This window comes from Camarhynchus parvulus, chromosome 12 (genome assembly GCF_901933205.1).
Source record: "Camarhynchus parvulus chromosome 12, STF_HiC, whole genome shotgun sequence".
Lineage (NCBI taxonomy): Eukaryota > Metazoa > Chordata > Aves > Passeriformes > Thraupidae > Camarhynchus > Camarhynchus parvulus.
In genome coordinates this window covers 10,586,328-10,874,685 of record NC_044582.1, presented here as the reverse complement: position 1 = coordinate 10,874,685, position 288,358 = coordinate 10,586,328, and the positions used below count along the sequence as shown (strand labels likewise).

The 288,358-nt window shown below is 44.1% G+C and overlaps 2 protein-coding genes across 2 annotated transcripts; one reads left to right on the top strand and one right to left on the bottom strand.

Moving 5' to 3' along the window:
- Positions 1 to 109,367: 109,367 nt before the first annotated feature.
- On the top strand, positions 109,368 to 189,734 carry GRIP2 (glutamate receptor interacting protein 2). The gene is made up of 24 exons (XM_030956920.1): positions 109,368 to 109,963; positions 131,232 to 131,312; positions 134,486 to 134,621; positions 135,394 to 135,539; positions 138,333 to 138,419; positions 138,687 to 138,762; positions 139,447 to 139,592; positions 144,727 to 144,874; positions 146,863 to 147,032; positions 150,702 to 150,827; positions 151,475 to 151,627; positions 151,846 to 152,032; positions 157,655 to 157,800; positions 158,426 to 158,506; positions 167,107 to 167,173; positions 167,940 to 168,085; positions 168,376 to 168,520; positions 172,767 to 172,906; positions 175,174 to 175,350; positions 178,102 to 178,255; positions 181,152 to 181,272; positions 184,711 to 184,947; positions 186,618 to 186,764; positions 189,235 to 189,734. The coding sequence occupies exons 1-24, from the start codon at positions 109,924 to 109,926 to the stop codon at positions 189,430 to 189,432; spliced, it is 3,255 nt and encodes a 1,084-aa protein (XP_030812780.1). The 5' UTR covers positions 109,368 to 109,923; the 3' UTR covers positions 189,433 to 189,734.
- A 3,710-nt stretch (positions 189,735 to 193,444) lies between these two features.
- On the bottom strand, positions 193,445 to 251,365 carry SLC6A6 (solute carrier family 6 member 6). The gene is given in 17 exon segments (XM_030956564.1): positions 193,445 to 200,524; positions 202,149 to 202,319; positions 203,016 to 203,116; positions 204,018 to 204,120; positions 205,137 to 205,274; positions 207,942 to 208,054; positions 212,696 to 212,820; positions 212,935 to 213,038; positions 214,968 to 215,102; positions 218,713 to 218,845; positions 224,692 to 224,926; positions 226,791 to 226,925; positions 227,524 to 227,674; positions 227,676 to 227,764; positions 244,273 to 244,338; positions 246,843 to 246,878; positions 251,263 to 251,365. Coding segments are annotated over 15 exon segments (1,929 nt in total). The 5' UTR covers positions 244,328 to 244,338; positions 246,843 to 246,878; positions 251,263 to 251,365; the 3' UTR covers positions 193,445 to 200,383.
- Positions 251,366 to 288,358: the final 36,993 nt, after the last annotated feature.

Below are 288,358 nucleotides of genomic sequence, written 5' to 3'. Positions count from 1 at the left end.
GCATCTTGTTTCAGTAACAAAGGGTCAAATGTGAGAGAGATTCTTGATCTGGGATAGCAAAGGAATAATTCTAGTGGTGTCAGGTGTCTCCAGGTGTCATAGGCTCTGACTTTATCTTTTCAGCAGTGACCAGGTGATCAGAGTGATGGGCTGTTCTCCTGCTGGGAATTCACAAGGCTTGAGGACTTGGGTGTGTTTGTCCACACCATAACCAGGGACACCAGGGAGCTCAAAGGGTTAGTAAGGTAGAGAATACTCCTCTTTGTGAAAGGGACAAAAGTTGTCCCCTGCCTGATTGAGACTGACTGCAGGAAACACCAAGAGCATTTTCCCCCTCCACTTTACAGATTTAATGAATTGGAAACCATCTGGATTTAAGATAGCATGCCTGGAATCAGAATAAATACCTTGTTTTTCTGGACTATTAGGATATTTACTAGCTTTTGGCCAAAATCTCTGCTGATATGACTTCACCAAATTTAGTGAAGCTTGGATCAAGGTCTCCAATGACATATTTTTCATCCCGTTCATTAAGCAGCAAGCAGTTGGATGAGATAGGACACAGAAAGCACAAAGCACTTGCTGAGAATGTAATATACTTCATTAGTCATCTGGGTTTGCAAAAGAGCAGGGAGAGAATTGTACCCACACCATCAAAGTCCTGTCAGCCCTTGGTGGGTGTCTCACTGTGTGTCTCCAGTCCCTGTGTGAGCAGCGCTGTGGGAGGGCTGGGGTGCAGCTGTATTGATCACTGGCTGGGATGATGTGCAGCTTTTCAGCTGAACTGAAATGCCATAAGAGGAAAAACTTCTGACGGAGCAAGGACTAAGGGAATAAAAGATAAAAAGATATGAGAAAGCATATTCACCCCCACAGAAATCCTATTGATGCCATGTTGCTCCCAGGCATTGCTGGTGGGAAAGAGGGAGCAGCTTTGAGGGCTTCTGTGGAGCAGCAGCCACAGCAACGAGCAGTCAATATGGGACCTCAAGGAAATGTTCATGGTGCTTTTGAAAATGAAGTTTTGTTAATTTTATTTTATTTTTGGTAATGCAGTTCCCAGGAAGTCCCAGCTTTCTTTGGGAGGGGCTGTCAGTGAATCTAGCATGAGCTAAACGTGTACTTGGGGCTTGCAGCGATCTGTAGTAAGTGTGCAGGAAAGGGGAGATATCTCATGTGCCTGTCAGTCAAAGTGGTGTGCCAGTCTGTCCAAACCTTCAGCAGGAGCATCTCTGACTGTGTGACTGTGGGAGGAGAGGGACAGGATGGGTGCAGGAGGAAGACAGCAGCTCTGTAGAAATGTGGAACACAGGATGTGGATTACGCCCACAGTGTTTGATATGGAGGAGCAAGGATTGCTGCCTGTGTGTGACATTGTGTGGGAGAGATTAAAGGCACCCTAGGCAAGCAAAAAAAGGGTATGAAGCAGGAGAAGAAAAGGGGATTATGTTGGAAGGGGTGTGTGATACAGGAGGAAGGAGGAGTCTTCCTCTGGGCGAAACACAGGTAGTGTAAGATGAGAGGACTTGGATGGTGTGGATAGTAGGTGCGTTGTGGAAGAGGGACAAGGGCTGAAGGATCTGCAGCATGAACCTGGGGTCACTCCTAAACCTCAAACTTCTCCTGGAGATTCCTATATTTCCAGCTCTGGGAAGCAAGTGGTATGAGGCTTACCAGAACAGTGGTCAGCTCCAAAGACTGGAGTGGTGCAGGATGCTTCAGAGCCAGGGGGAATTGTAGGGCTTCCTTACTCTTCAGGAACTGGTTGTTAGAGGCTTTCTGCTTTTGGGTGGGTTTCTGGGTTCCCCAAGCACCACTTGTTATCAGCTCCCTGGAAAGCCTCCTGCCACTCTAAAGGAATCTCTAGTCTCTTCATGGCTGAAGCACCCAGAGGTTTCAGACTAAGTCTTCATGGTGCCAAGTGCTACATTAAAATGTTATAAGGGATATTTTTTGCCCTGAGGAGTCTTTTTCTTTTTCTACTGTGCATGGAAAAGACAAAACAACGTGTGGTATGAACCAGCCCCCAGAAACAGGGATTGTTGGGCTGCTGGGTGCATCCTCTCATGGATATGAACATCAGCATGTTTGGTACAAGGGAAGGCCCTGGAGATGAACCTGGTGGGATTGAGAGCTGGCTGGAGTGCTGTACTGCAGGTGTTTAAGTGCAAAGGTATGGAGAAGACCATCTGCTGAGCATCTAAGGCTGATGCTTCAGTTATATTTGCACGTAGGATGCCTGCATTGTTTACTTATGTTTAAAATCCAACCATAAATTTTACTTTCAGTGGCTGTTACACATTTCCTGCTCCAGGAGCAGACTTTCCAAAGCCCATAAGAAATATTCAGTTACAATTATGTCTGATTTAAAGGGAAAAGATCTGTAGCTTTGTAGCCTTAATAATTTGCTCAAACAGCTGTAGATTAATGAAAGTGTTGCTCAAGGCATGTTTCCAGAAATAGCGTGTAGCTTGGCCTGCTCCAGTCACTTTGGGTTAGGAAATGTGTTTCTGTTTTTAATGCTGGAAGTGCACACAGGAGGTGATCTATCACAGCTCTCTAGACTCATGGTTTAGCTGGTCAGGTGGTGTCTGGAAGAGCTTGAAGAGCTATTTCTTTATGGAGCTGCAGAGGTCTTTAGAATCACCTCGTAAGTGGTTTTGCCTATCGTAGAGGGAAGGTCAGCCTCCTGTGACTGACCACCAACAGCTCTGCAGTCAGAGCAGTGAGAGCCTGATGTGACTTTTCTGTCCCAGGAGGCAAAGCAGATAAATCTGTCGCTGAAACACCGAGGTGAAAGAATCTACAAAACATTCCAGTCTGTGGTGTTGGACACTATTGAGCTTCACAGATTGAGTCACCAGGAAAATTATGTTCTCCAGAAAAATGCTCTTTTAACTGTATGTTTTTTTTTTCCTAATTTTATTGAGGACAGAATGCCTAGGGACAAGAGGCTATTTGATAAGAAAACTGCAGTCATCAAGTGGAAGCAGTTCTTATTCCCACACAGAGCCACAGGGACCTTGCTCCTTAATGTCCAGTGCGCTTTCCACAGAGAGAGGTGCAGTCCCTTAAGGTCCAGTCAGGGGGCAAATGTGAAAGCAGAGTTAGAGTCTTCTCATGGAGTGTAGTTTGAGGTCATGTGATACCCTGTTGATTGTTGAAGATGTTTGAAGTACCTGTTTTGGCATGCTTCCACATTGTCTGTTGGGATTGTTCCTGGCTCTCAAGAGAAGCATCCAGTAACTGGTATGAGCTGAGCTTTGCTAGGAGGGAAGGGACCACACTGGCCCTTGCTCTGATTGTGTGTTATGGACTCTAATGTGTCCTGTAAGGTCCAGGAGTGCCTGGATGGTACAAGAATAGAGTTAAATGTTATTTGCTCCCTTGTGAAGATCTGATGGCTTGCTGACTTGTGCCCTGCAGTGGGACTGGCAAACTCTTCCTGCAGTTATTGCTGCTCAGGATTCCTGTGGTGGAGGGCTGAAGATCCCTTCCTCCTGAGGCTAAGAGGACACCACACTGCTCCCACTGCAGTGAGCACACATCCACTGTTCTGTGTAAGAAGCAATAAACCTGCTAATCTGCTCAAATGCTGCTGCCCTGTAATAACGCACACTTTTCTTCTGAGACACTCACTTTATTGGGATTTTTCCATTGATGTCTGGCGTGATTTATCTGTTGCAAACATGACTGCAAATAAAAGCAGCACTCATTGAGCTGATCCAATTTGACCTGACAGGGACAAAATGACTGGAGCTGGATCGTAATTCTCGTCCAAAAGAGAATGACAGTGGTAGATCAGGGAGATATGGATTGGTTGGTATTTTACACAGAAGTGGTCCACTTCTTTTTTGCACTGCTTTCATGAGCCTGAATGCAAAGCTTTTTGCTTGTGGGTGGTAGATATCTTTTTGGAGGAGGGAGGTGAATTGCATTATTTTGGTGGGGGAAAAAATGGTACTGCTTGAAAATTTTTGGCCAGTCTTAAAAATGTTGCTAGGCTGGATCTGGGTGGGGAACATGCAGGGAGACTGCACTCAGTACTCTTCAGCAAAGCAAAAATCTTTAGGCTTGCAAATAATCATTTTTTTGAATTAGATGGTAAGAAAAAGGCTGTGCAAAATCCAAACCAGCTGTGTGAAATCCTGAAATGATCCTAAATGATCCTATAACCACTGTATGACCTGGAAGGGTAGGGAGGGGATTTTGGAGTGCTTCTAGACATAGCTGATTGTATAAAATAGGAGAGGATGTTGGATGTCCTTCCCATTCTTAAGGCAGTGGTAATTTGCCTGCGCCAGGGACAGGAAACAGTAACAAAGAATTACTGCTAGGAGAACATCCTCTCAAAGAAGTCGACCTGAGGAGCAGCAGCAGTGTCTAACGCATTTGGTGTGAATTTGGAAGCACTGGGGTTTGCCAAGTGAGTGCTGGCTGTTTCTCCACGTGAGGAGTTATTACTGCACAGGTCTCCAGGGAGAGGAGAGAGGTGCGGATGGCAAAGAGCTTGTGGACTTTGATAACATTGCACAGCTCTGGGTTTGCTGGTCTCTTAATGAGATTTAATTGTGGGCTGCTTGCTTGCCACTAGATGCCAGCCTTACTCTGTGCACCAGGGCCTTGCTTATCATTAATAGGGGGCAGGGAAATGACCCCCTTGCAGGACATGTCCTGCCTGTCTTGCTTCCAAATGCCTTCTTGCAAGGCAGGGAGCTGAGCACAGATATGATGGTGCAGATTAGCTTCCTTAATGGAGAAGATAGTACTTGAACCTTGGACACACTTCAAATGTGAGGACAAATCAAAAAGCAAAATCAAGAATCTGCATGTCTTCCAAGAAGGAAGACTCTTCAAACATGTCATCACAGAAAAGTCACATAATCCGTTGCATTCCTTGACTGCTTTTCTTCTGTTTTTCTTGTCTTTGGTTTCAGTCTGTCTTTTTGCAGATGCAACAATCCAATTGCATGGGGTTATTTTTGGGGCAGAGCATCCTACCACCTTCCTTCTGCAGGCTTGTGGGGTCTGCATGATGTGTATGTGCTGGGAAGGAAAAACGCAAATTGCCCAGTTGACGTGACGTTGCCTTCCAGTGGTTAGCGTGGTGTAGTATATAAAATGATAGAGATCAGCAGGGCAAATTTAATGACTTGAAAGCTTTCACACTGCCACTGAAATAGTATAAAATCTGCATATATGTGTTTTATGTCAGGGCTGACTTTGAGGGTCTGAAAGGAATGCAAGCTGGAGGAGGTAACATGTGAAAGTAGTCAGGGAGATTTTAATGTTGGATACACATGACCTATTACAGCTTTTCTCAAGCAGCCTTTTGGAGAAAGACCCTTACAGAGGTTTTGAGTCCTTGGTCAACTGTTCAATTGTATTTGTAGCATGCTCTGCCTCAATGTGTTTGCTTTCATGTGATCCTGAGAATCTTGAGCCCAGCTTGCCTGAAGACATCCTCTTGGGCTGCTCCTCTGGCTCTGCCCAGGCAGAGCAGGGTTGTACTCTAGGCTGTCCTTTGTCTAATGCATTGTCTGTCTTGGAACCTTTGGCTAGAGATGCTAAAGGGAACAAAGGTACACACCAAGGTGTTTCAGTGTCCAGGATGTTTTGCTGTCAGGATGATGTTAAAGAAGTTGAGTTGTGAGATCATTATTGATGAGGATCTTCTCAAAGTTTGAGCCCCTGAGCTTATATCTTATATCATTGGATTCTCTTTCCCTCCTTCTCCTGTCATTAAATTTTTCTCTATTATGCAGTTCACCTTGGAAGGAGATCAGGGATGTATTCATTGGAGCACATGGAGGGAGGTGGATGGGCAGCCACTGGGTCAGCTCATGGGACAGGATCCTGGAGGTAACAAGCACAAGCCCATGGCTGTGCCTCACTGCAGGCTGCTTCAGGCAAGACATGCAGGGAAGAGATGCAGGATTATATAGTTCCTTTGTACAGTACATTGCAGGTGCACAGAAAAGATGTGATCTCCTGGTTTGTACAGCTGCTGGATAACCCCTGTGAAACAGCTAATTCCTGGATATAAGCGCTTTACCATCTCTCTTTTGATTAGGGTGCTAATACACATTAATGTTTTACTACTTTCCACCTATCAGCTGAAGGAGTCATGTCCTTTACTAGTGCTTAGTTAGCTGGCTTATATGGGCAAAACATATAAATAATAATAAAGAGGGGGAAAAGTGGTAATACATGGAGTGGAACTCATTAATTACTATTTATTAGTCATTAGGGAGTGAACAAAATGTTAATTGAAGTATGTGAGCTTGACTAGCCATGAATGTTTTCAGATGACTGTAAGAGAATCACTGCTTTTCAAAACACTGTAAGAGCATTCTGAATTCTATTAAATGTGTTTTGTGCCCCTGGTCTTTGCTGAAGGTTTTCAAGCTGTGCTATTGCATGATGATATCTGATTGTAATTTTCAGCAGAACTTCTAGCTCTAGAAAATTATTGGAGACTCATCCTTATGTTTGAAGAATTGCTTTGGTTTGTATTTCTTTTCACTAGCTAGTACATGCCTGTGTGCACAAAGTAAAAGGGCAACTCTGTTCAGCTGAGTCTTGTGATCTTTCTGGGCCACATTCTGCTTTCACTGCCAGCTCTCCATATTTGCAAACACACCTTATATTTACTGACAGAGCTGAGGTTGGGTTCTGTCCCCAGGTATCTCTGTGTGTGGTCACCTTCATGTGTGTGCACATGCTCGTGTGCAAAAGTCTCTCTCCCTTATGAACCGTTGATGTAGAGGGCACGTTTTGTTGCTTATTCACAGTGTGTTACCCATCCTTGTTCTGTTTGAGACAATTGCACAGAAACACTGCACAAAACGCGCTGCTCTGCTTTGTTCTTTGCTTTTTCCTCTTCTGTGTATTTTTTTTTCTCTTTCCTCCCTTCTGCTATTTGGATGCTGAATTGGGGTTTATCCTTGCCTGTGAGGGTGACTTTTCAGGCCCAGCTATGTGGCAGTGGCTCTCGGGGTGCCCTCCCCACGTGCAGGGACACAAGGGGAGGCGCCGCCGGCCTCGATGCCCAACTGCTCTGATGCTTCCTGACAGCTGCATCCAGCAGGGGAGGCCTGAGCAGGAGCCTGTCTCACTCTTGTGCTTTTATTTCTGGCTCTGTTGTGAAAAATAAAGCTTTCCAGCACATTAAATATCCTTTCGAGAAACGGGAACAGAAAGCGCCATCTCCCAGCTGCGTGTCTGGTTGTAGTGGCCAAGCCTTGGGTGAGCCTTTGCCCCACAGCAGCTCTCAGCACAAGGCAGTCGCTTGTAGGTGCCTTTACCAAAGCTTGAGTGTTGTGGGAAAGGGTTAGCAGAGGCTTTTCAGCTCTTTGTGCTGGTCATGCAGCAACTTCAGACTGTCTCCTTGTTCCCTTTGAGCTGAAGGCTTGTGGCTACTTGTCCCGGTTCTGCACAGTGGTCCTGGATTTTAAAGACCTGGATTTGCAACTGAGCATGGGGGCGCTCAGTGCTGCTGCTGGGGAACCAAAGGTGGCACTTACTGCAGAGCAACAGAGGCAGATCCTGGGGACTTGCTCTCTTGCCTCATGGAGGCATAAGGAATTGGATGAAGAACGTGGCTAGGTCAAAGGAGAAAAGCCCCAAATGCATGAGCTCTTCTGTTTTGCATCCTGCTTTAGCCCCTAACATATTTTGATGGACAGGCCCATACTCCTCCCTGTGAAGTGTATGGGTATTGTACAAACTGCAGCTTGGACACTGACTGGACTGTTTTTCAGTGTTTTGGATAATTGGTAGCAAGAGTGATCCTTTCAAGGACTAGGACCCCTGGACACATTATCAACATTTCATGTGGTTGTGTTCCACTCATGCTCCTCCCCTTCAGCAGAGACACAGGAGAATGCAGTTACACCTACAGGAGGTGCAGGTTACACCATGTCCAGTGATGCTCCAAGCCCCACTGGCTGCAGAGCACCCACAGTGATAAACAGGAGTGCTAGCAGAATTTCTGAGCAAGGACAGCCCTTCTTGGAGGAATATCTCCATCAGCTCAGAAGCTTGCGGCTGGACTTTGGTTGTTCCTTCTGTTTGTTTGTTTGTTTTAATATTAGCTTGTTAATTATCCTAAAAAAGAGATCCGTGTGTTCTTCTAAAAATAACAAATCCTTACATGCTTTTGTGCCTGAATAATCTCAATTTGGTGACCCACAAACCAGAGGCAGAAGCATAAAAGAAATAATTTTCTTTTTCTCTTAGGAAGCAGATGGCTCAGTTCAACTTCTGTGACGCTCCCTAAATGAAATTGTGTTGTAGATGTTAAGCAAGAAATGAATTTTAGGAGTTTGGGAGAACTCTGGAAGGGTGAAGGGACCAAAACCACAAATTGTGTGTCTCAACAAGGGACAGGAGAGAAGATGTGGGAGGAGAAAGGGAGGAAATAATTATAGTGCAGAATTTATTCCAAGCTTTTCCTTCTGTTTTTTCCTCTGCAAAGAAATAGCAACATTCACATATTTATTCAGTGGTTACATTTAATAGCAACCCTTTTTCAGTCTGTAGTTCTTGGCCTGAAGCTGTTAATTGAACAATTCCTTCAAGCTGTTTGCAATTCATGTTGTGGCAACTCACTGTGTACATCAGCTGGCGATGCTGTGCTTTCCCCATATGTGACCACAGCAGCGTGAGCTTGGAGCAGTGTATTTGCACATATTGTTTGCAGATGGATGGCTGGAAATGTGTAGCCTGCAAATATTTGAGTGTCTGAGGATAAAATTTGCTTTTGCCTCAGTGTTCACACCTGTAAAGCAAGCATCAGAGCTGGTACTGTGGGAAAAAACAAAGTTTGAAGAAAGGGCAGGGAGGAAGAGGAAGATGGTTCAGATAAGGAACTGGGAAAATCCAGTGCTGAGAGCATTGCTGTACTTGAAGACAAGAGGGGAAAGGTGAGGATTTTGTTGAGGAAATAAGGGTGTGTAGGAAGAGGAGAATGGACTTGAGGCTGATCAGCAGTTGCTGAGGGCTGATCTGGCAGATGGAAGTGGCTGAGCCTGCTGAGTAGTTCGAGGATCTGGATATGATGGGGAGGTGTGGAGTTCCTGCACTCCTCTGGCTGGCTGGGATATCACTCCCTGCTCACACTGGGGGTGTCTTTGCTCCTATCTGTCGTGGGTGAGAAGAGTGCATGAGATCAGAAAAACCATGGGAAGTTGTGGCAACCCTTAATGGTGGTGACTGCATTGCTTTTAGTCATGTGCATCATATTTTAGCAGAGTACAAAATTGCATTCTGGAGCAGATGAGTGCGGTGGGAGCAGCTTGGTTTTAGCCGCTCCAGTAGCACAGAGCTGGAAAGCAGAAGATGGAAGGAAAAGGCTGGAAAGGCCTTAAGGACTGATAACATTTTAAAATTTATAAAGCTGTTAAGTTGGCTCTCTGGAACTTATATCCACTCATTGGTGATGATTTCTATCCTATTTATAAGGATGCTTTCAAACTAACTGGGATGTTTGTTCTACTGTGTGGTGAAAGCAGAGACTGTCACTCATTTCTTGAGCATCCTTGGACAGGTCTTCTCCCATGCCTTATTTTCTCATGATGGATACAAATGTTGACTCTACTTTTAGGATGTGTTTTGGCATCATCTACCATAAATCTACAAGGCACTTGTGAAAATAATAGAAATGGTCCTGTCTCTACGGGCCTCTGGAGGGAAGAGGGTATATGGAGTAGGAAATGTCAATGCAGGAGCATTTTTAGTCAAAGAAAAAGATACAAGGAATAGTAGAACAAAAAGATGAAGAGTAAAAGTAAATAAGAATGCAGTTTCATTTCCCCCTCTCTAAACAAATCACTTTGTGTATGTACATATATATATATATGTTTATATATATTTTTTTCCCAGATCCAATTAATATAACAAAGTCTAATGCATTAACATAAAGGTGCAAAGGTTTGTGAAGCTGTGGAAGTAATTGCTTGGACTCTTGCAGTGGAGCTTTAGGATAGCTGGATGATATTGTTTTCTGCCTCTGTCATTGTCTCCTTGTTCCTCTGCATCACCTAACACAAAACATCATCCCTGCAGGCTTTGGAAACTGTGGCAAATTGTCATCTCGCCATTACTGGCTTTTCCTTTAACAGACAGTTTGTATTTCCATAGCCTGCAGCTGCCATCACAGAGTTTGCAAAGAAAGGAAGGTGTGTTCTATTTGTTTCTCAAATTCGAGATCATTTTATACCCTTTTCTCCAAGAGGGGCTGCATTTGCCTCCACGACAGAAGAAAGAGCTTGCTAAGAGCTTTGTCACTGTGCTTACATTGCTGCAGGCTGGTGTCAGTGTTGTGCTTTATGAATTTCCCCCTTTCTCTCCCCCACTAAGGGCGGTCCTTCCAGCTCTCTTGGCTGTGCAGCCTCTGAAGTAGCCCAGCAGCAGCACAGAATTCAACTCTTCTTGTCTGTCCTCCTAAGTCCATATTTTTAAAAGTAGCAAAAGCAAAATATCATTATCATCCCCTTTTTGCAAGGAGGAGGTGAGTTGAGGAAGGGAGTTGAATGTGACAACAGTTTCCATGATGCAGAGATGTCATGCTCTTGAGAAGCTGAGGTGGTGTGTCCTCTGAGCCCAGGACATGCTGTGTAGCAGCCTGGTTGCTCATTGATGGTGTTGGATTTTAACAGTGGAGTAACCAGCCCCAGTGGTGAGGACCTTTCCATCTATTTGTCCCTTCCGTGAGTGTCCCATCCTCCTCACAGAGGAGCAAAAGATGGCTTTGCTCCAACAGCCAGTGTGTTCTTAAGATAGGTAAAGTATGTGAGCTCTAATCTGTTGGTATTTTTAGCTCTGCCAGGAGGATTTGGACATTTCAGTTCACTATTACTGATTTTTTTGTGTGTGTGACATTCAACCCACAGCTGTGGAACATCTCTGGCTGCTGACCTCTCTGAACAGCCCTGCAGTGCCACGTGGCGGAGCTGTCCTTGCATGGATGATTGGGTTTAAGACTTGGCAGCTAGGGAGGAAAAGTGGAGTGGAAAACCGATCCTGATGAGCAGTGAAGGATTAGCTAGGGAGATTGTACTCTGTAAATTTGCATTTCTTTTCCTAGATAGTCACAGGAAATACAGAGAAAGACTGACAAAGCACAAACATCAACAAGAAAACCAATAGTCTTAAGCTAGTTTTGAACTTCAAAGAAACATCCAGCTAGTTTAAGGCAAAATTACAGGCCTTGTTATCCAAGCTCATTGGTGCCATGGGGCTGGTGTCTTGGAGCTGTGGGGGAGTAGGTTGGCTTCTTTTTACTCTGTATATTAAAGCCAAAGCCAGCATGGTTCTGATTTTTTTCTTTTTTAAAACACGATGTTTGGTAATGTTGCATGAAGCAGAAAGGAAGTTATTTGATTTCCCTTTCCCCCTCCACCCCAATAACCAGTCTTAGCTATTTTGCATGCTGTCATTTCAGGAAAAATCATGCTGAGACTTTAAATGGAGCAAATAGGATGAGAGAATCATTAGGAAGGGAAAAAAAGCAAGAAATTCTGTAGCTGTTGGTGTTTGGTTTTAGAGTTGTACAGGGGTGGGATGGCTTATCAGGTGTGGTCAGTATTGGATGGGAAACACTGCAGGAACTGGAGGTGGCAACTGTAGTGATGCAGTGTGAGTTCCAGTCTCAACAAGGTGGGACTGAGCTGTTCAGTGCAGGAGCAAGGGCTTTTCTGCTCTGAAAATCTGAGGGAGACACCCACAGTCTAAAGACCACTTGCTGGCTCTCCTCTATCTCCCAGTGCTTCCTGAACTGGTGAAGGGGGTGCTGAGATATCAAACCAATCTTGAGAGCTCTGTTATTATCTAGGAGAAAAGTAGCTCCTGAGCAGCAAGCATCCAAGCTCAGAGTGGTTCAAGGCTCAAATCCACATCCTCTGATCAAGCAAGCAGCTGGCAAAGCTCACTCAGACTGACGTGTCTAGAAACTGGGGGCCTAGAAGCAGTGCTGGGATATCAGTTTAATGCTTGATATATGGGACATCATGACTAGCAATGCTTTGCAGTCTTACCCACAGCCTTCGTGCTGCTGGTCCTTGACCAAACCAATGGTGCTTTCAGGAACACAGTGTGGTTGGCAGTATGTGAGAACCCACCAACCCAAGTAAGTCAAATTTTTGTTTGTTATTACATCATCAGTCACTGAAATGAACACAGCTTCTCTCCCAGACACTCTTTACAATGTGTGGCCATTAAAAACTTCTGAGAGGTATTCAGAGCTTGTTTGCTTAGTGTTTCATGGAGGTCATACCTGAAATGTCATCATTTTGTGTTTTCATAGTTAGGAAACTTTTTTAATTTAGAAGGACATAGGCAGCAGAGATAGCAGTTCATTCTTATAACAGCTTGTTAACTTGGTTTAATTCACTATCACTTGATATGGCAAAGCACATTTTGGCAGCTGAAAGGCCTAACCTATTGGATACAGCAGTTCCCACTCCTTGCCTGCATCGATTGCCCTTTCACACCGTCACTGGGAACGGGGAGTAGGGTGGTAATGCCATGTGAAATGTCAAGCACACATGTGCTCAGTTAGTTTATACAAGCAAAGGGCACCTTTGCTTAGAAGCTACACTGGCTGCAAAATCCATAATGATGTAACAGCGAGGCTGTGGCATAACCTGCCCTGGGAGAGAAGTTCAGGGCTGCTGCTTCAGCTGGCATTTCCTTTACAGAGCAGGTTTCTAGGAGTGTCTGGACTTCCAGCCTCTTGTGATAATGACTTTGCATCACCATGGGGCACCTGACCCTACATGCAATTTCTGGGACAGGTGACACAGAGACATGGGCTGCCAGCACAGCATGGTCCATTGGGAAATCATCCCTTTTCCCCAAGGGCCTCTGTGTGGAGGACAGCAGCTGGGAATCGACCATGTTTCTAGTTGAAATGGAAATAATTATCCTCTAGTTTTGTAGTGATGTCTAGCCCAAGGACAGCCCTGCACAGTCCCACTAAAGTCAGTGATGGTCGTTGTCTTGAGGCTTTGGAAGCTCTTTTGAGTTTCCATGTTTAACCCTGTTTTTCATTCTGTAATGCTAGACTAGCTGTAACCAAATCTAGTCACCATAAAGGGAGACCATAAAACTTCATAAACTTTAAAATATGCTTAATAATGACTTAAAATAAATTTTAAAAGCTCATAATTTTATTGAGGAGCAGTGGGCCTTGTGAGGCACCAGTAGTGAGATGCAGAGCCTTGCCTTTATGTGTTGCCAGACTGAGTTCAGTCAGACTGTATGTAAAGCATGTCTCAAGTAATAGTTCATCTTCTCTCATTCCCATCTGAAGCCACAATAAATCCTCTGTTGATGTCCCAGTTGTTCTGACAATAATAGGATGCTGCTGACAGCCAGGGGAGTGATCAAGAAGAATAAGAAGCAGGGGATGGGCCTGGACTGCTTCTGTAATTGTGACATTACAGAATTTGCTTAGGAACTCCTAAGGACTAACCCATAGGTGAAGCAGTTGTGGTGCATCAGGGAATGGGCATAGCAATGTGTAGGGGTCCTTGGTGACCAAAACTGGTGGGAGAATATGGTTTCTCTGGAAATGATAGATGAACACCTGTGTGTAGGTTTAGATCTATGTTTCCTACACCACACTGAGGATTTATGCATTTTTTCATGGTGCTAGAACTCCACAGGAGCCTATGCATTCAACATAAGCCCGAATCCAGTCTCCACCAAAGGTCTGACCCATTTTTACCAATAGTCAGTGCTGTTGACACTTTTGTCTTCTTATAATTTTGCTTGAAAGTAGAAATAATTTCAGGAAAGAGTGAGAATAACTCTCATTTAATCTTTTCCCTGTTTTAACATTCCAGCTGTGTTGAGCTCAGTTGAGGACTGCACACTCTGTGTTAGGAGTGGGCTGTGGTTTCTGAACTGGCTGTTTCCTTGGGAATGAATGTGAAAGGAGACTTCTTAAGGAGAGTACACTCCTTTTCATTGGGTAAAAACACTGCAGAGCAACTCTTTCCTGGACTTTTCTGATACCTGCCCCTCAATTTCTGAAGTAGAGCACTTAGGGGAGAGCAAAGCAAAACTGGAAGATAAAGAACTGTTTCTGAACATTTTGGCTAGACATGGTCTGTTCTCAGCCTGAAAGTGGGCAAATGTCATCTTCTCCAGCACAAACTGAAGGGCACTGGTTGAAGTTACTACTTTTATTACAGTGAAGTTTTAATAAAGTTCTTGGATTTGATAGCTGGCTTTTTATTTTGTGTTTTAATTTGTGAAATAAACCTGTGACTGCTTTTCCCTTTTGGACACTCCTAATTCTTTTGTAGCTCCTTCTTCCAGCCCAAGTGAGATTCCATCTTCTCCAGAAAAGCCAGCATGCACAGTTTGAGCTAAAATAGCCAGAGAAGGGCTTATGACAAAAAAAGAGCAATCCTGTATTGCTCCACTGGAGGGAAGTGTTTGCCTCAGTGTCAGAAGTATCAGTGTAATTTTTGTCCTTAAATCTAGTTCTATTTTTGTCCTTCAAGAGCATATGATGGGAAACAGCAGCAAAAAAAGCAGGCAATACCCTTGTCTGTAGACTATTTCAGCAAATCCTGTGCCCCAGCTTTCAATTCAAAATAGATGCTGCAGTCTTCTAAGACCTCCTCTGTTTGAGATATTTAAGCTTCCAGGGGAGGGAAAAAAAAAGTCAAAATAACAGCTTTTGGGATGTATTGCTTTTCAGAGATTACTGAATTACTGTCATTATCTCTATTGATGCAGACCTTTGACATTTGACTGTCTGACATTTTCTTCCAACAATAGTGAAAACAATGGTAAGGGACAATCTTGGTTCATATTTGTGATGTCTCTCTGCCTACCAGTGAAGTCCTGTTACCAAATGTTTAGCTGATACTAATATTTCTATTATTTAAAAGCTTAAATTAGAAGAGTGGGGGGAGGAGGGAAAGGAAAAAGTAGCCCATGAAAGAGTGTATCGGCTGGGTGACAAATGACAGTGTGGCTCAACAATCATGATGCTGCTGACTGGTTTTGTGAAGCCTCTCAGAAATGAAACCACACAAGTTCTCTCAGGTAAGTGCGACTTGATGAATTCTGCTCCACCTTCCCTTTGTAGGCAGGACTGTGCTCTGAGCAAAATTAACATCACCTGACACTATAAAAACATTTCCAGGAGGCTCCAGTGCCAGCACAGCTGTGTGCACTGGTGAAACATGAAATTTTCCACCAGGAGGTGTTTGATTTCTGAGGGGTAGTGTAGGATCAAGCTGGGTCCTGGCTCTGTTAGTGCGTCCTGCAGTATCAGGAGCCAAGAGGACACTAGTGGTCACTGTTACATTAAATGAGCAGCAACTGTATAAAATGTAATAAAAAGATAGGTCTGTTAGAGGCATTTCTTAGTTGGTATTTGAGAGATTTTGGTTTAATTCTATCCTTTATCACAAGTTCCCTTAGACCCTGGACAAATCACCAAGAGAAACATCAGCCCCATCTGAGATTTTGCTCCCAGAGTTGGTTCCTGGCTGGGGCTGCATCTCTGGGGACATGCAACCCACATGAAAGCAAGATGTGTGAACTTGTAGGTCTGAAACCAGATCTTAACATCTGTGCTTCGTTACCTTTTTTTGACATAAGGATGGCAGCTAACAGCATTCCCTTGGGAATGCTGTGAGGATAAATTAAAGATAGAGTAGATAAAGGTGCTGCTGCAGAGAATAAAGAATTAATAGGGAAGAACTAGAAGAATGACAGGAAACCAGTTTTATAGTTAAGGTAGAAGTTAAAAATATGGACACATATTAATGCAGACATTTGCTTGTAGATTATTTCTTCGTTCCAGTGTGAGCGGACAGACCAGCCTGCTTTTCCTCAAACTGCAGAATTATCTCCTCCAGTCACTGCACATGAGTGACTCAGTGGTAATTTCTGATTCTGAGGCAGGAAAGTTCTGGAGACACTTTTAGCCCTGAGTGAACAGCAGCAGTGTGCAGGGCTGGTGTGGTGAGTGGGGCTGGGAGCAGTAGCTGCCCAAACAGGTCTGAGCTCTCATCTCTTGTGTTCAAGCTCCTGCAACCATTTCTTCCTAATGCCTTCCCTTTCATCATTTTAAAATCCTAATCAAAAGCAAGAAGGACATAAATGCAGCCAATCTGTTTAAATAGCCCTCCCTTCCCACCTAGGCCATGCACAGCTCCTTAATTTTAATGGGTGCCCTTTGCACAGAGGAAACTCTGAAGGATCGTGGTAGTTTTCTGCTCTTGGCACTGCCTGCTAAAGGACTGCCACTCTCTCCTGTGCTGTGGCATGAAGTTATGCCTCAGCCTTCTGTCTAAAATGAGACTGAAGGTGCTGCTCTTTGGTGGGTGGCTGGTGGTTTAAGTTAAGGTGCCATGAAGTTCTTGCATTGTTATAAGTATTGAATCTGGGCAAATTTTTTGTAATCCTTACAAAGTGCAGGTGCCCTTTTGGTTTCTTTTGTCATTTTCTATGTAAGTGCAATAATTTAGATAAATCCGGACTTTTTACAGAGGGCAAGCTGTTAAAAAGTCTGGCTGAGATGCTTGTCAGGGTAAGAGGCTTTTCCTCCAAACAGTGTGTGACTAAAAGGCACTGTGCCTGCCTCAGGCATCAGTGAGCTTTTTAAGGTGCTGGAAGAAGGTGCAGCTTGACTTTTTCTGGTTATCCTGACTATGTCCCACATGGAATAGAGAGTCCAGAAACTGTTCAGTGCATTTACTATGTGCTTGATGCCTGTGTGTGTGCCTTGCTATTGGTGCTGGAAGTGCTTGGAGAAGGTTGTTCTGAGGCTTTTGGCAACTGAGGAGCTCTGAGTAGTGAAAAGTCCTGGGCAAGCTTCTCTGTGGGAGACTTGATTGTCTTTGTGTTGGCTACCACAGAGTATTGCAATGTGAGTACCATGCTTGTTCAGCCAGTGGGCGTGAGGCTATTTGTCCTTTCTGAACAGTGATGTTTTTAATGTAGGGCTGATCAAATATATACTCCAGAGGAAATCTTGCTTTAGTTGTCATTCTCCAGGTGCAGCAAGGATAAAATTCTGCTCTGTGCTGAGTTCTGTGAGCCTGAGTGAACCTCCCACATGATTTCAACACCCTGATGGTCCCAGATCTTTGGATACTGGGAGTAAACTTCAGGAGTGATGTAAGTGTGCCTGAGCAGCACTTCAGCTCCCAGAAGGTTCACAGATGTTCCCTGTGCCCTGGGAACAAGACATTTTGTGTGCTCTGCTCTTTGCAAGGGGATAATTTTTCTCACATTTGTCTCATGAAGTGGGAAGGCTTTCATCTTTCCAGCAGTGATTCAAATAAAGCTTGAGTCACTGTCAGAGAAGTCTTTACTATCTGATAGCTTCTCTGTAATCTGGGAAGAATAATTTGGTGAGTGTTGGTTTAGTCCCTACTGGGACAGATGTCTGCGTCACGAAAAATCGATTTGCCATTTGAATAGAGAGGTTAAATGGACTGTGAAGACTGCTCTCCTGTCAGTTCTAGAGGCAATGATGTCTTGTGATTTCAGCATATCAAATATAAGGCACCTTGATAGGACAGGGAAAAGACTGTATTGCCAGGGCACAATCTGCAGCTACTTTGTGGCTAAAATGCTCTTTTCTTGGCTTAGAATAACCAGAGTATGCAAAGAATACATGGGTACATTTGTGTGAATGCAAATGAGCCTGTGTGCAGGCATAGGCACATGAAAGGGTGCACAGTGCATATGAGGAGAAGAGAAAGAAGAGTGAGTCAGATCCAAATGTTGACAGATGACAAGAAAATTCCCATTTAGCTGAAACATCCGAAGAACCTCCGGGAAACCGACAGCTTGACTCTCAGCCTCGAAGTGTTCATTGGTGACCTGGTATAATATCATAATGCAGACCTGTCTCCATCTTTATCCCACTTTTTTACATGCTTTTGTTTGCCTGCCTTATTTTCATGCCCACATCACAGTTCAAATCATTTTAGCAAGATGGCTATGCTTAATCTGACTCCCTGTGCCATGTGTATCTTGTTGATTACAGACCCTCTTAAGATGCCATTATGAGTGACTCTTTGCATGCCCTACTGTCAGCAGCTTTTCCCTTCCTTAAGCCTTTTGAATGTCTTTGCTCAGGAGATTATAAGCCTTTCAATAAATACAGGGTGATTACTGAATTAGTGTACATTTTTGCTCTGGGATTGCCAGTCAGAGCTTGGAAAGCAACAGCAACTGGAGGTACCTGTGGATCTTTGCTAATGTCTGACTGAAACCAGAAAAGTCATGCAAATATGTCTTTCCATGCAAATTGTCAGGAACTGATATTAAGGAAAGCTTCGTCTTGTTTGAGGTCTGCTCTTATGCTCCAGGTACTTGGGAACCGGTGAAGTGACATGACACCTCTGTGTGCTTCCTGCTTTCTGTGCAAGCCAGGCTGGGGTGTGATGGGAGGACACAGAGCAGGAGAGAGCAGGCTGGCAGGTGACAGGCAAATCATTCATTAAGGTGTGTTCATTTCTGTATCTCTTGTCAGGAGCTCAGATCTTGCAAAGATCTTGCAAAAGCCTGAAGCGGGAGAAATCAGGATCTTGCAAAAGCCTGAAGTGGGAGAAATCAGGATCAGCAGAGATGTACACAGTTAAAAAAGGACCTGGTGGAAATGACCCCTTTGAACACCCTGAGGTGTGTGGTGTGACGCTGCTGTCTTCCAGCAGCAACAAAAGAAGAGCAGATGAGACACCTGAGCGGTCATTTATCCTACCCATTCTAGATCATGCTGAACAAATCTGATTTCTCCCTGCCTCAGTTTCTTGTTTCAGTATAGTGACATGAGAGGACACATTCTAAACAGCTCCCTGTCTGACTTGCACTCTAGCAGGAGTGACAGGATGATTTGAAAGACTGTACTGACATTTTAAAATAAGTCCTGTGCTGGGATGCTTGAGCAGCTCATGGAGGTGCTGTGTTTAGCTCCAAAGCCTGCTCTTGGTCCCACTTCTTCTTGCAGGCTACTATTAGAGGACATCCCTTGCTGAGATCTAATATGGCATGTTTTGGATGACTTTTAGAATGTTGATGTGGGTTAGGCAGCAAGTCCTTTGGAGTCTTCCTGCAGCCTGGGTTCCTTGATGAGTTGTCAGCTTTTGAGAAATCTCCCAGGAGCACTGGGAGAGAGAAGCAGCCAGCAGGAAACAGCAAAGCAAGTGCTCGGTGTATCTGAGTAGCTGCTCTCGGTTTGTACTTGGCAGAGTACTCACAGGTAACAGTGATGGCACAGGAGTTGTGGGTTGGGAATGACCTTTTTTCCCCTGCTGGAAATAAAACATGTGATTGCCTCCCTCTGCCACACACTGTTTTGAAAACGAGTCTGGTTTGATTCAAGTCAACCTTTGGAAAACCAGTCTTGGTTTCCGGTTGCAGAGGGGAGATGTTTATGGACTCAGACTGGCTCTCTGCACCCTGAAAATGGTTGTCAAGGGTCAGGCAGTGGCAAGCATGACCCAGCTTGACCCTGGGGCTGTGTGCATGGACTGGGGTTTGTCTGTATGATACAGGAGCACATCCTGGAGGGCTGCTAGGGGACCCAGAGACTCATTATCTCTGCAGACCAAAATTCCAGTGGTGCCCTGAAGGACACACATTCTCATCTGTCCTGGTCCAAGCATTCTGTGTATAAGGCAGGCAGTAGCAGATTGGGTTAAATCCCAGAGGAGATGCCAAAGATTAATAATCCAGGAACTACCTAGATGCATGAAACTGTTGGAGGCAGTAAAACTGGAGATGGAGGTATCAGTGTGTGCTCTTTCATGCCAGTGATCCTGATATGGACAAGTCTTAAGGACTTTTTGACTACTGCCATGAAGTCAGTAGCTTTCTGCTTGGAGCCCATATACAGTGAAATATTGCTTGGGGAATGACTGACTTTTATGCCTTAGGCACTGATCTGATAAATACAACTGGTGCAACAAGAAGTGCACTGTTCTGATAGCTATTAGCTTTTTGGGAAAGAGAATATCAGGATTTTTTTTTTAGCGAGGAAATCCTTAGTTTTTAGAAAGTCATTGTGTCTAATAATGCTTTTTGAAAATTAGAATGGAAATTATGTATTTAAAAATATATTCCACATCTACCCTATTAATTTGGCAGAAAATTGTGAAAGCCTTGGGGACTATTAGAGCTTTCAGTCCATGTCAGAGGAAGCACAAACTCCTGAAGCTTTCATTTTAGTGGGTAATGAGGAAAAGCTATATCTGAGTGCTCCCACTTTCAGCAATTTCTTATTTCTCCCTAGCCAAGTTTTGGCATCATATCACTCTCCTCTGGTAGGTTTTGATGGTGGTAAATAATGTATTCCCACCAATTATGAATTTGACTTATTTTTTTCCCCTTCTTCCTTTGCTGGCTGGCTTTTGGGATAATCATAGGGAAAATAGGCCAGACAGTAGGACAGCTGAGTGGATGGAGGGTGTCAGCATGGTGTGCTTTCTGCAGCAGGGACTAATGATATGTTCCAGATCCCACAGGAGACACTAGCTGGTTTTTGGAAGTGGCAATTATCAGACATTTGACAAAAAAAAAAATCTTTTAGCTGTGTTATATGTGTAAGTGAAATGTGATTGCAGTTGTCCAGGCATGCTCTGAGTATTGCAATGATTTTTTTAAATGTAGCAAATAGTTTCTATAATTTAATTTCAAGTGATTTTTCTTTTCTTTTACTATTCTTTGTCTTATACCACTTTGTTTCTCTGTTAAATTATCCATCTACCTCTCTTGGGTGCATATTAATGGCAGATGAACAGGTCTGACAAATGGATGTCCAAAGCCACAGAGAAGAGCTGAGATGAGCAGATCAGCATTTGCCTGCACGTCTGCAGTGGCTGCAGCCATAACTATATTCCAATGTTCTCTTGTTTTTAGATAAATATATATGGGGGACAGAGTAAAAACTCTGTCCTTATGCAAACTGCTTTAGGGCAGTGTGTCCCCTGAAGTCCCTGACTGCTCTAGGAATGAGAGGGGTTGAATCTTCCATGTGGCTGTGGGAGGTGGTTGTGCTTCTCTGCAGAATCCCTCAGAAGGATTTTACCCTGGTGCCATAGGTTGGCTCCCATATCTGCAGGAGGCTGGTTCAGGGTCAATCACTAGCAATCAAGTGTCTTCTCATTTGCTTTATGTTTTTCTTACACCAGAGGAGACTCCTTACAAGCCATATATACCCTACTTGGTTCCTCCTTCCTGCATCTGCCCCAGCCCCTTTGTTCTTGGTTTCCTTAGACCGTCTCCAGACTTCCTCCAAGCCTGCTTTAACTTCATTGATGGAAGTTTCTCCTGTAGTTAAAGGGAAAAGCAGCACACCTTTGCAGAGCAAAGAGCAACCCTACCGAGGTAGTAAAAGAGCATGTTTGAGGAAACTCCTATTGCTAGCTCTTTTTCAAGATGCTCTAATAAAACAGTGTAGCTTAAGGGTACCCGAGAAGCAAAGCTCAGTAGCATCAAAGTTGGTGTGAGCACAGAGCTGGAATGAGATTGAATGCATGGCTCAGCCATAGTGATTTATTTTTGCAATTATTGTTTAAGGTCAATATTGCAACAAAATAAACTGCAGCATAACTAAGCTAGACGTGGAGGAACCTGGGAGGCAGAATTTATAGTCTAGCTCTGCACTGCTACGCTTTGAGGAGATTTTAAAGAGAGCTGTGTGTGCTTAGCACCTGGGAAAAATCAAAAGCCATCTGTTAAGTGTTTGTGGGACCAGATTTTTCCTTCTGTCCAAGCAACTCAAAGTTGGACTAGGTGCCTGGAAAAATGGACTCTGTTCAGAAGCTAACCACAGATCAACTCAAGGACAACTCTGTTTCACTAACAGAGTTACAGTGGAACAGAGCTGCTGTTTTTTCTGTGTGTTTGTTATCTTTGTTTAAAAGAGCCCCAGTAACTAGCTGGGTTTAGGGACCTGATTTGGCATCTCTCACCGTCTTTATGTTGTGTCATTTTGTTTTGTTAGTTCAGTGGTAAGTGCAATAAGTTCATAGTTTTAGGCCCTGCGCTCCCTGCTTGGCCTTTGAGTTTTGGGAAACTTCAGTAAATGGGCTGAGGTTTTGGTAGTTGTTGCTTGCAGGCAACAAGGCAAAAATTGTAGAACATTGACTAGGAGAATTGCAAATAATACATTTCGGTGTTGAAGGGAATAGGACAACATTGATTTTTGTTTTCTTATTGCCAACAGACTGATTACAGTAGTTTTGCTTCTGTCCTCTGGTGGCATCTGTCTCCTGGGCATAACAGCAGCACAACTTTCTATCTGTGGCTGTTGTATGTGGCATTTGTCAGGGGAACAGCAACTTCTGCCCTGCAAATTACAAAGAGGCAGAGCCCAGCACTGGGATGCTCGAGGGGCATTGTGCCTCTTTAACACATGAGCCATTGCATCCTGGCACAGCAAATCTGTTTGTTCATGTGTTTGTAGGTTGCTCTCTGAGTTCTTTGTCTACCTGTAAGTTCTCAGTGTAATTTATTCCAAAGTGTTCCCATTTCAGTGTGTGGTTTGCAAAGTCAGCGCACAGTGAACGTGTTTCAATCTTTGCAGGCAATTAAAGAGGTGAAAGTAGGTTGAGTTCATGGAAGGACAGGAGGAGCAGCCGACTGCCTGACTTGAAAGGCTGCTTATTTTTTCAATGCTGCTGATTTCTGGATAATGACCGATGCTTATACTTCAAGGTGAGATGGAGCAGGAGAAAAGAGATTATTAGCTGTGTGAGGAGGTCAGCATGCTTCTGCAAGGAATTTGAGGCCAAGGCATTCAGGTTCACCTGTCTGAAATGAAAGATCTGGAAAACAAAGGAGAAAATCTGAGCTGAACTGGCAGCAAAATTTACACATAGCCTAATGAATGCTTTTGCACTGTGGTAGTTGAATTCTCTTTTTTTCCTTTAAAACGTGAAGGTAATTGCTTTTACAGTTCTTTGTGCTGTCCAACAAGCTGAAATGCTTTAAAGACAGTGCTGAAGAAACTTGTAAGTGTCACCAGGCAGAAATTGAAGGAGATTTAAGAGCAAACAGTGTGTGAAGCTCAGCAGAGCAATAAGCAGTTAAGGTTGTTTCTTCTCCAGGGCTGCTGGACTGCTTGGGAAATGCCTTTGGGGATGAAGAATCTGAGTACTACAAGATCCAGATTTTACATCCATAATGAGTAAGGATTAAATGAAAGGCTTCTAATGTTTTATTCTGTTCTGTGTTTACTAAGCAAGATTTCATTTGTAAAGGTGCAGTTTTATAAATGTTCCCTGGTGAGATTGGTTTGGTATGGTCATGGCAGGCACTGTCTCCAGCCAGGAAAGGGTGCTCGCTACAGTTTGAAGGGAGCTTTTCTCCATATACTCTTTGATGTTTTTTCTTAGTAATGGATAGGATGTCTTTATTAACTAGATGATGATGATGTCTGTCTTAGTATGCATTTTTCACGGTGGAACAGAGCTGCTGTAAGCACATACAGAGTGAAATTTTCCAGTCAAATTTTGAAGTTGCCTCCTGTTCATGGCTGCATAATCTTTCAGACACATCAGGTGTGGTTTGGAGAAGGCAAATGGGTGGCTGTGGACAATCCCCCATGTCCATAGTCAACAGACCAAGAAGGAGTTGCTTAAAATAGCAGATGGGGAGGCTAGGAGAGAGACTTAGGGTGAGGAAAACCACCAAACTTTATCATTAGAGGTAGCTGGTTTCCTTTACCCCTGTGGTAGCCAAGGTAGGTTGTATCTAGCAAGGGAGGCAAAGGACAGATCCTTGTTTCTGTGTTCCTCACTGAGTTAGTGTTCCCACATCCACAGCAGATTCACTCCTAAAAGTGCCCCACATGGCCTGAGGTTAGGAGAGGGAGGAGAATAATTGTGCCAGTTTCCAACATCAATTATTCTGTGACTCAGCATGCACAAGGCCAAGCAGCTGTCCCTACCAACTTCTGAGGGGTCCCTTTTCACCTAGAGACTACAAAGGGCTAATTAAAATTGTGCCCTCCAAGACTTGGGTTTAATGAACTGTCTAGTGACAGGGAAGGATAAACAAATTTAAAAATCCTAACAACTTCAATAGGAGGACAATTGAATCAATTTTCCAATAGTTTTAAGATGCATGCAGGTCGTAATGGCAAGAGTTAGGATCCTATTCTTCTGGGCTGACGTGTGGAGGTGCCTTTGAGCATTTCCCCTGGCTGTTCCTGCCTCAAATGGAGGAGCAGAGTTCTGGGATGAGGCTGGGCTTTTCCCCCACTACTTTAGTCTCTCTGACAGCAATTCTAGTAAAGATACATTCAAAATACCATCAGCAGCACTGGGAGCCCAAGTGCTCTCATTTCCATCCTGTTTTCACAGTTACCTGTGCACAGTTTAGATGGTCCAACCCCAGATCTGGGATTCTGTTTCACTGAGGTCTTGACTTGCCTTCCCTTGCATTCTTTCAGCAGTAAGAATGAAAGAAAATACTTTGGCCCAGAAGTACCCTTGTTCTGCTCCTGTTCTTAGTGTCAAAAATGAAGATGACCCCCAACTGTTCTGGAGTCAGAAGAAAGTAAAGTGGTGCTTCTGGGGATTTTTGGTTTTGATTGAGATGCCCAGATTTTCCTTTGGCAGGCAAAGTTCCCTGTGACTGCTCTCCCTTCCTGCCCTTTCATTCTTTCCCTGTGCAATAACTAAAAACACCCAGGTGTAAATTCCCCTTCTGCCACCATCTCTTTCAACAGTCTTGCTGAGCCTGGGGCAAACTTGCATTGCATCTGGTTTTACGTGGAAACTAGGGCAGTTTCAAGGAGCAATGCAGTATTGCCTGGGACACCGCCTCCTCCTACCCGGACTGTAGTGAGAGTCTGGCTTCTATCAGCGAAGACTTTGTTTTGTGAAACGTGGAGGGTCATCTACTTAGACAATATATAATGATCAAGGACAAGGTCAAACTGTTTTATGGGAGATGAGGCTCTGGCCTCACGCCTTCTGGAAAGAGGGAAATGTGGAGCAGCGCCACACAGACCAAAGGGAACTGTGGGCATGGTGCCACCTGCTTTGTACTAAGTCTGGGCTACTTTGCCCCCAAAGAACTTCCTTTGCACTATAAATTACATTCTGTCTCTGTGCTGTGGTTGCTTGGAAGGATGTGAGTTAAACTTTAATGAGTTTCTGTCCAAGAGGAATTGTGAAAATAAATGCAATTCCACCTCCTTGCTCTCTTCCCCATGCTCTGGCTCTCTCCACCCCCCTCACGTCAGAGCAATCACATAATCATATGGTGCTGAATAAACAAAAGGGCCTGATGTCTGAATGTGGTGCAAATGGAGCAGTAATGGCAAATGACACAGTTTTAAATTTCTTTGATAAACAAATGTGCTCAGGGAGTTGGTTTAGCTCACCAAAGGGACATGGTGGCACTCTTGTTCCTTTCTGCAGTGGCAGTAGTGAGGATGCTGAAGGACCAAAGTAGTGGGATTGGAGGGGTTTAGCTGGCTGTGCAGCTCATATACCAGTCAGATTTTTGTGCTACCATTGCTCTCTGGCTTCCTTGGGATTGTGTTTGCCACGGGCTTCTTTCCAGCTGTGCAAAGTCTCTCTCAGCTGCCTTTAATTTCCAGGATGCTTCTTTAATGTTCATTGCCAGAAGGATAAAGAGGAGCCTGGGAAGCAGCAGCTGTCATGTGAGAGCTGTAGTAGATCAGATAGAAGAGTATTTATTTCATAATTCTCTTTGCAACTTTTTCACAATTTCATGGTCCTGGATAGGGTAGCAGGAAAGCTGAAGTGTACCTGTCAGTCACAGCATTAGCTGAAGGGCAATCAGGAGCAACAGAGGAGGTAAAAAAGAAGATAAATAAACCACTGGGTTTTTTTATGCCTTTTCCCTTATTCCTGCCATTATTCCAGAAAACACAGTCAATGGCTGGCCAAGGAATGAACCTAATTCCCGGTTCTCTGGGCAAGTTTTTGCAGCTTGGAGATGGTGTCTGTGTTCTCGGCTGCTGCTTTTACCCTGTTGTAGAGAAACTATAACTATTCTTTATTTGCTTTACTTCTGGCAACCAACCCTGTAATATTCAAACCCTTGTTTGGGAAAGCTGACCCTGGATGTTATGGAAAATCCTGGGATTTGGGGTCCTAGGGAAGCTAAGTGCACTTGGGTATTGTAGGTTTTTATGTTGCCGCCTCTAGGTTCCTGTAAGCTCACAGTGTGAAATGGGGGCTTAGAGGTAGAAACCTGCTGGTTATTATATTTGGATCAAGTGTGGAGGGACCTTAGATCTGGGTGAGACAACTCCTTAATTTTGCCCTTAACTTTTCACCTTGAAAAGTAACTAATGAAGCAGCTTTCCTTCTCCTGCTCTGTTGGTTTGTGCACATTTAAAATTCTTCAGGAGGCAAAGGAGCTTGGGAGGCTAAATCTAATTTTTCTTTTTTTTTTTTTTGTGACAAGCAAGTGGGACTGGGTAATGGCTAAATCTTTGTGTGTTGATTGAACAATAAAGAAATAGAGAATTTGTTTAACTACATAAAGTTATGAACCCTGTAGCGCCCTACTGTAAAATGGCTCTGAATTGCACGGGTGGCTCCATGCATTGCATAGCTGTGGGGAACCCATACATTATGCTGTCAGGATGAGTGATACCCTGTTTTGGTAGGAACAACAGGAGTCATTCATTACTTCTAGAGCTCCTTTCAGGCTGACAAGGTGGTAGCCTGCATTCCCAATAGCATATTTTAAAACTGAAAGCACCCTCCTTTGTGTGCTCTGGAGAGGTTGGACACTTGAAGAGCTTCTTGCTGCTGAAGTGGTGCTGTAAGTGTCCATGGGATGAGCATCTCACTGGCTCTCCTGCAAATTACTGCAGGATATGGAGACAAAATGGATGGTTTGAAGGGTTATTGCTGTGTTTGCAACCTCACCTCAAATCCTGATTTAAAGGCAATATTTGCAAAAGTGATTTACAAACCTATGTGGCACAGGGACCAAAGTTATTTTACAGCTTTTGGCACATTTCATCATCTGGCTATAAATGAAACTGTACTCGAGGGTCTCGCTAGAAATTATAGAAGGGGAAACTACTTTTGAGCATGTGGGTTAGCAGATGCTTTGTAAAAAATGCTGTGTTGGAGGAATTGGGTCTTTGGCCCATTGAACTGAGGATCCAGAAACCAGTGGTGGCTCTGAGGGCCCTCCTGCCCTGCAGACCTGCAAGCAGGACAGAACTGTCTGTGCAAGTATGGGGTGCTGCTCCAAGTTGTGGAACTGTGGAACTGTTTCACAGGCAGTGATGGTGTGGTGTGCTCAAAAGTGAGAAATCCTCTCATCTTCAGCCAGAGCCAATCAGCCCCTTGTGTGCAAGAACAGCAAAGTAATAAATCAGGAATTGGATCCTATCAATATTCTGGAGATGCAGTTACTGAAATCCCTCAGTAGCTTTTCCTGGCTCAGGTAGTGGTAGTGTGGATGCAGAAATCTTTAAACCCATCTTTGTATGTTCACCCTTACCTGGAACAACAATCCTTTTGGACCATGTGGTCCTGAATTAGAGGCATGTGGTGTGTCTCAGTGTCTTTCCTCTGCCCTTGCTGATGTTCTGCACTGACTTTTGTCTCTCTGATATTTCCTGTTTATTGTTACCTTTAAAACTTTGAAAAATTTTTAGTATTATGTTTCTTGGATCTGTTCAGCTGTGCAAAATTGAGTTGTTTGTGACTCCTCTTTCACCTTTCATTGTCTAGTACTGAATTAATTATCTTTAGCTATATTTGCTGTCCCTAATGCCTAAAAATATGCGTTTAGATGTTAAATCATTTTTCTTTATAAGTACATTTAATGTCCTTCATACGAGTTATGATTCCTTAGCCTTTAAGCCACAGTGAGTTTGTTTTCAGAGCCTTTTTGTTGGTAATTGTGAAGTTTACAAGTGTGGCTTTTTCAAAAATGAAAACTGAGATTCTCACATTCGCCTTCAGAAACTGCAGATTTAAAAGAAATTCTAAATGTTGAGACTCACAGTAAAATCATAAGGCTTGTCTGCTCGGGGAATACCCTCAGATTTTTAATTTGACAGGTTAAATGACAACAGTCTTCTGAGTGGTGCATTTCATCCAACAGGAATTAATTTTAAGAGGCTTCTGGTGAATTTTTTCCCAAAATTGAGCACTCAGACTTGCAGAATATAAGCTCTCACATGGGAAAAGTGTGTCCAGTCAGCAACAGAGAGAGAAACAAATCCAAGCTGGGAAGCAACCTGTGAATTCACTCAGAGCTGGTCTGCACACTCTGAATATTAAGAAGTTCCTTGCAATAATTTTTACTTCTGGGGATGACTGTTGTTCCATCTTAGTCACTGACAGAATCCCTTTGGGCATCACTGGAGCACAGATGTCAAACCTTGTCTGCTGCCTCTGGATTTCTTATGTAAGAGTGTTGAGGCTCTGCAGTCAGGAGCTGCTTTCCTTGGCATTGAACAGAGATCAGAATCAGACCCATTGTCAGAGGCTTTGTAAAATTAGTTTGGGTTTTGTCCCCCTACATAACTAGTTTCAACCACAAGATGTCAATGAGGAGAACCTAAATACGGGGGCTTTGTTGGTAGCTTCCCCTCTGCTTGTTTATTTTCAATGGCTGATCTTAGGTGGTTTGTCAACATCTGCTGCCTTCAGCACATGTGCCATCATGTTTGTCACACTGTCATGGGCTACCAGAGGTGGCAATGGCTGTGCTAAGGACAGGCCAGCAGCCCTGGTCTGTTTGAACTGAGCAGTCAGTGTGTGATCAAACTGTTGTGGTTTAAGCAAGGAGCTCTTCATCACCTCTGGGAGATTTGTGTGCTTTTGGGATCTGTCTCGTCTACCAAGCAGTTTCTGTGCTGCAGAACGTGGCTGCAGTGGCCCTGATCTCATATCTGGGCCTTTGGATCTCCAGAATGAGAATTTCATTTCTGATAAGTCATAATTTTGTCAGTTCTTGGCTTAAGAAGCTTTTATAAAACTCTTGTTCTTAATCCTCAGAGCAGTCCTCTCCTTTCTATGAAAGTTGGTTATAGAGAAAAGAAATCTCATTTTGTTGTGTTCCTGAACATTAACCCCACTGCCTGAAGTGCTGAACCATGCTGTGCACCAGCCTGTTGGGTCATTCCTAAGGACATGGAAGTATAAAATTGCCCCTCAGGCTTCTTTTTGCTTTTCATAATTTCTGTGAGAAATCTCTTTGCAGGTGGGCAGAGATGGAGGCCTTTTCTAGGTTTTGGATGTAGTGAAAGAAAAGCTCATTTACTGCAGTGAGACACCCAGGAAGAGTTAAGTGAGATGCTAATGAACACATTCTGAACTGTGCTACAAATGTGCCTGTGTGTGTATCAGAACTGGGGAAGTCAGAGCTACTGCCTTCCAGATTTTTGTGGGTGTGGAAAATAACGGAATGGAAATATTTTTCTTTCTTCAATCTTGTTGAAATTCAAAGTGACCAGAAACCTGAACTGTATAGGAGATATGGGATCTGGAAATTTGAAAGTGCAATCTCCTCAGTTCTCCAAAGAAACTCTGAATCAAAAGGCCAATTTTCTCCCATCTCTAGTATTTACAAAAGAGAAAAAATTATCAGTGATAATTACTTCTTTTTATCATCAGAGTAAGAGACATTGCATAGGAGAGAAAACCCAAACTGATAGGTCAGGGATGATAGGATGGAATTGCTCTAAAAATTGTCATAAGTTGGGGTAGGATTTCGGTTTTTTCCCCATGTCAACTTCATGGTGTGACTTAAATTCAGCTGAAGAGCAGAGGAAGAAATTAGAAAACTGATATTGAAGTGTGGGTGAGATAAAGACATAAAGAAAATGTCTCTAAAGCATAATGCAGCACATGTGCTACAATCTAAGGTTTCTTGCATGTGCTGCCTGAACAGGAGAGACCTCTGAATTTGAGCTGAATCTGGCAGAGAATGTTGCAAACATGAGAAACCTGTGCAGGCCAGCCCCTGTTAGAGCTGCACACCTGGCCAGGCTTGGGGATCAGCACAAGTGCCCAGATTAATTACAGAGGGGGAAAATGACCCACAGCAAGCCAATTTTTTCTTTCTAATGGGGCGCATTTAACACTTATAGCAAGCTATTACAATCAGAATCAGGTTGTATTATCATCTGCTGCTTCAAATTGCATGCAAATCTGCTCAAAGCCTACCTCTTCCCAGTGGGACGGAAAGAGAGCTTTTCCCCCTATTTTGCTAATGCTGCCATCTCAGTGTCTCACTCCATGACATTTAACATCTTTGCCAAATTTAATTTGTGCAAAATCAGCTGCTTAGTCGTGCTGAGGGCAGTCCTGCTGATTTTAGCAGTATGTGGATAGCATGGTGACTGACACTGGAAGAAGCAACCCCAGGGCTCCTGTGAGAGTCTTGCCAGTCCTGCATTACTCCGCTGCACTGGGCCTGTGGAGCAGCCCTTGCTGTGTGGCCAGAAAGGTTCAATTTGCTCTTGGCAGTTAAGAATATTTAACTGGTCAACTGAGGAGGCTGCAGCTGTATTTTTATGGCCTGGAAAGCTCCAGGGTTTTGGTATTTGGTGGAGAAGGGTGGGTGGTTGGCTGGGTGTAATTGTTTTTGTCATATTTGCTGCTGCTGAGGAATGCAAAGAGCAGGTGTGAGTGGGAGGGGGGGGGAACCTGTGGCTGACCTGAAGTTTTGTACTCAGTTTGCAATACTGACTTTTTTGTGGATGATTCAGTCACCTGCTCATGCAAACTGACCAAAAAGTTGGCAATAAAACACTCCCTGCTCTCTTGTCCTCTACCAGCCATGCCCAGCCTGGCTGTTGACCATGTCTGTTATTCATGGTTGGAAAAATCAGAGCATTTGTCATGAGTGTGTGAGAGAGAGGTGGAGATTGAGAGAGATTTTCTGATTTAGATTTTAGATGAGTTATATTAGCCAGTATCTTAGCCTGCAGCAGATGTGCAAGAAAAGTCCTTTTTTTATCCTTAGTGATGGCTGAGTTTCAAACTTTGTTTTACCAAAGGCAGAAAAGCTTCCAGATTCTTGGTACACCTCAAAGTATTATCTGAGTCTGTTTGGTTTGCTTATCAACACAGTTTTGCCATGGCTTAGTTACAGGTTATATAATATAAATATTCCTACTATGGTAAAATACTGGCTATTGAAAAGCTCTTGAATCTAGCAGAGAGATGCATAACAGGAATTAATGGCTGAAAGATGGAGCCAGATGAATCTACAGCAGTAGAGTGGAGTGATGAATGTTTTAAGGAGTAATTTTAGATAATCATTGAGATTAAGGAGGTAAAGAATAGGGGAGAGTTAACATTTCTCGATACCTTCAGATCATGATTGAATGCCTTTCTGGAAGATATTTTTCAGGAAATTATGCACTGCTGAGCTCAGTAAAAAGAAAACTGGGCCAAAGATAATGGTCTGTGTTAGAAGAGAGATATCATTGGTTATCAAATGGTGTCTCCTGGCTTCAGATGTTATGAACTGAAGCAGATGATGACTTGGTAAGTGGTGCATTTTCTTTAAAGTTTCCAGGATTTCTGTATGGACTGAAAGTACAGAGATAATACTGAAGAGTGAGTAATTTTTATCACATTAAAGAACCCCATCAATCTGAGCCTGGATGAAACATTTGTGTCTCACTTCAAATATAAATTATATCATAATTTATGACTACTTTGGAGGACATTTTTTGAGATCACTTATTTTATAAAGACTTTATTTTGCAATTAAAAAGAATATTTTAATGGTTTGTAGCTTTGCTAGGAAATCCTCTAATAGGAAAATCTTATACAGGTAGAAGGTGTCACAAAAGGGAGATCTGATATGGCAAAAAAACCCAACTCATCTCACCTGTCACAACATGTAGTGTGTGTCCCTGGAGATGTTTCAGTGAAAAGCTGCAGTGAAAGGAGAAACAAGAAAGTATTGGATGTTTGACTACTACTTGAATTTTATACTTGCACGGAAACAATGTTGGTTTTTTTTCCTCTGCCATCACTATTTAGGAAAGGGCTTTTATTTCACCATTGCACTGGAGGAGAGCTGCAAATATTCCTTCCTTGTGCTGACCCCCATTGTAACATCACCAGGAGGTGAACCCTTTTGTAGGCTGGTTGAGAGTCTCTTGCCACATCTGCTCCAAGGATGCCACTTCCAAACTGTTTCATATGCAATTTTAAAGTGGACCATTTAAGCGTCTCTCTTCTGAGACCCATCACATTGAACTCCTGTATGTTTTTCACTGAGATGCTTCCTTGAGGAGATTGCCTGTCAAACTATCAAACCTCTGCAGAGCTCCTGGCTTTGCTTGCTGCAGCAATCCCTTCTGCCAATTCTTAGGACGCGCATGGATCTGAACACTGTCAGGAAGAACAGTGATTCACGTTAGTGCAAAATGCTTCTGACAGAGCAGCAGGTGTTGCTCAGTGTAATCTTCCTCATGGAAGCCAAAGAGAGCTTGGTGCCTGAAGAAAGTGAGGAGAGATTTGCTGGTGGATTCCTATCCCAGACATCTATGCAAATACAGCTCTCACAACATTGCAGGGCAGATGTTAACTGAGGTGAATACATGAATATGGGCTGGGGTAGAGTGACTGGAACTGAAGGCAGAGATGGAGAGAACTAGTTTCCATCTTGATTTGTTCAGTTTTCATCTTTTTTTTTTCTCGTGGTGCAATGTGTGGTTGCTGCATAAGAAGGAATGATGAGCTCAGGTGGACCTTGGATCTGATCTGCCATGTATTGACCATAACAGTTTCTGTTGATGACTTAGTGGCACAGTAGCACTGAAACTCCTCATCCTTTAGGAGCAAATAATCAGTTTTCTGTTCCCAGTGTGTGGGGTGTTGCCTGGCTGTCACAGTTTACCTTGTTGCTGCTAGTTAAGCCTGTATATTAGTGGATTTTGTCTTATGAGACTTGGCACTGGGATACTGCAGTGATGGAAATAGTACAAGTCCTTTAGGCAGGTGTAGCAGTTCACCTGGAAAATGATTATACTGAATAGCACGAGAAATTTTCTGTCTGAGAAAAGAAATGTGGGGTTCTGAAGCCAACACATCCCTTGTGGGTGTGCAGGCACAGGGGCCAACACCTTGCTGTGTCCCTTCTCTGTGCTGTGCTTTACTCTGAAGTAGGAGCCATGTGATCAAGAGCCACCTTCCCACCAATTATTTATACACAGAGCAGTGCAGCAGCCTCTGAGTGAGGTATTTATACCATGGGATCCTTGTGCTTATAAATAACTGCAGCACTGCAAGCATTGCCTGCTTGACTGTAACCACACTATTTATATAAATCTGACAATGTAACTACAGCTATGGAAGACGATTTAAATACAGCTGGTGAAGTAAGTACACCCTTAGGAAGATATAACTAACTACACAGATAATATTAGCAGGTAACTATACCCACAGGAAAGCATAAACATGCAAATAACAGCCACAATGTAAGTGTAATTTAAAAGTCAGAGGGTCTCAATATTGATGTAATAGCAGTTGGGTAACTTTACTCAGAGGAGAGGAAAATAACTGTGTGAAAAACAGCTGCAGTCCATGCAGTGATGGGAGAGGAGGGCTTGGAGAGTTACAGCTGTGATATCCAACTCCCAGTATCAGGTCATCAGCATGGGGCCAGAGCAGGTTTCAAAGTGAAACTTTGAGTGTGGGCAATTAACTGTGGAGGGGGTCTGTTCCTGGGAAGTGGCACACTGGGAGGGGGGTGTTGTGTTCTAGCCCAGGATGATGATGGATGGAGGAGTGCAGTGGATTTGGCTTCTGCTCACTTCCCCAGAATTCAATTCAGTTTATTTCAGAACATGATTTTAAGCTGAAACCAGGTGTTCTGAAAGAGAAAAGGTTTCCAAACATATGAAATAGTAATGGGCCCATACAGCTGCAGAGCAGCAACATCATGTTGTGTGTGCTGTGTACAGGATTGGTAAAGGAATTTGTGCTGGAAACAGGGGACAGGAGAACAGAGATTCTAAAGCAGCAATTTGTGCAGAGACGAACAGCAAACATAAAGAGAAACTTTAAAGTAATATCTCAATTTGATATATTTTCTTTTTTTGCAGCCTGATCTAATTGACCTTTTAAATAGAGATGATTTTTGTTTGTCTCTCTTATAAGAAAATAAAAAGTGAAATAAATATAATTGCCGATTATTCTGTTTGTATACAGCTATTCAGCAACAAACTTGACTGAAGACACAGCAGAAGCAATCCACTTTCCCTGCCATGTTAGATTGAGACTGTGGTCTCTGAGCTGTGTTTAGATAGAAATTGGATCAAGTAAAATAAAATGATTGCTGTCTCCCCTCAACCTTCACATGGGCTTCATATATTTCTTAAGATGTATGCTTGACAATAGAAGTTGAATGCCTTAGTTTTAAAATACAATCAATTTAAAGCTTCCACACAGTACTGATCAGTTAAGTTATTGTGTTAAATCAATAAACTGGGTTTTGGAGTGGGTTTTTTTGAGTTAATTTTTTCATTAGTTTTGTGGAAGATGTTGATTGTCAAAACTTGAAATTAAATACTTGTGAGGCTGTGTTGAGGATGAGCACTGGAACACCACCAAGTCCAGGGCATGGCGTCTCTGGGTTTGGCAAATCACCTGGTAGATTTCTGAGAAGCTTCTCTGATCACTTCTGATTTTTAGAAACAGGGAGCAAAATATATTCTTTGATCTCTCTTTGGAAATGTGGTATAAATATGTAATGATTAGCTTGGTTTTCCTTTGTCCTTCGTGCAATGACAGCTGTCTGAATGCTATGACAGCCCTGTAGGAATTGGTGCTTGGAACAGACAGGTGGTTGTCAAAGGGAGCATGGTATCTTAGGAATGACTCACTGGAAATCTGAGTTACCTCCATTTTAGAGGTAAGCTGAAATGTCTGACTGTTTTACCTTAATGTTCCAAGGATATCCTTCACTCTGCAAGCAAGATGATCAGTAAACCCTTGGGCTCAGTATTAAATTCCTACAGGGTGCAGGGATACAGGCACAAAGTGCAAACTCCAAATGAGATAAGAAATAAGATTTTCTGCCTGCAGCTTCCCACTTATGGGACTAAGGACATGCACTATGCCCTGCAGGAAACTTCTCAGGGAGGGTGTATCATTAGCAATGCATATTCCCTTCTTTAAAGCTCAGCCTGGGAGCCTTTCCTGATTTGAAATGTCTGGAAAGCAATGGGGCAGTGATGCTGGTGGGTTGGGTAGGGCAGCAAGAAGCCCTACAGACAGAAGGATGGGTCAACAAGAAGGGGAGGGGGAGGGAAGTGATGCTGAGCATGGGGAGATGTCAGCTGCATTATTCACCAGTTTCCTTCAGGCCAGCTTCAGGACTCACATTCTGTTCTGCTGCATTCAGAAATCACCATGGTGAGTGCTCTGTGTAATCTCCCAGATGATTTAACAACACCAGTGGATAGATTTAGCAGATGGTATCAGACATGAGCAGCAATGTCAGACAGGCCCCCATAATCACTACTTATGTTGGTTGAAACCAAGGTTTCTGGAGTGGCATGAAGTGCTTGTATTGGTTGCAAGTTCTGGTTGGGTCTAGTCCTAATCAGAGTCCTAAGCAGGTCAGTAACTGCAGAAATGAGGAGGACTTGAGGACAAGTCTGTGGCAAGAGCTAACACAGAACAGGTAAGGGGTCCTCTTACTCAGTCAGTGATAAGAGCATCTTAATCATAAAATAGTTTGGGTTGGAAGGACATTAAAGAGCATCTAGTTCCAAGTTTTCTACCATGGGCAGGGGTGCCATTCACTAGGCTGGCCTGCTCAAAGTCCCATCCAGCCTGGCCTTGAACCTTCTGGGGTAGGGTATTTTAGCCTTGGCCCCACAGCAGTGAAGTGCTTTACTCTTGCTGGGATCCTACCAAATTTTGTTTTCCCTTTGAATCCCAAGGAGGTAACACAGGAGTATTTAGCTCCCAGAGGAGCTGCCACTGCAGATGTGGTGTGTTTGGTTTATTCTAGTTTTTTTGGATCCAACTGACAAGATCTGTCACAATTTGTTGTCTTTATTGCACTTCTTCATAGCGATTAAGGAATTCAATATGCTTTATTTAGCTAATGACCAGAAATTGTGCATTATAAGGTTTCAGACCCAAAATTCCATCATATGATACTTCTTTAAAGCAGAAGTCAGCTGCTTTGTGTCAGCCTAACTTACAAAGAAATGCAATAAAATTTAATGGCAATGGGGATTCTTCATTAAATGCATTTGTCTTTTCCTTTAGAATTTCAGCATTGCAAATTTTATTTGACTCTGACTTCTGTTTCATAACCATTCTTGCTTAAGGCCATTATAAAAAATTGCATCTCAACCCATACATGCTTTATGGTGGTAGTGGTCCAAATTCTACCAATGGAGGTGGTTCACAGCGAGCTTGTAGAATTCCTTTCCACAGACTACTATAAATGCAGGAAGTTTGTACAGACCTTCACTGACCTTTCCTTTTAGCTGGGAGAAGCGCCTGGTGGAGCACTTGGTCAAGTTGGTCAAGTTCAGGCTGAGAAGAACACAGACAAGAACATAGTTTTAAACTTGGGAGATTTCTTGGGAGAGCAGGAGTCATATACGCCTGCTCTCTCCCTGGTCTTCGCTTGATATCCTCTTGTGCCCACTGCTGAAGGCAGCAAAGTTCAGTTAATCTCGGTGTTGGACAGTTGCTGATTTATTCAACAGAAGATTAAGCTGTTGTTTGGATGTCAAGTCCTTTTTAGTTTGTTGTTGTTCTTAGGAGGAAATGTGAAAAAGGCAGAATTTGTGCCAGTCAATAGTAGTTTTCATCAGCATCTTACGCAGAACACCCTACACTAAGTCTGTCAGAAAAAAAGGCAGATGTATTGAACTATTTTCATCCAATATTGTCTTTTCTTTCTGTTACAAAGTTTTATTCCTGTTGTTTTCCAGATGGCCCAAATACCACACTACTTAGCATAGCAACCTCTTTTTAGCTGAGGTTTTTCTAGCATTAATACCCCTGTGTTTCTTTCACTGAAAATTCTATTGTTGCTATACAAAATTGCTCAAAAATTATCATATGATCCAGAGGTTGTCTTTCGTGAAGGCACACTGGATTGCTAAGGATATATCTGTACAAGGATGGCAAATCTGCATGAAAAATTGGCAATGTTGTACACATAAATTTAACTGAATACAGTAATCACAGTTTCAAGAGATTTGTAGCTGAATTACTGCCTTTTCAGTCTAGGTTACCAGCTTATTCACAGGAAAAGGTCCTCACAATAATGTGGCTGTTGAGCATTTTTTATGAAGTGTCATGGTTGTCTCCATTTGTTCCTGTATGGATAAATCTGTATGTGATAACTGGACATACTGGACAGAGGCAAAGGACTGAGAGCAAGTGGAATTTTGGTGCTGAAGATCAGCCTTGGCTATGGCAGGTGAGGCACCAAGGGTTTGTCTTGCTGCTGCCACTGCCACGTGTGCCACAGTATAAAGTTTATCTCTCCATGTTGCCAGCCCAGCAGAGCTACTGCATGCTGAAGTGTAGTTCAGTGTTAAAAAGAGCAGTCAAGGGAGGGTGGCTCTCTGTGTAACTTAGTATGCTCTGGATGAAAGGAAAATATGCTCTGCACTTTGAGAAGGGCTGGGGAAGCTCAGCACTACTTAGAAAGAGCAAAGCTTCACAAAGGATAAGAGGTGGGATTTAACTCAGTGGTTGATCTCCTTTTTCAGTACTTCTGTGGCTTTTCAAATTCTTTGTCAGGTGAGAGGCAGAATGGTAGCTTGAAAGCCAGGAGAGGTGTCCTGCCTGGGCCCCTCTGCAGCAGGACCTCACTGGTATGAAGATGCCCATTGTCACTTGTCACCTCAGCCCTCGAGTGTCAAAGCCCTTGTCCTTCCCTTGCTGGTGCTCAGTGTTTGTGTTCTGAGCTGTGACTCTAAAGCCAAGGTGGGTTCTGCTGCTATCACAGTATTTTTGAGCTGCTTGGGAGGACAGTTCTTCAACCCAGTTTTCCTTCTAATCTTCATTTTTGCATGAAGATAAAAAGTGTTTTCAAGGATTCCCTTGAGGACCAATTTAGAGTTCAGTTTTGATTGAATTAGTTGGATGTATGTAAATAGAATCACGCATTTAACAGAAACCCAGATGAAAGACACTTTCAGGAGGGCTTGGGGCAGATGCTGTCAGTTTAGCCTGCAGTAAGCACCTCAGAGCAAATCCTGTGCTTCTCCCTTTTATCGTGATTTATTCCTTTCTCCTTCACATCTCAGCCACTGGTGAATGCTGTTGTTCCAAGATGCATATTTGTTTTGGGCACTTGTGCCTCAAGTCTACCTTGGGTCTGTGCCTGGCCCCTTTTACATAGTTGTGGGCCACAGAAAAAATACTTTTGTGCTGTTCTAGAAGCTCTTGTGTTTGAAAAACTGGAGTCATAAATATGGATGGCACAATTTGTTGGCATGAGCAAGGAGGGTGGTAAAGATTAAGGAAAACTGCTTTAATTAGCTGTCTCTGTGTTGGGGGGCAGGCATCCCATGTGTCGGCAGTGAGAGAGGGGATGTGGGATGCTTCATTACCTCCCTGCTGTGAGCAGGGATAAGGAACAGCCACCTGCAAAGCCAACAGCAGGGACAGGAGGTGCAGTGAAGGGAACAGGGTTGTGAGTACAGCTGGGGGCTTGAATGGCTGCAAAGCACTGCATGTCCATCCCACAAACTGGGGGTGCAGGGACTGGCAGCCAATTTACACCTTGGCAAAGTAAGCCTGGACTACAGGGCTCTGCTCCAGATGTGTTTTCTGTGAATGCTGAGGAGGGAGACTTCCAAAGGCTCGCCTTTATTCCTCATGACAAGAACCTGAAATGCAATCTTGGCTGGTAGTTTTTCTTCCCCTGGGTGCCTTGTGAGGTCATAACATGACTATATCACTGTTTTTGCACCACAAAACACCTTTTTATCCTCCTGTGGGAAGCCTGATCTCTGCAAGTACCTGCTGGGCTGCGGCTGGGAGGCACTGCTTGCTGCTGATGCGGCAGGGTTGGATCAACCTGCCAAAATGAGAGTGCAGACTCATAAGCTATGGGGCAAGGGGCAGAACTTGTGTTTTCCTAGGTGCTTTGGAAGTGACCAACATGCTTCCTTTCCATGCTAAGCTGGGGGTTTCGTTTCTGTTTCTTTGGGGTTGCAAAGCTCAGTGCTAGACTGGAAAATGTTGGGCTTTACATGGCAAAGAGGACTGCATGCTTTAAGATGTATGTAATCGGTTGTGGGACCAATTCTTTGCTTTCAACCATCTCATAGCACAGAAACATCCCCAGCAATAGTAAGGCTTCTGGAGCCTTGGATGCAGAATAATCTCTTCAGTGCTGCCCTCACTTGCAGCCATGCTGTTTAGTCAGGGCCTAATCCAGTTCAGATGAGGCTGTACTGCTTCTGTGGCATGTCTGTCTGGCATGTGGTGCTATGCAGCCAGATACCCTGCATCGTTGTTAAAAGCAAAGTAAATAAGGCAGTGCCCATGTCCTCCCTCCCAGCCCTGAGCCTGCCTGTCTCTCTCCCTGAATGTGGGCTCTTGAGAGTTACTTAGCCAAAAGCTAAATCACTTGATGTCATACATATTAACTGGAAACAAAGCAAGTCTCAGCAGACACCTGAGCAGATGCCAAATGTCAAATTTGATGGAAAATGCTTAATTACTTCTCCCAAGTCTACTTGTTTTTTCCTCCTCCCATGTTTTCTGAAAATTCCTCTTTTGCGGTGTGAAATGTCTTCCCTGATTCAGCCCTTGGTTCAGCTCTTCAGAACTGAGATTCTTGTTCTTACAAGAAGCTGGGAAACTCAGATGGGGAGCTTCGAAGAGGTGGGAAACTACAGCATCTACAGGACCTGAGAGCTACATGGCAGGGCTCAAGCAGCCTCTAGCATAACGTTATTACAAAAATGTCAATTGTGAAAAGAAGAGATTGATGTGAACTTACACTTGTTCTCTTTGAAGGATAGTTTCCTTAATTCTTCCCATGTTCTCTCCTGCACCTGAGCAGCCTTTGCCATCTTCAAGCGGTCCTTGTCCATGCTGGTGTCTAAACTCACACTGGGTCTTAAATTCCCTCTTCCGTCGAGCTCTGGTGTTTGGAACATCTTCAGTTTCATCCAGAAGCAAACCCAGAGCAATTCACTTTGATGTGTGAAGTCTGAATTAATGAAACGACTGAATTAATGTTTTGTGCCTCTTGGGGAAGAGAGCAAGGGGGGGAGTGTGTTGGCCTATATTTCATCAGAGGGAAAAACTTGTTTAGTTGTATGCACAGAACCAAGATATCTTAGACTGTATGGTCTCTGTGTTGATCAAGTGCAGGTTCTCCAAACCTGTTCCATTTCCCATGCAGCCATTTCTTGCAGATCCTTTGTAGAGCTGTGGGCCAAAACAAGGGCATAGTGAAACTTTCTTTTATTTCTTTTATTGAAAATTGAAATTGAACTTTGAAGAAAAAAACCCCATCTTTTCTGGCTGTTTGTGGCAGCACCTTGTTGGAGACCAGAAACACACTCATTTCTGAGGTGGAAGTTCAATTTAATAATAGTTGTGAAGCACTTGGATGCTGCAGTGATTTACTGCTATGGAGGAAGCATGACATTGGGATCCTGGATTTAGAGCAGCCTTTGATTGGGGTGAGGTGAATTGGGCTCTGAGAGGCCCCTGGATCTGTAGATTCATTGGATTGTGGAAGGACTGTTGCCTTTTGGTCATCGCCATTAAACCACTGAATGGAAAGAAGATGAGACTCTGGGTTAAAAATAGTACATATCCTCTAATTAAAAACATGCCCTTTCATATTTATGTACTCAGAGGCTGAATTAAAGTAATAAAACCCCTTAAATGTGCATTTCATAAGGCTTTCATCATGCAGTTTATTGTTTTAATATTCTTGCACCTGGTTCTGTTTCGTGTGGTTTTTATGAGCAATCTGTCTGGAGTGGCCAGGGCAGGCAGCGACAGTGTTTGCACATGGCCTTCTGAGCACAGGGAGGTGGGAGCTGGCAGCCTGCAGCTGCCTGGGGCCAGCCTGTCTGCCAGCAGATCAGGTTCCCTGTGCCCTGCACGGTGATGCCTCGCTAAATTATGCTCTGAGGTCTTAACATGATGCCTGATGCGTCCCAGGAGCTGCTCAACATCTTGCAGGATGAGCTCCCAACTGCAAATGGGATCTTATGCCTTCCCCATGGAAAATTGCTCTAAGAGAGTGAGCATTTTTCTGCAGTAACATTGATTATTTTTCTGTGGTGCTTGCTCACAGCAATAACGTGGTGTTGTAGATCCTGCTCATTGTTCTGGCAGGGGATTTAAAAGAAAATTATTTTTCTTCTAACAAGATGCTCTTGAGAATTGATCCTGAATCAAAGTTAAAGGAACAGGGCATAACTGAGAGGCAGTTAGTAGCAAGTTTTGTTCATCTGCAAAATTTCCTGGGTTCTGCTTGGTCCTTTTTATTAGCTTAATTTATCTGGGTAGAAACCCACTAAGATTACAATCTCAGTTTCCAGGATGATTTGTCCTAGTCTCCTGGCTTTGAAAAATGGTCTCCAAACCATCTCGGGGTGACACTCTGGCTGTTCTTTTTTGCTGCTTGCAATCTGTCCTGTTGCTATGGGATGCTGTAAATGGTTTGTTTGTTTGCTTCTTTTCCTACACAGCTCCTGTAAATCTTTTCTTCCTTTCTCAGGGTGTGAGTTATGACTCCTAGGAGGTTAGTGAAAATCAGCCTGAAAGGGATGGGAAGTATCAATTTGCTGTAAGTCGTTTATTTATAAAGGCTGGGAGAAACATTCATGGAAATCACAGCTCTGGGCCACTTGATGAGTGCCCCCCTTGCTTGTGGTGCGGATTACATTGCTCTCCCCTGGCATGGGATGGCTCCCTGCAAAGGGAGAAACAGAGGTACATTGCCACCCCAAGTGCAGACCCCTTCCCTTCATATCCACCATGGAAAAAAGGCTTGGCAAATCTTTGACATCAGTGCTGGCACTGCTGCTTTCCCCTTGCATAAAAATAAGCCTCCTGCAGAGCTCAGCTAAGTGGCAATCCTAAATTGTGAAATATTTTCCAGTAGTCCACAGCACTGGCAAACCTGCCTGTGGGTGATATCTTGTCACGTATTCCCACATGCAGGGTGGACCTGCAAGGTACGGCTTGGCTGGACAAGGAGTTTAAAGGGAGATATTTACCATTTCTAAAAATTTTGTTTAGGTTTTGCAGTGAGAAAGCCTTTAGAAGAGCAGGAGGCTGGGTCTGACTGTGCTGATGTCAGTCTGGATTTAGCTGTCTTAAAGGGAATGAGGTTAGTCTAGACTGACACTGGCATAAAAGGAGAGGGCAGAATTAGGCTTATGATATCTAAAAAAGTCTTAGGTCCTGATTCTTCAAAGGACTTTAGTATGGCAGAATTCTTCCTAAAGCCCATATGTTAGCATTTTGCTGACAGGGGACGTTTATTTTTATTCAGAAATATCAGAAAGGACGAAGAGGAACACTTTAGAAATGGTTTTCTTCTGACTAGAAGTATAATTGGCTCTAAATTTTGGGATAAGCAGGAGAAAACATGTTTTAGGCTGAGAATTTCTTGTTTGTGAAGTAATGTATTTTACTGTGGAAAGCAGCTTCTAATGCAAATACTGTGTCAGTTTCAATGACAACAGTGGTATAATTATTTTTGATAATGAAGGAGCATATTATTATTTTGAACCAAGAAGGCTATAAATTGGTCATCCTGTAGGATTTTTTTTTACTGGCTATAACTTATTTCTGTATTTTGTTGTAATTGTGACATAATCACAATATTGAGATAATACAAGCACTTGGCTGCCCTTTATGCATCCAAATACCCCAGAGATGTAATTATCTCATGGCTACTACATTTTTTGACAAGTCTGATAGCTTAAATATTGCAGACCCTGAACATTGATATACACAGAAAACATTAAATATTCATTTGCTGATACATGTATTTATAAAAATCCCATTTCTCCATTGAGTGAGAGGTGGTTTTCAGGTCACCCAATTCAATAACTATGAGCATATTTGAGGACTCAGGAATTCTTGCTTATTTGAAGCTCTGTAGTTTTCTTTTTTTTTTTTTTTTTTTTTGGCAAAATAAATGCAGTAACTCCTTTGCTAGGAAAAGGAATACATTTATTCCACAGTTTGTTCTGCTAATAATCCCTGTGTACTGCATGCGCAATTGTGCCTTGGTCTGGCTGCAGGAGGGGAGTGAAGCTTCCATTTCATCTCCTCTGTCTCCCTGATCATGGTGAACTATACTTCATTTTTTCAAATTGTTACAAGCTGCTTGACTTTTCTGCAGGATGGGCAAATCCATCTCTTTTCCCACCAAAAGTGTTTTTCATGTGTTTGGAAGCAGTGGATGCCAAAGCAGCCCCTTTTGTTGAACCTGGGTCTGGCCAGCCAACTGCCTGGGAAGCCTCAGATTTTGAAAGAAAAAATGATCAGGGCTAGTAGCAAATGTTAGAAGATACCTCAGCTTTTAAAGAGCAAAACAATTTGTTCCTTGCTGTATCAGCAGAGTTGTTCACTTCACCTTCTGGGGAGTGGCACTTATTTGTGGCTGTGTAGCCCCTGTTTGCGTGACCTGTGGTGTCCATACTGTACATGCGTGAATGCTGTGCATGCCCTGGGGTCACTTTGCAGTCTATATCTGTGTTGCATTGGCTGCTGGAAATGCCAGGTTTGCTCCTTTCAAGCTGCTTAGGAAGAGTAAGAAGGTGGGGATCTTTCCAATGAGTTTTAAGCAGTGCATTAGTGTCACCTCTGATAGCAGTAAATGACCCAGGAAATCAGCTGGGAGCTCTCACCAGTGATTACAGTGCAGACAGGGGTATCTGTGCCTCAGGGGCTTTTCTGCTGGTGTGCCCCACTGAAGTGATGGATAAATCCAGGGCTGCACCTTCCTCAGTGACCAGCTAAATCTTCCCCTTATAATTGCCTGAAACACGACTTGTGTTAAGTTGGATAAGCTGAGCAGTTGTGCTGCTGTTTGTGTTTATCCAAAAGTCACAAGCAGTGAGGGGTCCTCTGCTTGAGTCCAGTGTGAGGCAAAGAAGCAGGATCCAACATGTGTGGGCTTTTTTGAAGGAAAAAGAAAAGAGGAAAAGCACCATGAACCCCAGGTGGTCAACCCAAATGGTTTGCTGCCTTTTCTCTTGCACTGACTAATAATCTATTACAAGAAAAATAGATTACCTGCTGATGAACACACTCAGGTGGTACATGAAGGGAAGATGTTCTCTGGATCCAAGTAGCCAAACTGCTTCTAGCTGGGGCTGTGTCTTCTGTAACAGGTAGGTGCAGAAGCAACCTTTGTAGAAGTGAGGAGCCTCCTGTGCTACTCTTACTGAAGAAAAAAATAACAAACGCCTGCATTTCCAGACATGCCATGGCTTCAGGTTGGGGTAGTTCTGATGTGGACAGAGAATTGTGTGGGTTTGCAGTACCAGTTGTGGAGATGCTTTTGGAATTTGCTGTCCTGTTTCATTCCTTCTGCAGAGCCTAGCTGTCATCCTGCTCTTATGTTATGTTAAAAAAACCCCAAAACCAACAAAACCAAAATGCCTTTCTTGTGTGGTTTTGATCTGTTCAGCTCTGAGGAAACCTTTCTGGTATTACTCACCTCAGGTATATAGCTACTTAGCTACTTAGCTGTGGTTTGAAGGGGAGTATCACTTTTATGCTTTATGTACTTGAAAGGAAGTTAAATAAATAGCTCCTTTACTCCTTTTAGTTTGTCTTGGACTCTTCACCCCTAAGAAATTGTGAAGCCAAGTGGAATAAGAAAAAGGCTGCATAGCAAGCAGTTTGCCCATGAAATGCATTTGTTTTTAATTGCCTCATTAAGTCAGGTTATGATGGATTATATGACCTTATCCAATGCAGTCTGACATAATGGGATGCTGTCAGAAGTTCTGGAATAACAGAGTGATATTCACTTGACTGGGGTTTTCTTTCTTGTGTTTTTAGCCGTGTTGATTGCTCGCAGTGGTTATACACATCAAGAATGTCTTGGCATGAGTAAAGGCAAGGTCATTAATGCTTTTTGTCATGATTACTTGATAAGCTTGTTGTTCCACCGGGAATTAATGCCTTGCTGGTAGCACAGGAAGGAGGCGTGGGGCTGTCATGCTGTGCTGCAATGGGGAGGGTGTTGGGCTCCCAGATTCCTCATGGTGCCTCCCAGGGCTCTGTCCATCAGCTGTGATCAGGGGTTGCAGCCAGGGACAGCACTGCCATCCCCAGCAACTCACAGAGCAATTTTCAGCTGAGGTATTTTAAATTATTTGGCTGGTGTTTAATAAACATGGCTTGAGGAGGCCCCTCTGTGTTGCACATCTGTTTTGGAGAAGGGCACAGCAAATGGAGGTGTTGTGTCCAAGGCAAAGAAAGGTGGCTTGGCAGCAGGAGCTGGCTTTGCTCCCTCCATGAGGGAACAGGAGCCCTCTCATTTCCTGGCATGTGTTGGTGGCTTGTGTAACAGAGAGGTACAAGAACATCCTCCTCTTCCCATGATAGATGAAGTTTGTAGATTTCAAACTGTTTACATAAGACTTTTAGCCACCAAAAAAATAGAAGAAACAATTCCCACTCTCAGGTAAATCATTATGCTGCATTTGTTTTCTGAACCCTCTAATAATAATATAAAAAAGCCATTTTGAATGCTATTCCTTTTGCATTTTCAATTTCTCCCTTGGAATCTCTCATCTGTTAAATTAGTTTTTGGATTCACCCCAAACTTATGAATATTTCTTTGTCCCTCTTCACTTATCTGTCTCTACTCCCCCATTCTCTTCCAAAATAATTTCCAGTGGATGAATTTTTTGGAAACAGTATTTCCATGCGTAGGTCTTATTCACCCAGCACATTTTTCTTTACATAACACTGGTGTTTTTTACATCCTGGGTGGTTCTATTTAATTGCCAGGAGCTGGAGTGTTGACTTGGATGAAGCCCCACAGTGTGTAAGTGCTCTAAAAGCATTGATTAGGATGGCAGGTTTTGACAGCTGAGTCAGCCAGAAACCTTGAAATACACCATTTGGGATTGTTGGTTGGTGATAATGAGTCTCAACTGCCATGGACTTCTATTCTTTTTATCCAAAAGTTTAGAGCTTTCTCTTTCATTAGGACAAGGGCATTCTTCAGATTCCCTTGAAACAGATGAAGCACCTCCTGTTTCCTGCAGTGGTCATTGCTATGTGTAGTTTTGATGAAAATAAGTGAGATTTGGGGTTTTTTTTTGGAGATACTGCATTTATTTGCTTATTTACATTAAAGTTCACTGAAAAAATGATTTCCATAATCATTCTTGAGGTTTGTGGGACAAAAATGAATTCTCAATCAGAATACATCTAATCTTAAAAGTTTTCCTAGGAAGTTGAAATTTTAGTGTATTCCTTATGAAAACATTGAAATATATTTCCAGGAGAGTAGACTGCTGTCTGGCATTTCTGTGGGAACTGAACTTGGCATTATTCTTATCAGCTTCATTTGAGTTCCACAGGGGGAGGTGGTAGGAGAGTGAGAGAACTCACATCAAGTCAAATTTGCAGTTACTGGAGCTTGCAGCCTCTGCAGCTCCATGGATCCCTGTGCTTCCAGCCAGGAATGAACTTGCAAGTGTCAGACAGGGCTGAGCAGGCTGCTTGGCCATTGTGGTGTGTGTTTGTAGCACCTGAAGAGAAAACACAGCTGCACGCCCTTCTTGTTTGGCCTCCAGCCATTTGGTCCAGACACCTTGCAAAGTCTGATATTCATCCATCCCTCCTCTCTTTTCCATGTTGAACTTTTCCCGACAGACCCTTTACCTAGTTGGTTTCTGAACATTATCTATGTTGCGGCTCCTGGGGAAACACAGCAGAGCCAGGCAGTAGCAAGACTTCCCTGCATGTTCATGAAAATGGAGCTGTTTCTATCAAAGTTCTCTTATAGCCTGACAGTCCTTTGGAAAAGCGCTCATTTAAAGAGAAATCTCCTTTATTTCTGCTCCTCCTCTCTCTACTCATCCATTTCCTCATTCCTGTTCCCATTCCCAAGCTTGTCTTTGTCTTTTCATTTACTTCTAACCTGAAGTTCTGGTATCAAGTGCTATTTTTGGGCTGCCAGCTCCTTGCAAGCAGCCAGATTTGGCAGGTTTTGGAAAAATGCAAGCAACTTCTCTGGGGCAACAGAGGAAGCCACAGAGCTGAAGGGTAGTCCTGATAGAATCCAGGGAGTTTTTACTGTCATGAAGTTCTTTAGTGAGAGCTCTTGTTTGTTTGGAGCTGCTGTGCAGTGATTATTTTTCAATAAGAGCTTCAAATTCACCTGAGTGGTATCTTAGTGATTACAGAACTGAGCCTAAATGTCTGGGGAGAATATGCTAAACTTTGCTGCTGGTGACAGGCTTTAGTAATACCTTCTTCCACAAGCCTGTGGATTTAGATGTCTGCCTCATTTGGGCTTCTTGCAAATTACACCCCAAGGAGCTTAGGGGACTGAAATAATCTGTACTGACAGAATGTGGTATGGAAATGTCCTTCCTTAACTATTTTGCTGCATGACTTCAGTGTGGAAACAAAGGAAGAATGATGGTAGAGAGCAAGTGGAAATCACACTGATGTTTAGGCTTGATCTAGGTTAGGCACTGGAGAAAGAAATAAATGGAAGAGGGAACTTGGGTCCAGAAGTGTCATTCCTTTTGTTTATTAACTGTCTAAGGTGCTGGTGAGGGAACTCAGCATCTTGTGCCAGAAGTACCGCTGTGAATAGCTTTGCTTGGCAGTGCCATCTTTTCAGAGCATTTTGTTTCAATTCCCTCAGAACCTCGGTGGGAGAGCAGAGTCTCTGAACAGCTGTAATGAGCCCATGACTTCTCATCACTGGCATCTCCTGAGGACATTAAGATGGTGGTGAGATTTGGGAGGAGCAGTGAGCTGGCTGCTTCTCACTGGCTATGGCAGCTTCAAGGGTCAGCAGATCCTGCAATTTACAGGGAGCAATGAGCCAGCCAGGATGCTTTGGCACTTGAGCTGAGATCCTGGGTGGAAGCTAAGGGAAGGGGAGGAAGGCAGTGAGAAACTTGGGAACAGCTTTTTTCTTGCAGCTCTCATCAAGGCTGATCCCTGGCCATAGGAGCCCTTCATTTGAAAGAGAGAATGACATTGTTTTTCCTCCTAAATAAGCTCAGATCCTTGTATTATAGCCCTGTCTACTGGGTCATCTGATTGCTTGGATGTATTTGAGTTTTCAGAGCAACTCGATGGTGCATGTGCTCGTAGCCCTGTTTTTAGCTGGGTGCTTGAGGCCAAAGTCCTGCTGATTTCAAGGGGTTGGCTGGGCACCATGTGATGTGGCACATCATCTTGTACAGTCCTGAAGCAATGCCATTCACCTCTCCTAGTGGTGAATCATGGATCCCCTACCAAGAAAAGGAAGGGTGTTTTGGGGCCAGTTGGCAGCTCTGAGGTCCCTCCATGATCTAGCCAGAGGTCCTTGCAGCCTCAGCTATCTTCTGTTTGCAGCAGGCTGCCTGTGCCTCCTTTTCTTGATTGCAGCAAGACAGCCAGGGCTATTTCAACTGCAATGATTGCAAGTTAGGCTTTGGGAAGCTGATTATTCACAGTCATACCTGACTCTGCTTTCTGATCTGGAAAATAATACCAACATTTGTCAATGTGAATCCCTTGTGAGCCACTGAGCTCAGAGCCCCTCAGTGAGGTGTGGTGGTGTCTGTTTGTCTGCAGAACAGGAGGAGGTAGGAGGGCAAACTGCGCCCACCTCATCCCACTGAAACCTCTTGCACTGTCAGTACATCTTTGGTCTGCTGCAGAGTAAATATCTTCCTAGTTCTTCTGAGCTGCTGAATCCTGCTCCTCCATTGGAACTACCCACTGAAGACAGGCCATATTTCACCAGGGTTTGGACCAAGTCCCACATCTCATAATCAAACTCCTTGTCAGTTAATGCCTCTTTCTGCATGACACCCTTGGGCTGATTTCAGACTGGCAGGGCAGCTTCCAGTTTCATTCCACCAATGTTTCTCCAGCCATCCTGTCTTAAAAGCCGTGTGTGTAACTAGTCTCTGCTTGCTCTTTCTAAGTTATCTCTCTCAGTGCTCTTTTTTCTTTCTAGTCTTTTACTTATGAGCCTCAGGGTTTCATGTAAAAGCAGAAGTTTGGACTAATGTGTGTTTTTCTGCCTCTGTGAGATCATCCTCCACTTAGAAACCATGGTTCCAGGGTCAGTCCCTTTAGACTGACATACTACTGAGCCACTGTGATACTTTTTTCTCCTGAAAAACTCCACTTTTCCCTGAGCTTACTTGCTTTGTCAGCTGTCTGCCAAGCCCACATTTGGCATAGGATCAGAGTTGTCACCTTTCCAGATTTCTTTGCTAAACCAAAATAAAATTTCAGAGGAGCTATAACATGGGAGTGCTGAAGGAACCAATTGTGCAGCATTCAAACTTCCACAAAACAGAGTTTTCCTGTAACAGTTCTATATTGTTCTCTCCACTTACCCTTCCAGTAGAGAAGTGTCTACTACATGTTCCTGGGCTTGGCTGCAGCCAATGTTTGGGTGTCTGTGAGTGCCAGGGATTACATATCAGTCCCCAAATGTCACCAAATGTGCTGCCCCACTTTTCCAGGGCTGTGGCTTTCACACTACCTAGTGATGCTTACTATTTAATCAGTGCTATTATGATCACACAGCAACCTTTGGAAGCCAGAAGGGCATTAGAGGTGCTGGAATATCTTGTGAACAGCTATCAAACAAGTGAGAGAAATGAAATTAAGGTAATTGCAGAAAAGGACCTGGAAAAGAAAATGTGTGAGTCAGATAAACTCATATTTTACTCAGGCATTTTTAATAATTTCCCATGATTAATGGCCACAGTCTGTTCCTAGTTCCCAGTATTGTTGTTGTTACAGTGAAAATACTATGGCCACTGTCAAGCACTCAAATTTGTTTATGTGGTTGGTGTGGATTTTGTTGTCTCTACAGCAATTACAGCTCTTTATTCTTTTACAGGTAATTTTGGACAGCTAGTGTTTTCTGGCCCTAGAAAAAATAAACAAAAAGCCAAATATGCACCTGATGCTTTTAAAATTGTGAAGATTTTAAAAACCATCTGAGCCTTTTTTCTTTGACGGTTTTAATTCTGAGACCACATTCCCTTGAAATAAGCATTAGCTTAGTATGGGTGGTTGGAAGCAGCTGGGTAAATCCTTAATTGCTCTGCCAGGCCTGTGCTCTTTCATTTCTTGAAGATTTTGAAATCCTCAACTTTAATTTCTGTAGCTGCAGTTAAGCTGGTAAGATGCTGCACACAGGTGGCAAAACTCCAACACTATCCTCTTGCTCTTTTGCCTTGATTTATTGTCATGTTTATTATTTTGTAATAAAGCCAAAAGCCCAAAATAATTCACTTGAGATGCAGCAGTTGTAAGACACTAAGCTGTTGTCTTCTAAAAAGCTTCTCATGGTCTTTGAAATAGCTGGAAAATAGTGAAGGGAAGGGAATGAAATATCAGGGCATCAGCAGAAACTTGCAGAGGGGGTCAGTGCCACTGATTGGTGTTAAAGCAGGTGAAGACTTCCTGACATAAAGCCTACCAGCAGTGCTGCATGGTGTGATTAATAACTGCAGCATGCTGGGCTGTCTCCAGCCTCACAGAAACTCAGAGTTATGCAGCAAGTGAAACAGAATGCGGTAGGGAAGGATCAGGTAAGGGCTCACCTGTGAAATTGTAGTTAAGGCAGGATGCAGCTCCTTGTTTGGAGGTGTTTGCTAAGGGGGGAACAAGGGCATGGTGCGTCTGTGGTGTCTCTGTGCTGCAGCAGACCCCTGTGCTCCTGTGATTCCCTGGAACAATGTTGCAGCAGGTGGGGATGGCTTTGAGAACCAGTGCCAAGCACCAGCTCTGGAGAGCAATGCCTTCAGTTTTGCCTGAGGGTTGCCTACCAAAGCAGGCCACAGGTTGGGTCTACTGAAATCTGTCAGATCTGTCAGCTGTGGCTTGGGTGCCCTGGCATAGGCAAACAGGGCTGTGCTTTTGCATCCCTTGCTTCTTGGGGTCTTCCTGCTGAAAACTTCTCTCCCTTTAGTGTTTGTGGCAGATGCACCATATGCATGCTTTATAAAAATTCCAGGCAGTAGTATTGGCTTCCTCCTGTTTGAAATCTCTTGGCATGTCCCAGTGCTGAGAAATATGAATAGTGCTGCTGTTTAGGAAGCAGGCTCTTCCTTCTTCCACAGGGCACAGAATGGCTCTGCAGTCAGGGTGGGATTAGACAGGAACAGAAGAGGAGGATGGCCCAGGATGAAGGGCAGCAGGAGGCTGTTCTCAGTCATGTTGGGAAGCGGCAGCTGCCGTGTGCTGCTGACTCACATAATGACCCTTGTGCTAATGCTGTTCCCTATCATTTAACACAAAAATAAAACTGCTAAATTGAGACCTATCTGAAACATGCGTGGTTTGCTTTGGAAGACATTTAATAGCAGCTATACTTTGACAGTAGGACTGTGATTGGAAAAGGAGGGACAAGTAAATAGTTTACATTAGCTTAGCAATATTATTGTTATTGTTGAACCTTCCTAAATTCTACCCAAATCGTGGCTCAAATCAAACAGCTTCAGATAATTTGTGAGAAGCAATAGGTGAAACTAAGTGGGAGTAGGACATGAAAAGAGTGCGTGATTACCTGAATGGAAACCAAAGTGTTCCCAGTACTCTCAGTAGTTAGTGAGATGCTTTGAAGGTTTTTTCACCTCTTAAATCCTTAGTGCTTTGAGGCAGCGATTTTGGCCTTCAAATGACTACAGCAACTTGCTGCCCTGACAGTGGAATAAATTTTGAAAGCAGTGTGAGTGCAATCTACAGGATTAACAGCCAGGCCATAAAGCAGAAATCTTTACAAAACAGAGAGATCTTGTGATTACTTAATAATGAAAAAGTAGCCTGCAAGACCTGGGGGGTTCATGGTGGCTTGTTGCCTTTTATACTGACAGGTGGGAAAATACAGAATGGGCTGAGTGCCTTCCCCCTGCAGTCACAGGGGACATGCAGGTTTTCTCTCTGGTCCCTGAGAGCCCATATCAGTCAAATCTTTTGCATTGCTCCATGCTGTCTTGCTTTCCTGCTGCTCACTGTATTGCTGCAGCTCTGTAAAATATTAATGAGATGAGAAGGATTTTGCCCTCAGATGACCCTCCATAGCATTGCTTGCTGGACTGACAGTCTGGGCTATAGTACAGTCCCAATCCCTGTGTTTTGCTTTTATAGAAGTGGTAGTGGTGACTCAGTATGGATGACAACTAGAATTGGTTATGTCAGTTCTAACTAATGACACTGAAGACCAATAAAGTAACTCAGGTTGTTTTTGTATTATTAGTGTTGTTATTAATTATGGAGACATGACAGCAGCATTAGTGCTAGTATTAACCATCAAAATAAAACAGAATTGTACCCATAAATCTCACTGATTAGGAGTACATGAAGGATTACAGCCATTCTCCAAAGGAAAAGAGAGGAAAAGGAGTGAGTCTGGAGTAGGAGTGAGATGGAGGTGGAAGAAAATTTAGGGAGGGATAGCAATATGCTGGAGATTGTTCAAAGAACAAAGGGGACTTGGGCTAAAGTCTGCAGCTGCCTGGGTGGACAAGGCTGGATTTTCCTGCACGTTAGCAGGAAATATGGACCCCGTTGCCCTTGAGCCTGGCTGTCTGTCTAGTGCTTCCCACTTCCCTTTGGGACTCTGCTACTGGCTTGACATCCAATCTGGAAATGACTGCAAAGTGTTTCTCCACTGTGTGAGGCTGGGCGCATCTCCCAGGAAGTTTGTGGGAGCCTTAATGCCTGGGAAGAGCAGGCAGATCTCAAATGGTGGAGACCAATGCAAACTGGGACAAACTCTTGCCAGGAGCAGGCTCTGATTTGGATGCTGCCTGTGCACAGGAGGAAAGGAAAGCAGGAACATCCCTGCAGCCCTGGAGGGGAGGCAGGGAGATCCCTGCTCAGCAGAAGAGCTGCCTTTGCTCCTGCATAGTGAGCTAAGTCTGACAGTGGTGAAGTGCTGAGAGGAGGCAGTGCAAATTACCTTCTGCCCTGGAGAAAGGTGGCAGGAGGAGAGTTATGCCTCAGAGCGATGCATTGGAACAGCACAATTTCCTGGGGTGGTGCAATTTGCACAATGCTGCTTTTCTGGAGACATGACTCATTAAAATATGGGCTTTAATGAGCTGAAAGCATCTGCCACATCTTGCACTTGGGGTCTGCTCTGTGGCATTGCTGATGTGGCCATGTCTGGGTGCTGAGAGTTCAGGCCTCCAAGGGTTACCCAAGGCGGGCAGTGGCTGTGGCTGGTGACCATGCTCTGCCTTGTGCTGGCCTTTGCAGGGTGTGGGCTGCATCTTGCTCAGTGGTGAGAGTGATGGCTTTATTTATAATGCCTTAAATGAAGTGCATGGTAATTTAATTTGTACATCCATTAATACTATCTACTGCAGGGTTTGTACTTAATTATATCACTCTAAATGGAGTTTTAAGTATATTAACAGGCTCTCAGTCCTGCTGGCAGGCACAACCATGTCCAATCCCTGCACATGGTTGCTTGGAGAAGGTCTGTTCCATTCCCCTAACCCCACTGGACTGGTTGGGGAGGATTCTTCCAGACTGGGTGTCACTGCCCCAAAATCATCATTCCTCCCACAAGTGGCCAGGAGGCAATCATGATATTTCTTTGGCATCAGTATGGGAGATAGGATGGTATTGACTCTCTCTGCAGAGCAGAGACAAAGGGGAAATTTTGGGCCAGGAACTGCCTTGGTTCCCAAAATTTTCCAAGGTAAGCTCTTCCTTCAGCCAAATAACTTTGTAGGTTGGCTGAGGATTGACCTGACTATAGGGAACTGATAATCTACTTCTGCTATTGTTTATTTTGGGTATAAATGGGTTAATAAACATCTGTCTTGGGTCATGTCTTGTGGTCTGGTTTAAATCTGAGAAGCCAGTAGTAAAGGTGTGTGTTTGTCACATAATCATAGAATGGTTTGGGTTGGAAGGGACCTGAGAGATCATCTAGTCCTGACCCACCCTGGCAGGGCAGGGATGCCACCTGCTCTATTAGGTTGTTTAGGGCCTCACTCATCCTGCCACCCATGTGATTCCCAGGCAGTCGTTCCCAAGCACACTGGGTTGTTTTCCACTTAGCCTCCTGACTCTCAAAACTGTCATTTACAAACAAAAATGAGTCTTTCAAATGGAATGCTCTTACTGCTCATCTATGCCTTTGCAGTGCAAGGGACTCTGAACTCTCTCTCCTTGGAGATTGCCGTGGACAGGAGATCATGTCAGAGTTTCCCACACAGGGCTCTTGCCTTCTTCTCAGTGGTTTGGTGGTGTCTGAGAGCAGCTATGGCCCTTGGTGGACACTATAGGCTGCATGTTATTGTCCATTAAAGGCTTCACAAAAATTACCAGAGGGTCATGTAGAAACATTTAAAGATTCTAAATTATTTGAAAACTTTAGAGAGTCTAAGCTTTAGAAACAGGAACAGAAGCTATTTTCGGGGATGTATTCATTGGTTCTGCTAAAAATGTCTTGACTAGCTACTTCACCTTGCATTGCCTCAGTGTCTGCAGGAAACTGGAAAAATTACTTGTCTTTGTCCAAAGATGCTGCTGAGAAAGTAAGTGCTGAAAGGTGACCAATTGTGTGAGCACAGGAAAGTCAAGGTTTTTTCCTCCAAGCTTGCAGAGTTATTTAGCATTTCTCATAGATGCAGATATTATTTGCTGTCTGTGTTAGCTATTTCTAGTCTTTGAAAAGAAGCCAGAATTCTTTAAGAGTCACTGCTTTTTCTGAGCTGATGCTGGCTCTTTTGCCTGAGGAGTATTTGAAATCTGCCAGAATGCATGTATTGTCAAAAACAGAAATTGAAAACCCTATCCAGGATCTGCTGCCCCTGTGAGTTATGTGCTTTCCCAAGTCATCAGAGAGAAGAAATGCCTACTCTTGTTGTCTGTGAGAGCTGAGGATGGACAGAGGCAAAAGAAATCCCTCTCCCTCCTCCCCCCTCTCCCATCACCACCCAAAACACTCTCTTTGGGTGGAAAGAAGCTTTTGAAACACACACACACATACACACTAGCGCTTTCCCAGTGACCTGCCTGCCTCTAGCTGTCCTTCCTTCCTTGGGAGCTGGAGCTGCTGAGACACCGGAGTTGGGGAGATCCCGTCCCCTCTCTGCAGCCTTGAGACCAAATGAATAAAGTGAACAAGGTTTTGAAGATCCTCAAGAAGTCATCGAGGAGAAGGAAGAGATGGAGAGAGGAGCTGAGGGTAGAGGAGGAAGGGGAGAGCCGGGAACTCTGTGACCCAGGTGGTTTGTGCCACCTGCACCTCTGTACAGCTGGTAAGGAAACAGGAACATTCCTGCTCACCTTGGGACAATGTGCCTGTTTGAGATCCATTGCTTGTGTGTGACAGGAGAGCTTCCTACAGCCAGACGCTGCTGTTCTGCTCTTTGTGAAAAATATTGGTGGGAGAAGTGGTAAAGGCAGGGAACTGAAACTCCTGGGTTTCCTTTTATAAACCTTCCCTTGCTTGTGTGGGTGGCATTTTGCACATTTGTGAAGTGGGGAGAGAAGGGAATATATTCTTTCTGGAAGAATGGTGCTCCTGGAAACGCAGGGAGAATGTGTAGCTCATTCAGAATTTTGTTTGATATATGTGGTCGCATTTTGAGATATTTAAGGCAGAATGTTTATTCTGTATATTTATGCAACTGAAAAGCAATGAGAAATGGATGAATTTAGGTTGCTGTTTTTCTGAGGGATGTTTTTGTCCACTAAAGTTGGTCTGGACCCAGGTCTATTATATCCACCCTTGTCTTCCAAGCAAACAATGCTGTGGCTGTAACATCATTGGAAATGAGTCTGTGTTTAGTCTGTCTATAAAACAGCAAAACAAAAGATGCCAAGAATGCGAAAAAGGGGCATGTAGAGCATTCACTGACATGTCCCCAGCACCTTTGAACTTTCTGCTGGGGGCTGTGACCCAGAAGATGAAAATGTGTTGGTCTGTGCACTTGACCATCAGGCTCAGGTTCCTTCCCTTTGCATTGCCAGTGTCCAAGGGATACGAAGCCCTTATGAAACCACACTTACTAGGAGGCCACACTCAGGTTCAATGTAGGTCAATGCTCTTGCTGCTGTCACAGTTGGTAGTTTGTCTGCAGTAGTATTGTTGTAGCTTTTGTACGTTTTACAGACTCACTCTTTTTCTTTCTCATGCACCTAATTCTGTTAGGCTGCTTTTGTGACCCTGTCCTGGAGCATCTGATGGCCCTGCTCTTGCAGGACCTTGAGTGGCATCATTTACAGCTCAAGACCTGGGGCACATAGATGTTACTGGTCTTGCCCAGGGTTACACAGACTGGGGCAGGGGTGGGCACTGCCCTCTGAGCTTGAGACATGAGAAAGTGTCAGGGTGAGAAACACTACTGACTGTCCTGCTCTTGGCTTCAGCTTCCAATTGTCCAAGCTTTCACTTCTCTTACCTCCTTAGGTAGTTCAAGAGTCTGATTGTTTTTTCTGATCATTTTTCCAGTGAATATAGTCAAATAATTTTGCTTAAAATTTTTGTTATGTTTCTTACCTTATCTTTAGTAAGAAACAGCTCAACAGATAAGAAAGGAAATTAAAACCTGAACGTATGCAGGTATCAGAACGTGAGGAGGCAGCAGAAAACATTAACCAGTTTTGACAGTCTATTTCTATTGGTGACCCTGTGTGTATTTTACTTCACCTTTTAATAGGAAGTTGTCACTGAGAAGGTTCACCCCCAGCCCTGAGTTCTCATGCTGGGAATGTGGCCCCATCATGGCTGAGTTTTATATTCAGTCCACTTCCTTCTTACCATCTCATCTAGTGAGCCCCAAGGTGTTGACCTGAGAGATGGATTGCTTTGGTTATTTTTTATTTATTTGGTATCTCTTTTGATAAAAAGAATTACACAGACCTTTTGAACCTGTAGTTAATGCCAAGCTGTGTGGGCAGTAGTAGTCAGATAGCCTGAGTCCATCTCAGCTGGGTGTACACTGTGGACTCTCTAAGCCATGGATTCAGGCTGCTTAGCAGGGAAAGGAGAAGAACTGGGGCTTCTTGATCCAGAACATCACAAATGTTCACAAAAGTCACGTGATGAATTCTCTGGAGAGTCTGTTCCTCTTTGCTGATTGTAAGGGAAGTAAAACTGAAGGCTAAGATTTCACTTGTGGGCTGACATATATGGCTTGTAGGGGTTTTGGGACATGAATGTGTGACTGTCTAAGAACCTTTTGGCTTTATTGCCTGGAAATGCTTTAGGTGAAGAGTCCCCTCTTTCACAGTCTCTGCTACTCTGCAACAATTTGTAAGCCTGAGGCTTTTAAAAATCTCAACTGATGGCTTTTTTTTTTTCCTAAATGCAAGATGGGTAGTGGGTTAATGCATTTCTGCCATCCAGGCAACAGCGATAGAGATGGATTGACAGAAAAAAAGAGTAGAGCATCAGTTAAGGCAAATGGGGAGAAAAATACTGCATTCCTGCATTTGGGTTCTATGCTGGCAGTTATTCCAGCCAGTTATATCTCCACAATAAAATGTAAATGAATGCAATCATTTCTTTTGGAGCCTGGAGGCCTAGTGGTATGAAAAGATAAGCGAGCATTTCCCATTGTTTATTTGGTGGGGGTGGTTCTTTGTCTGCTACTGGCTCTCTGATACCTTGGCAGCATCTAAATGTTGCCTTTATTATTAAAAACACATATATGGGAGTCTAATATCTGAAACGGATTAGAGTGGTGTTTACAGAAGCGTCGGCCAGCCCCCACTCCCTGCAGGCTCTCAGCATTTGTGTTCCTTCTGCAGAAGCAGTGCACAGGAGTGGGAATGCCAGCAGCTGGCTGAGGACTGGGAAAAGCAGAGGCACAAGGCAGGGAGTGATGGGTCTGTAACGTGTGTGGCTGTCACTGGTCAGAGGGACGAGCAGGAGGGACTGGGAGTCTCCACTGAGCTGCTTCTCTGAGATTGAGGAGGGGGAACAGAGGCAGGGTGGAGAACAATAGGACATGACAGTGGTATTGGGTTAATCTCTGATCCTCTTTAGGCATATTTAATTGGCCTGTCAGTTTTTCACATATCATGCATTTTCATAAGGATTTTTCTTGCTTCTTCTTGTTTTATCTTCTCGTAGCTCCTTGGATTTCCCTGTGGACAGTCTCTCTGGATTTCTTTGTTTTGTGTCCCCCCCTTTCCCATTGCAAAGCAGCACTGAGTTGCCTGGCTTTGTGGTGTCTAAGCAGAAAGAGATTCAGCAAAGGAGCTGTTTGGGAAAGCCTCGTGTTATTCTCAAGAGAGAAATTTGGTAAGGGAGGGGTGATTGTCAGTGACCTAAACATGTGTGCCATCTATCACAGCTCTTTCTGCACTGTTCTAAGGCTCTGAATATAAACCTACATCCCAATCATATGTAATGTTAAGGGGAACTAATATTTTTTCTTCTCTGGTCCCTCTGAAAGCTAAGATACATTTATTCTTCTGATTTTTCACCCAGTATTGGCTATCTTAAAAATACAGAGCTGCTGAACTTCTGGGTTATATAAATTAATTCAGAGGGATGTTGCTCAGCCTTTCAGATCATCTCTGTTATACTCCTACCCTTTCATTCCTAAGTGATGCCAGACCTAGTTGCTTGATCCTCCCACAAGAAATCCCCCAGGCACATGATTAAAACCAAGCCATCCTTGTAAAGTCACTGGCCAAGCTTGCCAGAATCGCTGGTGTATTTCTTGTGGCTTTGAAGTTCACAAGTACTGGGGTTTGGAGGGACATGAGGACCCACAGAGGGGCAGCCCTGGCAGGCAAAGGAGATCAGAAGCTGCAGTGATGTCTGATGGGCTGCTCTCAGTGCTGGTCTTGTCCTGCCTGATCCATGGGAAGACAAACATCTTCAGAGAGGTGCCTTCCAGAGTGATTCTCCTTCAGAGGGGGGCTGCACCAACAAAAGAGTCCAAGACTGCATGGCCAGGCTGTCCAAAGGGTTTGTGTGCTTTGGGAAATCACGGGGCAAAACTCATGAGAAGGGTATCCCAGGCCCTCAGCAGGGGAGGAGATGGGAAGAGCTGCAGGTGATGGTGGAGTCCAGGAATGGGTATCTCCTACTTTGGAAGAGACCCTGTACCATAAAATCCTGTGTTCCATCAGCAGGGTGGTTTTCACAAGGCTTTTATGAATTTTGTGATGACAGCTTGGTTTGTGGCAATTTATTGTCCTGCAGGGCTGTCTTCTCTGTTTATATCTGGTGGGGCTTATTGTACAGCAGTAAATCATTGCAAAGCTGATAGTTTAGTTTCTAGCCATAAATTCAAATGCTGGAAAAAGAGATTTGTGTATTCCTATGCCTCTGTTCTTCAAATGTGGCTGTTCATAGAGCTCTATGCGCCCCTAGATATGAGAATGATCTTTGGTAAAAGCAGTGGTAACTTAAATAGTGTGAGGAACCTCTAAATAAATTTTTATATAGGATTGCAAGAGGTGAAGTGATTTGGACAAGAATCTACACCAGGGAAGGTAGAGAAACAGGAAAGAGATCCTTTTGGCAGAGCATTGGCACAAGGCTGGGTCTGTGTGTGCTGCACTATTTGGTCAAGGTTGTGGTCTGGGGATGGTGCTGGGGCACTGGATGCAGCAGTCAAGCAGCTGAGGCTAAACCTCAAGCTGAGGTTAAACCTCTGGAGGCCCTGGCACAGCACTGAGAGCTGGCAGCAAGTGCCCTGCTAGTGAGGGCAGCATTGTTGCTGGTAGAATAGAGAAAACCTGGAGTGGGAATTAATGTGTGGCTCTGAAGAAGTCAGGGTTAATAGCATTGAGGCTGGGATGTTTGTAGATAAAGGCAAAGGATCCCAAGGAAGCCACATGCTGAAGATCCTAATAATCCTCCCTCCTCCAGTGCCCTGCAGTGGTGAGTGAACTGTAAATGAAGCAGTTATTAGCAGCTCTGCTCATATCACAAGATATAAACTGGTCTGTTGAGCAAGAAAGAGTTGCCCTTTTTTAACCTTTCAAAGTGATTTCCCTTGTGGGGACCAGCAGAAGGAGAAAGCTGTGCTTCCTGACTGGAGTCAGGTGCCCTTTCAAAGCCCCAGCAGCCCTGATCTCCCTCTTTGCTAAGGGCCTTGTGGAGCTGCATTATTTATGGCTCCTCCTGGGCACCCCACTGCAGTGCCCATGGAAAGGGAATTGCTGGCTTTCACTAGAGATTCAGAGGTGACTAAAAGCTCACAAATGGTTATGGTCTCTCTTAACTTCCAGCAAAGACAATTGTACAGAGAAAGCTTTTGATCAAACAGATTCAGTCCGTTGTAGCCAAACATAAATTTTGCTGAGAAAATATTCTGTTTCAACATTTTCAGCAATTAAACCCTTCTACATTTGGACTGTTTGGTGCTAGAAATTAATTAGTTGATAATATTCTCTTTAGAATGAAGACAAATGTTTTTATGTCTTTGCTGAAGGCTCATATTTGCAAAAAGAAAAAGTATATGAGTTCCTTAAATCTCTTTAATCTTGGTCTGATAAATATACTTTCTTACTGTTAAGTGTTCTTTGAATTTCTGTGTGCCTCTTTCTCACATTTCATATAATGGTAAGCACTACAGAGGGGGTAAATAAGAGCTGCAGGTTTCAGCTTTCAGAGGACTGGAGTGATCAGATTCAATCCAGTCCCTCCATCTTGGGATCAGCTGTAATAAACACCAAGGAAATGAGTGAAAATGTTTGATGAGACAGACCTTTTTCTTCTTCAAGAGCAAGTACATGAATGCTCAAATGATTAGACGTGGCATCCACATCTTGCTTGCTTATAAAGTAGTTGCAGAAGCTGTGTAGTTCAGTCCTTTTTGCAGCCAGATCTTGACTTTGTCTGTGGCTGAGACAAGCACAGGTGAGCCTGGAGGCCAACAGCTGGAATTTCTAGGGAAGCAGAGAAACATACTGAATTAGCTTCTCAAAATACTCTGCAGCACTTGCTTTGGCAGGTTTTCTGCAGTTGAAAAATAAAAATAAATAGGCAAAGCCAGGCAGCAGAAGAGTTTTAGAAAAATCCAGACACCATCTTTCCTCTGATTCATCTGAAATCCCACCTGTAGCATGTATCAACATTGACTTTGGAGCAAAGTGTTTTCATCTCATTCACCTGATGATGGGACCAACCCATTAATAAGGAAATGCAAATAGAGAGTGAGAGTTTCAGTCTCCCTGACTATAAAATGCAGGTTTGACATTGCTTTTAGGCAGCAACATAAAATATAAGGCATAGACTGAATCACAGCCTTTGTGAAGGGCTGAGTTTGGCAGTGCTGATTAGTGAAATCAATTTGGCAATTCTGGGATGAGGGAAATGTAGGCTATTGGAGTAGGAAAATGCTTCAGAAATGGAGATAATAAATTAAGCCTGAAGACAGTAGATGTGGGAGATGGAGTTCCTAAAGTCTCCCTTGGGTGACAAAAATAAATATTTCACTTAGTAGGAAGTATGAAATTGCTGGTAAGTGCCTTTCAAAATATCAGCTGTTGACCAGATTCAATCCATTATTAATTATGCCATCACGGTGATAATTGTTACAATTTAGACACTTCCCAATCAAATCTCTGGTTAATTAACAGTGTAGTCAGTTCTTGGAAAAGTGAGCATTGGGTCACCTCTGTGATGGTGCAGCTCTGGGTCTGAAAACCACAGGGGCTGGTAAATCTACACCTACTATCAAATGGGGTAAGAAATTCAAGCCTGGTGTGAACAGAAAAATGCTTAAATGAGGAAAAATTAATGATGAATTTTCAGATGGATATATGGATTCTCAGGGCTGGACTCAGTTACCTACCCTGCTGCTGGCTTCCAGTCTAGTGTCTAGGCCACTGATGGGCAAATTTTCTGCCAGAGTAAATGGGTACAACTGTTTTGCAGATGAAATAATAATGTCAGTTATGTGTGGCAGTGGATTTGGTAATGAGATTTGATGGTGGACAAGGATAATTCAGCTTGATATCCTGTGAAAACACGGGCCAAATCCTTCAGCCATGTATCCCTGGCAACTTGGACAAGACCAAGGCAAACCTGGTTGGTTTACTGGCAGGCAGACATCTGGTTTTGATTTAAGGAAACCAGAATACAGATAATGTACTGTTGCCTTCATTAATTTGTTCTTGTGACTAAAATACTTTTATTGGTATTATTTTGGAAAAGGCATCTGTATATAGTTTAAAATAGAGATAATTGTACTTCTCTTGGCCCATTCTTTGCCTCTTTTACTTAAACCCTACTCAGTGTGATATGGGAATATCTGTACACTGTAGGTGACATGAACCCTCAGATGAGGTTTCTATAAGCAAACATAGTATTGGTGCAGTGTGTTTAATGAGAATAATAAAATTCAATTTCATGAGTCCTTAAGACCTCTTGAACATTCTGCTATTGATTAAAATTGTTTAACTTGAAGCTTCCAATATTTTGCTTAAAAAACAAAGTTTTTTTTTACTGGGTGCTAAATGTTAGTAACAGCAAGTCTACCAGCACAAACATGCTATTTTAAAAGGTACATTTACATCCTAGCATGAGCAGTACTGATTCTGTTCAGTTATTCACATTTTCCCTGTATAAAATGTGTAAAATGAGGCTGTTTTAATTTGAAAGCTAAGCTGCAGGTTGCAGTGACCGCAGCTTTCCTACCATCCTTTCTGGGGCTGATGGTGCTCTGTAAGCGACAGATTTGTGTGTTATCTTTAACTGTGCTCACAGTAAAGGACTGCAGCTGGCACTTAAACTAGGGCACAAGAACCTGCTTAAAAGGGAGATGTCTTTTGGCTTTCAGCTTTCTAACTAGTCTGGGCTGTTCCTGGCTAATTGCTTCATTAGCACAGCCACAATGTAAAACAGAGTGAGAAGACTGTTGGGAGTACATCCATGAAGGCAGAGCATGACCCCTGTCTAGGCAGGCATCTGCAGCCAGCGTTTGCAGGAGCCTTTCATTCTCCCAAGTCAATTGGCAGCTGGAGCGAGTGGCAGCACAGCACACGCAGATAAGACTATTTTAATTTCTTGCTTCAGGAGACTCAGCTGCCTCCTTGGAAAGACTGATGTCTTGTCCATGGATTCACAGACTGAGCAAACTGTGCCATTTAATTATTAAAGGATAGCTCCAGCATTTCCTAGCAAAATAAACTGTGGTCTTAGGCTGAATCCTGGCAAAAGTGTTTCACCTGCAGGACCACTCTTAGTGTGGGCAATAGGCAGTACCACTTTGGTCACTACTCTTTGGGATAATACAGCTCTGCTAGCCCCATTTCCAAATATCAGCTGATAAAATAGTCATAGTAGGAAGAGATGTCTACAAGTAATACTGATAGGCCTTAAGTTGTAATCTCAAGAAAGGAACATAGAGGTGAATGCTTAAAGTAGTCATCTTCTTAGCTCTGGGACATAATTCAAATGCCATTCACCCATTTGAATTGCAGAAAAGTGCCCAAAAAATCAAACGTGTTCAGTCTTCCTGCTCTTATGGGGTGTGACTTATGGAGGAGAAAAATGGGAAGACGTTGTCAGCACATATGGTGGTTACACATGGCTGCATTCCTGGTCTCAGCAAATGCAATAGTGAGAACTAGGAATTTCTCCAAAGAGCCTCTGCTAGTTTCTTGCAGCTGGTGCTACAGAGGGTTGAGGGTCTGGGAGAAGTTCTAATTCAGGAGAAATAATTGCATGTAGCTGTAAACTAAACATGACATTTCTCATGAAGTGTCCTTTTGGTGAGTTTGTAAGAAATCGCACAAGATGTTAAGAGTATGTGTCAGAAAAGGTGCCCCTGGATGCAGAAAATAAGAACTTCCAAAGTATCAAGGGTGAGGGTTAATGACTGAAGCATGTTTGCCTTTTTGCTGAACACAGTCTGTGGCAGACTGTCACCTGCACAAGTTATTGTCAGGGTAATTAAACGTTACAGTGCCACATGACACATCCCAACCCACATTTTACTCTGTTGGAAGCTGTGGCATTGCACAGGGAAAGCTGTAGCCATGCTAATTAGGATCAGGCAAGGTACTTGTAAAGCATAATTTAGACCATTTCCTTTTGGGAATTGTCTACTAATGAGCGTCGTTCCAATGAAATGATTCATTGTTCACACTGTCACAGGATCATTTATTAAGGGTAATCAGTTAAAGCAGCACAGGTGTCAATGTGGGTAGAACATCTTCTTCCAAACGTCTGTTATTGACAGCCTCAATAAACGAGGAAAAACCACTTCAGTGTGGCTTTGTTGAGCTGCCAGTTTGACCCCCCAGCCTGAACTAACAGCATTTCTTAGCAGCATATTTGATTTAACACACTCCAAGAGACAATAAACTTGGAGCCTGAGGGAGGAGGGAGCCCCTTCTGGCTACTCTGGTGCTGCTCTGCTTTCCACAGCGGATATGGGGGTTTCTGTGGGAATTCATATGCCAGGAAGAGAGGCTTCATTGCCAACAGAGAGCAGCCAATGAGTCTGTGGGATTCCTGAATTTTATAGATCAGCTCATCCTGCCTTTGGTTCAAGGCTTACTGTATTGGATTTGTTGTTTCAGCATTGATCCTGCTTGCTTATCTAAGGCAGACTTTTTGTCTCCAAATGCTTTAATGCCACAGTTGGTCAATGTTATTTTCTTCTGTGGCTCTCAAAGAGTTCTCAGGCTTTTGGGGGAGGATCTGTTGTCTGTTAATTGCAATAGATTATCATAATATTCACTATGGCATGAATGTTTCTGAGCGATACCTTCAGATTGCTGTTGGCCCATCTGTTTGACATAGTTTTGCAGGACAGTAATCCCACATAATCTATATGCCCATATATACTCATACACTATTTACAGAGAAAAACTGTCTGTGGTGAATTTTGTTTATTGTGCTTTCTTTCTGTATGGAAGCTGTACGCTGATTGGCCACTTTAATGTAGTCTGATCTATAGAGATGATAAAAACACCGTTAGTCCAGTATGTGGAAATACCTGGTTTTATTTTTTGCAGACAATGTGCAAATACAGAAAGAAAAGAAGAAAAGGCTGCCTTTCCTTATAAATCTGCATTTTTCTCCCCAGAGCCTGTTTTATGGGTCTGCCCATTGACTGTACTGATAGTCATTGAAGCACATAAAAAGTAATGTGGGAACATCCTTTAAACTAGTGAAGAGAAGATGAAAATAATCAGAACAAATTCACAAAGGCAGTATTATCAGTATTTGTATCATTAATACATTCAGCCATAACTGCACCTGTTAGTAAGGAAATACTGCCTTCTAAAATGCATTTTAGTACAGTGTGTAATTTTCAGGACATGTATTAGACACACAGGATTTTGCTTTATTATTCCCAAGGAAGAAAACAAACTATATGGCAACTTCAAGGGAAAAATGAACTAATTTAATGTGAGCTCTACTTGGAATAGTTTCTGCTCCTTTAATTTTGTTCTTATACATATTTTTAAATGCTTATTTGAATAGAAGGCTGTTTCTTTTCCTTGCCACTTCTCCACTGGTTGCTGTTATAGAAAAAGTGTCTTCATTGTCAAACAGATAAATGTAGCAGTATATGCATATATTCTGAATACTGTATATTCATTAATCACAATGTGTTTTCCTTTTTTCTGAAACTTTGTGTATATTTTCATTATCCTCTTGCATTATTTGCAATGGATTCTATGGCTTGGCAGAGCCACCTCAAATACTACACATGATAAATGGTAATAGATTTCCCATTATACAAATGCTTTTTTATCCTCTTAGTTTAATTGCTGCATTTCTCACTACTTCTGTTGTGCACCCTTGATGACCAGTGTCCCCACAGTAATTTCCTGAGCTGAAATGAGGATTAGATTTATATATGGGAGAGCAGAAAACACATTTGTTTTAGTATTGAAGAGAAACAGATGTGCTTTGTTTTCAACTGGAATTTCCTCTAAGGTAAAACCAATTGTTTTGGGACATTCAGGCAATTCCCCTTGGCTAAAGAAGTTCTCTGAGACTCTTGGAGGAGGGTAAATTGGATCTTAATATTCAGGTTTAAATCAGAATATGCTTGCATTCTAGTGATGAACCCAGAGAGAGAATGAAATGGCATGGTTCCTCTAGTCTTATTTGTAGACTGGTACTTCAGCATCATGAAAGCAAAGAAGCTGTGGTGCAAAATGGTATTTTGATTGGAAAAAGAGTGTAAGACCCTCTGCTACAGCTCCAGTGAAATTAATTGGAGATGTCTGTGCTCAGTAGAGGGGAGAGAAGAAAAAGCAGCCTGAACAGAGCCTGCAACTGTGCGTGGGGAGCTGGGAGTCAGCTCTCAGGCTGTCTCAGAAATTGAACATTTGGGGTCTAATCGGCCCCCAAGTGCTCAGGCTTTTAATCTTCTGTACAAGGCTTTAAATACATAATTTACATCTAAATTTATCTGTATTTAATACACACGTACACACTTGTCAGTGTTTTCAACTCTATATAATTTTAAAGAAAATAAGATGGAGACAAGAAGAAAATCTGTTGTGTTGTTTCATCAAGATTGACCTTGTAAGTACTGAGGGTTTATTGAGTTTTGAGGGTCTGTAATGGGAATTCCTGAATTTGGAATTTGGTGTTAGCTCTCTGGGATTGTCATTTGTGTGTGCTGCTGACACTTCTACACATTCACAGCAGCTCTTCATAGCCCCTTCCCGGCTGCAAAGCTTTCTGGGTCAGTCTGGGTTGTTTTCCTTTAGTTCCAAACTTATACCTCTGAGTCTGAATTTGCAAAACTGTTCATGTGTCCTTCTAGCCTGAAAAGTGGGAAGGTAACCCTGGTGACTAAGTGCAAAAACTCAGCGGCAGAGCATTGCTGAGATCAGGCACTGGAGGTGAATTATTCTGTGTCATGTCTCTAAGGAGACTCCTGGAAAGCCACAGTGTGTTGTTTCCACAGAGCAATGGCTGCAGGCAGCAAATTGCAATCTCCAAAGTCATCAGTGGGATCAGCAGAAATGTTGGCTAGAGATAAACTCCCAGATGTCCATCTATTGAGGGCAGGCTTTACCCCTCAGGTATTGATTTAGTTATGAAGCTTTCTTGTACAGATCCAGAGTTTCCCTATGGGTTCCTGGAAGGCACCTCTGAATTCCCCTGGGACCATGGTAAAGAAACAATTGAGAGCCACTGCTGCTGTAGTCTGAGTTCCCATAGAGAGAGGGAAGAATATTTTGCTTATTCAGCTGCTGGGAGAGGCTCAACTCAGCGGAAAAGGTCAACTAAAGTGCTACTCCCAGTGTGATTTGGTCTAAATTCAGATGAAAGGGACTGGTAACGTATTGGTTGGGCACAATCCTCAGCAGGTGTTGTTCTCCCAGAAGAGTGTGGGGGTCAGGAGGGTTGGGCAAGGAAGGGAGTGAGACTCTTGTGCCATCATGAACTGTCTCTAAAGTCCTTCCACAAAAAAATTGTGTGAAGTTTGTTTGGGAAATTGATGTTCAGCATGTAGTTTGTGGGATGGTGGCTTTCCTCTTAGGTCTGTGTGATATTCTCAGTGGTTTCTACAGACACAAAAAGCTCTTTTGCAGACAAGTTTCGTTAGCAGGACTTGCCCTGCTGGGGCTGTTACCAGAACAGTCCCATTGTATTTGTGCTGGTGCTGGGTTTCTGGTGAACTGCTCCCATAAAATTGAGGGCTTTTATCTCCTTTCTCTGGTAATCTCTGGATTAGTTTTTTGGTGAAGTGCAAGCAGGCACTCGTGTGTGCTAAGGAATAATCTTGCTTTGCAAATTAATATGTTAATGTAGTGCCAGATTCCCAGCCTTTAACAGTGGGAGACCAGTGATAGGTTTAAAACATCAATGTGTGATTTTATTCATCTGCACGAGATAACAAAACAGCCCTGCACTGAAAGCACCGAAAAGGGTCTGTGCCCCCTCTAGCTCAGTCCCTGCCGTTCTCCCCACAAACCCCTTCCCTCTACTCCCTGTGCCACTGCCTAGAGCCCAGCTCTATTTCCCAGTCCTCAGACATTAATTTGGAGCCGGCAGCCCCTGGCAGAGGCAGGCAGGGGTGCGGAGGGAGCAGCGGCTCAGAGCCATGTGAGCGCAGCGCTGGCGGCTGCAGAAGATGCTCGCTGTCTCGCTCAAGTGCCGGCTCGGGGTGGTGAGACGGAGGAGCAAAGGTATGGTCAGAGCAGAGCAGCTCGCTGCTGCCTGAGAGCGACTCGGAGGGCACTCACTTGAGCATTTGCTTTTCCTTAGCTGGGCTAGAGGAAAAAAAGCTACTTGGTCTGTGATTGATTTTTACCCTCTGTGCATTGGCAGGCGGGAGCAGGATTATTTTAATTTCTTGCATGTCCTATATTTTTCAGATGTGGGATTTTTTTTTCCGTTGACTCTCTGGATTTTTTCTCTATTCATCTACCATGGTTATTACTGCAGTAAAGTAGATTTAGGTGTGCCTCAGAGTCTCACAAAGTTTCCCTCCTCCCGTGTGGGAGCTGTTACTTTGCAGGGAAAAGCACTTGAGTGTTGGACTCCACCAGACTGTTAGGAAGTCATGGTGCCTGTCCCTCCCTACACTACTTCCAGAAGGGGAGTGGGTTGAAAGGATGAGAAACCTAGCAGGATAATGGGGAGAAAATCAACTTTGAAAAGGTTTGAGGAACAGTAATATTTTATTTCAGAGCAAGTTAATCTGACATGGGGCAGTTTCTGTACTCACCATCCTGCAGTGTCGGATGCGATCAGAAGTGAAGAAGTTCTGTGGTGCTGGACTGTGATCCCCAGACCCTCGTCCCCAGCTGAGCTGTGTGGGTGTTTGGAGGTCTCTGCTCTCCTGGCTCCCGGGTGCGCTGCGGCCAGGGCTCACTCTCACTGCTGTTGCCTTTGATTTTGGGAGGTTTGCATTTTAATGGAGCCTGAAGCAGATCTCACTGCTTGGAGCTTGACTCCCCTGTGCGAGCCCTTCCAGCCAGCGGCACTCCTGCAGCAGATCAAAGCCCTTTGCTGTTAAGGAAGATAACCTGCATTTTTATGGGCACCTCTAAAGCAAAACAGCTTTTAGGGGCTCAGTGTAACTTGGATGCTATCGATTCCAAATGAATGCATAAACTCAGCTTTTAGTCTCACTTAAGGGGAGAGACACTTACATGCTGATGCAAGGGTTTCTGTGCTGACACACAGAAACTGTCAGGACTGGGAGGTAGAAAACTTTGGTAGCAAAGAGAAAGGCCTGAACACAATGCAGAAGTTTCTGATGTGGACTGGACCTTAAGTCTAGGGTGCAATTCCTGTGTGTGACTTGCCTAGTAAGTAAAAAAGTATTTACTCAGATTGAGGTTGCAGTTCTATGGGATGGATGTGAATAGGGAGCAGGAGCCTGAGGGCTTCTTCACTTGACATGGGTTACTGGGGTGCAAAGAGAGCAGGTGGGTTGTGATTGCCCCACTGTGCTCTTTCCTCCTGTGTGTGCACAGGCTGTGAGATGCTCTCTTGCACTCTTTGCTGCACACAGGGTCATGCTCACCCCGGGGTTACAGTCCTGTCGTGGCACCCTCAGAACTGAACTTATTTCAGATGTATAAATTTATATTTGGCATCACTTGCCTTTGACAGTTTATCCTCATGCTTTGTTTCTTTACCTCCATAGTTTGGAGGCTCCATGGACTTCTCTGCACTGGAAGAAGTTTCATGTTTGCAATAAAACATGTTGGCACAGGCAGGATTTCCACCTTCTAGAGCAATGCCTGGAAGTGCTTGAATCAAACACAGCCCTGGGGTCCCTTTTTAATTGGCAGATGCCAGGAGAAGGTATGGTGGTGCCTTATTAGTTTTTACAGTTCTTTTTCCCTGGCATGCTTTTTTGCTACATATCCTTAAGGAATTGGCAGTAGTGTTGGAACATGATGTGTTTTTCTTCTACAATTTTCCAGGAAAGTAAGGAACACAGGGCAGAATAAGAGCATTTGTGCCTGCAAATCACTGAATATACAGTCTGAGATTGTAATGAAGGTTAAAAAACAGTTATCCCTGTACTACCTGATAAAGTTTTAGTGGCTTTAGTTGAAATATTTAAAATTGACTTAGATCACCTGCTTTTCTTAGTGACAGATTTAAATGAGAGAATTGCTAATCCAATGCTAAATTGTACTGCTTTGATCAAGGATTAAATTGAGCTGGAAGTGGCTTTTGGGACTTGAGCTTTGAAATGAACAACCAGAGAGAGACGTTGTTACTAGTCTTCGGCATTTTGGGGCAGATGATGTTTAAGGAACATACCCAAAAGAGTGATCAAAAATAAATATTGCCTGGGCACTTTGGTACTGGAATGAGCCCATCATGACTGAGCAGCAACCAAGGACAGGAGCTGCTATGAATTATATTAGTGAGTAATGAAACTCTGCTACATTTCACATGTTGCATCCTAGGAGGTAGTCAGGCCGTTATTTGGCACTAAAAATTCCCACCAGCTTTTGAGGAGAGACAGCAAGAAATGGCAAAGGGGATGTCTGAAAGAGAGTGGCAAATATCCCAGCCCAGGTATCTGTCTGTCGTCTGGTCCAGGCATTTATGTGACCCAGTGTCCCAAAACTGTGCTCTGCCTGGCTCTACAGGTGGATGCTTGCTGAGGGGATACTCCTCTGATAAATTGATTTTAATTAATTATAAGGTTAGGTGCTCAAACCTCAGCTATGGTGGCTGCTGTTAGTTTTGTGTAGTCTTAGCTTTAAACATTCCCATAGAAATAAGAATTGATCTCCCTGTACTAACTGCTACTCCCTGCTTCCAAACAGACCCCTTCCCTCAAATTTCTGCCTTCAATATTTTCTTTTCCATCGCTCAAACTTTGCCTGCTCCTCGCCAGCTAATCCCCTCACTTGCGGGAGAAATTCTTGCTGTCAGTCCTCTTGGATTCCTGCTTTCCTTCTCTTGCTGAGCCCTTGAGCTTTTCCTGGCATGAGGAACATTCACAGTTAATCCACCAGGCATTTATCAGGTTGGCTGGGGCTGGCAGCACTTCCCTGCCCACAGCTCTCAGCTGTCTTTGGCCAACATCAGCTCATACAGTGCAGGGCTCCTCAGTCCTCTTCAAGGACTCCTGATCCTCTGCAGAAGGTGCTGCTGAAGACCCCAAGGAATGCACAGTCACCTGTCCAATACAATAATTAAACTTTCCTCAGTATTAGTGTGTTTTTCAATTGGAAAAGTGAAATGATTTCTGTCTGGTCATGCCTGTCATTCAGCTGAGCTCAAAAGGGACTGTTTGGGGAGGGTTGGTTAGTGGTTGCCTGCCCTGCTAGCCCCCAGTTGCTGCAGCAAATCAACTGTATTTTATAAATAAGTAAAGAGAAACAGTGAAGAGCCTAAATAATTAACCAGATACATGTGTTGGAGTGAAAAGTAGCAAATGAGGCAGTTCGAAGGCGTCCTCACTGCTTCCCCTGCTTTCCAAAGCCTGCAGCCCGAGGGGAGGGGGGTGCTCTGTGAGACCTGCTGAGACCAGCAGCTGCCTGAACAAACAGTAGCACACACCACAGGGTCTGGACCCCACTGCCATGGCAGAAGAAAAGCTTGGTTACTTGGTTTGAGACATTCAAGCTTCAAACACGTTTATTTTTGTCCAGTCTAGTTTCTCCTATTGTGTGGTGTGAATGATGTAATGAAAGCAATTTTGCTGTTCCTTTGTCAAAAACTGTCATCTAGAACATGCCAGGTATCACATCCTGTAAAAGAAAATACATGTTCTGCTTTCCATTTACATACCTCGGTGTTTTTCAGCCTTTTAAGCTTCACTAAATCATGTTTCCTACATTCTTTTTTGGACTAGATGCTTCCTCTTGCATTTTGTTCTTCCTCTCTTGTGTTGTCTGGGAACTGAGAAAATAAATAAGCAAAGAAAAAACACCCTGGAGCCCCCAGGAATAAAATAGAATGATATGTTCAGAAAAACTGTCATATAGAGTGAAATTTCCAATTAAAAAAAGTTTTAGAACAGCAGCTTTTACAGTGAGACCCAGATTTTCAATGATAACACATTTGGGCATGTAGGCATTCTTGTCCCTTAGATGGAAGTTACTGCATCCTGTTTGGTGTAGGAAGATGTTTGGTTTTACTTCCATGTTTTTATTGAGAACAATGTCATGGGAATCAATCCCAAGAGCTGGGAACATGCTCTTGTGCCACTTCACCTTGTTTGCTGTACAGCAGTATCACATTGTAAAGAATCCTGGCTGTGTTTCATAGCAGGGAGTGTTGCTGCAATTGTGTTTCTGTCACAAAAAGATTTGCTCACTGCAGGAGGACAAGAAAAGTTTTGGGTCTCTACTTGGCAAGGGAAAAAAAGAGCAAACAGGTAAGCTGCTTCCATGCTGTGGTGTGATGCCAAGTCCAGAGCACCACACAGCGACGTGAGAGACTGAAAAGTCCAGTGGAGCTTCTACTCCTGGATGAGAGAAACCATTGTAATTTCTGTATTTATCTTCCAGGCCCAGGGAAGCCAGTAAAACAAAGCAGATGGGCAACCAACACACAGAGAAACCAGGCTCATCCCCAAAATGAAGCTGTGGCGCAGAGGTTGAGCCCATGGTGAGGCCAAGTGCAATGTTTTGGCCTTTGCTTGGCTACCTTTTCCTTAGGATGATCACAGCCTGCTAGCATTTATCCTCACCTGCCTGTTTCAAAGCAGAAGGCATCTTGGAGGTGCTGCTGTGAATATTTATGGGGGGGTCCTTGCTGCAGCCATGAAAGCCAGGCAGTGGTGAATGCAGGGAACTCCCTCACCCAAACCACTGAGCTGGCAGTGGCTGAGATTCCTTTCCTGTCAGCGTGGCTATGCTTCAGCCCTTTCCCTGTCTCATCAATAACTCATGATTGGGCATGTTTTATTTATATCCCCAAATGAAGCTCATTTTTCAGCTGGATGCTCTAGCATCCCAGGTGACTGTCACCAGCTCTGAGCACTGTGTGGTTCCTTCAGCCCTAGCTCATCCCTCATCTTCCTCCAGGCTCCAGGAGGCAAGAGGATATTGATCTCTTAGGGGGGTAATTGAATGAAAAAAGCCCCCAGCAGCCCAGAGGCAGATGATAAATCCTTGCAGGGAAGCCAGTGTGCAAATCAGTGTGTCCGAGGGGGCATTAACCCTTCCTGCTGGAAAGGTACAGCATGTATGGGCATCCTGTGTGCAAATCCTGCCCAGATCCCACCTGTTGGAACAGGAATGAAAGACAACTCTGCCTTGCTGTGGGTATATTACACAAGAGCAGTTGAACTGGCCCTTTGCTGTGCTGCATGGGGAGACCCAGGCTCTTTCTGGAGTGGTTTGGAAAATCTGGGCCTTGATTTTCACCCTGCAAAAATCGTAAGGGGTGAAATCCTTGTGCTCCTTGTGTGTATCTATGCATTCTTTCTGTTTTGCATGTAAAATTATGTGGGGGTTTTGGGGGTGTTATTAAAGCTAAACACAGAGGCTCGGGACTCTATCCCATATCTTCCCTTTATATTAAATGGTGATTAACCATTTGTTGTGCAGGTGGTTTTACTGGGCATTTGTTTTCTCTGTGACAACTACTCCAGCTGTCTCCCTTGAGAAAAGTCCAGGATGGCAAGAGCAGGTGCCTATTATTGATCAGGGCTTGTTTTTGTGGATGACTTTGCCCGCTGGCTGCAGGACATCACCCATCACCCTCTGTCCCATGTATCCCCTGGCACAAGGACATGCCACAGTGACACAGGGCAGCCCCTGAGGCTGGGAAGTGCTGCTGATTTGCATCTCTAGCTTGCAAGCTCAGACAGGCATTTTTGGAGAACAAAGAATAATTTCTTTAACCCAGATGACATTTAATCTGCTTTGTCATAGAGAGGAAAACCAGGCCTTGAGTTTGGAAAGCTGTAGAAGATCCACCAGGTCACTACTGGCCTATCTGCAGAGTGTGTGAGTGAAGGAAATGCAAATGCACGTGGTACTGAGATTTGATAGTTGGCATTGAACTGTTTTATAAACAAAACCCAGTTCACTGAAATTATAAGATGTAGTGAGTTCAGAGTCAACAGAAACGAGATTTAAAAATATTGTTTCAGAATTACTATCTTGCTGCTTATAAGGTGTGTCTGAAGTTTCTTTTTTTGCACTGTGTATGTGTCACCAGAGAGGGTTTGGATGTTAAAACCATGGATCTAAAGGAAGTTTGTTTTCCCTGTTTGTCACTTCCTCTTGACTCCATTCCTTACATACACCTGTGGGATATTTTTGTCACAGTCTTCTAAGTCAGTGAATAATACAAAGCGGCTTGGCAGGCAGCGTTTAAAACAGGTGAGGAAATGCCTTGATTTCCTATTCCCCTGCACCTTTTCTCCACAGCATTTCTTCCCTTTTACAACTTTCTTTCTTTCTTCCCTCGTGTACAGGCATCTGACTTTGCATACTCACAGGGGAGTGCCAAATCACAATTCTTCATTTGTTTTGGAGCTGACAGGGAATCTGCAGTGGGTCTGTCTGGAGGCCAATCTGCTCCAGTGCCTCAGGGCCATGTCAAGGAGATTGTATTAGCTTCTCTGTTCTCTCAGTGTGGCAGTACTTTCCTTTTAATTGTAAAAATCCACCTAAATTTGACAGAATTGAAAGTCTGAAATCACCCCATGGACCCCCTCAGTAAATTCTGTGTATTGCTTTCCCTCCTCCTCAAAGTCTTAAAATTCAAGCTCCTACCAGGCTGATCTGTGCCTCCAGTGTGACATCAGGAACAAGCCAAAATTATAATCCCGTATCCGTAAAAATGAATCTTTTTCTTTAACCTCATTCTTCTATAATCACCTACAAAAATATATTCTTTAAAAGTGCTAGAAAAGCAGGAACTGAAGTTATCTACAGACTGATGTTACTAATATGGGATATTTTATATATTTGCTGGCAGATTTAGGTTTAGGGTTTTTCCTGGTTTAGGGCAAATTTGGGAAGAAACTTCCAAAAGGGTTCCTCTAGAAAGCAGATTCAAGCAGCTTTTTCCTCAGCTGTTTTGGGAAAGGATTTCCTTGCGGAAAAGTGGATAAAGCTGCTTATTTAACAAACAGTATTCTTATTTAACAAGTATTCACGAGCACAAAAAAATGAATAGTATTAAACAATAAAACCTCTCGCTGTTCTGAAGAGATGGCAAATTCAGTAAATTCTTTGTGTGGGGTGTTGCTTGGCTTACTCAGTCTCTTGTCAGTCCCTCCTGCTCTGGAGATTCTGCATCCCAGGCCCTGGTGGGCCACAGGTGTGAGCCCCCAGCATTCTTCTGGGTTTTCAGTCCAGAGCAGGTTTGAACAGTTCCAAGAAAAAGAAAATCCACAGTCCAGGGAAATTCTCTGCCTCAATTAGCTAAAAACTATCTAAAAAGGAAAGGAGAGTTCTGTTCTGCTGTCTGTGCTGCAGACAACAGTCTGAGAAACACAGAGAGAGAAAGCTGAAGCTCTTTTCTCTATGTTTTTGAATACAGCTGCCTCAGGCATTCCACTGATTCTACTTCTTCCCCCCCCCGATCTGGTTTTAAAGGTGCAAAACTTATTTCTGGGCTAAACAGATGAGTGAGGACACAATTCAGCATCATAAAGTCATCCCAGGACAGCTTTCTATCCTGTCTCAATGTAAATACCTGGTAAGGAAGTAGGTTTTTATTTCATACTTTGAAGGAATTACTTTGAATGGTAATGGACAAAATGAAATCAATTTATTAACTAGCAAAATATTTTAACAATGCATTCCAGAAGAGTAAGAGGACAAAAATAATGTGATGTGAAGTTTCAGCATTCTGGTTCTGGTGGAGTCCTGAGATGATAACAAGGCCACATATTGGCAAGGTAAAAGGTATGTATTTTAATTTTGTGTATTTGTAGTCTGTCCAAAGAAGATGTTTCTATGAGTTACAGATACAAACAAACTAAACAACACTGGCTTTTGCTGTAGGCTGAAATTACAGTAATTTTTCAATTACTTTCAACAAATCTGGTGGCCACCAGCTGTTCTCCTAATGCAACTGTTAGCTAATAACAAGAAGTGCTTCCCCAGCTTTCTAGTCCCTCCTGGATATGCTGTGCTGGCTCATTTAGCTCAGTTAAAAGGAGTGATCTGTCTCATTGCAGAATGTCTTGGGAGGGGGTCTGAACAGGATTCCTCTATTCAATTTTTGCTCTGTTGCATGAGCTACTTACACCTCACTGTACTAAGGGCAAAGAAAACAGCACTCTGTGCCTCCTCCTAGGGTATAAGTCCTTGGAAAAAAAAAATCCATTGCTTTCTTTTAATATGGGTCTATAAAAGCTTTTCTCTAAATGTGCTGTGTTGTGCCTTTGAGGCTCACTGGGTCTGACATGCTGGAGTTAGGGTTGTGTCCTTGCCCAGGCTGGCAGCCTAGTGCTGAACTCTTCTCCTCTTCTTGGTTTCACTCAGCTCCTGAGGGTTATTGTAACCTAGTTTTTTTGTGAGCGATTTCCTTTCCTCTCTGTTCCAATTGCTCTTTTTGCTTTCCAGAGTACAGCCAGATTAATCATACAAAGCCATGGAAATCAGCAGTGTGTAATTCAGGGCTTGATAACTGACTGTGGGGAGGGCACAAGGGAAGGGTTGTGCTCTTTACAAAATTGCCACATGATATATCAATCCTCAAGACTTACGTCTGTTTCCTTTTCTACAATATATTTCAGGAAACACAAACCAAAAGGAAACTAAGTGCCTTTTAAAATAAATGGTCTGTCTTTGCAACCTATACGCCCCTTCTCATCTGAGGGCATTGGAGTGTAGCAGAACAGTCATGACATAATGTTTTCTCCTCATACACACTCTTTTTTCCACTGAGAAAACAGGCCTGAACAGAAAATGAATGCTTTGGGCATTTGTCCAGAATCCTGCAGTGGGCTGTTCATACTGTTGCTGTGTCTGTGCTGCTTGGAGAGATCATCATGCCTTGCACTGGGGCCAAATGCCAATTAGAGAGTAAAAGTGATTACAAACCAACAGTTGCTGAGGTATTTTTGTGTGAACATAATTTTCACCAAGGTACCTCAGATGAAATATGAAGTTAGCAGAGGCTCAGTGCTGTCTATGAGAAGATACAGCCTTTTCTCAGCTGGCATGTAACCAAGAAGAAATATCAGCCTTTTTCACTTCAAGGCTTTGCACATTACTCTTGGGGTTTTCCCCCCTCCCCTCTCTGCTTGCTTATATTTTGTTTTGCTTAAAATACGTTTGCATATCTTTAAAAGTTTTGGGAAATTATGAATTTAACTGATACCTCTAGCAGTGAGGAGGGCAGAGTCTTTCCTCCTAATTCCTTCCCAGTCTATTGCAACCATTTAAGTGGTCTAAGAAATGAAGGTAATTAAGAGTTTTTTAATCAAAATGGAGAGTCAGAACTCAGAGATGCATGAGATCTGCAGAGTTTTGATGTACCTGCCATTCGAAACTCCTTTGAGAGTCCAGGATAAGCTTTGTAACAACAGTCTGAATAAAAAGAAAGAGACGTTTTAGTGAGACATAGCTAATGACTGGGCAGTCAGGATATTCATGTGAGCAGAGAGATCCCAGCTCAGATCCCTCATGAGCCTGATTTAGATCTGCAGTTGGAATTGACATCTCAGGTTATTTTAGGTTATCACCTGTGGCATGTACAGCTTCTGCATCATCACAGAAACAATGAACAAAGTTCGTTTTGCGAGACAAAAAAATACTTCTCCACTTGGATTCACTGCCAGTGCAACCAGAAAAGCACAGATATATGAATTCAATAACAGAGGTCTCTCGTCCTGAAATAATTCTTCCTCTGCCTTTAAGTGAGGGCTCCAAGGGTAAGCATTGTGTTTTCCAATATCTGTTCAGTAATCCTGCTAGAAAAGAAAATAATGTCCAGTTGGTTTACTTTACCAGCTGCTCTTGCCATATATTAACAATACCTGTGGTCTTACATCCCAGAGGTATTGGCAAGGTCTTTCTTTGACAAAATCATCCTTGATTGGTAAAGCAGGAAGAAATAACTCCTTTTGTTTCTATGATATGTAGCTGAATGGTCACAAAGATGAGATGTTTTCAGAAAGCAAGGAATTGAAGTAGTAATAATATGCTGTCTGTGTTGCACCTGTAAAGCAAGCATTGCTTCCCTGAGCAGTTCATTTCTTATGCATTTTCTTTCTTTGAATCTATTGTCATGTTTTCTGATGAACTCCCTTTCTGCCCTGGAAAGAGCTGTTGCTTACAGTTTTGTCTTCAAGCAATGAGCGTAATAATAGATAATTAAAATGACTCAAGAAATTCAGGCACTAGAGTACCCACATTTATACATTCCTTTCTGAGAAGAAAACAGGAAGAAATATGGGGAGGGGATAAAACAGACTGATTTGAACAACAAAAAGCAATTCTAGCATCTCTCACAGGGAAATTAAGATGATTCTGGTGTTTCTGATATATTTTTATTGAAAAATGGTCAAGAACTGAGCTCTTGTTGAGCAGGTTTGGGCTTTGTCTGTCTGTCTGTCTGGCCTAAGGTGTTACCATTTGGCACAGTGGAGCAGGCTGATTTCAGGTTGCCAGCAGCACAGGAGATATGCTGATGGTTAAAGCCTCACTGGCAGGTGCACCCTGATTATGGGAACCTCAGGGGGTGAAGTAAACCCTGCACAAGCCCTGACCCTTCAGCATATCCATATTACTTGGATAATTATTTGGATATTGGTTAATATAAATTAACTGCATGTTGGGCTCATGCTCCCAGTCCATGGGGACACACCCAATGAGAAAACAAGAGCTGGGTCCTGTTCCTGCTCCTAGGCATCAGGTGAAGTTCAGTGCAAGGGCAGGAGGATGTCATCAGCCTTTAAATGCCATCAAAGCTGAAGGTCTCCAGAGCCAGACTTGTGTCACAGAAAGAGGTTTGCTCATACATGTCCTACTCATACATGGGTCAGAGCTTGGATATCCTCTGTGTTCATTCCTTGGGGACCCATTTCAGGCCTGTGCTGCCTCCCCACCACTGCCACAGGGAATGGGATTTAGAGCTGCAATGCCTGGAGGGAGCAATGGGTTGTTGTGCTGGGACCAGTGGCACAACCTCCATTGCTCCCTTCACCCATGGTCTTTTTCTCAACCCTCCATGGTTGGTGTTTCCAGCACTGGCTTGCCAGAACTCTGCCACACCCAGAGTATTTTCCCCCAAACCCTTTATCTGCTACTTTTAATGCAGCTTGGGGTAACATGATATTTTCTTTTCCCAACAGTTGCACTGCTTTTTTTTTCCTCCTGCACATAAGCATCAAATGCTGTTTGCTGAATATTTCTCTTGTTCTTATTTGGGCTGAAGGTTTCTGTTACCACTGGCCCTTAGGGGACCAATTTAGCTGCACTGAACCAGTTTTGGTGTTCAATTCCTTCTTTTCAAAGAGCTGCATTTACACATCAGTTGAACCCTTCGTATGCTGGCATCTTCCACACTTCCAGCTCAATGAATGTTTAAAAACGATATTCCTATCCCCACACACAGATATGCCTCTGCCTGCGAAATGCTGGGGGGACATGAAAGTCCTGCCGAGAAGTGGGGGAGATTTTGATGTAAATGACGTCCCACAAGGGACACAACCTCATTCCAGCTGAGTGAGGTTTTATGCACAGAAATGCAAAATATTCAGACCATGTATCATTAAAGTGTTGCAGGAAACCCTCCCCAAGCCAGTGAGTGCCTCAGTAAATTCTGAACTGCTGACCAAGTCTCAGTTCTCTGCCCCCACCTGTGCTATGAGATTGGCCTTTATAATTGCAAATGTGTCCTGCAGCATCCTGATGTTTGTGGGGCTCTTGTCCCTGGAAATTTTGACCCTGCTGGTGTCTTATGGGCATACCTTCATGGGCAAGCCTACAAAATTCACTCTGTTCTCTTCCAGTCCTAGTAAGAGATGCAGGAAGAGGAAGTGATTCCAGAGTCTGTTGTGTTTTTCAGATAAAATACAGAGGATTAGAGTTCTTTTGGTGCCCACAGGTTTGCATTTGGATATTGGAAATGCACCAGTTGTGCATATTGTTTTAGATTATGAATTTCCTTCATGTAATCAGAGTTGTGATGTTGATATCATGGTGGAAGAGAGAAGGCTTTGTGTTTTATTGTAGGGAATTTTCAGAAGCATCATTCTATCATCAGCACATGGGTCTTTTCATGAGGCTGGGTGCCCTGCAATCACACAGAAGCTGTAGAAAAGCCAACCACACTGTCTTACTTGAATTGTCTTCCAATGCTCAACTGCCTAAGAATCAGCCTATTCAGATTTTACAGGATAAAGATATTAGAATGAGAACAAGCTCCTGCAGAGGATCCCTGAAGGTGGTGTGTGCATGTGTGCTACACTGAGTGTGTGAACACCCCTAAATTCTATATATTCCTTCTGGGGCATGAAACAGGATCCTTATTTCCTGTCAGATTGTAGCATCTGAGTGATTGATTGCAGAACCCTGCCTATTGCCTGCCTATCAGTTTAACTTCTCAAAGCCCTTTTGGAAGCTATGGTGCTGGTTAAGCAGAATATATAATTATTTGGAGTTCATTTTGCTGTAGCTGTTGGCACAATGGAATCCATATGGTCTTTCACTCTACTTGGCACAACCCTTTCTCACTGTAGGATGGAGAAAGCCTGATGCAAGGAACTGTGATGCAAGTGTTAGTACTTAAGATCTCCATCATAAGCTGCAGTAATAGAGATATGTGCTGGGTCTGGTGTGATGGGCTGGGAAGGAAAGTGATTTAATGCTGGTATTGTCTAAATTGTGTTTTAGTAGTTGTGTCCTAGTATTAGTGGTATATGATACCCTGTAGCCTGTACAGGGATATTTTGTGTGCAGGGTAATACACAATTTCAATGATTCTATAACAATGATTCTATTCTCACTCTGGCTGACTGTGACAGAGCATCCAAGAGAGGCATGTCCGCGTATTTCCCTTCCTGTCTTGTGTTATCCCTGACAGCTCCTGGATGCTGCTGCTCAGTTCTGCACTGTCAGACTCTGCTATTTAGGAATGGCACTGAAGCAGCATTATGTTTACTTTTCCTATTCAAAATGCATATCCTCCCTTTCCTTAAAGCTACAGAGAGAGTGGGGTGGCACATGCAGAAGGCCTCTGCAATGATCACCCAAAGCCAGGGACACTCTTCTCTCTCAGGACTCCCCCTGCAAAACATGCTCCAAACTGGCTCCTTTGGTAGAAAAGGTGTCAAGATGATCCCCAGCAGAAGCCCAAGGGGGATATTGGGATGCATTTATTTATTTATTGTGGCATATCCTCTCAGCTTTGGTAGTGAAGTTATTAAAATGAGGCTTGTCAGCACACTGAAGAGGATTGGGGGGCCTTTGCATCTTCCATGCGGTTTGATCCTGTGCGGCTCGTTAACACTCAGTTGCTTTTGTGATTAATTATTTAGTCTTCTCCCTTGGTACTGGGGTATAATAGCACAACCCCCCTTTCTGCTGAGATTCACAGTTCTTTGCTTTTCCCTTCAAGCCTCTCTCACCACCTCGAAGCTCAGAGCAAGCCTGTCCAGGCTGCAGCACTTAAAGAGCCCAGCAGCTCCAGAGCTGCTGCTGGTCCTGTGGCTCTGCTGGGAAAGGACAGGGGCTCAGTCCCAGCTTCTGCACTGCCCAAGTCGGGAGCAGTGGGACAGCTGCCCCTGAGTGCTCTGTCCCTCCGAGGATGACCTCTTACTTCAGTGGGTACTTGTGTGAGGGGAGACATCAGACCAGGCTGGCATTGACTCCGTGTGCAGCCAGACACAAGAATTGCAAATTGGAGGTGAACTTGTCAGCAGGGAGACTTTATTTGGGGAGTCAGCCTCAGCAGCCTTCTTCCCTTTCTCTTTTGGATGCCTTTTGAACAGCTTTCAGTTCAAGTTTTTGTAATCACCCAAGCGTTGCTTCTTCAGCCTTTTGTTTTTGGGGGTGTTACTCATTGCCTTGATTTGCTGTCTCTGGTCATTTGTGCAAGGAAATTTGTCAGGTCTCTGCACGTGGCAGGAGCTTGTGCCCATTGCGGGGCAGGTGTGGGGTGACCCTGAGTGTGCTGGTCTGTGATCACACACTGGATGTGTGTGGACTAGCATAGGGTGAATTTGGGTCCAGTGGGGGCTGTGATTGTTACTGGTGTTGTGTTTCAAAATGGGTGAGCTGAGAGCTTGCAGCTCCTGAACCTGTTCTCTAGGCATCGAGGCCATGGATCATGTGCAACTGGTGGCCAGTGCAGGGCTAGAGGAACCCCCATTGCTGGAAAGCACCTTCTTCCTTCCCCAGCTGTCCTTGGCTGTGCTTCCTGTGTGAAGCTGCTGGAAAAGGCAAAGCCTGGGGTCTGAATAATTACCAAGGAATTAGCTGTGTTTTCTTTATGCCACAGTCTCTCCCCTTCCTCTGATGTTTGCATCCTTTTCCTTTCATCTCGTGCCTCTGTGGCAAGTGCCTTGCACAGCCATGGGATGCGTGGGAGGCTCAGCCCAGGGGCAGGCAGGCACATCCAGTGCAGCAAGGGCTGGATCCTCTCCCCACCCTGCAGATGTGCCAGATGTAACTCAGAGGGTGTGAGTCTGTCCTTTGCCCTGCTGCAAACTCCCTGTCTGCTGCTAGATGAGCACTCTTCCCTCAGAGCCATAAAACAGCAAAGTGCCAGCTCCCCTCCCCACCAAAGATGTTGGAAAAGCCTAGGAAGCTGATCAAGCATTAGTCTTGGTTTCTTTATGCTTTATTAGGGCCCATAAATTAAATGGAAACTCACAATAATGTGGAAGAGAGCCAGGGAGAGCAATTATTTGTCGGAAAGACAACATGACTAACGGCTTTGCTACGTGTTAATTGAAAACGTTGGAAATTTTAGCAATGTAACACCTGAAGGCAGCTGGTACATGAGCGTGTAGAGCAGACTACAACAGGCTGCATCACTCACTCCTGTTTAGGGAGACCAGTAGTAACCAAAAGTTGTGGATCAAAGAGCATCTTTAAGACTTGCAGCCAGATGATGGAGCCACAAAGCCCCAGACCTCTGATATCCCCATCTCTGTTTTAAAAGCTGACGCTCCTGTTTGCAGACCAATTTACTGTCTCTAAGTGTCTGTGCTGCAGTTTCCCCATAGGTTATAATTTTGGAATTTGTCATCCCTTACAGGTCCTTTGGGCATATTTCACTTGACCTCCCAAGTCTGTACTTTGCTGTAGATCTGTGCCAATCCCTCCTGGGGCTGCCTGTGCAGAACTGTGGGTGCTCCTGTCCCCTGCCCACGTGCCCTCAGCACTTTCCCATGCAGATCCAAGACCTCAGACACCTCCCAGTGCTGTGTCAGGGTGAGATCCTGCAGCAGTGGATCCCTGTGGGCCCTGGCTCCCACCACAGCATGATGGGGACTGTCACTGCATTGGGCAGTGTCACCAAGGCCCTCCCTGTCCCTGGGGGCACATCCAGCTTCTGGGAAAGACATTTCCAATGGGAGAATCCTTGTGTGTGCCTCCACTTCCAGTGTCCATTAATAGCACATTAGTAGCCTGCTGGGTCAGAGATTCTGAGGGTAACACATAAGCTGGAAAGAATCCAGAGCAGAGGCTGGACTGGCTGCCCTGGCAATTAGGTCATAGTAAAATTAAAAGTCAAGCCCTAAATGTGCATTTCTTTTTCAAACTTAAGCAGCTCTCACAATTACACTGGGTCACACTATAAGAGTAAGTGCACCAGGTATAGTTTTTTCACAGCAAATCAGCATTTCAAGATCCCAGTATCATAACCATTGAGCCATATTGATAATATTATTTATTAATAATTACCATTTCAGGGTCTGGGACTTCATATATAGGCTTCAATTTATTCCACTACTTAGTCTACTTAGTGTTCATGGATCAATTCATGTTACAGGGAAACTAATATACATAATAACTTGTGGGATTCAGGCAGTCTATAGGAATATGTTTACTTTCTTTCAAGAAAGTTTTCAAGAAATTAGCAAAATAGAAGCTAGTTCTGTAGTAAAAGAGTAGATAAAGAGAGTTAAAATATGTATTATATACAACATCTTGGTAAAGTGTCACAAAATCCTCAAATAACTGAAGTGATTTTATTTATATTATGTTGTTTTTTTGATGTGCTTGATTATATTCTGCGGTGCCGTAAGCACCTTGACTTCATAAATAAAACAATTATGTGGAATCTTCATAATATGAAAATTAATGCTTAAATGCTCAGAGACATAAATATTCCAGCAGTTTTTCTAAGGCTAGTGATAAGGGTTCATAAACATGTTAATTTTTCCACTCTTAAATATTTCAGGTCAATGGAGTACAAGAGGAGATGTTAACAAAACCTGTGCTCTTTTCATAAGAGACTGGAGTGTTTGGAGGGCAGCTGCTCTTCTGCAGCACTCCAATAACATCTCCAGATACCGCAGCAGCAATAAAGCATGACAGGATTGTATAATAACTCAATTTATCACATTTTTAGTAACATGAAGAGGGTATGTTACAGCAGCCATCTAACCCATGTGTCCTTTGAGAGCCTTGGGCAATTTGGGACAGTTACTGCAGAGGGCCACCATTTATTGTTTTGGTCTCTGAACTCACCAGAGTCCCTTGGGGGTGGTGCATGGAGTGTTTTCTTCTTGGAAGGGACTGGGAGCAGGACATGCACTTGTGCCTGTCCCACCTGCCTGCCAGGAGGGGCTTTGGGAAGGGGTAAAGCCAGTTTGATGCAAGGACATTTTAAACCTGCCCAGCCCAGTTTCCCTCCTGAGCTGACCTGGAGCCCTTACCTGCATCATTTATGTGTTTCCCCCCTAGCTCTGGGACGTGGGGGATGGGGCAGATGGAAAACCCTGGACTGGGAGTGCCTTTGTGCTGAGTTTATAGTGGGAGCCTGTCTGGCTATTGGTGCCCTCTCCAGCCTGGGCTCAGCTCTCCTGGGAGCTGGTGTGGTTCTGCTTTGTGTGCATGGAAGGAGCCACACATTACCACAGTGTATCCCCCAGGAGGGGAACTGCTCCAAAGTCCTCAGTGGCCAAAGAGTCATCACAGGATAATGCTGCAGGCAGTCTCTGAATGGACAGCCCCTTGCTGATTAGCACAGTGTAGGAAAACTGTGGGTTCTCTTCCCCCTTGTGTAGATTTGCACATCTAATGATCACTTGGGTAGCAGACATGTAAAATTGGGTTGGATGGAAAGATTTCCAAAAAGATGCTACTTGACCCCTGCTACCCACACATTCCAGAGCTTCCCAGTAGCCAGGAGGTGTCCCAGAAGAAGATAATTAGGCTTGTGCTATTTCAACTTCCTCTGATCCCTGAGAAAGAGTTAATTACAGTATTTTCCCTCTTGCTCAAAGGTGGCTGGGTATTATTATCAGAGCTGTAATTATTCATGCTAATTGCTTATTTGGAGAGGGAGAGAGCATGAGAGAGAGAAGCCCCAGACTCCCCCTCAGTGATTAGCAGAGCAGACCAGGTGCACTTTGCGCAGGCTGGTCCGAGGTGGTGCTGGGGCTGGAGGGAGGTTGGGGATGCTGGAGTGGCTGTGAGCGAGCTGTGGAACAGCCCTGGTCCTGCTCATGCTGCCACCTCCTCCGGGACTGAGGAAAAAGAGCATGCACTTCTTGCAGACCTTCCTCTGGTGGAGGGCACTCCGAGGTAACTGTACTGCTAAATGGACTCTTCATTTGTTTTGTGGCTTAATTAACCTTTCATAATTTGTTTTGTTTTGTTTAAAATCTCAGGGTGGGTTGTGAGATGCATGTCTGGGGTCTGTGATTAAGCTCATCTGCAGATCTTGCAGCTGATATTTCAATAACTGAAGACAACTTCCACGATCCCCTGACTGCCTCTGCATTCCTGGGTTTCGGATGGGATGGGGAAAAAGAGATGGCATGTCTGTCCCCTTCCCCAGTTATGGGCTTTTAATTACAAGGCTGATTGCCTTTGGAGGCTTATTCCTGTAACCAGATCTGGGGCTTGCTTGTTAAAAGCAGTGGGTTTAAGCCTTATTTGTTGGTGACTAAGGGTATCAGAAACGAGATGGTCTTGATTAGATGCTTTGAAGGCAGCAGTATAGTAAAATTTAGCATGCTGCAGAAGCTGGGACGTTGTGGGAGAACAGAGTGGGAAGCTGTCTCCTTGGGCACACCTGGAGCAGTTTGGAGATAGTGTGTGCTGTGGGCATGGTGGCACGCTGGCTTCTTCTGAAGTGACCAAGTGTTTGGTGAGGTGGGTGCTTGTTGGGAGAACTTGAGTCATCCCTGAGAAGTAATTATTTTATTTGGCTTTATTTTTTTCCTGGAACAGCAGGACTTTGTGTTCTGCTTGACTAGGGTTGCAGACTGCTCCTGGTATCTAATCTCTGCATGAGTCAGTGCAGTGGTGAGCAGTGCTGTGGCAGTGGGCTGTTTGCTGTTGCTCTTTCTGTTTTCTTTTAAGTCTTTGATTCCTGCTGTTCTTAAGGCTGAGGAAAACAACCTTAAGAATTGCACTTATAGGTGACGTAAACTATGCAGGTTTTAACAAAATAACTGGAAGTAGTTGCCCCTGCCAAATACCTTAGGATGTTCCTCTATCCTTCTATAAAGGTGTCTGTGCTGTCCTCCTTATGGACAGCAGCCATGTGCTGTGCTAAAAGCCAAACCCACTGCTCTGCTTTCTAGAGAGCTAAAATTATGATTCATATGCTTTAACTTCCTAACTGGCCATAATTATGTTTTAATGTACTGAATAAGCTTTTCATCTGGATGTTTTACTACTGACTTAAATTTTGCAGACTTTCCATGTTCCCATCCTCTTCCTGACAGAAGAATTGGCTGGGGACAGAGCACTGCTGCAGCAGGGACTGCAGTCATCCCCATCCTCTGGGGTGGGAGACAGGGACAGGGATAGGGAGACATTTCCTTGTGAGTATCAGAGAAGTTTGGATTGACAAAGAGATCAGAGGCTTGGGTCACTGTTCTAACAGGTATTGTGCTGCTGAGTCTCAGCTTAAGGTTTATTTGTAGTTTTTTAAGCCTTTTGCATGTTGCTTATTGAGAAAACAGTTCACCTTCAAGAAGCCACAGAATCCAAATATGGAGCAGTGATATACAATAGAAATTGCATTTAGAAACCCAGTTCATCTAAATCTCGATCCCCTAAAGACAGCAAACATTTTACTTTGAAAATTTGTAGGAGTCTTTTTAATTCATGCGGTGTCTGGCCAAATTAAGAGTCTTTTTAATTCATGCGGTGTCTGGCCAAAGTGCCATTTAAAAATTTTTTTTGTTCTCCTCATATTTTCTAACAATTATAACTTCATCCTTTGGTTTTTGTTCCCAAGCTCTGTGTATGAGCACGTTATCCAGCTAATTACTACATACTGCTTTCTGTTATCCAGCTAATTACAACTTACCCTTTCCTATGGACTTTAGATTTCCCAAACACCTCCTAAATAACACTGTTGTAGAAGATCAATGTACCTTTGTGTGCTTTCCATAGCAAACCTCCCATGCCCTGCCAGCAGCTCTTGCTGCCTCTGTGTCTGTGGTTTACTCCTTGTGGTGGAGTTGCAGGGCTGTGAGTGAATTGACTGTCTGGTACCTGTGTCACTCAATAGTTCAACTCCATGTACAAATCGCTGGGCAGGTCAGAAATCTTCAGGGTTTTAGAGCTGATCTTTGCATTACAAGGGGTTGAAGTGTGTTGTGTTGCTGCCATCCAGGAGAGGGATGCTCCAGAGGAATGTGCTCTGGAGAATACCAAAGCCCATGGGAGACTGTGATCTCCCTAATGAGGGAAACACACCCCTCCATGGAGCACCTACACATGGCCACAGTGTGTGCCTGGCTCTCACTGAGGTCCCTGATTGTGGGCCTCTGCAGAAACAGAATTTGCTTTGAAAATCTCTCCAGTTCTTATATTTTTCAACTCTGAGTTCTTGCTCCATCTATGCCTGGTATATCTGGGAGGGGGGGAAATGTAGGGGGGAGCCCTTACACAACTGGGTGTGATTAGTGAATATCACAGAAAAAGACAACAAAGCACAGTAAACATCTTTGTGTTAGCTATCAGAACACAGGAGCTGACAAAAGGTATTTGGGCAATGACAAAATGCTCTTCTCAGAGAATACCTACACTTTTCTATGGCCACCCATAGCAGAACTCTGGGCCAAGCCCCAACAGTGTGGGACTGTGCAGCCTCAGAGCGGTTTTTCTACAGGTTAGCCCTGGGAAACATCCTAGCTGCTCCAAAGTGTAAATTTCTGCTCCAAAGTGTAGTTCCTGTAGCAGGTGATTTCCTTGGGGTTGGGTTTTTTCCTCACTTTCTGAAACAACATTGTGAAAGGCAAGTGCTGATAGGTTTTTTTTTCTTTTTCCTAGAGGTATTGCTATTTCCTTTCTTTTCTCTCATAGCACTCATGAAGGCATCCCTCATTATCCTCATCCCTGACAGAACTTTCAAACCCTTGCTCAAATCCTTCCTTGTCATTTTGTCTGACATGCAGTGGTGACATAATGTGACAGGGACATATGTAACAAGTTTCTGTGGAGAGACATATGTAGGAATATATATATGTGTATAAATATTTTGGTAGTACTTAAATGTATTACCAGTTTTTCCCACACTCCTTTGCTGGTGCACAGCTGATGGTGGGGATTTAGTGTGTTATCCCCAAGCTCCCAGGCAGACACATTGCAGCTTTCTGCTATAGTCCACTTTCGTGCTCAACCAGAGCTGAAAGGTCTTTTATAAAGTACCACTGTTCACTTTCCAACATATCCCAAGTAAATATTCTTGATAGTATTATCTTGACAATAAATAACCTGTGCTGCTCCTGCTTTGTGCTGTGTTGTTCCCTCCCCCTCTGTGGCACTGTGCAGTTCCCACTCCAGCGTTTCCTACTGAAGTCTGTAAAGCTTTGCTGTTGTGGCTGCATGAGGGCCTTTTGTATGTCCATGACCACAAAATGAATGAGTGCTGACCTTGTAGGGATCTGATTGAGCTGTCCTGGGTCCATAACTCAGTGGAAATAACAGTGTGTAATCTTACTCCTTACATTATCAATACCATAGTGCAAAAAGCCCATGTGAGCTGTCTTAACCCACTCCCCATCACCTTCTAGTTGGCTGCTCTGTGTCTTCAAAAACTCCTGGCTTCAGGGGCTGACATATATTTAATTTTTTTTCTTTCTTTACTCTTTGTGAGACTTAATTCAAGTTAGCACATGAATTTTGTGTCTTGCTGAGTTTACATGAGGGGAACAGCAAAGGCAAATGTCAAAAGAGGATCTCATTTCTGTCAAAATGCTGGGAAAGGAGAAGATAAATGGTATCCTGTGCTTCTCATGCACTTGACTGTATTATCAGCAAGTTACTATGATGGCCAAGTCAGGCCCTCCTGGCTTCAATACCTGACTTTTGAATCCCAAATAGCCTGTTGTAAATGGGTTGAAATCTGTTTTGAAGCCTAATTCCCCCTGACATCTGGTGTTTTTGTTTGGTTTTGGGGTGGTGTTTGTTTTTGTTGTTTGGGCTTTTTTAATAATTTATTTTTAAACTGTCTAGTAGTTATTTACTATGGTAGGTTGGCTTATACAGGCAACAAAGCAAGAAAAATAAATCAACTGTGCATTGCAGCAGCACCTTCTTTCTTACAGGAAGAAAAGGAACCCTGTATATATGTGTGTGTAAGAACAAAAATATTAACCTGCATCCCTGTCTGTCCCCGTTGTCCTCCTGCAGCTCTCTGTTAGCCATTTTAAAAGGAGCTGTGAGTCCAAGTGCAGGGACATGCTGCTCTCTCGTGGAGCTCCACGCATTGCAGGCAAGGCTGGAGCACAGCACTGCTCTTCCTTGCAGCCTTAGGCTCAGCCCTGCTGTAGCAGCCTCTGAAACCACTGATGCTTCTTTTTGGAAGGGAAAAGGAGATTTTACAGGTGATGAGATGAATGGCTTTCCTGTCTTTATTTTCCAGCCAGCCCCTGCCTTGGGATGGAAGATGCAGGAATACATTGTGGAGCTGGCTTGGCTTTGGGGGGCAGTAAGGAAGGATGAGGACATGATGGTAGGTTTCTCCAGCCTTTTGGAGGGATTAGTCCTGCTGAAGAGCCTGTATACATACCCAGAATTTTAGAGGCTTGTGTGCATGTCCAGCGTGTTCCCAGAGGCAGAGTGCTGGGCACTGCCAAACACAGGGCTAAATCCCTCTGGCAAAAAGCAGAGCGCACCTGAGGTTTGGGATGTTCCCACAGAGGAGCAGGAATTGCCCTGCGTGCCTCCTGCTCCGTTGAGGACTCTGCTAAATCCTACCGTCATCCAGCAGCTTCTGTCTCTTGGAAAATTTGGTAAACAAATGATAAATCTAACGTGTGTGTCCGAACAATGTGGTTTTCTGGAGAAGAGCCCTCTCCCCTGCTGATGTTGGGGCGGGGGGAGAGCTTGGCAGCCTGGCTGTAATCGCAAGAGGGCAGAGCTGGCTCATGGCTCGAGAGATCCTCCAGCTCACGGCCCAGCAGGGACAGCGGGGCTGGCCTTGCCCTTGGCACCGATGGCAGCCGGAGCAGCCTGGGCTGTCGGCACAAATGTGACTCCATCTCTCCGAATGTGCCCTTCAGTGTCACCTGGGGGGATATATAGATGAGACAGGAATATCTCTTGTGACTCTTGCTTTGGAAGGTCAGCGGTACCTGTGCTACACTTGTGGGTGGTCTCTCTATGACGTTAATAAAAGCTTCATATTAATATTGATGTTAGAATTGAAAACATAAATTGATTGCTAATTAGCTGCACTGTGGCTTGAGCAGTGCTGGTAATAATCCATGAGGACAGCTTCAGTAGCTTTGCCTGCTCTGAACTCTGCAAATAGCATAAATGAAGATCACAGGTCCTGTTTGCAGTTAAAATAGTAGAGATGCCATTGCTAATGAACACGTTTTCTGAGCAGACACTTAGCAGGCCAATAATAGTGGCACATTCTGAGCCTATCTTTTGTGACATTGCCTGGAAGGAGCTGGAATGATCATGGTGGGAGACTGCCTCCTGGTCACCTGTTGGTGGTTGCTCTTTGCACTTTCAGGTAATGCAGAAATGCAGAGTTTAAGGCTTTTAAAGAAATTCTAAATTTAGAGTGATGGGAGGAGAAAGTCTTGTAGCATCTCTTTCAGTTCCAATAGAAAATAATGACTTGGATAAGTTCAGCCACTCCCTCTGGGATCCTGCCTAGAGACTGAAGTGTAACACAGTGCAGGTACTTTTTGGAAGTCCTTCTTGCTGAGATTGAGCCTCTTGTCTCTCTCTGAGCTGCTCTGGCTCCCTGTAGAGTAACCTGGGATGGGAGAGACTTTTGTTCTAACTTCATCTGATCAAGAGCAGAACTAAAACATGAGTGCCCACACAGAAGACACTGAGATCCCTGATCCTAGACTGGAGACAAAGTCTGTGCTGAATATCTGCACTGCAAACACAGCCTGGATGCTGACGAAAGTTCATCAGAGCCATGAAGTAATTTGAAAGTGAAAATTTGAAATAGCCCAAGACTGTCATGTCTCTGAGCATATTGTCTGTCTGAAGAAAACCCACAGGTCATCCTTCCCCACCTGCACTGCCATCACTCTCAGTCCATGACTGCAGCTGTCTGTCCTGTGGATTGGCATCCAGGCTCCCAAGTGCTTCTTAAGAAGGGTCTGTGGAGGTAAGAGATGCCACCCAACTTGTCTGCTCCCCTCAGCCTCAGGATGAGGGGATTTGTAGACTGTCCCCAGCACAAAGGAAAAAGTGCTGCTCACTTCAGCTGGTTTTCACCCTGCCACAGGGAAAGGTGTGGTCAGCCAGAGTCCCAGGGCTGTGGTGGGAGGTAGTCCCTGCTTCCCGCACTGAGAGTCCAATTAGATCAAAGTTCCAAAAGGCAGCTGAAGCACAGCAGAAACATCTTGTCCTTGGGAGATTAGTGGCTGAGTCATGCTGCCTTTGCTCTTCTGTAGCTTGGGAGCTTCTCTTCCTCAAGGGATTTTTCAGTTTTCTTTTAACTTGGAGGATTTTTGGAGCTTCATGGCAGAGAAACAACTGGCAGGGCTGGATTGCTTTACTTCAGCTTTCCTCCCAGCTGCAAGGTGCAATCCAAAACCATTTCCTTGTCAATAGCTTTTCCTCTTGGCTGTTTTAGTCTCCATGCCAAGGAAACGCAGCTTTCTCAGTTCCTCGTTTCAGCACTAACTTAGGTTGGCACTGGTTGTTTTCTACTATTGGGCTTAGTAGGGTTGGACATTTTCCTTCACTTTTTCCCCTTTCTTCTTTCCTTTTTTTTTTCTTTTTTAATTCTTCCTAACTGGACAATCTTTGAACATGGGGAACTGTTTGGAAGCAATGTTATCCTTCAGAAATCTAGCTGAACTGTAGTGCACTTCCTGCACAGGTACTTGCTGCACTGGGGAGGGTTTTTGATTTGTGCTGTGCTTGATGTTCTGGATAAGGAGTTATCAGCAGGAAATCTTTAATGGCTGTTATTTAGGCTGGTTTGTGTCAAAATAGAAATCCATGGCACAACTCAACTGAATGGTTTGAAGTGTGGCGATCAATACAAATGTGACCTGTGCAATTTTTAGGTAAGACTCCACACAATCTTCGCTCAAGTTTTCTGAGTTTCATTGATGCCATGAAGTCCAGCAGTGAAGTTATGATGAATGAACAACTCTACATTCTCTGTAATTTCTACTGGGGTATGGGAATAGTGTGGCATTTTTGGCCCTTTCCTCCAATTCTTTCCTGGAAAGAAAAATTGGAGTTGTAAAACTGAAGGCAGAGCCATGCCATCACCCAAGCCATGCTGGCAATCTCTTCTGTGATTGGGGAGCAGCTCCCATGTGCAGCTCTGTCAGGGTTCAGAGTCAGCTCTGCCATCCATCCCTCTGTGAGTCTGCACTAAGCAGGTGCAATAGTGGTGTCTGGATTACAGATTCTCCTCTAATGAGGTGGCAGTAGGTGGTGCATGCCATTAACCTTCCAGGCTGCTCTAATTACTCAGTTTCTGATCAGACACAGCTTGTATTAATATGTGATGGCTGAACTCAGTAGAGTGTTGCTGGAGCATCTTAGGCTCTACAGACTCCTGAGCAGACTCCTCTTTTTGCTTGCCTCATTCCCCTGCTCCATGCACAAGGAAAGTAAGCTTGAAGCTCAGACTTGGAAGAAGGGTTGGGGAGGGAATAGGGACAGAAAACTAAAACTAATATTAAAGAAAAAGCACACTGCAAAAACCTCTCAAGTTTTTGTGTGTGTTTCCACTTAGTAATGGTCTATATTTTTCTTCGTATTTTTCTTTCTATATTTTTCTTCTTTGCCTCTTAATTTTTGCCTCATTGGTCTTGGGAGTTGCTTTCAATGGAACTTTCCAAATTTGCATCCCCACCACTCACTTATTTTGTTCAAACACTTCTTTAATCCTCTTTTGTCCCTACCTGAGCCCAGCATTTTCACAAGGAAAAAAAAAGCTTCTTTCAGTGGTTGATTGTGTTTGCTCTCCAGCTTGCTGGCTGGGTGAGTTAACTCCTTGGGCATGTAGTCCATAGAGCGGTGGTGTCTAGGGGCAGAAAAAGAGTGCTTGGGTTGGGAGGATGTGTCCCCATAGCTCCTGGAGCAGAGCCAAATCCTGGGGCCAAGGGTGATGGGGTGCACCTGTCTGAACAAGAAAAGCTCCCCTCTAGAGCAGGTAGGTGTCTATGGTGATATAGGAGGCACCAGTGGTGGGGCTGGCAGCTGTGGCCTCCAAACTGGAGCAGCATGAGGAGAATCCCAAAACCTGAGCACTGGGCTGGCTCTTCAGGGTGCTGTGCAGAAACAAAGAGAAGTGGCCCTGACTTCTCCCATTGATCCAAATGTCAGCGCAAAGCCTGAGGAGAGATTTCCCAAATACCACAGATGAGTTGACAGGAGGACACAGAAGGAAAAGGACTTTCCAAAGTGAAACAGACACAGTGGGAGACATTGAATTAGCAAGGGAGCTGGTGGTAAACATTGTCCTCATCTTGACGGGAATGCATGTGGAACATAAACGTTGGTACGTTTGACTTAACATGACTGAAGAGCCTCATCTAAGATGCAGAGTAATGAATCTGATGTTACTTAGATCTGAACTTGTCCCTAGGCAATGACATTTGCCTCAGTGAAGACTCATCTTGTACTGTATGTTCATTATAACTGAATTCTGTTTAAGGATGCTCATTGTATAGCATCTCATAAAATAAAATCAATTATGCTTCAGCCATCTTATCTCTGCTAAGTGTAAAATGGGAATTGATTGTGCCTCTGAGAAGAAAACTCCTTGTAACACTTCTCATCTGTGTCTAAATGTGTTCCTAGTAGGCCAGAACCATTTAGAAACAGCTGCAGCAAGTGTTGGATGCTGGGGCTGGATGGCAGCTGGTGCTGCCTTGTCCTGTCCTCAGAGAAAGTATAGGAAGAGCTCTATGCTGCCTTAATGCAGTATCCTTTTTGCAAATGTATTTGAACAACAGCCTGGAGAGCAGGACAAAATGCAATACCTGATCAAATCATTCTCTTGGGGTGTCAGATTAGTTGCAGGTGCAATGGCAAAGCAGTCTTGTTTAACACATTTTCCTCTTCTGTACCAGTGGATCCAAATGGATGAAAAAGATCAGGAGTGCTGGGCCACAGCATGTGGGAGGAAAGCCTGAGTCATGGGTGGTTATTAAATGACAGCAGAATTGAAATGCCACAAAAGCCTCAACCATGCACCCTTGTAGGCTGCTAATTGTTGATGATTTGCAAAGTCCTGGCTGAACTTCTAAGAGTGCTCTATTTCCCTAAAGGAAAAGAGGAATAAACCAGCCTTTTTTGTAGCCTCTCAGCTGAGCTATGAGAACATGTATGACAGAGAAGGCATGGCCTCCCTTGTGCTGCTGGTTGAGATGGGGTGGCATCACTGCCCTGGGCCTCCAAAAAGCTTTTTCCCCACCTCTCCTGTGGCACCAAGTGGAGCTCACCTGAGTGGCCTGAAGTTCTCTTGGCATCCTGGTGATGGTGGTAGTGTCCTGTGCCTCTGCAGGTGAAAGGACTAAGGTGCAAAGGGCAGCTGCCCCCTTTTATTCTGGGGGAAATGAGTCCAGAGAGTGATGCTGGGGAGGGTGGGAGTGTGGGGCAAAGGACTGCTGGATGCAGAACTGCTCCTGATAGTGCTGAGAACCCTTTTCTTTCCCAAAAGGTAAGGGTGCCCTTCTAGTATATAAAGCTCCAGGCTGTATTTCCTGATTGAGAACCATCTTCCATCCTGTGGTTCCCTTATTCATCAGGTCTCTTGCTTGCACTTGGGTTGGTTTTAATTCTCTCCAGGCTGTGCTGGAAACTTCCTGGTCAAGGCTGAGGAACATCAAGTTTGACTGGAATGAGGTATTTTCACCAGGTAACAACTGTTGTTTGAGGATTTAGCTGGAAAAAATTCTCAACCTGTTTAATTTTCCTACAAACCTGGTGTTGTGAATCTAGTGGGACTCACAGCTCTGTGAATCACTCCCTGGCCTGGCACTGGTGGCCTCAGGGACCCGATGGAGAAGAGCCAAGTTGTGGAGGTGGCATGTGGAGCACTGCAGCATGCTGTCACCAGGTTGCCCTGACAAAAATAGCTGTGCATGCCTCAGGTTGAGGCTCTGTGTGATGAGGATGTATGAATTAGGAGCTTACTGCTCACTTTGAAGTCAGTAGGAGAAGGACCAACTTGATCCTCCCTGCTGACAGACCCAAGAGATTACTACTCTTCTTTTGTCCCTAAACCCAGTGCTGACTAATTCTGAAAAAAGACATGTTGGAGCTGTAGCTCAATGCCTGGGGAGATGTTGGAGGTATTAGCAGGTCACTGGTTAAACCTATGTAAAACTCTCCAGGGCTTAGTTTGGGGTCAGAGCCTTGTCCCCAGATGTAAGCCCTGCTTATTGCATGGCAGGGCTCAGACACAAATACCTGCTCCCTTCCTCCCCAGTTCCTTGGGGCTCACAGCACTGCTGGCTCCTTCCTTGCTTCTGTATTGACTTGGTCATCCCTGTGAAAACACAATACTTCCCTAAATTTAGCTTCACAAAGACTGTGGACGTTGTCTCTTCTCCCCCCTTCCTCGGTTTCAAAAACCATCTTAAAAACTGCACAGCAATTTAAATGGCAGCTTGATGGGAATCCATGGCAAATGACTCTGCAATTAGTAAATCTCTCCTATTGTGACAGCTCTACTATTAAATTGCCATAAATGCCAGGCTATTAATCTGCTGTCTGCTCAATCCCCATGCTTCCCCTTCCTTGCCTGTCCTTTTCACCATTTAATTTTTTTATAAGTTTTAACTGCCTTCTAGCAAGTGTTTTCAGGGAGGGGATGTGAGATTGCAGTGGGAGGAAGGCTTTGTGGCACTGTCCTTCAGGAGCTCTTCACCTGTAAGAAAGGTGAGAGAAAACACTGAATGGTCACCTCTCAATTGCTTTGAAACTTTAGCTAGTTCAAAACTGAAGTGAAACTCCTAACTTGCAGAAGTCCAAGGAAGGTAAAAGCATAGGGAGAGAAGCTGTGACAGCAGCTGGGCAGCAATATTGTCTTGGGAAAAGCCATAGCTCTCCTAATGGCACACTGAACTTTGCAGCTGCCATTTTCTCCATCCTGTGACACAGATGAGCATGACATTTCTGAGCCCATAAATCTGCTCTGTCACCCCAGGACTTGGGGACAGGGGACAGGCAATGTGCTGGGGCAGAAGCCTGCAGGGCTGCAAACATCAGTGACAGCAGAGCCTCAGATTTCACCCCAGACAGGGTTTCCATGGTGGTGATATGTTGTGTGAGGGCAGCACACTCCTGTGCACTCATCCCTCTGAAAAAGCAGAGGATGCCAATCCAGGGACAGAGGGAGCAATAACATGCTGAGGAGTGGCTGCTGCAGTGTGGGACTGGAGTAACAGGAAGGTTTTGCATTTATTCTGAGCATTGAGATCAGCCTGTTGAGGTGACACTTCTGTCCTGGGGTTTCTGCTAGGCATGGCAGCTGTGTCGTCTGCAGTGGTGTGAGGATGAGCTCATTGCAGGGAGGTGTCTGTGGGCTGGCAAAAAACACACAGGAAGGTCCCCACCAGCCTTAAATCTGTGACCTCATGGCACAGAGCTGCTTTTCAGTGTGTTCCTGGTCTCAGTGCAGAGGTTTGCCCACCCTGCAGCTCCCCATGTACCATGGTGGCCCACAGAGGAAAGAGCTGATGATGGTTCTGTCCTCTGCTGCCTGGCAGCTTTACAGAAAATCTGGATGTGTACTTAGAAAATGTGCATGTATAGCTGTCCTGTTCTTCTCCAAATGAAATGACACTGCCCAGTAACCAACCAATATATTTGCACTGGCTGTTTTGAGAAGAGTGTATCTTGCAGTACTGTCTGGACTAGGTCTTTTTAAAAGCTGGAAAATTTGGGATTCTATGGCCTTTCAACAGCTGGAGTATAAAGAAAGCACCTACCCAGGGATAGGCCTTAGAAGAGGTAACAGAAAAGTGAGCCATCAACACAAAATCTGAGACTTAAAAACTGTCAGGGGGATGAAACAAAGGGAAAAATTCTTCTGTTGGGGAATTGCATCTTACTTTTTCAGGCTTTTTCCTTGGCCTCAATGACTTAAACACAGCTGTGATGGCGTAAATCAGCCGCGCCATTTAAACACCTAAATTTTCTTTGTGTCCTGTTGCTATAGAAACTTTCCCAAAGCCTGGGTACCAGCACAGCCACTTTGCTGTTTTGGGAACACCGGATGCCTCTAAGCTGAGGGCATCCAGTCCAGGAGATCTCCTGTGGATTTAGGCCCATTCTGGAAAGGACTTTTTTTGGCTGCTGCATTTGGGCTGCTGAGGTACTAAAGAAAATGAAGATCTGCATCCACTTAGTGCCAGCTTTATTCCCTGGTGACAGGAGATGGGTTTCCGCCGAGCACGCTGCCCTCTGTTAACTGCGGGTATTTGGGAGATTCTTAAATCCAGTATTATATCCCTAATTATGCAGAAATCCTTCAATCTGGTGTGTTTCATCTGGAATTATGTTCGACCGTCAAATCCTGCCAAATTCCTTCTTAGAGTGAGGGAGGCTGGTGTACTTGGGCTGCTCTCTGCAGAGAGGAGAATCCCGGCCATGAGGCCATAACCCCCAGCCCTGGGCAGGATCAGCAGGTGTGGGTGCTGCTGGAGTGGCTCTGCCAATGTCCCTTTTCACTGGGGACAGCAGGTACACCCAGCTTCCCTCACCCATGTGGTCCCAGGGTAAACATTTATGTTGTTGGAAACTTCCCAAGTAAGAGGAGTATTTTTATTTGTCCATGGAGTTCTTTCATGGCAGTGTTTCCAGAGAGGTTCCTTCTAACCCAAGTGATTCCATGAAGAAGGGAAAGAAGTGGCTTGGAGAGAGGATTGATGTGGGAGCTGCAGTAATGACCTGTGAAGAACATTTGCACCTTCCTCCTCCAATACCCTTCTCCTCTGGCTAAATCACCAGGAGTGAGTCATTCTGGGGATAGCTACAGCTGCATGATGCTTTGTATATTTAATAATGTATTTAATGTAGCTGCAATTCAGATCACAAATACCCTTTGTAATGGTACAACTACTGCCTATAAAACATCCTGATGGGCTTGAGGCAATGCTATCTCTAAAGGAATCCAGTTTTTAATTACTTTGAACACAACATAAAATGTAAGTAATTGTTAGTCAGCTATGCCTGGGCATCATCTACTTGCAATGGTCTCCACTCTCCAGTGTGTGGTTACTGCAGGGGTGCACCTGAAATCTTGCAAGGAAGCTTTAATGTCCCCATTGTGACCTGCCCCTCAGGTGTTGCTTGTTGGTTCAGAGCCTCTGTAGGCTTCACTGCTCTGTCTGATTGTTTTGATCAAGACCTGTTTGATCCTGTTTTCTGTCCCCTGACATATGTGCATCAATTCTCAGCTATAAAGAAAGCAATCCCATGTTTTTCACTCAAATCTCCACATCCTACTAAGCCTTGTGCTACTTTTCAGAAATGAATTACTAATTATTGAGTAAATGGGGTTTATAGCACAGTATATTTTGGAGAATAAATATTCTTAAGCGATCACTCTGTAAATAATTGGAGAGAATATTTCTATTACAAAAAGCTTTATCTAGGAAGCTCTTCTGGAATGCTAGTTCAGTTCTGTACTAGGTCTGTAACTGCATGTCAGGGATGTCAGATAATGTGAAGGTGGGTGATCACAAAACTACAAAACTAGGTCTTCACAGCGCTTCTTACTGCTTTCAGAAAATAATTTTCTCTGTTCTTTTTTGTTTTCCTTTGAAAAGAAGAAGACAGGTAAAACATCTTTTTGCTAAATATATAGCTTTAAAACTTGGTTTTCTTGGTCATAATTTATCCAGTGCTGATTCTGGCTTGGATTCTGTGTGTTCATCTTTGTGGAGTAATAAGGTTTTCAGTATTGTTCCCAGTGGCTCTTGCACAGAAATGCACTCTTGGAGTAGGAGGTCTAGCTCTAGAGAGTCAGCTTCTGCAGGATTTTTGTGCCTTTGAGTACCAGAAACAACACCTAGGAAAGCAATAATGAACAAATATCTAACTTTTAATGCCTTCTTGCACAAGTACCTACCACATTTCAGCATGTGAACAGCTGCTGGTGTAGCAGAGAGTGTGCACTTGCTGCCTCTTCTCATGCGTAATCTAAAGGTACAAATGATAAAGTATCTTTCCCATAAACTGGGTCACTGGGTTAAGAGAGTTTTGAAAATATCCCCTTCTAACCCATGCCTCTAGTATCTCAGCATCCATCTAGATTTTTATATGGTCATATGCTCATGATATGTGTGTCTGTCATCTGCTTGCTCTGAGGATTTTCTCCCTTAGTTGAGGAAATACTTTGCAAGATTGAGATCACTGCTGAATGCAGGATGATGCTGTGACTGGCAACATTTCATCTTCATTTGAACACTAAATATTCCAATTCACCAGCTAATGAAAGGCTTGAATTAGGATAGCAACATCGTGACTGTTCCAGGAAGGGTTTGAAAAGGCAATATTGAGCTGTACTTCACACAAATTCAGTTTTTAAAAACTAGCTGAGCTTTTGAAATTTCTGAGTATGGTACCCATTCCCTAGACTCTTGTGTCTTCTGCTTCCATGGGTTTGACTGAGACACTCTTGTATGGGTAGTGTTTGCACTGCTTCCTTCCTGGGTTTGAGTATGTTCTTTTTGATAGTGATTCAGCAGAAAATTCTAGGTTTTAGGGAGAGAAGGAATAGGGGAAGCAGTTACTGAACTGTATTTGCTGTTCTGTCAAAAGAGATGAATCTTCTCTCTAGTTTACAGATTGCTCAAGTTAGGAAATTGATCCAAGGGACTTGAGACGACCTGTTCTCTAGGCAAACATGTCCTTCTCCTTGGCCATTCTAGGGGAAACCCTGGAGATGCTGTTAGACAGCTCATACAGGTGGGGCTGGATCCCTTCCCTGGTGCCTTCCTGAACAGCACTGCTGAGACATTATGACACAAAACATAATGCTTAAAACATTCAAACCCTAAATGCTTCCTCCTTCTCCCCATACCTTCTGGGCCAAGTGCTCTGTTGCTTTTGTGATCTCCGGTCTGGGCAGGGTGGGCTGGCACTGTTACTGCTGGTAACAGTGGCCTTCCCTGGTCTGATCATGGGAACAGGAAAAGTTGCTTTGCTAACAGGGGTTACCCTTTGGGACTGGTAATCAGGATCCTGCAAGGAGGTGCCAGACACTGGTTTTCTGAGCAGCAGGAGTGCAGATTTCAGGTGAAGAAGGAACTTGGTCTTCCTTGCCCTGCAGCAGCAAGAGCTGAATGGCCATGACTTCATTTTGTTAATTTAAGATGTCTTTGAATGTACCTTTTCTCTCCTTCCTCTCTTTCTGAGAAATAGGTTTCACTCTGCCTTTGCTATTAGGGATCCTCCTCTACTTTAAGTACATCTCTCCCAGAGTTCACAGGATCAAGCCAACCCCTTTTCCTCATGTAATACAAATCCCATCTGGTCTAGGTAGTCAAGATTCCCAGCTAGCTTTGTGGGCAGTCTGTGAGAGCAATAGGTCGTAGCTGTCACGGTGGTTAGCAGAATTAATTTCTCTCTTTTTAAATGGAAGGCAGTTGTTCTCCCACCTGGCTCCTTTAAATCTTCTCCCAGCCTAGAGCTTAGCAGCCAGGTCCCAGCCACCTTGAGGTTTGTTCTGACTTTTGTGGCATAATGACTTTTCTGCCCGTGTCCAAATGACCCTGACTACCAGTTACAAAAGCAACATGGTAAATTCATCTGTTAGCTACTCTCTCTCCTGCAAGATTTACTTCCATCAGGGATTTTTACAGCCCAATGCTGTGTCTTTCGTGATGGGGATGTGTGGTGGAGGAAATTTATTGTTCCCTTCCTAATAGATAGCTGTAATTTCATTTCAGAACAAGCACTTTATGTGCACGAAAGAGGTTCCATTATGCCACCACACAGCATTGGGAGCATCTGTGGCAGTGGGGTATTTGGATTAGAGAGAGTAAAGGCTGCACATCTGCTGCCCTCCACCCCTATTCACAAAACAAAGTGTTAATCCTAAAGAAAAGAGAGCAATTAGCTTGTAAACCCTTCCTGAACCCACTGGAAGATTAGCCATTTTCAATTAAAGCTTTTCAGCTGGAAAGATAATGGGCTAAAATTTCCAGCTTTAAAAAAATACTATTATTGACCATGTGGCTTTATTTCTGCCAATTTGTGTCCTTTATAATTAGCTACCCTGGGATAATTAGCAGTGCCTCACACCATACCCTGATCCCCACTCTCTCCCCTTACAACGCAAACGGGAAGCTGACTTTGTGTTGGTCTCTTGGCCTGCTGCAGCTGCCATGGATCCACTGGTGTTGTCTGGACCCACGCTGGGGATGAGCCTAAGCAGTGTTTTATAGGTGGAGCACATGAGTGAGAGGATAAACCTTTGCAGGCTGCTGGGAGCGTGCTGGAACTGCTCCCGGGGAGACCGGGTGGGAGCAGGGAGGCTGCTCCCATCCTGCAAACCTGCACTAACAAGCAATTTGCAGTCCCTCAGGGAGCTCCGCATGTTCTAAAGCCAAAATACTTCATAAATCACCGGTCTCAGCACTTGGGGGTTACCCGGAGCTGTGTGTGGCTCTGCCTTGCCCCAGCTTGGGAGGTAAAACTTGACAAGCTGGAGCGGCAGCCGGGAACACCTCGCCCGGCACACGCGGCTGCACCAGCCCGGTCCAAGCGCGGCTGCGAGATCCAGCACCCCTGAGCGAGCTTCATCACCCCTGAGCAAGCTCCAGCATCCCCGAGAGAGCTCCAGCACCTCTAAGCACCGCATTCCCCGGGGTGGCTGGGGAGACCCGGGAGCCCACCTGAGGCAGCGGGGCAGCCTGACCTACTTCCACCCCGCGCTGGGAAGCTGCTGCCTGTGGCCTGGCAGTGCCTTTGGGGTCATGGCTGTCCTGCTTTCTGTGATCGGTCCCCCTGTGCTCCTGCTGCCACCGTGGAGTTGTGGGTGGCACTGCTGCTGCCCGCCGTGGGCCGTGCTGCCTGCCGTGGGCACTGCCGGGGGCTGCGGCCGACACCGGCCCGCAGCCTCGTCCAGCGCTGTGTGCCCGCTCAGCTGGGCACCCCTTCTGTGCTGCCTTGTGGCCATGCTGCCATGAGGTAATGTCGCCTGCTTTGGTGGCTTTGGTCTCTACATGTGACTGACGCACAGCCGTGTGCTGCTGGTAGCGGCTGTGCTGAGGAGGCAGGCTGGCCTTTCAGGGGACTGCCTGGCCGTGCAGCCTGAGGTGCCTCACATGGGGCACCTCCTCAGCCAAGGACTTCTGAATGAGGTGAGCTCACTGAGATATCTGAATGCAAAACCATCCAGAGCTCTGACTCCTGGGTGCAACGTGGGCTGTGCGTTTTCTGAGTCACCAAAATTATTGGTATTGCTTCTAGTTCTTGGCTGTCTCCCATATAGACCTTGGCCAGGTCTCACCTAGCTTTGCCTTGTCTCTTCTAGAAGAGTTGCACAGCATAGATGCTGCATAGTAGCATGCTAGAGCATATATAAAAGCCATTAAAGCTTTTTTTGGTGAAGGAATACGTCTTGGTGCTCTTGGGATTTCACTGGCCTTATCATGCTGCTGATACTAATATTGTCTTTTACAGTCAGCGCTTTTCCTGCTATTTCTTTGTTGAAACACATATGAAAATGTGCCTTGGAAAATATTTTATATCTGAGCTAGTTAATACAGCACCTTGGAGAGAAGGTGTCTGATGCAACAGAGTACAAATGAAGGCTCATTAAGCAGGAATTCAGTGATTCTACTGAATGCCCCAGCAATTAAATTTCATCTTGTTTCATATGCAGGTCAGGAGAGTTAGGAAAGAGAATAGAGGCAGCAGAGCAATGTGGCTCTGTACTATGCAAATTAGTGTTAACATGGCATTTCATTTATTGTTAATGCATTGTTACACTGCTACTCATTGAAAAGAAACTGTGTGACAACGGGTAAGACTGATGACCCACTTGCTTATTTTTCCATCTGTATTGGCAGCATTGCCTCTGCAGAGACCAGTGCCAAGATGAATCCTTTAAGGGGAAGATGCAGAGGTTTTTCTTCCCACAGGCAGGAGTGGAGTTGGATGCTGACTAAGACTTGTCCTACAGGTTGCAGCATTGCCTCTTTCTCTGTCTTTTTCTCTGTCTTTTTCTCATGTCTATGGCATGGCCACATCCCTACTACTGGAAGGGTCCTCTGTTTGGGCTCAAGCACTGCATCCTTTTAGATCAAGAAGAAGTCGTCTTCAGTCCCTACTACTGCAAAGGCCTGAGCTCTTTTGGCATGTAACACAGTAAGGGGTTTGGGGATGCTGATGTGCTTTGCAGCCTCATCCACATGCTCACACCTCTGCTCCCTGCCATCCTTTGGGCTGATTGAGCTCTAAGGTTGTGTCCTATTCTTGTAGGGCTGCAACGCCCGTTTCCCATTTTCTCTCTATATCCAAAGGTCTGTAGCAGAATATGTTTTCTCTCACCTGTACTTTGATTGTATTGGAGCTTGTTTCACCTAAATTGCTCATCCATAGTGTAGAAGGAAGGTAGATGCAGGCCAGCTGCTAAAAGACCCATCATTCTTTTCATTCTTGGTGACATGAATAAAATATAAAGAAGAAGCAGCATTTTTGCTGAAGGAGAGATCACCAACAGGCCCTTTCAGGGCAGCCACTGGTGCAGAAATGGAAGTGCCAAGTGCAGCTGCCATGTGCTCGCTGCGGATTGGAATGGTTTAGTGACCTTAAAACTGGAAATCAGTCCTGTCATTGAAAAGTTTAGATGCTTACTTTGCTTACTTGCCCTTCAGTGTGGTGTGTTTTTTTTTTCCTTCCTGTCAACAAATTGCTGTCATTCCAGTGCATGGATCACTAAAAGCTGGGAAGTAGGCATTTTGTTTCCTCTAGTGGTATGGTGTTGCTCTTGCTTTCTGTATCTGCATGGTTCCTCCAATCACACACACCCTTGAGGATTATACCAGTGTCATAAGGCGGTGGGATACCAGCCAGCTATATTGCCATGAAAGATTTGAGGGGGGTAAAAAGTAAAACCAATTAGGAGAATCTTGAAGGCGGGGTGGGGGGGGGGCATGTTTATTTTGCCTAGAAAAAGTACTTGCTGTGTACACAAAGCCACAGAAGTAGAGATAAATGGGAGAAATATGCTCTGTCTACCTGAAAGTGTTGAACCTGCTTTCAGATGCTGTGCATGCAACTTCCAGAGCTCTGCTCCTTTTGGACCAGGTCATAAACTCCAACCTTGCCCTGGCATGGCTGCTGGTTGTTGTTGTATCTTTAACCTCCTGCTGCATTTCTTATTGCTGTGTCTTGTCAAGTTCATCTCCATTTGGCTTAAAAAAATCATTGTAAAGCCAAGATTCACTTTTGTTGGGATGACCTTTGCTAACAAGGTCCCTGAATGAGCTCTTTTGTGTCATTAGAGCTGGCTGGGGAATTAAGGACCTTGTACTTTCCTGCAGCCTATTTGTCTTCCACTGTTTCTCTTATCAGCACTGGGGTCTCCAACCCCAGTGTGTCCTACTCTGATTACCCAGAAAAATGTGCAGGAACCATTTTATTGTGCTCTGATGGTGGAGGGAATGGATGGGGTCTGGGCAGTCCCTTTGCTCTGTAAAGGAGGTACTCTGTCTCAGTGCTCTGCGTGTGTGCGTGCAGCATGGCTTCTAATTGCTTACTGGATGGGTCAATTTATCTTTCAGTGTTCATTACCCGTAATAAATTAATGTTTAGGACTGGCTGGTGGAATTTGCACTTGAAGAAAAGAACAATCAAGGACTTCTTCCTCTAGCTCCATTATTAAGCTGTTTAAATACCCTTAAAGATTTTTTCTTTTCAAGTCACTTCTCCATTTGCCATAAAAATATATTGATGAAACAGTGCATTGCATTTTGGGGTTGTATGTAAAAATCAGGGCATCTGCTTAGACCAGAGCTGAGGCCTGAGGCTGATATGCAGTTGTCTGGGGTTTCTAAATAAGCACAACTACGTAAAATTGGAGCAGATGAAATGGAGCAAATGTGCAGCCAGTGGGTAGCTGGGTAATCAGCTGTGAAGTCTCTTCCACCAAGAGAGTGATGGGTCTTTCTTTTGTCCCTCCTCCTCCTCCCTGTCTGTTGCAACCAAAATCAATCAAAGAAGGGTATAGGCCCTCCAGACTTCTTGATTTTGTGCAGAAATGCTTAGAATTCCCAGTAAAAACTGTCTTTCCCAGTAAGACAACTGGAAGCACTGGGTCTGCTGTGTCAGAAACGAGCCTTTAGAGGGTGGATGAGCAGGAATATGAGTCCCCAGTCCCAGGGGTCCCTGATGTGCAGGCGTGTATTATTAAATGGAAGAAGTAGGATGAGAAGAAGGAGATGGCAACAGAAAATCTTAATTTAATATCTGAACTAAAAAAAAGTAGAAAGCATCTGTGTCAGTCTCTTCTGAACCTTCTCTAACCCAAAGCAATTTCTGTTGCTATTAATATCATTTTATATGCGGTTGGAACGTCGGTGTTCCTCTGCGCTAAGTGCATGTGGTTGGGGGTTTTTCCTCATCATCTTCTTGTGGCTCACTGTTCATTATGTTCATTCAGCTGTCTTCAGAGAGTCTCCTGAGACTTCCTAATGTGGAGTGATGTAAGATTCTCTCTGTGTTCTCCACAGCTCAGAGCATGTTCAGTGCTAAATGGTTCATATCAGGATCTTGTGTGAGTGTTCCACCGTCCTGTGGCTTCTGACAAGGATCCTTTTAGGATGTGGTTAAATAAGTAATGGTTACAAATACCCACCAAACACTGGACTAAATAATGGATATTCTGAATAGCCTGTGATCTTCCCTCTGCTGTCCTCCCTGTCTTGTTTGGATAAAAGTGTATTCTGTAAATGTTGTCCCAACCAATTTAGGCCATGTAAGGTTTGCAGCATCACTCCCACTGAGATACTGGGAGGATTTGTAAGGCAGCTCTGGGGAAATATGTATGAGTTTCATGAGCAGGACAGGATGTGGTGGGTACAAGAAAGGCTAAACCAAGCGCTAGCACATGTCTGTGCATGTAAGGATAGATACTCCTTACTTACAACAAATGAGCTTTACTTGAAGAGCAGCCTGTTCCTGAGAAAAGTAAATGCCCATTTCTGCGGAGTGGGTGCTTGTTCACTGGCATCACCGCTTCAGTATGGATGAAAACCACAAGCCTGCATGGATGGATGTTTCCAACAGGGACCACCCAGAAGCCCTCTAGCCATGGACTGTCCTCAGCCTGTGCTGTCTTTTTCCTTGAGCATGTTTTACTGAAGTGGAGGTGCAAGAAAGTATTTCCTAAACCCTCTTTCCTCCTGGAATGGTAATAAGAGATCAGAATATGCCAAAAAAAACCCAGAACTGAGATTTTTTTTGTTTTGTTTTCCTGTGAAAAAACCTTTTTTAACATCCCATCTCCACAAAATTAACTTATTTTAAAACCTGTACATTTGTAGGTGAGGCTTGTATGTAGTTGATATTGCCAGAGAATTTTTTGAAAGTTGCTAATTCTGAGCACACAAAGTTTATGTCAAGAAGGTACAGGACAATGCACAGACTGTTCCTCAAACATCAAAACTCTACATATTGTTCCTTGAGTTTGTCACCATAGCTTAGGTTGATGCCTCACGCTCTTTTATGACACCTACACATTTTGATGCCATACCATATGTTTTTGCTCTGCCTTGTTTTGTTGGGGTGTGGGGTGTATCCTTTCTCTTCCCCATTAGAAACTCAAGCTGTTCACTTCAACTGGTTTTAATGTAGTGCCACCTGAAACACAAAGGAAATGTTGTGTTTGTGGATTTTGGCCAGAAACCATAAAGTAAACATCTCTGTCCTCTCCAGGCTCCTGGTGCTCTGCTGTGTTGCCAAGCAGCTCAACAAATGCCACCAGCAATCCTGGGCTTGAAATGCCCAAATGCCTCTTCCTTCTCCACCAACATCAGAGGAGTGGGGCAGTTCCAGCCAGTTCTCATCCACAGAAACAAGCAGCTTCAGCTGTGTATTAGAGCTGTGTTCTCACACACTTTTTTCATGCAACAGATAACCTGGGAAGAATTTTATGGTGGTCTAAACACACAATTATTTAAAATTTTTCTTTAAAACACCATTTTGGAGACATCCATTTCATGGAATCCAAAGCAATTGGCTATTCTCAAATTAGCAGCTTCTTGTATTTGTGGTGCAACTGGTAATGTTTTTTCCTTTAAGATGAAATTTCTCTGCAGCAAAAGCATTAATAGCTGTGTGAAAAGACTTCTAATTATAAATTTTGCCTCAATTACTAATTAAGTCTATTGTCAGACTGAATAACTTCTTTTAAACAAATTATGGACCAAAATATCTCTTTTGTAAGTAGTTTTTTTATTACTTAGTGATTTTATTGCTTTTGTAGAAGTTATCCTCTCATGAAACAGCTGAATTTGAACCACAATAGAGATGCTGCTGCATTTCAATCTGAACAAGAGCTCTGGCATTAGGCTGAAACCCAGTTATCCTCCTCCACACATAGTTAGGGCCCCCAGGTCTGTAAAAATTTCCTGCTGGTGCATTCAGATGTGTTTAGTTCCTCTTGATTTATCCTGATTTCTTTCCTAAGGAAACAAGGCTTAACCTTGCTGCTTTTCCATGAGTTTCCTTCTAAATTTGTGACCTCTTGGCTGCTTTCAGACAAATCTAGTAGCAGTCTCAAACATGACTGGACCCACATACAAAATGAGGGACCCTCTACAAAAAAAATGTAGATGCCTTTTGTGCCTTAGTCCATGCTCGTCTTGATCTCTCTTCACTGTTTGTGGGTGTAATCTTGCTGTTATAGATGACAGTAGTTCTCAAGGGAATAGGGTGACTATGGAGAATGCTGCCATGAGCTGGTTAGCGCAGTTTGCATCTCTCAGCTTGGCTGAGAAGGGGACCTGCAGAGTGCTGAAGGCAGGATCTGACCCTGTGCACACCGTAACAGCCCCATGTGCAGGGCGTTAGCATGCTCTGGATCTTCAACACAAATCAGCCAACTTTTCCATTTTAATACTAAAGGAAGGAGACTCTGCAACCATTTCTTCCTAGGCCAGTGCCCTTTCCCTACCCGCAGTGCAGGGCCAGCATTTTCGAGGGAAGCCATGCAGCATCTTGTCCTGGAGGGCCAAACTCCCCATGACCAGCTGGATCCCAGCACTGCTCTCAAAGCCTACTCTCGCCAAAAACTCAGCACAGGACTTGCATGCTTTCTGCCCGTGCTGATTCCTCTGCCCTTCCTAAGGAAGGGTTAAACCGAGTTCTCAGCAAACGCTGTAGGGAGGACACAAGGCTGCAGCCTCATATTCCCTTACGAGCACCGTGTGTGTGTGTGTGTTTGGGAGGCACTGTAATGCTTTGACAGCAGCTTGACATTGCCTTGAAAGGTGCTGGAGGCTCTGCAAGCACTTGCCAAGAGGGGGTGGGGGAGAGGAAAGTGTGTCAGGCAACACTGCAGTCGCAGCTCTTCTTGTGCTCAGCCCCGCTGCTGCTGCTGCTGCTGCAACTGCAGCTGCAACTCGGGGGCTGCTGCGCGGCTCCGCTGCCGGCCAAGTTCTGGCGCGGGGGCAGCGCTGCCTCCGCCGCAGCACCGCCTGCCCGCCCCCCTCCCGTCTCTGCCTTTTTTTTATTCCCCCACGCCCCGCCTGAAATGCCCATGAAAGCCTCGGAGGGGCTCGGGCAGGAAGGGGCCAGCACATCTCCATGGGATGATGCCCGCTCTCCGCCGGCGGGGCGCGGGGTGGAATTCCGCCGGGAATGAAGTGCTCGCTCGACATTTGCTGCATCTGCCGGAGCGTCAGGGTTCAGTGGCTGCCTCCCCTTCAACCAGCTGTTCCGGTTAATCACTGCGCTTCCAACTTTTGCTTGGCAATGCCTGATGGACAGCGGAGCCGAGAGAACTAGCGTCGGATTTTTAGGACCTCGTTAAAAAAACCCCCATACTCTTCATTTTCCTATTTCTACACAGGACTGGCGAGCCGCACAGTGTTAAACAGCCGTGTAAAGGTATTTCTTCCCAAAGGATTGCCAGATTTCTGAGTCCCCGCAAGCTGGAGAGCCCCGGACGATTGGTGCTCGATCTCGCTGCCGGGCGGTGCGGGAGCCGCGTGTGCGCCGCAGCCGCGCTCGGCGGTGGGAGGCAGCCCGGGCTGCCCGGGAAGGGGTTCCAGCGCAGGCAGGGAGAGAAAACCGAGCGGCTCTTACAATTAATTGAATGATTTGATAGATAACAGCAGACATGCTTTGTGGACTGAAAAAGGATTTGCAGTCAGACTTTGGTGAGTGAGCCTTGTCTGTATTTTTTTTCGCCCTTGTCCAGTAGTTTACTTTTGTTTAATCTGATTTTCTTTAAGCATCTTTAATATCATGAACAGTTTCATGTGCTACTTTCAAAGTGGTTTTACAAATCCAAGCCGTTGTATGCAAACTTAATTGCTTTGATTTGTGAAATATTTCTTGGCTTCTCTGTAAAGAATTTCTCCCTGTGACCATTGGAGAGTACCCTTCAGGCTGCCTTCTCCACCTGGAAGATTGGCAGTCACAGGGGCTGTTCTTATGGCACCTCAGATATTGTGGAGCTTTTACAACTGTTTTGGACTTTTAAAAAACAAAATCTAAATGTAGCTCCTTATTTTCCAGGCTCAGTGTGTGAATGGTCTGGGCATTCAGCAGTAGTGATTAGAGGGCTGGGAAGGAAGAGGGGAGAAGGGCTCTGCTGAATGTGGTGGGATCACTGCCAATGCCCCCCCCCCTCCTGTATAATCCACTATTACCTTGTCTAATAAATATTTCAGCTCCTGCTGGAAATCTGACATTTCAATGAGCTGCAAACCCCTGCTTTAGATATGAGTTCACTGTTACTGTGGAATATTAAAAAAATCTATTTCATTTCTACAAAAGAGTAGATAGATGAGTGTAGAAGGGCACCTTTACAAAAGGGCAGGCATCAAATTCCAGCCTGAGTCTTTTCAGGATGGACAGGCTCTTATATTTCTAGCTGAGTGCAATATTCAGGTACTTTGTTGCATGCTGTAGCTCTGCTTGTTGCAGCTGAATGTGCTGCAACACATTCATGGAGCTTGTCTTCTGCTCTGATGCAAGCATTTCCCTTCTGAAAGCGAAGACGGAGTTGGAAGTACAGAGGTAATTTATGGTTTCTGAATCATTTTGCACAGCCTGAAGTGATGTAGTGAGACTGACTTCGTCCTCTCCTTGGCATCAAGAAGCCCTAAAGTATGAAACCTAACTTTAGAAAATTGTTTTCCCTCCCTAAATCTGAGGGATAAACCAGGTGGTTTAAGATAAACCAGGTGGAAAGCATCTTAGCCTGGCTGTGTTGCCTAATCCCACAGATAGTGACTGGAGGCAATGTCCACCTACTGTGCAGCACAGCAAGAAGCATTTTGGGGCTTAATTTGAAGCTGCCAGAGACACATTAATGAGTCCTGATAGGCTCAGGGAATCTGGGTGTGTGACTTGGCAGGAATGTACTTGTTCCATGGAAAGATCAAAAGACAACTTGGCAGAATCTCGCACTGCTCTTGGGGTTGAGCCAGGATCTGGGCCCTGGTTTGGAGGTGGCTGACACTGAGTGTGCTCAGGGGGTCTCCTTGGTGCCACCAGCCACAGAGGGGGTCATTTGTGAAGCCATTCCAACGTGACACCGGACATATCTGGTGCTTCAAGATGGCTGTGTTGTTGTAAATGGTGATGTTGTCTGGATGCTGGGTGATCAAATGAGAAATTTTCCTGATGTCAGCCCCAAACATTTCTCAAGAATCTTGAGCCAATGTTGTGTCATGTACAAGGGAATGGTGCAGTCACTGGGTGGGGTAAGGAAGCCTTTTTACCCTGGTGTCAGACCCTCACAGCTTATGCTTGTGGTGCTCCTGAGGACCAAGATCATGGCTTTCATGGGAATGCTTTCTGGAAGTCTAGAATGGAAGCAATGAAGGGAATTGCAATCTTACCACTCATTTTAGCATTTTAGGTGAAATAGGCAAAACCAAATGGATTGTTTCAAAGAAGCATCCAAACATTTCAGAAGTGCTTTTTGGGCCCACCACCATTAGGGTATTGGTGATTTCTTTTCTTTCTGTCAGTTGCTTTCAGACATTTTTTGATGGGACATTTTAATTATAGAGAGATTTTGTGTGTCCGTCAGAATGGAAGAGTTGGAAAACTCAAAGTAGCAGTGATGTTTTATGGGAGGTGGTGTTTATTTTCTATTTAGAGTGAGTGGTTCTGCTGCTAGCAGGGTGATTGTATTTCCACAAGAGCCTTTGTAATCCTGCTGTTGGAGGACTTCCCTGAAATCCTTTATGGCCTTTCTGAAGTCCAGGAACATCCTCTATGTTTTGCTCTAGCAAACTTCACATTCAGTTAGTCCTTACTGCAGGATTACTGCAGAAATGGGCAGAGCAACAGAACTCACTGAATCTCCTTTGTGCTGCTCCAAGTCACACACTGAAGATCCCATCCCAAACCAGCCCATGTCAAATGTTAATTCAGCACAGCACAGACACTTCATAAGACCATTTGTCTTTCAGATGTATCCATTTGGGTGACTTAATTATTTTTGGTTTTTTAAAAATACAATTTGTAGAGAAGGCAAAGGAAGAATAAAGATGGTAGATGAATGAAGATGTTCAGTGCTTTTCTGTTTGGGTTTGTTGTTTGGTTCTAGGTGTGCTTTTTTTTTTGTTGCCATTAGAAGCCATGCATTTAGCATGAGATGGACTCTCTGCAGACCAAAGAGAACAGAATTTCCTGTCCTTTTTCCAGATTGGCAAACTGCACCCTTTATTGCAGGATGGGAATGGCCAGAAAATGAGACCTGTTAATAGATCTCTGCCCCTTCCTGCTCTCAGTTTTCAAAGGATCAGCTCCCTTGTCTCACTGCTTACCAAATAAGCAGGGGAAAGAATAGAAAAAAACATGCCTGAAAGGGATAGAAAACTAATGTAAGGAGCAAGAATAAGACAGGAGGAAATCTTCATAGATAAATCTCCTAGGAAGAAAGATTTTATCTTTGTTATTGAAGAATTCATCACAATAGTGCTATTTAATACAAGTCCTGCTCATCAGGCTGCTTACGTCACTTGTCAGCTTTGCCTCCTCAGTTGCAGCCAAATGAAAGATTAAGAGAAAAACTAACTGGGGTGTGTGTACCAAGACAAACATCTCTGTGTCTGAATCATTGATTTTAATTTCCTTGACCCAAAACTGGGCAGTGAGAGTTTGTGCTATTCCTCTGCCTTGAGATAGTATCGGCCATACCTGTGATATCACCTATCCACATTGCATTTGAATATATCCAATCTAGGAACACTGCATCAGCTCAAATTAATTCAGGACTCTGAAATATTAAGGAAAAGCTTTGCTTACTTGTAATTTCAGTGCTTTTGTATTCCAACCAAACACAGATGACAGATTACTCCTTTCCCTCTGTGCATCACGTCCAAATACCTGAAGAGAGTAATAATACTTTTTTTCCTCCTCCCTGTCTTCTTTTTAGCATAGACAAGTCATCTCTCCCCCCAGCCACAGAAGTTGTGGTCTTGCAGATGTCTGACCAGCCTGCACTGATTCAACTTGAATGAACTCCAGCTGGGTCACATTGTTATCGAGCTGTGGCACCCAAGCCTGGGGACTGTATTCAAGCCAAGGCCTTTATCAGTGCTGAGTAAAATAAAAGGATGATTTCACAGATTTTGTAGACTATATCCACCTTGCTTGTAGCAGGGTGTTAGCTCTTCTTGCATATGACATAGCACTGTGGATTTACATTTAGTTTACAGCCCACAGTATCTGAAGAGTCCTTGCTGTCACTTTGATAGTTTTTCCCTATCCTTCATTCATTAGATTTTTCCTGCCTGGGTATGGTAACTTGCATGCCCCTCTACCAAATTGTACATCTGTCCTTTCATGTATGAGTCATTCTGGGTTCAAAATTTACTTCCCAACCTGCCTCCAGTCCCTCATGCCTTGTGGCTGTCAGTAAACTTCATAAGATCTCTGCAACCATCAGGTCATTTAGAGAAAACTTATGAGGAAAAATTTAGAGGAACCATACCAGGCTGGTGGAGGGTCCTCACAGAACTTCATTTAATACATCTTTCCCTCCTGATTGTGAACAACTGATGAATTTTCTCAGTGTGTGGTTTTCCAATCAGTTTTGCATACACTTCATAATCATCTGTATCCTGCTTCCCAAACATACTTACAAAAATAGCATGTGAAACAGTGTCAGAAGCGTTTCTAAAATTGAGATATAGCAACTTGCATTTTCTGTCTATCCAGAAATGTTACTCTCATATGGAAAGCAATTGAGTGGGCATGACTTATTTGTGGTAGATCCAGGTTTGCAGTTAGTCCTCCTCATTTGGTGTTAACAGCTCACACACAGTCAGCTCCAGGAACTGAAAGAGAGGGTGATGGATTTGTCATTCTCTCGCCCCCACTCTGGTAGCATGTTGTTTTGGTTTGGTTTTTTTAAACTGAACATTGCATTTTATTCTTCAGCCTTGTGATCTCTTACCCCCTCCTCCTTAGGTTCTTATGGAAACCTCCTGATGGCTTTAGGACTTTGGTGACCAGGTCTCTAAAGTTTTGTTGACTAAACTTTTAAGTATAAATGAGCTGATCTGTGCTGTCAAAATGAATTCTTGCTCTTTTCTAGAGATTACCCATTCTACTGAAATTGCTCTTTTATAGAAGAAAACAGATGAAAGTAATATCCTACAGCTTTTCATGGCCCATAGAAACAATTTTTTAAATTCAGATTTTCTCCTCCAGTATGAGGAGGGATGAGTATGAGAGGGATGTTTTTCAGTGCAAAGACTAGGGAGATTTGATACAAATGTTGGTCCACAGTGTCAGCTGGACAACTATTATAGAGGTTTTCTCTCCAGTGTTGAGTGTTGGAGTCCAGTTTCCAGCCCAGGAATTAACCTCCCTGCCACCCTGCTTAAGAAAATTTCATTGCCACTGGAAGAGGTTCCCTCTGGCTTAGAGTGACCCATAGAAGGGGACTGAGTTGCATGTGCTGTGTCAAGTGTTGCTTTTGGCTTTGTATCTAAGATCATTGTTCTTTATGATGTTTGTTCTGTTTTATTAATCCATGGAAGCCAAGGGTAACTGCACTGCCAAAGTGCTTGCATATGTTAGGGCATGTAGGATTTGATTTCTTTTGAAAATGGACTGTTAAAATTGATCGTGTGCGGATGTCAATGTTTACTGCTTGTGATACTATCCACCTAACTCAAGGATGGAAATCATGGAATTTTACCCAGAAGGTTAAAAAAAGGTATTGGGCAACTTGGAGGGAAGAGCACCTCTGCTTTTGTGTGTAGGCATGTGTAGGTGTTGCAAATAAAAGAAACAATTAAATCTAACATGTAATAATAATCAGAAAGATGTGCTAATGCAGAACTGGAGAGGAAAAAGTAGAGCAAAAAAAAATTTAGCAATGTTCATCAATTGACAATGAAATGCTACCAGGCATAAGAACATTTAAGGCTCTTTTCAGCTGTCGGTTCAGCTACTGCATAAATTTTAGCGTGTGAGTAATCCCATCAGGGTAGGCATGGTCTTAAGTCTTGATAGGATGGGGCCCCCAGGTCATTGTACGCCTGTCTATTCAAGGTGGCAGAATTTGGTTTCAAGACAAACGTGCTTGTGTGGGCATTAGGAAATTCTGGGTCTGTGACAGTCTGACTGCTAGTCTGCTTCTGATTTTTTGTATCTTATAATATTATTATTATTATTATTATTCTGTTCATAACAACAGCAAAAAAAATTACTAACTGAGCTTGATGTTCTTAGCCACCAAGTTTATTAATCTGTGGATTTATAAATCAGTCTAGTAACTTGAAATGTGCAAAATCACACAGGATGAAGAATTTCTCTCCCTCCATTCCTAACAATTGCCACCCCCGATTTTTTTATTTCAATGGAAGTATTTTTTTTCCTTTGACCGTGTGTTTTTGTTCAAGGATCTGATAATTACATGCTTGGAGATGATGGCTTTTCAAAAGCATCTTTTCCAGCAATTTTCAACTGGAGATGTGGATAAAAATATCTCCCCATTTTTTATCAGAAATGTTTTCAGTAATGTGCAATTATGAGCTCTGCCTTCATTCAATTCATCCTGGAAGAATTTGCTTCACAGGGAAATTAGTTTCCTAGCTGCTGTAGATGCCAGCATAGTTGGCAGCTGCAGGTTTTGTGGGGAGGAGGGAAAAGAAAGGCCCAGAAATTAAAATTGCTCTGAAGTAAATTGATCTCAACACCTGGAAATGATGAAAAGATGGAATCTCATACTTTTTTGTTAAATCATTGTTAAACTGCTTTGCATGTCAGTCCCAAAACGGCCCTGTAAATTATTTAGTGTAGCTGAGGGATGAACAGATGATCCACTTCATCACTCCTCACAACTGCTCTGTTTCTTACTGTGCAGGTTCATGTTAGCAAGGTGAAGGCATTGAGGTTTTCTTCCCAGCAGTACTCCAACTTCCAGCCTTAATATATAGTCAACACTTTTGTGGTTTATCATAATGAAGCTTTGAGGTAGGACCTGGCTCAGGTCTGGGGAGAACAGCACTGATGAGAAGGTCTGGGGAGCAGTTTCAAAAGCATAAACATGCTTTTGTCTTGGGAGGCAAGAACTTGTGCTGGAAAGAGTATGATCTGGCTCCCTGCTGCCAGGTGTGTGGATGAAAACAGGACTTGTTGCATTCTTCTGCATCATTGCATCTTCCTCTTTCCCAAAGTAGGGATGTAGGTCCCTGATCTGGTGTGTTCTTCTGTTTTGGAGGTCATGTGCCAAGTTGTTTGCAGAGATTGAGTAAACTAACTTGTTTGGGACTCCAAATAATTCTTCCCTTCCAAGTTCTGTCCCTCCTCAGAGCCATCTCAGTGGGGGAGCCCAGAGGTCCAGCACTCTCAGCCCCTGCCCTATGGGAGCTCTCACCTGAGGCTGAGGGTGGGATGGCACAGCTCCAGACATCTGCTTTTCCAACCAAATAGCCAACTTCAGTCATGGATCTGCTCCTCAGTCTTTGAGCAACCACATGCATGACCATACAAATGATGAGGGTCTCAGTCAGACCTCCAGCAGTTCCCACTGTTGTGCCACCAGCCCACATGGTAGAGATACTGCAGCAATAAATTTGCTTCTCCATCAGATTTCAGTGGAGATCTCCTCCTTTTCCCTCGTGGGCATGATGGCTGGTCCATACAGGGTCCTTACTGCAGTGAATCCTTCACCCTGAAATGTGAGGAAGTGGCCTGCTCCTGCCCAGTGATTTATAGAGGATAATTTCTTTATGGAATGTGGTGCCATTTGGGTAGGATTAAACTCTTGGCATCAGATGAAGGTATGTATTTTGCTAAGGGTTTTTTTTTTCAGTAATGTAATGCATTTCCCATACAACCCACTGTATAAAGAGATCCTGTTTCTTCCTGCCATGAGACCCTGTGCTCTGCTGCTCCTGCCCCCAGAATGCCTCCAAACTGCAGCCCAGCAGCCCCCAGGAGCAGGGGGGATCTTGGGGCACCATCTCTGCAGGGTCAGCCTCAGCTGATGCCTCTGCAGCAGTGAAGCCATGCAGGGGAATCAGGGGGATGTGAGTCTGAAGAAGGAATGGACTACGTGGGGTCCTGGGATAGAGCCACAGAGCTATGCTTGGAATCAGTGGAAAGATGCTCAAGGATGTGCAGATCTGGATCAGACAGCCCAGGTGACTTGTAAACCTTGTACCTGTGGAGTTAAAATCAGAGTGAAGTTAGAAGAGCTCAGAGACTGAGGGTGCTCATTGCTTCATTCACTCATTGCTTCCTACTTTCCTCCAAACCCAGGTCTCACTCTATGGTCCATTGCTCCCTTGCCTCTCCGTGCTGGGCAGCATGTGGATCTTCTCCCTGCCCTTTCCTGCTCCTTGCTGCTGTAGCCAGGCCATGGGAGGTGATTGCTGCCATCAAGGTGGTGGCAAATACTACCCAGCTCTAGGCTGGCTGCAGAGACTGCCAAGAGATAGGTGCCATGATTTGTGAGGCTGGACAAGAGGCTTGAGACAACAGAGAAAATTCTGTTGTTGTTGTTGTTATTATTATTATTATTATTATTATTAATAATAATAATAATAATAATAATAATAATAATAATAATAATAATAATAATAATTTCAAAAAAGAATCAAAGAAACTCCTCTTCCCCACTGTATTTCAATTTATCCCAAACCTTTTCACTCAAGCAAGCTTGGCAGAGGGGCCCCATCACTTAGAGGAGGGCTAAGCATTCACCTTACAGGAACTGGAAAACAAAATGTTTGGAAACTCTGGTGGAGGCGGGCAAGCAGAGCTCCACTGGCTTTCCCTCCTTTGTAAAGGACCCTTTATAATTCAGCAGCTGACTCCAGTAGCGTCATGAGCTATAATAGGCAATTAGCTCCTAGCAGATTTATGTGACACTGTGTTTTATAAGCAAACAGTCATGTGTGTTTAGTCATTAAATGGACCTGGTGTATCTGACATTCACTGAGACAATCTCTTCCCCCTCACCTCCCTGAGCACACACTCAGCTCTCCTGCAGCAGTGTGGACACACAGACATCCATACTTGTGTGAAACTGGTGCAAATGTATCATCAGCAGCTGCCTTTGGTTCTGGCATGCAGTGGCAAGAGGTAAACTTATGGCAATATTTGCCTTTGGAGAATCCAGACTCTATCTGGAGGTTAGAGAGGTGTGAATGGGAGATACCTCGTGGAGGGATGTCGCCCCACAATCCTGAGGACCCCTGGCAAGGTGAGGGGCTGGATGGGCACTTGCACAGCACCCTGCCAAGGACTGGCATCCAAGTTTTTGCAGTGGATGCCAGTCCACTGACATACACTTCTCCAGACTGCTCCAGAAAGTAGTCAGGTTTAGTATTCATAGTTAATTTTAGATCTACCTGCGCATGCAGCTCTTCCACACATCCATTACACACTCTGCAGAACCTGCTGGTTTTAATTTTTATTAGCACAAGTGCCTTGTTGAATCAAAATTAAGTGGGTATTTGGAAGCATAATGTGAAGCATTACATTTAATGGTCTGTGCTCCTGCCTGGAGAAAGGCTGTCACATGCATCTTCTCTCTTCCCAAGACTCTACAGTCTTAGCTACACCTGAATTTTCCCAAGTTCATTGCTACTTCCTATTGTCTGTAAGCTTTAAAACTCCCAGCAGCAACCATTCAGGTGTGTGTTGCATCTTTTCAGATGTAGCCTCATTCTGCTGCACACCTGCCTGGCCTTGGGTTGTGGTGTGTGGGGAGAGGGCAGGTTTGGGGTGCAGCTGGAGCTGTGCTGCTGGAGCTGCTCAGCCCAGCCCTGGGAGAGCTCCTGTGCCTCTCCCCTTCTTATCCAGGTTCCCCTCCCTTGTTCAAAGGGGAGCAGGTGTCTGCCTGGGGCAATGCAAAACTGACTTTTCCTCAGTCCTAGGCATGAGTCTGCCAGTGCCTCTGGCGTTTGTGATGGTTGGGAGAGCTGGGACTCTCACCAAATTGCAAGTGCTGTTTTAACCAGTGTCCCCATTTCCCAACCTGAGGCTCATTGTGGGCATACCTTGCTCCTGGCTAATCCTTTGATTGCCACGGTTTTGGATTTCAAAAAAGGCCAAGGGAAAACTGACCCACAGAACTATGGGGCGTGAATTCTTCATAGAGCAGAATTTCCATGTGAAAATTTCAAGGTTGTCTTGGCTTACAGGTACTCACAAGAAGCATCTTTGTGAGCTTTTCAGAGGGTCACAGAGCACAGCTTGCAGCATTTTGTTCTGAATTTCACCAGACGTTTCCATGTCTTTTGTGAATTCTTGTGCTGGCTGAAGTTGAGACTGGGTTCTCCACCTGTTTTGTTTCACCTGTGTGATATAAAAGAATTGGAAACCACACAGCAGTTTGCATTAAGGCAGCCATGGGAAACAGCTGGAATACATTAAAAACTCTGCTGGAGCAGGGTCTCATCCATCTTTCATACTGAACAGATGCTTGCTTTCATTGAAGTGGTGCTGTGCTGATCTTTGACATCAGCCTGTTTGGAGGCCGGCAGGTTGGCAGAGTCTGAAGCCAAGTCAAGGCTTAATGGGAAGCAAGAAATGGGCAAACACAAGAGCTGAGCTTGCTGAAAGCAAGATTTAATGGGCAATTCAGGCAAATTTTTAACAGCTGGTTTGATGAGATCAGGCTGCACCAGTTCCAACGTCAAATAACTTGGAGCTTTGGAACTTTCATATTTCATCTTGTTGTCCTGCTAAATCTGATACTCCCTGACTCTTCGATTTTGCTCCTTCTCCCTCCTTCCTTTCATTTTAAGTGAGGCTCTTGCTTACTCTTTCTTTAGTCATTTAGCTATAAGCTTATTCCATCTCTCACACAGCTCCCATGAATCCTCCTGACACAGTCTAGGATAAATCAGCCTGGGCTCATACATGGGCCATTGCATAAGAAATGGTTTGTGTGTCAGAGTCTAAAATCTACATATGTTTAGATCAGTCCTGAAGTGGGAACATCTGTATGTATTAATATATAATGGCTTTTACCGCATGAATGAATAATCCAACTCCCACGATTTGGTATTTACTTTTTTTGAAACATTGCTACTTAGCTGAACACTGAGGGAGAATCACATTTATGGGAATTAAGTCTTAGTAAGGTTTAGCAGAGCTTCATGGATAAGCTGGAAACAAGTCTAAATGGGATGCCAGAAATCTTTCTTTTAAAATAGTTAATGCTGTCTGGAATTTCTTCCTGAATTTTTGACTCCCACTGGCTTTTAAGCACTTTGCATCAAAATGCAGTGCAAATCTGGGATAAAGCACCTGATTTGCCACCTACTGCATTAAATGTCTTCCTCTGTGATGTCACCTTCCTGCAGCACCAGCTGTCTTTGCAGTGCTAAAATAGGTTCCCAAACCTTGGGGACTGCCCTGTGAGCTGGGGGCTCCAGCTGGGGCATCACCCTATTGCTGGCAAACCTGGCTGTGAGATGCCTTAGTGCACTGGCCCATGGGAGGATGCAAAAAGCTGTTGGAGATGTTTTACCTGAATCTATTTGCTCACTTCACACCTTGATCCCTGGCTCATGCTTTTGTTAAATGTTACTGCCCTGAAATGCACCTCTTCTGTTGCCTGATTTGCCAGTGGTTTGTTTTGTTTTGTTTTGTTTTGTTGTGCTGTTTTTGTTTTCCTGTGGTTTGCAAGGGTTTTCTTATTGCTTTTGGCACTGAGATTGACACATACCCCACATGGACCTGTATCAATCTCAGCCACCTCTTGAACTGCCACTGTAAATCTCCCAGATTCGATCCTTCATTTAATTTTCTATGCCTTTCTTCTGAGTCAGAGCAGACTTGTAATTGGGAGTAGAGAGAGGCTGCTAACCTGGATATGTGGTAGGGTGACCTTCCTTGAAAAACCTCTCCTGGGCTCCCCTTGCCCACCCCTTGTTATATCTTGCTGGTACAAGTGTTGCTTATGTCAAACGGATGAGATCAGCAGGGAAGCAAGATGTGATTTTCTTTTCCAGAAGCAAAAAGAAGGGGCTTTTCACAACTCATCTAAGGAGCTGTGTTTTCTAAAAGGTTTCCTTAAGCTTGCTTTACCTCTCTTCAGTTGGTCTCCACATGGACTGCTCTAAGTTTAGAGATGCTAAAATTTTGCATGTGCTCTTTGAGGCAGATAATTTACTTTTGTAACAAGGACTCTCTTTAAAGTATTATAGAAATAAGACAAAAAAAGGCATTACAACTGTAGCTAAGTCCCTCTTTGTAAAGGATTACGAGGCTGAATGTTGGCACAATGTCTTTTTGCCACCTCATCTTCCCTGTCTGGTGAAGAATCCAGTGGTTTTTCCTTTGCTTTGTCTACTGCCTGTCACAAGAGATTTGCTCTCGACAATTTGCCTGCTGAACTGGGAAAGTTATCTGTCTGTAGCAGAGCCCAGAATTAAAAACTGTTGTCTCAAGCTTCTAATTTACAAACTCCAGGATATCCAGTGATAGTTTTCATTACTCCTGCTTCTATATCAGAACTCGTGTTCTGTTTTTTTTTACTTCCTATCCAGGTATACATTTGGAAGTTGGTTTTCCAGTTTTCCTTTGTTTGAAATTAAACATCTTTTCACCATAAAAAATGTAGCTCTGGGAACCCTGTCAGTCATTGCTTTTTGTCTCTGCTGCAGTAATATTGATGTATTCTTCTGCTTCATTTGAGGTGGGATCTTCAGCTTTGAGCTGGTCAAAACTGCAGAAAATATTTTTTAAGGGCAAAGATTACTCTTTCACTGAACTGTGATATTTCTTTTCAGCCAATTTAATCCCAAATGGCACCTTCACCTGTTTTGTTTTGGGTTTTTTTGTAAGACTGGGTTGTGACTGAGCCATTCAACATCTAGTCTCACTCCCTGCATAACACAGGTCAAAGATCTTAGTTCCTGTGAACCATCCTCTGAATTGCCTGAGGGCTGCCAAATGCTTCTGAGAAAGATGTCCATCCATCATGCCAAGACACTCTGTAACACAATGTCCGGGTGGTTAATTCTTTGCATTCAGTGGAAAGAGAGGACATGCACGTGTTCCAACATCTAGGATGCATCTATAGCTTCCCTTCTCAAATTCTGGCTCTCTAGCTCTGCCCTAAAGGATTCTGTGCTCTCCTGCCAGGCTCACACACCAGACCAGATTGCCTTCTCCCTTCTCTTCAGTACAGCCCTACCTTGTACGTCTTAAACTCCTTTGCTCCCTGGACAGTTAACAGCCTCTTGATTTAACAATTCTTTTGTAAGATCTTGGAGGATGAAAGACAACAAGTACCGTTTTTAAAACAATCATAATAGGCATCAAAGGAGAGTTTGTAAAAAGCAAAATAGGTGCAAGAATTTGCTATCACTATCACTGCAGCAAATTGATCTCCACTTCAGAAGATGGAAGTCCTGACTTCTCCCTGTTCTGTCACCCCCAAGCTGTTGCTTTGTGCTTCATGTTCCCACCCAGGATGTGCATGAGGGTGCCCAGCTCTTGGCATGGCCAATGGCCCTTGAGTCTTGTCTCCATCTCCTCCCTGGACCTCTGTGAGTTCAACCCCAGCATTAGGTAAGACAATAAAAACTCCAACAAGACACCAAGATGAAATATATTTTAATATGGACATTAATAATGTTTTTGGCTTCAACTATTGAGATATCAAAAAATAAAAGCTTTTGCCTGCTAGGGTGTAGCCTTTTGACAAGCTGCCTTAGTTGGAAGGCAGCTTGGAGCCAAACCCTGTGCAGTGAAAACATTCATGATGGTTTTTATTAGAGAAAACCTAGTTTTCCTTTTTTTGACTAACTCCAGGGCTTTTAAAGAAGTAAGTAATAGTGGCCTCTAGACTTAGGTGGCACCAGTGATTTGAGTGCTGAAGTGTAATAAACTGACAGTACTTAATTTCATTTGATTGGAAACCCACAATAGACCTGTCTTTTATTATTTGATTTTACTCCACAGTCACTTAGCTTGGCATTTGGAGCTTGAAAGAAGGTAAGTCCACAGGGTTTGGATTCAGCAGGCTGCATTTCTTATCCACCTCCATATTTAAGAAAGAGTTTGGAAGCTTACATGGAGTTAATAGGGAGAATTGATTCCCTTGCCAGCTAGGATTTACTGCTGCCTGCTGCTTAGATTAATAAATCCAGTTGTATCTAGTGAAGCATTCTTCCTTGGAAATGATGTTAGACTTTATTGGTAATTTCTCACCATATTACAATTGCTAACTTGGATAATTTCCATGAAAGATCAGTCTGAAAATGTATCTTATTCCTCTTGAATTTTTACTCTTGAAAGTTAGTTTGTTCAGATAACACAATCAATAAATCAGCAATAGTTCATCTTTCTAGCTTAGTGTTGGACTGTCCCCAGTACACTCTATGCTGCTTAATAAGAGAAATTGCCAGATTGACTGGAAATTCTAACTTTAATAACATAATTTCAAACACTAGAACCATCGAGAAATAATAATTTCATGGAGTTGGTTTTTGCCCTACTCTTGTCTCTCATGCACAGAATTACTGTGGATTCTCTGTGGGAGTCTGTGTGTGCAAATGATCTGCAAGAGGGTGAGGCACTGCAGGGCTTCCTCTGCCACTGGGTCATCCACAAATATAAACTGATGAAGCTGTCTGAAAATGCCTGGGAGGATGAGAAGGATTGCAGGAAGGGAAGTCTCTCTCCATTTCTCTCTTTCTATTTTTTAACACTAGAAATGCAAATCTTGCTGGGGACTTAAGAAAAGAAATGAACAGGAGAGAGCTCAGTGAGTGAAGAGGGGTCTTCTTGGTGTTGATGTTGTTAGAGGATTGTTAGGAAGACATGGATAAAAGTGAAGATTCTTGGGTTTTTCTGGGAAAAGCTATTTATGCTGAACATCCAGCGTGTGAAATCCCTCAAGCAGCTCTTAATAAGCCTAACTTAATGCACAAAATCATATCCTCACGGAATCAGGAAAGAGTTATTCCTGATACTTTTAAATGAAAGAAACAAAATCACCGGCTACTTCAGAAGAACAACATAAGCTCCTCTGTGAACAGAAGAGCAAAGGAATGCTTCATTTCCAGCAGTTCCGCATCTGCTATCCCCTGGTCTCCTCCCTACCATGCAGGGGAAAATGAGTGGTGAAAGTTGGGCTAGATCTGGTTTCCACAACAGCTCTTTGCTTTTCTGAGAGCAATAACTTAAGTCTTCTCTACTCAAAACACAATTTTATGGAAAGTTACAAGATTATAAACCTCTTTCAGGCTGCACTCTCTCTCCCCCCCTCCATGTTGATGGATATTGGCCACTGACTTCCAGAGGTACAGAGGACAGTAGATGAACAGCATGGGAATTTAGCTTTCATACAAAACCAGGAGAGACAAAAAACAGGAGCTGCTTTTAATAACTTTTTTTTTTTGTTTTTATGAGTATATTTTTCTTCCATCTCTCAGTACAGCTTGAGTGGCACTTAACTGCTTCTAGGTCCTCTATAACAGACTCCCTTGAATGCGCTGATTAGATAAGGTAACTCTGTGTTGGCTTCCAAAGCAATAATGAGAACAAACAATGCATTGTAGCAAGGTATAGAAATGATTCTTAAATTGTGGTGTTTTTTTTCTTTTTTTTTTTCCCGTGGAATGTAATGTATTTAATGAAAACAATGAAGAGCGCCAGATGTTGGCACTGCAAGCTGAGTCCAGCATTCATTCTTATCAGATGGGACTTGGATCAGTCCTTGAGAGGTGTTTAATATCCTGTGAAAGTTGATGTGAGTTAAACCTTACCAAAGCCTGGCTTTTCTGCAAAGTCAGCTTAAATGGGTTTTGTGCACACAAAACTTGTTTACTAGAAGCAGAAACTCTTCCCACATCTTCATGCAAAGCAGGAATCTTCCATCAGTGTTATCTGCTACAGTCTTGCAGGGGGTAAGAAATATGCTTTTATATCCCTTGGAAGCCAACCTGCTTGGTAACAGAGACATGTTCTGGCTCATATCTTGGTCCCATAAAGGCCACTGCTGTGCAAATAATTATCTACAGCATTTCAGTTGAAAATGATTGCTTGAAACAAATTGTTCCTTTAAAAGTAATCTTGGATTCTTATTAAAAAAAAAAAAAACTCAGAAGAACAAAGCACGGAGTTTCTGTTGAACAATAGGCTATTGTATTTTCCTAGAACTGATTTCTGTGAATACAGCAGCAGGTGTTATGAAATTGTACATGCCTGAAAAGGGTTGGTAGGTGAATGAATACAGAAGAAAAGAAGGAGAGATGTGGAGGGTGTGGGGAGACGAATTTCATGCTGTGTCTATTGAGGAGAAGGAATTAAAAAGTACAACTTCCTTTTGGAATATCTTTGACGTTTGGACAAGTTCTTCCTGGCTCAGAAGCCAGGACCAGCAGCTACACAAGTGGATGGAAGAGCTGCCACAACAACCTCTGGCGGCACAAGAAGCTGCAGTTTGTGGAGCACGTTCCCAGGCCAGGTTGGGAACACAGTGTCATTGCTGTAGGGCTGGCACAGGGACTGGCAGCAGGTTGAGAACAATTTTTTTCCCCAGAATTATCTGGGAAAATGGGATAAAGCTCATTTGTTGTTTTTGGAGCAAGAGCCTTATTTCCAGCAAGGGTGGTTCTTGTACAGCATGGCTGTTTTCCTGGGCTGTTCACTCAGAAATTTGTGATGAGAGAAGTTAAGAGGAAACTTCCCCAACTTCTCATTTGTGTCTGGGTGGCTCCTGAGTATGAGCTGGGAGGGGATTTGTTGCCAGTAAAGGGATAAATAAGAGGCTTTTCTTTACAAAAGACAACCTCTGCAATTTTTACTAGATTTGTTGATACATGTATTTATGAAATTAGGGAGGAGCTGCTCCCTAAATAACTTGGTCTGTTTCAGCCTGAGCTCACTGTTTAAGGGGAATTTTTTTTAAATCTTCCTAGTGCAAAGGAAGGGAAAAGCATTTCAAAACACTGCTTGACTTTGGACTAGTGCAGTGGGCGAGTCACATGGAAGGTGCCCTGGGCTGAGGGAAGGGTTAGAACTGTGGTGGGCACTGGGTTTTTCACTGGCATTCTTCAAGCCCACCCCACCCTTTTATTCTGAAGAATAAAAAGGGAGGAAACACTGGGCCCTTTCAGGGTTGGGTTGGGATTTTTTTTTTTTTTTAATGCAGCAAGCTAAAATCACTGTGATGAAAATGAAATTGTGGCGCAGAATCCTAAAGCAAAAGTGACTTTCTGTTTTCTTGTTTTAAGCACAGGAGTGTGGACTATCTTGTCTAAGGATTTAGTGTATTTGTTGCTGTATGCTTGGATTAGTTTTATGTAGGGCAGGATTATACTTTAGCTCAACTTTTCCAGTATTCCAGGAAAAGAAGTCTAGAGATCACTGATAGATGCATTTCATCTGTTTCTTGGGGTTCTATTTATTTATTTTCTTTACATTTAATGATACAGACCCAAAGCCCTGTATTTCCAGAGATGGAAAAGACCTGAGCAGCTGTACTGGTTATAGTGAATTCATGTACAGATTTTCCAAGGGCCTGAGGAGCTGCAGATTTAGATAGGCAGAAGAAAATTCAAGCCACCTGCTCAGGAAGGCTTGGGGAAGGTGGGATCCTTCATGCAAACAGCTCCTTGTCTGAAGCAAACGCGTGGGAGGAGCTCTTGCTCTGCAGTGAATTTTGTAATTAAGTAGTTTCAGGAAATCATGCAGTCTGTAGCAGTATTCAATGGGCTTTTTGTTTTCCTGTCCTGGGCTCTCTGGATCTGCCTGTCTCCCATGTTAAAGGCTAAGTGCTTTGAAGATGGGAGGCCACCACAGTGCTGCTCCTGTTAAGAGCTGACGCTGACACTGGCGCTGCTGTCCCCATCCCTCTGTGGTGGTGCTGAAATAACCCAGACTGCCCTGGGGAGTTCTGCTGGAGGGACAGTTTGGTGCAGCCTTGCAATGCAGCCCAAATCCATCACTGGTGCATGAGATGCCTCTGGCTCTGCTGGCGTGTGGAATGCTAGCCTGGGGAGGGTGGGGAGGGTTGTGTTACTGTCCTCCTTTGATGATGGTCCAGCTTCTGGCCCGGCTGTAGTGTGGGCTGTGTCATGTGTGAGCTAAAAACAAATTTCAGATTCAGAATGGGGGTGCATGGATATACCACTTTCCCCTACCCCTCCTTCCGATAATATATCAACTTTTTAAAGGTGATGAGATGCCTAAAGATGCAGCTAGATGATTATAGTCTGTTTTTGAAGTACATGTCTGCATCTTCAGGCACTCAGAGATCTTTAAAATCCCAGGCACTGGAGGTTTGAGCTCCAGAGCTGCAGTTTGAATCATCACTGGTTGCCTGACCCATGCTCGTGTACCCTCGGCTGCTCTTTGCCTGATTACAGATAAATGCCTCCCTTGACTTACAGAATTAACTCTCCTCAAAATGGATCAAATTGCAATTAGTTTTAGTCATTTGGATTTCTGCTTCCAGCCCCATGCTTTTATTCTAGCAAAAAAAAAAAATACCGGCTTGCCTTAGCGTGAACAGCTTTTGGTTCTTAATGCTGGTTTGGTATTCATTTCCCTAAACAAGGAATGCAATTACCCTGTAGCAAAATAACTGTCTCCAACTGTCTTTTTTCCATTAAACAAATGGGAGGTTTTACCTCTTGGTCTTCCCATAAGATTAATGCACTTTCTCTGCAGGAACTGTCTTAAAGTGATCCAGGAATCTGAACAACTTGCATACAGCAGTCTAATTGTCACAGAATCTGATTTAGCCAATGCTCATTTTCATTAAGGAGTGATCTCTGCTAATAATAGAGACTAATAGTTTTCTAAATGAATAAAACCCCAAACTTTCCTTTTCCCCCCCACAGGCAGGGATAATGAACTCCTAAATCAGTGCTCGTTCCAAGGAAGCTTTTTCCCCCTCATTTTAACAGTTTGGCTTGGCATCTGACTGATGTCAGGAGATCCTGGTGCCTGTGCTTGCCTAGGTAGTGGAGTCTGCCATGACTGTCCTTTATTCCTGCCCCCCAGCTAAAGCATGGAGATTTTTCCTGCTCCTTCATCTGTCCAGTGTGTTTTGAAGGAATGAGATGGAGATTCTCTCTTATTTACTGTCACTGTACATGGTACACTGCACACTGATGTGTATCACTGTTCTGCGCTGCTTCTGCAGGGGAGGAGAGTTCAAAGCTCTGTGGGAAGGTGTGGGGAACTGAGAAGTTCTTTTCTCTCTGGTGTTATGTAAATAGTAAGGCATGTAAATAGTGAAAACTCTTGTCAAAGACTTACAGGAACTTTGTATGTTGCCACAGATTCCCATCAATATAGGGATCAATATATGGAAAGTGTTGCAATCTCAGTTTTATTGAGGGTCTTATGCACTTGGTGAGCTTTTCTGAAAGGTCTAGAGCCAGCATTACCATCACTGCTTGAAAACCATCAATTACACAATCTTTTTTTGGAAGATTTCTGGCCCTCTTGCTGTGAAAGAAAAAGCTTGATAAATGCAACTCTAATAGCTCCAGCATGGATTGCTTACAAAAAGAACCTGCACAGGATTTAAAAAGAGAGTTACTTTCCCAATTTTAAGGAGAAGATAGGTTCATGGATTTTTAGTGCTTGGGTTGGTGCTGCAATTTTGGCTGACTGAGCAATCAAGGCTCACCCCCAAACCAGTGCTGTGCTAAGCAGAAGAAATTACTGAGAGCACAAAAAGGAGTTCCTTTATTAAAAAAAAAAAAGTAACCCCTTGCACAAACAAACAAAAGAGTTCATAAAAAGTGACTCCATTATTACAGCTTGAGTGGCAGAGCAGGAAATGGGCTGCAAATGAACAAAGAGCCGTGCACAGGCAGGGGATGCTCTGCAAGCAAATGCCAGTTCCCACTTCAGCAGGCCACGTGTGGCAGCCTCCTTTCCTGTTCAAACGTTTTAGCCAGATAATGAGAGGAAAAACCCAAACATTTTTCACATAATCCACTGAGTTTGGAAGGGAGGAGCAATAGGAGAAGGGTAGCTGTGGTGCTGGTTATTTGCTGGCTGATGTGGCTGTCAGGAGCAGCGGCACAGGGCAGCGTTGCTACTTGCCAGCAGGGCCCGTAGCTCAGGTCACTGCTCTTGGCCACTTGGCTGCTGCTGGAAGCTGTTGTTAATGCACAGGCAACCTGGTTTCTTGCTCAAAGGGAAGCCAAGGCATGTTTGCCAACAGCTGTTGGGGTAGGGAGGGCAACAGTAGTGAATTGGGGTTTCCTATCAACAGTGGTTGGGGTTGTGATGGGGAAATGAAGCGCAGAAGGGTGCTGGTGCCTGTCTGCTCTGGGGCGGTGTGTTTATGTGAAACAGATGGTTCTCTGCTTCAGTTTGCCAGCAGATTATGGAGCTGGCTTTGAACCATCTTGTGTGGTTTCCCAGGAATGCAGGGATCCCATCTACAGCAGAACCATGCTGTCTTGAGCACGTCACCTGGGGCAGAGCTGGCAGCAGTGCTCTCCTGTGGGGGGCAGCTGCATGCTGGGGTGGTCCTCACCATCCACAGTGGCCTGTGGCACCAAAGGCACACTGATGCTCCAGTGCCAGCAAAAAGTTCCAGCCCTGGTGGCCCAGGGTGTGTTGCAGCTGCCTTTTTGCATGATTACTTCTGGTGTTGAAAAAGGAATCTTGTGCTGAGTTTCCTGAGCTTTAGGATTCCTCTTCCAATGTGCTGCTGCATTTGGAAAAGAAATAAAGGGTGGCTGTAGCGGTTGGGAATGTGGGCAGAGAGCAGTTGGATATGTCCTGCTGCTCCCCTGGGAATTGCCACCTTCCTTTATACACCCAAACCATCCCTGTTATCTGACTCTACAGTTCTGCCAGGGATGACATGACTGACAGAGAGAGGAGAAATCAGAATATCAGGAAAAACCTCCTGATGAGAGAGACTAAGATTTGACACCATCTCTTTTCTGTTTATGGGGAAAATGGGCTGCCAGCAAACTGAACATTGGGATTGAGTCCACTCTGTACAGACCCTTGTCTTGAATGAGGCTGCATTAAAATTTTTCTTCATTTTGTATGGAGTGGAACAAAAACTTCTTTGTACCTTAAACGTAACTTATTTAAGGGCTGTGGACAGGAATAAATGGATAAGGTTTTCAATAACCTGTATTTATACTATCATGTACAGCTTCTAAACCTTCACAGCTACTGAAAAATTCAAGAATGTGGTCAGTGAGAATGGGAGTTACTTGGTACTATATGGTTATTGGAGATTATTGGTTGGAAAAGTGCCAGCTTTTTATGAAATGCCATAAAAAATAGACATTTTAGATGGATGGAAATGAGATCTGCAAAAGCATGCTGCCTTCTCTGCAGATAAACTCTGTGATAACTCTGTAGCAGTCTTCCAATAGGACAATACAAAGATATTTAGATGCTTTAAATTTCAGCTTATACTGGACAGTGTATTTACAGTGTATAATGCTATTCTCTCTCCACTCTGGCTTTTTTTCCTTTTAATCATTTAAAAGACGGTGCTCTCTATATTGTATAGAGGCTGGAACAGCAGCTGGAAAAGGTGACTGAAATAATAGGATCTATAAGAATAGGCAATTTCACTCAAGTATAGTGATTTAGTGCCCTGTTAGTGTCCTGATGTATGACTGCATTTCCAAACACCGTAACTTTTTTCACAAGCATAATGACAGGCTTGAAACTTGTGATACGAATGCCCCAGCTTTCTCTCTCCTCAGCTGTTCACGTAATTACAGGAGTAAGGGAATTTTGTTCTCTCCTAGCAGATTAGCTCCAAGAAGAATAAATCAGATAAAGTTGCTGCCTTCCTGTTTCCCTCTCTACACGGTGCCGTGCAAAGCTGGGGCTGGCAATGTCTTTTCTCGCCTGCAATCTGTGATACAGATGAGATTCCAATTTTGGTGTCATCAGGACAACTTCTTAAAGAGCTCTGGTTCAGTTGCTTGTGGCTTTTGGTACTAATTTCAGCTTCTGTGTTTGCTTTACTCACAGATGATGGCCCTTACTCAAAGGGGAGCAAGGACTCTGGTGGGATGGACGCAGCCCTGGTCTCCAGGAGGCAAAGCATCCCAGGTAAAGGAGGGGATCAGCTCCTGCTCCAAAACATTGGGGCTTCCATTACAGTTTACCTGGATACCCCTAAAATGGGTAAAACCCCTCAAAACACTAATTTTGGTGCACCTATCAGCAAGCTTTTGCTGGAAGGCAGAAATGGATGGTGGTAACTGGTCTCTGTGAGTGACATGTTACTGGTACAATCCCTGTCTTGTGTGGGCCTGTTGACAGTAGTTACAAGGGGGCTGGGGAAGGACTTATTCTTGCACTGGTCTGACACTCACAAAGAAGAAAACAGCAGAAAAGGAGAGAGGGAAGAAATGCTGCCATAGCTGAGCTCATCAAGCAAGGAGGGAGACTGGCAGTGTCTGGCAAGCTTCAAATTTCCCACATCTGGCTAAGTTTGTTTTGATATTTAGTCAGTCACAGCTGACTAACTTTTGTGTGAGATAAACCTTCCCAAGCAGAAACACCCCGGAGGCTGAAGAGGAAGTGGAGAAGTGGTAACTGATTTGCCTCTGCTGGCACTGGGCTTCACGTGCCAGCAGCACTCCAGCAGGTCAGGATGGGCTGCCTTGGACAACTCATCTCCTTCCTAGGAAAGCCAGGGACTTGGTTTTGACTTCTGGCTGCTAATGACCAGTCACAGGGTTGGTTTAGTGTGTTCTAGGTAATGGGGAGGAAGTGGGGGCCTTCTGCTATTGCTTCATCATTCAGCACTTGTTCCACAGAATATTCTGCATCACACCACTGCAATACACCACTGTAGGGCCGCCCTGATGGGGAGAGGCTCACAAGAGCCAGTGCATCCAACAACCCCAGCTCAAGGCATCTTAATGGGGAGGGAAAAATTCAGGTGTGCTCTTCCTGCCCTGGGATGCAAAATCCAATCATATATGGCAGTAGATCTGCTCATATATAGTGCTTAAAGACTATGTCTTGAAGGACCAGATCCTCCTTAACCAGCTCACTTTTACGCTGCGTGGGTCTGTGACAGTGCAGGAGATTTATACAAACATGGGTCAAAATTCCTTATGGTTGAGCTTGATTGGTTGATCTCAGGGATCTGCCTTTTTTGGAGCAGTAATTTCTCCTTGAACCCATAACAATGGGTAATTGCACACTGGGAGTTCTCATTTTAAACACTTATCAAGGATTAAAATTAAACCTCGTTGAAAAGCTAATAATCTCCCCTTGTGGCACCATCTGTGTTGATCAGTCATGTCTGTAGTTGAGAGGAAATTTGCAGGATGGTGCTGGATGTTGTTCTTTCCAGCATGGTGGCGAGCCCCCTCAAGGTTCTGGCAGCCCCTGGGCTCCCAGGTTGGTGAATTGAAAATTAACTTACTGCAGCTGGCAAGGGATCAAAACTGAGTTTAAAGAGCAGAAGTATTATGGACCTGACATTTTTACAAGGAGCTGCCAGTGCCACATTAAATGGGTGCCCAGCAGTGCCTAAACGCCTGCCAGACTGGAGCTGGATTGCAAAGAGGTTCCCTACTCCCATTAATCAAGTGCACAGATTATTCTTGGAAGTGCTTTACAAAACAGATAGTGCATGGCAGGGCTCTAAGTGAGCTGCAATTTCTGGTCTCCTGGTGGCTTTGAACAGGAGCAAAGTGCTGGGGATGAGGCACTACAGTGCCAATAGAGCCTGTGTTTTGGATGGATGGAGGAGGCCCTGCACCAGCATGGATCTTCTGTGTCAATGTGCTATTTAAGGTGCCCTGCCTTGCTCTGGAAGTCAGTGTGCAAGAGGTTTCAAATGTTTCCTCTCCAAAGAGCGCATCTCATTCAAGCCTGGTAAAGTTTACTGTGTAAACAAGTACCTGGGCCATTTGCAACATGGGGTTTTTGTCCACATCTGTGGGGCTGCTGTTTGTTGTGTGCTGCCTGTGCCCATTGCCACCTTCTCCTCACAGTCTTGGAGAAAGGCACCCTGTGTGAGGGTGACTGGTTTCCTCCTGTAAAATCATGGAAGATTTGAGTACACTGAGATATAGTGGAGGTGGATGGATAGTGCTATGGACAAATTGTGTAAAAGCCTCTGAGAGGAGGCTCTGACAAGGTGTGGATGTTGTCCTATTTGCCCCCCTTTGATCAGAGTGTGAGGTCTGTTGTATGCAGTATTGGCAGAGCTGCCTTTTGCCAAGTCTTTGGAACTCTTGGTCTTTTCCTTAGGCCAGGGTTAATTCTTCTGCTCGGTTACTGCCCTTTCCATGCCAAATCCAAAAGCTGGAATAATTTAGGAAACGTGTTTTTGTAAAACCCAGCCATGATCTGTGATGAGATCAAAACTAATACTGGGTTGGGCTTGTATGTAGGTGCTGGACTAACAGGAGTGTTGTCTTGGACTAGAAGAGGTAAAATGTGCAGTGCCTGCAGCACCCAGAGAAGCAGAACTGGTGCAGCAGGTGTGGGGTGGGCATCCCCTGGACCTGGACCTGTGCCTGGTGGCAGGCAGTGCATGTGGAACAGGTCATGGTGTCAGAGTGACTTGTGTCTTCAATTCCAGCTGCAGATGAGGTGCTAGGAGGGAGTTTGATTTGGACTAGTGCAGATGGGTGACCAAACTGCTGTGAGTGAATGAGGGTCATGCCTCCCCCTCCACCCCCTGATGACGGCAGGATCTCACCCCTCTCCACATTGTTTTCTGTATGTTCCAGCTATACTGATGTTCCATGATAGTTTTTTAATCACAGTATTTCAGGATCCACCCTGTTTGGTCCATTCATGCAGCTACTGCAGGTCCACATCTGGACCTGGCTGCAGGAGCATCCTCCTCCTGTGTAACTGGAACCACCTGAGAGCTCTGTTAATGCCCTCCCCACTCTATATCAAACACAGTTCCTGAGGTGGTCTCCCTGGACCATTGCTGAGCTCCCACCACCCTGGTTTTGAATTTTTCTACTGCCTCCAGCACCTTGAAACACAAGGTTTTTACTCTCTCATAAGCCCATATGCTCTGCCTTGTCTTCCTTGGTCCTGCCTGCCAGACCTGCATGCAAACATTGCTCTGGGTCTACCAGGACACACTTCTGTTTTACAAGTTAACTTCAAATAAACAGAGGCTTTTTCTTCATGCTAGTTGCTCAAATCTACTTTCCCACTACCTGTAGGAAAAGGGTGTCCTTGGGATTGGGGGAATGTGCCTTCCACTGAGTTGTTTGTCTTTATTCCCAATCTTTCAGATGAGTTCAGAGGGGTCACAATTGTGGAGCTGATTAAGAAAGAAGGAAGCACCCTCGGTTTAACCATTTCAGGTGGCACAGACAAAGATGGAAAGCCAAGAGTCTCTAATCTGAGGCCAGGGGGACTGGCTGCAAGGTGAGAAATGGAAATGGGGTGCAGAGAGCACAGCAGGAATGGAGAGGAATAGTTGCATGTTCCAGCTACTGAATGAATAGAGTTATAATTAAAGTAGTTGGCATTGCCACCCAAGACCCTTTTTTCAAGTGCCCCAGAATTCAAAGTTGTTGCTTCAGGAAGTAGAACATGTTCTATTTTGAGTTATTTCCTATGCTCTGTGCAATGCTCTGAAATTTTTTGTAGGGATATTTGTGGTTCTGTGAAATTAGGCAGCCTTGTCAGGAGAGCTGCATGGTACAATACATCTTGATCAAGCTAAGTGGTTTAATATTGTATCTGTTCTGAATACTGAGTGTATAAGTAACATTATTGGCTCAGAAAAGAAATGGGCAAAGAAAGGCTCCAAGAAGCAGGAAAAAGGAAAGAGTAATTGAACAATTTTGCAGAAAACAGGCAAAAGGAAAGATGTTTTCTCTTTCCCTGCTGGATTTTTTTCAGACAGCTCTTGGTGTGCTTTTTTTTGACTGATTGCTCTACATGAATGGGAACTGAGCAACAGTGGAGAGGTTGTGAATACATACACTGCAATTGTTGCTGTACGTACAGATCTGAACACTTGCCACCGGGAAAGATAGATGGCTTCAATTCTAGCACTTCGCTCGGATAGCAGACACATGCAATCAGACAGCAGAGATCAGTCCAGCATTGCTGGCTTGTTCAGAAAGTCCTACAGGTACCAGCCAGCTGAAGACTTTGTGCTACCTCTGCTTTTTACTTTATTTCTTTGCAGGAGTGACCAGCTGAACGTGGGGGATTACATCAAGTCGGTGAATGGCATTAACCTGACCAAGCTGCGGCACGACGAGATCATCAGCTTGCTGAAGAACGTGGGCGAGAGGGTGGTGCTGGAAGTGGAGTACGAGCTCCCTCCAGCTGGTGGGTGCCTCTCAGACAATGCTGCTCTCTCTTCTTGGCTGCTTTTTGCCCTGGGGTGCAGATGGACTTGTTTGTGCAGAGGTGCCATGGCCAAGGCAGTGTCCAGGGGCGTTTTGCCATTGCCCTCATCTGCTCGCGTGGGCGGTGGAGGCTGCCGAGCTCTGTGCAGTCGGAGCAGAGCACTTTTTCCAGCACAGTGGGTGCCTGCTCATGCACACTGGCAGGGGATGGCTGATTAGGTCTGTCTTGCCTCGGAGTGACTCGACAGCACAGGCCAATCTGCCTCCTGATGCTGCTTCAGCTTCTCATTTTCCTATTTGGAGTGTGGCTGCAAGAGGTTTAATTCAGTCTTAAACATGTATTACCAGATGCCCTTTTCTGAACTGTGGCAAGTGCCGTTAGTCCTCAGGATTCTTTGAAGTGTTACGTGTTTTTAGAAGGGAAACTGAAGCAATCTGCTTTCCAGCTAGGGGGCCCTGGCAGAAGATGGCAAGCCCAAATAACAGGACTTATGTCCTGTCATGGGAGACTATATGCTCTTGCCCCCATTTGTTTTGATTATTGATGTTTCTAGTTAAAACAAATTCCTCGATACAGTTTCTCATCACAGTCTTTCCATTGTGAATACAATCCCCCAGTTATTCCTCATTCATTTACCCAGATCAATCAGACAATGACTGGGCAGAAGAAATAGAACAACTAAAAATAAAAAGACAGGGAAAACAAAACTAATGAAATCTAACATTTTGCCCCAGATAGGAAGATATTTTACACTTCAGAGCTTTGCTGTAGCTGCTGCCTTTAGATGAAAAGTATTGAATATAGAAATGACAGTGTAAAGCCCAAAAGAATAAATCTAATCTGGAGTAGATGAATCTGTATCCATCATTCCCCTCTCTTCTGCTGTAAATGTTAGTGAGTTTTTGCATACACCTCTGGTAAAGCCAGCTGTGGCTCAAGTCTTCCATGTCCTCATGCTCCCTGGAGATGACCACTCTTAACCTTTCTCCATGGTATTCCTTATTCTCTGTGATATTCCTCATGAGGAATCTGATAAACTGAACGTGCCAGCCAAGGAGTGGTGCCAGCTCAATCAATAGCAGCAATGAGAGATGTCCTCAGCTTTAAATGAGCAGGAAGAGCACAGAGATAGTGACTTCTCTCCAGTGAGATTATTGGGGCTGTTTATGAATGGTCCAAACAAAGAAGCACTGCAAAATACAGGGAATTGTCAATTATTGTCTGATTGCAATTCATTGTGGGCTTTTATCTGCTGTGAGGGTTTGTTATCGCTGTGTATGCTCACCATCCCCCCACCTCTGTCTTTCCCTGGGCAAAGAGCAGAAATACAGTGGAATTCAATAACTTGTGCTTGTGGGTTTGACTTTTTCTCCCCACTCTGTAATTTCCTGCTTTGAAAGGGATCTTGCAAGTCCAAATCTAGTTTTCAGGCTACTGTGTCCTATCATCTCTTTCTTAAATAAACCAAACACTGTGTTAACACTGGCTTAGGTTTCCCAGCTCCCACTGATCTTATGAGAGGCTGTTGCAGCACTTCATACTTCAGCGCTTAGGACAGAAATTGGATGGCTTCTGAACTCATTTGTGGATACTGTATACCCTTTTCTTGGTATTTGAGTATCACCCCTTGGCTGGGAGCCTTCCTGTGCCCCCAGCACTCCCTTCTGGAGTATTTCTCGGCTGTGTCCCTGTTATCTGTCTGTGCACTGCAGTAGGAGCAAAGTGGGGACCGTGTCTGCAGGTTTGTTTGGCCTCACTGTAGCTGTTCCCCAGGGCTGTCTGCCTGCAGGCAGTACCATGCCTCCATTACATGTCTTTTGGGTTAGCTTAAGGGCTGGGCTGAGTTTAATTTGGATGCAGGTTGCGAGCCCTCGGGTGCTTGGCAGTAAGGATGAGTGTGGTCAGTGAGGAGATTTGCTTTGAAACTCCCCGCCTAAGCCAAGGGAAATGGCAGTGTGGATGTGCCTAGGGCACCCTTCATCTCCAAGTCAAGTTCTTGGTCTTTCTTTCCAGATTATCCTTGTGGCTATTCATGGCACTTGGTTTGAAAATTAGGAATTTTCAGAGAGGACCAGGCTGAAATGTCGTGTGCAGTTCTGGGTGGAAAAGACTGGGAAATTGTCCCATATTCACTGCAGTAGTGCAATAAATCATTAGCTAGTAGGGGACATCAAGAGATGGAAACCATTTCTTTCTTCTTCTCTTTACTTTGTACATTTTGTATTTTGTACAAATAGTACTGTGTATTTAACATAAAAATACTGAATTGCCCCAAGGATCAGTTTAAAGGATTCACTTAATCTTTTTTAAAATCCAAAATATGAGAGGTAAGGGAAAGAAACCAACTTTATGCATTGAGGATTTGGGATTTTCATTTTCTTTAAGGTCAGCTGGTGACTTGGTTCCTTATGCTGCTGCTGGTTTTTTAATAAGTTTCTATCTGTGGCAGAAGCTTTTGAGAAAAGCTGAATGCATTAAAGCCAGTTGATAAACGAGATGGTTTTACTTGAATGTCAGGGTATTAACCAAGACAAATTTGAGGGGAGATGCACAACACTGAGCTGGTGAAATCATCCTAAAACCTGATGTTGGCTCTGATAAAGGTTCATGTCTCCAGGTTGGGCTCTTTTTGCTTCCAAGCAGGGAAAATAAAATATGGGTTTTGGGCTGGACTTTAATTTCAGTGTTGTTTGGATGAATTTTGATACTGTTTTGCACTGTGGTTGGAAAAGGTTTATCTGGGGTAACTGGGTCTTTCTCTCTTCCTTTTAGTGCCAGAAAGCAGTGCTGGCATTATTCCCAAGACCATTGAAGTGTCCCTCTACAAGGAAGGCAACAGCTTTGGCTTTGTGCTGAGAGGTTAGTAGCTTCTCCAGTGAAAAGCAGAAGCAGAGGTGGAAAGTGGGAAAAGTAAGAAGGTGAATGACAAAAACCTCAGCTAAGCAGTCAAAGCATGTCCTGGAGAGGATCCCCTGCTGCCTCTAAGGACTGCTGGCTGTCTAATCTAGGGCAGTGATTTTGCTGGCAGGCTGTGTCAGCTGTTGTGTGATAAATGTCTCTTTCTCAGTGCTCTCACTCAGACTTTCAAACCTCTGGTGACTTATGGCTTTCCTGCTTTGATTACAGGGGGAGCCCATGAAGACTGGCACAAGTCCAGGCCACTGGTGCTCACCTATGTGAGGCCAGGTGGCCCTGCAGACAGGTACTGCTCCTTCACATCTGCCTTCACAGGACACACAGCAGCTGTCCCCTGAATGTGTCCCCTTCCTGTCCTCCTGCTGATGCCCCCCTGAGGGTTCTCATGCTGGTGGTGTGCAGTGCCAGCACTGTTGTGGTGCCTGTGGTGTGTGGGGAGGTGGGCATGGCGCTCCCAGGCTGGCACAGTGCAGATGTTGGAGTTAAAGCCAGAAATTGCTCCTGCAGAGGCAGCCCCTTCATTGGCCCTGTGCAGCTGAATTGCTGATGCTGTGTTGGAAAGCAGGAGCCAGTCTATCTACACTTGTGCTCATAATTTAATATGATGGGCCTGGTACTATAAATAACCCAGACTACTGTCCAAGGAGTGTTCTTCCATCCTACAGGATGAGAGTTATTGACTTCCTAATATGTCTGTGTAGGTATATACACACACACACACATATGTGTACACACACAAATAAAATATATTTACATATAGATAATACAGATATACAGCAAATTTATATATATAAATGTAGATATTTATATAAAGATATATATTATTTATCTAAATATAAACAAATATATATACATAAAGAAGGGAATAAAGAAGGGAATATGTATATAAAGAAGTGAATATGTATATATGAAGAAAGGAATTTGTGTATAAATATACATAAAGAAGGCAATTGCTTTTGGCTTCTTACAGGGAAGGGTCCTTGAAAATTGGGGACAGGCTGCTGAGTGTGGATGGGATTCCTCTGCACAGCATGACCCATGCTGATGCCCTCAACATCCTGCGGCAGTGCAGCCAGGAGGCACTTTTCCAGATCGAGTATGATGTGACCATCATGGGTAAGGACAAGATGGTTGTGATGGGATTTTTTTCTCTGACTGCCTGGAAAGTATGTGAGACTAGAGACAGTAATTGGGATACTCAGTTTCAGTGGAAAAATTGCTGAGCAATGTGCTGCCAGCATGGATGTAGGGGGTAAAGTTCAACGCTGGCTTTGTTAAATGCATTTGAAATGCCCTTCTGCAGTGATGTGTCTTGATAGGAATGATGAGTGGCTTTAGAGGAGAGGGCAAAAGGGGATTTTCTAATGTAGGCAGGGAGGGCACAGGAGAAGTCAGAGCTAAAGGGGGCTGGAGTGCTCTGCCAGCACTGCAAATAGCACTATTAAATGTGAGCAGAGGAGTTAGCTGCATGCAGGCAGACTTGCTGTGGCCTTGAGTCTGAATTTTGACCCTGCTTAATTCTGGAGCTTCCTTTTTTAAGAAATGTTATTTCAGATCTTCTTCTGAAATAAATGAGGGGTGATCAAATGCTTGACCCCAAATAAGACAGAATTTACTGGAGGGTAGAGGATGAGTATTTCTAAAGAGCATTTTACACAGTTTGAGGGTTTGGTGGGTTGTTTTGGTTTTTTTTTTGTTTGTTTTGTTTTGTTTTTTCTTTCTTTTGTTTTGGTTTTTTAATTTGATTTTAAGTTTCAAGCCCTGGGAAAGGGTTTATTATTAGCTACTGTAAAGTCATTTTGAACTGGCTTTGCGACACACAACTGTTACTGTAGGGAGCGTTGTTAATGAGTTTAGGGTTACCACAGAATTTGAAGCTGTGTTGGTTCTGGAAGCTTGTTAAGCTGTGTAGTAGGTTGTGTTGTTTCATATCCATCTCCAGAGGGGTTTCTGCCTCCCTGGAGCCATGAGCTTAAAACCTGACTTGGAGCAAAAATAGCCATGAAGGTGATTTGGTGTCTAGGTGTTTCTTCTTGGCTAACTCTCTCCAAAACTGTAAGGGTTGAGTGAACTTGGAGGGACAGCAGGGTTTTATGCAGTAGCTCTCCATCTTGTGTTGCTTATCTGTGATCAGAACTAGATACTTCCCAAAAATGTTAAACCTGCCCCTTTCTTAGATAATTTTTGCTTAGAGAGTGCTCTCTGCAACCCTGTAAAGGAATATATTTGTCCTGCTTTCTTTTAAAGCAAGGTGATACAGAACTTGTTGCTTACAACAATCTCTGCAGACAGTTTTGCCAGGCAGCAGCTAATAATTGCAGTGGGAGATGAGTACATCATGCCCAGTTCACAACTATTACAGCCTCTGGAAGAGGATGAGGGAAGAGAAGAGCTGGTGCTGAATGTGGTGTGGTGATATTTTCAGCCTAAAGGAAGGACTTTTAATTTCCATTTTGAAAACCTGATGAAGGGGCTGGGGACACCACAATGAAGTGGTGCTTGTCCTGTTCATCCTCAGGAAAATAGAGGTTTTTACATGGTGCTCACTCTGCTGCAGCTGTATGTGCTGGGGTGGTGTGGGCTGACCCTTGAGGAGGGAAAGTTGTTTTTCTGCATCTGTCCTTGGTGAGAGCCCAGGGTTGCTGTGGGGGAGTGTTGAATCATGGCATTCCCCAGCTGTCTCTGTGGTTTTCCAGCCAAAATTGAGCACTGGGGATGATGTGCATGGGGCCAGCCCTTCTCTTGGTGTGAGGGATGTGGCAGCTGCCTGCCATTGCCATGAACATCCCCCTGCCTGCAGGGATTTCACCAGGGAGGCCAGTGTGGGATGGGACCATGGCAGGCTTTTTGTCAGGTTGGCTAAGATTTCTCAAGGCCACTGAAGGAATTAAAATAATCTGCTATTTCCATTTTAAATGAGTGCCAACTGCCCATGGACCCTCCAGGGGCATTGGGAAAATCTCTGCCTTTTGCTGATGCCAGATGATCTTTGCAATGAACAGATGCTTTCCCATGGCTGCACTTTATCTTATGGGCCTTTTGTAAAACAGGGGAGAATGCAAAAAAAAAAAAAATCACCTCAAGTAAACTGACCAGCCAGAAAATGGTTTTTGAGTAGTTACTTTGTAAATAATCTGTGTGTGCCAAGGAACCGGGCTGCAAGCCTTTAGGCTTGACTCATGAAAGAGGGAAGGTTGCTGTCAGAGATGATGGATGAGCAAAGCAGTTTGCTGTGTCCTTTTCCTCCTCTCCCTTCCCCTGGCTGCCCCTCCACCCATTCAGTTTTAGGCTGGAGTTTTTTTAACCTGTGGAGCTCTCCTGCTGGTGGAGTGGAGGGCTGGTAGTGTCCCACAGGTGGGTGACTTGTCAGTGACTGCCGAGCAGTGGCAGGGGCTAGAGCCTGAGGAGGGGCCCAGGAGTCAAATGCCTCCATGAGCCTGTAAAGGTGCAGGGGAAAAGAGCTGGTGGGCTGTGTCAGGAAGGGGGTAGCTCCTAGCTCCCCAGTTTGGTTCTTCTAGGAGGTTTGGTTTATTTTGTTTGCATTTGCAAGGGATGTCCCTTTCCCTTTCCTTCCCCCTTCCCCTTCCCGCTTTTCCCTCTCCCATTTCCTCTTCCTCCTTTTCCTTCTTCTCATTTTCCCTTTTCTTTTCCATTTCCCTTCTCATTTTCTATTCCCTCCTCTCTCCCAAAGTGCATTACAGCAGGAAAAATTAATCCCTACCATTACACTTGGCTTGTTCCCCAAGCAATTGCACTTTCCAGGCTGGTTACAAGAGGCATTCCTCCTTAGAGAGGTGAGCAAAGCCAAGTGAGGCTCAGAAACCTAGTGCAAGAATGAAACCCCCCACAGTACTTCCTTAAAAAGAAGCTGCTGAGAGAAAGATCATATAGAAAACACCTGCCAGCCCCCTGTTTTGAGTGGTGGGGTGATCACCTTTCCCATATATTCAGCACTGGGGTGAGTGAGAACCTGGAGCAGGCTCTGTTCCCCTTGTGTCCATCACAATATTACTGAGTACCCTGCCAGTGTATGGGTGTGAGCAGGTGTTGCACAGCCCTTTGTGTCCTCCTGGGAGGCTGTAGCTGTGCATGATGGTGCAGAAACACCTCCTGGTGCCAGTGTAACAATGCCAATTGACTCCTTACAGTAAAGTTATTGCATGGCCTGCTCTGTCCCTTCCGTGTTTCTTTTAAAATTAGCTCGAGTGTAATAGCTCCATGTTAATCACACCTCACAAATATTGCTGGATTGCTGACTCCTGACCTTTGATTTGAGGCAAATCTTCTCCTAGAATAATTAATAGAGGCTTGGCTGGTATTTCCTCAATAAATGCCTCTATAAAATGGATTTGGACCAATACTTGTCTGTGATGGAGATGAGAATTAAAAAGGACAGTGAGGTGCCCTCTGCTGTGTGTGGTAGGAGGAGTGACCATGGGCTGGAGGTGGGACTGTGGTTTCCTACAGCCTCACTAATAACCCTGGTCCTGAGGTCCTGAGGCTCTTTCTTCTCACCATCATGCTGAGACCTCCTTGGGAAGCACCTGGCAAAGCTGAGCAGCTTTGACACTGGGTAAACTGGAGAGGAGGAGGTGTTTTCCTTGCAAAGAAAGGTCTGATGGTCCAGCAGGACCTTTTTATTTTCCTTATCTTCTTCCCTTCAGATGGAGGGATATAAATCCATGTCCTTCTTCAGAGGACATCTGCTGGACATACGCAAAAAACTGGCTGCAAAACTGACATATACCTGGTGTTTGCAGTTGGAAGAGATCCTCAGTCTCTTGGTGCTTCCTTTGCTAACAAACACTTAAGTGCACCTTCTGCAGCTTTAGCTGGGTGCTTTGTGTATCTTTTGATTAAACTGGGACTGTGATTTTTACCAGACTTGCTGATCTCCCCAGTGGTCCTTTTCATCAGAGAATAAACAGTGTTTTATGCGAAGCCTGCATAACCTTTAACGTGGCTCATTCCTTCTGCTTCCTCCCCTGTGAAAAATGGCGCTGTGAGTAGACCGGAGCCTGAGCATCCCTTGGCTGATCCCCAAGGGGAATTTCCAAGGTAAATTTCTATCTCCAGAGACTCAGTATCTTCAACAAATGTGAGAAAAGACCTTGCTGCAGCTTTGCTTCCCAGATCTGCATTAAAGTTCCCATTTATCAGAGAGCAAGAATGAGCCATGCATCAGGTTTGGAGCCAAGTAGCATCAGCATTTTTAGTGGAACGTATCTTTGGAAGGAAAAGCATTACTATGAATAATTAAGGGTTGAGGAGGCATCAGGTGCTCAGAGGGCTATGCAGGCCTTTCCTTTGAAGTGATGGCTGGGACTTCATGAGTGCTTTCATGTGGGCTGTCACCTACACATGAGGGATGCTGGTTATTGGATGTTGGATGGTGATAATACATTTGTGAATCCCACCTCTTTGTGATGGCTTTAGGTAATCTGGAAGCAAATGTGTGTAACAGAGCTGGAGGGAATTTCTGTCTAATCAGCCAGAAACACAGGCTTTCTTTGTCCTCCCCCTTCCTCAGAAGAGATGGATAGGTTTGGCGGAGGCTTATGCTAACAGGTGCAATTTCGTAGGAGTTTCATAGTCTCACTTACAGCATCTATTAAGCTTATTGCAGAGATGCATCTTTTAAAAATGGGTTGCCCCTGTATTGTCTGATGGGAGAGGAGGCTGTTGTGAGTAGGGGGTTAGCAGTGCTGTGTCTGCTCCCACTGTCACACTGGAGGAGCTCAAACAAGCAGTTGAGGTGGTATTTTGAAGCTGATGCAGTAGCACAGAGAAGTTGGTTGGCTTGTCATCAGCCATGAAACTTCTGAGTACTTCAGATAGTGGGATCCTATATTCTTATGCCTTTTCATTTTAGTTTGTTTGGGAAAAAGCCAATAACAATGATGTCCTTATGATCTTCCTTTTTTTGTGCTGGTAATACCATTGATGTGACTGTTGCAGAACCTTTGAGCAATCGATTCCTCAATATTGCTATTTAATCCAAAGTAAAAAGAGAGTTCTTTCCATGAGTGAGTTGTTGTAATACTCTTCATTATCATGTAGATTTTGTGCAGAGACAATTTTTTTTCTTGAGTGTTCTTGTTTGTTAACTCACCATGTGACATGGAACATAGATGTCCAAGCTAAAGATTTGCTGCTTCACATGGCAAGTCAGCACTGTTGGCCAACCCCTGCATTTAGAGATGGAAAAGGCTGGATGAGAAGTGTCTTCAGGTGCTCTCTTGTTTTTCAGATACTGTAGCAAATGCTTCTGGTCCTTTACTAGTTGAAATAGCAAAGACCCCAGGGTCCACGCTGGGGATCACGCTGACCACAGCCATGCACCGGAACAAGCAGGTCATTGTCATCGACAAGATCAAGCCAGCCAGCGTGGTGGACAGGTACAGATCTGAACAGGCTGTTCCTAGCTCTGCTTGTCCTTTCCCTGCTGCTTTTTTGTCTCCTTGTTAGTTATAAGCCATTCTTCTCAGTCTTGCCTTGAAATCCTCATGTCCACATGTTCTTAGCACTGTTTGTGCTAAAAATATCTGACATACCAGCAGTGGGCACTCCTCACCGGGAGTGCATGTAACTCAGTGCATGTGAAAGCTGAGCTTTAAAAACGTCAGCTCTGACTGTGCTGGAGCTGTGAAATAGCTAAAGCCTGTTATGGAAGCTTCTGTCTGGAGTCTTTTCCTGCTGGACAAGGCAAGAAACTCTTTACATGGGGATGAACAGACAGGCTGCTGTGCAGCACTAGCTGTGTTCAGCTCTGTTGCTGAGCTGAACTCCTGGCTCCCAGGATGTAACTATACTGCTGGGCGAGCCCTTAGCCATCCAGACTGGCTATGAGGGACACTCTTACAAACTTAAAGGATTTTTTGTGAAGCCACCAGCAACACTGACACAAACATGAATGTATAGGTTTTGCACAGCCTGGTTTTTGGTAGTGGGAGGTGCCACAGAGGTGGTTTCTGTGAGAAGCTGCTGGAAGCTTCCACCATGTCTGGCAAAGCCAATCCCTGATGGCTCTGAAGATGGACATGCTGCTGGCCAAAACTGGTCTAAGTAGAGATGGTGGTAACACCTCTGTGATAACATACTTAAGAAGAAAACCAAAAGGAAGTTTAGCACGCAGTGTTAATTCCGCTAGAGAAGAGGAGAAAGTGAGAACATGTGAGGGAAACAACATGGAGACACCTTGGGCAGTGGAGAAGGAGGGGCAGGAGGTGCTCCGGGTGCCAGAGCTAAGATTCCTCTGCAGGCTGTGGTGAGACCATGGTGAAGCAGCTGTGCCCCTACAGGGGATCCACAGGGATGCAGAGATCCACCCACAGCCCCTGGGGATCCATGGGGGATGCAGAGATCCACCCACAGCCCATGGGGATCCATGGGGGATGCAGAGATCCACCCACAGCCCATGGGGATCCATGGGGGATGCAGAGATCCACCCACAGCCCATGGGGATCCATGGGGGATGCAGAGACCCACCCACAGCCCATGGGGATCCATGGGGGATGTGGAGATCCACTCACAGCCTATGGGGGAGCTGCCTATGCTGGAGTGAGTGGATGCCTGGAGGAGGCTGGGATCCAGTGGCAGACCCAGTGGAGAGAGAGGGCTCTGCTTCCAGGCTGGAGCAGCCTGTCCTTGGAGGATTGCACCCCATGGGAGGAGAGACCCATGCTGCAGCAGTCTGAGAGGGCTGTGTGCCCTTAGGGGGAATTCACATTGCAGCAGATGTGGTAGGACTGCTGCTGGTGAGATTGGAACCATGTTGGAGGAGTTCACTGAGAATTGTCTCTGTGGGAGGGACCCCACAGTCTCACAGGGGAAAAGCTCCTCTCCCTGTGCAGTGGAAGAAAACTTTGGGTGATGAACTGACCAAAACCTGCACCCCTGTCTTCCTGTGCTGTCAGTGGGAAGGAGGGAAGGATTAGGGGAAAAAAAGGCATTTTAAGGGCTTCCACTTCTCATTATTCTTTGATTTTGTTAGTAATAAAATCACATTGTGCCTTGAAGTTGAGCCTGTTTAGCCCTTGGAGTGTTTTTTCTCAGTCCTTTTCTTAACTCATGAACCCTTTGTTTAAGATTTTTTTTCTCTCCTCTGCCCAGCTGTGGAAGGAGAGGGCGAGTGAGTGGCTGTTGTGAGTGCCTGGCATTGGGCCAGTGTCAAACCATGACAGCCATCCTAGCTGGGTAATGCTTCAACCTGAGGTTTCAAATTGGAATTTGAAAAACTGGGATTTGAAAAAAGATTATATATGAAAAGAAATGAACAAGAATTTTAACACTAATTTGCAGTTGAATTTCGTGTGTGTTCTCCTTGCTGAAAGGACGTGGATTTTGGCTGTGTGTGTAATTACCTCTCCTGCTGTTCCTTTTGCAGGTGTGGTGCATTGCACGTTGGTGACCACATTCTCTCCATTGATGGCACAAGCACAGAGCACTGCTCCTTATTAGAGGCAACTCAGCTTTTAGCTGCCACTTCTGAAAATGTCAAGCTGGAGATATTACCTGTTCACCAAAGCAGGCTGCCTTTGAAGCCTCCAGAAACAGGTGTGTCTTCTGTGCCTACAGTGTTGGTCACCCTCAAAACTCACTTTAGGTCCCTACAAGGGGTTCTTGCTTTTGAGTGCTGGCAACAGATTCCAAAGAGGGACATCTGTAGAGGGGAAAAAATGATGTTTGGATGAAATGTATGTGATTAGATGATGTTCTTCAAGGATGTGAATAGGAAAAGAGGCAGCATCTGAACATCTGTGCTTGAATAGGGAAATTGGAGATGGGAATCCCAGGGTTTTGCAGTGCTGAGTACTGTGCAAGCCACTTCCTTAGTGCCTCAGATAAGAGACTTGATCGAGAGGGAGGAAAACTTGCTGCTGGCAAGTATATTTCCAAGCTCAGTTTTTATTTTCTGATTCCTTTGTAAGGAATTGTAAGGTAAGGCTTCGTAAAGGATGTGTTCTGTACCTGGACAGGGTCCTGATGAACTTCCAAAGCTGGAATGCAAATGTTCATCTTTCAGACCAGCCTGCTTGAGAGGCAGCTGTGTCTGGGCAGCCAGGGGCAGAGTGAACCCATCTGTAGCTGCTGGTTTCCACCACCCATACAAAAGAAATACCAAGGAAGTAAATTCTGGATCCAGTAGGATCAAGCCCAAAATGCCTATAGAATGTCATTAGGAATTCACCCTGGTGAACATTCTTGTTGCCCACTGTTAGTTACTCTCTCCACATGAGAAGCTGTCTCAGGCTCTCCTATAAATTTCGTTGTGACCATGGCCTCAGTATTAGTGTATTTGTTGCAACTCTTGCCTGCAGTTTTGTTACACTCTGTACTGGCAGTCTTGTAATTCAGGGGTTTTGGGTGTGACTGTTCAGTACCAGTCCCTTTTCCACCATTTTCAATCACTTGTCTCTCAGGGACATGCATTGTAATAATGATGGACAGTAGCCCTGGGCACATCTGCTCTTTCCACTCTCTTCTAGGGAGGTTTGGGGAAAAGAAGAAAATATCTTATGGCCTTCCTTAAACTGATACAGTGACACCTAAAACCATCTCCATGTCTAGAAATAAATTCCTTAAATGTCCAGTCCAAATTGTGCAGAATTGAAGCAGTTTAACAAAGTGAATGGATGACTTGACCGTTGTGCCCAAGAAAAAATGGAAAACTATAATCTTTTTGCAATGGTTGTTAAAATGAAGTATTCTCCTCCTTCCATTAGTGCCCTGCTCCTAATTTTCTTGAGAATATGTGCATTGAGCAGCTGCTCAGGAGAAGGAGGCTCTGTGGAAGGACAGCTTGGTGTGATCAGAGCCTGTTTACCCAAACCCCATACACAGAGCAGTTTGCTGTGGCAGAAATACAGAACACAAACTTAGGACAACAATTGCAACACATGAGTATGAAAACTCAAGGATGTAACTTTTGATTAAACTCTTTAACACGTGAGGGATCATAGAAAAGGATGCTGTGCCAATTCCACAGGCTGCTCTTTCTGAGTTTAGCAAGCAGGGAGAGTGAGGAAACGTGGAGCCTGCAAAAACAAACTCTTGTAGCTGGCAAGAGAGTGGAGCTCAGGGAAAGAAACTGAGGAGAGGATATGATGCAGATCCATACCTGTTCAGCACTTGCATTACTGAGTCCTTTCAGCCTGTGAATGCATGGTGTTCATAATTATATTTTTTAAAGGAGTTTATTGTGTAATCATCTGGTTGGAGGAGACGGAGAGAGATCTGATGCTGGATCAGTTGCCATGCAAAAATATGGCCCCATGCTGAAGCATGGGATTTGTCAAACTGATTTGGCTTTTTCTGTGGTCTGGGGGCACTTGGAGAGTTTGTGGGAGGATTATGCCCTGCTCACAGGATCAATGGGGGCAGATGGTGCCCAGGAGCAGTGCTGGGATGGATGGGTTTCCTCAGGCAGGGATGATGTGTGAAAGGCTGGGGAAGGCTGTTGTAGGGTTTTTTTCACAGAATTGTCCAAAATGCCTCCTCTCCCTGAATTTGCTGACAGCTGTTTCAAAGGCACATTTTTTCTGTTGTCAATGTAAGCTAAGAATAAATACACAAATGGGAGAGTTTTAGTTATTATAAGTGGATTAAATTATTTTGTATATATGCCCATAAGCTCTGTCCCCTATGTTCAAAGTGTTTAATTTTATTAAGAACTTTTCTTTTTGTCTAGCTATAGCTATTTTGATTGTTGTTTTTAAAAGCTGCCTGGCTCAAAATTTACTTTTGAAAATACACAAAATAGAAACCCCAGAGCTGGAAGTGTATTTTTAAAAGCTTGATAGACTAAGTGCTAAACTCACTAAATGTTTAGCAAAGACTAAATATAATCACTGTATTGTCTGGAAAATCTGACCTAAATGATTTAATGCCTGTGATACACACACAGAAAATGGATTTCTGCTGTTCAAGGCACTAGCAGATGACCTTTAGAGGAGATCTCTGGGTGGGCTCAGTAAAGAAAATAAGTCCCTCTCTCAGGTTTGCATCCTTAGAAGGTTCTGGTAGTGCCAGTGCTGGTGGCATTTCTGCCTGGTCAGAGGACTCAGAGGCAGGAGGAGATGTCATCCTTCATGGGAAGGTGGTGGCATTTCAGTGCAAGTGGCTGTGATATGAAGAACCCTGGGATAATGTGTGGCTGCTGTGATGCTCTGCTGTGGGATGCTCTCCATGCTTAGCTGAAAAAAAAGTTTGAAATCTTGCTTGTTAACCAGAAATTCCTCTTGGAGGAAAACAGATTAAGGCAGCATGGTGCAGAGATTTGGAACAGAGCACCTGGTGTTGGACAAGGAAAACCAAACTGACCCTGGGCTGCCCAGGGGGAAAAAGAGCATCAGTGAGAACAGACAAGGAACCTGTGCCTGGGCACAGTTTGAGGCACTTCAGAACAGACTTGTGGCTTTGTGACTTGGTGTTGCAAAGCTGCAGTTCCTGGACAGGGGTTTCCAGATGATGGATGTCACACTGCAACAGATTCTGCCAGCATGGGCTGGGGTTAGGGTTGAAGTTAAAGCAGTGCTGCGCCCTTGAACAGGCTCTGCTATGTTGGTGCTATGCTTTCATTTGCTGTTTGCCTCAGCATTGGCATATTTCCTCTGCTGGTGACCTCCTTAATTTAAGCAGTGGTGTACAAACCCCCTTCTGTTGTGGTGAGCTGGAGGTGGCTCTCTGCTTCTCCTTTCATCCATATTGCATTCCTGTGCAAGAGTAGCCACTAAACAAGCAAATGCTGAAGCCAAGGAAAGTGCTCACAGCACGTGGGGAAGGCATTGAGCCTTGTCACAGGGAGGGCAGCTCTGGAGCAAGGTGGGAAACAGCACAAGGAGGCTTCCCTGGTGCTCTCAGAGAGTGCTGATGGCCTCTGCAGGAATCTCCTGGCTGGATGGAGCTTCTGCACGTCACACAACAGACTGCAAATGGTAATGACATGTGTGCGCTGCCAGCACGGCTGAGTCAGGCTGGTGGCACTGGATGCAGAGTTTATTGTGGGAAAGGGGTGGATTTCTGCCACTTTGCATCGAGTGTCATGAGGTGACATGGGGTTGCAGTTTTGCTGCTGAGGGTTGACATGCTGTGGTTGAGTCCTGACTTATTCAGAGTCAGTATAAAGCTCTTTTCTCCAATCTCCTGGCTTATGGTTCTTACCTTTTCTTTCTCTCATTTCTCCTTCCTGCCTGTGGCAATTTCTGCTCCCCTGGATGCCATCAGTCAAGGTCCAGAAGAGTGACCACCATCACTGTTGGGACCCCTGTGTCAACTATTGTCACACCCACCACCCTGGGCACTGCAAGACACCCACTTGGACCCAGACATCTGGACAGGATTACTGCAAATGTAACCTCAGTGCATGGCATTGCCCTCATCCTGCCTGTGTTTGTTCTTGTTGTGACCCTCCATTTCCTTAATATTCAGATACATAGTGTGGCTCGTCACTTGTTTCCTCCTCAGTCATCTAGTTCTGCTTCCACAGCCCAGTGCTGAGGTACAAAGTCAGTATCTGCAGCCCAGCACACACAGATCTGGTAACTGGGACAAGAGTGGTGTGCTGGGCAGACCCATGCACGCATCCTGTAACCCCACGTTCCCATGGTTTCATACAGCAAAAATGAGTTTCTGTGGGACAGGGAAGGATGTCTCTGGTGTTGTATAGGAATGTGATACAGCTCATTCAGCTCAGCCTTAGTGCCATACAGCTTGTTAACAGCAGGATTATGGCAACTTCAAAATCTGTAGATGCACTTCTTGTCAGGAGTGGGCTCTGTGCTGCCCCAGGTTTCCTGTCTTGTGGCAGTAAGATAGAGAAGAGGACACATTGCACTGTGTCCAAACATTGGAAGCAAACATTCCTTGAGTCTTGTGCCCTGGAGCTGGAAAAAGGAGGGGCTGCTCCAAACCCATGAGGTGTTTGGTGACACTGTTAGTGAGAGAACCACTGCTGCAGCCCCCTGTGCACGTCCCTAACACGCTCTGTGTGTCCCCAGCTCTGGTGGCTGCCAACTTCTCGTCTCCCACCATGAACGCGCAGGGATTCCCGTGCCAGAACTCCAACACGCTACCTCGCAGCTCCCACCCCATGAGCCCCCGCACCACCATGCTGAGGAGGAGGCAGAAGAAGAAGGAGCACAAGAGCTCATGTAAGAGCAGTCCTGGGCCAGGCTGGGTTGGAGGGGGCATGCATGCTTGCCTTGCCATCCTCGTCAATGGTTAGCCGGGGTAGAGCCGCTCATTTCAGCACTGTCAGTGCCTCCCTCATCCTTGGTCACTGTCCCCACCACCACCAGACCAAGGTCTGGACCCAGGCTGTTATGCTGACCATGGCTGCCCTGACCTTCTGCCTCTCTCCTCCTCTCAGTGTCGCTGGCCTCCAGCACGGTGGGTCCTGGCGGACAGATAGTCCACACGGAGACGACAGAGGTGGTCCTTAGGGGAGACCCTCTGAATGGCTTTGGACTTCAGCTCCAGGGAGGCATCTTTGCTACGGAAACTCTGTCTTCCCCACCTCTCGTCCGTTTTATTGAGCCTGACAGCCCGGCAGAGAGGTTAGAGACCTTGCCCTTGGATGCTGATGGTGCTGCTACTGAACATTTCATGGTTTGGTTTGTTTTCTCTCCTCAGAGGCTCATTTAGATATTTACTATCATCCTTGTAATATCTCCCATTCTTCACTGGGCATGGTTTACTGTCACTGCCATTTCTGCACTCGTCGGCTGACCGCGGCCTCCCTCGCACCCCAGGTGAACGTCTTGGCACCAGGCTGCGGCTGGTCTGGGAGGAGGAGGAAGGGAGTGTGTGTTTGTGTGAGAGTGCCATTCCCATTCCTTTTTTTTTTTTAATTCCTCTTTGAAAGATAAATCTTTTGTATAGGTGCAAGAAGGGGAAAGGTCTAAATAAGTGGCCCCTGCAAAATGTTTTCTGACTGATTTCATTGTAGCAGAGCCCAGCTGTATAAACTGGCCATAAAGACAAGGCTTTGAGCCACAGAGGTAGGGCTCTAGTTGAGGAGCAGGTAGGTGCTGCAGTTAATCCCTCCTGCTTTTGGCTGTGTAATGCTGGGAAAAGCGCAGAAGGGAGGAGCAGCATTAACTGTTCTCTATCACCCCAAGGACACTGGGAGCAGTGACTCCTCCAGTGGTGGAGCCTCAGCCCTAGAGTTCAGCTGCTCCCAGTGCTGGATTTAGAGTGCTGCTGGCTGGATTTAGAGTCTGCTTGAGTGTCTGTGCACTACAATCTAGGTGTCTTCTGGTAGGGCTTTTGTTACTAAACAGATCAAGCCCTAGCATGGCGTGATCTCTTGAGGGTTTAAAGGAGAGCTGATTTCTTTAGGCTGAACTTAATGTCCCTGTGCTCATTTCTCTTCCAACCTTTGATTACTACTACGGTCTGTCCTCCCTAAGGGTGCCAAAGGTGCAGCAATGTGGCAGTACTCAGTGTCTCCTGCAGAACCTTTCTTGGAGAAGTCTCTGATGGCCCCATCAGTATGTGCTGAAGGTTTGGTGCCTCCAAGCCAGCCCAGAAAAACAGCACATGGGGGAGTTGTAGAATCATATGGCAGGGAAAGAGTCTGCAAAATGAAATGAAAGTGTTGTGCAGACCAGTCTCTGTGTTGTAGCTTCTCTGGTCAGCCAATGCAGAGGCAAGGTGGAACAGGAGTACCTGGTGCTTGTGTCTGTGGGAGGACAGTGACAAGGGGCTGGCGCAGGAAAAAGAGCTGTCTTGATGCATGTTAAGAGAGATTTTAAAAGCCTGCTATGCCTTTTGTTTGTTTGATTGTTTCCAAACAGGGTTTAAAAATTAAGGTGATGGTTTTCTGGGTTTTTTATCTTCTATTGTGGGTGAACTTGGTTCATGTTGCGAAGCACCAAATTCCTTTTATAAATCAGGCAGCAACAAAGCCTGCTGTCCCAGGAGACGAGTGAGATGTGCTGAAATCTGCCTGGCTTTGCTTTATCCTCTTGCCAAGCCTGGAGGAAAAGCAGTGAGTGGCGGGGCAGCCTTGCCTGGCTCTGACGTGTCACAGCCGCTGCTCACCCCGCGCTGCCCACCCGGCAGCATTCACGCTCCTCTGGCTGCTGCTTCCTGGAGACTGGGAGCAATCCTCTCTGCATTTGCAGCCTGGATTTGATTTGGGGATTAAATCTCTGCTGTGCATTTCATTCTTTCCGAAATCATACTGCTCTTCCTAGCTGGCAGGAAAATGCTGTCTTTCCTCCCCATCTTGAAGTGATAAGTGCACTGCGTTTGCAGTGAAGTGAAAAAGGCAGTTTTATGTTTTTATTTCATTTTTTGTTTCTTGCTGTTTTACAAAGCTCTTTGCTCCATCATTCAAGATACGTTATTCCCTGCTCTTCAGAGGTTCTGCTGTAGCTGCAGCCCAAGACATGAGAGCCCTTTTCATCCCCTATAATGGGCTGGGCTCCCAGCTGAGGCTGTGCTGTGCTCTTTCTTGTGCTGCAGTTTTTGCTCTTTGCCAAAAAGGTGAGCTCTCGGGATATAGGGATCAGGTTTAGCACCCTGGATCTGACCTGGATGTTCACACACTCTGCAAAATCTGTGGATCTGAATGTGCTATTGTACAAGCACATGATCCTCACTGGCTTTGTCCATCTGGATTGTTGTGGAGGAGCTGCCTCTGGGGTGCCCAGCAAGTGTGAGTACTACCAGGGAGGTGCATGACATCACCCTCTTTTCAGGGATGTCGAGCTGCCTCACGTTTATTGTCTGCTTTGTGCTAGCTTGTGCCAAGAGGTTTGATGCAAAAAATTCACACCTGCCTGATTTGTGATTTGTTTTACTGCAAATAGCCTCTAATAGACTTTCCTCCCAACCTGTTGTTTTGTTTCCAGGGTGCATGATTAAGCCTTTGGGTTCTGAATGAGACAGTGATTCAGCCCCTGTTATCAGCAGGGAGGGTAGAAGGGGAAGAAGCCTGACATCCCCTCTTGGCTGCCTTGAAGCACACAGCTTTTGTGTCCTTCCTCCTCCAGCTGTCATTGGCAGCAGAGGGAGAGTATCTGACTTCTCCATCCTGGTATCCAAAATCAATACTTCCTGCTGAGCTACATGTTTTGTAGCTCTGCTCATCACAGTTGTTTGATCATTGTGTTTCTGCCTTTCGGGTATGAATAGTTTGCAAAAGTGAAGTTTAGCAGCTGGCTGAAGCTGTCAGCAGAGCTTTGATCCATTGGGGGCTGAGACCCACCTCCCAGTGTGCAGGCACAGATGTGCACACACACAGAGATGTGCATGTCTGACCTGTGCAGGCTGGCTCAGGGGCATGGAAGGGCACAAGGGATGAGTTTCTGCATCCAGCAGGATGGCCATGGTCACAGCTGCTCCCCCCACTGCTGAGTGACCACACAGACATGGATGATGCTGAGTGAGCTCTTCAGTGTAGATCTTGCCCAAGGCTTGAATATGTGCTGCTCTGTATCAAACAAGACACCTCCGCTGCTCTGTTGCTGTCTTTAAGCCCAAGGAATGAGTCATGGTAAAATGCAAATCTGTTCTACCCCAGGGAGATATTCCCATCATGGACTCTAGCACATCCATAGTGCTGTCTTTCACTCCAGGAGATGCCTGTACTCCTTTCTGATTTTAAGACATGTCTGCTCCCACAGTCTGAAAGCACTTTTTAGGTGCTGATGTTAGGCTGAACATCTCTGAGACAAATGCCTTCTCTTTGGAAAAACTGTCTGAAGATTCTTGTAGGATCCCATGGCAGAGCAAAGGAGAGCTCTGCAAGACCCTTGGCTCCTCAAGTTCCACTCCCAATGCAAGAACTCGTAACAACTGGACATGGATGTCTCTGGAATGGTTCTGATGGGTTAACAAGAGATGTCAGGCCTCCTTGTACTTGGCAGAGGAAGCCAGAAGGTTGTGGTATCACACCACCAACTTTTACAAACCTGCAAGACCAGGGCTTAAACAACTGTGATTAACTGAGCCTAATAATAAAAGAAATAAAATACCTCTGACCTAGCAGAGCTATTAGTTGTAAAAGACTCAGGCAAATGCACCTTGAGTGAAAAACCATGAGAAATGGCTGTTTTGGGAGAAGGCAGCTCTGGTGGGAAAGCTGGCAAATGTTTGCAAATGATGCAGTGTAAAAGTATCCTATGAAATCCCAACCCCTGTGCCTGAAAGGGTGATGCTAAAGTGGATTGTGTCCCTGTGTGAACTCTAGATGACAGTGATGTCTGAGTGATGCAGCTGTTGATCCCTCCTGTGCAAAAGGTGCACTGCCAGGATAGCAAGAGACCTCTTAGTGACAGAGGAGTCATCTCTGTTCTACTCGGTGCCATCTTCATTTTTATAAGCTGATATTTCTATGTGGCTGCATAGCCACAAGTCCAGTAAATGACTGTAATTAAATTTGATGTGATTTATTCACACGGGTGGGTTCATTTATACATCGTGGAGTTGTCTGTCCTAATCCAAGAATTCTTGAACAAACAGCTCTGAATTTGCATCTCATAATGTAGCCAGCATTTTTCCATGGACAGCATGAACTAAGGCAGAAGTGTGAATATACCTTCCTACCAGTAAAACAACCTCCCTGGGCTCTCTCCAAACTTGTTCATGTCTCAGCTTTTGATGGGCCACTGGCACAAGCTCTTGTGCTTGTTCATTTTTCTTGAATTCAGATGTGTGTACTTTTTCTTGATACCTCGGCCTTTCATACACATCCTGTTGTTTGGATGTGAATAACACAGCCAAGTGTCTGCTGCCTTTGATGCCTTTGTGTGCCTGGAAGCTGTGGTGCTGTGTTTTCTTACAACTGAATTGGGTGTGTGTGATGAAGAGTGACTGGAAGGTTTAGTAAGAAACAAGCTGTCTTCTGTGAGGTATCTGTGAAAGAAAGGGGAAGACAAAGATGGGTTTGATCATTAAACAGGAAGGGAATAAAGATTCTCTGGAGAAGGCTTAAAACAGGATAACTAATTTCTTCTGGAGAATCTTTGTGGTAAAATAACTCCACATTTTGAGGGGAACCTTAGACTTGATGCCATAATCCTAAACCTCTTTTGGAGACCACTCTCCATTCTGTAGCTTATGTTAATGATTGAAGAGTGGTTTCCCAAGCTCTGATCTAGTAGACAATCAGGTGATAAGTGGGAAGTCTAAAAAGATGTAGTTAAAGTGAACAACTGATAGAGGAGAAGGAAGATGAGCAATTTCGCATGGTTGCAGGGAGCACTGCAGTCTTGTTTTTGTAGAGCCATGGGCCAGCCCAGGTGGGAGCTGAGATAATGTGGGAGATTACTTGGAGGATCATCTTGCTGGTGTTGCAGTATCTGTAAAAAAAAGGGAGTGTGGGTGGATGCTGAATGTAGGAATGTGTGAAAAACACCTTGCTTATAAATGCAGGGGGGTCCCAAGAGACAAACTGTGCTGTAGCAGTACATCTCCAACATAGCCTTGCCATCATGTTCTCCTTCCAACGTAAAAATCCTGCTGATCTCTGTTCCTGGAGAAGGTGGGTCTAAAGCAAGAGCCCCAAAGGGTCAGTTGTGGGTATGTTGTCAGGTCATCACACTGGAATAATATTGGCCTTTCAAGGCAGTTAAAAAGTATCACTGTGCATTTGGCTTCCAGAAATGCAATTAGAAGGGATAAATGGTTATCTAATTTGCTGAGACATTTCAGTGAGTGTATTGGATTGTAGCTTCAGTATTTGCCATGAACTAAGCAGGGGAATCTGTGCAATTTTCAATGCCATTAGTTTGTGATCCAGAGGGTGCAGGTGCTTGGGAAGAGCCGTTTGTGGTTAGATGGGGAAGGAAGTCGCATTCCCTCGTGTTTATCATTGTCATCTCTCAGCCATGGTGTTTACTTTCAGAAAGGCAAGGGTTAATTATTCCCCCCTTGGTTGCTGCAAAAAATGTGACCAGAAATGGTTATTTAGGAGCAAAGTATGTTTGAACTTTAGAAACCAACAAAGGTTTGCCTCCTTGTGCGCTTCCAGGGACCCTGTGATGGGCACAGCAAAATGAGTTATTTTCTCTTTGGGGCCACCTCTGCAGAATATGTCAGTACTTTGTGTGTCTTGTAACAGATTTGCCTGACAAAAGTAACTCATGGCTGGTTATGGGGTTGTTTTCTTCCTCCTTCCCTCTTTTTCCTTGTCTCCCTGTTCCCTCTTTTCCCTCTGTGAACTGCAGGTGTGGACTGCTGCAAGTAGGAGACCGAGTCCTTTCCATCAACGGCATTGCGACGGAGGACGGCACCATGGAGGAGGCCAACCAGCTGCTGCGGGACGCGGCGCTCACCAACAAAGTGGTGCTGGAGATCGAGTTCGACGTCGCAGGTACCTTCCCAGAGGATCTGCTGCTCCTCTCTGCCCGTGGGACTCTGCCAGTGCCTTTGCTAACCCCCAGGAGGGAGCGTGTTCACCCAGCTTAGAGAGAAGAGTGAGAAACCCTGGGAGGACCTTCTCCATTTCTTGTTCTCTAACATGCACTGAGGTGGAGGCTTCCTCTGATCTTTTCATAAATGTTCTGTGCTCACTGCTTGGCTGAGATAAGCCTAGGGAGTAGATGAAGAGGACATACTTTAAATATTTGCTCATTAATAGGGATAATATTCATATTCATTTATGGCCTTGAAGCCAGGAGGGAGCCAAAGCTATAGGCTAGGGGTAAAGTGCAGTTTTGTATTAAAAAAGATTTTTTTTTTTCCATTTACATTGACAGAGCTGCTTCAGTTTTGAAATAAAGTGTGATGTGAGCACTTAACTTGATGTTCAGAGCATGTATTTTTAATGAGAATCCAAATTTCAACCTGAGGTCCACAGGGCCTCAGATAACCTTATTTGAACCAATAAAGCAGTGCTTTATGGGCTTGTTTTCTTGATTCCAAAGAAACCATCCATGCAACTGAAAATTCTCTTTTTTCTCCTTTTTTTTCTCTTTTGTTTGTTTTTTGCTTTATAGAGTCTGTCATACCCAGCAGCGGTACTTTCCACGTTAAATTGCCCAAGAAAAGAGGTGTAGAGCTTGGAATTACAATCAGCTGTAAGTATTGCTCAGACTTGCAGTAGCAGTTGCAAGAGCCTCTGCTTTCCACATAGGCATTTTAGAGGACTCAACAGAGAGATAAGATCATGTGGGGTTTCCGTGGCACTCTAGTGCTCGTGATTTATCCCAGAATGAATCAGATGTGTGGTTCCTGCCTCCATGAGCTGGCAGCTGCAGAGAAAAGCAGCTGCATGAAGGGCTGGCACAAAGGATGTGTCAACCGATCACCTGATCTGTGGTGCAGAATTATGTTATGCTATATGTAATATTATTTTTATTTCCATGACCACACTTGTATTATGTTCTTTTTAAAAAGAATTACCTGGGTCTGGTGGGACCCTTGCAAAAAGAGGTGGAGGGAGGAAAACAAGAGGTAAACCCCACAGCTTGAACGGTAGAGAGGGGAAACTGCCAAGAGGGGGAGCATGAAGAGGATGGTTGGTTTTAGAAACAGGGGAAGGCACTTTAAATTCCAGGGTTTGCCAGGAATTGTTTCATTTACAAGCTTAAGCCATGCAGAAGGAGAGCCATGTGCCAGGACTTGGTGTGCACTGAGAGAAGAGAACATAAACCTTTTTCCTTCTTTTCTCTCTTTTCTGCTTACTCTTAATTAATTATCTCTGTTTCCCTTCTGAACATAGTTTTTCATTTAAAGATCTTTGGGCCTCTTTGGAGAAGATGCTGTAGGGGGATGATCTAGGCAGATCCATCCCAAATTTCTGGCTACCCTGGGGTCTTGTTATGTCAGTGAATTTTTCCTGTATGGCAAACACACGCAGGTCTCGGATCACTCATCCCTCTCTCACTTCTGGGTAAAGTCAGTTGAATCATCTGAGGTTTGCCATACCCAGAGACTGCCACCACCTCTGATCTGAAGCAGAGCAGCTTGTGAGACTGCAATAATGGGATCTCTTGTCTGAGCCCTCAGGAGCATGGACCCAGCTGTGTCTGGGGAATGGAGTCACAAGGGACACTTGAAAACTGGGTTTCATTAAAAGAGAAGCTATGGTAATTACCTCTTGACATTTACAGCATTAGTTAGAGAGTTAATTGGAGGTGTTCTGGTCTAAGTGGGATGATTCTCAGGAGTGACTGGAACACTGACAGGATGATGCTTTTGCACCTAGTGATATTTCTTGTCCCTCTTCTCAGCTTCCCCTATTCGTGCCACAAGGACAATCCTGAGAAATAACAGCACACTATTTAACATTTGGCTTGGTAGCAGTTAATGTCTGAAGACATCAAAGTGCTTTCTGAAAGCAGCAGGCTGTCTATAATGACATTTCAGTGGTGGGGAGCAGTGCATGGTGCAGACTGTGCTGGGTTGCAACCTGCTGCCCAGCCACTGCCTTGACATTCCAGCCTCAGGGAGCAGCCCAGGATAATGGATCTGGTAGCAAAAGCTGGCTTGAGCAAGGCCCTATTAAGTTTCAAAGTTTAGTTTATGTCTGGGACTAGAGAGCAAAATGAACTTGGGAGCTGCTGGCAAGAACAGAAGTTTTTATTTGTGAAGTCTTATTTGAACGGGATCTGCTTCAGATGTGCATTTACACTTCAAACATATTTTTATGTTGGAAAGGTTTTAATTTCAAATCTGTTAAAGGAAGTGATTTCACACACTTTTTTGAAATCACTGCTAATAGAAAGGAACTGACCCCTGGGTTTTAAATAGATGCCCATTATTCAACTACAAAGCAGCTTTTTAACACTATAATTGATTTGATCTTTCTGATTGCTGAACATGTTTGTAGGACATTGTTTAAGTAATGCACATGCATAAACTTAAAATATATTGCAGTTGTTTCCTGAGTCAGAGCCAAAATTATACTGAAAAATGGAGAAAAAGACAGGCACCCAGAAAATGCGGCGGCAAGGATGAAATTCAAGCTTAATCCTAATTTTGTTTTCATATATTAGTCTATATAAACCTGTGTCCACATGATCCTTAGCAAATTAGATCATAATTTTTTCACTTTGCCTCTGACCAGGCCGATAAATATACCAGTTTCAGACATTAAAACCAAAGCAAGCAGCCTTATGTTAAGTACTTCCTGCAGAGACATGATGTGCATGCAGGAGTGTGATGCAAGCAGCAAAAGAAAAGAGGTAAAAATAACCCTTCTCTGTTTTGCTCAGTTCCTTTCCTCTCAGTTCTGCTGACTTGAGTGTTTGTGTAGATCTAGAAGCAGCTTTTACAGCTTTCCTTCTGATATGGAAAAGTGTATAACTACTTTTTTAAAGGGCTTGGTTTACTGGCCTCTTGCATTGGATTCCTGTTCCCTACTCTGTAAAACTGAAGCAGCTTGAGTAGATGAGAAGGTGAAGGGGTCAGAAGAAGATCCACTGCACTGTCATGGCCACAGAATTGGGTTTATTCATGAACTTTATAGTCTAGCTACACTGCAGATGTAAGATGAGTTGCTTTCAGTGAGTTTTACCTCTTGCTTCAGCTGGCTTCTCTGTAGTTAATTCCTCTGCCTAGGAAGGTTTGCCTCTGCCTTCTTAAATGGGCAGAAGGTGTTACGACCTCATCAGAGGAGCACTACAGGAATAAATGTGATCAAGTTCTTGCTGTGCTGTGGCTTTCAGAGCTAATTGGGAGATTAGGTAGGTAAAGGGTGGGGGGAGAGCAGGATTCTTGATGGATGAATTGGAAGAATTCATGTAATGGAGCTGGCTGTAGGAGGAGCCATAAATCTGCTGGAAATCCTCATAAAGGGGCTGGAAACCCAGGAGATTTGTGTATGAGGAGGGCAGATGCTGCTGGTTCTGGGATGAACATGCAGAGAGGGGCTGTACTTGTTCCTGGTGAGGGGCAGATGTTTGCTGAGGGCATTTAATCTTTCAGAGATCTCAAGGTTTTCCAGAAAGAGGAGGATTGGGCTGGATGAGTCTCCAGCTGTGGTCTGAGAGCATGGATGAGTTTCTTCCCTCTGCTCAAACACAGCGTGGCAAAGGGACGCAGCAAATCAAAATGCACGGTGGAAATACATGCATTTAGCACTATTTCCCTTTCCATTCCTCAAAGGATGAGTACAAAACCCAAGGGCTGAGCCTCTCACTGACAGTGCTTTGAACTCCTGAGGGATCTCTGTGCCCTCAAGCCTCATCTCAGTCTCCTCAATATGCTAAATGACATACAATGAAGCTGCCATGTGTGTGCTGCTCCATGCACTTTGTCCAGAGGTGAAGGGATACAATGCCAGTTAAACTCTCATTTTCTCTGAGAAAATACCAGTATCTCAGCCTCTGTCCCAGAGAGGAGGGCATTTGCTGGCTGAAGAGCAAAGCATGCTCCTTTCTGCTCCAAGAGCTCTGAAGCTTACCTGTTTGCAGCAACCTCTGGGGCTCAGAATTATGAGGATGCAAATACTGGTAAACTGGGAGTTTTGACACAGGGATGTGAAGATTTGACCCTTGTTAGCCTGAACAACCCATCTCCATTAGCAGAATGCTCTGATCTTGCTGGCTGCATCCAGTTCTAATGATGCAGTTGCACCTTTGAAGGTTTTCTCTAAATCTCTTATAAATTAAAGTCTCCAGCAGTGAGAAGCTAATAGTCATATATTCTCATACGTTCAATACCTCAGCTCTTAAAATAAGGTATAGATTTGTTATTCCCCTCTGCAAAATGATAGTTGATTACACAAAAGATTACCTTTCTTATTGAGAGTTTGGGATTTTTTTCCTGTCTCAAATATCCTCTCCAAGGGCTGGTTGTGACATTCACTGTAGGGTAGAGATGTGTTGGTGTTGCTGTTTAAAGAGATACTGAAATTGCCATTAATTTTAGATATGCATTAATGCTTTATATAGCTTGTTTATCAAATTACCTTTATATATCTTAACAAATCAATTCCTGTGCCCTTGGTGTGAAGCACTGCAGATAAGGAGGAGGCAGTATATCTGCTTGCAGGTGATAAAACCGGAATTTGGGTAGATAGATAACTTCGATTAAGTCGCTTAAGCAGTGTAATCACTGTCCTAGTGAGAAGATGGATCTCTGAGCCAAGCAAATCCAGTTTTGCTGGCTCTGTATCAGCCTGTGCCCTGCCACCAGCCCAGGCGAGCGTGTCTGCAGGCGGGGCAGGCTCAGCAGCCACCTGTCCTGCCCCCTCACTCACACTACAGCTGATTCACTCCAGTGCTTTTATCCTGGTGGGATGTCCTGATCTGGTTTTGCTACCTGGAGGTTGTGAAAGGAAAAGGATCTGTGATGAGGCAGATATCCTGCTGGAGGCACTGATAATTTATGCACCTGCTGCTACACTTAATGAATGATAGAGGAAAAAGTTGGGTACTGAGGATCTGATTTTCACTGCTGCTCTTTGTAATCAATTCTGATTCACTTTTTTCCTCTTCTCATTCCTTAGCTATCCTGAGATTATTTGGTTTCTGACTTTGTTGTTTCCAATTCAAAAATGCTTCTTATTTAAATGCATTCTTATGGCATTATTACAATTTCTTTAATTACACATTGGCAGTGTTGCTTTGGCTTGGTCAGTAATGAAGGGCATTTTTAACAGGTTGATGCCTGTGAAATATGTGCTGGTGCTCCTTGGAGGGGAATAATTCACCAGTACAAGTCATTATGCATTCTATTAAAAACACAAACTGGACATGTGTTCCTGGCCTCGTCATCCATCACAGTGTAAACACTGGGTTAGCCACAGTCCCAGCAGAGAGACTGAAAGCAATTTATAAAAAGTAAATAACAGTATTGATCAATTCACCTTTTTATCACTGCCCTGTCACCACTGCCAAGCAATGTTTTCATTTTGAGTTTCTTCCCCACCACATGCTTCTACCTTTACCAGCTGCTGATTTATGGAGCCTTCTCTGGGCCACTGGAGCAGATTTAAACTATCATTTGTACTGGTAAATCTACAAAAAATACAAATGGGTCTGAAAAAGAGTCTGTTTCCACCTGCAGTGGCTTGCCCTGGCAGATGGAGGCCACAGCCAGGATGCCTGCTGAGAGTGAGCATGGGTTTCTGCACGCCAGCTCCTGCCTCCATCTCCTCCTTTGGCTTCCTTTGCTGCCATCTCCATTTCACACACAGGAGAGCAAAACCCAGAGGCAAGGCTGAGTGTCCAAACTGTGTCTTCCTGCAGCAGAGCTCCCAAGACAATCTCCTTTGAAGAGATATAACCACATTAACAGCAGAAATGAATGGATAAGGAGGCTTTATTCATCTGTGCAAATGTCTTAATGCCAAAGACCACAGTCCTAATAATGATGTACTTTAAGTTGGTCCTGTTTTAATTGCAGGAAAATCGGAAATTGTCTATTCAAAATCTCACCAGGGATTCATGTATCTAATGGCTCTGACCTCTACTGAGCCACCCCTTCAGTGACATTGCATTTCTCTCACTGTCAGACAGGCAGCTGTTGCATGGATAAACATTGTCACCCTGTGTGAATGGCCCAGGATGGTTAAAAATGTGGGGCTCAGGGGTGCTCAGGGCAGCCTGATCCCAGCAGACAGGCAGGAAGCCCATCTGGACACTCTGCTGGGGTGCAAAGAAGGGCTTTGGGATGCCAAAGGTTAATTAATGGAGTCAGTAACTACAGGTTTTTAGAATGAACAACAAGCCTCTGTTCTGTGCTGTGAGATTTCATTATCTTAACCTTGTATCTTACACCTCGTGAGAGAACATGGTTATTCATTAAGTCTCTCTAACTTACCCTTCAGATTTGATGGTTTTATAAAGCCTTTGCATTTTACATTAAGAAATGATGTAATGTGGTGATCCCCCGTCCCTGGAAGTGTTCAAGGACAGGTTGGGTGGGGCTTTAAGTAACCTGGTCTAGTGGAAGGTGTCCCTGTTCCATGAGCAGAGCTAGATGATCTTTAAGGTCCCTTCCAATCCAAGTGTTTCTATAATGATTCTGTGATTAATATTTAGAATGTTTTATATTTATAAGGGCTGCCATTTATTAAAGTTTGAGTTTTCTGTTGGTAGGGACAGTTGTTGGTAGTATGCAGTTGTATATGGTTCTTCCATTTAACTCAGATCTCAAGAAAATCTGTTCTGAGAGCAAAACTTCTTAAAAAACCTGCAAACAAAACCCAGAATGATTTTTCCTTAAAACTTGCTTTGTTCTCTAATGGATAAAGCACTTGGTTTGTTACCCTTGCATCTGTCATGGGAAGCTTGTGCTGTGTTCAGTGCTGACACCAACTGTGGAGCTTCAGAAGGACAAGGTCTTTTTCTCTGCTCAGGGACTGACTGTGTGCAGGATCCCCCCACGTGTCACAGGACTTGCAGGGCAGACGTTGAGATAAACATAAATCTGCAGACTCGAGGCATGTTGTTGTCTGTGCCTGCATGTTGGTTTTTATCTCCCCTCCCTCTTTGCTCTCTTGGTGTTCATGGTCTCTGGACATGTTGTTGAGCTGTGGCTTGGTCAGGTTAGAGATGGCCACCCCAGCCCACCACCAGGACAAGTTAGGATCCTCCCTAACCCCTTTCTGTCACACTGCCTCTGCTTTGAAACTAGTAAACAAACCTTGCAGTGAAAAGTATTTTTGCTAACCTGGATTGTTTTGACAGAACCAGGCTAGGGAGTGATTAAACATGCAGCAATGCCACCTGACCCAGGGCTTAGGGTGTGCTCACAGGGTCTGCCCTCACTGCTGCTTGGACACCACTCTGTACACCTCTGTCAGCAGCAAATACATGTCCTATACTGAAAAGGAGAGCAACAGTAATAATTATCAGAGTGATACATCTCAATCCCTGTGCTGTTAGTCCATGGTGTGTGCCCTTCTCAGTCAATGTGGGGATGGATTTCTGCATTGTTTTTACCTGAACCCCACCCTTATTCCCACTGCTCAGCTTTGCCCAGTGTCTCCTGTCCTTAGGGCAGTCTGGTCCATGCTGTGGACTGTCGCTATAGGACACGAAAGAACACAAACACAACACCATTCTCAAGGTGAAGGAAAAAGGGAAGTTTTATTTCTGACTCCAATATTTATAGTTTTACAAAAGTGACAGCGGATTGGAGGGTGACAGTGACACCTCTCCAATGACACTGGTCAAACCAACAGTCTATCAACTCTCTCCTCCTCCATAAAGGAATGCAAAACAATGAGTTATTTACAGAAAGTGTGTGAGAAAGCTCACTACAAGAATGTCAACATCAGAAGGCTTAGAAAATCTTAAAAAACCAGGGTGACAGAGGACAGGCTGAATATAGGCACAAGCCCTCTGGGAATTTCCACAACATATCTTCCTCCCTTAGATCTGCAGACAGACCACAACATGAATGTCCAGTCCAAAACATGGGGAAGATAATTCCTCCAGGCTCAGTACCATTCAGCAGTCACATTGCTGTGACTATTATAAAATCAGTCACAGTCTGCTTTTTGCTGTCTGACCTCACTGTGGTTCTCAGCCCTGCCCACGACTGGGATTGGCTGTCTTTTTTCTCTCTTTAGTACAGAAGGTTTTGTTATTTCTGGGAGAGGATATCCTTAAAGGTGTTGGGTTAGACATATGTTTTTAAATCTCATAAATGAATATAAACAACAGAAAAATCTAGAGCAGAGAGGTTGGTAAACACTTACTATGTCTGACTTTCTGGGTGCTCTTTAACTGCTGTTCAGGCAGGTGGATCTCTGTGTGTTTGGTGCCACGTGCCTCACAGATATTTTAATCTCTGCCCTGCACCTGATATGTTCAAAGGCTGTGAGTTTCTTTCTTCCCACACAGTTTTTGTGAGAAGCTGAGAAGCTCTGTCAACTTTAAATGAGGCAATGCAATTCCCATAGCAAGGCAGGAGGGAAGGATGCAGGGTGGAATGGATGCTCTTTCTTGGTGTATGTTTGGCGTGTGCATGACAAGGAGGTCAGGAGGAGTTTGAGTCATAAATCTCTCTTGGGTATCTTGGGAGAGCAGCAGGTCTTGCAGGCAAGTCTGAAAATGTAAATGCTCCCAGAGATGCGTATTCACATCTCGTGGGCTGAAAAAGTTATCAAGGTCAGCCAGGAGATAGGAGCTGGAAACCACCCACCCCTTCCAGCTCCAGCACAAACCACCCCTGATTCATCTGGTTGTATGATTAAGTGCCCTAGAGAGCTGAACCAGCTGAAAAACTGAGCTTTTTTCCTGGGTTATTTTCCACCTGGAAAATTTCACAGCCCATTTTACTTGAAGAACACAGAAATGCTTGGAGCATGGGGCAGAGCTGGGTGCTCTCCGGGCAGCAGTGTTAATTCTGACTGCAGCCATGGCCTTTGACTCCTTTCTCTTGTGTGTGAAGGGTAGTGAGGGGTGTTCAACAGTGCTGGGATTGGCAGTGCCACCTCTTCCTGTTGGACACCCTTTGCTGCTGGACTACATGTCCTCTCCTTCAGGAGTCCAAAGGAAATTAACCTGGGCAAAGGGCAACCAGCAAACTGCAGGGACTTATGTTGGGTTTTTTTCCCTTTCTTTCTGGAGAGGCTTCCAGAATTCAACTATGAAGCATCATTTTGTGATGGGAATATAAATCCCCTTTCTTTATGGTGCTTCTCCCATTAACCATCCACCATCCCCATCCCAGAGAGCAAACTCACCATCAGGCTTTGTACTATGTGTCTCTTTTGCAGCTGCAAGCAGAAAGCTTGGGGATCCTTTGATCATCTCTGACATCAAGAAGGGGAGTGTAGCACACAGGTGAGTGCAGGATTTTCCATCTGTCAAACCCACTGCAAAATGGCCTTCCATGAATGTCTACCAGAGAAGTTGAATGTAGCAGTTGGGTCTGGATATTTCCAGAATCCAAGGAGATCTCAGCACCTAGCGGTTTTTCTTAGACCACAGTAGGGTTTGCAATAAATCTTGTCTGTATTGAAGTGAATAGAGTTGAGCTAATGGAGAAGATGACCTGAGTCTCTAGGAGATGGATGTTTAGCATGTGGTAAAGGGCTTCATATATCCCAGGGGGTGCTATGGCTCATCAGGTAGTTTGCCATGTCTCAGGTCCTGCTTTGGTGAACCGAGTGAGCGAATTGTGGGCACTGGTGGAGAACTGTGCAAATAACTCAGCATTTATTGACTTCCCCTCTGTTCCCAAGACCTCATATCAAGGCATTCAGAGGAATTTCGTGTGTCTGTATTGCTTATTTCTAAGAGTGCTCACACAGGATTTTCCATAAGGGGTAGAGTATCTGTCAGTTAAACATCAGGCATTTTCAGGATTATAGGATACCAAGGATATTTATCTAACCTTCCTGGCTGGTTCTGTCTGGATACGTGCTCTACACGAATTTCCTCTCTTTAAAATTACAGGTGTCCCAGACTCGGCTCATGGTTGTTTTCCAGAAAAGATCAAGGACAGTAAAAAGTTAATATTGTAATTTCCACTGCAGAACTGAATGTGTTGTGAGATCTGAAAGGCAAATACAAATGTACTCTTAGTTTTCTTTTCCTCTCCATGTAGAACTGGCACCTTGGAGCCGGGAGACAAGCTGCTAGCCATTGATAACATCCGACTCGACAATTGCTCAATGGAGGATGCTGTGCAGATTTTAAGGCAGTGCGAAGACCTGGTCAAATTGAAGATTAGGAAGGATGAAGATAACTCTGGTACAGAAATCCTCATGCAAACTGGTGCCTGTCCACTGTAATGACATTTCCCAATAGGTAGTGCAAACTAACAAAGATAAGGGCTGCTGCTATCCAGTCACCACTTTCCAATTGATTATAGTCTATTTTTGTTATTCTGCCCTTAAGTGATGTCTGGAAGGTTAAAATCCTATTTGGTATGAGTGTCACTGAAGACTTCTTGCTTTTGCTTCTAGAGGTTGCAAGTCTTTCCTATGACTATTTTTATTTGGGAAATGACAAGAATTCAGCATTCCTGTTTTCTCTTTCAGACGAGCAGGAGACGACTGGTGCTATTATCTACACGGTGGAGCTGAAGCGATATGGAGGCCCTTTGGGAATAACCATCTCTGGGACAGAGGAACCTTTCGATCCTATTGTCATTTCAGGCTTGACTAAACGAGGGCTGGCAGAGAGGTGAGGTTTGGGGACAGAGCAGTTGAATTGATTTGAGAAGGGGTCTTGAACCATGCCATGTTTCCTCTGCTGTCATGAACTGTTCTTTGGGTCTTAGTCTGCTAAGGAGGAAAGGTGCTCTGAAGGTACCAAGTGACATGAAGCAGTGGTGGGGGCTGTGCTGCTAGGGCAATGAGAGAGACACTTCAGGAAAAGTCAGACCCAGTGAGTCAGGTGAATTCTGCAGCCAGGAATACATATTTATTTGCCCCTCTTCCACAGCGGTGCTTCCTGGTCTGGGATTTGCCATGCACATCTTGTGTCAGGAGAGTGACCAGCCTGCCTACGAAACCACCATGGGCTCTGTCCAGGACTCCCCTGTTGCTAAACTGGCTTATGGCCATTGCAGTGGTGTGTCCTGCTGAAACCAGGGGTCTCAGGTGTATTCTGACGTGTCCTGGCTTGTTGCTCACTGTGTTACATGGGAGGTATCTCAGTGCAGGTTGGTGTGCCCAAGCATCAGGTATTTATATGGATAAATGTAGGAACAGATTTACCTTCAGTCACCGGGGAAGTTACTGTGTACCTGGGTCTGAATATATGTGGTTGTGTGGGATTTAAAAGATCAGGACATTCCTGAGAGTATAAGTGGAGCTGAGTCATACACTCTATCTTAATTAATCTTTCTATACGGGAGCTGTGACTTGTAAATAGATCATTTCAGCAGCCCTGACTCATGCTTCTCTGAGGGTCTCTTACTTTGTGCTACTGACAGGCAGAACAGCAACAAAAAACCCCCTGAACGAACTGGTGTAAAGTGCAAGACCTTGGGGATATTTAACAGCAGATCTGGCCTTTTGGTTTTTTTTCTGTTTCAAGACCACGCTCCCTCTTAGCTGGACTGTTAAACAGCTCCGTGTCCTTTACTGCATTGGGTCCCCAGAGCTCTCAGCACACTGCTGTGCATTTCCATTGCTTCCCTTTGGTGCAGAATGCAGAAGGTCTGTGTCTCCTGGGAAGGAAGGGGATGGACTTAGTCATTAGTGATTCTTCTCACTGGGGATTTTATATCACTGCCTGCCACCATAGGGTTTGATCTTCTTCCCTACAAAATAGTAGCCACAGACTATCCAAGGCTTTTCTGTGTAGCACTTCTGTACTGTACCTGCAACCCAGCATGAGAGAGGTTAAGAACAGCCAGCTCAAATGCTGTCAGGTGTCAGAAGACAGAATTGTACCTTTGTTGATCTCAGTTCCCTTTGCAATTCCGTGGCTGTTCCTCCTTTGAACTCGGACGCACATCGGTGACTGTGCCCAGGAATGCAGCACGGGCGAGTGCTGCAGTACCACTGAATTTTGATCAGGACAGAGCAGCCAGTGAGGAATGAAAAGCCTTGTGAGAAGAGTGATGGAGCTGTTCAGCATGCTCACTGTGGCTGAGTAGCAGATAACAGCATGGGGACAGAGCAGCACAGGGATGTCTCTGGGTAACCTTGGCTCCCTGTGGGGAGGGCAAGGAGCACTGGGATGAAGGCTGCTTGCAGGAAAGCTGCATTTTTTTCTCCTGTGAGTGAGAGAAGGGGATGAATTGACCTTGTCAAGGGAAGAGGGGGGCTCCTAGTGCTATCCTAAATTGTACCTTTCCTGATGTCTCTACCACAGTTGCCCTTCACCAGGCTCTGATTGAAGGATGAGGACTTAAATCCAAATCCATGCTCTTGCTGGGGCACAGGACATGGTTCAGCAGCACTGACACTGGGATCTGATCCCAGTGTCTGATAACAGGAATCCACAGGACATTCTTGTAGAGGCACAAGTGAAAGTCTGCACTGCATTTTGGGGTGCTGGCAGTGGGGGAGGCAGGGTGTCCTCTAGGATCTGTCACACATCTGTCTGTGGGTGATTGGCTGCCTAAGTCAAAAAGGCTTCAGAGTCAGATGATTTAGGTTTTACCTTGGCCTTGAACTTTTCTTTTAAATCTCGCATCTGATCTTACAGAAACCTACAAAAGCAGCTCAGGCTGTTAGAGTGGTGTGGAACTGTGGCTCTCTCCCATGTTACTGTCTGTGTCCCCTCCTTGAGTGCCTGCATATAGCTTAAGCCTGTGCCACAAAACTTGTGTTTTCCTTCTTCTTGACCAAGGGAGTGTGCTGAACGCTGAATTCTGGTTGACATGTAATGGTTCTCCAAGAGCAAATTTTGGCCATTGCTGACATTTTAAAGTGCCAGACCAGCCTCCTTTAGTGCCACCTACTCAAGTAGATGGGGGGGCTGTAGGAGAGTTTAGTCTAGGAGTATCTAGCACCAAGCCATGTTGGCAGGGAGGAAAAAGGATGGTGACACTACCATGTGCCACGTTAATCCCTACAACATGCATGCAGTCACCTCTTCCCCAGTGCTTGCTGAGAAGTTCTAGCAGCCCCTTTTACACCTTTCTGCTTACCTGTTACTCAATTCTGTTCTTGCATGTCCCCTCTGGGCAAGAAGGAACATGCAGCCCATGGCTCCTTGGGCTGCTTTGTATTCAAGGTGAGATAAGGACTGTTGGTAGTAATGGAGAGGCACCAGGTCACTAGCTGGAAACTGCTTTCTATGTCAGTCTTGCTCAGCTTCTATCTGCCTGGCCTCACAGGGGGCCCCGAGAGGACGGGACTTTGGTTTGCTTTCTCCCCTTTGAAGAAAAATACCTGGCTGAACATGACCTTTCTCTTGAATTGTTTCTGTATTTTTCCCTGCTGAGAGACTTTCACAGTTACTGCAGAGCCATCATGTTGTTCAGGGCTGGGTTGGGCTGGTGTCTTGGATGGATGTGTTCCCATGCTGGGTTCAGGGATACAGCAGGAAACCCTTGAATGCTGAAGCACTGCAGTGATAAAAGGAACTTCTGTAAACTGCCAGCAGTTTGGCTTGATTTTTTAAACTACAATAGATGAAACTTTTAAGACAAATCCTCTGGTCCCAGTTTCGTCTGTAATTTGTTTGAAATGTTTGTTTCCCTGACGACTTTTCCAGGCTGATTTGAGTGGGACAAGACGGACATCTAGTGGCTGGTGGGACCATCAAGGCACTGCTGAGTACCTCAGCAGCAGCAGAAGCCTGAGCAGTCCTGCCTGCTGCTTGTCTGCATTTCCTGATTTAATGTACTTATAGTGGAAGTTTCACACCAGTGTGTCTACAGAACACACACAAGCCAAGCAGCTCTTTTGCCTGCCTTTATATATCAAATTCCAGTTCTGTAGGACCTGTCTGCAGTCCAGTTTGGAGATGCAACCTGAGGGAGACAAGTTGTCAAAAAACCAAAAAGGACAAAAAGATATTGCAGTCCGGATTTTCATCTCCTCCTGACTCCATCACAGAGGTTCCTGATAGCAGAACTCCCACAGTACTGGAGGCGGGGATAGTTGCTGCTCTCGTGTGCTGGCGTTTGGGAGCTGGAGGGTGAGTTTGGGAAGCTCAGTCCAGCCAGTGGCGAGTGTGAGCTCCAGTCTTGGCAGTGGCTGTGGCAGTGGACACATCCTGCCCTGCCTGCTCCTTCCAGAGCTTCACTGGAAAGAGGTAAAGTGAGCCTGTCTGTGAGCAGACAGAGGGAAAGGATGGAGAAGTCGGAGAATTGCCATGACTTGTTAGTTTGCTTGTGCCTGTTGCTGAAGCCTGAGGATTTGTCCAAGTAAGAGCAACAGCCAGTGCTGGAATGTGGCTGAGCAATAAAACACAACCTCTTCCTGAGCTGGTGGAGAAAGTCACAGGGGTGTAGCTGAGTAGGGTGAGCTTTAAGCACATCATTTACTACAGCTGGTTCAGCTCATGCTTGCACACACATGAGCAGTTTTGTTGAGCTGTTTTGGTTTGGGTTTTTTCCAATAGGTTTCTAGGTTTGTCTCATAATTTCTTTCCATCAGGGTGAACATGTCATTCAGTTCCATGTTTGATGACTGTGTTGGACTTCACATACTGAAAATGTTTGTGCTTTTAACCCTGTTGCATTGAAGTGTTTTGTCTCTAAACTGCTCTGCATTCCCAGTTCCCAAGGGGCCTGGGATTTGAGGAAGTCATGTGTTCCCATGTGTATTTGTATGTCTGTGCACATGGAAGCTGGGGAGGATCCAGATTCCTGGTATATGGTGAAGAGGAAATTACAGCTATAGAGTGTACCAAGAGGGAACAAAGACATATTTTAAAGTGTTAATTTCTTCCAGCAAGAGCTGAACGTCCTGTCCTCCAGAGGAGTTGCTTCTCTGGAGTTCCTGACAGTGCCTTTTCCCTCCAGAACCGGAGCCATCCATGTTGGGGACCGGATCTTGGCGATCAACAATGTGAGCCTGAAGGGCAAACCACTGAGCGAGGCCATTCACCTGCTGCAGATGGCAGGAGAGACCGTCACCCTCAAGATCAAGAAGCAGACAGAGAGTGAGTTGAGGAGCTGGGCTGGGGAGGCTGAAGGCTCACCCCAGCAGGGACCCTGGGCCATGGAGCAGGCACTGCTGAGGGGTTTCTGTCCTGTTGTGGAAGGTGGGGTGAGGCAGTGGGGTCATGGGCATGGCTGGGCATAGTAGGAAAACATGTGTGTTTCTTTGAATTCAGACTCACAGATGAAAAAAGACAACCCAAGGCCTCTCTGTGGCAATGGGAAGAGATGAAACAGCAGGTTTATTGGCAATAGTAATTTTTAGTTCAAATTGACACCTTGTACTGTTGTTGCTTCCCTGTGTTGGTATTTCTTACAGAAGTGAAGCAGAAGTTACTTTTAGAAGTATAAGAATATGGGATTTTAAAAAAAATATAACCCTGCTAAATGAGCAAGGAGACTCTGTGTTGGTAGAATCCATGAATTTCCCACACGCCCCCAATCTTTAATTCAGCTTTTTGAAAACAATTGGCAATAAATGTGTTGCACCTCTTTTCCTGGCTTGGGGTTCTAAGATCATCTTTCAAAGCATCTAACTTCATTCTAGGGATCCCCTACTGGTTTTCCTGCCAAGCTCCCTGTGGCTTAGAAGGTGTTGTTGATATAGTATAAAAAAATCAGAAGCATACTTAGTACTGGCGGATCACTGTTTTTTGGGGACAAAAGGATGATTAGGAAAAAAGAGGAATCATGCAAACTTTTCTCTCCAGTTGCATGACCACAGCCAAACAGAGGCTTTTTCTTTAAATTCAGAAAGTACCAGGTGCCTGACTTCATTCCAGTCTCTCCCACCCCCAGTATTTTCCATTTTTTTTTTGGTGCCATGCTTTTGCAGTCTATAGATCTGGCTGGACTTACCCAGCCAATGGCCCACAGTGCTGTGGGAATTAGAAGAAATCAAGAGATAAACCTTTCTCAGCAAGCACAGCCTGTCCTGCATCTGAAAAAGTGGCATCACTCTTAAATATAGAACCTCTATAGACCTCAAAGCAGTTTGCAGATATGTGGCAATGCACCTGTTTTAAAAAAGGATGAATACTGGGCAGGGACTAGGGATGTAGTGCATAGAGATAGAACTGGGGAATTGATTCCTCTTCAAGAAGCCCCAGTCTCTTCCCCTGTTGCCAAATGTCTTGGTCTTTGGTCTGAAATGCTCTTTTCTCCCCCTGCTGACACTTAGCATTGTCACAGGCGCTTGCTGAAATAATTGACATGCAAGTGCCTGTTGGAAACTCGTTAATCATTCTGAGAATGAAGCAGGTGTAATTGAAATTTCAAGGTAATCTTGAGTTAATCATGGTGAGCAATCTTCTGAAGGCTTGGAAAATAGGGACTTTCAGGACACCAGGCTTTGTTTGGTAAAATAATCTGTCCTCATTGACAAATGCAGACTTTCAGAGGGCTTTTTATCCCTCAGGTCAGAGATCCAGGGTGTGGATGGCTAACAAGATGTCTAATCAACAAGGACTTTAAAATATTCAGTACAAAGAAGTGCTTGTGCTGAGAAACCATTCTTTGCATACCATTTGCGTGAAAGGAAATTTGATATAATGATAATAAGAGCCTGTTAGCACTAAAATAATGAAAGGGAAGGTCTGAGCTTCATCATTCACATTCAGCTCCCATTTTCCAATCACTGATCAGGGGAAATTCTGCCTCAAAATACCACACCCAGGAATTCCACTGTTGTCACATGTGTGGGAGACTCTGGAGAGGTGGTGATTAGCTTTGAGTTCTTCTGAGGTTGTACAGTCGTGGAAGAGGGCTGTAACTTCAGCAGTGGTGGTTGTCATTGGAGTCTAATTAAAACATCTGTTTGTAGCCAAGTTTGCAACCAGCACCTGCCCTGGTGCTATTCTGAGTATAAAGGAGGCCCTCTGAGTCCAGAGAAGCTACAGAGTATTGCTTGCAGGAGCCAACACTTCTCTGGGCAAGGCTGTTTGGAGGAATCTTCCAAATGTACAGGAAGATGTGCTTGTGAATTGAGATTAGGTCCCAACTCTCTCATATGTGGTAATCCTCAAATCCCCATGGCTGCTCCTTGTATTCCATGTGCTAAAAACTCAGGCATTTTTTCTTGATTCAGCTTGAGATAAGAGTAATGCATTAAATGCTTTCAGCTTCATTGCACATGCCTTTCTCAGCTACTTTTGAAGAGCTAAAGAGGTACTTTAAAGACTTACAGTACCTGGCCTTGCTCCCATGTCAGCATAAGCTTTTCCCTGAGGCTTGCTCTTCGTGCCTCTAAAGCAGGATGTTCTGGTTGCAGAATCCTACCCCAAGAAGTCGGGGAGCATAAATGAAGTGAGTGACCCAGAAGATGAGCTGACAGACTCCCAGAAAACTAGCAAGCTGTCTGAGATATACTCCACCACAATTCCAAGTGTGGACAATACTGTGGAGTCCTGGGATGGCTCTGCCATTGATGCTGGGTATGGAAGCCAAGGTAAGCCATGGTTTTGTTTTCCTAGGGGTCTCTGCTCTGTCTGGGTCTTGTCTCTGAACAGGAGCCAAAGCCTGTGGCCTGACCACATTTGTATGGCCTATTGCTTCCAGAAAGGAACAAAATACATTTTAGAATGCACTCAAGTGTTGCTTTGAGTTGGTATATCTGTTTAGGCTTTTATTGGCACATTTGTTCTGGCCTATATGGCATCATACTGTTCTCATCATGTTCAAAACCATTACAGCACTTTATAATTCGCATAATCAGAGACAGTTTTCACTGGTCATATGTTTTACAGAGTATTTGCTCCATAGCTTACTTTTATTTCTCCAGAGAGGCTTTGTGGGACATAATAATCCTCTTCAGGATGTTTTAAAATCCACTAGAATGTCTTGTGACTAGAAGCACTTGCTTAACAAAATAATTAAGGTAATACTACAAGAAAGTATCTCTCTCTAGTGAGTGATCAGATGAACACGTCTTCAAGGTCAGGTTTATTCAGCTGTAGCTTCTAGCAGATGTGGAACTGGAGTGGAGGATACTCTAGTCATGGGAATATATTTTTACTTGGAGAAAAGCCCTGGAAAATAGTTATACCAGTTCAGATTTAGTGATGTAAGCTAGCATTAGCCCGTGTTGAAACAAACCAAAATCCTGAATCAACATACAGCAGGAAACTGGTGGAAAGGCTCCTGTCCAGAGCAGAATGCTCTGGAGAAGGGATGCTGCAGGATGCTGCTGCAAAGTGTGAGTGTGCTGGGCTCACTGCACTCTGGCCAAGTTCAAAGGACAGCACTGCCCAGGTGTCTCTTTCCCCATCCCTGCGTCTCCTTCAGCCTCTCTTCATCTGAAGTCTTAATTAGGGAGCCCAGTTGGGACTGGAGGCTTCATTAAGGAGGAATCCCCTGGCCTTCATAATGCTGCAATCCTTCTCCGTCTAATTGAATGTTAACACAAGTTGGACACTGGGAAGTGATTGCTTTGCCGGTAAATTGAGAACAAGTAATTGAGCACAGCACCCCAGGGAGCCGGGCTGGTGCCAAGCTGCCCAAGATCCACACACTGCAACTTTGCTTCAGGGGCTCTCTTGTCTTCCCTGGTAATTGCATTTGGCTGCATGGTGGTGCAGTGGAGCTGGGTGGGAAGGGGGTGCTGGTAGGGAGAAGGGAATGGATGGTTACCCATGGGATGGCACAGAAGGCAGAGTGCAGGGAAACTTGGGAATCAAAGAGCCTAGAGTTTGGGGGTTATACCCCAAATGGAGAACTATAGATCAGGCTCTGAAGCCTTGTTGGCTTTTAGGCTTATCCACAGCAGTAGGAGATTGCTGAAGGAAGGATTTTGGCAGGGAAGCTGTGCTGGGCCTGGTGGGAACATGCCACCAGGTGGCTCTGAATCCCAGGGATCCCACCCTTCTCTCTGGAAGGAGGAGGTGAATCTATAATGACTCCAAGTGACTGCTCTGGACGCATGCCCCTGTGCCCAGCCCGGACCTGCTGCCCGCCCGCTGCAGGGACCTGCATCCAGGGACCCTGTCCTGCTCTGGCAGGCAGTGAGTGCTTCCCACTGCTCTAAGATGTTGGCAAGCAATTTTCCTGGGGCTTTCTGCAGAGAAGTCCAACCTTTAAAAACACACAGAGGAAACAATCAGTTGAATGAAATAACAGGCCTTGGCATTTTCAGAGAAAGTGTTGGCATTGTCTTTGGGTATTTCCAGTGCTCTTAGCTGTTTAGGACATCAAGTCTCCCTTAATTACTTATTTCTCCATTACTTCCTGTTTGCTTGGCACAGTGTGTGGTGGGAGCATCTGGTGCTTCTTGGAAAGGCTCTGAGGATTCCACTGAAACACTGAATGGGCAGTAGGAGGTGGGTGGGGGACTCAGGAGATTTATTTCTACTGCAGATGGCACTGACACTGCTGAGGAATGGTCTGTTTTGGAAGTTTTCTGTTTAGGCATCTTCTCCTGAGACTTGAGGATCTTGTGACTTGGTAGTGATGGATTTTCATCTCTGGTGTAAGAACTGCAGTATGGAAAAGTCCATGGGGGCAGATGTAGTGAAACTTCTCTGATTTCATACTAACAGTCTGTATTGATCTCCTGTCAAATGTGATATAGATGAGCTTCCTCTGCTCTCAAGCCAGCAGAGTTTTTCATCCTTTTCCTTGCCTTTCACACACACATCCATGAAGCAGCTTCCTGTATCTGCACCAGCTGATCCCAAAGGCATGGGAATTCTGAGAGAGCTGGCTGGCAGCTCTTAGGATAAGAGCTGATTTTTCTCATTACCACCATGGAGGGAAGCTTGTCAGGATCTTCCCTTTGCCCTTTGAAGAACTTGTTGTATTTAAAGGGACTGATTCAACTGCATAATTTCTGCTGGGTTCAATGTGGAATCAGGAGCTATTAACCACAGCTGGCACTGGCTGGAGGCAGGATCTGCATCTGTGTGTATGTGTCCTCCCCGGTCTGTGGATCCCAGACCCACACCATAAAACTACTGAGAAGCAGGGGAGAAAAGGAGAATTGGGGCATCCCATGTCAACACCCTGAGAAGCTGCTTTGGTTAAAGCCAGAAGAGACTGGAAGAACTGCTTCTGGATGACTGAGATAGAAAGTGTACAGTCCATGTGATCTCACTTTTGGGACCTAGGGAAGGAGGTTCTCCTGGCTCTGCATGTCCTGCTCCATTTGGGGTTTCTGACCAGGTATTGCCCTCTTTCTTCCTCCACTCCTTCTTGCCTTCCCTAGGTACCTACATACCCCAGGCAGCTGGCATAGCCCTCCATCCACATGAGTGGAGACACAGCAGGCAGAAGAGCAGCACCCCTCCAGCAGACCCCAGGAAAAGCTACCCCTACATGGATGGAAGCTTCAGTGAAGATGACTGGGACAAGCCCGGCAGGTACGGAGAGGTGGGAGGAGGCAGGGAAGTGTTTGGAAGTATGGGTGTCAAGGCCCTGGGACAAGGGGGCATGAGAATGTGATGGAGTGGCCAGTAATGTCCCACTTGGCATCAGGGAGCCGTGGGGAAGGATGCTGGTGGTGCACCAGCTGTGTTGGGCTACCTCCCCATTGCCAGGTTACCCTGAATGTAGCTGTGTGACAGCCATGGCCAGGTGACATTTTGTGTCTGGAGTTAGGGTCTCAGCTGCATGGGCCACAGGTTCCTACCACGTTTCTTACTCCTGCCATGTAAAGGCTGCAGTGTTTTGTAGTTTAGGTGTAATAAATAGACATGGTCAGGGCTGTCCCTGTATGTGTTGACCAGGCTTTTTTGAGTAAGGATGTAGCTTCACACCATCTCAGTGCCGCAAAGCAAAAGAGGCCAACCAAACTCTTGCAGGACCAGTGTGAGGTTGCATATCCATGTTAAAATCTACCAAAACTGTGGCTGGATTCTCTCTCCATCACACTTTGGCCCTTTCAACACTTCAAGCAAAGCTACACTGGGTGCACATGGTCAAATTAATCCCCCAGCTCAGTCAGCATGGGGAAAATGCTGTAATACCTCCTGAGGCCAGGGAGGCAGCTTCAGCTGCCCTGTGCTTTGGGTGGAAATCCTGCTGGATCTGCCTTGGCCACAGGCTGCCCCTCACTGAGCCACACATAATGGAAAAGCCCATTGCTTCAAAACTTCCCTCCCCTCAACATCCTCCAGAGTCCCCACAGTTGTGTGTGTCTTGTTGTTACTGTCGGTTCTTTTTTCTCCTATTTTTTTCTTTAATTTTTGTTTGTCCAAACAAAACCCTTAGAACATCTCATGGCCATTTCCACCTATTTAAAGATGATCAAGCTGGCAGGAAGGCTGGCAGCGCTGGAGACTTTGTTCTTGTTTTGCCTCTCAGCAAGAGCCAGCTCACAGAGGTCACTGCTCCCTCCCGGCGAGGCTGCTGGCAGCTGGAGTTGGCAAATCTGAGCCCTCGAAATCCCCGTGTCCCTAATGAGGACTCCAAGCCCTGATGTCAAAGTGCAAGTGAGATGGTTCATGCTGCTGAGCCCTCTTTATTAAAGAGAAAAACAAACCCTGACAGCCTTTAGCCTGGAAGAACCTGCTGACCCAGTGATGTGGGAGCCCATTCTGATTCAGCTGTGTCCTGGATGTGTTTGTGTATTGCTGCTCTGAGAGGCAAGACTGGTAACTAGAAGGGACCTTTGCCTCTTTGGGAACCTGGGAGCAGAGGAAGGAAATGAGTAAGGGGAAAAAATAAAAAAAATTCCTTTTTGGGGGAAATTTAGGTTTGTTTTTATAAAGTCTTGCTGGGTGTTTATTTGACCTTTCTGCCTGGCATAAAGGCTACTGTCCTTTAAAAGCTGATGAAAGATAGGGGGTGAATTTAAAATACAATAAGCCATGTCATGTACTGCTCTCTTCAGGAAGTCCATGATCCCACAAGGAGCAAAAGGGTGTGTGAGTTTCTGCCTGCTACAGACTCCCATTTAAACCAGTGGATCAAAGGGAAAGTGTGTGCTAAAGACTTTGCAGTTGTTAAACATCTGGAAAAAGAAAAAGGGGTCATTATATATTTAATGGAGGCTAAGCTCTCTGTGACATGTACTCAAGCAAAATGTTTTGACTTTGCTGAGTGGCTCTGGTGAAAGAGTGTCCCTTCCTGTCTGTGGAGCTGAAGACCATTAAACCATGCAAGATACTACCACGTGGTGCAGAGCTGGAGCATCATCCATGCAGCTCCTTATAAGATATGTATAAGATGCATTAGGGCTGCTCCAATATCACTGTCCCCTTGGGGCTCTTCCCATGACTCATCAGTGGGTTTATTGTGATCTTGATTTAACACCACAGAGAGTTTCCTTCAAGAGGCTCCTGTTAAACAGAGCACTGGTGGTCTGAGTTTGGCAGTCTGGTGTTCAGTAAGCAGTGTCCAGCATCACCTGCTTTTTTGTTCAGAGGATTTCACCATGTTTAATTGCTGTTTGATTTAGAGATATGAGAATTGACCCTGGCTTGTGGTCAGAGATAAAAAGTGCTGCAGCTGCCAAGGTGGGGAATTGCAGAACCCCCAGCACACAGTGGTCACGTTAATGTGTGTTTGTACCAGCTTGAGAGAGGTTCTCTCTAACCTTACTCTCTGTTGTAGACAGAACTGGTGGCAAAATTTACACAGCTGTAAGTGCCAAGACTGCTATACAGCAAAAAAAAGAGAGACCTCCTGAAAGTAACAGCTCAGTTCCCTGGCCATCCCAAAGCAAATGAAACTCGGTTTGTATGGGTTGTACATGACACTGTTGATACTGCTGGCTGAGTGTGCGTTTGCTTGTCCAGCCCAGGGCAGTCATTTTTATATACATCTTTGCATTATTTACTCTCATAGAGACCTAATGTATTTATCATTTTCTCACCATGTCTGTTACCCTCTGTGTTTTTCTCTCTCTTCTCAGGTGTTCTGTGTCTCAGATCTGAGCTCTATCCCATCAGCCTTTGTACTAACAGTCTCTGAGGCTCCTGGTTTACCCATAATGCATCCTTTTTTCTTTCACTTCTCTATTTCACCAAAAGGTCTTCCTAAACCTACAATCTTCCTACAGGCACTTTTTAATTTACCCTTTGAACTTTGACATTGCTACACCAACTTAATGCTTCCTTTGAAGGACACTTGCCCCGTTAGTAAATGCATGGAGGTCTCGTATGTGGACTCTTGTTTGAAAAGTTCATATTGTTTGCTTTTGTATATGAAGATTCTTCAAGTCTGCTTTTACTGGTGAGACACTTGCTGTAGCCTTGCAGCTTTCACCCCGCTGCAGAAGAGTGCTGACAATATTTGGTTCCTACGTTACAACAGATACCCCAACCGCCAAAATGGCCTTGAGACCACTCATGAGGACAATTTTTGGCGTGTTTTTGGAGAAGCTTTGGAGGATTTGGAAACATGTGGCCAGTCTGAACTTTTGAGGGAGATTGAGGTAATCACTTTCTGAATTTGTTGCTGACCTGACTGTTTTGCTCTTTCCATAAATGTTAGACCATTTTCCCAGATGTTACTTGCCCATAACATCCCTGAGCTGCCAGTGGTGTGAAGGGTTTGGGTTTAATTCCTGTCAGGCCTTGTGCTAATGGGTAACTCTGCCTCATTAGACATTGGCTTGTGTGTGCTCTTTCCCTGAGCCCATGTCTTGCCTGCCAGGAACTCCACGCCCTTTTCACGAACCGTTGCTGGCCAACAATCTTCACATGACTGTTGGCAAGCCTTCCCTATCCAGTGGTAAACCCTCTGCTTAGAGGAAAGATATTGTCTGTCCAAAGCACTTGAAGGCCAAGCAAGAGGAGCCTCACAGGCCCCCATTGGGACTGGAGCTTGGCTTGCTTCAGGTGCCGACAGACACACGTACCTTGCATTCAGCTGTCACTCTGCCGGAAACTGTTTCAGTGAAATAGGTGATTGGAAGCTTTTCAGCCAGCCTTCCCCATGGAAAAATCTGGGAAAGTAATTGCTTCCTGCAGAAATAAAGGTGTTTCCTCTCTTCACAAACCACTTTCTCTTTTCTTTATCCAAAATGCTTTGGAGGTCATGTTATTGTGTCCGGTTATAGGATGAGGAGCCTGGATTTCTAAGTCATGGGATGCAAATAAAGGGCCCCCTTGAGACTGTGAGCAGCAGGAAGCAAACCTGCCTGGCAGGATGGGGCCTGTGCTGCTCCCTTCCCCAGTTCAGCTCCCACAGCCTGAACAAAGGAGGAGGACCCCATAAGACCATCTCTCCCTGTGCCCTCCAGGTGCAGAGGACTGGGGAGAACTCTCTGGGTCATGCCCTCCATCACTCCCAGTGGGACTGGTTTTATGTACACTTGCATATTGCGGAGGCCTCAGAGAAAAAAAGGCAACTTCTGACTAATTGAAGGTCAAAGAGGAAAGTCCTGTTTTGGTTTGTATTGTGACAAAGGACTTGCTAATTGTTCTTTCCTCCTTGATCCTTAGCAACTGTAAGTGGAGGAGGAAATCTCAATTAAATTTATTGTGCTGAAGCATGGAATGCTGTTTTTATTATCTTAACTGCTTAAGAAAATGCTGACTTAAAAAACCCCACAACACACTCAAAATCCCAAATCCTCAGCCCTCTCAGACTGTAACTTTTCCCCTTGATCACTTATTTCCTGGATCTGAATGTATTTAGAAATGAGTTTAGGCAGCTGTTCTCAGCCTTTCTGAACAGCAGTTGTTGACTGCTGAAAAAGTGCCTCTCTAAAATGCATAAATATTTCTTTTCTGCTGGTATTTAAATACAAAAGACAGGATTTGTTGGACTCTCGTTTGTTTTCCAGGGATCTGTGGTGCAATTGCTGTTTTATGCTGTTTGGAGCTTTGATAGTTATAGAAATGTTTTTAAACGTATAAAGGAATCTTACTGAAAGTTGAACACCTCCAGGGTTTCTGTGTATTAAGCACATTTCTAGAATATTTTGAAAGTTTTGAGAATGGAAGGGAAGTGCTCTAGTTTTAGCAGGAATGTGTTGGGTTCAACTCCCCTTTTATCAAATCCAAAATACTACTGATCCGTTCCTCCCTCTCCATGTACTCAGCTTTTGTGAAGTGTGCTGTGGGATGTGCAGAGCTCATTGGGGCCTTTGCTATATTGCAGCTTTCTTAGCCCCAACACTCAGCCTCCTGTGATTTTATGACAGTCAGAAATTTGATTTGTTTGTATTTTTTTTAAATTGGCCTTTCATAATTTGTTTTCAAATAAGGAGTCATGCAAGGTGACCCATGATAGCCTAGAAGCAGGTTCACACACAGTCAGAATCCAATTCCAGGCTATGAATATGGGAAGAAATAGGCTTTTTCCAGTAAAGTGTGTGTCTCTGCTTTGCTTTGAGGGTAGCCAAGACATGGGAAAAAATAATGCAGAGCAGCCACAGGCTGGAGAAGTCTGGAGTTGCCCTTTTTTCTGCTTGCACTAAACCTAAAGCTTATGGAAAAACTTTAGGAAATTGCTTATGATGCTGCAAGGAGGATTTAAATGCCGTGAAGATGGAGAAGCAGCCCAGTGCTGTTGGGTCCTGGTTGGTTGTGGTATTTGCAGCCTGTGGGAGAGGGCAGTGGCATGGTATGTTCTCCCTGGCTCTGCAGTGCTGGGACAGCACAGTGCATCACCCTGGGGGCTGAGGCTACCAGAGGGCAGTGACCAAATGTACCCTGGCTGGATGTGCTGTTGTTTGTTAGTGTGCCTTTCAAGTGTGTGGTAAGTCAGTGTCCTTCCATGTAACAGGTATTTGAGTTTTGCCCAAACTTGAGCTGATCAAGTCATGTGTGAAGACCTGAAAAGTGCAAAGATGAAAGGTTTTCTGAATTTTATCCAACCCTTTTTAGGATAACGTGGGTAGTGCTGGCATTTTCCTACTGCCACCATAATTCACTTTATTTGCCTTTGTTCCACCTTGGAGCAAAGAGCTGGAGGGTCTTGATTAGAGATTTAGTTGGATATTTCCCCTGTGCACAGGAGCAATTGCTCTTTGACTTGGCACATTTAGTGTTGAAGAATTTTGCTGTCTGGTCCATACCTTTCCTTTAATTTCTTCTCCCTTTTGACATTTATTGGCACTGCAGACCCTTTGAACTTGAACTTTGAAATTACAGGTTTCATTACACTGTTTAAATGGACTCTGTGACCTGGAGCTAGCTGAGGTTCCACAGACTGGATTCTTGACTCCTTCGTTAGCTTTGATCAACATAATCTCATTAGTGAAAAGCATTGCCAAATGGAGTCCAATCTACTTAGGGGCATCTTTTAATGGATGCTATCAAGGATGACCAGGCTTAAATACTACTTAATTTCATATTTTTAACTCAATTTTGCTCAGTGACAGCTCCTATTTACTGACAGATAAAATCCTAATTTTTGTGCTGAATTGCCCTCAGTGGAGTCCAAGGCATTGACTCCCCTGGGCCATTGCCAGCACTGTGTGATGCTGGAGAGGAGCTGCAGCCTGCAGAGGTAGGCTGGAGAGCCAGGCTGACACTGGCTCCTCTGGGAGCTCCCTGAGAATGGTGTATTCATCCTCCTTGACTCAAGATGGTTCATGCACAAGATGAGGCCTGCCTGGCCCAGTTGGTGTAGAAGGGCTCATGGAAAAATAAGGCAGTGCTTCACAAATGCTTCCTTCTGAGATTAGCTCCCTGTTGGGGTGGGGATGGAGAGCACAAAGTGGCTCAGCCATAGACCTGGAAGCAAGCTGCCAAGGTCTGGGAAAGGCTCTTACAACCAACAGGAAGAGCTTCTTGGTGCTTATTTTCTGATTAATGGGAGCAGTGGTGCCGCCGTGTTGTCTGTGGCGCTTTGGTGGCCGCGTGGTCCGGCTCTTCCTGCTGCTGACTCAGCAGAGTGACGCTGTGCCCTCGCCCTGCAGGCATCCATCATGACAGGGAGCGTGCACAACCTGGGCTTGGAGGGCAGCAAGCTGCTCCTGGACTCTGTCAACCCCTCGGGAATGAGCCCGCTGAGGAAAGCCAACTCCAGCTGCATGGACGGACAGACGGAGGGCAGCAGCTCCCCTGCCAAGAAGAACGAGAGGAACCTGGACATGAAGAAGATCGAGAAGGAGATGCAGGAAATCATGTCCCCGACCCCCCTTGAGTTTCACAAGGTTTGTGTTGCCGAGGGTGGCTGTAACTGTGGGTACTGGTGGGGTACTGCACTGCAGTACCTCAGTGGTTAAAGCTTTAGAACCTTTGCAACCTTGTAAGAAATCTGCTTTGCTCAGAGGGACCCCCAGAAACTGCTCCTTGTTAAAGCTGGCCCTCACCAAAGTTTGCAGCAAAGGTTTCCAGAAGGTCAGATTAAGATGAAGGAGCCCTTTCAGAAGAGTAATGGCATTTAGCTGCCATCGTTCAAACCTGGGCTTTGCTGTTTCTTTATATATATAAGATTTCCAAGTCCTTGTGTTTTGGCACTTGTTAATTAGTGCTACAGATAAAAGTGAGAGAGCTCAAAGTATGGCCCCCTGGAGACCCATCACCTCTTTTCCTGTGGTACACTCCATTTAGTAGGCCACTTCTCAAATAAAAAACGACTTCCCTGTGCTTCCACTCCACTTCAGTGATGGGATACTGGTTTGATTTCAGCATCCAGCTGAATGTAGCCAGTTTAACCATTGTGCAAGGCAATGGTAATTAGGAAAAGTAATTAACTGTAGAAGCTGCTGATGTAGAATGCAAGCAGGGAAGGGAGCTGGAGAGGTTTCAAAAATTTGATTGCCTTTTTCTTTCCTAATGCGACTTCAGAATGAAACCTGCAGTTATGCGAGCTGGAAAAAACAACTTTTTCATGTTTGATCTGCTTTTGCCCTTCAGGGCATGGCAAATGTGTCTTTAAATAAAACTCCTTGGTACTTAAAGGAGAAGAGCTATGTAATTAGGCATGTTATAGGGTGACTCTTCTTTCTGCTGGAGCATCTGGTGTTGGCTGTGTTTGGAAATGAGGTTGAGACCAGGTGGGATGCTCGTGTGTGTCATCCTGAGCATTGTCCTTCCCCAGGACTGCAGATCCATGAGGCTCACCCAGCCTGGAGCACAGTCATGGTAGAGATTCACTCCCAGCTCATGGGAGGCAAGGGGAGATTTTGGTAGTGTTGGGGAGTCAGTTGTCCCTGGTTCCCAGTGTTACCCCATGGTAAGACACTTCCAGCAGTGCTCCTCTCCTTTGGGCAAGGCCAAAACGTGACGTGCCCAAGGGAAGGATGATGGGGTTGCCCATTGCTTGTCCTCAGAGCATCAGCACTTGCTGACATGAATTTTCTGAAAATTACTTGTAAATAATATGGAGAATTTTAGATGTTCCTGCTGAGTGATGTATTAAAAATGAGCTGTCTTCACATTTGATTCACTACATTAAAAATTCCCAGTAAACATGTTGATTTTTCATGTGCTGGTCTGGCACACCCAGAGGAGACACAGCATAACCTGAGCCAGGGAAGGCAGTGCTCTATTACAAACACTTGTTTGCTGCTCTTTGGGTGAAACATGAGTGCTGTCTGTATTAAACTGCCTATGTTTTCTTCCACATCCAAGAGTGAGGGACTGTCATGGGGTTGGTTTTATGCCAGTCACCAAAGCAATTCTGTGGTGATGGTGTCAGGTGAATAAGGCTCAGTCTCTGTTATCTGCCCAGGCTAAGAAAAACCTGCCCAGGAGACCCAGAGCAGAATTGCTGTAGGTCTGCACACATAACTCATGCTGCTCCCATCCTGGTAACCCTGTACATCACCTCCTTACTCTGCTGTATTGAAATGACCTTCTTCTCTTTCTGCCTCTCCAGATGACACTCCACAAAGACCCGGAGAGCGAAGACTTTGGATTCAGTTTGTCGGATGGCCTGCTAGAAAAAGGTGTCTATGTAAATATGGTCCGTCCGGATGGGCCAGCAGATCAGTGTGGCCTCAAGCCATATGACAGAGTGCTTCAGGTAATAAATGCAAAATGCAGTTCTGGAGGCTGGGACGGAGTGAATGAGTGGCTGAGAGGAAGAGAGAAGTGAGACCCATCCATGGCAGCACTAACTTTAATGAAAGGTAATAGTTAGCCAACTAGGTTGGCTCTTAGCCACCAACACTCAATGGGACCTGTGTTTTATAATAGGAAATCACTAGGTAGTACCTTCAGGTGGTACCCCAGGTGGTACTCCTAGGTTACACCGGTCCAGGGCACAATCTGTTCTGGCACTGGCCTTTTTGAGCTTGGACAGCTCAAAATGAGCAAAAAGCTATGTTGCTTCCTTTCCTCACCCTCAATCCTACTCCTAGTTTTTGGATGAACCAGACTGCATTGACCAATATGTGTTCCTGTGAAGCCCCTTGTGGAATTAAGTGAAGTTCATGAAGTTCTGTGCATGCCTTTGACAACTAGAAAAGTTTTCTAGGAAACACATCCTTCAATCAAGGTATTTTTTATGGATATTTTTCTTTGAAAAATGCTTCATCTGAAATAGCTGATGCAGAACAGAATAAAAACTCTGGTCAAAAGCACAGTCTGTAATAAATGTTCCCTGGGCATATCAACTACTGGAGGGACAGAAAAAGCCTGGTGAGTTTTGGAGATTGGAGAGAAGCTCTGTGTGAATGAAAACCAACTATTTTAGCTTTGAGGCAACGCAAACAGCAACTGAAGGAAGTGCAACCTCTGTGGAAAAATTGCTACCATTTGGAAATGCAGATATTGTCACCATATTTGGAAACACTCAGATGTTTAGTTTTACTAATTTCTAGGTGGGGGTTCTTAGCAGTCGGATTAGAGCCAATACTTTATGTACATCAGGTAACTGGAGGACTGGCAGCACTGTGGGGAACCTTGTTTAAGCTTGTTATGGTCTCTCGCCAGTTGGCTGCTATACAATTATTCCTTCTCAGCTTCAAATAAAAGATGGTGCAAGAATGAACAAGAAGCTAATTAGGCTCTGGGCTGCCTTTCTGTTCAGTGTTGGATGTGCTGCTTTTTGTGACTGCCAAGTGCTCTGGGAGGTGTGCCCAAAATCCTAAACAGAGCGGCATGGAGACTTTGGACACCCTTTTTCCACACGCTGTGCCGCACAGCTCACACCTACGGGCACATGAGGCGCTGCCATCACGTTGTCATGTGGAGCTGGGATTGAGGGACTGCAGACCTGCTACAGGTGACTCCCCTCAAGAAGTGCAGAGCTGCATTGCTGAGGATGCTGCACAGTGCTGCTGATTGTGGGCACGATGATGTGCCCGAAGGCCAGCGAAACACCTCGTCCCTGCTGTCACAGACCCTCTGCCTCTTGGCTGCATGGATTAACTGGAGCATGGCATTGCACTAGTGGCACTTCTGCACTGGAGCTGCCTGGCTGGCACAGAGCAGGGGCAGAGCAAGCTTGTGGTTTATTTCTCCTTGTCCACAAGTGGGCTAGAAATTGTCCCTCTGCTGTAAGGGGCAGTACTGGGGTCTCTGTGTGGACACTGGCTAGGGTGGGGGGACACTGCTGCTTTCACAGACCCAGCACCCTGGGCATGCATTAATTCTGGGAAGGGGCTTGGGATGGAAGGGCTGTATGGAGCCAAATACCCAGCCCTTATCCAAAGAAGGAAGCAACCCCTGGCCCAGGGTTATGTTCACTCCAAAGGCATATGGGAAATTGCTTTTCCCCTTTCCCCTTCCCATCCCTGTGCTGTTTGCCAGCCTGCTCTGTCCTAGAGCTTTCATGGCACCAAGCCCAAGTGTTCTGATAGCTGTAGGTGAGAGAGCTGGGGTGGTTTCTCCAGATGACCCAGCCTAGAAATGTGCTCAAATGTCTCCAAGAGCCAGCAGAAACTGCTTTCACGGTTGAACCCTACAGAGAGAATTTGCAGCTGCCTCCTGAGCCCACATGAAATGTGTCCAGACTTTGTGAAATGAAAGATGTAAATGGGGAGAGGGGAAGAAGAAATTGTTTGGTATAGTCTGGGTTTGCCTCTGGCTGAGCTGGAAAACGGTTGCCAGAAGTTTCAGGCCTTTATTTGTTTTCTATGTGCTGGATACTTGGCACCACAAATTTAAGGCCAGTAAAAGCCATTATGGCAAAAAAATAATGGAAAATGGCAACTTTTTTTTTCTACAGGCTTGAACAGGAGAAGTGGTTTTGAGCCCTGCAATGTTTAATACTTGTAATACTGCCCCAGGCACTGAGGGTCAAGGTTCATTCCTGTCCAGACTTTTTCCCCCTTCCTCTGTCAGTTACTGCATCGCTCCTCAGCTAAGCATGGATGCTCATTCTGAAGGGGTGCTTCTGCTCTTCTCCACTGTGAACCTGGAATCAGGGACCCCTAAGAGTTGTGTATTTTTTCCAGCTGGGGTTTAGCACTAATCTTGCATTTGCTGACTAACAAACATGATCTTTCTGTTGTTCCTTCCCATGGCATGTCCTAAATCCATCCTGGCAGGTAAACCGCATCCGAACGAGAGACTTTGACTGCTGTCTGGCCGTTCCCTTGATTTCAGAGGCTGGAGATAAGCTGGACCTGGTGATTAGCCGGAACCCCTTGGCACTGGCTGCCAATGCTCCCTCGGAGGGGAACAGAGAGCTCCTGGCACAGGTGCCCTGCAGCGCCGAGGTCAAGGCGAGTGTCCAGACACTCTGAGCAGCAGGAGCAGAGCAGATGATGCCTCTGCTGAGCTCTTGTGGTATTTGGGGTGTTTTTCCTGATTTTTTGCACTGGTATTTGTAAATGCTCTGTGTACCATAACCTGCAAGTGGGGAGGTGGGTCTCCAGTGAGCCTGTAGACCACCAAATATTGCTGGGAAGGTCAGAGCTGGGTGTGCGCCTGGGGCTGTGGCAGTGATGGCAGCAGGACAAACTGCCAACAGGAGGAAGGAGCATCCACAGCCATCCCCCATGGCAGGGCATCCCCCTGTGCTTCTGCCATCAACTGTGCAGGGTCCTGCCTCACCCTGAAAGGCCTTGGCCATCCTACAAACACACATGGTGCTATTATGTTCTTTGTTTGCTCAGTTAATCACATACAGCAAGACTGAAATGCCTTTCCTTTTACGTTGTGCCCAACTTTATCCTTTCAACACTCCTGGCAAATCAATTCCTGCAGCCCCTTGCACTCCCAGTGCAGGGCTGTGGAGAGAGCCAGTTAAAAGACACTTCAAAATGTGTTTGAGAGTGGCTAAATGCAATTCTTATGCAGAAATTGATATTTGCAGCTGTGTCCTGCCAGCCCTATCCACACTCTCCCCTAGATCTGGCTCACCTCGTAGTGGGATTAGGCACCTTGTGTGGCTGATTCCCATGAGCTGTGTTGTTACCTGTGCTCAGTAGTGACTACAGAGTAGAGGCCATACCCAAGGCTAAAAGCCCTAAGTACCTGCCTGCATCCCCCTTGTTTGTCTGAGCTTTACAGAGATGTCTTGCTTGCAAACCTGGCCTGTGTCTGGAAATGAATAGCAGAATAGCAAAATTCCCAGGGCTGCCCCTGCTGCTTTGGATCAATCAAACCTTGCTGTCTCTCCTGAGGCAGAGGAATGACAAGCCCTTGGTTGGGTGGGGTTGTGTCCTGTGTCCCTGTGGGCTGGGTGGTGTGTGCCCCTTTGCCTGTTGCTGGCCTCTTGTAGCTCTGTGGCCACTCCCCTCCTGCCCGAGAGCCCCGGCCCCACATGGCAGAGGGGCTGTGATGTTTGCATTGCCTGCCCTGTTTCCCACATTAGCACTTTATGATGATGTCCCTGTCCTGGTGGCAGTGTGCTGCTTTGCTGTCCCTTTTGGCCTGGGCCATGGAGTCCAAGAGCTCCCTCCATCACATACAGCCGTTCCAGAGCCCACTGCCCCATTTCCCTGCCTGCCCTTCCAGTTCCTCCATCCCCACCTGCACACCAGGGGTGTGTGGAGGGAGCTGGGTGGGTGTACAGCTTGTGTGTGTTGTTTTGCTGGGCCAGGACATGTCCCTGCCCTGTCAGTCCCCTCCAGCCCCTGTGACAGCACAAACGAGTCCAGGTGTTCCTTCCAGGCACGGCCCCATCCAGCTCTTTGTCGTTGTAGCCATTTTCTCTTTGAGTATGCAATATCCCATACCATTGCTGCCACAGCTAGATAATGTGCCATAATTGATACTGTGGAGCATTGACAGTGCAGCCGAAAGTGTTTTTATATGCAATATTCTGAGCAGTGGAAGCTCACTGGGGCTTCTCATAGGTTTTTAATGAAGACTTTTATTAAAGGCTTTAAAAAAAAAAAAAAAAAAAAAGGAGGAAGAAGAAAATCAGAAAAACTTGGTCCTTGTATCCCTTCCTATGCATTTTGAATGATATGAAGATGAAATGCATTACTTAAATGTGTATTTTTATCCATATATTAGAGTGTATTCCTTGTAAAGTATTTTTATATGCTAATTTTCTTATGTATCTATGAAAGCACAATATTTAAAAGTACAGCATTTCAAAGAATATTTTAGTCCTGTTTTGGACCTATTTGTAAATCTCTGTATTTAAATGGGATTGGAATGACTTTGACTTTTTTTTTTAATTAAATAAAAGCAAATGAAATGCATTTATTTTGGTTTGTGTTGCTTTCTGCTGAAGGATGATAGTAAGGTGATGCTTTGCTTCCAGCAACATTTTAACTTGCCAGGGACATTTTGTAAGACACCTTGGAGGACAAGGGGGAGGCCACACAGAGGGTTTTGCTGGGAGGCCACTGTTTGCAGGGCTACCAGTGTTGTCCCTTCCCACCCACCACAAGCAGCAAGACTCGTGTTGCTCCCTTCCCTGTGCCCATGGAGAAAATTTTGCTGTAGATATTAACAGCAAGAGCTGGAGATGCTCATGCATGTGGTTCCAGCACTGCTTGCAGCTTTTCCACAAGGGGAATCTTGGCTCAAAGCTGAGCTGCTCCGTGACAAAACACTGACGCAGCAAAGCACGTGGCAGCCGTGACGTGGCAGCATTTGCAAAGCTGTGGTTAATCACTGGGGATGGGTTAGAAAACTCCTGGAGAATGATGTACTGGCAGGAGATGTCCCATCTGGTGCTCAGAACCCTGCAGCTCCAGCAGGGTGCCTTGGGGATCTGGATTTGGTAGCCAAATCACCCCACCTCTGAAACCAGACATCCCAAGGAATGACTGCCATGAACCCAGAACACAGCTCTTGTGTCCTTGCATCGAGGATTTGTTCCCTATGCTCCCAGTGTGGGCAGCACAGGCTGGAATGTTCCCTGGATAAGGCCATAGGGAACCTCTGCTCACCAGCACAGAGAGGCTGAGCTGGGTTTTACAACCCTTCATGGCCAAGTGGCTAATGCAAGAATTTTCAGAGACTGAGCAGGGTATAGGAATGCTCCTACTTAGACATTGCCACATAAACACCCCTTATCTGCCATCTCTGGCTGCCCTCCTGGGTGAGCACTTCAGAGCAGGATCCTGCATGAGGCCTTGCCAAACGTGGAGCCCTCTGAGGCACGGGGGCTGCAGGAGGCTGAAAGAGCACCCATGGAATGAGAGCTTGGGGCTCAGTGTGTGTCCAGGGGTTCCCTGTGTGTCCCAGGGAAAGGTTAGAATGGAGCTGCTCCCTGGGATGTGCCTCAGTGGGCAGCACATCCCCTGCTGATGTCACTTCTCATCCCATGGGCCTTGGCTGATGGGAGCAGCTGCAGCCCTGGGCAGGTGATGGCCACCAGGACAGGTAACCAACACCCTTCCGTGCCCTTGTGGCACTTAGTGACTTTTTAAATTTCCTGTTTATTTATTTTATTTTAACCTGAGACACACTGCAGTTGCTGTCTGTGCTCTTTTGGGCCTGCTTAGCCCAGACATTGCAAGCTGTGCTGGTGAGAGGAGAAACCCCTGACAAAGTCCTCAATCACATCCAGCAAAATAACCAACCAACACAAAAAACCCCAACTAAAGACAGCTGTGTGACTGATCCTGGGTATGGGGTGCTGGAGGCTCAGCAGTGATACTCAAATGTTTTATTTTCACAAGGAGGAGCCACCTACATTTTGGTTTTTTCTTTCCCTACCTCAGATCAGGACTTCAGGAATGGACACTGGTTTAATCCCCATCTATTTGACTGAAGGCCAAAGGGGTAAAGAGGTCAGTGAGCTTGGAAAAAACAGTCCCATTCACCAGTAAAATAAATGTTGGGGTGGGCTTTTTTCCTTTCTTTTTCTTCCTATTGGGCTTTTCTGACATATTTGAACTCTCACAGTAGTGCCATCATGGGCTAGGCACTGACTAGTGAGAAATGGCTTTCTTTTGCATCATTTGGTTTTTTAATTTTGTTTTTTATCTCTTTGATGTATTTTGTTGTGTTTTTTTTTTTTCCTCACCTCCTTTTTCTTTTGCTACTTATTAACTTGTATCCCATGAATTTTTGCACTTTTACCCTTCTGACTCTCCCCCCACCCCACTGAATGAGGGGGTGAGTGAGTGGCTGTGTGTGGGGTTGTGATGCCAACCAGGGTGAAACCAGGGCAGATGTGAATTTAGATAGTGATTACACATATTTCATATATACATATATATATATAGTATTTTATAAGGGCAAAAAACCCCCACACCAACAACCCCAAAATAAGTAATAGGTTTAAAGGAAAAACTGAGCTACTCAAAGATAAAAAAAAAAAACAACAAAACCATCCAACAGCATATGTGGTTTATAAAGGAAAGTTTTATTTTCAGTTATAAGGTGATTACAAACTCATCTAAAAAAGCAAAGATGACTTAAAAATATCCATATACATTTTATTTATCTAAAAAGCAAAACAGAAACTGCAAAATACAAACATTTACCATATACACAAAGGCTAGGGGGTTTTAGGATTAAATTACACTCCAGGGTTTTTTTTCAAATACAAATACTCCGTTTTGGAACACACAAAAAATGTTTTAAAATGTTTTAAAAATATTTTTAAGGTTTTTTTTCTTTAAAAAAAGTTCAGATGACATTTCCAAGGAGGCTATCATCGCCCTCGCCTCCTCGCTGCATGTGCTACTCATTATCACATTACTGTAGTCACAGTTGCTAGGAATTTAAATAATTAAAAAAACACCACTGTTTTTTAGCCAAACACATCAAACAAGATGGATCACCTCTTACAATGTGAAGTCCCTGGCAACATTATCAGGTAACAATCACAACATTACACTGGAGAAAAATAACATCCTATTGAACAACGAGCACTTCAGAACAGTACTGGGATGCTGCGGTGCTGAGAGACCAGCGCTGGCTTCCAGGACAGGAGCAGATCATGAACTAACTCAACTTGCCCCCTCAGGTTTTGTTTGTTTTATCAGCCTCTCAACATAATTTTGCCACTGTTTGGTTTTTGGTTTTTTTTTTTTTTTTCTTTATATATTGAAAAAAAAATTCAACTCTTTCTAACATCTCAGCTGCAGAAGCAGGTACATTTAGGAACAGTGTGTATTGTGCTCACTGTGCTACAGGGCTGAAGCCTTCCCCCACAAATGCACACACACAGAGCACGTGCACAGCTCCTTAGCATCACTGAGTTTTGCTTTTTTTTTTTTTTAATTAGCTTTATTTTTCCCATTATTTCTTCTGGTTTCTCAAGTCAGGCCACCTTTTCCCTGTGCTGCAAATGTAAAAGTGAGCAGCACCATTCTGCTGTGCACTGCAGAGCCACAGGGAACAAGCCTCCCAAACTTGCCTCTTTAAAATTATCTTCAATTTATTTTACTCCTGAACTCATGGTAATTAAATTCTGACACTTCTACTGATTATTTCAAATGAGGACACAGTAGCAATACAAAAAGGCTGTGTCTGCCATTCAATTGCCCAACATTACCAGCAGGGTCAGGCTCTTTTCCAGGCACAAACCCCGTCACCACAGTTTTCCATCCTTGATGGGCATGGGTGGGTGATTTGTTTTCTTAAAGTTTTCAGCCTGCAAAATTTTGGGCTTGTCCCTGTTTTCTGGTGAAATGGTGTCTCAAGCTATTTCTGCTCTTTTTTAGGACATGGGTAAATTGAAATCACCAATTCCCAATGACAACTGGGAAAAAACCACACAGAGAATGTGACTTTTTCTGTTTATTTTTAATAGAAACAAACAAATTGGTTTTTTTTTTTTTTTCAGAGAAGCATTGTCCATGTACACATTTATTTTGGGCTGGCAGAAAAGAGCCACAATCTGGTGGAGGGTGTGGGGCTGGTTATATTCAGGCAGTTTTCCAGTGGGTGCTGGTGCTGGTTATATTCAAGTCTCTCTTGAGCAATCTTTCCCATAGACTCAAATTGACTGCTAACACCATGAGAAATTTTTTGTGACTAAAATATGGAGCTCAGGGCACCTCTTTTGCACAAGTTCAAGGGTTTCTTAAATGTCAAGTGTCACCAAATCAACTAAATATTTTGTTTCTTAAGCTTATCTTTGATTATAAGAAATAAAACAAGCTACCAGGGTCTGACAGTTCCTGACCTTTGCTCATGCAAATATACAAATACACAACTACACGTCAATCCTAACCACAAGGCTTTGGATGCTGATTTTGGAGAAAACAAGTCCAGGGCAGCTGCCTGAACCCACACCACACCCAACCTCCCATGCCAGGAGCCATGTGGTGCCTACAAGGAGCCAGGAGAGCTTACAAATCAAACCTTAAGGCTTCTTTGGAGGGGCCATGGTCCAGGATTTTGTTATTACTTTCCCTCTTCCACCACCCCCATTTAGGAAAGACCATTTGGACACCCTGGCAGGCTGGCTCTTTGCAGGCAAGTGGTGTCTAAACCTCCTCAATCCTCATCCTGAACAGCTTGGCAAGATTTACACACATGATTTGCAGCCTAGGAATAGAAGCAATGTCCCCACTGTGTGCGTGCATATGAGGGTGGAAGATTTCATCTACTAGTCTACTTAAACACAGATTTATTTTTATTCTTTTTACTGAAAGTGAGCAACTTCCATTGAATCTCCTTGGAAATGATGTCAGGGTCATCTTTCTTCCAAGTGTACTTGAGCTGCTTAACTAACTTGTCCACTGCATTCAATGCACAGCTTATTTAACATCTTATATACATTATGCCTCCACGAGTGATCCTGCAGAGACCACAAGACATGGAAGATAATAATCAGTTATTCAAAAGTGTTCAAATCCTTCTCCCACAGCTGGAAGTTTGCCAGTGATGCAACAAGTGGGAGCTTTGAACCCAAAAGTGAAAGCACAACCTCAACAAAACAGAAAGTCTCCTTAGCAAATAAAAACAGACCAGGAGGAGACTTGGAAAAGATCTATTGAATGGAGATGTCCATGTGTCTTCAGATCTACTTGAGTTATCTAATGACAAAGAAGAGGAACCAGGAGCATCTGCATTTGGGAAAGGAGGATGAGCACAGGGCTGGAAAGAGCTGCAGGAGGTGCTGTCCTGGCGGCGGCAGTAAAAGCTCTGCTGATGTTGTTGGGCTCCTCTTGGTGTTACAGCACCTGTAAGGCTGCAATACTTTTCCCCCCCCTTCTCTCATTTCGTCCTCTTCTCAAGAACAGCAGTGAAAATCAATTTTGCTGAGCTGTTTCAGCAGATCACACCTAACTCCCTCCACACCACATTCCAGGAGCTGTGCTGCTGCTGCGGGGTGGCCACCAGCACTGCTCTAGATGGCAAATACAGCTGCCAGGCTTTTGTATTTTCATTTACAACACAAGAACAAATCCATTGTGGACCTACTATCTCAAACTTGAAAGAGGACTTTTCTAAGTGTGTGGATCTGTTTGGACCAGATGAAAAGGAAAGCTATAGATGAGAAGGAAAAATAGAATAATAACAACAACAACAATAAAAAACCAGTTCTATTTATGAAATCATACTGTTTAAACACTGAGATACAGACTACTGGTAAAGTCCCTTAGAATAGATACTCAGAGAGATCATCACTAGTGACAGGTGAACTGAAAAGGTTTGGAAAATTGAGAAAAATAAGAAATAGAGCAGAAAAATCTCACGGGGAAATGTTCCCGTTTACATTTTTACTATCTCTTGATTTCAGTTCAGCTGGAAATAAATACTGCTGAAACTCTGCTGTTTTCAAGCCCAGAAGACCCCATGAATACAAAGGTACATGAAACGGTGTGCGTGTTGTCTTGGTTTATGCTGGCTTAAATCTCAGGGATCTGGTTCTAAAGATCTCATGCCAAAACTGCACTGTTTTCTCAGATCCAAACCAGTTCATCTATAACTAGTCATGATGCTTTAACACAGAGTTCCTCATTTACACAAAACAGGTAAAATACGTCATAAGAGTAACAAGTAAATATTGGAAAAAAATCAGTTGTCTTTGCAGTCAAAATAGGTAGAAAACACAAACATTTTTTTAAAAATTATGTTTTAATAAATTTGGCAGAGGATCATGTTGAAATGCAAATTAATCACCAAGAAAAGTTTAGAAATCTGATAAAATTGTTAGGTAAAAACCCCAAACTGTAAAAATGCAAATGTGCTCACTGGAACTCAAACCCCAGATAAAACAAGAAGAATTAAGTACATTTTTTTTTTCATCGGGGAGGGGAGGAGGGGAGAGGGGAACTGTTTTCCAGAAGCAATGATTTCTTGGCTCTTGGTGAGTCACCCAGCCCTCCCTTGCAGTCGTGCTGAAGAGCACAGCAGGGCCAGGGAAGCTGACACAGAGAATCTTCAGTGAGGTTGTTGCATATGTGCGAGACCTTTTCCCTTGGAACATGGAAGCGACTGATTTGAATGGCACAGTTTGTACTGAAATGGGGCTGGGTTCTATTCTCTGGTAGTTGTATTTTGAAAGGTGTAGTATTATTCCTCTGGTTCTTCCCACTAAGGCACTCTCCACAACATGGGAGATGCCTGAACACCCAGCTGACTTGCTGGAGACATCGTTGATGTAGCCAAACCATTTTTTTCCCTAACTAAAGCTTGTCTCAGCTCTATAGCACAACAGTCATGTGCAAACGATATAACCTCAAACACACTTGTATGACAATGTATATATATATATACAAAAAGAAATAAATCAAGCATCAGTGTTTCATCTGTACTCACAAAAAACATTAATTTAGACCCCCCCTAACCTTCTAGTTCCTCTTCACCCATGTCTGTTTACTGCAGACACTGATTGTAACTCAAAAATGAGAGTCCAAGCTAAAGCCCACTAAGAGAGTGGTTTTGGTTACATTTCCTTGCCTTTGATTGTTAAAAAAATAAAATTGCTGCATGCATATTTCTTTATTTTGGGCACATTTGATGACACCCACTGGCTCTCAGAATTCCTCCTGTAACCTTGGGTGGATTCTGCTACCGGCCCAGCAGGTGTCATTTAGATGTTTGCCATCTCCAGCAGTGCAAAAGTTTCCTTCAGAACTCTCACGCAATGAGAAAAAAGAAAACACAATTCTACCGTGGCTGGTTTTGTTGCTGCAACTCAGTTCTCTGTTGTAAAAGTATCTACAAATTCAAACTAGAAAGATTTGGAAGTTAGAGATGCAGCGATGTTTTTCTTTAATAATTAATAATAAAAATTTTGGTCCATATCTTAGTTTTAAATCTCCCTGTTTCTGTTACAGGGAAACCAACAAGTTAAGAAATGTTTGTGCTGCTGTGGCCAGTTAGCACATGGGACAAGAAAAAATGAAATAAAGCTACTGTGTAGGAATGTTAAGAACTGTTTATGTTCCTGTTTAAATAAGTGACAACCTCTGCCTTGACAGACTAAGCTTACAACAGAATAAGCAGATACAAACTCTGTTTTTATCAAGTATTTCTTCTAAATACCTCTGGAAAGACTACCTGTGGTATCAAAGAAAAAACTTCTCTCCCTCTAATACAATGCCCATGTGACAAGGCTGAGTTTTGACAGAGAATCTGTTTCCAGCACAACCTGCTCAAGTTAAAAAAAAAAAAAGGAAAAAAACTCAAAAATAAGAAAAAGGCTTTTGTCCATGTTTTGGACAGTTTTCAGGGATCCAGTTCCCCACAGAAACATTCACCTGCAACACATGAAGTGGAACCCCCATTCCTATACTCCTTGTAGGGGCTTCTCTTCACTTCCCAGTCTCACCTGGAATGGTACCCAATTCCTTCTGATCAGCACAAAATATTTCAGTGTTATGTGTTCCCTTTGCTTTCATTTAAATTCCAAAGAGCCCTGTCTCTTCAGCAGATAAGAATCATAAATATGTTTGCCACCCTCCAGCCCCCTTAAAAATAAAATAAAATAGAATAAAATAAAGTAAAATAAAATAAAATCATGGGTTAATCCAATGATGAGCAAGGAGACTGGGGCCTCTAGGTCCACTACTGCTATTTAGTAACATGGGACAAGGGACTCAGTCCTTTTGTCTGTTCCTCCAACAGCAATGACCTCCCTCCCCCAAATAAATAAATAAAGCAAATCCTGGTTACTGAACTTGGAAAAGCATTTTTGAGATACATGGATGAAAAGCACCTGTTTGCTGTGTGATATTATTATCATCATTACTATTATTATTAACAATGTGTCTGTTATCAATACCAGTTACACCAGGTGAGTGGTTTTGTTCCTCCTGTCAGGGATGACCCGGTTTGTGTTCACCTCTGGACGGTCAGAGTCCAGAAGTGATTCCTTTATTTTCCTGCCCAAACCAAAGTCCAAATGAGGAAGCAAACACCTTAAGCACCCAGAGAGCAGGTGCTGCTTTTCCCCTCTTGGCTGCTCTGTGCTCATCCCTGCTGCCCTGGGGACAGGCTGCCCTCTCAGTTTGCAGAATTCAAGTTTACACCAATGACACCACACCAACATATGGTTTGCTGGAAAACTCAGGAGCAGGTACCCAACCTCCCTCCTCACACACAAACAGCAGGCATTTCACTTATGTTAAAAAAAAAAATCTCAAAAATTTTAAAAACAACAACAAAAGACTGAACCATGCCAAATCCTGCAAATGCCTTCCCCAAGTTCTCTTCAGTTGGTGTGACAGGGAGCCAGTGCTGTCCCTGGGAGGTACAGCCACAATACTGTTCACATCCAGCTTCACTGCATCCCTTGCAAACTCTCCACTCCAGCTGTTTGGCTATTTCCTTATCCAGGGACTGCACTAAACAAAACTGTACCCACTCCCTGAAGTGACCCTGACACCTGCCATTTACCACAGTTGAACCAGAGGGTGGAAATACTACACCTTTGAAAATTCTCTTGAAACAGCATTGTTAAAAAAAATGTAACTCTCAACAGAGCTCCTTTTGTGTGTTTTGTAGATTACCCTGCTCCCAACCATACCAGCACCTAAAATTGCTTTCTGAGACTTGAATGTATTGCTGGCAAGACAATCAATTCAAGTGGTAAGGTGTATAATATTTAGAGATAAAGATATATATATTTAAAAAAACCCAATAATAGTAAATTCTTGTAATATGTCTAGTCTGATATGAAAGCTCTCCCTCTACAGAGAGACGTCTGCTGTGATTACCTTACAAAATATTAAAAAAAAACACACACACAAAAAATAACTTTCTCTGTGAGAAATAAAAATAAATCCTAGTGCAAATATAAAGCTCTGTAAACCTGGTCCTATGAGAATCTATGGTTAGTAAACGGCAGTTAAAGCAGGTTTATCCTCTCACAGAGAGAGCTCACATCATGGTTTCCACAATGATATGAGTTGGCTTGATCAATCCACCATTCGAAGTTCCATTGGGGCAGAAGGGGGTGCCACTCTCCGTCTCTTTGGACCATCGATTCACTTCCTTGGGGGCAGCCACCGCCTTTATCCTCTGCAAGAGAGAAGGAGAGCACAGGTGAGAGGAGCACAAAACCTCTGAGGAGAGCAGAGGGGAGATGAGCAGAAAACCTCTGAGTAAAGCAGAGAGGAGATGAGCAGAAAGCCTCTGAGTAAAGCACAGGTGAGAGGAGCAGAAAACTGAGGAAAGCACAGGTGAGAGGAGCAGAAAACTTCTGAGGAAAGCACAGGTGAGATGAGCAGAAGGCCTCTGAGGAAAGCAGAGATGAGCAGAAGGCCTCTGTGTCTCCACGTGCAGGACATTCCAAGGACAGGGATGGTGGCTGTGGGAGATGTGTGGCTCTGTAAGGATGTGGGGATCTGTAGAGCCTTCAGCTCCTGCTCAGCTGCAGAGCCTGACTTGAGGCAGGGAAGTCAGACAGGAGCCTTACCCAGCCCCTGCACACTGAGCTTTCAGTGCTGCAAATGGTGTGTGTCCTCCTCCCTCATTTAGAAACAGCTCTGCCTCTCAGCCCAGCCCTCACTGCCAAGTGGCAACTTCTGTCCTACATCTTAGTTCACAAAGGAAGAACTGAATGGCATCTGACCAGTGTTTACTCTCTTTCCTTTCCTAACATGGTCTTTGAGCAGTGTTTTGGCTACTTTTAGACTTGTCTCTCATGGTGACAATGGTGACAATGAAGGCAGGAAAATTAACACTTATGCCCTGGCCACAGCTGAAAAAGGCCATTAACACTTGGACAAAAACAAATGCAAATGTTTGTGCTCTGGGATGTTTGGGTTTGGTATTTTTTTAATTCTCTTCTCTTTTTTCCTAACCCAAAGTGTCCCACTTTATTCTCCAAGAATACCCTGAGCTGCATTTAAGATAAACTTGTTAGACAAAAAGAAAACTAATCTGAAAACTTTGAAGAGAACTGCTAAGTCTCATGCTTGCACAGCCTCTAAAAACTTTCCACTGTGAGAAAAAAAATATTACAGGAGCCCAGACTGAACTGCAAAGGGCAAGAGATTTCCTGCAAATCCAAACCTGAGGGAATCTGCACTGTTGAGTCTAAATCAGACACAAAGCTTTCCAAATACCAGGGCAATCTGCATCCAGTTTTTCAGTTTGAAATAAAATAAACACAAATTTTAAAAGCTAAAAAGTGAAGCCCTCTGTCAAGAGGGTTTGACTTTTATTTAGTCCCCCACAGTGAAGACCATGCCTGACAGCCACACAATCCACAGGTGTATCTGAATTTCCTTGAAATTCAATGAGTTTTCACACAACCAGGTTTGACCCAGGTCTCTCTATCTTTATCTTGCTTTCCCAGCAATTTTCAGGATGGTGCTTCTGTGTCCCTGGGGACTGGAGAAGAGAAACCTGAGACTCAGATACACCCCAGTCCTTGAATGTTTGTCTGCACGTGGAGGTAATGATTTGCCAAGCTGGAAGCTGCACAAGTGGGACATGAGTAAAAGCTCTTGGTGTTTATCTGAGAACAGAAGGCTTTGTGTTTGTTCTCTTTCTACTGTTTGCCCAGAGGACAGGTGATCTTTAACAGCCTTATTTGCCTTACCTGGGCAAGGTGGCAGTTTTCCAAGCATTACTTTGTATAAAACACAACAAGTTAAAGCTCCCTTTCTCCTCTAGACAGACAATTGGCTGTTCTTACCTCAATGAGTGACCCATCTGACCGAATGATGCGGATGACCATCACCATAGGGATGCAGATCATGGAGGAAAGGGCAAGAACCCAGCCCAGGCCAATTGCCCAGTCTGGGTATGTGTAGACCTTGTTGTAGGTCAGTGGTTTATACTTGGCCAAAGAAAAGATAAAGCACCCCTGTGGATGAGAAAGGAAAACAAAGTGAGGCTCAATAAATGCTTAAAGCAGCAGGGCTCTGGTGCAACCATGGGCCTGAGGAAGACAGGCAGTGAAAGGCAGAGCTGATGGATACCATATGTATTTTAAACCAATGGGGGAATTGTTCTTCCATTTCAATAATTGGAAGAGCATCTGCATCTGCTTATAGCATCTGCTGTGCGCTGACAGAGTGCTATGAGATGGTGCTGAACAGCTGCAGTACACTGCCAATTCTTCAGGGCTCAGCTATTTGCTGTTCACTGCAAGATATTACCAGGATGTTCTTCCCACCCAATGAAACACTTCAAGCCAAGGTCTGCCTCAGACTGCTAAAGTCTTTTTATTGCAATGGCCTAGCAGTCCTATGTCTTAAAGTAGGGACTGCTCTTTGGAGAGTGAGTTTTCTCTTCAAGAATGTAGAATTTTGCCAAACCTAAGAAAAATCCACTTAAACCTAGCCAACTGCAATTCATGCAGGCACAGTAGAGACTAGAAAGCTGTCATGTTAGAAGCTGACATCTGAGAACATGATGTCTTTGAGAGGTAGGTTCAAGCCTTCAGCTTCTCTTTGCGAATTGGCCTCTGAATGCAACAGCCTTCCCTTGAAGAGAAGCAGTAAGAGGGGGCTTAGCACTGCCAAGTGCAAGACTTGAAAGAGCACAGGTCAGTACTCACCACACAGAGAACTGGTGTGATCACAATCCAGCTCCACTTCATCCAGGGACCAGGTCTGTATCCAATCATATCCTCAATGGCATCATAAATATTATCAGCGCCTGGGAGAACCGAGCAAATGAAAGCCCTGTAAATACTGTAGGATTAAAGCTGCTTTCCCAGGCTCCCTAAGGGGTATTTAAAGGGAAGGTGAGGATGTCAGATGTATTCTTCAAATGCTTCCCACAGCTGTGAAGTCCAGGATGATTTTCTTGAAAAGCTCAAGTGTTTGGGGATCTCTCATCCCACCCTCCCCTCATTATTTGGCCGCAGGAGTGCGATGCTGATCTCTCCTGCCCCTGTCACACCTCCTCTCCTCTCTCCAGACTCTCTCTGAACTTCCCAGAGGGATGACCATGCGAAACACTTGTCAGCAAACACTGCACCTGCTTCTACAGAAATCTGACTTTGTTTGTTTTGCTTTTCTGAGGGGATGGAATTCATGGAGAATCAGAGAAATAACCAGTCCTAATCAGCACACATCTGATTATTGCCCAGCCACAGCTCAGGCAGCTAGAGAGGTCACTGTCAGACTGTGGTGCTTGGCATTGCCAAAAGTAATGGGGCAGAATATAGTTTCAGCTTTCTTTTTGTACTTTCTGTTTGGTTGGCTTGTCCCTGCAGACACTGCAGCTCTGAAAGGAAATTCTCTGAGAGACAAACAGAAATTTTCACGGCTGGCCACACTTTCAACTCTCACCTCTAAACGTAACACACGAAAATGCTTAATTGTGCCCTTATTAATTAGCAATGGAAGAATACTCATTTTTTGGTGGAAAAAACACTGGAGTTTGGATTCATCCCAGATGCAAATTTGTCTCCAAGAGGTCAGGGCAAATTTATATTAATGGCATGTGTCTGTTGCTGGGAAGAAGACTCTGGGGCGGCTGATGATTAAATATTTGGCTAGAAAAATTGTCACTGACTCATCAAAAGTTATGAGATTAAAGGATTCTCACTTACCATAAACCCAGGCTACAGCAATACATTCAAAGAATGCAACCCACAAAAGGCATACACCACTAGCTGCATAGTAGTCAAAGAGTTGAAAAACATACATGCCACCCTGTGAAGGAGAGACACAATTGGTTAAGATCCAACAGGAAAAAAACCCAAGAATTCAGGCCCAGCTCCCAGTAACATCTACCAACATACCCCAATGACTCCTGTCCAACAAGAAGCAGCATCTAGCAAACAGGTAAAGTAAATATTTGGCATTACCTTCCCCAGGGAATATGCATGTTTACTACAGGAATAACTCCAAACAAGACAATGATTAAACAAAATTAAGCCACTTAATATAATCTACTGAGACACTTAAATCTTTCCTTCTCACAAATATTTCAGGATGGGTATTTAAAGAAACAAATGGTTGCCTCCTAACATCAACACCTTAAAAAGACTAAAAATGAAGTCGGTTCATCAGGAGGGTCTTCATTTATTTATTGAGTGAAAGGGCTACTTTCATGAAAATAGTTCATTTTTTGTTTTATAACTCAAATTTATACTCTGCTGTTAGACTCTACTCTTACTACACTGCACTTTCCCTTGGAAAAACTGTGGGGTTTGGGCACCTTTGTTACAGGTGCTATTTTACCTCCCACAGCCATGCTCCTCCAGTTGTTTTTAAAATCTGACTTGGTTTTATTTTGAAGATAAATATCACAACAGTGCAGGCACTGGAACATATCCCTGTCTTGTTTACACTAGAATAAACCAAGGGGAATTTAATTAATTCAAATCTGTAAGATAATCTCTTTCCCTACATGCCACTGGATGGGTTCTTAAAGTGCTCTGCTGAAGGTTTCCTCTATGTTTCATCATTTAGAACTAGATGTTAATACTCATACTCATGCTGACTGGTACCTGAGATCAGATTGAATTTAATGAGGTTTCATGTTTCTGTTCCTGTGACTGAAAAGGGAAGGGACATATAACTCCCATTCAAAATGCTTTCAGATCTAGGAATGAAAGATGCTCTGTCTATCTAAAAAGCACTTCTCTGAATCACTCAATCATAGCTAAAACTGGCCTGAAAAATGGCTAAAGAAGAAGGCAATTTGCAGCACTGGTGCTACTTACCTCAGTCACCATAGTTAGTCCCAGAAGATAGCTAAGGAAACACACTATAGCGATGAAGATTTCCCGTCGGTAACCCTTCCTTAGGAAGGATGGGTGCAGATCAACTAATGACGTGATCTGTCCTTCAACTTCAACAAACTGCAGGGGGAAGACAACAGTGGAGAAATGACTTGAAGGTTGCCATGCAGTTCATCCAGGCTCCTGCTTGAACAAACCCTCCCCAGCACCACCCCAGCCCTGTGCTCTGTGCTGCTTTCAATAAAGAAATAAAACTGTTCCTTTGTAACCCCGAGGTTGGAGCCTGGGGGTAGCTTTCAGGTTGGAACAAGTTTTCAGAATTTCTTTTCATTACCTAGAAGCCTTATGAGCTAAAAAGGGGCTCTGCAAATGCAAGCCACAAGGATGAAGGAGGCACTTATGTGCCTGATGACAGGAAGGTACTTATGTGGCTTTTATGCTGTCACTGTTCCAGATGAACACAGGATGTATGCTAGAGAAGAGGCAGAGGGAAAACACTCCAAAAAGTCCAAGCTAGGAGAGTACCTCCCAGACTTTTTCTGATGTGCCAGGAAACATCACAGATACTAGTTAGGTTAATTCCACAATTTGATATAATTCTGCTCTTGGGTTTGTGAGTGAAAATCCAGCCAAGGCAAAGCATACTGTGATGTGAAACAACACCTCTTCTTGACTGAACATATCTTTTGTAGAGCTGTGAGAGGAGTATCTCTGACTGAGGCTCTGGGTACTTCTGCAGCAATAATGGAGCTGTTCATACAGTCCACATTCAGTGATCTGGCAAACTATTTGCACTTGTAAACCGAAAATGAAGCTCTGAATAAATGAGCTAAAAGTCTTTATCTTGCCTCATGATAACTGTATTTATACTTACTTGCCTTTGGAAAACGATACAACTGTGTAACTTGAGTTAAACAAATAACCCAAACTGGATTTGAATAAAAGTTGAAAGTTAATTAAAAACCAGATCTTTCTGCACCTGGAGGAAAGCAACTACCGAACTTCCCCAAGTAAAACTACGGAAGGGATCTTTTGACTGATCTGTACTTTCAACCTGGCAAGGTACAAAAGCACTAAGCTCACTGAAGACATGAGGATTGGAGGTATCCATCAAGGCTGCCTCTGTAGAAAAGATCTTCACTTTAAGTAGATACATCATCTTAACTAATAACTTATCATGAGGAACCTAAGACAGAAGTTATTTCAGAAAAAGCTGCATTTTCCTACCTGGCACCTCATTGCTCTTACAGCACCCAGAAATGCCCTATAACAACCCTATTCTATTTCCTGAAGTTCTATTTTGGAAATACAGACTGTTCTGCAAACAGATTTTGTCCTCCACCAAATTTTATTGCCTCCCGTCTTGTTACTTTGACTTGTGTAAAACTGGTTTTCTTTTTAAATGCAACCCTTTCCTTTGAGCTGATTTGATCTGAAACTGCTCTGGCATTCCAGAAACCTGCTTGACTGCACTCCAAAAAACCAGAGGGGTGGAGGAGAGAAATTAAGCGCTCCAATTAGTTTTAATCATTCTGCACAGTGAGGAGCTTTTTAAAATTACTAGACAGCTTCCAATTTGCATAAGCATAGGGTTGCTGAACCACAGCATTGGGTACTTTCATAGTTACTTAGGAGCAATTGAGAGTTGCTCAGTAGAGTTCAAAGATTAAGCCATAAAGAGCAATTTGGAGCAAATGAAATAAAAAAAAAAGTCAGAGATTAAGTACACAACAACTGGGTAAAAATTCGATTTACAGAGCTCTCCTCATATGAGAGAGCATTTAGTCTACAGAAACATTTCATCCTTATGAATATATTTATATATTTTTAATCTTAGTGACTTTACATTTGAATGCAGAAAATTTTGGCAATTTTGAATGTGTAGTTACTTCATAATCCCTGGTCATCCATGTTTTCTTGTAAGTAGACTATCTAGAAATGATTTACAGGTCCCTTGGCACTATTTAGTCCAACATTCTTACAAGTAACCACTAGGAAAAATAACCTAACTTCCTGACTGAACTTTTTGATTTTTTTCGTGCTCACTAATTAATAGCAGCGTGTGCTATAAAATGAGTACAGCTGGAATCTCAGCTGCTTTCTGGCCTGTTTGGAGGTACTGAATGCATGCTGCTGACGTGAAAATCAGCAGGATCCCACATTGCTCAGCACCTCCAAGCCCAAGGCCACCAAAAAAGGCTGCAGCTTTGTCCTCTCACTGTTCTTGAAGCCACCCTGGATATACTGTACAAAACATTATGTGCTTTTTTGTACCTCGTGCTGACTTTGCTTTTCTTTTTTGACACTTGGCAACCATCAAAACCCATACTCCTAGTGGTTATTAACTGCTAGTTTTTTAATGATGGTGTATACACCCTGCAGGTGTTTGCAATGGCACAAAGGACTCTGTGGAGCAGACTACTGCAGTCCTTTATGTTTTCAAATGATTAAGCTTTTTTTCCAAAGCAAGAAAATACTGTGACCAAAATGGTGGTATTTTGAGGCCAGACTAGGAGTGAAATAGTGAAATTTAGATTAGGGAGTACTGCCTTAGTGGGACAGACCCCACTAACCCTAGACGACAAAGATTTACTGAGCAACACAATATAATGAATCAACAGTTGTAGATTCATCAAGTGCAGCCTCTACACTAAAAAGCAACCCAGATGAATTCCTCTCAAGCAGCATTAGAGGTTTTCTCTTGTTCATTCATGTCTGTAAAACCAGCTTTTCTCAGTGAGCAGTGCTGACACAATAAGTCACACATCCCTTATCCATTGTACTAACCTGGCTATCCAGTCCAAGCAACAGAAGCATAATAAAAAAAAGGATTGCCCAAAAGGTGGGCAGTGGCATCATGGACACAGCTTTTGGGTAGGCAATGAAGGCCAGGCCTGGACCTAGAGAAAGAGAAAATAGGGAGGGGGCAAGGGAAGGGAAGAAAAGTAGTAAGTACCAGCTCTTTGGCAAAGGCAGCCACCCTCAAATTCAGGGATGCCTGGTTCCGTTCAGATAAATCCAAACGCAGCTGGGAATACCAGAAATGAGAGAGTTTGGCTCTTTTATCTGAAATCGAAGCACGCATGACTACAGCAGAAACCACGGGCAAACCCCCAAGGCCAGTGCTAACAGATCTCCAGTTTTAACATCTGTCTCAAACATGCCAATAATGGAGCTGTCCTACACCTGCCCTGCACGGACACAGGACAGACTTGGGGCCAGGGGACAAGGGGTGACCCAAGGGAATGGCAGAATCCCACTGCTAGCCCACATGGTCATGATGAAGATGATGATGATGAAACTCTTTTGCATGCAGGGAAGGGGACTCTGCTACAAAGATTCCCTGGGATTTCCACTAATGCAACCACTGCCTCCCTCTGTATGCAACCTCCAAACCCTGCATGGCTTTTCTCAACTGGGGTTTGCACTCCAAGGAGTTTGCTCCTTCTCTTCTGCAAACCTTCCCTGCTGCACTGAGTGATCAAGCTACTCCTAATTTTATCAACTGAAAATTGAGAAAACTGCTGTTAGGAACTGCTGGGGTGTATAATCACTCTGTGTAAAATTGCTTCCCCATGCTGTTACACCATCTGCCCCTGTCCAGGCCAGCCTACATGGACCTGACACGGTGACACTGAGCATGACCATTATCAGCCCCAAGTGCAGGATGGGCTGCAAGTGCACGAGACCAGCAGGGCTGGGGCTGAGTGCCCAGGTTCTCTGCTCTGGAACCCAAAGTGTGGAGTGCTCCTCCCTAGGTGGGGTCTGGCCTGCCCTGTGACCAGGTGTCACCTCATTTGTACCCACACACGGAGCACAGGTGCAGTGGTCCTCTCCAGAGGCACCCTCACCTGGAGCCAGGTGCTATCAGCTGTCCTTTGGGAGAGCTTTTGTGGAGAGAGGAAGAACCCTCCACCAGTGGGAGACAGGAATACTGGCAATTCTGCATTTATGGCAGGCTCTCAGAGGAGATGAAGAAATTTGGTGAGGCTGACAAAAAATTCTGAGGGCAGATTACAATCCAGAGTGAAACCAGGAATGCCTGGCTCATCTGCTTGTTTACTTTGAGGAGCCTTCAAAGTGCCAGTTTTCAAGTGGATTCATGTAATTTTCAATGGGAAAAGGAATTTTTTTAAGATGCTGAAGTGTGGGTCCAAAAAAGTCTTAATCTCTGATCTGTACAGAAAAAACTCTAACACTGCTCTTCCTACCTCCCACTTTTCCTTTCCAACAAGAAAGATGGAAAAAGAAGCAAGAGAAAGAGGTAAAATGAGATGGCTTTTTTTTTTTCAAACTAAAGAAAACTTTCAGTCACTGAAAATATTTGAACATAAATAAATACAAATTAGCCAACAATCAAACAACTAATTTTATTTTTATGAAACACAACTAGGATTTTATACGACAGGGGATACCAAAAAATTGGTGAATGTCTCAAATTTTGGGGAGTTTTGCTTTTTTTCTCCTTAATTCAGTGGATACAGTAGATCCTCTCTGAGGGAGAGCTGCTAACGGACGGCATTTGCAGCTGATCTGTGCAATTGATGAGACAGATGTAAAACTGCTCTCCTCAAAATTTGCTGCAATTTGTATGCTTTGGCCAGTGAAACTATTCTTGCACTGTGATACCAACTAATACCAAGTGCCCTGAGCCCTGAGCTATATTTTGATTTTCCTTTGAAACTAAGTGTTGAAATATAAAAAGTCCATGTGAAAGAAAATGTTCCTGGCAAGCTCTCAACCGAAACATAAATAATCTAAAATTTGTATTTAATTTGAAACCCTGTTGTTTTGAAGAGTGTTTTGCAAAAGTGAAGCGCTTGTGGCTGCTATTAAAAGCCAGTGAGCACTGCTATGATCCCAGCCCACGCACTGGCTGATTGCCATGGGGTGCTGTGGCATGGCTGGAGAGCTGCAGAGGCAGAGACCAGGCAGGCACCAGGAAACCCAAGGCACTATTGTCAGACAAGCTTAATCTGAATTTGTTTGCAAATGGAATTAAAAAAAAAAAAAAAAAAGCAGCAAATCTTGCGCTGGTGTAACAGTGCTACAAATTGCATGGGTGGTAAAGTATTTTTTTCAGCCAAACAGAGGCCACACGGATTAGACAGGACTCACTATGGTTTTGTTGAGCCCCCACTGCTTTCCTCTCTATCTTTAAAAGAATTTCTGAAAAGAAGCTGTTAATTTAAAATCTGCTTTCACTCAGGAATCAGAAGTCTGAGTTAACTGTTGAGAAACCTGCAAAAGCCAGTGAAGGCCAGCAGTGACCAGTGCTTTCAGCAGGAGCCAGCCCTGGCTGACAAGTGTGTCCCAGGCACATGGCACCAACACTGAATTTGGCACTGGGAAAAAATGTGGCCATGAGATTCTGCTGTCAGCAAATTTGCTGATGTTCTCGTGGCTTTCAGGAGGGCAAACAAATGGTGTCATGGATAGGGCAGGAGGAATTTAACTCGCTGGGCAGACATGGGGTCTCAGCCCTGTGGACAACATCTTCTGCCAAGTGCTGCAGCCAAGTGGCAGCACCTCTGCTTGCTTTTGCCTGACCCAGGGGAGCAGTTCTGACCTTGCATCAAAAGAAACCAAAAAAGGCAAGGCCAGAAAACAGAGGCTCAAGCACCTGCTGAATTCTCCTGTGCTGAGAAGAAGCAATGAAAACTTCTCCCAGAGCCCATGCAGGTCCTGGGACACTCGTCCCAGGGGGACCAAGGGTCTTCAGTAGCTCTGCACTTATCTCTCTGCAAAAAGCAGCAAGAAAACACACGGAAGGTGGTTTGGATACTTTTAGGTAATTTCAGTGGTGTTTACTGTCACGTAAAAATGACTTGGCCAAAGACCAGCAGTGAGGGTACCCACTGCATGGTGAGACAGTTTCAATATCTGGCCATCAGTGACATGGATTTAAATAAAGGAGTAGACAACAAAATATGCAAAAAAATCAAAAGCTGAGTTCAGATGCTAGTTCATGCCCTTGCTGTCCCTACAATGAGCTATTAAACCCCTCCTTTAAAAAAATGCTTTTTGAGGTGTTGGAAAAAGGCTATTCAAACACTAAGTGAATTAATTTGTGTTTAAAGATTACTTAACAAACCAGTGTTACTATAGAGTTGTTTAATTCTAGAAATGTCAGGTGACAGGAATGTAGCTGCCTCTATCAGAGATATAATAATAAAAATTAGAATAAATATTGACCAGATAAAAACCTAATGTACAAATACTTAAAAATACTACTCTTGGAATTGATCCACCTACATATAAATAAAAAAATAGGGCTATTTATGATTCATTTAATAGGATTATTCCCTTGCTTCCTGTTTCCAAACAAAGCAATCAACCTCCAATCCAAATAAGCATTATGGCCAAGATTGTTACTAATTGCACTTGCAAGAGCTATGCCAATTGCAGCCACCCAAGAATCCAGCGGTGCCATCAATGTCATCAGTTTTTCATTAGCCCTTGTGAAGTGAGACATTTTTCTTAAAGACTTAACTCCGAGAGCCATTTGATTCGAAGGTATATTGACTTTTTCATTTTAACAGTATGTTTGCAGAGGAAAGCTTTCAAATTCTATGCAGGTGAATTAAAAGTGCTCAAAAAATTAGAAAGAAATATCAAAAGTGCACCCAGGTGATATTGTTATTACTAGAATCTGATTAGCTTTAAGCCTCGTGGCTGTCAAGGCCTGATTCATTATTTTTCCATGGTAATTCCCAATTAATCTGTCTGTTCTATGTGAAAACACATGATTACACCTGCCCTCATGGACTAGAAATGCACAGAGGAAAAATGTCATCTATTTTGTTTGAGATACAGTCACAAGCTATGAGGATTGAGCTTCTACGTCTACCTGTGCATAGGTGAATGTTAATGGGAAAGACACTTCTGAAATAAGGGAGGAACCTAAGTGTACATCGGATTTCAAAATGGACTTTGACAGTTCTGTCAACCTCACACTGAATCTACAGAGAACAAATGCAGGATTGCAACACCTAGAGTTCCTGCAGGTGAAATGGTCCACAAAACCCCAGAGATGGAGTTCTCCAACTTCTCTTGCCTTTTAGTGAGATTTGGGAATATATGTGTGTATGTCCCTTCAAAAAGCCAAGGTACTAATCCTACTCTAGTGCTGTGAGCAAGCAATACTAATCTATAAAAATACATAAACATGGACAATTTGCATTTGAATGAAAATAAAGGTAGTCTGAAAAGAAGGATGGAATAAATTCTTGCATCAATGGCATTCTGGACTCTGGATAATGGTTTAGTTATCTTAGCTCTAATCTCAACTCAAATGGATTAGCACACTCTAGGAAATGTGTTTGCTGCCCTGTAAATCAAGACATAGTAAACAGTTCGACCCCAGCTAACCCTCACTGCTCTAGATCAAAGCCCAAATCAACAACGTGCTTATTTTTTCTGGCAATTATGGGAAATCTTGTTCTGTTTTATCACTTAGATGTTAGCTGATTGGGTCTGCAGAACTTTGCTCACACGCTGGGCGGCAGTGCCCACCACCACTGCCACCAACACCATCGTACCTGACTCTGCCACATCAGCAATGTTCACCCCTTGCTCTTGTGCCATGAAGCCCAGGACGGAAAAAATTGCGAAGCCAGACACAAAACTGGTACCACTGTTCAGGCATCCCAGCAGCAAACAGTCCCTAAGTCACACATATGTCATGGAGCAAGTTAATTAAAAAAAAAATTAACCCATTGTCCCTACTTTATTTACATCATTTAGCTAAAACACTAAACCCCCTTAGATGGAAACTTGCCTATAGCAGTTGTATTTGTACTTGTTGTAGCTCCCCAGGGAAGTCATTGCTCCTAAGCAGATTGCATATGAGAAGAAGATTTGTGTCCCTGCATCTATCCAGACCTAAAGGGAAAGATAGAAATACTGTTATTATCAGCATTGTTGCATTGCAATAATCAATACAAACACACAGTTCAAACTAAGCAAAATCTACCAAATACTTGTTTCCATTGAGGGTGAGAGCTAAAGGACGAGGGAGACAGGGAAAGAGAACAACACATTCGCAAGTTTGGCTTTCACAAGGAAAAGAAAATTGTTAGCATCAAAACCCAGAAGAACACAATCTCTGCAATAGTTCCTGTTTCCCCTCCCCAGAGATGCTCAGTATTTCTAGTTTCTTAGTCATTCAGCTGATCCTTCCTGTTGGTGCAACAATAAACGTGTTTCAGTGCAATAGGAAATGCAGAAGTATTTATAACATTGCTCATTTCTCTTGTAACTCATTTCAGTCAGAGTCAGCCGACAGAGTCCTTAAACTGAGGATGTGAAAAGCTTGAGAAACAGGTTTGTGTATTTGGTCTGTTTATTTTTCTAGCTTTCTGGTTGTTTTTGTACCTGTTCAAATGCAAGATAAAAAGCCATAGGGGTGGGGGGAAAACAAGCAAAATACAATGCACTTTATAAGATACATATCTGATCTTGGTCTCATGATTCTTTGTCCTGATTACATTAAAAAAAACACATGCAGAGTGAAATAACCGTACACTATGAATTTCTTGGCTAGTAAATACATAGCAAACTATCAAAACACATCCTCTGAATCCCATCTGTTCTCTTCTTTCTGCAAATCCAAGTCTGCTAACACCAGTGGAAACCACCAAGGAGTTTGAGTAAGTGAGAATGTAGACCGAGGACCATTACCTCCTCCCTCCCACCATCACTTCCCAGCACCTTGCTGAGAAGACTGAGGAGACTCCTGTCTCCTCAGAGTGATGGCTTTGCTAGACTGTGGGTGGGAGCCAGCCAGCTCACATGAACCTCTCCTACATCATCTGCTGACACTCTGGTTAGGGCTAACAGTAGATAATAAAAATGATAGAGGTCCCATAAAAGAAGATTAAACCATAAAATATAATGTCTCCTGTGAAAAGGGTGTCTTGTAAAAAAGGACAAGACTAGACAAGGAACCAAATTTTCATGATGTTTCTTTCAATTACCCTTTTTACTTCAGTCCTTTAGCAACAATTGGAGTTTTATTTTAACCTAATACTCATCAGAAAGCAATAGCAAAGACAGACGTTATTTCCTATCACTGTGATAAACATTTTACTGTTTTCAAAGATCCCTCATTTGCTTTTCTTTTTTTCATGGGGGAATATTTTACTTTTCTTCATTTCTCACATGAACACTGTTGGCTGAAACAATGCTGATCTGCTCAAGTGTCCCATACTTGCACTCTGTGAGCACAGACAGAATTTCTATCTATACAGAAAGAGTAAGCCTGGTTCCCACTAGCCAGGGCTAAGCAAGTAGTCCCTGTGCCTCAGAAAGCATTTTCTCCACCTTGCATGGCTTTTCATTCTTCTATAATTTCATTCACTTCTCTTCCAATCTCCTCCTATGAGCAGTGGGAGATAAGTGACACTGGTACTCACAGTTGTTGCTTGTTGTTCCATCTGTGAAGCTCACATGTCTCTCCTTTGAAACTAAAGACTATCCTCATTAAAAAAATGCATCTCCTTTACCTGACCAACAAGAAAGCTGAGATTGTATAACGGGACAGAGTCTACAGCCTCAGAGTCCTTTGACACAAAAAAAAAATACACATGCATACACACACAAACATACACATGGAAAGATGCATTAACAGATTTAACAGTGACCTTCTCAAGCAGAGCTCTGGAAAATATAACCCAGCATTAAAGTTCATGCTATATTTGGACCTCTAAAGACTGTGGAAAAAAAACTGATTGCCATTACATCAGCACCATCACCCTCCACCATCCCCCTTTGCAGAGGAAATCATCCCGCTCCCCAGCCCTGGTTCTGTACCTGTGGGTCAGCTAACCGTGAGATATCAGGGTAAAGATAAAACTTGATGCCTTCTGCAGCTCCAGGCAGGGTCACGCCACGGATGAGTAGAACAAGGAGCATGATGAATGGGAATGTGGCAGTGATGTACACTACCTGGAAATAAGAAAAGAAAAAAGGAATGTTTAGCCTGTGGAAGCCAAAGCTCCATAACCAAGAGAGGTCTAACAATGGGAATTCAAAGACCCCTCATACCTAAAAAGGGTCTGACCTGAGTTTCTTTGTCTACTTTTAGTTTGGTGGTCTTTAACACCTTATTGCCTTAGGCCTGAAGGCATTGCATGAATCCCCCCAGAGGGCCCAGTCAATGGTCACATCACTCAGACCTGATTTTATACAATTCATGACTTTTGTTCAAATTCTGCCTTTGTGTTTGTCCTCCTCACATGACAAGAGCACCTCTGCCAGGGAAGTGAAAAGGTTTACTCACTGAGGGCCCCTGAAACATTATTACCTCATTCTTTATTGGAACTTTAAAACCTACAAATGGCAAACTGTTTCGCAAGTTCTGCTGCTACCTCTGACCTTGCTGTGCAGCCCCAATACTGCTCTTACAGTCAGCCTCCCCAGGAACTGTGTTCAGAGGTGAAGGTCATTTTGTCCATGCTCCTGGTCTCCCTTCTTATCTCCTTGAACACATCAAGCCCTTCAGGTTGGCATCAGCCTCAACAGTGGTAATTTCCAGTGCTATAACTTCATTCTTGCCCTTGCTGTCTATTCAGCAACATCATTACTGGAAACTAAGGCTCTATTCATCCAGTTTGAAAATATGTCTTCATTATCTTTAACCTCTATTCCCACTCTCTTTGAATAACAGCCTACTTCTTCTCTTCTTGTTATCTCCTCATTCATTTGATGAAAGAGCCCTTTGCTTTCATCTTCAGCACGAGGGTTAATTGAGCTTGCATTTGGACAGTTCTATCTTTAGACCCACACTTTTTGACCTCTAACATTTTGCTTTCTTTGCTCATCAGTGCTTTCTCTCATTTTTTATATAACTGCTGTGTTAAAGTCACTACTGTCCAAGAAAGGGCATTTTTCTTGGAGTCAGATGATTCCCCCAGGTAATTACAGTTTGCTGCCATGAGTTGAAATGCATTTTTATTTTCCAGAATTTGCTTAACTACTACAAAGCTCCCAGGGTGCTCCATTTTTCTTCATAACTGTGTCCTCTGAGCATAACAAGGAGAACTCAAAGCCTGCATTGACATAATAATTCACAGAGCAGGGTTGATTTTATAGAATGAAAGGAAATTTTTTTCATACATGCCTTTTTTAATTATCTCTGAGTTTTCTGTGTATTTTCCACAAATAACATGTATAGCACATTAGCCTAGTTTCACCAAAACCAGGATAAAAGGAGGATTTATGCACCTTCTTATTTTTTTAAATAAGCCAGGACTATGAAAAATCAAAGTTTTCCTACCAAAAAAAAGTTTTGATGTATTTTCAGGAACTGAATGAACAAAAACCCACAGAGAGGTCTTTGCACTGCGGGTAGAGATTCTCTCACAATGCTGTGGGAATCTTTAAGATCAATCACATTATCTAAAGCTTAAGCATAACTAATATTTTTCATCATGATTTCATATTTATTTGTCCAAAGCTTTACTAAAAGATTTGAAACTACAGCTTCCCCCCACCCCCACCCTGCTCTGCAAAGAGCCATTAACACACTGGAAAGCAGGGAAGTGCTATAAACAACCCTCTACTAAAGTAAACTAGACTTTTCAAATAATTCAAGTCCTCCATTAGAGTTTACAGTTTACTTTTGTTTGACCCCAAAGTTAATGGAGCCACCCAGAGACTTCCCAATGGTTTTGTTGGTCTTTGGCTGCTCACCCGCATGAGCTCCGACGCCGCAGAGAGCAGAGAGGGAATTCCTACCAACCACCCTGCTTTAGAGGGAATTCCTACCAACCACCCTGCTTTAGAGGGAATTCCTACCAACCATCCTCCTTTAGAGGGAATTCCTACCAACCATCCTCCTTTAGAGGGAATTCCTACCAACCATCCTGCTCTAGAGAGAATTCCTACCAACCACCCTGCTTTAGAGGGAATTCCTACCAACCATCCTCCTTTAGAGGGAATTCCTACCAATCATCCTCCTTTAGAGGGAATTCCTACCAACCACCCTGCTCTAGAGAGAATTCCTACCAACCACCCTGCTCTAGAGAGAATTCCTACCAACCATCCTGCTTTAGAGGGTATTCCTACCAACCATCCTCCTTTAGACATGAGACCATTTTGCAGGATTTGCAGGGAACACAGGTTTTTAGACATCTGATTTTAACAGAGCTTCTTTTCAACATTTTATCTTCATGGGGAGTGGAAATAGTACCACAGGGAGCTTGGAATGCCTCTCTGTGCTATCAGAGCCTTTTCTGAGCAGACATCAGGGTTGTCAAAGGTGCTGCAGAAATGTTCACTCTCACCCTGCTGCTGCAGGAGATTTATTGCACCCACCTTTACCATAAAACTTGCATAATCTCCTCACTAAGTCACATCAGTCAGAGGGAATAGAGAAACAAACATCTTTTGTCAATGCATGCTTTACAGGTGGGGAAGCTGCTCTTTGGGGGAAAGGTGGAGGGAATCCAGGGCAAGGCACCAGCTTTTTAATGAGGCCCATTGATAAAAACCACAGAAAGCAAGGCAGAAACTGCAGTAAAGCAAGGGGTTTAGTCAACAGTGGAACTCATGAGGTCTGGCTTCCTACAGAGTTTGTCTCCTGGTTGATTCTGCAGTGTCCCACAAGCTAAACTTGCTAAAAGCTCTCTCTGCAGCTGAAGCACTTATAATTTCTCCCCCTGACTTCTCTGGGGATTTATAAAAGATGAGTTCACACTGTGGCCTTTTTGTTAGGAGGGGCACTAATGGGGTCACTTCCTCCGACCTAGCTGAGAAGAAATATGGGGAACTTAGTACCTTTAGATCCCTCCTTCTCTGTCAGACTTATCTGAACACTGCCTCAAGCAACAATTTTGAAAGCTAAGAATTATACAAACACCATGGCTTCAAAAACATAAAAATAGGTATAAAACCACTACTGAGTGCCAGGGGCAATAGTATTATGCTGCACACCAAGGACCGACCAAGATGTGCAATGGAGCAGGATGCTCAGGAGTGATGCAACTGTTGTCCTTTACAAGAAAACATGATTTTGAAAAGCATGTGATGGGACCAAACCCACAAGCTGTGTAGGATCTTTGTTAGTGACAATGCTCCTGACTGGGTACCTAAGTTTAGCCTTGGGTGTCTCCACAGAGCTCTTCTGTAAGCAAGTGGCATTTCAAAAATGCTGTGCCTCCACAACACCCCTACCACAGCTCTGTCAACATCCATCCTGCTGCACTGGGATGAACTTGGCTGGAGTGAGAACACAGACACACAGTGCAGAGCACCACCCACCACAAGCCTGAGACCTTCTGCACTCATGACATCAGTGGGATGTTCATCCTCTGAGAGTCAAGGTGGGGCTCAATCTGCGCTTGTGTCTGCTTCTTGATGCCCTTCCAGGAGTGGTTACTTGACTCACAGGCATTTTGGACATTGGTAATGACCTTCAAAAGTCAGTTGAATTCTCTTACTCCATGGAAAAATACAGATTTTCCAGGAAATGGTGAATATCTTCCAGAACAGCATTACTTAGTATTCCTAACATCTGTAACTGCAGTGATTTTAGAATGGGTAAAAGAGCACTTACCTTCCCAGTGGATTTGACTCCTTTCCAAATGCAGAAGAAACATATCACCCAGACAAGGAGGAGACACAGTGCTAGATCCCACTTGATAATACCAATATCTTCAATTCCCGAGGACAAGCTCAGCACATTGCGCCTGAATATTTGAAAGGAAACAAAAAAAAAAAGAGATGCAGGAGCTCAGTTGATGCAGACTCTGGTTGTGATGGCTAAGAATACATGATGGTGTGCAGGCCAGCTGATGCACAGGCAGACAAAACATGGGCTAAGTCTGCTCTCAAAACATGGGCTAAGTCACTGGCTTATGTGACCAAAGCTGTGCTTTGCAACCCTACATCTCCCCTATGTCCGTGGGGCTCCTTAATTCAATATACTGCATTTAAAAACCTTCAGCTCCTTTTAACAGCCTATGACCACCCCAATATGAGATAAAAGAGAATTTGCTTTCTTGAGGGTCAAAGACCAACTTGCCCCAGTGAAGCTGCCTGGCAGGAGTACATGCCATGTCTCCATCATGGACACTTATGGACACTTGCAGCTGACCTGTATCCACATGTTTCTGCTCATTTTCAGTTCATTAGCAAGGCTGCCACGAGGAGGAAAGGAAAAAAGCAGTGCAGGAGAGTGTCAGGCCATTCAGCTTTGCAGGGTGAAGGTTGGAGCCATCATCTCTTCTCCCCTTGGGGCCCCCAAACGATCACTGCCCAGGTGCTGCTGCCTGCCCTCAGCACCTCCAACACTGGGGTCTCATTTAGCTAACACCAGATTATTTGGGAAATTTTATTCCCTCACTTAGGTTTATAAATAAAAAGTAATTCCTGAGCTGTGTTTTAAGGGAGCAACATCTAACCACTAAAAGAGTCTGATCCAGAGGGGAAATATTCATTAAGCCTTCTCTCTTCTCAAAATTCCCATGGCTTACCATTAAATACTTAATTTAAACTATTTTTCAAATAACTTCATGCAACATACACTGTCCTCACACACCGCACAGGCCTTGTCATACTTAACACTTCATTTGTCAAATATGTAAAAGAACAAACTGTTTCTTACTGTTCACTAAGCTAAAACTCTGCAAATGAACCCAGTAAACTCTGCAAGGTTTTTTTAGTCAAAGAAAAGTTTTGACCTCAATTACCAAAGAAATGCCTTGCCCCAAGACTACAGAAGAGAACTTGCTGCCTAACAAACTTTTTTATTAATTATTAGTTAAAATTTACTTTCAGACAGCTGTAAAAGTCAGGCACTTTCATTCACCAGAGTCAAGGAGAGCAGAGCCCAGAGCAGTCTGGGTCAGGCTCATGTGTGGGGCATGCACAGCTTTGTGTGGGGATCCAGTACAAGACAGACTATGGTGGTTTGGCTTTCCCCTGAACTAATGAATTTTTTTTTTTTTTTTTTTTTGCTATTACCATGGAAATAATAGTGAATGAAGTCACTGATGGAAAATCTGCAATTAGTTTTTGGAAAAAACCCTGGATTGACCAGTTTAATAGGACTCAAACCCGTGCCCATCTGTTTCTGCATCTCTGCTTGCCAAGCTCACTTGGATTACCTGTGTGACCGTGTTCTCACACCAAATGCTTTCTTCTCTCTGAACGTGTGTGTATTTTGTTATGGAAAAGGACTAACGGCACCAGACAGGGTAAGTCTGCTCTAATCAGCACAGCTATTCAATAGTTATGTGAACTCCCTCAGTAATGAATATTTGGCATAAAGTTGCAGTCTTGCTTCACCTGAGTCTAAAGAAACAAAGGAAAAACCTGCTGTGCATATACAAAAGAAGAAAATACATTTATAAGATGAAAAAGTTCAGCCACAACCTTCTATGCCTTTTTAAAAAATAAATGGCAATTTTCCAATCAAAGGGGCAGTTCATATTAAAAAGGCAATCTTTAGAGTTGGCTCTCAGGAAACAGTGAATAATTAACTGCAAATGCCTTTTGGAATAGGGAGCTTTATTAATGCATTCAGCTAAGACTTTGCTTTTTACTGCAGGACTAAAAGCAAGTGGCCATCTCTCCTAGAGTTTGCCCAGCAATTCTTTCAGGATTTTTTGGAAGACACTCCAGTGGGTGACTGAGAGCCAGATATCTTGGTTTTCTATGCTTTTCTTGCTTATCCCATTTCACAAAGACTGACTTCCTCAAGGAATATGCTCAGAATTACTAGGGGAGATTCAGCATTACAATTCTTTTAGGACTTCTAACCCTACATATTTTTGCAGAAGCACTCAACATGGATTTTTGACCCTGTAAATTCAAGTTTAGGAAGGAGCATGAGCTGGGCTGTGCTGATAGCTCTTAAATCTTGTTACATAACCCCCATGCTACTGAGATTCTGCCAAGCCCACTCAGTTGTCTTCACACCACTCACACAGAGTGTTGTTAGTCATTCAGATTTATAGGCTGATGCTGTCATTAACTGTCACTCATATATAATCAATGGGACAACAGGCTGGGGCTGAGATGGTTATAAACAGGAGTTCTTGACCCTTGAACACTAATATGTTCTAGTGTGTGCAATATGGAAATGTAACAGGAGCTGCAGCTGGCTCTACAACATAAACAAAAACAAAATGAAGAGAGTTATGCAATCCTTGAGGGATACTCCAGCTCATTAATCAAGTGAATGCTGACAGGACCTTTCAGACCAGGAAAGGTGAAGCACTCTTTCATGTTGGATGGACAAGAATAATTAACACGGAAGAGGTTGTACAGAAGAATATGAAAATGAGAATATGAAACAATTTAAAAGACTCTCACATTTGCTCTAAAAAGCAGAGACAGCTATTCTAGATTTTGTTTAGTTTTTTGTGTTGCTCCCTTTAGGATTACATGCCATTAGCATGTGATGGTCTTTCTTGGGATTTGGACAAATAAAGTCTGCTGATTACCCAATATTTATAAACACTTGGCCAGCACCAGACAATCAGAGGTTTTGTTCAGCCCTAATTACCCTATTACACTTATCCCTTATGTATTAATATGTGTGTAAGCCTTCAAGGTTTTGAACTTCAAAATAAAATCTTCAGAAATAAGACCTGAAGCATGTGATACCAAGAGGTAAGTCTCCTCATAGAAAGCCTGATTTCCTTAACCCCCTTTTATTGCTGCTCAAGCAAGCATGTGATTTGCACCAAACATTGAATCAAATGAACTGAAATGTCAGGCTGCACTGCATATCCAGCCAGGCTGAGAAGTTCAGCCTGAAGAGGTTAATGCATCTGTGTGGTCAATTATACCTGGGCAGCACTAGTTGTACAAAGCAGTACTGATGAGGACACTATATAAATGTCCCACAATAAAAATGGCATTGGGTTTCAGAAACCAAATACTCACAAACCTCTGAATTAAACTGGAATTAATTGTGCCACAAAGGAGATGGATATCTTCAGTTAAAGACTAATTATTTACCTGTCCTTTCAATGTTGGTAGCTGGTTGGCTGGCAGCCAGTATTGTCTATGGCAGCATGGTACCTGAAGTACCTCAAGCAGCTGGTACCTGAAAGTTCTTTAAACTATTTTTAATTTCAGAATTGTAAAGAATATTAGCATGTTTGAGAAAAAAAATGAGGATATTCAGTGCTTGCACCATGTGAAAGCTATGGTACTTTTATTACAACAGTGCTGCATGATCTCTGCTCTTACTTTAAGACATCAATAGTTATTTATGCACAGACAGCAGCTATTTTTAATAGTCCTCTAAGTGTCATGACTCCTGGAGGCAGCTTGCTCTGTTAAGGGCAGTTTTGCCCATGATGAAACAGTGAATTATGGGCAGTATGTCTGTCCCAGTAGTATTACAAAGCCAAACTCCTCCCTAGCAAGACTCCAGGGAAGAGTTCAGCTTACAGCATCTAAAACTGTTGAGGACACAAGCTAAAGTGGCTGCAAAGTGCAGGGAGAGCTACTCCAGGAGCACTAATCACTGAGCAACCTTTGCTCCAACTCTGCTACAGACACAGTGAGGGCACAACTGAGGACAGCAATGTGTGTGAGGATCAAGGCTTTGCTGTCCAGCCTCAGGCTCCTCCAGCCTGACTACGTCTACAGGAGGATTTGGCTCGGCTTGCAGAGGAGTCTTCTGACTTGGTTTCCCTTAGAGGGAAGGCAACTAAAAGCTCCACCACTAACGTGCTCCCATGGGGACATCATTCCCCTCACCCCTGGCTGCCCTGCCACAACACCCTTTGTCAAACACCTGCTGTGGTGTGACCCACAGAGAGCTCTGCTGTTCCCCAGTGTGCTGGAGCTCTCACACTTTTACAATCCCTTTCCCAGCTCCCAGCCCTTTTCCTTTCTGTTGTGGGATCTTCAGTCTCCTGAAGTGAACATGCTGCCTGGGGACCCCAGGGAGACAATGTGGCCCACAAATCTGGGCAGCACAGGAGTAGGAGTAGGAGCTTCCAGAGCAGCAGGACCATTCCATGGCCACATCAGGAGCCACCAAGCTCACAGGTGCCCCAAGTACAAGAGGACTGTCAGCAAAATCACTGCACAAAAGCAATGATGAACACAGTACTTTGGGAATCTGGGGGAGAAACTATTTCAGGAGCAGCATTGTAGACCTCTGCTTCCTTGGGAGTCCTTGAGAAGACCTTGGAACACATGACCAAACCTCATTTGGATTCATGGCCTTGAGTCCAAAGTCATTGCGGGAGAATCCAAAGGAGTGAGAGCTACTTCCCCTTCTAGTGCAGCTTGCCTCTCAGTTCCCCCAAAATATCCAAAGGTTCCACTTAACAATTGTTTTCCAACTTCCTTCATATTTATAAGAGAGTAAGTCATCTGGGAAAGCAGCTGCCCCTCAACATGGAAACACAGAGCTCATGGTGAAAACGCTGCTCTCAGAGCCTGCACCCTGCCTCTCACACCAGCCACCAGAGCCTTTTGACAAACTACCAATCCCAGATTCAATTTGCCCCTTTATATTTTGGCTCTCGTGTTACAAATTTTAGCACAGCTCCTAAGACTGTTTTTTTTCTTAACCTAATGCATGCCAAACATCTTCAGCACGAACACGATTCCTGCTGGGGCTTTGGCTGATGCTTATTTTTAAAAATAGAGAAGTAGGTACAAGTTGATCAGAGATGAAACTGCACTTTAAACACGCTGAAAAAGCCAAGCTGGGCCAGAAACTGATTCTACCCATAAGTGACAATTTGAGCAAGCAAGCAAGCAAGCAAAAAATTATTAATAAACTATTTGAAGATACTTTGGATTTAAGTTTCCCTACAGGTGTCTTCCTCTGCTGCTCTGTTTTACACTTATATAAACATACAAGAGTTTTGAGGTCATGCCTGTTCAGAGATCACGTTATGCAATATGATTTAAAACTTGAAAAATAACAGAGAAATGAGAATAAGAAGCTTATGACTGATGAAATTCAGGCATCTGGCAAAACAGTCTCCTCAGAGACTGCAGAAAAAACCATTGTAACAGAGATGACCTGAGAAACCTAGAATACAGGACAATATTCACCACTTCTGTCAGATTAATTACTGAGGTCAAAACCTTACATTGTTGTCAGACTGAAGAGAGATGTGTTATAGCTACACAAAGTGTACAGCAAATGCTAACAGCTGGGGAAGAGACAACCACAAAGGTGATGATTTGTTGCTGTTTCCACTGTAAATCCCTGCTATCAGGGCATCTGAAGTGACTTGTTTGTGTTCTCCTGCCGCACTCAGAGAATCCAGCCAAGAAGGAAATAGGTTTTCTTTCAAAGAAGCTGTACTGGGCTTTTCAAGCTCCCTGTATGGTCTAGGATAAATACACTTACACATCTATCACCTGCCTCCACCACTCCCAGACTTACCTCAAGATAGGTGAGAACCAGTAGCAAACAACGGTCAAAAAACTGACATCAATTTTCTTTCCCTATCTAACACTCCCCACTGGGCTTCCATAAAATCTCAGGACTGACCTCTGGCATGGCACCAAAAACTCCCTGAAGGCACCATGAGGAGGGGGTACTTACTCCCAAAACTCCGTGACAGGAGAGGTGAAGTTAGTGGCATTCAGTGATATCCAGAGCGTTTTGTTCTTCCTGAGAGTGTCTTCCACACAGGTGGGTGTGTTCCACTTCTGGTGGCAGTGTGCCCATGGCAGCACGCTCTGGAACGACTGGAACAGGTAGTAGAGTCCCCAGGCCAGGATCACGATGTAGTACACATTCAGAAGGGACACAATCACTATGGAAGCATAACCAATTCCTGGAAAGAAGGGGAGAGACAAGAAAAACCTGCAGATGTGACAGCTGCTGCATCTCCTGGGGCTGGTGCCATTCCCACTGTGCTGTGGGCTTGTATCCTGCTGATGGAAACTCAGCTCAACCACACATAAGCACAGACCTGCCACCATCTCTGGCACTCAGGGCTGAGTTTCTGACTATGGTTTGCTGACACTGAGGGGAGGACTGCAGGAATCTGCCCAATTTAACACTAACCCAGCTATTTCAAGTTTTAGTAGAGGGAAGTCAAGGCTTTGCTTGTTTGCTGCACCATCTCACTTCTTAGGTACCTATGTGGGCAGCCTCATTCTTGCCACACTGTCCCCCAAGCCAACTTTCCTGGCAGCAGCTCAGCTGGACAGCACCTGCACCACTCACTTATCAACTGGTTGGGCTCAGTCTATGTGGGGAAAAAAAAAGACATTTCTTGAATGAGTTAAAAAGGAATCTGTGTGAAAGTGGTGGTTTCTGCCTCAATTTCACTTGTGCAAAGGAAGCACGGTATTTGTGGATCTTATGGTTACCTGGATCAATCTCTGCTTACACAGTTTGCCAGTTATGAACCACAAGCAAAATAAAAATATTTCCTTTAAAAATTTAGAGCTGTCTCTTACAAGAACCTGTGAGGCTCCCTTTAACATCACTCTGATGGATATTCCAGCACTTGGGGTTTTTACATGTAAACTATACTGTCTCATATTTTACAGTTTAAAACCTTGTTGCAGCAGGAGTCTTTATCTCAGAGATTATTTTCATGTCAGATGGAAACAAGCACAGCAAGTGCTATTTATTCTGTACATCTGCATTTCTTTCAGCATATACAGCCAGTCACATTAGCTACACTTTCTCTTTATGGATGCCTGGGAGATTGCTATTTAAACAAGGAACATTCCTTCTTCCTCCTCCTCCTCCTCCTCCTCAAAAAGAAAAAAAAAGTTTTCACAAAAGTGGGAGGAGGAGGAAGAAAATTAAGCTAAAGCAGCACAATTACATCACCCTCAGCAGCATTTTGAGTACTGGGTGGGAGGGTGAGCCTCAGAGAAAACCCCCACTTCTGCTTGGGGTGACATCAGGAGAGAGAGATGCCTGGAACAGCAACAGTGGTAGAGCTAGAGACACACCAGTGTGAAGTGCCCACTCTTTCCAAATGGGATTTGAACAGGGCCATATATTTAGTGCAGTTATTTCAAATGATTCTGCCTGTGCTGTCCAGCTGTAAAGGGCAGTCTACACACAAGACAGGCATCATCTGTCATTTTTCTAACCTTTCATTTTTCCTTCTAGTTAACTTCCAGAGCAGCCTTCGCACTGTTCCTGTGAGCATTGAGCAGGCAAAGGCCCTTTGATAATATCAGACCAACATTTGCCAGGACCTGCTCAGTTATGACCAAAGCCCTGTTCCTGAATCCCACCAAAAAATGCTGTCCAGGTTTTGACTGCATCGGTAGCAGACAGATGATGACAATGAGAAACTTTCACATGGGAGATGGATTTTAATTTCCAGACCAAAATAACACTTCAAAGATGGTTTCATTAATGCCATCTAGCCTTCCAAGACAACACTTTCTCTGATACCTGTAAACAAAATGTGCAATTGCCTTAAAAGGCATAATATACCATTTCTTTCTTGGTTATTGGCAGTTTTGCCAGTTAACAAGCTGATAGCATCAAAATCAATACCTCACTTTGTCCTTCAGACTCTGTGACTTCTACCTTTCCAGGAACCAATATCATACCCTTAATTACTAGAGCAAATAGCTGAGTTAATGGACATGAGGGGAATGGTGCTGCTACATATTGTTTACAGAGGGCTCTTTAAGCAGTAAAGCACAACAAGATGTACTAACCAGTGAAAATAGGGCAGATCTTTTCCCAGCATGTAATTCCACCTTCGGAGGTATACTGTCCTAGCACCACCTCCAGGAAAAACACGGGAAGACCTCCCCCAAACAGGAAAATGAAATAAGGTATAAGAAATGCACCTGTTGAGAAAATACAATAGTACATAATGAGTTCAAATAATAGAACTTACACAAGATCATCAAAAAAGTGGCAACAGGCACATATAAACAAAGAAAGATATTCGATACTTTAATATCACTATGCAATAGTCTTATTCTGGGGTATTTTTGCTCATTTTTTTCTGCAAAAAGGGTGAGTATAGGCTGGAAAGGACATATTCTTACCTCTTTAAAGTGAATATCTCCAATAACAATGGCAGATTTTTAGACACACAATACTTTCATATGGCTCAGACTGCTCTTATTCTGAAATCCCCTGGTCTGAAATCCTAATGGTCTATATTAATAGCATATCTTCTAGCTAAAACTCAGACTCAGTTGTAGCAGAAGTAACAAAGCAGGAAAGGTTCAATAGCACAACATTAGAAATTACTGGATTTTTTTTCCCTAATAAAGTTTTACTAAAAACTATTCAGTGATGAAACAATCTCTCCTGACGACTGGTGAGGGAGGCAGAAAACACAGGTATGAACAGTCTTCTTAAAAACTGGATGAAGGCACTGAAAAACAGTGAGCATGGGGTAGACAGAGTGATGGCTGAGTGTGGATGAGAACTCACCTCCGCCGTTTTTGTAGCAGAGATACGGGAACCGCCAGACGTTGCCCAAACCGATGAATCCCCCCGCCACGGACAGCAGGAAGTCGATCTTGCTCGCCCACTTCTCCCGCTGCGGTGGCTTCCCCTCAGCCTCATCCTCAGGCCGTGTCCCCTGGGCTCTTGCCAGGGGAAGGTTTGAGGATGTCCTTGTGGAAATCTTTCAAGCACTGAAGCTTTTCCTTTGTTGCCATATTTCTGCTTTCTACACAGAAAAAGAACAAAAAAACCAAGAAGGGTTTATTAAGCGGTCTTTTCCAGCTGAGCTCTCTAATGCTGCAAGAACTGTTTAGCCAAACTCGTTCTATACAAAACAGTGTTGTTTATTAAGCTGAGATAGGAAAATGCTTCTGATGACTTCACTGACCAGGAGAGGCAAAGTCCCCCTGACTGTGTGGTCACCTCTGTGCAGGCAGAGCAGTGCAGAGCACCGTGAAGCTCTGGCACTGCTTGCTGCTGACCTGCTGCCCCAGCAGCACTCCCCGTGCTGGCTCCTGCACGTGGTGCTCCTGGGCAAGTGTCTAATGCTGCTTCCATGCCCCAAATAAAGTACAAATCACTGCATCTGGCTCCTTCTAAAACATTTATGTGAAATACAGGATAGTAAATCTCACCTTTCCAGATAAAACCCATTCTTCTACTTCCCAATAATTTGAGCGATCCTGTATTATTTACTGTCTGCAATTTCCATTCCCTCAAGTACTATAAACCTTTCAGAAAACTATACATTCGTAAAAACTGCAATGGAAAGCCATTTGTTCTAATCAGCCTGCAGAAACTGAAGGAATCTTTTCAGTTTATTCCATTTTCATAACTGCACTGTTTTCCCTTGACATCAATAAAGGGACAAAAATAAGCCTTTATATTCAATTATTGTGAAATGCACACCTATGCAATGGAACAGTTTGCTTAGAATGATGGCTCCTTAGTTAATTAAAAAGTCAATGGCATGAGTCATATTAAATCATACCTGGTTTAATAATTTATATATATAATTTATTATCAAAATCATAGACATTCAAAAATAATAACAGAAAGAATTATTCTAACAAGTGCCTTTTTAACCAAGATTTTCTAGTGAAAACAATTTAGGAGTAACTCATAGCTTTTACGTTAACTAAGATGTCAGGCATATGTGGCTAATTAATTCCCCACATAACTCAAGTGACTTCAGCTGGCTCTGACCAGTTATTTTTGCAATGTGTGTTGATACTGAAATTTTCACCAGAACCAGGCAAACAAGCAAGTTTGTTCCAGATCACAACCACTCGCCGCTTATACATGTCATTATGAGTATAGTCATAAAAAAATCATGCTGCAGATTATGCTGTTTGATAGCTGCCAGCCTCCCCCATACCTGCACACTGGTTTTGATCTCTAACCTGACTGAGCTCGTGGCAGTGACCCGAAGATTGAGCTGACATTAGCTCTGCAGGAAGTTTTTAATCTGCACATGATTTTGAGATAGATATGCATCGCTGTACCTGCAATGCTTTCCATTCACCACGGAAAGTTTCAGAGGGCTAACGCTGCCACAAACCACAGCAGCTCCACACTCACCTCACTGGTGGCCTTCCAAAGCAGGCACTGTGACAGCAGCTGCCTATCAGGCCGTGATCTAAAGAGGGACTTTAATCTCCACAACGTTAATCATTATGACTTTCTATTGGTTTTTAAACCAGGCCACTGGTGACACGAGCACTGCAATACCTCGTGATCAACAGCAGAGAGAGCTCACAGAAGGAAAAAGTGAATCACAGGGTGATGGACCATCACACCACTGCACAGGGATGAAGGCAGGACATATTCTACCAAAATAGCTCCTGTTGGCCACTGTCAGAGACATGGTATGAGATAAAGCAGTAATGGAATAAAAATGGTAGGGCTGGCTCTGTAACAGTCTTTAGGCACTTAGCTGCTTTTGGGCTTAATTCACAGCAGCTAACTTGAGTTGAGTATCATGAATTAATGGAGGTTAATGGAGGAGCCTTTAAAGGGGATTCACAGCAGCCTTAACCTCCCTGAGAAACCTGCATCTCCCAAACATGCACCATCCTGCATAAACTACTGGAGTCCTCTCTTGAGGGAGAAAAAAATAAAAGTGGACATAACTGCTTTTCTTCAAAGAGGTGAATGATGTCCTGTTCTCTCTGCAACAGCTACCAGGTATGGGTAAAGCTCATTTTTGCTTTCTTTTGCTATTTGTGCTCCTTGAATCCCTATCTTTCATCTTACTGGAGCATGTCACAACCATCAAGCAACAGGCTATTCTGGGCTGAGGAATGGAGGGCATTTGGATCGTCTCATGGAAGCTGCTCTTCACAGAGGTTATTGAAACACTCATCAACGGAGGGGGAAAGCGTGCAAAACAGAGAGGCTCACACCTAGTGTTTAGGGTATCCTCTTTTTTTCACACAGTTTTTTGGTGAACCAGTGGGACAGCCATAAACCTGCTTAAGAGGGCACAGAGATATAGATTTATACATCCCTGCAGGATTAGGTTTGAAATAGGAGCTTAACTGCTCCCCGTGGAGACTGATACTGGAAATACCCTGAAACAGACCACTGGGAACACAGGCTCCCCTTATGTAAAAAAACCTAAGGAGACCTGCAGCATTAGCCACCTCAAAGATTAAAAACTCTTCAGGATTGCAATTTTTTGCAATCTACTTTTATCTTGTGACACAGAGTTCTTTATTTTTCTGCCAGCTCTAATCCTCTTGCCTGCGGATTTTCTTTGACCCAGGTGTTAGTCAGTTCTATCCAGAGTTTGGAAGGCTGACCAGTTGATTGCATTCTGTAAACCCTGACTCTCCCTGGGACAAGGTGATCACCCTACGGTTTGTCCCAGTTAGCTACACACAAAATATGAAGTGGTGCCTTTCCAGACTCTTTCTTTGGAACTGAGTGGAACTGCGTTATAAAAAGGGATTTCTAATTTGTCTCAAGATACCCCAAATTAATGGCTGTGCTTGAAAACCTAATTAGAAAGTGTAAATTATGCTTCAGCCTTAGCTGGAGTGTGGTGACAGTCCCTTAGTCCATGAACCTTCAAGGTCATGCTTGCTTTTGGGGTCATTTCACTGTATGGGTGGCAGGAGATGAGCCACCAAAACTTCGGTGCCAGTCACCACCTCTCAGTAATGAATAGGGGCACACTACCTATCCAAGGCTTGCACAAAATTAGTAACAGCCCAGCTTCACTGTGTACAGACTTGCTAAAATCCCAATTGTGTCTGGAAGACCGCAGCTGTGGCTGGCAGGCACGTACTGTCCACCAGTACCACAGGAACTGTCACTAAGTGGCCACCTGGGACTGTGGTCCCAGCCCATGTCACGTTCAAGGGATGTTGGATTTATCCCCCTTTGCTGCCAACCATTGGTGTCCACCCAGCCATTCCCAATTACAGGAACTGTCTACAAAGGCTGCAAGGGTGGGGGGTATGGGCGATTCTCCCTGGTGAAGAAAAGCCAAGAAAAGTAAGTTTGTTTAGTGAAAGGCATTGTCTTTTTCCTTAATGGGGTTGGAGTTTCATTTCCTTTAGCTATGTCCCACTGGGTGAGGCTAAAATGGCTCTTAAGGGAAATAGTCTGACAGAGATGCTGAAACAATATGTTGTCACCGCCCAGGTCAGAACCAGAGAATAATAGGTTATTTTTACTGTATCACTTAGTGGGGATGGTATCCGAGATCTAAGTCCATCAGATTCCCCCAAGGAAATATATTGTGAAAAAATGCTCTTACAACCACAGAGTCCAAAAGGAGCGATCCAAGTCTGAGGCATGTGTCTGCCTCCCAGAGACACACGTCTGCCTTCCAGGAGCCACATCTGACTGGGAGAGTACCCCCTCCAGGAAGCTTCAGATGGCCCCAGGAAGCTTTGGCTTCATCTGATGAACTCAATATGGATAAATAAAAAGCAGCAGTCAAGCCTGCTATTTATGGTGTGCCCCTAGGCTGAGCCCAGTCACACTAAAAGAGCCTGATCCGACAGCAAGGGGAGAAAAAATCCAGACTGGGCCAGGCCCAGAACTGCTCTCACATACACTGGTACAAACCCTCATTAACTGAGGATGGAGTAATCAATTATCAAATCGATGCTGGTAAAATATGGAAAAACAGAACAAGGGATCAAGCATGGCCACTTTGTACTTCTCAAGCATCTGCTCACTGGTGCAGCCAGGAGGCCCTTCCACAGGAGAGTCACGTGTCTGTGCCTTGCACAAATTTCATAACCCAGGCAATAACCCAGGCTCTCTTGCTGCCCCTCATGACTGATCAGTCTTTGATGCACAGGTGAAAATACCTCCATAAAAGGAGTGCTTTCACAGCCAGCTTGGCTTGGGCCATACCCTGGGCTACAGCTATCAGGAGCCTGCACCTCAGATAACCCATACCCTTTAAAAAAATATGGGCATTGAAATGTAATCCCTCATAACACGCAAAAAAAATGGGGGTAGAGGAAGGAGAAGGCTGCACAGAGGGGGCAGATGGTGAGCCACGCCCATGAGGGAAGGCCACCAGCCCAGCCAGGACCTGCTGGTTGTCAAAACAGACACAACTCCCAACACTGCTGAACCACTGACTTTTTTTGTCAGACAACCTATGGATTACACATCTGAAAATACACCGTGTTCAGTTTTTGCTTTGGGATTACAGTAATGATCCACTCCAAGCTTCTTACAGCCGACCACAAGCGACCAATGCACAGCGACACCTTCCAGGAGGAGCCTCGAGGACAAGCACATCGCAGATGCCACCTCATTTAATAGTCTCTAAAAATCAGATCTTTCAAACAGTATTTTTCCAAATGCTGATGGAAATGGGAAAATCAAAGTCTGCCTGAACACACAGCTATGTGTTTGTAAATAGTTACACATGCTAAAATGCATGCCCTGTCTTGCATCCGAACACCAGAAACCACAGCAAAGCAGATACTTATTTTTTGGCCAATGCATAAAAACTTTGATTAAAGACTCAGCATACTGAATTGTTGACTAGAGTGGTAACTGAATGTGTTTTTTTCTAGCTTCTCCTTCTGCTGGAAAACTAAAAGCAAAGTACACATTCAGAGTGTCTTTCACCTTGATGGGAATGTTGCTTGAAGAATGACTGTATGGCTGTACCACTGATTTTATGGACTATTTTTGCAATATGATGTGTATCATCATTACTTCTGCTTTCAAGGACCTTTCTCTAGTAAGTTCAGCCTGTGCAGAATGTATATCTGGAGCTTCTCAGTGCTGTCTCATTCTTTTCTGCCTCAATGACTTTTGAAAGACATCAGCTTACCACATTATAATTAATTCTTCTAACCCTGTTTAAGCTCACTGCTTCTTTAGACATTGCCATCTATCTTATTTTCTGTCATGTATTTTGTATTCCTGCAAATTGAAGTCAACATTCCCTTAAAAACTAAGCTTTCCCAGAACTGCCAATCTATTTGTGGGTTGGCTCTATAAAAAAATTATTATTATTTTACATTCACATTCATGAATATTTCAAAATTAGATGCCCTGATTGCTGGATCAGAGCTGGTCTTCAAATAAGCAGCTTCCACTTTCATTGAGAGCAATGGAAAAACTGCTATTGATTTCAACAGTAGTAGGATCAGGTCCCAAATAAAAGTGCATTTATTATGTTTGGCTCATTTCCTAGGATTACTTGGAACTTTGAAAGCTGTAATTCTTGATGTTGACAGCTCTCCCTCCCTCCCAGTGCAGTGTGGTTAAGCCAATCGATACATGATTAAAATAAACAGCCCCTTGATCAAACTCGTGGCTTCAGTGCAAATCTTTCTGATCAGGAGGAAAAAAAAGCCTTTATGTCTGCCAGCCCTCAATGCCCCACCAGTATCCAAGGAGCACCTGACTTCACTTTTCGTCCCTAATTCATATCCAAATTCATTCTGCTTCATTGAACAAGATACCTACAATTTCTGAAAAATAACACCACTCCCTACTGCACAGACTGCCTCTCTTCCTCTTAAAAACTGCCTCTAAAAATTCCCTGAACTACAGCTCACTGTCTGTCTTTAATGGACTCCTCTTTTTCTGTATACTTTTCCCTGGGTTTGGGTTGTTATTTAAACCCTAGAATCCATTTGTCCTTTCTTCTTAGTTTTTGCTCCAACTTTCTCCATCTCCCTTCTCACTTCTTCATCATTTCCTTTTCTTTCACTGTGATGCTTTTTTTAGTCTTCTAAGACTGACTGGAAAATCTGCTACTGAAAATTTTCTAGGAGGAAAATGAACTTCTTTATAAAGCTGAAGACTACTCTGAAAGAAAAGCCCAGGGCTTAATGCAATTTCTTTTTCATCAGTTGTGGTCTGGACAAAAGGTATCTTTTTTTTTTCCCTACATGCTTTTTTTCTAGCTGCTGTTTCCATTCAGGTTCTTCAAATGCTTCAAATAGGCACCATGTCACAGCACTGAGCTGTTATAAAATCCTGCATCTTTGCTCAGATTTCAGCAGCAGAAAATCTGCAGTCACATAATACTCTAGATGCTCATTTTGTTCTACTTATTTATGTCAAAGAACAAAGCAGTTACAACTAAACCCGGAACAGGAGGAAATGAAAAACTCCTTTTCCGTTGTGTGGGGTGGAAAGGAGGAAAATGAACACCCACAAATTCCAATGGATTTCAGAGGGAGCATGACACTGACCCTAAACAGGGGCTGAGGCAAAGATGATGCTCCCCAGCCTCAGAGATGGAGCCTGATACCCCAGGAGATGGCACAGGGCAGTGCTGGCAGTGCTGGCAGCGGCACACTGAGCCACACTGGTCATGGCTCTGTCCTACTGAAATCCCCTGTGGGATTTCACAGTGGCTCCTGTACCTCAAGTGTCCTGCCTGCAGAGCCATGGTGCTCCTGCTCTGTCCCTCCTCAGAGAAGGAAGCCCAGGGGTTGCTCTGACAAAGACAACCAAGGGGAAGGAGCGAGGGGTTGGCAGAGGCAGAGACCGAGGGGAAGCTGCTGGTAACTCTGTGCAGGAGAACAACCAGTTAAAACTTGGGTTTGCTCACGTGAGGCCAACTGCTGACCCAATTTAATGCCTCTGGGTGTGCCAGCTCACAGCCTCCTGACTGCCAACAGGCTGGAAAGAAGCACCAGCTTCCCACTGCCATCCCTGCCTGCTCCCTCTGCTCTACCAGATCACCCACTGTGAAACTGGAAAACCATTACTTCACTGGGTGACACCACCTCTTTGTCCTTATGAGAGGGCCCTTAACAAAATGCATGTGGTGTAGCAAGCTGATGGCTTTCCAAGCAAGATGGGCATTGTTGAAGAAGATTCAACTGTGCACATCCTCAACTCTTCAGCCTCCTTGCACCCTGAACTTACACACCTTCTGACTAAGGGAACAAACATTGTTGTATTTTACTTTCAATTCTGAAGGTCTGCACCTGAATGGATTGAAATTCCCTATCAAGCCCTGGTGTCAATTAAATAATTTCTATTGTCACAAATAAACCGCATCAAAATCAATTAAGGGATGTCCTTCATCCTGCTATAAAAAAAGGCAAATCCACTAAAGCTCACAAAGCTTATGAACTCAAACAGTCAGTGGTGTGCACTGTGCCATTGAATTTTTTGCATGTGATTAATAGTGTATTGATCCTATGTGACACTTCTGCAAGGCACTTGCAACACATGATAATGTCAGACAGCAATTTCCATGCTACAATAATGGAGCACTGCCCCTGAGCAGGGAAGATAAACAATAAAGTAGTCATTTAGTGAGGCAAATGTGCAATAAAACATATGAATCCATTATATCAAAATAGTTTTTTCTTTGAGAGAAATAATTTCCCCCTCATCTATTTTTTCTTTCATGCTAATTCTAAATTTAGCCTTAAATTAACTGAGTTTACCAATGCTAATGTTCAGGGCTTTCTCACAATTAAGGAGTACTGTACTTTTTCATTATGATTTCTAACTAAGTAAAAAACAGATGGATGTGTAAGATTACACATTTTTGGAGAAACAAGTAGAGTCTTCTATACCCAGCAATGGCTTTGATCAGCTGTTGCCAAACCTGTCTAGGCCACCTCCACACAAAGCCAGAGTTGTGTTTTTACTGCCTCTATCCATTCATCTTAAACAATAACCGAGGACAGATTTTTATCCCACCTGTGGCAGCTGTACAAACATGTCACACAGTACCTTATTCCCAGAAATCTAGATCCCCACACCATCAGTGGAAGGGAACAATCCTTTCTTCTCCTTTGTTCCCGTGCCCCATCTGCTCAGCACCTGATTTATTTTTTTTCTAGAGTACATTAATGGAAAGAAGAGTTGTGCAACACAGCACTGTGGGTGGAAAGCAGCCAGCCAACCTGCACCAGGAAAACAGCTATTACACGCACGCGATCCGCAGTGTTAGTCCCATTACAGGGCTATAAAATCTGAGCAGGTTACAAAGCCCTGAGGGCTGGGCCATGAGCACTAAAACTTAATGGTGAGAGTGAGCTACTTTTGATTTTAGCCTTGACTTCTCCTCCATGCTGGCAGCAAATATCAGCAAAAATATGACTCAGTGACAGAAATGAGCTGTAATCTTTTGAGAAGTGGAGTATCAACCCTTTGCTGATGAACCTGGGTACTCAGGTGACTGGGGTGCTCTGCCAGGACACCTCTTCTCACAGGCCTTCAGCCACAGAAATCTCCTAAGCACCTTGAGGTTTAATTTACTGTTGTTGTTTTCTTTCCTTCAAGCAAAAAACAAGAAAAAAAAAAAAGGGAACAAAAACTTTAGGCGTATGAAATTTCGCACAGGAAATGAAATTGAAACCACTGACACGGCAGTGCAGCAGCACGAGCGGGTCTGCAGGAGACGTGCAAAAAGAAGAAGTGGCAAAGCTGATGAACAAGCTCAGGGAGAGCACAACTTTGCAAAACAGACTGGTGAAACGTAGACTTCCACACACACAAAAAAGTGAAGCTCTGTAGCCACTATGGTATTTATTTGCTCTCCTGCAGCTGGTGCCAGGTGCTGGCTTGCACGGCCGGACAATGGCATGTTTTGTTTAATCCCAGAACAGCCTTGGCTCTGTCTCCAGCTGCAGCCCCGTCCTCTCAATTTCCCTGGCTGCCCAGAGCCACTCACTGTGCTCCTGGAGGGCATTTGAGAAGGAATACCACTATGTCCTACAGGCTTTGCAATGGGCATTATTTGATAAAAAATAATTAAGTTCTGAGTTGCAAATAGATCCTTTGGTACTGACCACTAAACCACCATGCTTTTAAATACCATGTGATTCAGACTGATTCCCAACCAGAGGTGTATTTTCAGTTCAGTTTTGCCATGGGTCTCTGACATTTGCTTTCACAGACTGAGAGCTGTGCTCATTTTTATGTCAAGAGATATGAAAACCAAACAGTGCCAGAACAAATACTTCACTTTTCCAAGGAAACTAACACATAAACCACTTCTGCATACCATGGTCTGCAAAGTGCAGAGCACACACCAAGCAGGAACAAAACCCTGGGCTCACACACTACTTGGACAAAAGCCTCACAGAATTCACTCTCGAATTGCAGCCTCCAAAGGGAATTGTATTAGAGCAAGGGCTGGTTCCAATACAAGACACAAGTATCTGCAGTCCCACCTTCATACCGAGGTCAATCTCACAGCCTAGAGGTACTCGTCACTTGTTTTTTGTTGGTTTTGCAGGTAAGCTTCCCCAAATACAGCATGACAAAATGTGAACAGCCTGAGTATTTTTCTCCATCTCTTCTTATCTTTTCAAACAAATGCTAGTTGATGGTTTCATTGCAGGTTGATTTTATAGTCCTGGCCTGACTACTATAAACTGAACTTACTTCTGTTACCAGCTGAAGATTTTTCTTAGTGCAATTTCATCTTTGTGAACACACTCAAATAGGATACCAATATGGCACATTATTCTCTAAAGCTGTCTTCATCATGACTACAATTATTTTTTACTACTTGGTTTTCTTATGCAAAAGTTAATAATGGACAGGTGGGAAATTGTTTGCAGTTCCACTTTAAACAATAGCCACCTGACAAGCAGCTGAGATAATAACAAAACCACTTCACCTGCAAAGTAATGGTAGAAAGTGAGAGACTTCCTTTGGTTGACTTGTCTGAATTTTTGGAGGTGATCTTTACAACAGCTGGATGAACTCGTGACAGCTTTACAGAAGGAGAAATCACCTAGGTGATTCAAAGTCAGATGTACTGCTTGAAGTTCCACATTTGGATACTATCTGTCTGTGAAATTTGACTTGTAACCTATTGTTTGTGTAGTGCACAAAGAGCAGTGGAGAAGGGAACTTCAACCCTACTGAGCAACAGTATCTCCCATTACTATATTCCCTCTACCAGGCACAAAACCCTTTTCACACTTGAAAGAGCAGTGCATCATTTAGGCAGGATCTGTAAGAGGTGAGAGTATTTATGTGGTTACAGAAAAGGGAGGGCAGCAGTGAAAGCAAGTCTATCCTGTTAAATCTTGATTTTAGAATACTGTCTTGTAAAAAGGGGACAACAAAAGCTTTTGGTTGCTCATATTTAGTCCTTCTTCAATCCACTATCCCCATTTGTAAACTTTACTTTTGATAGAACCTGATGGGAAACCAGGTGTTTACATAACCAATATTCTTCTTGTTGATAAAGTAGAGAGAGGGAGAGAAAGCACCTTATCTTGTCAGACTTGAAGGAGAAACTCTATGAAATATTCTCATTTCTTTTTTCCACCAAGGGAGTTCTTGAAGGGTTTTTTTTTGGCCTTAGAATAGCGACATCATTGTTCAAAATCCCCTAGGCTGACATGGTGAATCTGAGTGCGATCTTGCTTTCTCTCAGCACAATTAAAATAACATTGTTCTGACAAAGGGCGGTTTTTTGGCTAACATATGGGCTGACCATGAAAATTTGCTGCCCAATGGAGCTGGCAGATGCCCCTGTGCACGTCCCAGCTTTCTGGCAGACAGCTGCAGGGCTGGGAGGGCCTTGAGCTGAGGAGCAGATGCTCTGTGAAGCATTAACTCCCTCACGTGGTTACAGCCACATGAGGAAACCAGCACGTAACAGCCCAGCCAGGGCACTTGGTGGCTCACTAAATCCTAAATACCCCAAAGCTCTCTCCAAGGCTGCTAGAGAATGAGATTTGGCACTGAAAAGGAAAAAAAAAAAGGTGATATTTACTTCTAAATACTTCCTGATATAATTATGCTTTAAACCCTTCAGTTGATAACTTCAGTTGGAACTTACTGAAGATTTGAAGAGAATTCAAGTGAAATCCTGCTACAAATTCCAAATAATTACAGATACCCAAATTTCATCTACTAATCTCATCTAAGGTCACCATTTACATCTTAATATTGTTCCCATGTAAGTAAAACCTCTGCCACCTCACTGACCTTCAGGAGATCTCTCCTGCTCTATGCAGGAATGAATGACAGGGAGTGAGGAGTTAACGACATGCACAGCACTATGGCTCAATCACTACAGGAAATGGGCATTAAACAGAACCATAAAGTAATTCAGGGTAGAAGGCATTTCTGGAGGTCACATTGCCCAGTCTCCTGCTCAAAGAAAGGCCAATATCAAAGTCAGACTGACTTGCTGATGGCCTTATCTGGTCAAGCTCCGGCCAAGTGCGGAGACTGTACAACCCAACTCATCCCACTGCTTCACTCTGCTCAGGATGAACATTTATTCCACAGAAACCCTCTGAATGTCTCTATTGGACAATGAAAGAAGATGAGGAGGAAAAGGGAGAGGAGGATTAACACAGAATGACAAGTTGATACCAATGGAAGGCTCACTCTTCACTCTTCTGGTAGGGCACACACACCATACAAGCAGCTGGAAAGCAAAAGATACTGAGGGGGTCTGTGGTGAGTGACAATGGGTGAGCTCCAGGTTAGGTACAGAAAAAGCAACAGTCCCTGGTGGCAGCATATCGGACAACACCCATTTTATTGTCAGAGTAAAACATATTCCTTTAAGAAAACCAAACAAAAAGCCTTACTGAGTGCTTCAATGCATGCCAGGCAATTATTGCTCTCCACAATGTGTCCTGTGACTCACTGTGCCACAATGAACTGGCATATGGTGCTCATTCAGGGTATATAACTCACACATTAGCTCTGAAGAGCTAATAGTTACTTGGACTCTAGTTAATTTTGGGGGTTTTTAATTTCCCCATGGCAGTGCAATAAATGTCATGCTTATTATTGTATTATTATTTTTAAAAAGTGTTTTTAGTGGCAGGCAAGTGTCATTAACGCCTCAAATCTCTTGTATGCAATGAAAATCAATTCAGACCAACTCTGGCATGCAAAAGCACATAAATAATTGGTAAATACTACCTGTGGTCTTCTGAGTCCAGATTTGACTGATGCCAAGAGCAATCAACTCCTTTTTGGCTGCAAAGGATAGGAGGGCACTCAATACCTTGCAGAAGGCACTCAGTACCTGGCAAAAATCAAGTTTCTGTGTGCCAGCTCCCCATGAATGAGCAAACCGTGGAGCACGTGCAACAAAAAAGGTTCTCTTCTCTTGCAAGGGAAGGCAATCTCCTAGAGAGACACAGAGCCAGCTCTCTGTAGGGTGTCAAATACTATTCTGGCCTGGAAAGGGGGCACTTTCTCTTATAAAAGGAAACATAAAAAGTAACAAAGCTTCTCTCTTTGAGTGACTCTGCCCAAGAGCAGTAGACTAGAAATCAAATTTTTATCATGAAGAAAACATCAGAGATGCTTAAAGGCAGAGATTGAGCAGTGGAAGAAGAAACTGTGTGCAATTACAAGAAAAGTCTTCTCTTGTAATCAAGATGCCTCAAATGAGCCCAGGCTGCACCATGACTTGTGAGTACAATCAGGAAAACACGGCTTCAAGAGAGTTCTAATGGAGCTTTCCACCCTACCCAGATGACTTCATGGGGGTAAGAATCCTGTAGAGGTAAGGGCTACTTAACACTTGTATACATTTGACAAAAGTACACTGAAGGCAGTGCTATTCATTAGCAAAAGTGGATCAGAAAGATGGAGGGGCTAATTCAGATTTTGTCCATGTAGGGACTCAGAGCTGCAGCAGAACTGAATGGGGTTGAAGGCCAGCAGGGCTGATTCCTGAAAAAGTGGGCCTGACTTCTGAAATAATTTGGGCAATAAAGCAATAGCAATGCTACTGGAATCAACAAAACTATGCTGGAATAAATCAGTTGAGAATTATATCCTGAATTTGTATGGCTTTGAGCTAATTTCAGAGGTATAAAACAACATTAACATCTCAAATGTGACTTGGAAGGCAAAACATAAACACTTCAGCCTAAAGCTGTACTGCTCTGATCCCCAAGGACACAATTATTCCTTCAGTGGTTTCCTGTATATACCAAATGCAATTATTACCAATACAAATATTTTTTCCCTGTGTTTTTGCTTTACAAAACATAAATTTGGACTGTGTCATCATCAGGTGTTTTCTTTAGCATTTAACACAACAGTGATGGAAGAGTATGGGCATGACTTTCCTATGAATGGCTGTGGGGAATAAGGACCTGCTCTGCCTATTTCCTCACCTTGAATCTCCTGAACTCTTTAGTTGAGTGGGAAATAGCTGAAATTGTGCCTGAACCAAGATGCCCAGCATTTCACCTGCACTTTTTTGTCACTACTCTATAGGTTCTTTGCTAATGGTCACAACATATTCCCCATCTCCTCATAAATATCTTTATTAAAATATCTGTTGCATCTCATTCAGCTACCTTCCTCTAGGAATGTGTTCAAGAAAAGGCAAAAGTACATAACTATTAAGTAGAACTCAGGTCTTTTTTCAATCAAAAGTCATATTCATCTATGTAAAACTGTCAGTCTTCATTTCACCCAAGGAAATAAAACCAGCATTTAGATAATAACCACCTTCTCCTCAATGCAAGGACCCTCCTGCCAGAGAAGGAAACGCTGCCCTTGACCAAATCCCAAACATTCATTCTCTTATTGGCTAATTCATGACACTGTTAGCTAGATTTTCATTATAGAGCATTATTTGTAGCTGCTGTTTTCATGAAGCAGCTGTAATAAACGAGTGAGATTTATGTTCCTTTTAAAATTGCTTGAAATAATTAGCACTGTTAAATTTAGACTCTGAAAAAATCTGAGTCTACTGATTTTTCTATTTTTTAATAAATACAGAAGCTACAAAGCAATCTACCACCACCAGTCAGGCCTGGGTCAGAACAGTATGTATGCCATATATCAGCCAAAATGTGTTTCAGATGAGGAAATAGCCTAACTTCTCCAAACAACCTTTTAAAAGTAAATGATGGTTGTGCTGAATGAAATGTTTTAACAACTGCACTGTGTGCTATTTTTCTCCAGCCTAAATGCAGAGAGGACTTTATTTTATTCCTGTTCTGGTCTGTACAGGTACAAATGGGAACCCTGTATGTGGATCACACTGGTGAGACCAATGGAAAGCAGGATCAATACCGAGACCCAGACCAGAACTTTGCAGCTGCTTCCTGCCTTGATTTATGTGCATCTAAAAGCCCTGACCCACGTCAGACATTCAGATACCAAACTCAGAGCTTGTGGTTTGCCCTCATCTCTGCATCATTTACTTTTTCCACTCATTGCCCCTCAACCACAGCTGGCTGTATTGACAGTCCAGACACTTATTTAGAGTAAGCAAACACGGTGCCCTCTCCAACCCAATTTGGCTGTTCCACAGCTGGTGCTGCACTTCAGAGCCTGATCCAACAAACCTGCTTCATGACAGCACCGAACAAACATCCTCTAAAAAGCCTTCCACTCATATTTGGGGGTTTTTGGGTTGGCTGGTTGGTCAGTTCTATGACTCACCAGCCTTACAGTATTTTTTGTGGTGCAAGTGCCACCACCTCAGGGGTCCAGGTTTCCTCAGAGCAGTGGGAAAGACAAGGAATCCCAGGGGCCAGGACAGAACCTTAACAGTTCTACAAGAGAGGTCTAATGTCCAGCAGATGTTCAGCCCACTACAGCCCCAGGAGAGGTGAGGAAAAGACAATCTGCTGTGGGAAAGACCACGTCATGCCATGCATAGAAGAGGTACAGAAACAATATTCTTATTGTATAATGAGGAAAGGGACAAAATGAAGACAAGGAGAAGGCTAAACCTGCCAGTTTTTATGAACTTTTTTAACTAGAAGAAGGAAAATCAGGGAAGATATACAAATAAGAATGATGAAGCTGGACTAACATGCAAAAGACATCTGTAATATGTATCAAAATATTAAAAGTTTAAGTACTTTTCTCTACATATGGAAAAACAGTAACAACTTCTATGTAAATGATAAAATCCCAGGGCATTAAAATAAATAATGGCATACTGTTTCAAAATATTCCTGGATAAAATAAGTGGCATGCAATGGGATGGGGATTTAGTGTTAGGAAGTATAAAGCCCAGCATCCCAGGAGAGCAGTAACAGTGCCTGAGGAGCAGCTAGCAAAGCCATGAATCCAAGAATAACCTAAAGGTGACTGCAGGTAAGATTAGCCAAGTAATAGAGTTTCTCTGTGTGATGCTTCTGAGTGATGCAGAAGGGTCAAAGGCTAAGCTATTTCTGGATGTGGACAAGAGAAGGGATGATAGAAAATCTAAAGCATAATGCTATGTCAAAACAGCCATAGTGAACAAATTATGAGTTGTTCAAGTCTCCACAGATTAGAAAGTAGATAGAGAAATTAAAGGAAATACAAATAAGGACAACAAAAGTGATCTAAGGAGAGAGTAAGAGAGCTAAAATTAATATGTTCTATAAAAGAGATGACTCCTGGGCTGAGATCCAGCTATAAATACCTTCCAGGTACTGTGTGTAGAGGAAGGTAATTAATCTAGCTCAAAAGATAGTAAGACAAGAAGCAATTGCTTGAATTTAGGAATGGAAAAATTCAGGATATATAATAAGAAAAAGTTGTTTGAAGAGACACATCTGCTCAAGGGGGCAGATTCCCAAGGTGAGAGCTAAGGCACACTTACTGTATGCAGACCAGAACAGATTGTATAAGGATGGAGTCTGGGAAATTTTGCCATCACAACTTTCTACTGTCTAAAAAGATCACCATAGTCCAACTTACTGATCTTTTGTTGTGCTCTTTTATAGGTTATCTTCAAGACTGCTTCTCTATTAAAAAAAAACCCAAAACAGCACTCAACCTGTATACCCAGGTAGTGACAATAAATCTACATCAGAGCTCAGAGCTGGGGGTGCAGCACTCCAAGGTGCATGGCAAACCTCTCTGCCCCTCTTCTGCCTGTGCAGTGGTGTGGACAATGTGAGTCTACTGGGTGCTGGGCATGAGAGTGTCAGTAAGAACAAAAATGCTGACCCAGACCTCAGATTGTGCTGAGTACCTCAACATTGAGGTCAAAGGCCAAAGTGGGAACTATCTCTTTTGATACTCATGGTCTTCCTCAGCCTTGTGTTAAGACATCCTACACAGAAACTTTCAATGTCACTGCATACATTATGTGCTTTGATTTATGATTAACTGAAAACCAGTGCTAGCAGTGTTTAACAACTCTCAGGAGCTCCAAATAGAAAATAAAGAAGAATATAAAATAAAATCCCCAAAACATTTGCAACAGACCTTACCATTTTCAATGACAAACGGGTACACACAAATGTGAGGAATATAAAACCCAAGTACCCTTAATACCCTCCCTTAAACAAATCCCATCCCAACTGCACTCACCAATCGGGACTTCTGTCCCCTCCTCAATGTAGATGGGCAGTGGTGATTCCTCCATAGGATGAGGCACTGATGGAAAGTAATGAATTGTGGTAGTATTTGTCGCAAAGAGACTAAAATAAGATGGTCCCTTTCTTATCATTACAACTACATATGGCTGGTTACTATCACAAAGAGCCCCTTCTCAAACTGGTCACCTCCTGTCACAGAGACCGGCCCAAGCCACGGCCTGAGGGGTTAATCCCCACTGAGCACTCACTGCCACAGGAGCCAACTCTCTGAACAGGACCTGGGAGAGACTCCTGTCCTGGATGCTTCACCATCCTGCCATTTCACTAGAACCTCAATACTCCCATCCCTGGAGTTTAACTCTCTTTTGGGAACTCCCAACATTGTAGAAGCCAAGGGAAGCCAATGCACAGACAGGCACAAACAGTTATCAGTCAAAGTCATAATATTTCATGCACAGAACCAGAGGAGAGAGGCTCTGGTGCTCAAAGCTTGCCGTCAGCCATTGAAAAGCCACAGCATGTGATGGAAGGCTGCACTGCAAATGGCCTCTGGACCACTGACTTTTCATTACTCATTTTAGAGTGTATGTACTGGACTTAGGAATTTTCTTTGGGATACTGCAATCTCCAAGTAAAACTCCCCAGATCTGCACCATGTGGTTATTCTGTAATTTCCAGACACCCTACAGCCACTGCTGTAGGGTTCATCTCTTTGGGTTCTTCTCTATTTGGGAGCTTCTTCCCTTAAGGGGGTTTTTGCTTCACCATTTCCCCTTTATAATCTACGGGAAGCATATGCTTCACAGGATTTTCAAGAGATTTGAATTTCCCATTCTAGAATGAAATAATAATGAGCTACAAATGTTGAAAATGTCCATACTCAAAAACCTTCTGGATTTTTTTCTTCTCTGTTACCTTTTAAAAATGATGATGCGCCTTCTTAAAGATACAAATGCTTAACCTAGTCTCAGCTAGGATTCCCAGCAGCAGGAAAGGAGGATCCTTTAATCCTTGGTGGGGTATCCTTCACTTAGTACTGGATTCATTTGGTTTTGGGTTGTTGGGTTTTTTTTTTTGAAAGATTGTCTTATCCATAAAACCAGCCAAAGAACACCTGTGGTTTAAAGCTATTAAATAAAGCATCTAACAATGTTTCTGCTAGCAACACAACCAGAATAAAGAGTGTTTTCAACAGATGCTTGACTAGCAACAGGCATAGTAAGAACCCCTCGCTGGTGTTTTGCAGGATGCCAAGGGCAGCTCCTGCCTTTCCATCAGCCCACCCCTCGCTCACGTGGAAGATGAAGGGAAGCACAGGGGAGAGGAAGAGCAGAACACGGCTGCCTAAAGAACTACTGTACAAGCCACAGAAATCATGGTCTACCGGGACGCCTTGCGCAAGCCACTTTTATCTAGAAGCTGAACTAACATTCCAGCTCAACAATAGCAAAAAAAAACCATTTGTTACCACACGGCATTTTGCTACATATTAACCAGCAAGTTGCTACGCAAGCATAATGGAGTGCTGCAATTCTGAGATACATGTTGTTAAAAAAAAAAAAATTGATTTATGGGAAATCAGCCTGAGGTGAGTGCTCGTGGGCATGCCATGCCACTGGACACAGTACATGCTCGGAAGTTATGCAAAGCGGGCCCTGCATTGGGAACAATGCAGTCGTTTTCCCTGCTAAGCTAATTTTGCATAAAGGCAATGAGAGTCTTCATCTATGCAGCCCTGTAAAACATTTAATCAGATTTATTTACTAGGAAGAAATACCAGAGCAGAGCTTTCTATACTACTCAACAGTTTTCAAAGCTGAGATCTGTGAAAAAAAACAACCAGGTCGCTAGATGGTGTGGAAAAAAAACCTGTTGGATTTTATGACATGCAGCTTTCCCAGTCCCCCAAGGAATACTTTAACAGGCTCCCCCAGACTGAGAGCCAGGCTGGAGCCAAATGCTTCCACAAAACATTAGCAACAGTACCCACCAATGGCTGGTGGCATCTACTCTTGCCTTAATGGGCATCACCAGAGGTTGTAGAGGAGGCCTGAAATACCTACAGGCTATTTGAGGCCAGGTACACACACAGACACTCTCTCTTACCCATACACACACATGCACACAACAAATGGCTCTATGGGCAGAGCTTGGATTCTGTAGGATCCAAGGCACAAAAGCTGACTCTGTCACAGCGTTTGGGGAGCAAGGACTCTGGGGTGCTAAATCAAGCTCTCACTTATGTGTCTCCTCTCCTTTGGGCAAACCATTTTAACATTATCCCTCCAGGATTTACACACCGACTTTATGGGCATGCTGCTTAAAATGTCTGCAAAGTGCTTTGCAACGTTTTCTAAATTCTGTGGTGATACACACAGAAGAACTGCACAGACAGATTTAAGATATCAGTTGCTGAGCATTATTGCTGTATAACTACAGCCTATTTTTGCATGCTCTATACTTGGTTTCTACAAACAGATGGTAAGTGTTCAGTATTTTAATGTTTTAATGAGTTTTTTAAGCCTTTTTGTAATTTCATAAACAAGCATAAATAACACTTACATGAAGAAGAATCTCTGCTGAATGTATTTTCTTTTCCTGTTTGGAAAAAAAAAAGAGAAAAAGAAAAAGGAAAAAATATTTTAAAGGAAAAAAATATGGGTCCAGCAAAATAAGTCAGACATGTTTCAATGCTGAAAATGCACTGCATTTTCTGAATTTCATCAGTAAAAACTCCTATTTGAAGAACAGCAAGACACTGAATGTAGTATCAAGGCCAGAACAGGAGATCATTCCTTGTGTGTTTCATCCCATGTAGAACATCACATATAGTTCTATATGTCTCTAGATATGACTATATCCCTCTAAATAGCAGGACAATTACACTGCAGCAGTGAAATAAAATACAAATGCCATGTGATCTGGATCAAAAATGAAAAAAATAAAAGAACCTTTAAGTACATTCCAGCTCAGCGATAACCCCATGGCTCAGTGTATGGGTTGTTCTCCTACAACCCATGGACAAGGGACTTAGACCAACACCATGAAGCAGAGCCCTCCTACTGCATTTTGGCACAGCAGGGTTGTTTTTCCATGCCAGTGCTCTAGCACTGACTGCATTCAAGCCCAGGTTGGGCAGCCACGGCAGCGAAGGCATCCTTCGAGGCTGTGACAATTCTGAGTGACAGAGAACCACAACAGGAAACCCAGCAACTGCTAAAATGGGGAACCTTCCCAACAGGCCTTAACAGCCACCTCCTGCACCATGAGACTGCCACCCTGCTGCCACCCACCCACCCTTGCTGGCATTTGATTCACACTCCCCTTCCACCAGCTGAGCTGGTGGGTTCAGTGGATGCTCTTGGAACAGAGTTTAGGGCTGGCACTAAATGGCTTTTGGCTGGTGTAAATCTGAACACATTGTGAAAAAAGAGACTGACAGAATACAGAAGATGCTGTAGGACATCAGTCACGGTTTCAGAGTCATGGACTGGCAGCACAGCAGCCCTTCCAACAGCAGGTTTTTGGGGAAAAGAGAACAATGAAGAGTGGAATGTTCAATTAATTTCTACTGTATTACTTTGTATCAATATTAGCTACTATGTAAGCAATTTAAAGTTTACATGCCTTGGGATGTAAACAAAGCTCACACAAATCAATTAAATCCATGGCACTACAACAGCTGAGGGTTCAATTAAATAGACACGTATGGAAGAAATTCAACAAATATTAAATCACTGAATTTTCATCTTCATGCTTTTCTTCTAAGGGCCAAAGATCCAATCCTGCAAGCAGCCTCCCTAGACTGCCATTAGAATAAATTTTAGTTCTGTGTATAGAGCTCTTACTGGAGCAGACACAGGATTACTTTTTAAAAAAATACCCCTGATCCATTCTGGTCATTAAGTTAGTGATGAAAAGTCGAAGGCACTAATCCGACTGGGTAATCTATTCAAAGCTTCACTTCTTAAATGATCTACAATTTATTCCTATGACCAATCAAATAAACATTACTTACAAAAGGCTGCAACTACCATGGCTTCCCCATCCATTTTTAAGTGCTGTAATATGGCTAAATTTAAAAGAAACTAATCAGCACAATCTTTTCAGAGTTGTTTGTCAGCATGATTTAAACCCCAGGTAGGGCACCACTGCAGAGACTCCCCTTATTGGTGGAAGTGGCAGCACTGCCATTTGGGCATTGGTGCAACATTGCCCCACTGCCCACTGGAACGAAAAATATGGGGTATTGGAAAATATAGAAGGGGAAAAATTAAAATAATAGGGGGTTGCTGCTAAGCGTTGATGTGCATTGATGAAAATCCTAGGAATCACCATCTGGAAAGTGCCCAAGAGTCTCTTTGGAAACATCCAGCCCATAGGACCTGGCTGGAAGCCACTAAGATACACTAAGAGTATTGATTTAAAAAAAACCTCACTGAAATATTAGCAATGATTAGCTGTACGACCAGATTCTCACCAAGGCTTTACAAACAGAACTCCACTCAGGCATGGGAGGTTTCCCAAGCACTCTGCAGCAAGAGCAAGCCAACCTAAAGTGTCTTCCTGCTTTTCCAGGACAATGTGGCACCTCTTTTCTGCCAGCATTTCACACCAGCTGAAGTCTCCTGCCATTGCCCCAACATTTCACCTCTGACATGAAAGCTCCACATTTTAAACTACCAATGAAGAGCTGTATGCCAAATTTTGTTTCTGGTTACAGAAAAAGAAAATAAACCAGAATTCAGTAGCATTTGAAAGACTCCAAATTTCTACCTGATTCCAGACCAAGATTCTTTAAGCAAACAAACCAAATGCCCCAGGAATTTGATGCAGCCCCCCCCAAGCACGCATCCACCCTCTCGGGGCCTACAGGTATCAGGGTGCCACCTGCGACCTCCGGCTGTTTGCCAAGTCTGACAGAAAGGAACCCTCAGAGCGCAGCTGGGAGAAGCAGGTTAATAAATATCAGCAAGAAGCGGCCCCTCCTGTGCCGGCCGCGGGTCGGGGTCCGGGCAGCCCCGGGCAGGGGAAAGGTGTCTGCCGCCCTCCAGTGGGAACACGCACCCAGGCAGAGAGGTGCGAAGGGGAAGGGACACAGGGGAAAGGCAAATAAAGAGAAAAAAGACAAAAAGAGAACATGCAAAGCAGATAAGAGACAGTTGAAGGGGAAACAGGAAGATACTATCTCTGAAAGTGCCAAAAATGACGTTTCTAATGTCAGTTTAACGAGGGCAGCACAGACATCCTCCTTCCACGCTCGTGCTTCGGACCTGACTTGGTCCGGGCGAGGGACACTGTCACTGTCACGCTGCTGGCTGCCTCAGCTGCTCACACATTTTGCTTAAAAAAACCCCCAATAACCTTCAAGGAAACCTTTCCGTACCACTTGTGGCAGAGGCAGGCAATGCCAGAAAGCAGTCATCTCGGCTGAACACAGACCCAGAGGTAAACACCCAGCTGTCAACAACCATCAGAGTTCTCACCAAAGCCTCTCCCATCGAAATTCCACAGCAGCAGGTTTTAACGGGCTGATTTACCCTCAAACCTAAAGCCATAAAATCTGAACCGGTAGCAAGTGTCACCCGAGCCCTGAATTACACGGCCGATGACATGTGTCCCCGTCAGGACTGCCTCACTGTTTTGCCTGTCCAAAACTCAAAACATTTTCACATGCAAGCAAAAAAAAAAAAAGCAGTTACCAAAATAGTACTATCAACGTAACCAGCTCCTCTCGTACATTTTCTTAATGCCTTTCCCAATACGGTTAAAAAACATGGGAACTCATCAAAAACCTCCATCTTTACACCTTGGCACAAACTGTGCCGGAATAAGTGTGGGGTTGTATTTCTTCGTGTTTATCTGGATGCTCTCCCACTACTTTTTCCTTTATTTTATTTGCATCCGTGCTTCCCTTTAAACATAGCTCTTATTAAACAGCAGAAATCAGCTTCTACAATTTCTAAATACCAAGTTTTGCCACTCTTGGAGCTGCCTAAGGACAACACAGCTTGCCTTCAGTGTCATAAATAACACATACTCTGCACATTTCTTCGCCTGGGTGAAATAAATTCTCCCATGCTCTTATATGGAAACCTTGTGAGTCCTCCCACATACCTCCTGCTATAATACCAGGCAGCAATGGGCATTCATTATCTTAAAGCCAGCGGGTGAATTTTGGATCCAAGTTACCCTCAAACAAACCCAGAATTATCACCCCATCGCACCACGCTGAGCTTGGTAACCTGCCCTGTGTAGTCCCTATGTTTTATTTCTAAGCCCCATCACTACTTTGATTTCAGCACGTCAAGAACCCACAAAATAAAAGGAAGATGAGGGGAATAAAAAGGAAAATGAGGGAAATCACATGAAAGCAGCAGCAGCGGCATTACCCACCAGGTAGGCCCATTAGCATCAGATGTAGCATTGCCTGTACCAGTCTCTTCACTCGAGGTTAGCGCACGGCAGACAGAGAAAGCACAGCGGGGAGGGGTGGGAGAAAAAATGGGCAAAAATAGCCGGGGAGAGAAGCGTGCGCCGTCGATGTGCTGGAGGGCCGCCAAGGGGGAATGGCTGAGAATGTTATCGCCAAAAAAAGTTAACGCAAGGTGTGGGGGGGTGTGGGGTAAATAACCGCTGGGGAGGAAAAACACCGCCGAGGTAATGCGAGAGCTGGGGAGGAGGGGGCTTTACGGAGGAGGATGAATTAATAAATAAATGGAAGGGGGGAAAGGAAAGCGCTCCCGAGGACACCCCGAGTCGAGGCGGACAAAGGGAGGACGATGCCGCCGCCACCGGCCCGGCTCGGTTCGGCTCCGCTGAGCGCGGAGCGGCCGCCCCTTTGTTCGCCGCGGCGGCGAGGGGCGATCCGCGCCGCTCCGCGCCAGCCCCGCCACCGCCACCACCGCGAGGGCAGCGGCAGCAGCGGCGGCAGCGGCAGCCCCAGCGCCCGCCCGCCCTCCCGCCCGGGAGGTGCCGGTACCTGTGTCCGCTGGCCGCGGTGCCTGCGCGCCGCTGCGCCCCTGCGGCGCGTCCGGCGGAGCGGTGCGGCGCGACTAGCAGCGCCGAGCAGGAGGAAACGGTAATTTATAAGCGCTTTCTTCCTGACCTCTCGTGTCTGTTGTCTAATGAGGGAGCTTTGAGCATCACCCATCCTGCTGAGTGGAAAAACACCGGCACGGCCTCTTCTTTGCTGGGGAGGGGGGAGCCTAAAGGAAGGGGTGTGGGGGAGGAGGGGCCATGCCGCAGACACGGCAGCGGAGCCCGGGCTGGCAGGCGGCCGCGGGCCGGCGGGGAGGGGCGGGCGGGTGCGGGGCAGCGGCCGCCGGCTCGGGGGGCCGCCCCGGGCCGCCCGCCCTCCCCGCGGCTGCCGCGGGCAGCGGGAGCGGCAGCGGGGCCGCCCCGAGGGACCCGGCCCGCGTCCCGCGGCTGCCGCGGCGGGAGGGAGCGGAGAGAGGGCTCCCAGCCGCTGATGTCGTCTCGGTATTTTTCATTTTCGTGCATTGTTTTAATCGTTATTTTTTATCTTTACACAAAGAGTGCCGTTCTCACAGAAAAAGCATCCCACGGCGCTGTCACCGCCGCTGCCTGTCCCTGCGCCTGGGCCCTGGCTCTCCGCTTTTCTCCCCGGCCCCCCGGGGGAGTGGACTCTGAAGCCGGTGCCGCTCTGGGGACAGGCTCTGGGGACAGGTTTGCTCCCGGAGCCGTCTGCTGCTGGAGGAGGCAGCGCGGGAGCGTGGTCTGGCAGGTGCCTGGGAGGCTGGGACATCCCTGCTCTGCCCTGCGCCTCCCAAGCGCGATCCCCGGCACCGGAAAGTCCCGGTGGCAGCGGGAGGACAAAGTACGGCCGGGGCGATCGGCGGGGAAAATGAGCAGGGCAACGTTTTGTTTTGCGTCGGGTTTCACAGAACCGAAAGCATGTCCTCTTCCCCTGCAGGCGAACGGGTATATGACTCAAACATGTCCTTGCTCTCCTACCTGCATCCCCCTGGTTCTCTTAATGAAAGGATTCAGCAGCAGTGTCGCGAGGCATTTTCATATAACCCCTGCTGAAGGCTTAGTAGGAGCCTCTGTACTTCAAAATATCATTTGCATTGTGGGGGTACAGTAGTGGTGAAAAGGAAATTCTGGGGCATCTGTGTTTCACAGAAGTCCCACGGTAACCTTGCACTGGGTACAGCAGGGATGGACCAGACGAGAGTGAATAGTTCCCACACCTCTGCTCTCTAGGTTTTCCCGAATACAAGATGAAACCTTTCTACACCACAAACTAGGACAGCAGTTACTGGGGGACCACCTCCGGAGCCCATAACCTATGCATAGGCTGCTGGGGGCATCAAATTCCATCACAGCAACCTCCAGGGAGGTCTCAGAAAAGGCTGATTTCCTTAGCTGGTTCTTGCAAAAGCTGCACCATTCTGCACGTTTTTTGATGGCAATATAGGATGCCAGAAAACCCTGTGCCACAGTCACACAGCCGATTTTCCCTTACTCCAGTGCATTCTGTGATTTTCCGTATCCGAGCTGATTTGAAACGTGAGTAGGTTTTTCGCAGAAAACCAGATAGAGATAGGATATACACAGCTAATTGATGACATATCTCCACTGAACAGCCTCGTTTAAACTCGTAACGATGTAGTCCGTGCTGCCACCTACGTCTTCTGATTCAGGTTTCTTGTGTACTGCAACTTTGATTCGTAGGCATCCTTTGCAGGAGGCAGCTCACATTTTGTGAGGCTCCACGAGGGACTGCAAACAGGCGGCTCTGGCTGCACTAGGGAGTGAAGCAAAAGGTTTCTCACCGGCTCAGCCACTTGTTTGGTTGCAGTGAGGATGCCTAGATGCAGATTAGGAGCCAGCAGTCACATCAGTGAAATGTAAGTAGTGGCTGGAGCCTTGTCTGTGTGAAGGATCCTGCCAGCACAGCTGTACCACTGACAGCAGTGGAATATTTTGCTCTAGTTCTCTAGAGGAATCAAAGTCTGTATTTTGTCTCTTGCTCTCTTTTCTTCTGTTGCTCCTCACTTCTTAAAAGTCAGCCACACAAAGCACATGGTTTTTCCATGTGTTTAAAAATAAAATGTTTGGGGTAAAAGACCAACAGCCAAAGCTGTTTTGAAGTCAGAGGCATGTAAACAGTACCTGGAACCAATAACAATAACAATAACAATAATAATAAGTCCTTTTGTGCCATAAATGTGCACATTGCTATCTGCTATTTCATTATGAGACAGCACAACTTCTGAGAATGTGCCTGATGAATATTTGGGGGAGCTCTGCCTTCAGCTGCAGTGGCGCACAGCAGCACTAATGCTTCTGGCTTCTCCACTCTCTTATGTAACCAAAATCACAAGTTAGAGCCCAAATTACAAAGCATAAGCATGTGTATAATATTAAGCATACAAATGGTGCCTGAAATTACTATCCTTTTCATGTAGGTCTGTTTTTAATCTGTTAGAATTTTTGCTTCTGCAGCTTTATTGATTTCAGTGTCTGCTGATGCAGTTCATAATGCAATCAAGCCTAACCCCTTAAAAATCCCACTGTGAAGACATTAACCCAAACTTAACTAAGGCCAAAATCACTCTGGCTACAGGTAGGTGGAGTTCAAATGACTTTTATACCTTGAGTATATCCTGTATCAAGATGCTGTAGCAAGCAGAACACCGTATCCCCATGGCTGCTTTGGCAACCAGTCAGAGTGGCAGGTTTCTGCACCCCAGCCCAAGGCACGGGTTTGCCATCACCTTCCTTTGAGTTTTCCCTCTTTCTCAGAGACTATTTCTGCCATTACCATGTTGATCTACTTGCTGGAGTTTTAAGGTGTTGGATGCTGATGCAGCGAGTGCCTCTTGTATCTGTTTAATCCGATAACACAACTCTTTTTTAATCTCCACGTCTGGGTCACAGGGTTTAAAAAAGACACTGGGCCAAATCCCCAGCTTGGCTACAACGTGTGGAAATGTACTGAGATGGCACGAAAGTCAGGAGAGATTCACTGTGTTTGCACTCAGGTAGAGAGGTCTTGAGGGATGTGAGTGCCAGATTTCAGATGGATGAGTATTAACCCAAGGCTATGGCAGAGATAATTCAGGTTTCCATAAGGTGAGGTGGAAGGAGGGATATTACACCAGGGCCTAAAATATGTTCATCAGCAAATTCTCATTAATTTTAAAATAGCAACCAATTTAATATTTCTTCGTTTTTCAGGAGAAACCTTGTTTTCATTGTTTGGCTGCTAGAGGGAACATGATGTTTCATGGACTCAGGACCAAGACTGGGCATGGACAAAGAGGAGATTTTGCAGGGATTGGGAAGATTTTACAAATAAACATTAAAATTAAAAAAGCTTAAGTTCATCCAGACATGAAGTCCAGCAGAAATGTAGGAGAGAAATGGACAGCAGTGTCTTTAAAGGATTGTGTAAGCAAGAATGGCAAAAACATGGTCTGAATAAATCCATTGCACTAATGATTTTCTATATATGAATTTCCTATACAAAGTTATATGGGGTCAGTCTTTGGGGTTCCCCTGTATAGCAGAGGATCCTGAGCCTGAAAAAGGGAAGCAGATTTTGTTAGGGATTTGCATATCATGGAGTGACTCTGGATTGCAGATTTTAAGCATTACTAAATTGGGGAATAAATTGTTGCTATTGCTGTTACATACCAGGATATCTCACTAATCCACGCAATCCACTAAGTTGCTGTAGTTTCAGTCTGTGTTTATTTTAGATGAAATTATGGCCTGGACAGTTAATTTTTCTTAGTTTATCCATATAAATCATATATAAATAAGGTTTCAAACAGAAACCAAAACATGACCTGTGTTTTAGGTACACTCCCCATCATGTGAACCTGCCAGTGATAGAGCTCTGTACCCGGTTTACAAGACAAACACAAAGGCAATGAAAAACCACAGATCTGCTTGAAAAGTAGCCAGTTGGCATTAAATTCTCTTGCTTTAATGCTCTGGCTGGCCTATTTTGCTTATATTTGAGACTGCCTAGCCATTATGGGATTGCCTGCACTGGTCCTTTCTTTACATCAAGCTAATTACAAATTAACTTAAGGCACTTAGCAGGGCTGAGAGGCTGGAGCTGGTCCTTTCTGAGTTTGGAAATGCCCATTGCTTTACAGTGGCTGATTCCTAAAGTGAGGGGCAAACACACAGGAACCAAACAGCCTGGAACCAAAGTGGTCACCCTGGCTTTTGAAAAAAGTGAGTGTGTCAAGTTAACTGACAGTCAGCTACCTGGAAATAAAAGCCTCTCATATATCCAAAGGTTTTCACTGGGATTTTCAAGATCTCCTGAGCAATTTAAAATCCTTGAAAGGAATGCACTATAGAATCAAAAATATAAGTATTATTAAAGAATGTCTCTGAACTGAAAGCCAGCCAGTTTCATAAAAATGAGCTAAAAAAGTAATAACAGGTAGTCTGTCTCCTGCTGGATGCTGTATGAACCGTATGTTTTGTATTTTGGAAGTCACTCTAAAACAATGTTTTTTTCTTCACTATTGTTGGGAAGAACAGTAGAAGAACTATGTATAAATGAGATTAAAGTAATCTAATTAAAAAAATAAACAATGTGCTTTCATCTTCAATTCATATCCAGTCATTTGGATCTAACTTTAAAAAAAGAAGATAAAAATTTAGAAATTCAGAAAGGATTCTGAAAGACAACTGTTGCCCTTTAAGATTAATGATAATCATACTTGTGTGTTCAAGGGAGAATAGATCCAGGGTTATGTAACAGGATAAAGAAACAAAATCCTTTTTCCTTAAATTAAAATAACCAGTATGTGTGTGAATTCTAGTCAATCACTGAAAATTCAGGAAACCCATTTTCTTTCACAACTGCATTCCACATGCTAAAATTGACGTCTTCTAACTTTTAAACAGAATCACAATAATTAAAGACAAAAAAGATTTGTTTGTTGCATTTGACCACAGTTTGCCAATAGAGGAATGTTCCCTAGGGAAAATTCTGTGGCACTTGCCCTGTGCAGCAATCCAAATATGTACTCATCTTTTTATTTTATGTGGCATTAGCAAATCCAGTTATTGCACTTCCCAATTGTTGTTTGTTTTTTTTTTCTTTTTAATCTGATTACCTAGTACTAGATATATGATAACTTATCTCTTTTAATCATTTTTTTGCCTGAAGTATTACATAACTGTTCTTATAAAATCTTGCAATGCCTGCTTAAATTTGCCAAAACTAGGACAAGAACAACAGGTAATGGATTTTTTGATGTTGGCATTGTTCTTTGCTGGCCTAATCATATAAAATTTACTTTAAAAACCACACAAGAAAATAATTTCCTACCATAGAACCTCCATTTTCCACTTCTGTATTTTATAGAAGCACTCATACCAGAATTTCTGCATCAGAATTTGACACATAAAATTCCTCTATCACATGAGTTCAATTTTCCAAAAGAAGGCAAATGGTAGTATTAATAACCAAGATATAAGCCCTGAAAAGGCTAAGTCACTGAATGTACTTGCTGAAAAAAAAGCCAAAAAAGACATCTTGTTGGATCTAATTCTGGAGTCATTGTTTGACACAATGCAGAGCAGTTGGGATTTGCATAGAAAGGCTTTGCTGAGCTCAGGTGATGTGCACTCGTGCGTGGGAGAAGCTCGTGTGAGCTTTGCTGAGTGACTCTGAGCTTTGTCTGCAGACCAAAATGAACTCTGCAGATGTTGGCTCATCCTTGCACATGTCCACACTCAGCGTTTCAGTCCTGAAAGCAAAGCTCCACATCTGGGCAGTTTAAGTGATGTTCCCTCACTGGACCAAGTGCTCTGTTAGCACTACTGCAGTAGCACAAGGCGTGCTTGGAGATGATGCACATGGTGAATATGCCTCTTTCCCTGCTAATAACACACCTGCCATGCTGCAGATAAATATTCTGCTGCTACAGAGTCTGCAGAGATTTCCTGGGCCTCACGAGCACAACAGGTCCTGCCAAGTCAAGATGGTTACATGGGTGCAGCAAAGGTGATATGGAATCTGGGAAGCTATGGGAGACAGGGAAGTTGGGGGACAGGGAAGAAGTTGTGGCAGACCCACTGTGAAAGCAGTAAAAGGTCAACAGAGTCTGAGGCTGCCCTGCAGAACCACTTCCATTTCCATTTGGAGCTGATTATTGAGCTGGGCAGGGTTGGCCTAACCACATCCCAGGTGACAATAGACATCACAGTGGAAAATAGTCCAAAAATGTACTGTGGAGGCAGCTGAGCCTTCATGACTTACACAATGGCCCCAGAAAAGCTGGTGGATTTTTGGTGGATTAAACTCACCAAGAAAGAAGAGTGATCACTTCAGTGAATTCATACATGCTCATATTTCTTTCTATTTGCCTATGGGTCCCTCTGCTCCCTTCCCTCTCAAAGTGATGGTGAAACAGTTATGAGGAGCATATAACTGAAAATTATACACTCCTTATATACTTTGTTTATTCTGACAAATTACATTGGAAGATATAGGCAAACACTGGGAGAAAATACTGTAAGAGACAAACCCATTCCCAAATGCATGCTTGTGCGAGTTCAGACAGATGGAATTTCTAGCTAGGTGAATTAATGCACTGCAAACAGAGAAAGGGCTTCAAATGCCTGAGCGTCCAGAAAAAAGAAGAAATTTAAAATGAACCCTGCAAGCTATCCAGCAACTGCTCATCCAGCATCATGATTTTAATTAACAGAACTGGAAAGCAAGCATATAATATAAACTTAAAAACACAGTGTTTTCCAGACTACCGGTCCGAATGCAAAACAAATGGCTTGCATCTGGTGGCAGGGAGGCAGAGTCGGGGTGGGAGCTGAGTGAGGCAGGGGCATCCACAGCTCTGCCCAGCCCTGCCCAGCCCTGCCCAGCCCTGCCCCGCCCGCCGTGCCTGGCACAGCCCGGCCACTGACACCCGAGCACTGCCCGCCTGCTCCAGGAGATGCCTGGGCTTCCACCTCGGCTGGCAGCACGTGTCACTGCGGGGACGCCAGCGGCTCCCGGGCTGGGTGACCTTGGTCCTCCCCCAGCAGTTCCCTTTTCTGGACCTTTGGCACGCTCCCAAGTGATCTTTCGGCCAGAATCTCCGTGGCCGAAAATAAATTCAGCAATATTCACTGTGGCATCCCTGTACTTCTCTTTTGGGATACCTGATGCTTATGTCCCAACCTGGGCAGAGACTGATTTTGTAAGGTTTATCTGGGCGCAGTAACACTACCAACCCAGCAGTGCATCCTTGCAGAGTGTGATTTCTGCCCGTCCATCCCAGCCAGAGCAATCCCGCTTTGCTGTCTGTACATCAGAAGGTTGGGAAAGGGGAGAGGGTGGAATAGGCTCAGCATGAAGCCCAAACCATCCAGACTTGGGCCTCTAAATCTCTTTGGCCAATGTTAGTCAGCTCTGATTTGTATCAAAGCCCAATATTATCACTGACTGATTATTAAATGTGCCACAAATGGTTAATATTTTGTGAACATTTGGTCACTGGCTGCCTGTAGCACTGAGCAATTGACTCTTACTCTCTGTGTCAGCCAAAGTCCTCGAGTTTTCTCCTTTTTATTTCTACAAGTTTGTCTGTTGGGCTCATGAAGTTCATGGAGAGAAGTGTGAAGACCTGCCCCTATACTCCCACATTTCCTTGGGAAGCACATCCCAGCAAACTGTGGGGCAGCCAAAGTGGGTTTGGGATGCCCTTGGCACTCACAAAGATGCCCTTGACCCCTGTTGCCCCACAGCAAGTGCTGCTGGAAGCCATTGGCACCATGGAGCAGCTGCATGGCCAGGCTGGGCTGTGGCAGTGACCAGACATCATCCCGAGCAGCAGGGCCTGGGACTGCCTGGTGGCAGAGCTGAGGAACTCATGGAGCAGAGGCACACAGTGGAGGGTGTGGTGGACCCCAGGCGCTTTTCCATCCAGTGCCTCTGGAGCTCCTGTGAAACCATGTGGAGAGGGGTACGGCGTCTATCGGGCACATCCCCTGGCCTGCTGAGCTCAGGACACAGGCACCATCTCCAGCCAGAGCAGAGCACACTGCCACATGGCCACTCCACCTGGCTGCAACTCAGCTTTCCCCTCAAATGAATTCATGCCACCCCAGCAGTCTTTGCACGTGTCACTGCCTGAATTTTGTGTCCCTCCTGGGAGGCTAAGCTCCCAGTTCTCCCAGTAAGATACAGGTTTAAATACAGGTCATGTTTCTGCTGTTCTCCACCAGCAAAACAGCTGTTTGCTCTAAACATGAAGATATTTTTGTAAGAGCAAAAGCATGAATTATTTCAAACTTGCCTCAGGATGAATTTTCAAGGGTACTGCGGAGACTGTTTCCACAACAAAATGGGAGCTCTTCTCCTACTGAATTGTTCATGTTACTTTCATGAATGCTAGAAAAGAGGCTGGCTTTTTTTAAAATGTCAGCAGATACCTGGAACAGGAATTTGTTTCTGTAAATCCTTTGGAAACTATTGTTGTTGATGTTGTCTAATCTGACCAAAAGTTCAATTTGGCAATTTTTATCAAGCCTTGCTGTTAGGTATAGGCAATTAGCTTAACAAAATATCAGATAGGATCTCTGCTGTGTTTGCAATGCCTGTTGCTCTGATCCTTACCTGGTGGGAAATGGCTTTGGAGGAGCACAGCCACATCTTTGTAGCTGTTTACATCACATTTCTGACAGAGCTCCACCCTGCTTTCCCCATTTGTACTTTGTTTTTCATGAATAAAGGTCATGGCATTGGCATCACAAAAAAATATTGTTGCTGTAGAAGGAATTCAGCCATCCCCTCTGGGTAATAAACAAGAATGTATTCCAAGGCTGGCAGGGCAGCAATCAGAGATGGAAGAGAAGGCCAAGACCCACTGAGATCTCTGCAGACCTCCAGCATCCCACAAGTCAGCTGTCTCCCTGCCTGTGCTGGGCCTCTGCAGACTCTGCATAGTCTCTAATATTTTGCCCAGTCTAGATTTAGGCACCCCCCAGCTGTTGGCAGTGGGTCTGTTGTGGGTACCTGCCTCCCAGCCAGTCACTCTACTGGAATTTGTTGTCTAATAGTCAAAGGGCATTTTCTCTGCAACAATGTCCTACATTAGCCCAACACTCCCTGTGTGTGTTGGTGGCCTGGGGACATGGTTACCAGCTGTATTTGCCAAGCGCTGGTTGCCCCTGCTCTGGAGTGCTCTCCAAGGAGCTGCTGCGGCCAGGGCACGTTGTTTAGTCTGCTGCTTGTGTGGGACTCTGACCTGGCTGTAGCCCAGCTACAAAATACATCATTTTAGCCATGTTGTATCTAGATCAGGGAATAAATGCATAGGAACTACATCCCTTGATTCAGCTATGAAGTGAGATCTCTCCCATGTTTCTGTATTAACATCCACATTGACCTCTGTGTTTGTGCTCATGTCAAAATCACCACTCATCTTTTGGCTCAAAAGACATTCTTCTAATCTTTTGTTACACGTGAGGCTCTCAAGCTGTCTGGTGTTTTTTCCTCCTTGCAGGCTGCCAGTACTTTCCAGCAAGATGAAATTTTAAATATCTTCAATATTCCAGGAGTAATTTCATCACCAGTGCCTGTAGAAACACTCCCCTAAACTCATGGTCCATGGTTTTACGATTCTCTGGGCATGGACCAAAATCTCAATTGTTCTGAGAATATGAGGGAAATGAGGAGAAGTTGCTGCATTATTGCTATAGCCAAGGACACATAACAGCCAACAAGCAAAAGCTCAACATCAAAAGCATTGGGAATACTTTTAGCACAAACACTACTCAAACAATTCCCAATTCAGTAGAAAGCATACTGGAGAAAATCTCCAGGTTAGGCAGACCTTGAACTTTCTTTCTCAGGATCACACCAGTTGAGCAGCAAATCAAATTCTACAGAAGTATTTGGGATTTTATTGGTAAACAGCCTAGAGGTGAATTCCTCGGTTTTTTCCTCAATTAGGTATGTTTGAAACAGAGAATTTTATGAATAATAATTATTACTTGTTTTTACATGGTGCTTTAGCATAATCCCAGAATTTATAATTTAGGGAGTACAGATCTTCCTTGTTGTAAAGCCCTCAAGATTCCTGTGGCAATAGCCAGGAAACAGATAAAATAGAAGCAATTAATAAAGTATTTCATCATTAAAAAATTTCCAACACCAGAAGATTTTACAAATCACCCAGCAGATTTTGTACATCCTCTGGAATTTGAAATTTTGTCAGTAATGAAAGCTAAATGAATGTTGAATACAAATATAAGGCTTAAAACAATGTCACATGGGTGTCACATGCTAGTGTGCACAAAAATAATATTTGAAGGGAGCTGTTCAAATAAAATCAAAGCTGTTTATTTTTTAAATAAAGCAATCTCCTCTTGATTACAGACTAAAAGCTGCCTTAAAGAGATTCTAAGGCCAACATGCTCCCATTTTCCCTTAGCATCGACTAAGTAGTTGTTGAATTGACATCCTTATTTAAGGTTTCCACATCTCTTAGTACTTTGCATTGTATTTCCTCTGTGAAGTTTCCTAACTTCTGCTAACCATGTAGGCCTGGGAGGCCTGCAGAGCACATCCACGCTCTATAGGAAGTGGTTTTGGTGTTGCTCTAGCAACCCCAAATCAGTACTGAGTAAGCAGAGGTGCTGCTCAGCAGAGAAATCACACAAATGTCTGTACATCCTCACTGCTATTGAGAATGGAGGCAGCACTTATGATGATCAAGCCTAATACCCTTCAAGGAAATTGCAATTCTCTCTTTTATTCTGCCCCCATGTTTTAATTTGATATAACTTCTATTTCTGGTGCTGCTTGCTGCAGCACACTCTCCATGACTGGGGAGCCAATTCTTTTCTTTGCCCAAAGTGTCCGCAGACAGGAAGTCAGGCTGGGTGACAAATCCTTTGTGACTCTGCAGCAATGTAAAGGGAGGAGGTTCTCACCCACAGGAGAATCCAGGTCCTCTTTTATTTTACACCAGAGCAGACTGCCTTTTGGAAGAAAGAAATTAATCCTTTTCTATTTTTTTCTAATTGTGAAGCTCCTTTAATTCACCCTTTTGAAGCATTTGGGGATCATCTGATGAAAGGTCCTAAGGAAGCACAAGGCATCCCTGCTGCTTGGGTTGCAAAGCTAAAGCTCATGCTCTGAAAAGAGAAGTGTGCTTAGAAAAAAGAGCTTTTGAACCCAAAAACAAACAATGGCAATGCATGCTGACAAACACTTCATCTGCCTGCTTCCATTTACATATTTTTACATGTCCATGGAGTACTGCTGAGGGCCTTGGTCACCTTGACCTGTCACTGACACAAGTCTGTTTAAGCTTTCTTCAAAATTAGTCCCTGCTGCCACTCAGGTACTTTTTGCTGTTGCTTTTGTTTGCTATTCATCTTTGAATTGTTTTCAGTCTGAAAGCATCTTTCTGGTCCCAGAACTGTACAGAATATATCAGGCAATCCTGTAGGGGCACTGAAAGAAAATCTAAAACTCCCTCCCCCATGACTCTTACACAGTCAACCCATATCCTTTTGATTTTAGACCTTGTTTTAGGTCTACACAAGAAAGGCTTTGACATCTTTAATTGGGTTTGGTTGTTTTTTTCACTTTAGTTTTGATTTCTTCCAGTTTTCTGGATAGATTTCACACAGCTTGCCACCACAGCTCTAGAGGACAATAAAAAAAGTATGGGAACTCCTCCAAAGTATGTGTTTGCAAGGAGTGCTATGCCAGGAACATCATTACCAGAGTCCCAGTAAATAATCCAGAACCAATGCCATAACTTTTATGTGTACCAGGGGCACTAAAACCCATGCTGAAATACTTGGCAAGTCTGCCCTTAAACTAGGATATATTGTATTGATATTGGCTGTGATCAACCACAACATTCCTTGGTTTTGAGGTAGTATTTCTGAAGGGGGAGGTTTTGTGATGCCAGTTCTTGTCATATGTTTTCCTGTCTCACCCTATCTCCAAGCCCAGCTAATCTGATGATATCCAACTGTCCTAATGAGCTGCATCTACTTCTAGGCTGAAGCGTTGACAGCTGCCTGTTCTATTGCCAACAAAAACTTCTGAGACAACTGTATCTCATTCCTGCAAGTACGCAAATCACTTCATTTCTACAACAAATATGAGATATAATGATATTTCTTTTCGTTGATCCAGATTGAAAAGGAGACGTGTGAAAAATGCCATCCAGCACTCAAGTATTTCCTCACGTGCAGTTTGATCCCTCAGCTGGAAACAAGGGCTGTGTCTATTGGTTACAGAGAAATCAAGGGCTCATGTCCCTTACAGCAGAGGTACAGTCACATGGACTAAGGTCAGTGAGAAGGACATGTTCCTCCAATTAATGTTGGCATGTGTTTATTTATATTTTTATACATTGGTAATTCTTCAATTTGCTGTTCTTGGAGTCAGAGGTCTTGGCAAGAGCTTCAGCTTGTTCTTATTCACATAGGATTTAATGCACTTAATTCTTCACCACCACCTTGACCATCTCAAGCATGTGGGATTTGCCATCTTCCCAAAGACTGTTGGACCCACAGACTCATAAACCTTTCCTTCCCCTGGACTGCCTTTTCAAAGCACAGAAACTGGGTTATAGGTAAGACCAGGCTCCCAACAAGCCATTTAAAACTACTCACAACTTCTGGAGAGAAAGCTATCTAAAACAGAGACTGAATTTGCAGGAGGAATTTTGTCTCGGGGGACTACAGGAATAACGGACAACAATCCCCAGACAAAGATGGAGAGGAGACACACAGAAAATGATTTTGATCCAAATGCAGTCAGAACAAATAGAAGCAACACCTCAGGCGGCAGCTGATCAGGGTAGCTCACCTCCAGGTAGAACTAGTGCTTCTCTTTGTCAAAAGAAAAACTCATGTCTGCCCTCTGCCCCTCAAAAATTTTATGACTTGCCAGATTCCAGGAATCACAGAAAACACTATTGAACCAGGGCCAGGGAACAGAAAATCTAGGGGAAGCACATCTAGTCCTGGCAAACTCTTGTAGCAGCCTAGATCACCACTGTGACTCCTTCTGTGCCAGCCTTTCACACTGTTTTCCCAGCTGAAGATGGGACCCATTTCTCCAATTCAGCTTTGACTCAGTAAGTTACACTCATACAAGCTCAAAAACTTGAGACTTTTGACTAGGATAAGGCTGGAAGGAGGGAGGGTTTGTTATTGTTCTAAGGGGTTTATGTAGGCTTTTTAAATTAATTCTTGGGATATGCTCAGACACTGAGATGGTGGAAACCATATAAGTAGCTAGATTAGAGCAACAGACATAGCAGTGGTATTGGATACAGAAATAACAGTCATTGCCAGTTCCTTGGGAAGAGAGGACAAATGAATAAACATCAGTCATAACATCTGAAACCACCAGGCTTGGAAAAGCCTCTTGATTTTAGGAAAAATCCACTGAAAGATGCCAGGGTTAGATCTGGCATCTGACTTTTTCTCAGGAGTATAATTCCCATTGAGGAAGAAAGGGATTTTTGAGGAGCCATAAATCCAGGAACCTTCTATGCCATTATCTTTTAGTAATAAGCTCTATGGACAAATACAAGACTTCGTTTGTTTGGCAGGGCTTATTTTTGTTTTTATTTTAAATATGTAGTTTTCCCTAAGCTTTTTTCCCAAATATTTTTCATGATGAAAATTTGCATGGTGTCCCAGGATGATGTACAAACTGAATGCAAAGGCAAGCAAAATATCCAAATAGGTCTGACTCTTGGTATCTCCCAAGCACAAGATGGTCTCACCTCTACAGGACCTTCTCCCTCTTAGCAGATCCAGCACACCATCAAGAAGGCAGGGAAGAATTCAGGAGGAAATGATAAGTATATAAGGACTGAATGTCAGTGCAACTACACTATAAGTCCTATCCCAGCCTATGAGACCAGAAAGGTATTTTCAGTTTCTGGTGTTATTTACGAAGACATTTCTGAAGGAATGCAGACTGTACTGTTTTGGGGAGGGAGGAATTGGCTTCTTTAGAATTACTCAAAACTTATTTAATAAGAAGCTTTCTGTATTTCCTCACAGCTGGAGACCAATCATTGCAACACAGATAGAAAAGCTGGAGGCTGGAAGAAGAGAAATTCTTTTATTTAACCCCAGTTCCTTACACACACAGCTAGTGTGTGCAAAATGTGTCCAGGTTCTGTGAAGTGTGACATACTGAATATCTCTGTCTGCCTCAGCAATATTTGAAGCTTTACATTGAGCTGAGTGCTCAAATCCCAGAAGGTGGCATTGGGAGGCCAATCCCTGAGGACACCCTTGGTGTCAAATTCTTTGAGGATACTTGAGCAGACTAAATGCATCACAGCGAGGTGACATTTACCTTCTACAGAGCATGGAGAAGACCATATGTTATGAAACTCTCTTCAACTTTGGCTTCCTCAGTAAAAGAAAAATATTAAAGAATAAATCAAAATATAACCACAATGAAGTTTTAGGAGGTATTGATTCAAGATGGGGATGCCCAAAATACACATTAAGGGTGGAATGCTGGCACCATGAATATCAGCAAGAAAATCTCCTGGTGGCTGCATTGGAACTGTGTCCATACAGTTTATCCAGACAAAGACAGTATAAACACCAGAGGCTCAATTGTCCCTGAGCTAACAGTGCTCAGTTGTTTAAGCGCAGGAAATGGCCCACCCTTTTCCCACCTTTGTACACCCAGGCAGGGGTCAGACACAGTGTAGCTGCCACAAGGGCAAGGCTGATTCCAGCCAGGGTCTGACACAGGGTGACAGAGGCAGGGGGATGGCAGAGCTGCTGCCCTGGAGCTCTGCCAGTGGTGGCACATAGGGGGACAACACATGGTCAATCTGTGAAAATGCCCCGTGGGTAAGCAGATACTTTCTACTGGTTATCTTGGAGAAACTGGCTTAAACCACTGCTCAAGACACAGGTTTTTTTCTTAAAGTCAATATTCAGGTGAAAGAAAAGCTCCAATAGTTTCCCCTTAAAAGTCTTATATGAGAAAGAAGTCCAAGGAAACAAAATTACCACAGTCATCATCACAACACAATCCCACCTTCTTCCAGTATCTTTTGCTACCAAAACAGGATCCTGAAGTAGTTGTTTTTAGTTTAGGATTAAGATGATTTCATCTTTCACATTCATTATCTGAATAAACGAGTACATACTTCTCTCATTCTTCATATTTGTCTTGATTATTCACCTTTGGTAATGGAACATGTAGGAGTGGGAAGGCATGAGTTCACTGCCAGGGAGTGCCTCTGCATGCAAAATGAGATGCAAGTACAAAAATCAAAAGCCATGATGGAAGAGAAAACTATCTTTTCATTTTCTCTTAACCTAAAAACTCAAGGCAAAATAGTTGTCCAGGCCTCTCCAGGAGGTCTCCACATATTAGGCATTGTGAAGCCCCCATCTTGGGAATAGTGGGATCAGGCATTGAGACCTGAATTTCCATGCTACATGGACATGCACACATTTAATCCGGCTGTGGTTTCCTTAATATGCAAGGATCCTAAAGCCAGCTCTGGTTTGACTCATCAGTTCCAGCTAATTTTCAAGCTAAGGACGCTAATAAGCAGATTCAAGAGCATCTGGGCAAATTTAGCTCCAACCAATTTGCCTCAAGAACATCCTTTGAATACATTTGCATAGTCTGTGCTCACAAAGCTCCATCAAACATGCTTTGCCAGCTGCTGGCTGGGCCCCTCAGCCTGGCACACTGTTCTCACTGCTAATACCCACTGAAGCCATGACAACAGGCTTAGAGTCATCCACTCCTCCTTTAGTTGATATTATGTTTATCCCTGTACCATGGTGTGCAACAAATGCCTGGAATAATGATGTTTTAAATGCTGGACAGGCAGTGTGCAGGCAGGGAGCTCATGCCCCATGTCACTGTGCCACAACCTTGACCTGATGACAGGATGCCTGAGAGTGAGAATGCAGAGCCATCACTAGCACCAGGCTTGGCTTTCCCTCTGCAGTGCCAAGTTTGATAGTCTCTTTGGTGATCCAGGCACATGCCCATTAAGAAAGTTTATTTTAAAGAGGTCAGGTAGCAGCTGATGGGTGGTAGGAAAGCTTTAGTATTCCAAATCAGGCAGTGTTTGAATGAACAATCTACAGATGTGAATGTCAGGAGATTTATTGGCAATACCAGTGCTAGAGTCTTTGTGAACTCTGAGTTCTTGCTCTTTGGTGCCTAATTATAGTCCCTGGAGCAGTTCATTACTTGCAGTGTATTGGGATCTAGGGATCCTGGTCAGATTTGAAGTCCCTTTGTGCCAGTTGTTGCACAAACACAAATGCCAGGTCTGGTAGACCCTACAAGACCCTGCAAACTCTTCCCCAAGTCTGAACTTTCTGCACAGCTGTAACTTCACTGGGTTTAGTCTGATCTGTGCAGATATGCAGTTCTTTTGTGTTCTAGCTCATTCTCTATATAACACCTATTGAACACTCTGCAACTGCTTAAGAGCATGAAGTAAATAATGCTTGTTTGTAGAATGTGGGGCTAAATAAAGATCAGCAGTACTATAGGCAAGTGAATGAAAGGGAAGATAAAAGTAACCATAAGGGGAACCTGTGATTACGTAGCCTGGCTACATACACATAGTTTGTGGGCTTCACAGTTTGGTAATTTTGTTTGTTTGCTTAATGTAAATGAGCAAGAGAATTTAAAGAATCCCTGCCACCTACTGAAGCCCGAGCTGCAGTGTTGTAGGCCTCACCCAGTGCATTTATAAAAGTCCTTCCTTGTTCAGCAAAACGCTTGGCCATGTTTTGCACTCTAAGAGGAGAATACCAAATAGCACATTCTGGGCAAGAACCGGGGACCACTTGCCTGCAAAGTGCAAACCCAAATAAACATGCTATCCCCAAAATACTCCTGTACAATGAGCATATGCAGGGAGGAGCCTCTGAGGTTTGGGGGTGTTTTTTCTTTCAATATTTGTGAACTCTTTTCTGTGTTCCTTGGCTAGCTCTAACCGAAAGCTACCTTTAGGAATGTTCTGTATTCCATCTAATTTAGATGTACCCAATTTAGATGCAAGTTCTCACCATAGATCACTTTCAGAACAAGTTTCTTTGTAAGCTGTTGACAGAAAATGGTTATAGTCCTATTATACTTGAGTAAAAATGCAAACTGAGTAATAGAGGGAATATCTTTTCCTTTGGTTACTGGAGTTTATTTCCCTGTTGTGCAAAGTTTTGTCACAAACTCACTTTGTCTTGACTTGTACTTTTTGTTCTCCATGAGCAGTTTAACAAGCTGAAGTTCAGAGAATTTGCAGAGTGCATTTGTTTTGGAGTGACAATATTTCCAGGGAACCAGAATTCCTAAAACAAATTATGTTAATCAGAAATATGTTGTAATTTCTCTGCTCTGGGAACACTGAGATAAGAGATCACCTTTAACTTACTGACACACTTCTGAGTTTTGGCCACTGAATAGTTGCAGCAATCTACACATCGAGTATCAGCTATTTGTAGCACTTGGCAAACAGGATAAAACAGGTGAAACTCTGATTTTTTATCAGCTTTCTGCAGGTTTAAAAGCCTTATTTAACAACGAGTTTCTATACTTACTGAAGTTAAGCATACACTGAGGATAAGCAAAGGCCTGAAAGCTTTGCTGAATTTATACTCAGGTAAGTGAGGTTACAGGGCTTTTGCTTAATCTGGGCCACAGCTAACAGCTGAGTAGTGATACTGGGTGCAACAACCAGGACTCCAGGGAAGGTGTGGATGCTATTTTTGACCCACTTACATTAATTACTATTCAAGTTTTGTGTCAGTTACAACATGTTACATAGACACAGAGAATCTACAAACAAGTCCAAGTTACCTTTTTGGTTTAACAACACCTCACTTCAGAGCCCTTCAGTTTTTTACCTTGGCTGGTGGCTTTGTTTTCACCCCTGCATGCCAAATTGGCTGATCTTACTGAATATTGATATGTGAAAGAAACAAGCCTCCCCTTTATTTAACATGAGTCTTGTTTGCTCTTCCTGGCATTGGATCTTTCTTACGTCTGCAGGGAGGGTTAGCTTTTAATCTGTGTTATTGCAATGTGTCTCCATCAAGATAGAGGCATGCCCCAGCAGGACAGATGCTATGAAAGTTCAGGTTGCTGTTCTTTGCTTCCAGCAAAGGAAATAATGTTTTAGCCACCCATGTTGAATCACCAGTGGCCAGCATGGAAAGCTTTTGCAGACCAAAACCTACCAGACTGTTGATATTTGCAACGCCCAAGATGCAGCTCAGGGACCAGCAAATCAAAGGCTGAATCTTGAATTTTCTACTCAAGTCTTGATCTTGTTAAGCTTGACTTGCCTAGGAAATCTTCCTTCATGATATTAAACCTACTGATTTAAACATGAACCCAATCCCTTTCCTGCTGAAATCCTTCCTAAATGGCATTAGGAGAAGCCAAAACTTTTGGATTACCCCGGTGAAAGAACATGCTATGAGCAGGCATTATGGGCTTTGGAAGGAACAAAACAGAGCACAGTAATGATTAGAAATCCCAGGATCACACTCTCAAACCAAACAGAAGGTCCTTACAAGTTTTCCTCCAAAATGAGTGGGAGGGTGGTTTTCAGGGCTATGTCAATGCTGTATTGCAACACACCTTTGCCATAGCTTTGGTTGACAGTTCTCCCAGTGTACCTGCCCGTGGACAAAACACACTTTCCAAAGGTATTTATGACTTTCACATACAGACCTTGTTCTTTCCAACAAAAGCAAATGAAGCTCATGGAGAAAGACACTTAGATTATGACAGTCTGCTGACACACATGAAAAAAAGTGGTTTTTTTCAACTCAGAATAGCCAGAATACCCCTATGAAATATTCTTTCTCACACAACATACTGTTTTCTCATTATATGTGTTGACATTTTTCAGACTGACCTCAGCTAGATATTTTGTTCCGGAGTCCCCATTTAGTGGAACATTTAAACAATAACACTTTGAAGCATGCTCAGTCTCTCTTTTGAAGTCCATTCAGGCTCTGCCCTAGGGTCAGCAGGCGCATTCCAGCAATGATGCACGGACCATCTGCTGTACAAGTTTAAATCCCACTGGTCCTATACCTAGAGGTACTAACATGTTGCATAACTAGCACTGAAAAACAGCCTGTCAGTTCAGATGGAGTTTGGATTTATTCCTAGAGCTCTCTTATGCTCCTGCTGGAGGGCCTGTGTACAGTTACCTTTGAATGTGGTTTCTGGGAGCTACAAAGTAATGAGACAAATAATAAGAAATGACATTAAATTCTTGCATTCAAAACCTTTATCTTCCTTTGCCCATTTACACCCTGGCTCTGTGATTCCCTGGGTTTACTGTCTGGCACATCATTTAGGTGCCTTCCTATTCCAGGCTTTTCATTTAGGTGGGCTCTGGTTTAGTTACCCTAAATAGTGATCCATGGCTTAGTGTCAATTGCTGCACAAGGGAAAACCAGGATGGTGCAATATAAGGGGTGAAATTTTCAAGAAAATGCCAATGATTCATATGACCAGGGACTATTTACTTGGGTAGGAACCTGGCATCAAAAACATGACAAAAATCTCTGCCAAGAAAAGTCTTTGTCTATATATTTTATCCATTGTGCTTTAATGTCATTATTAAACTTAACAATGCATTGGCTGAGGTTAATGTATATCAGACCCAAGCACTGTTGGTCTCATTGATGCTATGTAAACATAGAGGAAGGAGTGGTCCCTGCCCTTGGGAGTTTAAAATCTAAACTTGGACAATACACTTCAAACATATGGTATATCCTGCAGGCTGAATTACCGAACTTCAATCAGCATTAGCCTTAACAATTAATTTATGTTGCACATATGTTCTGTATTTGGGGGCAATAGCCACGATGGCCCCTTGACAGAAATGTGAGTGTATATACATGATATACATGCTGACCTTTTAATGGTGCAGAGGGACATGGCAACAAGAAGAAGGTCAGCTGAGACCTGTGGGATGGAGTATGGCACGAGGGCGAGCATGGCAGAGAGCCATAAATAGAGTACAAAAGAGGAGATGTGGAAGTCTTGTGGCATAAGTTAAGGAGAACAACCATGTCAGAGCAAGTTTTTTCAGAGCAGCTCTAGCACTAGTTGAGCACCAAAAGAAGTGGGCACATTTCCACTTCTGAGTATCTGTCACTTATTTAGATGCCTCCTTGGAAACTGAGTTCTCCGGAAAATCTGTCTTCAGTGGTGGGTGCGGAGCACTAGACAATCTGGCCTGTTCATTTTCTCAGTATGTGGTTCATCTGTTCTAAGGAACAAGTCCTTCTGGAAATGGGAAAAAAAAAGGCAGAAAGAAATGTTGGATACTGAAAAGCATGCAAGCTGCCTTGTGGGCTAATGATGAAGAAAGGCAGAATAAGCAAAATTTCATAAACCAAATGAAGTCAAATGTCCTATAAACACTGCAGTTGTCCAGGAAAGATGGTGGACATGGGTTAAAGCATTGAGTAGGAGTCAGAAGATATGAATTGGCTGAATTGCTTCATCTCCCTGCACAAAATGTTCATATCTGAGACAAAAAAAAAAAAGAAAAAAAGGTGGAACATGAGTATTTGACCCACTTCCCTACAGGAGGAAATTGTGAACATCAGTTAAGATCAAAACACGGCCTCAAAAGGAAGGAGCAGCCCACGGGATTGAGGGGAGATCATCTGAGGCTTTCTGCCTCCATAAAACAGCTGCAAACTGCACAACAGAGCATGAAGGGACCTAAAGCTGTAGAGCATAATGTGGGACACGCTTCCATGTAGGCAGAAATCCAGCCCCCAGCTGTGGAGGGATATAAATCCCCATTTGTTTGTCATGCCACACGATGGAGTGTGATACAGCACAAGTGGTAGCCAGTCAACTTTTTAGTCAGAGCTCCTCAGACCTTACTGTTACCTCTGAACCCTCTGAATCAGTCACCTTTTGCATAATGAACCTCTCTCTGCGTCACCTCCAAACTTGTCCTTGCATCTCCCTGGTGGGATCCTGTAAGAGGATTGGGTGGGCCACGAGGGAGCAACTCCATTGTGTGAGCACAAAAAGCCACGCTCATTAGCAGGCAGGCATCTCAGAACCAGTCGTGGAAAAAAAGAGAGTGGATTTGCCATTAAATCGGATATTCTTGGAGGTTTTCCTCAACACAACTCCCTCTTTAAAGCTAACAGAAGCAATTGAGAAAACTGCTTAGTAATTCCTGAGTTCCAGTCCCAGCTCTGACATGAACTCTGAGGCCAATATAATCCTCTTGTTCCCTACAATAAGGCCTCAATCCTCCCCTGCTGTAAATCAGCCTAACACCATTCACACAAGTTAGTGTTACACCATTGGAAGATTTGGTTCAGAAATTAGGGCACCACGGGACAGGGCCATGCAGAAATACCCAGGAAAATCTGTTCCCCAGAGAAGTTTACACTCCAAACTGAGTATATGTGTGCTTGTGAGCTGTCCTCATGACATTTTGGGCCCACAGAGTGGTTGCCTCCTGACAGGACATGTTCCTGTGAGATGCAGGTTTATGAGTGATAGCTATCTCTCAGGGTAATTAACCATCTTCAGCTGCTGCTGCCAGTGAAGTGAGGGAGCTTTGCAGTGCCCACTGCACAACCATAGACTCACTCTGCAAAGGAGCTTCCAGAGACTTGCTTTGTGCAGGAACCAGTTCAAAGGGGCCAGGTCAGGAACTGGGAATGACCCAAAATTTAAACAAGATTCCTAGTTCACATCCATTGCCATTTTCTAGTTACATTTGCCCTCTTCTTGGTAAACAGCAAATATTTTCTTGGAATCAGTCTAATTTCTTATGCCAGTGGCAAAATAAACCCCAGCTCATCATGGATGTGTCCTTTCCAAAGAATTACCACAAAAATGTCTGAAACCCTATAAAGGCTGTTAATGACTATAAATCTCCATAGGGCTTTCCACCCCTTCCTCTTCCCTCTTTTCTCCTTGCTCTGATGAGCTGGTGAGTTGGGAATGGCTTTAAATACCACAATAGTCATGGCAGGACATCAAGAAAGAAAAAGGAACAGGGTTTTGAAATACTTTGTGTTAGGCTCCAAGCACTGGAGTTGGTGCTGAGCTGACTGGCGTGTACCACACAGCAGTCAGATGATCTCTGCAGCTTTGGGAAATAGGAGAAACTCTGGAGAAGGGTGGGGGGGAAATGGTCTCTCCCACATTGGTCTTTATTGTCTTATGGATTTTATCACAGTATTGTTCTTTATTTCCTGCTATTTATAGGCTCTCATGTTTTGTGCTGCTTTCATGTTTGTGTTATCTGCCTTCCCACGACATGCTTCACCCCAGCCCTTGCCTACAGCTGGGTCCATAAAGGCACATGGTTTGGAATGGCACATCAGGGCTCATCTTCTTTCCCTGGGCAGCGAAAACAAACTGTTCTTTTCTGAGGCACTGAGAAACCGAAGATGGTGATTTAAATGATGGTGGTTGTTCTGGAAACTCTCAATAAAGGGACTGAAGAGTTTGCCACTGGGCTTTTGGTTATCAAGCAACGGCATTCTTTAAAAGTCCCAGCCAGCGATGCTGGGGCTGTTTGCTCTGAAGTCCACATTTTACAATGAATTTAAACCATCAGCCCATCAGTATATGACTTGGTGATAACCACTCCAAAACCTTCACCTGACTTCTTTTATAACTCTTTGTGCAAGGTAATGCAGAGAGAACGTGCTACGGGGGCTATCTCTGTCTTAATTCTCTGTGATTTAGGGATGCAACTCCACTGACCTGAGCTAGCCAAAGTGAAGTTAGTTCTGGTTTGAAACAAACATGAGTTTTCTAAAAGTCACACCCCTAATAAACTTGCTGCCTAAAAGATGGCTCCAAAAGGCCATGGGGCTAGAAATAAAAGTGGGAGAGGTGCAAAATAGTGCTGAAATCACTCAAGTCAATGATTGAATCCTATCAAGATCCTTGTACTTTATCCCAAAGTAGTTTCTAGGTAGCCAAAACACCATCTCCCAGCACAAAGCAGAAACCAGGCTGCTGGTTAGGCAGGCTGATGCTGAGGGATTTGGCCCCACCAACAATCCCTTTTGTGCACTTAGGGAGTGACAACAAGACTCTTGCATGATTCCACAACTTGCATCACTTCTCATGTACCAAGCAGCCTGCCTTGGAAGAGTCCACACACCTCAGTGCCAGTAACAATAGGAAAACCCTTTCACCTAAACAGAGAGGAACAGCAAGCCCTGCTCTGGGACCCTTTCACAACACTTACTCAGCAGCAAAACCTACTATGGGCTGCTGGAGAATTTTAAAGAAAATTAAATACTTGCATAAAGATGAAGCCAGGCTTGGGCAGGTTTGTTGATGGGACTTTTGGGCAAGTTACTCTCACTCTTTTGCCTGTGACTGTGCACAAAAAGGCCACAGAACATTGTTCTGTGGAACAGCTGTGGAACAGCATAAAAGCGCCTGTTTGCCAAGGGGAGTAATTCTGTTTTGTTTCTCAAACCGTGTCTACTTTGGGACCATCCCTCGAAAAAAGAAGCACAATTCTGCTGTATGCAGTGTGAAATATAGGTTTCATTCAGACAGTTAGATAGAGGTTTCTGTAGTTGTCCTCATTCCCTGTAGCAGCCAGACTGAAAGAAGAGAATGGACAGAAATTGGAAGCATCAATAATGCACCAGACTAAGCAAAGATAAAGTGTGGTGCAAGGAGAATTAAGTGGTGCCAAAGAGCATACTCATATTGGTGAATTCCAGAATTCTTTTTAGGTTCTGCTAAGAAGCAAATTTATGTCAAGCCAGGAACAGCACTAAAGCACATTTCTTGCCTCCCAAGCACTAGTGAGTCCCAAAAGCTGCCATTAAAATTTTTTAGCATCCATTACAGGGAAATCACTGGTTGCAAACAATGTGGGAAAAGCTATGTGAAAGTTCTTTTTCAGGGTGGGATGAAAAAAATGTCAATAGGAACTCCACCACACTGGAAAACAAAGACTGAACAAACTCTCATTCCATCTGAGAACTAATTAAAAGCGTGAAACCAAAGATTTCCAGCAGAGACTGCTGCAAAAGCTTAAAGATAGTGGCTCTGGAGCAACTGCTGTAAAACATAGCCCCAGCCCTCCCAAAAAGTGTCAAGTGCCTTAATGTCCATGGGAATCAGCGTGGGTGGGGGTGTCACCCCTCCCAAGCCCAGCAGTTACATTCTCCTTCTGTCCTTTGTTTCAGCTAGTGAAAATCTGACTGTTCTCAGCTCGGTGTCTGGTGCAAGCCAACTCCTCTTTATCTCCTGAGCCACACTTTCCAGAGTGTCATCAGGTGCCCTCTTGGCCACCATCTAAGGAGCACTGACAGGTTGTGGTAGTTTTCCAGTCCGACTCTGAAATGGTTATTCACACTTTTATCATAGCAAGATTAGATAATTGTAATTCTTTATTGGCTGTCTTCCCAAAGGGGGCTCTGCACAAACTCCAGATGGTGTGAAATATGGCTGGCAGGATTTGAGTTAAGAAGGGACAGTATCATCCATTCTGTTAAAACCTCCACCTTGGCAACTGGTTAGACAGCAAACTGATTTCAAACCTGTCCTTCTCCCCTCTGTGCCCAGCTGAGGCCAGGTCTCTGTCAGCAATATTGTGATTCGTTATGGTCCAGAGTACATTACCCAGGCATACATTACCTGGTAAATAATTCTCTGAGGAGTCATTTCAAGAAGGCGAGGGAAGTATAAACCTGATTTCCATCTGCTCATTCTACTCCATAGCCTGTGCAAAAACTGGGTGGGATTCTGCAATTACACCCTTTGCAAACATCACACAGTGTCAGGGATCCATGAGCTGCTGTTAGTGAACTGCCCTAACAAAAACTGCAGCCTAAAGACCCTGCTCCTGGCCACCTGCCTCCAGGCATGGGACACCAAACCATAGCCCTCCTCTGGCACAGCTGGAGAGAAATGGCAATGCCAACCTTATCCCACAGAGGCAGCCATCTAAATGCAGCACAGCCCTAAGGCTCTTCTAATTTTCAGGTGGCCAGTCCCTTCCAACCCCATTGTGGGGTGCCAAGGGGACACCCTGACAGCAGCCAGCTCCCTGCTCCTGCCCTAGCACTGCAGGGCCTCATCAGAAAACACAGACTGCTGGTACGTGTTCCTATGTGCCATCTTTCACTTTGTATAAACAGTGGCTACACAAACAATTGATAGGATAATAACTGGCTTAATACAGATCAGCACAAATAAAACCTTCCGGTGTTTTGGGCTTTTGTCTTTTTAGAACTTTCCCTTTCTGGAAGAGCGTGATACGAAAGGTGTATTCCTTCCCATTTGATTTGTTTTCATATTGAGCCCAAGAGTTAAAACCTCCCCTGATTTATCTCATAGTGCCTAAACTCCTACAGGCCTTTCAGGCAAGGGAAACGTCCTGGGCAGGCTGTAATTAAAATCTAGTAAAGAATGATAATTTGGCTTCTTTTTATTAACTCCTATTTACACAGCAGAATGTGATTTGCTGCATAAGGGGGAGAAGGGCTGGGGAAGGCTTTGCTGTGCACAGGAATGGCACGGCAAACACGGCGTGCTCTCAGCTGTTTACCTTCCCTGTCACTTCTGCAGGGAACCTGTGACCTGCCACTCATGGACGTGGATATAAAAGCTCATGCTGTTTTGGTTGGTTGTTTTTTCTGTTAGTGCAAGACAGCTGACACAGGCTGTTTGCTTTGGGAAAACAACCAAACCCTTTTGTTTTGCATGAAGGGGGTGACAAAACCTGTATATAAAGAATTGCCCTGACTCTGCAAACAGCTACTGCACAAGGAAGAACGACTGGTGGTCAGCTCCAGGGCATGCTGACTGTCATTTTCGACCTACAGTGCCAGTGTCATTTTAGAAATTTAGAAGCCTTGGGAAGTTGAAGAAACAAAAGTATTTCCCCATATGTATAAAACAAAATTTTAAGAAAAATTCCAGCAATGTGAGAGAACCGACAAAATCAGGATGGTTTACTTGAAATCATGAGAATTTGAAGTTGAGATAAAATGATCTCTGCACCTTGTGCTATACTGTTCTGCACTTTCCATGCGACTGAGAAGTATACAGCAACTTTTTGTACTGCTTTTACAAACCATGTCCTGCTGGACCTGATGTTTGGCCATTTTAACACAAGAGATATAGTGAAAAGGGCTTTGGGATGACTGCAGCCTGTACCACCCTGAGAGCAGCTTCAAGGACAGGAGCTACCACAAAGTAAACCCAGCACTTTGATAAAGCCCTGCCTCAGTGCTGCCTTCAGCATGCTGCAGCCTATGAGAGATGCTGACAGGCACCTCTCAGTTGCCCATTCATTCCATTTCCAGGTTTCTCCAAACCAGACTGTGAAGGTGCCAGTCCAAGTCTCACCAGTACTGAGGTACAGCCTTAGCTTAAATATGGAATGAAATTTTTACATCTTAATTTTCTAACAGTTCCTTTTAAAGAGAAACTTTATCAGTATTTTTTCAGCTGGAGCACTTCACTGATGGGTAGGCTCTAGGTATCTGAACAGAGGCATCTAGAGCTATTTGAAAAGTTTGTGACCCCTCTAAGGCAGGTAAAAGTCAGGCCCTACATGAGATTCACATCCTCTTTTAGGGACAGATAGAGCTCATGTGGGACACACAGAAGCACTGGAGTATATCACATATCCTATATAGTGCCAGAGATGTACTTAAAACTGTGTGAATTAATAACTGGTTAATTGCTTAAAAAGGTCTGGTTTTTCAATAAAGCCACTCTCCTTTGCACTGCCTGGGGCTCTGTGTCGTTTGCTTCATACAGGTAGGCAACTCAACTGCCTCCTATGTGAGTCAAATCAATGTTTGCGAAGGATCTGCTCCCAGCTTCTTTGTCTGCTGAGAACTGAGCCATGAATGCATTCTGTGCATTTCAGAAAACTGTCTGAAAGGAGTGCTGGGAAAGGAAATGCCTGCTTACTTTACATAAAATATAACAGCTTAGTTGTACTGCCTGCAAAGTCACTAGAAAGGTCCCAATGACACCAGAGAAGCCCAAGCCATGATCTGCTCAAACCTTCATGCACACAAACATCAATCCATTCAGCACATGCATATGATGCTGATAACCATCTGATGGGCCACGTGACAGGCTAGAAAATCAGACAGCAAACCTCACCCCAGTGTGTGACACAGAGCCCACCAGCCCCAACACATGCCATTTCAAGCCTAGCTCTTTATCAGATGAAAGGAAGGCTCTTCTGATCACATAAACAGCATAATAAGTGCTGGAGCCCTCAGCTGTGAACATGAATGCTCAATATGCCAGGTGGCTCAAGCTGCAAGCGTGTAATCTCCTGTTGTTGTGTAGCTTTCAGGCATCCTTCCACATTCTTAATTCTCCTGATAAATTTAGAGAGATTTATTTCCAAAGAACACATTTTCCAGCAATTCATAACATATCACACATCATGAACTCTATCTACCACACTGCAGCCCAGAGTGAAAGAGCTCAGATATTCCTATAGATCCACTCTTGAACAGCTGGGGGGAAGCACATTAAAAAGAGGCATGTTGTATTCTCTAGAGACCACCACTGTGACCAGAAGTGTGAATGACTACTCATACCTCATGTTATTTGCAAAGCTGAAGAGCAAGGAGAAAAATAAATAGATCACAGGCATTCATACCGAGGCTTTAATTAGAGAGAAGGATGTAGCTCTCTGCATAGGAAAGCTGTGTCTTCATGTGGTGCAAATCAACACAGCTCTATTATGGAATTACAGCAGTCTGTGCCAATGGGGATTCAGTCCAGGTATGCACACGAGGATGTCTGTCTTTACCATGGAAACACAACACCTAGGTGAGGGATCACACGAGCAGCTTAACAGCAACTGTGTTAATACCTGACAGAGCAGGAAAGAAAAATGGAAACAATTGTTCTAATTGAAACTATGGGGGGTGTGTAAATAGGGCAGAATGCACAGCAATTACCTGATTTGGAGCTGAGCCACAACACCAGCACTGCTGCTCCTGCTCTATGGGACTGCAAAAGAGCCTAAATAAACAGGATTCTGGTTTTTCCACCTTTAGCTAAAATGGTTGTTTAAACAGAAAAGTTCCCCTTTTTACACAGGGAACTGTGTAAAAAGACATGGTGCCTGCCCAAATCTGGGGACTAAAGCAAGGCCATGAGCTGAGGAGCTGAATTGCTGCCCATACTTGCACCAAACAGCAAAGACATATGGTGCTCCCTCAGAGAGGTATTTCCTGCCTGGATAGTAGATGGGCACAGCTTTGACCAGCTGGGGGAAGAAAACTTCAAGTTACTACAAAGGAAATAAAGGCTCCAGAAGATTTAACATGAACATTCTGGATTTCCTCAGACTGGAGATGCTACCAGCTCACAGTTCCCTCTCCATGAAGTCCATTTCTCACATACCACTTCTATTCCTTCCTCACAGCCATCGCCAGCAGGCTGCAGGCACTGCTCCTCACTCACCACCACATCTCTCCATATCACCGGCAGAGAGGCAAACCTGCACAGAAAGCTGAGAGGCTGGTCCCCAGAAATGCCCCATGGCAGTGGATTCCCAGGCACAGGGTGCATGAGAGGCACAAAGACAACGGTTAATAACAAAATGAAGCTCTCCTGGTAGCATGGAGAGGCTATAACCTGGCCTAGAGTTATTTTGGAGTATCACTTGAGAAGCAGCTATAGTGTCTACAAGAAAGACCAGATGAAGTCCTGCAGGAGCAAAGTTCCTTTTCTGAGGAAAAGCCAATAGGCAATGGCTTACCCAGTGATGCCATTCATGGTTCAGCAAGCATGCCTTAGTCACATAACAGAAGAACATCTTGAAGCATCTGCTCCATCATCAGTCACTGCTTTGGGGCTGTGCCAGTGACTGCAGCCACAGGGGTCCAGTGCTGCAGGCCCTGCACACACCCAACACACAGGTCTGAACCTGTGACCTGCAGCTTCTGCAGACCATCACAAATCCCCTGAGACACACAGCTCCCCACAGCCTTGCAGGTTGTTTTTAGTTAGACAAATTCAAATGGCTGCCACAAAAGCTTAATCTCTTTCCAGCCACACTCACGCTGAGTGTCAATAGGAAAAAGTCCCATGAATACGCTTGATAATTACAGAGCCATGGCTGTAGCAAAGAACAAAGTATAATGCAGGCTTGAATACTCAGGAAATTGACTGCTGATATGTTTCCATTCATTGTTTTGTTCTCTGTTCTCAGTGTTATATTAAAATCTCCTACTAAGAATGAGCTTTCTTGTTTAATGGAACTTGTCAGTTAGAGGAAATCTGCTTGAGCTGTTTGATCTATTCTTTAAAATAATATTAATTGCAAATTTAGCACAAGACCCTATCTTAGTTCAAAAACTAAAGCTGATCTTTTCCATAATGTATTTGTTTCCCAGAAAAATCATGGGCTATCACTTTCCCACTTGAACGCATTCACTGTCCCTTTGCCCCACTATTCAGTCCTGGCTATTCATTAGATATGTTGATCAATTGCACCAATCACCTGACATTGTTTTCCTGACTCTGTTAGTGAAAAGTGATAGTAGTGAATAGCAAACAGTAAACATGGTGCAAATCTCTGGTCATGAAAAAATCCATGAAACCTTGCAGTTTGTGAGCATCTTTACAAAATCAACAACATATCCATACCCCTGACAACCATATCCACATTCAACTGTGACCTCACATCTATAGGAAATCACACTCAGTGCTTCTGCTTGCCTCTTCATTAATGGAACTGGCTTGTCTATTTTTAATTCCATGTGGCTCATAATTAAGAACTAAATTTGCATGTTTGCTATTAATCCTGACTCCCAGCCTGTGCAGTCACAATAACAAATCTTAATTTCAGGGTCAGAAGCTGATGTACAGTAGAATCTGAATTTCCCAAGTCTTACAGTTCAGTGGTATTTAAATCTGAAGGTTTCACTTGGCTCCTTGCAGACATAAAAGAACAGTTCAGAAGAATCAGATGCAGTGACCAGTTCAGACTATGTAAATTTGTAGGATTGTTTCAATTTGCTGGTTCTGAACCTTCAGTGAAAATCTGCAAAAAAGGCTTGCATGGGGTTTTTCATAGGAGCAATATTTATTTTGTGAGTGTCTTCCTGCACTCACTTATATCAGAATGATGGAAGAAAGGGGAAATGGCTGGTTTAAGGGCTCACATAACTAGATATAACGCATTCTATAAACATCAATACTTGATCCTTTACTTTAGGCAATCTCAAAAGACTTCTGGAAGTGCTCAGAAACCACTGCCCATGTCACCATGACCACAAGTGCAGTCACTTTTAGGAATTTGACTTTGCAAACAGAGAAGCGGTGCCTTGAGCCCGCTCCCTGACAGGCAGCAGCATCAGTACTGCAGCTGACCCCCTTTCCCCGCCATCGTAACACCTTTGGCAGGCACTGTGAATCTCTTCCCTGGTGTCAGCAGGTTTGGTTAGCCCTGTTCTCATTCATTGCTTCACCTGGCCTTGCTAAGAGCGCTGCCCTGGTGCTGTGCACCTCCACCAGTGCGAACTGGGGGCAGCGAGGCACCCCCAGACTGAGGGATGTGCCTCGGCCACAGCTTGTGGGGAGCCTGAGCTCCCTGCCCATGCACCTCTCAGGACATGTACCGTCCTCCTCTGCTCCATCTTCCCTGCTCCTGACTAATTCGGGCAGCTCAAGGTGCAGGGAATTCCTCTAATAAATCCATCCTCCCCCACCCTGATCTTTTATTAAAGCAAGGGCAGAATTGTTCAAACCAACCCAAGGGAAGAAGCGCAAAATAGGAGGTGACCTCCTTCCAACCCTGAGGTGTGGCCCGCTCCTCAATCTCCCTGGTTATTCCTGCACCTTTGCCTCATTCCCTGCTGGAGCAAGGCCCTCCCTCGTGTTTTCCCCGGCCCATGAAGAGCCCTCTGTTCCCGCATGAGTCACGCCGCAGGCCGCGCAGTGACATCAGCCCCTCACAGCCCCTCGGGCTGCCCTTGTGACACGGGACGGGCCGGGGCTGCCGGGGGAGCACGGCCCAGCATGGCCCAGCACGGCCCAGCACGGCCCAGCACGGCTGCATGGAGCGCTCTGCGGTGCGGGATGCCACCCGTGAGCAGCTGCAGAAGCCCTGGTTTTCCTGCCTGCCAGCAGGCAAACCCTCCCCGAGAATCCCCGGCTGGTGCTGAAGCCCTGCCGGCTGTCACTACCTGTGCCAGCCACCCCGGGACACGGCACATGCTGCAAACACCTTTTCCTTTGATGGTGCTGGCGCTTCATCTGAGCTAGGATAAAGAGGGCATGGCCGGTTTTCCAGTCTGCTTTGAGACTACAATAAGAGCTCTTTATGGGTTTAAATTACTATTCTGCAATACTGGCAAACCATTACCTCTTCCAGGAATGCTGCTCTGCTGTACTGCAGGAAAGTTATCCCTCTGGTGCTGTAAGCTGCACCAGCAGCATTGCAGTCCTGTGTTCCTGACCAGAGGCTACTTCAGCAAGGGATTGAATGGCTTCATGACCTTGATGGACGCACAGAGTCAGTTCAAGAGCACTCAGCTGTGCAAATGAAATGCTGGCACCTCACTGATAAGAGGGGAGAGTGCCCATGCCAGGGCAGAGGGGGGGACATGTAAGGATGCAGCAGATAATGGTGGCTCGAGGTGATGGCTCCAGCTCTGAGCTTGCCGTTTTGGGGAGATAGGCACCCTACCAACTTCAAGACAGTCCCTTTCCCTCTGTGGCAGGAGCAGCTGGCCTGGTATGCCAAGGCTTCACTATAAACAAAATTCCTAATGAAGTATTTTTCTAACAGTTTTCTTCTTCTGGTGCTGCTGAAGATCAGAGCCATCCCAGCGCAGTTTGCTCACCTATGGACTTCAGCTACACCAGCACAGACCTTCCATGTCTGCTGGGGAGGAGTGACAGGTGAGCTCCCCCAGTCTAACATTGCTTTGAAACATCAATAAGGCAATTGCTCACAGAGAGGAAAAAGCCAAACTTCTCCTTTTCAGTGCAAGGAGAGTTCTGCTTTTGCTCTCAGCTCACTACTTTGGTGCTGTTTGAGGGTTAGACGACAACTCAGACCCACAATTCTGCTTTAGATTTAGCTGAACCTCCATGAAATGTCATGTACTCTTATGATATTTCAGTACAAGAGGTCGGAAACACCTAATGCCTGATATTGCTTTCTAAGGCATTTTTCATCCCATGAGACTTCTATACCCTGAACCCAAATCCTTCCCTCAGTTTGTCCTCCAACCCTAACTCTGTAGCCAGATAACATCCCCCTTTTCTTTTTCCTTCTGCAGACACAGCAGCTGTTCTGTTTTGCTGCTGAATGAAGCAATGTTTTACCAGCTACGGTTTCCTGATTTGCACATTTTGGTGGCAATGCTGTCACAGAGTTCCCACCACCAGCCCCTGCCAGTGTCCCCCCTGCCAAATAACACTCAGGCCTTTCAGCTGGGCCAGAGCGGTTGTTCCTGGGGGCAATGCTGATCAGGCACTGAGCTAGTTGAAGCAAAAAGCAAAGCAAACCAAAACACATACACAAAAAAGAAAAAAAAAACAACATCCTTTCTATTTTACAGGGTTTTTTGCTCACAGTCTTAACCGCCAGCAGTTCCTGATGTGGCTTGATGCAGTCACATGAAGAGCTGTTTAGATACAACTGGGAGAGGGCTGATCTGGAGTAAAACAGTGTGGAAAAAAGCTGAGATGGGAATATCTCAAGACAGAATTACTACTAGAGCTTCCTTGTCCTTAAACCATGGCCAAGGTTTCTTATCTTGGACCACAACCAGGAGATCACCATAATTTTCCAGTAAACAGCCAATTAATTTCACAATTTATACATCATCACACATCCCCCATGTAGTAGAGAATCAGCTCTACAGACTCCTTTCAGGCCTTAAAAGGATCCTTAGGCTTCAGTTTTCGTTTTTAAATGAATACAAGCGTTCAACTGAGCTCTAAGCTATTAAAGCAAGACATCACTTCACTGATAAACGAAATAATTTCACAATAATTCACTTAATTGTCCGATTCACCTATGCCTTTAGACCAATGTTTTGGGATTCCAAATAACACAAATAATAACAAAAATAACAGCAGCACATTCCATCTTACTGAACGAAACAGTGATATATCAAAACACAGCTCGTGATACATTATCACTGGCTGTGCAGGAGTGTGGGTGGGAAGCAGGAGGCTGCAAGAAGAGACAGATAAAGCAGCTCCTACACGCGACTTTTCCCTCTGTACTATTTTCCTTTTGCTGAAGAAGCGCAGCAAATACATTAACACATGCATGAAAAATGAGCTGAGGTAATTCCATCTATGAGCATGTGATCGGTCCTGCTGCCACAAATGTTTTCCCTCTAGGTCCATATCTGAGCCTCACACAGACTGACTCACTCTGCGGCCGCACGCGTCACTACTACCCAGCAGCGTCAGGCTGTCATTTGTTTCCTTTTGGAACGGGATGTTCTATAATAGCTCCAACTCCCACTCCATAGTTTATGAAATTGCAGTTCTTTCACATACTCCTTTGTTCCTGAGCTGCCAGGAGTTTTCAGTTTGTTTCTAAGGTGCTAAAAGAGGATCAGAGTGGCCTGAGCTCAGGGATGCCTCACTCGAAGCACTAACAGGATGTGTCTTTTAATAGAATGAAGGTGTGATGGTTCTCAGTGTGCTGTAGGGTTTGTTCTTCAGGAAGACGAAGGAAGCACAGTGCAGAACTGTTGCTTCTGGGGTTTCTCCCACAGCCAGGGAGAAACTGTCACGGACGTGGAAGCTGAAGCTCTGGACATGCTGATGGAGCCATGAAAGCAGAACCAGCTCTGCTTCAGAGTGTCTCGCTATGATGCTTAAAAATGCAACACTTGTTTTTTAGCACTGATTAATTTAACCCTCTGCTCTACAAATGCTAATCTACATCTATATCTTATTCTGGAACAGGTAAGTGTTTCTGAAGTGAATCCCTGGCTGACTGTGCTTCACTTAATACCACACAGTTTCGAGCTCAGCCTATAGGACCAAACTCATACTAGCCTCGGGATAAAACCACCAAGTGTCAATAGTATAGATACAGAGTTGTCAGCACCAACTGGTTTGTTCTGCTGGCTTGGTGCTCCTGTCATATCAAACTACCACTGCTTGCTACCTGTCTTTCAGAGCCCAAAGTCCCAGAGCTGTTGTAGCTCAGCACACAATTGCAAAAGGAGGAATGTGATGTGATTCTAGAAGTGCAGCAGAAGGGAGGAAGCTGCAGTCCCCCAAGGTTCCCTGCCCACTTAAAGACCATGTTCATCAGGATACACCTGCTGAGTTTCCTGCTGTGAATATCTGACAGGCAGCTGATACAAAAGGACAGAACCAAGGGAGCAGACAGCCAAAGAATGAGAGGATGCAAAAGATGTTGGCATTTTCCTGCTTACTTTTGGGATGCTGCTATGATTCAATGCAGGCTAAAATGGCTTTGTCCTCACACTGGGTGCACAGCAAAATGGATGCATTGCTATGTGGAATCCTGTGTCCCCTGCTCCAAGTGCTGGTCCCCTATTTAACAAAGAGCTTTAACCAAATGGGGAGCTGCCATTACTTCCTAAGGGTGCAGACATTCCTAACAAGGAGGTCAATGACAACTTCAGGCATAGCAAAAAGAGTATTCCTATCGTTCTTCAGAAAAACGTTATCACTTATTACCTGTCACTGGGAATACAATAAGAATCTTAAAGATGACTTGGAGACGATTTGGAAAAGCAAAACTTACAGTTTTCAAATTGCATGTAACATTTCTCTGAGACAAAAAAAGTTCCTGAGATTCCTGCCTGCAAGAGGGTGCCATAAGCATCCCTGCAGATATTTATTCTGACCTCCTGGATCTTTGTCCGAGGTTCATTCATTGGGTTTAAATAAATAAGCATTAACAAACCCAAGGCTCCAGATCTTCCACTGTCCTGCACTGAGCCAAGATCTTAAGCAAAGAGGCTTAAGTCACATTTATATTTCCTTTGACCTAGAGACAGAGCACAGCTCAGTATATCCCAGTTATGGAGGAAAAAGACCTCTATGGCTGTACAACCTTGCATTCAGCTGCCTGAGAAATCTTTAGAAACTGCTGTAAAGGCAGATCACCACAGGCTGGCATTCCCTGCTCGCTGCAGACACTTTCACATGCAGCACTGGCTGGGCAGAGCAGCCAGAGCCCCAGCCCTGACTTACTTGCACAACAGCCTCAGGAATCCTCCTGGTACTGCCTTGCCAGCCTTGGATAGTGCTGCACTGCAGGAATACAGTGCCCAGGCTCTCAGAGCCAGACCTTGAGCTTTGGTAGCTGTCAGGACAAAAGACAATCTCTAAATGTCAGTCAATATAATCTCACAGACATCACCTATAACTTTACCTGGGCTTACCTGGGTCGCTGTGGAGGGTAGGGCACTCTTTCCCCTGACATTCACAACGAACGCGTGCGCCAGAGAATACGAGGCTCCTCGTACACAGCGTATTGTTCTGGATTTCCTATTTCTTCAGGGTTGTCTTGGCAACGAAGAGGGTTTGCCGCTAGAGGTGTGTGAAACACTGGGTAACAAAAAACATCACAACTCCCACTTGTTTCATTCCATCACCCTTTTCAACCTGACTCTTTTTCAACCTGGAACTGCTCTCAGTGTGCTGCGTGTCAGGAGGGGCAGCACAAATCAGCGCAGGCTCCTCTGCCTCCCCCTTTCCCCCAGCACAGTGATTTTGAAAATAACAAAAAATGACATTTTTCATTGGAAAATTATGTCTATCCAAATACCCTTACATGTGCTGTTCCCATTCTCCCTTCAACTACCTTCTTAGGGAGTAGTTCCCTGTCAGGCAATGAAACTGACAGCTCCAGAATGGATGAATGGATTTAAGCAAAATCAGGATGGGATTTTTCATTTGTTTGCTTGTTTTAATTAATGACATTTTTAGTGATGTCAGTGAAGTCAATGAGGTGACTGTGGACTGATTTCAATATGACCAGGTCTGCCAATTTGCCCTAAACAAAAGGAGCCTTTCCTTTGTACAGAGAAGAGATGCTGGACAGAGAATGCTACACCTGGTCAGCAAACTAATGGAAGTGCCCCACTTGCCCTTCTGACACTGCTCCTTCCATGGACAATAGACCTTTATTTACTGTGGATGGAAATATTCTGAAAAGTTTTTAAAGCATCTGTGAATGCACACAGATGCATCAACATCACCTTGCTCATTCATGTAATTTGCCTTTATTTTTACTTACTGAAGGCATTAAAAAATTAACCCAAACAGCTGTTCAGATGCCTCTATTTTTTTATACAGCAAAGGGAAAAAAAAGTCTGAACAGCTGTGTCAGTGGAACACATCCAGGTGGCATCCCTAAGGCAATGTTTCTACAAAACCTGTAAGATAATGTTTTTATTATCTTAGTTATTGTATTTCTTTTTTATTACTTAGCTCTTGTAGATTTTTAAGGAGGTATTAGCTACTTATTTCTTCACCCTTGTCCCTCAGTGTTTCAGCTGTGCTATAGCTCAACACAGATGTTGCAGTGATTCAGCAATCAAAGGGGAAAATCACCCTTTCAGCAGAATCCTTCTGAATCTATTCTGGGGTCTTAAATGGGATATAAATCTGGGTAAGGAGCAATTTTACATATCTGGCTTTTCTACGGGGAGAAACTCAAGATGTGGCACCAAAAATTGCCTTAGGGACACTCAAGAGCAGAGGGAATTTGTTTTCCGGGTTGTATAACTCAGCTGAGACACAGAGTTTTGTTGCAGTTCCTTGACAAGGTAGCTGGGTCATCCTCTAGGAGAGGCTAAGACTCACAATAACGCAAGAGTCTGAAAGAGCAGCTGTTTGGGACTCCAACATGTGTAGCACTGGGGATTTGGAAATGGCTGGTCAAATTCTCAGCTGGGTGATGCTGAAATCTGTATCAGGTTCACTGGCAAAGACTCATGAAGAAACTCCCTTACTGAAGTTCTGAATTCCTCAACCGCAGTCCCAGAAGATTCCCATTCTGCATGGAGTAAATTTTAGCTTTCTAAACTCT

Bases quoted from the DNA above. Each gene is read 5' to 3' on its own strand.
- GRIP2 (XM_030956920.1), top strand. From the start codon at position 109,924: ATGCTTTGTGGACTGAAAAAGGATTTGCAGTCAGACTTTG. The intron at 158,507-167,106 runs GTAAGTATTGCT...TCTCTTTTGCAG, and splicing joins GCTTGGAATTACAATCAGCT to CTGCAAGCAGAAAGCTTGGG. The intron at 175,351-178,101 runs GTAAGCCATGGT...TGCCTTCCCTAG, and splicing joins TGCTGGGTATGGAAGCCAAG to GTACCTACATACCCCAGGCA.